The sequence below is a fragment of the Thalassophryne amazonica genome, chromosome 4, assembly GCF_902500255.1.
Source record: "Thalassophryne amazonica chromosome 4, fThaAma1.1, whole genome shotgun sequence".
Classification (NCBI taxonomy): domain Eukaryota; kingdom Metazoa; phylum Chordata; class Actinopteri; order Batrachoidiformes; family Batrachoididae; genus Thalassophryne; species Thalassophryne amazonica.
In genome coordinates this window covers 14,078,304-14,322,843 of record NC_047106.1, presented here as the reverse complement: position 1 = coordinate 14,322,843, position 244,540 = coordinate 14,078,304, and the positions used below count along the sequence as shown (strand labels likewise).

At 41.3% G+C, this 244,540-nt stretch overlaps 1 protein-coding gene and 2 long non-coding RNA genes across 3 annotated transcripts; 1 reads left to right on the top strand and 2 right to left on the bottom strand.

Moving 5' to 3' along the window:
• Positions 1-16,795: 16,795 nt before the first annotated feature.
• Positions 16,796-171,669, top strand: LOC117509323 (cell adhesion molecule 1-like). The gene is made up of 9 exons (XM_034168985.1): positions 16,796-16,994; positions 26,527-26,679; positions 33,564-33,701; positions 65,006-65,164; positions 71,692-71,788; positions 72,086-72,258; positions 122,917-122,967; positions 170,205-170,333; positions 170,474-171,669. Exons 1-9 carry the CDS (start codon positions 16,796-16,798, stop codon positions 170,590-170,592), a joined length of 1,218 nt encoding a protein of 405 aa, XP_034024876.1. The 3' UTR covers positions 170,593-171,669.
• On the bottom strand, positions 134,394-152,012 carry LOC117509434. Its single transcript, XR_004560407.1, has 3 exons — positions 151,774-152,012; positions 135,644-135,647; positions 134,394-134,404 (listed from the first exon to the last, which is right to left on the bottom strand). It is a non-coding gene; the product is annotated as an uncharacterized LOC117509434 (long non-coding RNA).
• A 41,487-nt stretch (positions 171,670-213,156) lies between the features above and the next one.
• On the bottom strand, positions 213,157-231,858 carry LOC117509104. The gene is made up of 3 exons (XR_004560245.1): positions 231,848-231,858; positions 217,831-217,839; positions 213,157-213,246 (listed from the first exon to the last, which is right to left on the bottom strand). It is a non-coding gene; the product is annotated as an uncharacterized LOC117509104 (long non-coding RNA).
• Between the last annotated feature and the right edge of the window lie 12,682 nt (positions 231,859-244,540).

The window sequence follows — 244,540 nt, the reverse complement described above, 5'->3', positions numbered from 1 at the left end:
GACATGTTATTGCCCTCTTTGATATCTCCTTTCCATCCTTGTGTTGGAAACCAGTTTTTTAATTATGAATTTATTTATTTGTTGGAGACCAAGACTTAAAGCTGCAGCCTCCATCGGTGTTGCTCACTTGAAAGTTTGATCATATAACCCCACTGCTGGCTCTCCACTGGCTGCCTGTTCATGTGAATGCAGATTTTAAACTTCAACTATTGGCTTACAAGCTTTTGCATGGCTGTGCGCCATCTTACACTTGATTGTGCCATATGTTGCCGGTGCTTTCCTTGTGATTGCAGGGGGCCGGCCTGTTGTGTGTTTCTAAGGTTAAGAAGAAATCAGCAGGAGGTCGATTGCTTGCGTTTCATGCACCATGACTGTGTGCTGATATTAGGCAGTTGGGTTGTGTTGACATTTTCAAATCTAGACTAAAAACACATTTATACTTGGCTGCATACAATCGTGGAAAATTTTCATAGCAAGTTAATTCTGTTTATCTACTCTTAGTCTTTATGTTTTTGTTATGCTTGTTTTATTCTGTGAAGCACTTTGTTGGCATTAAAGTGCAATATAAATGAAATTATTATTATTATTACTAATACTACTACTAATGCTACTCCTAGCAACAAGTAGCTTTTGTGCATTCCTGGATTTTGGGGTGGGGATGTGGAAAGGCTAAACCATTTCATGTAAATGGGAATTGAGGCAAACAGTCTCTGGATGTCGTGAGTTTTTCCCCAAAACCAAGAAAAGAAAAAGAAACTGTTGGCACTATTAGGTTCCTCCCTGCCCCACTTCCACCTATGATGAGAGGGCTGGTCTGGGACACTGGGGGGTAATGTATCCTTGGGTTTCTGCCTATAGCACTTGGCTGCCCCCTTGTTCCATTTCCTGGGTAGTGATTTGCAGTGTGGGCTCTTCATAGGGTGTCGTTTGGTGGTTCTGCTGTTGCCCTGTGTCCTTGGGTGGGGGACAGGGGGAAGTGTTGTCAGTCTGGAATTAGTTGGGGGTGTTGCTGCAGGTGGTGTGTCTTGAGGCTGTCCATTGCTCCCTGTGGTGTGTGTGTGTGTGGGGGGGGGGGGTGCAATGGTGCATATGGCCATATTGGTGCTCTGATGATGGCCAATATGGTCAAGTGTAGGCCCATTCATTTTTTATTAGTTTTGCCATATTTGTCTGACTCCGTGGTATAACTCACAAAACTCGTAGCTTAAAGCAGATAACCCGTAAGTTGGAGAGGAAATGGCGTTCCTCACTAATTTAGAAGATCTTCACTTAGCCTGGAAAAAGAGTTTGTTGCTCTATAAGAAAGCCCTTCGTGAAGCTAGGACATCTTTCTACTCATCACTAATTGAAGAAAATAAGAACAACCCCAGGTTTCTTTTCAGCACTGTAGCCAGGCTGACAAAGAGTCAGAGCTCTATTGAGCTGAGTATCCATTAACTTACCTAGTAATGACTTCATGGACTTTCTTTGCTAACAAAATTTTGACTATTAGAGAAAAAATTACTCATAACCATCCCAAAGATGTATCGTTATCTTTGGCTGCTTTCAGTGATGCCGGCATTTGGTTAGCCTCTTTCTCTCCGATTGTTCTGTCTGAGTTATTTTCATTAGTTACTTCATCCAAACCAATCAACTGCTTATTAGACCCCATTCCTTGCCAGGCTGCTCAAGGAAAGTCCTACCATTATTTAATGCTTCAATCTTAAATATGATAATCTGCTGCTTGTTAGTTGGTTATGTACCACAGGCCTTTAAGGTGGCAGTAATTAACCATTACTTAAAAAGCCATCACTTGACCCAGCTATCTTAGCTAATTATAGGCCAATCTCCAACCTTCCTTTTCTCTCAAAGATTCTTGAGAGGGTAGTTGTAAAACAGCTAACTGATCACCTGCAGAGGAATGGTCTATTGAAGAGTTTCAGTCAGGTTTTAGAATTCATCATAGTACAGAAACAGCATTAGTGAAGGTTACAAATGATCTTCTTATGGCTTCGGACAGTGGACTTATCTCTGGTGCTTGTTCTGTTGGACCTCAGTGCTGCTTTTGATACTGTTGACCATAAAATTTTATTACAGAGATTAGAGCATGTCATAGGTTAAAGGCATTGCGCTGCGGTGGTTTGAATCATATTTGTCTAATAGATTACAGTTTGTTCATGTAAATGGGGAATCTTCTTCACAGACTAAAGTTAATTATGGAGTTCCACAAGGTTCTGTGCTAGGACCCATTTTATTCACTTTATACATGCTTCCCTTGGGCAGTATTATTAGACGGTATTGCTTAAATTTTCATTGTTACGCAGATGATACCCAGCTTTATCTATCCATGAAGCCAGAGGATACACACCAATTAGCTAACTGCAGGATTGTCTTACAGACATAAAGACATGGATGACCTCTAATTTCCTGCTTTTAAAACTCAGATAAAACTGAAGTTATTGTACTTGGCCCCACAAATCTTAGAAGCATGGTGTCTAACCAGATCGTTACTCTGGATGGCATTTCCCTGATCTCTAGTAATACTGTGAGAATTCTTGGAGTTATTTTTGATCAAGGATATGTCATTCAAAGCGCATATTAAACAAATATGTAGGACTGCCTTTTTGCATTTACGCAATATCTCTAAAATCAGAAAGGTCTTGTCTCAGAGTGATGCTGAAAAACTAATTCATGCATTTATTTCCTCTAGGCTGGACTATTGTAATTCATTATTATCAGGTTGTCCTAAAAGTTCCCTAAAAAGCCTTCAGTTGGTTCAGAATGCTGCAGCTAGAGTACTGACGGGGACTAGCAGGAGAGAAGCATATCTCACCCGTGTTGGCCTCCCTTCATTGGCTTCCTGTTAATGCTAGAATAGAATTTAAAATTCTTCTTCTTACTTATAAGGTTTGAATAATCAGGTCCCATCTTATCTTAGGGACCTCGTAGTACCATATTACCCCATTAGAGCGCTTCGCTCTCAGACTGCGGGCTTACTTGTAGTTCCCAGGGTCTGTAAGAGTAGAATGGGAGGCAGAGCCTTCAGCTTTCAGGCTCCTCTCCTGTGGAACCAGCTCCCAATTCAGATCAGGGAGACAGATACCCTCTCTACTTTTAAGATTAGGCTTAAAACTTTCCTTTTCGCTAAGGCTTATAGTTAGGGCTGGATCGGGTGACCCTGGACCATCCCTGGTTATGTTGCTTTAGACGTAGACTGTGGGGGGGTTCCCATGATGCACTGTTTCTTTCTCTTTTTGCTCCGATGCATCACTCTGCATTTAATCATTAGTGATCAATCTCTTTTTTCCTGGTTTCTTTCCCCTCAGCCCCAACCAGTCCTCAGCAGAAGACTGCCCCTCCCTGAGCCTGGTTCTGCTGGAGGTTTCTTCCTGTTAAAAGGGAGTTTTTCCTTCCCACTGTGGCCAAGTGCTTGCTCATAGGGGGTCTTTTTGACCCGTGGGGTTTTTTTTTCATAATTATTGTATGGCCTTGCCTTGCAATGTGGAGCGCCTTGGGGCAACTGTTTGTTGTGATTTGGCGCTATATAAGAAAAAAGTTGATTGATGGATTGATATTTATCTAACCCCCTTTTAATTTTTGGAATATTAAAGGTGGTGGCACAGACCACAAGCTGAGGGCTTCATGCAAAAATTCACTGTGCACTTCTCCGTCTGTGTCCATCTGACACTTTCTGTTGTCCAGACTGCATCAAATCAAATAGCATTTAATATTTTTGTCCATTACACTGTTTGGTCCTCCTTATTTTTAGAAATTTAAAAGTGCTTATGTTAAGTAGCAGCACATTCTGCAGTGTGCACATGGCACGTGTGCTACACTGAGCTAAACTTGCCCCCAAACTAAACTTGTATTTTAAAAAAGTAAAGCTCAATATCCTTATATAGCTTTTAGTTCCATACACACAAATGAACTGTGAACACTGCACATTCTGTTCATATCAAAACATGAAGATAAATTAATCAAATTTTGTTATTTCTGTGAAGTATGCGTGTCTGCATGTTTACAAACTCAAACACTTACTGTATAAACTGAAAAATGCTTGAAGATGGGGTGGGGGTGTGGCAAGAACAAACCACTTCATGTACGTAAATTGGAAACCTGGAGATGACAGACCAAGGCCCCTAGTGGCGCAACTGCTACAATACAAGGACGAGGAGATTCTATACTTGAATGCATCGAGTCCCTAAAGCTGGGCAGACACTGTACGATATTTTCAATTGTACTTGGCTGCAGCTCAAACTGTACGACAAAACCGCAGGGTGTAAAAGTTCAGAGCGCACAATTATGTTCTCACACTATATGGCCCGATGCTCTGATGTGATCTGACTACTTACATTGTACGTTCAAAAAACCATGCATCGGACTTGTGTTTCCGGAAGCAGAATGTAAACAGAAGCTTTCTCTTTTTTTTAAACAATTTGTTATTTTTACAAATAACAAAAAGTCTCGATGGGAGACATCAAAGTTTAAAAAAAAAAAAAAAACACACACACAATACAACACTTTACATGAGTTGAAGAATAAGGGGGAAAAAGAAACAGCTACTCTCCCAAAGAGATGATCAGTGTTTATGCTCACTCCAATTTCACATCGGTGTTTGCACATGCGCAGTGTGAGAGGTTGGGGTAATTCGGCTTGTAGACACTTGTAGTGCTGCTTCAACAGCGCGATACCCTCACGAGGGCCAACCACAATATGAAACAAGTTCGATTTTCATCTGACCATACGATTGCCAATCGGGAGGTGGTCGTGAGAGGTTAAATGCAGCTCGTTACTCCATGTATACCACACGATGCAGGACGCGGGATTAAGATTAAACTTGGCGCGATCCAAAAAATTCTTGCACGAGTGAAAAAATCAGCTCGAAAAGGGCCAAAACTCACACAGTGTAAGCCCAGCTTTAAAGGAACAAAACAGTCATCAATGAGGACTTCACAAACGCTGTCAGACGAAAGGAAGGAAGTGATGCCGGAGCTGAGAGCTACGAGACAGAGGGGGGACACTGCATACGTACATCACGACATGCTGGTCACCCACCCACGCTCCAGTACACCACGGCAGCCAGGAGACATCTAACAGTGCTGAGTCAAAAGACTTTCATATGGATACAAACAACTAATACACATTTTGTAGCTAAACAGTTACAACCTCAATTCCAATGAAGCTGGGACGTTGTGTAAAATGTAAATAAAAACAGAATACAATGATTTGCAAATCCTCTTCAACCTATATTCAATTGAATACACCACAAATACATTTAATGTTCAAACTGATAAACTTTATTGTTTTTGTGCAAACATTTGCTCATTTTGAAATGGATGCCTGCAACACCTTTCAAAAAAGCTGGGACAGTGGTATGTTTACCACTGTGTTACATCATCTTTCCTTCTAACAACACTCAATAAGCTTTTGGGAATTGAGGACACTAATTGTTGAAGCTTTGTAGGTGGAATTCTTTCCCATTCTTGCTTGATGTACAACTTCAGTTGTTCAATAGTCCGGGGTCTCCATTGTCGTATTTTGCGCTTCATAATGCGCCACACATTTTCATTAGGTGACAGATCTGGACTGCAGACAGGCCAGTCTAGTACCCGCACTCTTTTACTATGAAGCCACGCTGTTGTAACACATGCAGAATGTGGCTTGACATTGTCTTTCTGAAATAAGCAGGGACGTCCCTGAAAAAGATGTTGCTTGGATGGCAGCATGTGTTGCTCCAAAACGAGGATGTACCTTTCAGCATTGATGATGCTATCACAGATGTGTAAGTTGCCCATGCCATGGGCAGTAACACACCCCGTACCATCACAGATGCTGGCTTTAGAACTTTGCGCTGGTAACAATCTGGATGGTCTTTTTCCTCTTTTGTCCAGAGAACACAACATCCATGATTTCTAAAAACAATTTGAAATGTGGACTCATCAGACCACAGCACACTTTTCCACTTTGCATTTGTCCATTTCAAATGAGCTCGGGTCCAGAGAAGGCGGTGGCGTTTCTGGATGTTGTTGATGTTTGGCTTTCACTTTGCATGGTAGAGTTTTAACTTGCACTTGTAGATGTAGCAATGAACTGTGTTAACTGACAATGATTTTCTGAAGTGTTCCTGAGCCCATGCGGTAAGATCCTTTACACAATGATGTTGATTTTTAATGCAGTGCCGCCTGAGGGATCAAAGGTTACGGGCATTCAATGGTGGTTTTCAGACTTGCTGCTTACATGTAGAAAGTTCTCCAGATTCTCTGAATTTTCTGATTATATTATGGACTGTAGATGATGGAATCCCTAAATTCCTTGCAATTGAACATTGAGAAACATTGTTCTTAAACTGTTGGACTATTTTTCATGCAGTTGTTCACAAAGTGGTGATCCTCGCCTCATCTTTGCTTGTGAACGGAGACTTTTGGGGATGCTCCTTTTATACCCAATCGTGAGTGTCCTCAGTTCCCAAACACTTATTGAGTGTTGTTAGAAGGAAATGTGATGTAACACAGTGGTAAACATACCACTGTCCCAGCTTTTTTGAAACGTGTTGCAGGCATCCATTTCAAAATGAGCAAATATTTGTACAAAAACAATAAAGTTAATCAGTTTGAACATGAAATATCTTGTCATTGTGGTGTATTCAATTAAGAGGATTTGCAAATCATTGTATTCTGTTTTTATTTTCATTTTACACAACGTCCCAACTTCCCTGGAATTGGGGTTGTACAAAAAAAGGATTGTTGACTTTAATCAAGTAGAGTTAAATACTTTTCAATATAGTAAACATAAGCCATGTGACATTGAAAATGACATTGATCCAGAAAATAACTTTGTTTTGAATATCAACAATGATTGCCACTATTATACTGAAGATCAGTATAACAGCACATTCAAATCTCCAAATAAAATTTCATTAGTCCACTTCAATAGCAGAAGCCTGTATGCCAACTCTCATAACATCAAGGAATACTTATGTTAGATTTCACAACCTTTCAATATAAGTCCTATATCTGAAACTTGGATTAATACGAAAAGGGGTATGGACTTTGAACTTGAAGGATATGAATTGTATGAACAGAAAAAAATGGTGGTGGTATGGCTCTGTATGTGGATATGAGTTGAGAAAAATGTCAGTGGTGGTTGATAATATACTTGAAGGCCTGACAATAGAAATACAGTATGTTGGGCAAAAAAAAAAAATGGTATTGTGAGTTGTATACAGAACCGGAGTCTAACAAAGACACTTCCACAGACTGGATGGAGAAACATGTCACAACATCAAAACACAAATTCATGTTCATCTGTGGTGATTTCAATATGGATTTGCTGCATCCAAATAATCACAAACTGACTGAGGAGTTTATCATTAACCCCTTAAACCCTTGAGCCTATTTCACCAAACTCACATTATGATTTACGAGGTCTGTTAGAAAAGTATCTGACCTTTTTATTTTTTCAAAAACTATATGGATTTGAATCATGTGCGCTTGCATCAGCCAAGCTTGAACCTTCGTGCGCATGCGTGAGTTTTTTCACGCTGTCGGTTGCGTCATTCGCCTGTGGGCAGGCTTTGAGTGAGCACTGGTCCAGCCCCCTCGTCGGATTTTCATTGTCAGGGAAATGGTCAAAAATGCAAAAGTTTGGATCAGCTAAAAGACAGGTCCTACGGGATGTTGTGGATGCAAAAGAATTGAAAGTAAATAATACTTGGTTGGAGTAAATGAGGTTTTTTTTTTCCCCAAAAAATGAATTCCGATTTTTGTGTTTATTTGCTTGGCGTTTCAGCTGTGGTTAGTTGATATGTGATTGAAGTGGATACTTTTGTAGAGGAGACTTCATTTGACATTTTGATGTATAATAAGTGTATGTTGGTGTCAGCATTCAGGGTTCTAGCTAGGATAAAATTTTAGCCTAGTGGTAATGTTGAGGGAACGAAGCGACCGAGGGGGGGGGGGGTGCGGAAGGGGGGCAGCTTTTGAAAATTTAAGCTAAAAATTGGCCATTCTAGGGGTACCCAAAGGGGAAAAGCCAGGTACGACAGCCCAAGTCCTTTCATCATGTTCAGAAGGCTGGGGAAGTTTGTTGAGTGGGCAATCTCATTCTGGGTTAGCCAGTACATGGCCCTCAGTGAGGCAGTCGGAGTCCGTGGACATTTTTAAGTCAAGACTTAAATTCTATTTTTATTCTCTTTCTTATGAGTAGTTTTTATTTTATGGGTTAGGGTTATTATTTATTTATTTATACAGTGATTAAATTGAAGCTGAACAACATTTTATTGAGTCTTAAAGTAAATAAATATCAAATTGGTTACTGGATTCTTAAACTCTGGACATAATAAACTCTACATGGTGGATCCTTGATCTCTGGATATAAACAGAAATAAAATCTGTTAGTTTTTGTCAAAAGCATTTCTTTTCAGACATTATTATTGGCATGAATGTCTTTCCATATCTGAGCTGAGCTGTACAGCTCGCTGTGATGCACGTCAGGTCCATAAAGAATGCAGGACGTCTCATTTTGGGAGGAAAAAACGTTTTAGTCCATTGTAGTTCATTGTCTGTATTGCAATGTTTGTAAGAGGTGTCATTTTATTTAAAGCGGCAATTCGTTTTAAAGTTATTAATTCCGAGCGGACTCTGTCTCAGCAAAGAGCCGCGCAGCATTTGGAGCTGTGCCAACGGAACGGAGGACGATTCTTGTTTGTTGACTGCAACAAGACAACAGTCCCAGTTAGCGACTTTAGTATGCACAAAAATGACTCATGATATTTTAATGGCTTTGAGTGGGGTTAAGAAGCGGACTTACTGCTTCTGAAGAGCAGCGAATCAAAGAGCCACGAGCCATTGAATCAAAGCATTGCTTTATTGATTCATGCTTCAAACTGGAGTCGCGCTGCAGAAACGGTTGATTACACGGTCCAAAATAAGCGTAACGGTCCAAAATTATATCGTAATGGGCTGTAATGCAAGTTTGCGCTAGCTAGAACCCTGGCATTGATTAGTTATGAGTGTTCAAATGTTCCAAAACAGGGCAAGTCCCCAAATTTGGGGACTCTAGGGTTTAAGAGATTAATTTATACAGTATTAGCCTATATCCTAAAATCACAAGACCCAGTGGACTTGCAGTATTCGAACCACACTGAAAAGATTTACCATGTCAAGCAATGGAGTTAAACTTTGGAATGGTCTGAAAGGAGAACTAAAACAATGTCCAAACATCATCCAATTTAAAAACAAATATAAACAGATAGTTTTTAACAGGTACAGGGAGGAGGGGGTTAAATGTCACTGGTATCTGGGTTATGTCTACAAAGACTCACTACTAATTACACAGTACAATATTGTATATGTATGAGTATTTATATGTAAGTATGGCATTGTATAAATTTCAGGATGTATACTGTATGTGTGTGTATATACGAGATCTGTCAGAAAAGTGTCCGACCTTTTTATTTTTTGCAAAAACCATATGGATTTGAAGCATGTGTGATTGCATCAGCCAAGCTTGAACCTTCGTGCGCATGCGTGAGTTTTTTCACGCCTGTCGGTTGCGTCATTCGCAATGATGCAGTCACACGTGATTCAAATCCATATGGTTTTTGCAAAAAATAAAAAGGTCGGATACTTTTCTAACAGACCTCATATATATATATATATATATATATATATATATATATATATATATATATATATATATATATATATACGAGGGTAGGCTGAAAAGTTCTAAGGCTCCCCATGAAGGAGTAATGCATTAACTGCATTATAGTGAGCCTTAGAACTTGATATGAGAAATTGTTTAACAGCTGGACATGTTCCAACTTGTCCTTAAGGCTTCCAACGGAGGTGTTTTTCCTGTGGCGGAGCGTTGCGGCGGCTGCGAGCCGACACTGCAATCCGCCCGCACGTCTTTCATTAAAAAAATCTCCTTTAACAGTGGAATATCCGGATAAAATGCTGAAACCGACTTCTTCTGAAACTTCTCTGTTCTCTCACGACGTCCTGGATCAATAGAGCCTGAAATGTGGGGGTTTTCAGCTTGAAACAGGCTGACGACGGCGCCTGAGAGCGCTGCGCGACGTCTCGCACCGTGGGAAGTCCTTAAAGCGACAGTATCACCTCAAAATCTCTCATCAGCCGTTAAAATTTTCACCGAAAACCAGCTTAATTTTTCGAACCGTGTCCACTTCGATGTGTCTCACAGGTTTAGAAAAAATTTTGATCAAACAAAGCGCCAGTCTCTCAGCAACTTCTCAGACAAAGGAATTCCGACGAGGGGCTGGATGACTCCTCCCACAAGGAGTGCTCACAGGCGAATGACGTCACCGACAGGTGTGGAAAAACTCACGCATGCACACGAGGGTTCAAGCATGTCTGACGTAAAAACATATGAATGAAATCCATATAGTTTTTGAAAAAAATAAAAAGGACCTATACTTTATTGACAGCCCTCGTATATATATATATATATATATATATATATATATACATATATACACACACATATATATATACATATATATATATATATATATATATATATATATATATATATATATATATATATATATATATATATATACACACAGTGAGGAAAATAAGTATTTGAACACCCTGCGATTTTGCAAGTTCTCCCACTCAGAAATCATGGAGGGGTCTGAAATTTTCATCTTCGGTGCATGTCCACTGTGATAGACATAATCTAAAAAAAAAAAAAAAAAAATCTGGAAATTACAATGTATGATTTTTTTTAATAATTTATTTGTATGTTACTGCTGCAAATAAGTATTTGAACACCTACCAACCAGCAAGAATTTTGGCTCACACAGACCTGTTAATTTTTCTTTAAAAAGCCCTCTTATTCTGCACTCTTTACCTGTATTAAATGCACCTGTTTGAACTTGTTACCTGTATAAAAGACACCTGTTCACACAATCAATCACACTCCAACCTGTCCACCATAGCCAAGACCAAAGAGCTGTCTAAGGACACCAGGGACAAAACTGTAGACCTGCACAAGGCTGGGATGGACTACAGGACAACAGGCAAGCAGCTTGGTAGAACACAACAACTGTTATGATTATTTATTAGAAAGTGGAAGAAACAAGTTGATTGTTAATCTCCCTCAGTCTGGGATTCCATGCAAGATTTAACTTTGTGGGGTAAGGATGATTTTGAGAAAGCCCAGAACTACACAGGAGGACCTGGTCAATGACCTGAAGAGAGCTGGGACCACAGTCACAAAGATTACATTAGTAACACATGATGCTGTCATGGTTTAAAATCTGAAACTTCAAACTTGAAAGATTTGGAGAAGATCTGTATGGAGGAGTGGACCAAAATCCCTGCTGCAGTGTGTGCAAACCTGGGGAAAATTACGGGAAACATTTGACCTCTGTAATTGCAAACAAAGGCTACTGTACCAAATATTAACATTGATTTTCACAGGTGTTTAAATACTTATTTGCAACAGTATCATACAAATAAATTATTAAAAAATCATACATTGTAACTTATGGATTTTTTTTTTTTTTTTTTTTTAGATTATGTCTCTCAAAGTGGACATGCACCTAAGATGAAAGTTTCAGACCCCTCCATGATTTCTGAGTGGGAGAACTTGCAAAATCGCAGGGTGTTCAAATACTTATTTTCCTCACTGTATATGTGTGTGTATGCATAGGGTATGTGTCATGATGCTTGCTCTGGCATGCTTGAGAAGTTGATTCATTTGTTACTAGCTGAGTTACCCGTTCTACACACGGGTAATAGAGAAGAATTTTAGCCATGTCACTGTATATTTCATATCACTTTAGTTAAGGTGTAGTAAGTTGCATTGCATTGCATTGCGTGTATGTTGTCATCCTTAATTTTCATAGAGCAATTTGTGACGTTCATGAGACTGAAGTGAATGATGATAAAAAGGAGATAGCATGTCATATCACTGCAATGCTCTGGCCGTACACAATAGGTACATTTTAATTGAAAAATGCACATCTTAACTCGCGCCATGTCCAATGTCCAACCACCACCTCCTGGGTCGTGTGTCACACCAAACACCTGCATTATGTAGGTATTTGGTGCAGAAACCTCCTCTTTGGCTTCCCTCTTCTCCCCCTGCCTGGTGGCTCCATCCTCAACATCCTATATACCCTATATTCCCTATATACCCTGGGTCCCTCCTCTGCACATGTCCAAGCCATCTCAGTCTCACCTCTCTGACTTTGTTCCAAACCGTCCCACCTGAACTTTCCCTCTGATATGTTCATTCCTAATCCTGTCCATTCTTGTCACTCCCAAAGAGGATCGAACATTTTCAGCTCTGCCACCTCCAGCTCTGCCTCCTGTCTTTATGTTAGTGCCACCGCCTGTCTCTGAGCCATGCAACATAGCTGGTCTCACTATTGTCTTGTAGACTTTTCCCTTCACGCTTGCTGATATTCTTCTGTCACAAATTACTCCTGACAAACTGTTCACTCAACCTACTAGACAGTGCTCCGACTGGGGATTCCATTGTTCTCCTGGGGGACTTCAACGCCCACGTGGGCGGCAACAGTGAGACCTGGAGGGGGGTGATCAGGAAGCACGGCCTCACGGATCTGAACCCGAGTGGTGTTCAGTTGTTGGACTTCTGTGCTAGCCAGTTTGTCCATCACGAACACCATGTTCGAGCACAAGGGTGTCCATAAGTACACGTGGCACCAGGACACCCTGAGCCAGAGGTCGATGATCGACTTTGTAATCATATCATCTGATCTTCGGCCACGTGTCTCAGAGACTTGGGTGAAGAGAGGTGCTGAGCTGTTGACTGATCACCACCTGGTGGTGAGTTGGATCCGCTGGAAGGGGAGGAAGCCGGTCAAACCTGGCAGGCCCAAATGTATAGTGAGGGTCTGCTGGGAACGACTGGCGGAACCCTCTGTCAGCGAGGTCTTCAACTCCCACCTCCGGGAGAGCTTCTCCAAGATCCCATGGGAGGTTGGAGACATGGAGTACAAGTGGACCATGTTCTCCACCTCCCTTGTCGATGTGGCCGCTCATAGCGGTGGTCGCAGGGTCTCTGGTGCCTGTTGCAGCAGCAATCCCCGAACGCCGGAAGTAAGGGATGCCGTCAAGCTGAAGAAGGAGTCCTACTTGGCTTTGTTGGCAGGTGGGACTCCGGAGGCAGCTGACAGGTACCGGCAGGCCAAGTGTGCTACAGCCCGTGTGGTTGCAGAGGCAAAAACTCGGGTCTGGGAGGAGTTCGGGGAGGCCATGGAGGAGGACTATTGGTCAGCCTTGAAGAAATTCTGGCAAACTGTCCGACGCCTCCAGAGGCGGAAGCAGCTCTCCACCAATGCTGTTAACAGTGCGGGTGGGGAGCTGTTGACCTGACTGGGGATGTTATCGGGCAGTGGAAGGAATACTTCGAGGATCTCCTCAATCCCATAGTCACGTCTTCTGAAGAGGAAGCAGAGACTGGGGACTCAGAGGCAGATGAATCCATCACCCAGGCCGAAGTCAGCGAGGTGGTCAGAAAGCTCCTCGGTGCCGAGGCTCCTGGGGTGGATGAAATATGTCTGGAGTACCTTAAGTTTCTGGATATTGTGGGACTGTCTTGGTTGACACGTCTCTGCAACATCGCGTGGCGGTCAGGGACAGTGCCTCTGGATTGGCAGACTGGGGTGGTGGTCCCTCTGTTTAAGAACGGAGACCAGAGGGTGTGTTCCAATTACAGGGGGATCACACTGCTCAACCTCCCTGGTAAGGTCTATTCCGAATTCGACCGATAGTTGAACCTCGGATTCAGGAGGAGCAGTGTGGTTTTCGTCCTGGTTGCAGCACAATGGACCAGCTCTACACCCTCCATCTGGTGCTCGAGGGTTCATGGGAGTTCGCCCAACCAGTCCACATGTGTTTTGTGTATCTGGAGAAGGCGTTTGACTGTGTCCCTCAAGGCGCCCGGTGGGGAGTGCTCCAGGAGTACGGGGTCCGGGGTCCTTTGCTAAGGGCTATCCAGTCCCTGTACGACCGCAGCAGGAGCTTGGTTCGCATTGCCGGTAGTAAGTCAAGCCTGTTTCCAGTGCATGTTGGCCTCCGCCAGGGCTGCCCTTTGTCACCAGTTCTGTTCATTACCTTTATGAACAGAATTTCTAGGCGCAGTCAGGGAATAGAGGGGGTCTGGTTTGGGAACCACAGAATCTCGTCTCTGCTGTTTGCGGATGACGTGGTTCTGTTGGCTTTGTCAAATCAGGACCTTCAGTGTGCACTGGAGCGGTTTGCAGCCGAGTGTGAAGCGTCCGGGATGAAAATCAGCACCTCCAAATCCGAGGCCATGGTTCTTAACCGGAAAAAGGTGCTTTGCCCTCTTCAGGTGAGTGGAGTGTCCTTGCTTGTTTAAGTATCTCAGTATCTTGTTCACGAGAGAGGGACGGATGGAGCATGAGATCGACAAATGGATCAGTGCAGCATCTGCAGTGATGCGGTCACTGTATCGGACCGTTGTGGTGAAGAGAGAGCTGAGCAGAGGGGCAAAGCTCTCGATTTACCGATCGATCTACATTCCGACCCTCACCTATGGTCATGAGATTTGGCTCATGACCAAAAGAACAAGATCGTGAGTACAAGCGGCCGAGATGAGTTTCCTCCGCAGGGTGGCTGGGCGCTCCCTTAGAGATAGGGTGAGGAGCTCAGTCACACGGGAGGAGCTTGGAGTCGAGCCGCTGCTCCTCCGCATCGAAAGGAGCCAGCTGAGGTGGCTCGAGCATCTTTTTCGGATGCCCCCTGGACGCCTCGCTGGATAGGTGTTCTGGGCACGTCCCATCGGGAGGAGGCCCCGGGGAAGACCCAGGACACGCTGGAGGGACTACGTCTCGCTTGAGCTGCTGCCCCCGCAACCCGACCTCAGACGAAGTGGAAGAAAATGGATGGATGGATGGTGTTTTGCTTGCACTGACTTCCTGTGCGCGAACACAAGCATGCAGGGAACCATCGCCACAGTATCGTGCACGCCTGTTTGTCCATGTGTTCCTCCCGACAGGAGGTGGAATGTTTCATGGTTCCCCATTTCATTTTTGGTTCGCGAATTTTCTTCCGGTTTCTGCATGTTTCGTGTTATGTGTGAAGGGGCCCTAAATAAGGGTAAACACAGAAACAAAAGAAAGAAAAACAAACAAAGAAAAACACTGCTATTTTTTTTTTTTTTTGAAGAGTCCAATATTCCTTTTTCTTCTCTTTCTGTAAAGTAACCACAAATTGATACATTTTTCAGTATGCTGTGATTTAGAATAGAATGTGCAGTGTTCCCAGTGCATTTCTGTGTATGGAAATAAAAGCTATTTTAAGGATTTTGAGTTTTACTCACCTTTTTAAACACATTATTTTGAACACAACTATATATGCTGGTGTGGTTTATATTCCAGAAAAATATGGTAATCTTTTAGAGCCCCTGTCAGTCATGGGCCCTTAGAATCATCCTAACACCCCCATCCCCACAGCACCCTTGCACGCACTCGGTGCATGCACCATCAAGCCAGGTCTCAAACTATTCATGTCTACTTTTTGATGACTCACATAAACAAGGACACCGGCTCCAATATGTGGAAAGTTTCTTGTCATTTTGATGCTGCTTGTGCATCGACAGAATCTTGTTAGTGTTAAACGCAGGTGTTAAAATGCAAAAGACATTGAGATTTAGCTGCAGACCTCATTAGTTGATGCTCAAGGTGAACTCACCTATCGAATTGTTGGAGGCTGAAAAGTTTGACAATGTGTCTGGTGTTTGTGTGCATCTTGATAAACTGAATCATGCTGAAAGCTCGAAAGCCTGCATTGTGTGTTGTTTGGACATAATCTGTGTTTCTTTTCATCTATTACCTTGGTTTGGCTGTGAACCCTTTCCCTCGCTGCAGACTGGAATGAAATGGGTGGTTCATTGCCTCAGACAGGTCTGAGGAACGTTTCTCCGCAGGAGGTTAATTTCTTATTGCTTGCCACATTCACACGCTTCATTTTGAATCATGTTAGTTTGGCTGTCAATTCCCATTATTGCTATCTGAAAATGCAGGTGGGTCCCCTCCCCCTCCCCACTTTGTATGTCAGAAAGCAATAGAGGTATCTGACAACTTGGGAATGCAAATGTGATTTTGATGTTTTCTTGGGGCTCGGGCTGAGAGCGCGGTGAATCTGCAGCATTTAAAACTGCTTTTTTTTCTGACTCGTGTTGGATAAATATAGCGCAAGGTGACTTTTGATTCTCTTCCTCCTTCACTTGGAAGACGGGAAACAAAGCCGCCTTTTTGTGCGAGCGTTTGGTGTGAGGTGTAAGTTACTACGACAAGGTCCGGGGCCCCGTCTCTGGCAACAGTGCCGGTGTACAGAGAGTGACTCGGATGCTTACAGCACTTTTATTGCTAGAGATACAGAACAGAGCCGCTGAGCACACATTGGTCACATGGACGCTCAGATGGAGGGCTCTGATAAAGCTTAACCACAAACAGCATCCAGCATCTCTCTTTTCCTCCCTTCCCATATCCACTTCCTGCCATTTTCATACACTCCTTTGTCTTTTTCTTCCTCTCCCTACCTTCGTGGGCAGCAGAGCTTACAGCCCATCTGGCACTGACTCACAGGGCCCACTCTGAGCTCGGGGAGATCAATAGTGACAAACATTGCACATGGCTCTTATATTAAAAGGATTAGATGTGGCTGCAAACAGAAAATCTACATGGCCTATTCACATCTCTTTACACTGTGCATGTATTGACATGCTACTCCTGTTGTCAGAAATATACATCATATTACCAGCTGCAGAAATCCAAGCAGGGCAGATATGAGTGATGGGTGAATATCTTATTTTATTTAATTTTTTAATCTCTGTGTGCCGTCAAGTCGAAGGTCAGAACCTGGGGACGGACAACGTGTCGGTGATCGAGGGGGAGACGGCCACCATCAGCTGCAGAGTGAAGAACAACGACGACTCCGTCATCCAGCTGCTCAACCCCAACAGACAGACCATCTACTTCAAAGACGTTCGACGTGAGTGTCGCTTTAACAGTCATGATGTCACACAATGACGTCAGGATGCAAAATATAAAAATTAAATAAATAAATAAAAGTGACAGATGCAACGTGATGGATACCAAGTTACATAAAAGCTTTAATCCCAGAAGAGGTGGGGAGGAAAAAAAAAACACTAAAGAGCAAAATATCTTCAAAAGAACAAGAAGGTACACTCATACACCTCCAAACCTCCACCCTAGTCTGATACTGTTTTAGAAATTATAAACAAGCAGCTGTGTTGCTGACTTGACCATACTAACACAGGGATTTGCTTTCAAAATTTCAAACTGCAAGGTTTAGAATTCATGGAGAGAATTTATTTATTTATTTGTGGTAGCTGATTTATTAGTGTAGGGGAATGACAAAGAATCATCGGATGCTAACAACAAAAATGGTTGCTGGGATACACAGTAAAATCACCAGTGTAAAAATAACACTGACAGCTTTAAATTAACACTGCCAGTGTACATATGGTCCTACTCTGGTCAGAGTGGGACCATTAACACTGTCAGTGTTAATTTAACACTGATGAGTTTACGGTATACAATCACAAAAATCAGGAGTGCTAATTAACAGTCTTTAGAGGGTGTTGGCAAAACTCAAGCATGTGCAAATTCACACCTGTCTGCAACAGACTCATTTGGAATTTCCAGTTCAAATTTGATGAAAATCAAATGAGTTTTGTTCAAGTTTCCGAGGGCACAACATCTATACAATGTTCAGTAAAGTGGGCGGTCCTTACACGGTTTTTGTGAAACTTTGATCATGCTGAAATTAGAACTTTTTGGATTGATCTGGTGCATCAAAGTTAAGCAAATTTTAATAATTATGGCGTCATTATGTGTGCTTTTAATTTGGTGACATACAAGATGTATGTACTGTATGACAAGTATTCACAGAGCTTCACTTTTTCTACATTTTGTTATGTTGCAGTCTTATTCCAAAATGGATTCAGTACATTTTTCCCCTCAGAATTCTACTCCCATAATGACAACATGAAAAAAGTTTTTGTTGTTGTTTTAATTTTTGCAAATTTTTTAAAAACAAGAAACTAAGAAATCACATGTACGTAAGTATTCACACCCTTTCCTCAATACTTTGTTGATGCACCTTTGGCAGCAATTACACCCTCAAGTCTTTTTTTAATATGATGCCACAAGCTTGGTGCACCTATCTTTGGGCGGTTTTGTCCATTCCTCTTTGCAGCACCTCTCAAGCTCCATCAGGTATAGGGTGCATCACGTTATTATGCAAAAAAAAATTTTTATCGCATAATGTACTTTTACCCTGTCTAATTTTTTTACACTTGCTCTTCTCACATATCCAAACCCAATATTATTGCATTTGCTCAATATTTAGAGGTCCCACCAGCCACTTGAATATTTGGGGAAATTTGGATGGCCAAGCATTTTTCTTAAAAATGGACAATATTGTAGTGAACATTGTAAAGCTTTCAGAACATAAGCTTGGACTAAAAATTGGATGTGTTGTGTGTTTAATTCAGGTTTTATATGATTTAAACTGAAATAAGAAATTTAAGTGGAAAATTTAAATCATAATTTATTCAATAAAAACGGCAACTTTTTGGCAGTTCGATACTATAAATTGTGATATATTATATACACAATACACATTTGCACATTTAACTTCAGGGTATGTGACATAACATGTATTTCCATTAAGAAAAATCATAAAAGCTAAAAATATAAAAGTAATTTTTAAAAAATCACAGAGTTTCACTAAAACAAAAACATCTCTGAATAAAATTAAGTTACAATGAGAGTTTGTGCTTCCTCAAGTTAGGAACATGTTTCCTCTCCTGCTCCATGATTTGAATGACATTTTGGAAGTGTTCTTCCGAACGTGCAGTGCTGACAAAGTCAGAAGATAGTTTAACCCCACGCTCAGCACAATCGTTCACAACATTTATTGCTGAAATATTCTCCTTGCTTTCCAGGAAAGCTGGACTCTGCTTCCAGTTTGTAACTGGTTCACCCATGAAGCTTGCATCAATCTGCAGCAAAGAGAACATGAACCAGGAGTCTGGTCTGGCAAGATCAGCAAGTGAAGTTGTGATTGCTAACTCAGGAAACTGTGGCTTGCCTTCTGAAGACCCATAGCGCTTCTGCGGTCTTACCACATCTTCTTTGGGTTTGCACACAAGCAATGCTGTGGATAACTGCTGGCGCTGGGCCATCGGTACCTTTCACAAAACATTGACAGTGGAATCATCTCCTCTGCCAGATACCACAGGTGTCGGTCGCTTAGTGGCTCGAATTGCAGACCCAGCAATCAGTTTGTCTACCCATTTGTAGTCTTCCAACTGGTGAAGAAGTTGCAAATCATTCCATGCCGCATCTGTTGCCCTACTGCACATCAGCCACCACTTGACGTATATGTGCGTTATGAATGTGGCAAAAGCTTGTACTTTTGGTGCTTGTTGTCGAGTGATAATTGTCCCTGCAGGGAGATCTGAAATGGCAGACTTGTTTAGGGCAAGTTTGATCATATCAAATATTATATGATTTTGGGACTTTTGAGCATAATTTGTTGTATTCGGTGGGACCTCTAAACATGCATGGATTTCCATAATATTTCACGTGACATACCCTATACCAATGTAAAAAATTAAGCACAGGTAAAAGTTAGATTTCCACCTTTTATATTTTTGGTGCACCCTAATCAGGTACCCCATCTGTGGGAATGAAAACAACCAGAACCACCTTCAAATGGTTAAATGGGTTGATATAAACCATTTGATTTGAAAATTATTATTTCATTGCTAGTTTGACAGTGTAGTGGATTTGTAAAACTCTGGCGGTGGCTGCCCCATTCATTCTCATTCATTCTTTCCTAAAGTAAGTGTTCCAAAACGAGGCTTCTTCACACATCAACCAGCCCTCAAAGGTCAGTACAACACTGACACCTTTGATAGCTAACAATGTTTCAATTCATTAATTACGTTTGCTAACCGGCAGAAGAAGTAACTCCTATTATAGGCTCGGAGGGCTACTGGGACCAGTGCCTGCCCCTGGATTCTATATTGTGAAGGGGATGAGGTTCCTCATGTATGGGACCCCAGTTCATCCAAGACAGTGCCCACTTCCAGCTGGGTGGACTGAGACAATGTAAATCAAATATCTTCTCCGAGGACACAGAGGTAGGTTGGCCAGGAGTCAATCCCACCTATATGTATCGGTAGCTCAACTCTTTATCCCATTGCTCTTCTGTAACCACCAAGAGGGCGGAGCTTATGTGTTCATCGCCATTTGCTTGTACGCCTTTTATTTGTTTTATCTAAATCAACTCCAAGAAATATGAGATATCAACTGAGTACAAGACTAGAAATCAGTCAACAAGACCAGAAATCAACTGTGCACTTTTAGCCACTGCTTGCCAATAAAACGAGGGAGTAACTCACCTAGCTGTGAAACAACTCATCGGCTAATTGCCAAATTAAGTTTAAAATGGTGGACCATTGGGCTCATTTAGCCTCAAGTTAAAGCTGACAGTCTGCACTATGAGCTCATATTCGTTATTGCTTTCTTCATTCTAAAATGTAGCGATAGCTTCACTCTAAAACTGTGTATCACAGGTCCAAAACACTGAGTTTCTTTCATGTACATGAGTTCAGTTTCTGGCTAGTGAGCTGCAACTCTGACTTTGACCGTCTGCACAAACTAAACCCTGCCTGTCCTTGACTTCTCTGCTCTTTTAACACAAGTCATTAAGATCTGATTGTGGGAAGATTAATATAAGATAATACACAGTGCTACCATAATGGGAATAGTTTGGCGTCCTTGTCGCCATTCGATTTTACGATAATCTCTTAGATTAGGATATTGGACATTATGATTATGCATGAGCATATGGGCTACTTCTACTCAGAACTGAGTTTTGCTGCTACTTCCTTACTTGTTTGTGTCTGGGATCTGAGCCAAGATTCAAGGTGAAGAAGAAATACCCTTCATTTCACTCTATATATTGCATCCCAGCTGTTATTTCACAAGTCAGACTAGTGAGACGCGTGTTCCATTTTCTCACATGTGACGAGCATCAGGGGAGCCTGAGTACACATCTTAGTCATATTTGTACAAAATGCCCAAACCTGCCTGTACGCGCAGCAGAAAAGAAGACAAAAAGGTATCATTGTACGTACTGATCAGGATATGGGAATAAATTTGATTTACGTATAGTCACAATAAGAAATTAGTCTTCTATTTTAGTAAAAATCCTTATTAACCCCATCACATGATTAAAGCTACAGTGTGCATGATAGCCTTCTTAACTATCTGTTCATTAGTGTATAATTACCTGCAACAATGATTCAATTTGTTCTTATAAGCCTAGAATGAACCCCTCATATCTACATGGGAGCGGACACCCTCATGGAGGCCGCCAAATTCATACAGTAGCCCATAAGGGACATGCTTATTCTGTCTTTTGCAGTGTGGGTGGAACACTGAAGAAAAAAAGAAGAGAAATCAGTGGTTGCTACCTGAAAACACCCGTCTACTGGTCATTAGTGCAATCTGCAACCTTGCCAATAGATGACACTAAATCCTGCACACTGTAGATTTAAGGATTTTTTTCTCCTGTTCTTTTAAGTGAGCCAATCAATGTGGCCTTTCAAACCAATCAATGTGTTCTGACTGTCTATTACATAAATGCACTAAAAGGCTTTTTGTATATCTGCAGTTGGAGCTGCATGTACATCAAATCTCCTTGGGCTGCGGTGGCGTGTTTGTCTGGTAATGGGGGTCTTCTCTTCTGAACCCCATGGCAGCGTTATTCTGGGCTGTGCTCTTGAAGGAATGCTGCCTGTGTGCGGACCCCCCTCAGCCTGTGGCATTGTTACCTGTCAACAGGGCCGCTCCGCACAGTGCCACATCTTTGTATACAAGGAAGTAAACAGCAGCGACGCAGATGTGCTGCAGGAGCAACACGCAAAGCGGCAGCCGTCCAAACTGTTATGCAAACAAACCCTAAAATGATAATGGCCAAGGCTGGATGGATAAATAAACATGTATTGTTGCAAATAAAGATGAATTATTGCATAGGTAGATGGCGAAAGTGTCATGTTGGGATGAGCCATTTATTCTGTCCGATATATGTGAAATGACATGCAATTTGGCAGAGCTGTCATCTGAAATGGTGAAAATAAGATTTTTTTTTTCGAGCTTAAGTGGACCTGCACAAATCGTGATGCAATATAACACACCATCTTTCACCAGCGACAGTCTGAGTTTGTCTTAGTCAGTGCTAAAATATTCAGTTGCTGGATGTAGTTATTATGAATTCAACTTGAATTCATTCTGGTCCAGGCTCACCCCAAGGCATCTGCATGCTGACGCTTTTGATTGACGCAGAAGGTCGCCGTCTGTGTCCCTGCAGAGATGTGCAGGGATTGTAGATTTTACAATTCAGCAAAAAAATGCAAGTGAAATGGTCATGTCTCTAAAACTATTCCTAGCAAGAAGGTGAACTCAGAGAGTGCAATAGCGTCATGAAAATTAATCCTTTGAGTCGCTGGCGCTCTAAGATACAGTTCTGTTCTTCCGTGTCATGGGAAAAATTTTGTCAAAAATTAGGCCATTTCATCTTTGACTAACAGACAACCCTTTCACCAGGTTTTACTCTTCATGCTCACCCAAAGTCAAAGGTGAGCAATAGAAAAACGATAAATGACTTCATGTCATTCTTTAATGTTAACCCCAGGTGTAGCTTTGATCAGTTCTTTGGGAAAATCCCGTAGAAAGCAGGTAGCTCAGTGGGATAAGGAGTTGGGCTACCAACAGGTAGACCTGGGTTCAATTCCTGGCTAGGCTACCTGTTTATGTCCATGGATGAGACACTTCATCTGCATTGCCTCAGTCCTCCAAGCTGTAAAAAGATACCAGCCTTGGATGGCAAAGTACGGTACATCGAACTGCTGTCCCATCCAAGGGCATTTGTAGCTGCACATCTGCTTTAGTCTTCAGAATCTAGGTATAAGCACTGACACCAATGGGCCTCAGGAGATAGGGCTTCTGCACAAGGCTGGTATGGTAAATCACTGTAAAAAAAAAAAAAAAAAAAAAAAAATCAACAAAATCATGAAATATAGAATCAGTACCAATAATTAATGGTAATTATGGTTACTTGGACAAATGATGACCGAGAATCTCAAGTCAGTAATTTCCTGTTAAGATCACAGGTGGGCTAATTAGAGGATTATCTCCAGCAGGGTCATGCTCAGTCATGCATGAATGGAGGTTTTGTCTGTCACTGCTTCTTATGATAAGAAGGAAGCCTGAAAGTTGCAGCCTGAATGTTGCATATGGCAAAATAAGCACCAGATACGACTGAAATGTTTTAGATATTGAACAATAACATTTTCCAAACCAAAAATTTCCATTCAGATAATGGGACATGTTAGTTGTAGTCATTATATTTAGCATGGAATAAACTTGTACATGTTGTATGTGCACTTTTATGTTTTAACATGTCATTAAAGAGTTTAACTAATGATATTATTTGTATAGTCTCATTTAGAAGAGTGAAATAAATACAAATGGAAAAAAGTAGATTTAAATCAATAAAGGTCTATTTAAATAAATAAATAATAAAAAATCATAACTTTATAAAAACATTGATTTCTTTAGCAGCCCTGCTTCTGCGACTTCTACATGTGACCTGTTTTTTTATCCTCAAAACCAAATCACTTTGTCCTTGGCTATCAGTCAACCGAGGTTAGTTAGTTAGACTTATGTTGACTACAAATGGATGGGGACATGGGACTGACAACCATACCTCTGCATGCACAGCCACTGTGAGTTGGTATAAGAATAACTTTCAACCTAGCCATAACCAAGACTACAGTCAAATTAAATCAGTACTTCAGATGATCCACAGACAGTGTTTTTCTGTTATTGTTTATCCATTATTTTTCTTGTGAATCCAACGGTATTTTCCAGTGGTGTCAGTTCTGTAGTATGTGAAAGTTCTTCTCACTGTCAAAACATTAAATAGAATATACATAGTATATACATATAGTATTTTGTAGTTTGTACTGCAGCTTTTTTAAATAATGTGATCAATAAATAATAAAATATGCAGTGCTTTAGTATAAATGCATACAAATCAAATCCCATTAAATATCTGTGCATTTCATCCTAATAACCTTCATGCTCTGATATAAGCAGCTAGCTAGTTAGCTAACAGGCTGACATGGGACCCACCGAGTGTCTCATTGAAGTGAAGGCTTTCCCTCCCTCGCAGGTGCTTCTGCTCTCAAAGTGCATCAGCATCACAGTTTCCCTTTGAGGGAACACTTCCAAAGAGCTCTCAAATTAGATTGGAGATGAGGTTTCATGTTGACACTGCCCCATGACTTTGAGAAATCATCGTGATGTAAAGTCTGACGGGAATAACAAGACCGAGCAGCCTGCAGACCTTCCACCACATCCAGAGGAATCATTTGAACAGGATCATTTCATGCCAGCTGATAGACATTAATGAGGACATGTTCCATTTTTACCTGCAGGATTATTTCTAAAGATAGGACCCTAATTGTTGAAAATGCCATATCTCTATATGCTAAAGAGGTGATTAGAATTTGCCCAAGAATCAGTCTTACTCTGGATCAAGACTGAGTCTAAACTTTGATTACAATTTAAAAGACAGTCAGACAAGTTTCACTATGTCGCCAGACACAGTGGCAAAAATGAACATATCTATCATTGGAAATCTTTTTTTTTAATGCTACAGTCAGGATCTACATCTCTATCCAGTTTATCTCAGAGAACAACTCTTCTGTTCTACCAAAGTATGAGCAGAATTTTTATATACAACAGACTTTTTTAATATTAATAATAATAATAATAATAATAATAGTAATAATAATAGCAGCTATCTAGTACCCTATCAAACCTGACCTGACACATCAGGTAATTTGACTAACAGTATTCAAAATTTTCAAAATGTCCTAATTATAAGGGGTTTGCAAGGACAGGGTTTGAGGAGTGGGGGGGGTCGTAGAATCTTGATCTAGCCTCGGGTCAGAGTTAGCTCTGAGCCATGGATATACCGTATGTTATGTAAAACTTGCAAAATATTTGAATAGTACATATATATTCACCGCCCACTTTATTAGGGAAACCTGTCAATGGCTTGTTAACTCAAATAACCAATCAGCCAATCACATGGCAGCAACTCAACGCATTTAGGTATCAGGACGTGGTGAAGACGACTTGATGAAGTTCAAACCGAGCATCAGAATGAGGAAGAAAGGGGATTTAAAAGTGACTTTGAATATGGCATGATTGTTGGTGCCAGATGAGCTGGCCTGAGTATTTCAGGAACTGTTGATCTACTGGGATTTTCTTGCACAGCCATCTCTAGGATTTCCAGAGAATGGTCTGAAAAAGAGAAGATATCCAGTCAGAGCGAGTTGTGTGGATGAAAACGCCCTGTTGTTGTCAGAAGAGAATGGACAGACTGGTTGAATGGGTGACTGCGTGATGCCATCATGTCAATAGAGACCAACATCTCTGAGGAATGTTTCAGACACCTTGTTGAATTTATGCCACGAAGACGTAAGGCAGTTCTGAAGGCAACAAGGTGGTTCAAGCCGGTATTAGGAGGGGGTACATAGTAAAGTGGCCGGTGAGTGTATATCAGAAAAGTACCCAAGATATGTATATCTGCCGATTATCCCGGACCTGTAAAAGTTGAAGAAAATGAATGAATATCACAGAACAGGTGATGGAATGTTCATGAATGGAAACTAATCAGAATATCCAAATCAAAATCAGTCCAAAAAAAAAAAAAAAGAGAGAAAGCTTCCATAAAAATCCTTCTGTAACACAAACATGGACCAACCTTCTCCCTATCAGCATGAAGGTCAACACACCCTGTGCGGTAAATACAGGCTGAGTCAAGTTTCCTATCAGGACAGATGCGGCTATGACTTCTTAAAGAAGGCGAGTCAAACCATCAAAAGGGCTCCAATCAAATCAACCCATGCTGTTTATGTAAAAGGCTGCTGAGCGCTGAACCAAATGAAAAGCTTACCAAACATGAAATGCAGCCAAAATGCGGCATTAATATAGAGATTTTAAGCTACTTTTTGATTTAAAGTCTGGTGAATCCGACCCTCTCTGGTGCCGCTCTGTGATTTAATTCATTATGTATGTTTGAATGCCTCTCCTCTTTCTGAAATATGTGGGTTTGACGCATCCATCCATGACCAGCAGCAGCCCATTTAAGATTTCCTAGCTTGTTAGGAGTCCTCATGAGCACTCTTCACACCCTCCTGTCTTTGCCGGTGTTCCGTGGACTGTAAAGCTACTTTATGAATCAACTTGTATGAATTATTTTTCAAACTCTCTTTTCTTTTACTAAATTAAGGGAGGGAGCTCACAAAAGGCCAGTGCTCTGCCTCTGCCTCTGCCTCGCTCTCTGGTCCGACTGCTTGTCTCACGTTTGTGTCTCTGTGCTGTGTTTCCTTGCTGTCTCTGTCTCACAGCTCTGAAGGACAGCCGGTTCCAGCTGGTGAATTTCTCTGACAATGAGCTGCGTGTGTCTCTGTCCAACGTGTCACTCTCCGATGAGGGACGCTACGTGTGCCAGCTCTACACAGATCCTCCTCAGGAAGCCTACGCGGACATCACGGTCCTGGGTAGGTGCGAGTGCGCGTGCGAATTTATTGTGATTCGCTACATTGTAGGTATTGAATATGAAATAACAGTAATCTCTGATCCCATTATCTGTAGCAACTGAAACAAAATGTCAGCCAATTAGGCTCTTGCGGTGCTCAACGGCGTAGTGGAAAGGAGCAGATGCTGAAAGTGATGGCTCAGACCGCGTTGGTTCTGGCAGCTGTGTTGACTCTGTGAATCGCGGTGGATGTTGACTTGGCGCTCCAAATGATTCCCCATTGAGAGTCAGCTGTGCCACACTTTGATGCTTTGGAGTGAAATTACTCTAGTTAAGCTTTATTATACATGCAGACATCCTGGGGGATTGAAAGGAATTAAAAGCACTTTAAAGTAATTACTCTAGTTGTACAATTGAAACCTAGCTGCAGTATTTCTGAACGAAGGGTTGCATTCAAGAGTCCTTGAAATAAACACCCGAATGACTTTTTGCTTTTTCAAGTGTCTGGAGTTCAGCAAGTTTTCCTCTATGACTAATGCAGCCTGAAAACTGCGCGATTATGGCAGAGTCTTGAAGCACGAGTGTGGTGTGCATTGACGTGATGCTCCATTTTAATCCCATGATGCTCTCCTGCAACCAAAGAGCACCAAATCTGAGAATCTCCCATGTGCTCAGTTGTGACATGACAACCTGAGTAGCTTGAATTCATGCATACAGATACACTTCTGATGATTGAGTCCTGGAAGTTTTTGAAAGCCTGGATATTAGTCTTGACTCAGGACAGTCACAAACACAGACATTCCAGCTCTTTACACAGCTTTTCAAGTCCTGCAGCCACTGATTCCTCAAAGATCACAGCCTCGTGTTAGATTTCTAGCTCAGTAAATCTTTCCTTGCCAACAAAAGCACCTTGGCCTCAGGTTTCCACAACCCTATCCAAACCCCAGTCCATGAAAACACTGAAAAGTGTAGAAACCAGAACACATCCCTGAGGAATGCAAGTATGCACTGGGAAAAAGCACTGATGCCTGGTTTGTTTAGATTTTTTGATGGTCCTACATAAATAAAGATTTATTTGTATTTATGTTTTGCTCAGCATCCTAATTTTATTAGAAATAAGGTTGGCAAGACGAGGCTAATGTTTAATGACTAAAAGTACATCCCTTCAGCTGCTTCCTTGTTTTGTGCTCGGGATCGTTACAGCAAATCCAAAGTGGCTCTGCATGTTGAAGTTTTTATGCCAGATACCCTTCCTGACGCAACTCCACATGACACAGAGAAATGTGGCAGGGGTGGGGTTTGAACCAGGAACCTTCCACATTGAAATGAAGTGCACTAACCACTTTACCATCAACCCTGCTTAATGTTTGATGACTAATGGAAGTCAAAGTTAGCTAAGTGCTAAACAGCATTAACATGAGTAAATAATTCACACCCCAAAACAGCCCTAAATTAAAGGTCCACTTTTGAAGACATTTATTCATACTATTACTACTTATAATAATTTCAACAACTAAAATGTTTATAAAGAATTTAAATGTTAGCAAAATGTTGGAAAGTTACATTTACAGTATAAACAATGTTGGTTAGAAATTGTAATTTTTACCTTTACAGTGCTGTCAACAGTTAAATATGAGGTCAAGAAAGATGTCTTTGTTTTATTTTTTTTATAAAACAAGTATTTATGTTCATTGAAGTCAAGAAAGAGTGACTATAAAGTGAGTACTGGCAAAACAGGTTATCATTTGCATGTTGAGTAGTCAATGGGCCAAGAAGGTTTTTGGCACCACTGAAGGTGAACAAACGACACTTAGAATCCAGCCTCAGTGTACCATGGCCTACACAAAAATGTATGATAACCATCTCAGGGTTGTAGCTGTAGCCAGGTAGGGGTCAATGAAAAATTACACAGAAATTAATATCTAAAAATGCTCAAATCATGTTGAAAACTATATTACATTATTTGTCTGATCATAACAATTCCAAAAAGGTATAGTTTGGCCCATCTATGGTGGAATGTTCTGGAGTTATGGGCTTAAAACAGCAAAATGGTGACAAAGGTCAGTTTCAGTTTGTACAGGGGTCAAAAGTTAAAGTTGCTCCAATTTCAGTAAAAAAAATTATGCAAATTATTGTTTGGGTTGATAGGGTTCTAATAAGGAATAGTTGACACCATCTGTCATGCTTAGTCACCACGTTACAGGGTAAAATATGCCACCTGTCACTTAATTCAATGGATGTCGACCTTGTTCGACCTTTACTTTGGAGACCAAACATTCAACACAATCAAAACTATTCAATTTATTAATCCTTTTACTTCAACCAATAATCATTGCAAAGTAGGAAAATCTAATATGATATTAAGAACAGCAACAGTGAGAAATGTATGCAAATAGTTTAAAAACGGGTTTAAAAAAACTGATTTAAAGATTCATATGAACAATACATTCTCTCTGAACTTTGGCTTACAGGCGACTATACCGACGTCCTGCAGCAGTGGTGTAAATGACTATTTCAGATCTTCATGCAGAATGTTCCAGGTCTGAGGAACAGCGCACATAAAAAGCTTTTCTCATTGCTTTCCATTCTCACCTTGGGAACTGATAATAAATACAAATCTGAGGAACGCAGAGCACAATTATTCCCACCTTTATTGGATTATATATTGGCATAAACATGATGGCGCCAATGCAAATGTGGATATATAGATAAAAGTATGGCAGAGTCAAGGAGGTCAACCCGGGTTGTAACGAGTACAGTGGTGAGAGGTCTGCTGTTTGTAACTAATCCTAAAGCGCCGTGATAAACAGTGTAAGACATGCGAGCACAGAGAAGATACATGCACGTACAAAATGTCAATACAGTCACGCAGCCAGAAAACAGTAGTGCAGACAAATCCCTTTGTAGTCATGGAGAGATGAGACCTGTTTCTAAAACAAAATCCCAATTATATTGTCAGCGTGCGCACACACACTATGTGTGGTTATGTGTAACATGGCTGGTGATTGCTGCGCACAGAGTAAACCTCGATGCTAAAAAACATTCTAGCGAGGTCATGAGTTCATTAACATTGCGAGGCAGACGTAATTCAGGTTACATTGGTGCCATGACCTGGAGGCGAGTGAAGTTTATGGTGTGAAGTGTTACGGTAGTCTGCAGGTGCAGTGCAGCGATACTTTATGGTACTTTACCTGATTTGGAATGCACTGATATTTAAGCATGACATCATTATGTCAACAGAGTAACATCAGAGCCTGGCTTCATAAAGCCGTGTAATCTTGCTTAGTTGAATAAACTCACTTAGTTGACTAATTTTTTGACGTTAGTTGCTGCACAAAGTGCTTGATCAGCTAAAGTTTTGCGTTACCCAACTAAAGTTTTTAGCCTGTTGCAGAGGAGGCTAATCTTATTTTAGGCAAAAAAAATCATCAGTGTCTTACCTCAAAAATGGCAGCTACCATGTACTACCACTTGATGGAACACGAAAGAGCAGGCCTACGTCACTCGTATTCCTCCACAAGGAGTGCTTCCTCCACTTTTGGCCATAGTTGTAGCAGACGACTGTCATGATGTGTTTGTGACAGCTCTCACATTAGCCACCATGTGTTAAGATAAGATAAGATAAAACTTTATTGTCCGTAAAACGGAAAATCGACTTACATAAACTGCCGAAGCCCCAAGACGTGAAAACACATTGAACATTCATCATAAAACACTCAGCATAAAATAATTTTAAAACTAGTGTGTTGTTGTTATACTGAGCAGCGTTGTGTGCACAAAAAGGCTTGATGGAAGTGTAGAAGAAGAACGGTTAAACCAAGATCTAAGCACATTGTTCTGTGGTTTGAATGTGTCCGTAACTGTTAATAAAGTCAGTTAATGAAACAAAGTTGTCAAAGTTCATGACAACGACCAACCTGGAAGTAAACAAAACTCTTACGCATTGGAGGCGTTTCCTGGCAGTGGCAATCGCGAGGTCACTATGCCCGTGAAAATTGTAGACTCACGTAAAACACCTAATCTACAAGTTTAGCCGTGGATGAGAAACGGAGATTAGACAGATAATGTTGGGTGACTAACCGTAGTTGACTAAGTAAGCTTAATAGACTAAAATATTAGACTGGTTTATGAAACCGGGCCCTGACTGTTGATGCACGGTATTGGAGAAATCTTAACCTTGGACAATTAATCTGTGAACCATGATGCTAACCATTAGTATTATGTTACTTTCAGCGACATCCACAGTTAAGCCACGTTATCACTTATAGAGATACGAATCCCAGAAGGACACAGTCTAGAAGCATCACAAACTGACATGCGAATAATGTAATTTGTATGCAGTAACACCAAAATACTATAGATCCTGTCATTTGACTGGTGTACTGTATGTCATGTGGCATTGTTTATTTGTCCTGTTGTACAGAAAAATAGACCATTGTATGACTGACATCATTTTGCATGTGAATTTGTTCTATATACTGTTCATTTTGGTTCCATACATTCTCCACTACCACTCCACTACCGGGTTGTAAAAAATCCATCGTACGCAGAAGCCATCTAGTGCACATGGAATTTAAACTCAACGTTAATCTGTTTAACTGTCATACAAAACAAATAATGAATGTTTTCCATTTTAAAACTAGTGTGTTGTTGTTACACTGAGCAGCGTTGTGTGCACAAAAAGTCTTGATCTTGACATGAACATTGATGTTGGCCTAATTTTATGGATTATTGACTTTTTAACAAACAGATCGCAGAGAGTCAGAGTTAATGAAACTCTCTCCGATGCTGTTGTATCATCCACTGGAGTCCCTCAGGGCTGCATTTTATCTCCTTTGTTGTTTGTTCTTTATACTAATCTCTGTCAAAGCCAACATGATAATCATCACATCATAAAATATGCAGATGATTCAGTTATCCTGTCCCTTCTGCACGGTGATGACTCCACAGACCATAGCTTGGTCTTGCTGGACTTTTTAGAGTGGTGCCATTCATCCTCTCTATATATAAATGTGGACAAAACTAAAGAAATGCACATTGATTTCAGGAAAAGACCACCTGTTCTGAATCAAATGTCCATTGATGGGAAGCCCATAGATGGTGTTGAGAATTATAAGTATCTGGGCACCCAAATTGACAATAAATTATCTTTTGAATTGCAGGTTAATGCAGTGTGCAGTAAGGCGCATCAAAGAATGCACTTTCTGCGAAAACCTAGGAATTACAACGTAGATGGTGTCTTCATGAAAATGTTCTACAGTTGCTTTGTGGAGTCTGTGTTAACCTTTTCCTTCCTGTGTTGGCTTAACCTATTGAACCTTAAGAATCGCAGCCGTCTTTGTAATATTGTCAAGGAATGTGGTAAAATTATGGGAACTCAGTGCACGGACATCATGGACCTTTTTAAAACAAGGATTGTGTCAAAAGCCAAGAAAATTATGGCAGATTCGGCACACCCTCTGCACTCACAATTTAAGTTTCTGCCCTCGGGCAGACACCTGGTAATGCCCAGATGCAGAACCAACAGACTAAAAACTATTTTATTCCCACAGCCATTGCTCTCCTAAATAACACCTAAGGACTCACTGTTGAGCAATATGTGCAAAAACAATGGTAGACACCGTAGCACACCCATAGAATAACCATTATACTTCCACAAAACTTCCCATTGATATTACAGTAGGTATGATGACATTAGAGACTCCACAGAAATGCAGCTGAATACCAAAGTACTGTATGTCAAAGGTTGTGATGGAAAAAAAATACACTTTTGAACATATTGACGATTCAGCCTTGGTTGAAACAAGACCACAACACAAATAACACCCTCCCAGAGCCTATAACGTTTTTCAAATTATGGACAAGGTTTCAAAGTTTGAGTTTCTGTGATGTGAGAATAATTCTTGAAAGTTTTCTTCATTAGGACCCATCAATAATCAAATGTGCCGTTTTGATGAAACAATGTCCACTATAAATAACGGTAAATGCTATAATTTCCAGAAAACTCTCATCATTTACATTTGTCTCATTCTGGGGACTTCATGTTTTTCAGTAAATTACATTAGTGGCCACGTGGTGAGTGCATTTGCTTCAAAAACAGAAGGTTCCCACTTCAAGACTACCTGGTTCAAGATTCTAGATTCAAACAACTTTATTGATCCCTAAAAGGGCAATTCACACGATTACCTCAGACAAAAATACAGCAATTAATTCCACAATTATTACTAGTTGAACGTAATAATGGCACACATCAGAATTAAAACAACCGCACATATACATTTGATTGTTTATGTACGCTAAACTTTGAAACAGTCCGTCATCTGAATTGAGGCAATGAGAGTATAGGTTGCCACAGCAGCATGCCGCGCCGCCAAGATGGGGGCTGTGCCTGTTTTCCACATAATGTGGAGGTTTATCCGAAGTGAAATTTGTGCCAATTAAAAAAAGTGGGGGGGGGACCAAAATAACTGACTTTTTCTTTTTTGAAATGCAAAATGCAATGCAAGTGTGACTGCAACATTAAGAACCATGACTGAACCGCACATGTGTACAGTCTCAGTTCTGAGCTGCACTCGTCTGTGCAAAGCAGGAACCAGGCTTAAATCATCCTGCTAAAAATAGACAGATTGGTAATTCAAATATTACTACCCCCCTGCAAGCTCGTGTCAGTGTGGTGCTTCACAAATGTAATGTTTTAAAAATGTATTTCTGCACGCTTCTCAACACGCAGAGCAGATATTTGAATTTCTGCATTTTTCCACACATTCCTCATTTCCTGTACTAAAAAAAGGTGAAAAATCCAGCCCGCGTGTGTTTGTGGTTGAAAGGGTTCCGGTTGTGTATGCGTATATGTGTAGACGTGCACTGTGCGCTACATGCCTAACTGTTGCCTATGCTGTGGGTCAGTCCCACCAGGTAGTCCAATCATCGAAAGCCGTGACGATGTGGTCAACGAGGGGAATGAGACGGAGCTCACCTGCATAGCCATGGGCAGCAAGCCAGCCGCCTCCATCAGATGGATGAAAGGCAAGGAAGAACTGACAGGTCGGTGGAATAACAGCCTCACTGAGTTTGCTTCACACGCTGCAGGCCTGTCCATTTCCCTAAAAGTCCTGTTCTCCAGAGGAGCTTCCTCTTCGAACAAAATGTAGCTCTCCGCTGAAACATCGCAGTGAGCTGTACTGATTATGGTGGCTGACATGTATAGGAAGTACAGAGAAGATAACCGTGTCTGGCATATATACAGCTGAGTGAGAGCAAAGCTTTGTGTTTTGTTTAGTTTTATTCTGAGTACGTGTCTGTCTCGTCCTTTACAAACTATAGCTAGGTGTACACAGGAAACGTCATGTCATTAGATTTCTCAAACATGAAAAGAATATTTTTCCAAAATTCCATTTGCCCACAACAATCTCAAAATGAAGGCTAACCATGTGGAAAGCACATACACCTCTTGTCAAAAACTGGCATTGTGGTTAGCAGTGGGTAATCATATCTAAAATTAATATCATGGTATCTTTCACTTTGAGTACAGCGATGTATTATACGACGTCTATTAGAAAAGTATCCGACCTTATTATTTTTTTCAAAAACCATATGGATTTGAATCATGTGTGATTACATCAGACATGCTTGAACCCTTGTGGGCATGCGAGAGTTTTTTCACGTCTGTCGGTTACGTCATTCGCCTGTGGGCAGTCTTTGAGTGAGGAGTCGCCCACCCTCTCGTCGATTTTTTCATTGTTTAGGAATGGCTCAGAGACTGCTGCTTTGTTTGATCAAAATTTTTTCAAAACTGTAAGGCACAACTGAGTGGACACCATTCGATAAATTCAGCTGGTTTTCGGTAAAAATTTTAACGGCTGATGAGAGATTTTGGTCTGGTAGTGTCGCCGTAAGGACGGCCCACAGCGCCTGACGGTGATCTGCACTTCGAGGCGGCAGCGTCTCGCCGTTTAAAGTTGAAAACTTCCACATTTCAGGCTCTGTTGACCCAGTAAGTCGTCAGAGAACAGAGAACTTTCAGAAGAAGTCGGCATGAGGAGTTTATTCAGACATTCCATTGTTAACGGACATTTTGTAATGAAAGAACGTGCAGGCAGAGTCGCATGTCGGGCCGGACCTGACCGCGGGGGGTCGCCACAGGAAAAACACCTCCATTGGAAACCTTAACGGGCAAGTTGGAACATGCCCAAGCTGTTAAACAATTTCTCAATTACTCACTTGTTGAAAGCCATCAAAAGCTGCCTGAATTTTACAAATGGTTTTCAACACGGAGGTGTTTTTCCTGTCACGGCGCACACAGATTTGCCGAGTCATCACGGAAACGACTCGGCGAATTTGCGCGCATGTCTTTCATTAAAAAATGTCCTTAAACAGTGGAATGTCCGCATAAAGTCCTCATGCTGGCCTCTTCTGAATCTTCTCTGTTCTCTCACGACGTCCTGGGTGAATTAAGTCTTAAATTAGGATGTTTTCAGGTCGAAGCAGGCCGACGACGGCGCCTGGAAGCGCTGCATGACGTCCCGCTCCATGGGAAGTCCTTACACTGACAGAAACACCCCATAATCTCTCATCAGCCGTTAAACTTTTCACCGAAAACCAGCTTAATTTCTCGAATAGTGTCCACTCGGATATTCCTCACAGGTCCAGAAAAAATTTTGATAAAGCAACGCGCGCCGTCTCGAGCAGCGTGTGAAACAAAGGAATTCAGCCGAGAGGGCGGGACCACATCTCACTCAAGGCCTGCCCACAGGGAAATGATGTCACCGACACACGTGAAAAAACTTGCGCATGCGCACGAGGGTTCAAGCATGATTGATGTAATCGCACGTCATTCAAATCCATATAGTTAAAAAAATAAATAAAAGGGTCGGTTTATTATCTAATAGACCTCGTATTACAGTATTACTGGTTTCTGCACGATATGATACCTTAAACAATTAGTGTATTTGTGCAAGTGTTTAACCTGGAGTAGTTTCATTTTCAAATCATCTCCTTCAGAGTTAAAATCTGGATGCAGAACGTCATGAATCAGTGATTTTTACACTTTTACATTTAACATGTTTAATTAAACAAATTTGCACACAGTGCAGAAGTCCACTGGTACACACAACAGAATCACAATCATGTGAAAATGACTTTATCGCCAGTTACATCTGTAGGAAAAGTGTTTCAGAAGTGTTTTGACTGACGTGTTGCTCAGCATTACAGAGGGGGAAAAGTGTTATTAATGGCCACACAGACCACCACCATCTCCCAGCATCCGCACTGCAGTGCCAATTCAAGCTGTACAGTAATTATTGTCTTCCAAATTTAGGGATATTTGCCATAATTTTTTCTGTAATTTCATCAGTGAGATTTTATATTTCTGGACCGGTGGGGATATAATATAGGAGAACTAGTGCTGATGATACAGTGCAATCCTTAGTCACACGTAGTGCAAATTTGGTCAGTTTGCGCATACAGTGCGCACGAAGCAGGAATTGTGTGCAAAATGTGTAAAATCGCAGCTGCCTCATACACCTGCTGCTACAACTATTTGCGCACACTAGCGGCTGAAAGACAGAATGTGCGCTGTGACAGCCCATCGAACCCTCTCGTGGCAGGTGTCGGCCAAATTCTAGGTGACACGCACAGGTTCGAATCCCGTGGGTGGCATGTATTTTTATTTTCACAGCAGCTGCGCGATGTGGTTACACATCGCGCAGCTGCTCGCACTGCGTTCCCGTGTGCATGAACCCTCGCACTGGCATCGTGCACGCCTGCCCGTCGGTGCGATGTTACGTGGTGTGCTCATACAAGCTGTTCTGACGGGAGTTGCCCTGAGTTGTACACAGTCGCACTATGTATGAAGGGGCCCTTATTGTGGCGCACTTTCACGCCAGTGATGACGATACCAGTGTACTCCCCACTCCTAATTGTAGTTATCAACATTACTGGCATGTGTGTGACTGGCAGCTTACATCAAGCTCAGTGTTGTAGAGCAACTGATCAAAATGTTGAAAAATACCCAGTGTTGTATAAAGTACCGAAAAAATCACACTTAAGTAAAAGTACAGATACCCATTAAAAAATGACTTTGGTAGAAGTTCAAGTAACCGATTGAAATGCTACTCAAGTAAAAGTCTTAAAGTATCTAGTATTTATTGTACTTAACTATGACAAGTAATGTACAACTAAATGTACTCAAGTATTGAAAGTAAAAGTACAAGTAAGTACAAGTTTTTTTTTGTTTTGTTTTTTTAATAAAAGTTTATCTAGGCTTGTAAATGACTGGTAGTATTAGTCAAAATACTGAAAAGTGTGTACATCACACAAAAACACTTCAGAAACAAGGTTTCAAAACCTAAACAAGAGTAGGCTACTCACTAGGTGTTCACAGGAAACAGTTATTTATTTCTATATGTATTTATTTATTTTCATTATTACATGGTTTTATATTTTCTGTTGTGTTTTGTTTCATTAGGTTCTTTTTGCCTCTTTCTCTAAAACTGTATTGTAACATTATTAGTCTATTATTATTGACTATTATTGTCTATTGTGTAGACTGTTATTGTTGTTGCTATAATATATGAATAAAAATAAATTTAAAAAATTACAATTTGACTCTTTTACGACAACGAACACAAATCAACACAAACGTGCTGATGCGAACAGCTCAATGCTACCTTTAACATTGAAAACGCCATAGACATGCTAACACGTTAGCATCGGTCCTGTTTTTAAGTTATAAAATACATCTATCAACTGTTTCAGAAGACCATAACAGGTCGGTTTAACATAAAAAAATATTAAATATTACTCACAGACATATGCTCTTCGGGGTTTTAGCGGGGAAAAAAATTAGGATAAAGCGATAATAATAAAATCTACGAATCGTAGATCGAAGCACTGCTTCGACCTGCAAATCACTGCTTCGATTGGTTTAAGGTTCAAAGCAAAGCCGCGCTCCAGAAAAGGTGATTACAGACCTGCTCCAGGGCTGTAATCAATGTAGAGAAATTATCATTTTCACCCCCAAGTGCGCAACTGCAAAAAAGCCTACTGGACATGCCTCATGACAAATTGGCCTGACTTCGTTGCAGTCACTCAGTGGTGTCTCTGGGTAAAAACACGACTTTTCTCGTGTGTGTGTGTGTTTTTGTAACAAGTAATGGCATGGCGCATAGAAATGTATCGGAATAGAAGTATGCAATTAAGGTCGGAAATGTAGTGAAGTAAAAGTGAAAGTAAGCTGAATTTAAAAAACTCAAGTAAAGTACAAAGTCTCCCAAAACGTACTTAAGTACAGTAGTGAAGTATTTTTACTTTGTTACTATACAACACTGAAAATACCCATTGTTGCCATGCTGAGGAAATAATCCAGAAACCACATCCAGATCCCAGTCAAAACTGAAATATAACTGATACATTTGATAGGTTTGATCGAGGAACGACATCATAGAGGTCACTATATTAATTTTTTTGGAAACTGATTACAATAATGCTACAGTTTGATCCATGAATAAAAGTTTTTGTTTGTTTTTTTAAATCCTGAATCTCATTCTGGCTGCCAAGCAACTCGTATGTAGTGGATTGCCCTTCTCACAAGACTTGTTCTTTCCACCAAAACTGCATAGAGATCAGCTAGTAACCTTTTATGTGACGGATCAAAAGCACAATAAATATTTTATTTTGACATAGTCAAGACAGCTTTTAAAAAACAATCCAGAATCCATATCTAGATCCCAGTCAGAACTACAACTTAATGGCCCCTCTTCTTGGAGAGATTGATTATTCCACTCAGCTTGTGGTGAAATCCTTTGGTGAGTGTTAATGGAGTTGAAATGAAACAATCAAGATGTGCTTGTGGTGTCGACACTTTGAGCTTTAATTCAAGGGGTTGAACAAAACAGTGCATTAACCGTTAAGGAATGATAGCCATTTTAATGCACAGACCCTCCCTTTTCAAAGGCCATAAGTGATTGGACAAACAGTGTTTGGATTATTGTGGGAATGGACACATTAACATTTTAAAAGTTGCTGAATAGTTTGTGTTGGACTTCATTTACATTATTCATTAAGACATACAAACAGCATTGTGCTCTGTGATAAATCTCTTTGGATTAGGCAGTTCTCAAAAAAATGAGAGACTATGCAAGAAAGACTTAAGTGAGGAAAGCCACCAAGACGTCTTCTGTCACTATGAGTGAGAAATGGTTAAAACAATATTTTAGTGAAACCACTTGCACAATAAGCATGACTTTTCAGCTCCACTGTGGTGGTGTACGGAAGCACAAATACATGAATGTGTCACGGTTCAAATACTTATGGCCCTGACTGACTATGAAACACTCAGAATTGAAGAGCTGGCTTGTGTTATGTCCTTATGTCTCTCTAACTTTACCACAGCTGGACCTTAACAGCATGTTCACACAATAATTTTAAAGTGATTGAAAATTAAACATTTAAAAGCCTTTGCTGTGGACGTTTAAGCACAAGAGCTAGATGTTTTATAAAATTAGGAAACATACATATAGTCTACTGGGTAAATCCTTCTATATGTGGTAACCACGGTTATGAACTCATACGTGCACAGTTCATCCCCACTGGCCTCAGGCCTGCTGTAGGCTGCCAGAGAGGCGGGTATATAATCCTGGGTGCAGAAGGGGAAAAATATCGTTATTACCTCTCAGTTATGATTAGTGGCCATCAATTATTCAGTACGCACTTGTAGTCCAGCAAGGAGTGATATTCATTTGATCATATTTACACAAAATGGATATCTCTGGGCTTCTTGTCAAATTCTATAGCGTATGTATTAGAATGGAGAGAATCCATTTGGCTCGTTGAGAGATGAAATATTTAGACAAGAGTGAATCTGAAGCTAAATGCCATCTGTGCCTCCAGTGCTCCCTACAGGAGTCAAAGTCAATTTCTGTTTATGAGTTGTTGAGTCTTGTGTCGGGGATGGGGAGACAACAGGATGGTTAGATCAGTGAAATGGCACCGGCATGTTGAGCAGTGCTAATTCATAGTGGCAGCAGATACATACAGTGCATCAGGAAAATGTTCGCTTCGCTTTTTCCACATTATGTTGATACAACCTTATCCCAAAATGGATGAAATTCATTTTTTCCTTCAAAATTCTACATGAAATACGCCATAATGACAATGTGAAAAAGGTTTTGCAAATGTATTTAAAAAACAAACAAACTAAGAAATCACATGTACGTAAGTATTCACAGCCTTTACCATGAAGCTCAAAATTGAGCTCAGGTGCATCCTGTTTCCACTGATCATCCTTGAGATGTTTCTACAGATTAATTGTGATCCACCTGAGGTATAGTCAGCTGATTACACATGATTGGGAAAGTCACATATCTGTCTATATACAGTTGTGCTCAAACATTTACAGTGGGGGAATAAGTATTTGATCCACTGTCAATTTTGCAGGTTTTCCCACCTACAAAGAATGGAGAGGTCTGTAATTTTTATCATAGGTACACTTCAACTTCAACTGTGAGAGACAGAAGCTAAAAAAAAAATAAAAAAAAATAAATCACAAAATCACATTGTATGATTTTTAAATAATTAATTTGCATTTTATTGCATGAAATACATATTTGATCCCCTAGAAAAAACAGACCTTAACAATTGGTACAGAAACATTTGTCTGCCATTACAGAGGTCAGACGTTTCCTGTAGTTCTTGACGGAGTTTTCACACACTGCAGCAGGGATTTTGGTCCACTCCTCCATACAGATCTTCTCCAGATCTTTAAGGTTTGGAGTTTCAGCTCCCTCCAAAGATTTTCTATTGAGTTCAGGTCTGGAGACTGGCCAGGCCACTCCAGGACCTTGAAATGCTTCTTACGGAGCCCCATCCTTAGTTGCCCTGGCTGTGTGTTTGGGGTCATTGTCATGCTGAAAGATCCAGCCATGACCCATCTTCAATGCTCTTACTGAGGGAAGGAGGTTGTTTGCCAAAATCTCGCAATACATGACTCCATCCATCCTCCCTTCAATACAGTGCAGTCGTCCTGTCCCCTTTGCAGAAGAGCACCCCCAGAGTGTGATGTTTCCACCCCCTTGCTTCATGGTTGGGATGGTTTTCTTGGGGTTGTTCTCATCCTCTAAACACGGCAAGTGGAGTTGATTCCAAAAAGCTCTAGTCTGGTCTCATCTGACCACATGACCTTCTCCCATGCCTCGTCTGGATCATCCAGCTGTTCACTGGTGAACTTCAAATGGGCCTGGACATATGCGGGTTTGAGCAGGGGGACCTTGCTGCCCTGCAGGATTTTAAACCATGACGGCATCGTGTGTTACTAATGTAATCTTTGTGACTGTGGTGCCAGCTCTCTTCATGTCATTGACCAGGTCCTCGTAGTTCTGAGCTTTCTCAGAATCATCCTTACCCCACGAAGTGAGATCTTGCATGGAATCCTAGACTGAGGGAGATTGACAGTCATCTTGTGTTTCTTCCACTTTCTAATAAATAATCATAACAGTTGTCTTCTACCAAACTACTTGCCTGTTGTCCTGTAGTCCATCCCAGCCTTGTGCAGGTCTACAGGTTTGTCCTTGGTGTCTTTAGACAGCTCTTTGGTCTTGACTATGGTGGACAGGTTGGATTGTGAGTGATTGAGTGTGTGGACAGGTGTCTTTTATACAGGTAACAAGTTCAGACATGTGCAATTAATACAGGTAAAGAGTGCAGAATAAGAGGGCTTCTTAAAGAAAAATTAACAGGTCTGTGTGAGCCAGAATTCTTGCTGGTTGGTAGATGATCAAATACTTATTTCATGCAATAAAATGCAAATTAATTATTTAAAATTTATACAATGTGATTTTCTGGATTTTTTTTTTTTTTTTTTTTTTTTAGATTCTGTTTCTGTCTAGATTCTGTGTACCTACGATAAAAATTACAGACCTCTCCATTCTTTGTAGGTGGGAAAACCTGCAAAATTGTCAGTGGATCAAATACTTATCCCCCCCACTGTACATACCCTGGCATAATTTTTGATTTTTTTTTTTTTTTTTGCCATCTTTCAGAGAATATGAATGATAACACAAACACTTTTTTCACTCATGGTTAGTGGTTGTGTGAAGCCATTTATTGTCAAACAACCATGTTTACTCTTTTAAAATCATAATGACAACAGAAATGACCCAAATTACCCTGATCAAAAGTTTACATACCCCTGTTCTTAATACTGTGTGTTTTGCATCACAACTCTGAGCTTCATAGTGGACAGTGGTGGGCACAGCTAACCAAAAAGTTAGCTTCGATAGCCGCTAATCCACTAACTAAAAAGTAAGCTTTTATAACGCTAAACCAAAAAAACGCTTTTTTTTTTTTTTTTTTTTTGCAGAAGTTGCAGCTAATCAAACCGCTGAGGCTTCTGAATAAAATCAAAGACAATCACAAACCCCAAACGAACAATGAGCCAGAGCTTCTGTCTTTATGTACCCTACCTGCTGCTGCTGCATGGCAGGATTTTACAATTATCTATAGGTTTCCAAAACCTGAGAGAGCACACACATGAAGATAAAAAAAAATCATAGATCTAACAGGTTTGGTCATACAGTGTGTGATGTTCAGCCATACGGTGACGTCAACACACCACAAACGAACAGATTTCACACACGAACATTCCCAGGTCAGACAGGAAATCTCGCAAAATCTCTCGAGCTTAAACGTGACTTCAGAGGAAACAAATGGAGATAGTTTGTGGACTATTTAGAACAAAGAGGGGAAAAAACACACAAAAAGAAAAAGAAAATGTGTTCTTTAAAGGAGTGGAGACAGCTCGACCACCCCACTTTCTGGTAAGTCAGAACAGCTGTTTGATTTTATTTTCCGTCACCTCGCTTTCTGATTCGCTGCACATCACATTTAGCAGGCTGTGAGCTCGTTTGTGGTCGGGGACAGCACACGCTGCAATATCGGGCCAAGACAATTAAACATGTTGAATAGCCCCGATTTGTGATCGGAGCGGCCCTGACGTCCTTCCGAGCAGATCAGAGTGCTCTTAACACACCGCACATGGCAGGAATATCTGTTAACATTATCTTTAGCGTGATCACGACACCACGTCCTTAAGATTGTCGGAAGGGGGAGCTCGAGTCCGATATCGGCCTAATTATCTTGCCGTGTGAACCAGGCTTTAGTGGAACTAAATTTAGCGGAAGTTAATTGATCCACTGATGGTTTTCAAAATTAGCTGAAAAGCTAATCCGCTAACAAAAAGTTAGCTTTGATAATTAGCGAATTAGTGGAACTGTCCCCACCACTGATAGTGGAGTACAGCAGAGAAGGATATTCCTTCACCAAAACAGATCATATCTAGGTTTGCATCTCAGATGTACCTAGAAAGAAATCTATACCTCTATAACACTTTATCATGAAGCTGTATAACTGGTGATACAAAACACAAAGCTTGTACTGTAGTATTGCTGCTGTCTGTTCACCTAAAACAGGTGATTTCACTGATTAGTTCATCTACTTGAAGAGTTTAGCAAATTGGAATCGGCTGGTTTCGTGGGTTGATAGAACAAATATGTGGTAGGACTTTTTTTTTAACTTTGTAAAGCCAGAGTTTTCCACCTCTGCACAATATGACATTGGTTGAAAGAAAATTTGAGGCCTTTTCAGAATCATGTCTTCTTCTCTGATGGTGCAATCAGCCAATTCAAACAGATTTTCCGACTGTGCAGCCTGACACGGTTTGGTCAGCCAATCAAATGAAATTTCTTTGCCACCAGCCATGGAAATGGATCAGTCGATAAAATCAGAGCGACTGTAAATTGAAAAGTTTTCAACGAGGTGCTGAGTGCCAGCACAGGGGTGACAATATCGGTGGAGTTTGCGGTGACTGTTAAAAAAACAATGTCCTAGGATTGAAGTTGTCGAAATCTCAAAAGATAAAACAGAGTAGGCAAAGCCCAAGCTGTTACTTGACCTTGACAGCGTACGTGCTATTCCAGACACCAAGAACAAACACACTGGCATGACCACTGGGCCATACTATGTTTATGAAAATTCAGTAAGGTATGTCTTCTAGAATATATTCCATTTCTAAGGTAGAACTCTATGAGTGTATACTAAGGTATATCTAAATACCTAAAAAAGGAAGAGTAGAATAGAAGAGTACAATAGAGTAAAGTAGAGCCACTTAGGTGCCTGGTCTTAAGAACCAGGGATGGTAGGTTGAAAAGATTTTTATCCCATGGGAACTCTGCCTACCAACCCAAGCGGCTCAAGAAAATGGACATATCATAATAATATATCATAAGACATATAATAACAAAATAGAATTCATATATATAAGTGATATTTACATAATAGGGATAATAAACAACATATACAAGAAATATGGTTATTACCTCCGCCAAGGAGGTTATGTTTTCGGTCGCGTTTGTTTGTTTGTCTGACTGTCAGCAGGATAACTCAAAAGGTTTTGAACCGATTTTGATGAAATTTTGTGGAGTAGTTGGAAATGACAAGAGGAACAAGTGATTAAATTTTAGTGGTGATCCGGATCACGATCAGGATCCTGATGCTAACACGTCAGCATGTCTATGGCATTTTCAATGTTAAAAGTTAGCATTAAGCAGTTGCAGCTGTCATTACATTCGGATGCATTTGTTTTCAAATTGTAATATTTCTTAAATTTATTTTTGTTTATATATTAATAATCTAATGATTATTATATACAATTTTAGAGAAAGAGACAAAAAGAAATAGATCACTGTGCCAAGGAGGGAATCTCTTTAGGGTCAGTGACCCTATGGCCTTGTTTAGAGAAGTGTTTCATAAATGTTAAAAAATTTATATATTTGCAGTTTAGTTGAATAATAAATTGAATTTTGTCTCTTATTTGTTTTTGTCTATAAGCACATGCAATATCAATATATTGACAGTAGCTTCTGGGAAAGGTGCAAGTTGCAATAAACTGTGATGCCAAGCGCTAAGGATACATGCTATCCAGTCACAGCAGATTAAACTTTTTTTACTACTGAGCAAACATCATTGTTAGACTTTTTTAGGTTCAATGATTCCACAGCATGTAGATGTTATGGCGTCAGTGACCCCATGGCCTTGGCGGAGGTTTGCACTCTCTGAGTGCTTCTAGTTATAGAATATTATAGGAGTAAGCTTCTAAAACCTAAAAATTAATACTAAAATATTAATACAGGAGAAGATTGTAGTATACATATACTTAGTCTGTAGACTTGTAGTAAAATTAAATTATAGCTAGTAGGCTAAGCTTTAAATATGGCTATATTATTACAGCAACAAAAGCTATGATGTAATATGTTAAGTATCTGTCTAAAGTAAAACCTGTTAGCTTACTACACTCAACAAAAATATAAACGCAACACTTTTGGTTTTGCTCCCATTTTGTATGAGATGAACTCAAAGATCTAAAACTTTTTCCACATACACAATATCACCATTTCCCTCAAATATTGTTCACAAACCAGTCTAAATTTGTGATAGTGAGCACTTCTCCTTTGCTGAGATAATCCATCCCACCTCACAGGTGTGCCATATCAAGATGCTGATTAGACACCATGATTAGTGCACAGGTGTGCCTTAGACTGCCCACAATAAAAGGCCACTCTGAAAGGTGCAGTTTTATCACACAGCACAATGCCACAGATGTTGCAAGATTTGAGGGAGCGTGCAATTGGCATGCTGACAGCAGGAATGTCAACCAGAGCTGTTGCTCGTGTATTGAATGTTCATTTCTCTACCATAAGCCGTCTCCAAAGACGTTTCAGAGAATTTGGCAGTACATCCAACCAGCCTCACAACCGCAGACCACGTGTAACCACACCAGCCCAGGACCTCCACATCCAGCATGTTCACCTCCAAGATCGTCTGAGACCAGCCACTCGGACAGCTGTTGAAACAATCGGTTTGCATAACCAAAGAATTTCTGCACAAACTGTCAGAAACCATCTCAGGGAAGCTCATCTGCATGCTCGTCGTCCTCATCGGGGTCTCGACCTGACTCCAGTTCGTCATCGTAACCGACTTGAGTGGGCAAATGCTCACATTCGCTGGCGTTTGGCACGTTGGAGAGATGTTCTCTTCGCGGATGAATCCCGGTTCACACTGTTCAGGGCAGATGGCAGACAGCATGTGTGGCGTCGTGTGGGTGAGCGGTTTTCTGATGTCAATGTTGTGGATCGAGTGGCCCATGGTGGCGGTGGGGTTATGGTATGGGCAGGCGTCTGTTATGGACGAAGAACACAGGTGCATTTTATTGATGACATTTTGAATGCACAGAGATACCGTGACAAGATCCTGAGGCCCATTGTTGTGCCATACATCCAAGAACATCACCTCATGTTGCAGCAGGATAATGCACGGCCCCATGTTGCAAGGATCTGTACACAATTCTTGGAAGCTGAAAATGTCCCAGTTCTTGCATGGCCGGCATACTCACCGGACATGTCACCCATTGAGCATGTTTGGGATGCTCTGGACCGGCGTATACGACAGCGTGTACCAGTTCCTGCCGATATCCAGCAACTTCGCACAGCCATTGAGGAGGAGTGGACCAACATTCCACAGGCCACAATTGACAACCTGATCAACTCTATGCAAAGGAGATGTGTTGCACTGCATGAGGCAAATGGTGGTCACACCAGATACTGACTGGTATCCCCCCCCCCCCCCCAATAAAACAAAACTGCACCTTTCAGAGTGGCCTTTTATTGTGGACAGTCTAAGGCACACCTGTGCACTAATCATGGTGTCTAATCAGCATCTTGATATGGCACACCTGTGAGGTGGGATGGATTATCTCAGCAAAGGAGAAGTGCTCACTATCACAGATTTAGACTGGTTTGTGAACAATATTTGAGGGAAATGGTGATATTGTATATGTGGAAAAAGTTTTAGATCTTTGAGTTCATCTCATACAAAATGGGAGCAAAACCAAAAGTGTTGCGTTTATATTTTTGTTGAGTGTATAAGAAGACAAAATACATAATCTATATGCTATAAAATGGAAACCTCAAACTAGGTACTATATGTTGATATCTATTAAAGAACCCATAAACTGAAAAATAATAAAAAATCTACACCATGTAAAAAAAATACGTAAATAAGGAAATAATAAGCCAACCGTACTTAGCTAGCTAACAAGATAAACAAAACTGGCAACTGCATATTAAGTATAATAGCGTAGTTAAACCCTACAATAATGGTATTAACAAATACATATAATAACAAATGTAGACAAAAGTATGTATTAACGTAGGTATTAAAACAGAAAAGAACCGACTATATTGTTAGCTACGATAAACGGTGCTACAGCCAGCTAGCTAAGCTAACATTAGCTGTTAGGTATAACTAAGTGTACCCCACTCCTCCAATATTTATCATAAATATAATAATATTTTAAAAAGAACAAGAAATGCGATTACGTAATGGGCAGTTTCAGAGCATGATCTGGCAGAAGACATGTTGTCAAAGTTGTTGGCACTGATGATAGCTCTGAAGATGATCTTGTGGAATTTGACCCAGAGCTGGATATACTTGCTGATGAAAATTATGAAAGCTTTGCATGGACCAAGACAATAAATACATAAATGTGAAATATTTGTAGTTCCTTTACCATATATTTTCCTCGGTGTTTGGTTCTTTGTTGGCTTTTATGTCCATCCATCTATTTTGTTGTTTGGTTCTTTAATACATTATGTTGCAAAATCCTTGTATATGGATCAAAATGTTCTACCAAAGCCCCGAACACAAGATGGATACAGTGCTCCAGTGAATTCATATTGTGTTAATTTGTTCGGAACTAATGTTGAATTTTACTGACAGCACTTTGAAATGCAGATCTATTTGGTAGTTGTTGTTGATTGACTTTATCATTACTTTTGCCTGTTGCCTGGAAGTGTCACGGCATAAAACTGGAACCAAAAACCTAATTTTCCATTATGAAAGCACTATCTTAAATGATTAGTAGCACAATTGTTAACTCACAAGAAAACAGTGTTTTTTTAAGTCCAGTCTGAAGTTGTGTCTGGATAAGCCATGGAGGACACAGCCTTATGGTTTTGAGCCTTATTTAGACCACAATGAGGGTGACTAAGCCTTGGAGGAAAACCTTCAGTCTGACAACAGTGACAATATTAGCAGAGTTCAGAAGACAGAATGGTGATTATAAAATAAATAAATAAATAAATAAATAAATAATGCAGGGGATTTCAGCATGTGGGTGGAGATGCTAAACTTTTTTTGCCAGCTCTTTGGTCTAATCAACTGATATAAAAAAAAATAGTTTTACTTTCTGTGACATCAGAAAAAGTGATGAGGAAGTGTGGATGTTTTATTTATGATTTTTTTTTTCTGAGAAACAGGACATATATTTCTAATCTGAAAAATGACACAAGCGACTGAAAATATCAGATATTTTTAAAATATTTTTTTTTAAATAGATATTGTTTCCTTCTTCATGTACTGTACGTATGTTAGTAACATAACATGCTGTAAATTAAAAGATTCACAGTCCCTCATCTGCTCCTCACGTCTCAGTCTGCACGCGATGAAATTCCCATGATCCACAAAGCAATAAAATAAAATAATGTGAAAATAGTCAGTTTTGCCTCCGTGTCGAGTGGAGAATCCACACAACACCATGCGTGTGACCCGAACCACTCGGTGGAAACAGGGCTGTGAATAGCCTGTAAAAATCCATAAATTAATCCATAAATTAATGGGGCTATTAAGATAGTGGTTCCGTCGCTGTGATCACTTCCTCCTTCTTTTCCGATGTCGGGACTCAACAGGAAGTTTCCTGGTTTTTAGTCACATGCAGTTCAAAATCAAAATATTTCTCTCTTCAGTAACTGTGCACCAGGAAAGGATAAATTTCAAACTGTTGTTTAATTTTAGTCTTAAATACTCAAAACAATTACATGTCGTGCCACCTACACTTTAAATTTAACCACGTTAGTCCCACTGAGACTGAGATCTCTTTTAGGGAACCCACGCAAACATGGGGAAAACATGCAACCTCCACACAGAAAGGCCACAGGTAGGATTCAGTCCCATGGCCTTCTTGCTGTGAAGCAACAGTGCTAACCACTAAGCCACCGTGCTGCCCCGAGATGAAATTTTTTCCATGAACTATTAGATTCCGGTAAGTGGAAGTACCACTAGCTATACTGGAAAATGTCATGTTGGCATGCTACCTGACTACTACTACTACTACTACTGTTTTTCACATATTTAGTCGTATGGTAAAATTGACTGCATTTATATCACACTTTCATGGTAAAGCACTTCAGAATGATGCCTCACATCTAACCATTCTCTCTCTCTCTCTCTCTGTCACACACACACACATGTCAGGGTGTCACAATGCAAGGTGCTTAACTCCACACCTGGAGCAACTTGGGTATTAAGCACCCATACGAGGTCTGTTAGAAAAGTATCCGACCTTTTTATTTTTTGCAAAAACCATATGGATTTGAATCACGTGTGATTGCATCAGCCAAGCTTGAACCTTCGTGCACATGCGTGAGTTTTTTCACGCCTGTCCGAGAAATTGTGCATGAGCTGGACATGCCCCGACATGTCCTGTGAGGCTTCATCACGGCATTGCTTTGCGCCATGCGGCTCCGCCGCGATGCGCAGAATTCCTCCGCTCCTCTTTCCATGACAAAAACTCCTGTAACAGTGGAATGTGCCATTTATTTCTAAACTGGACGCTGTGTTGATCCGGGATGTCGTCTGACTAGCACAGAAATTGTGAAAAGACGTGGACATCAGCACTTTTTCGGCACAGTGAGACAGACGTGCGGAGGAATTCCACGCATCGGGACGTTTCCGCATGGCGCAAAGCAACACCGTGATGAAGCCTCACAGGACATGTTCTGGCATGTCCAGCTCATGCACAATTTCTCGGATATTCACACGACTGAAAAGCAACCGAAAGCCGTCTGAGCCATCTGAAAGCCGCCCTGTGAGACCAACACAAAGGTGGTTTTGTGCCGCGCCATGAGCGGCACGGTGGCGCATCCCTCCGCTCCTCTTTCCATGAAAAAAACTCCTGTAACAGTGGAATGTGCCGAAAAAGTGCTGATGTCCATGCCTTCTGCCTTTTTTTGTGGAAGGCAGACGACGTCCCAGATCAACAAAGCCTTCACGTTGGAAATGATCTGGTTGTTTCAGTGGGGTGTCAGCCTGTCGATCGGCGCTTGGAGTGCACCGCGCTCTCAGATGCTGTGGGCAGTCTTTAAACCAGCTGGAGCACTCCTTAATCTGTGTAATCCCCATAAAATCGTCACTGAAAGTCATATGATTTTTCGAATGGTGTCCACCTGAAGGTCTCTCACAGTTTCTGGAAAAATTTGATGCAGCAAAGATTCCAAATCGTTCAGACAGCTGTCGGTGGTTTTTCCATCGAGTGATTATCCGAGAAATTGTGGATGTGCCTGGACATGCCAGAACATGTCCCGTGAGGCTTCATCACGGCGTTGCTTTGCGCCATGCGGCACCGCCGCAATGCGCGAAGCCTCCGCTCCTCTTTCCATGACAAAAACTCCTGCAACAGTGGAATGTGCCGTTCATTTCCAAACTGGACGCTGTGTTTTATCCGGGACGTCGTCTGACTAGCACAGGAATTATGAAAACACGTGGACATCAGCACTTTTTCGGCACATTGAGACAGACGTGCGGAGGAATTCCACGCATCGCGGCAGTGCCACATGGCGCAAAGCAACGCCGTGATGAAGCCTCACGGGACATGTTCTGGCATGTCCAGGCACATCCACAATTAAAAACACCGACAGCTGTCTGAACGCCATCTCAAAGCCGTCCTGTGAGACCAAAACGGAGGTGGTTTTGTCTCTCTCCAGTAGCGAATCCATCGTGACGCGCGAAGCCTCCGCTCAGCTTTCCATGACAAAATCTTTTGTTAAAAGTGAAATCTGCCGGAAAATGGTTGATGTCCAGCTCTTGTGATAACCAGAGAAAGTCCACACGATGGTCCCGGCTCCACAGAGCCATCCGTTTAGAAATGATCCGGTGGTTTGTGGCTCTCGATGGCGGCACGGAGCGCGGCGCGCCGAGCATCCTTAAAGCCGTCCTTAAAGCTGTAGTAACAGTCCTTATTCTCTGTGAAGCCCGTAAAATTTTCACCGAAAGCCAGATAAATTTTGCGAATGGTTTCCAGCTGCCAGTCTCTAACAGTTTCTGAAAAAATTCTGATGGGAAAAAAAGCCCAAATCATTCCGCCATTTCCTGATAATGAAAATCCGCCGAGGGGGTGGACCACTCCTCACTCAAAGCCTGCTCACAGGCGAATGACGCAACCGACAGGCGTGGAAAAACTCACGCATGCGCACAAGGGTTCAAGCTTGTTTGACGCAATCACACGTGATTCAAATCCATATGGTTTTTGAAAAAAATAATAAGGTCGGATACTTTTCTAGTAGACCTCGTACTTGTGTAAGCAGTATTACTGACACTTCTTTCATGATCTGCGTGTTCTTATCGCCATTTTATAAGAGTTCATGTTTTAAGCCCTTGAGCACACTGACCACGAACTAATCTCAGCATTTTCGATGATCTGTAGGCAGGTGATGGGTGGGTGGGTTTGAGTTAAGATGGGTTAATTTCATCAAGCAACCACATGTGTGTGTATTGGTGAACATTGAGTGTGGAACAGCAGTGTTTTTGCCCTACCCGGGTCCAGCCGGGCTCTCCTGTGACAAGGCTGAAATGGAAGTGTGCTGCAGGTCAGAGTGGGGCTGTAATTATTTCCTCACTTCATTAAGTGCAAGTAAACCATCACACTCAGCACTGCGATTAATGCGATGCCCCTGTGGCATTGTAATGCTCTCTAAATGAATGCCCCTCTGACAGCCCAGGGCCTAGCGGGCAGCAGATTACTGCAGGGTTAGCCCCAACAACGCTCAGCCTTCCAGCAGCAGGAGCATTCATTATCAGACCTTTATGACCCTTAGTGCTCCTCACTGCTTCTGTCAGACTCCAAACTCCACCCGAGTCCTCCACAGCATCCTCATTCGTTCACTGGTCCATTATTTATACAATTACTTTAGTCTGGAATTTTTATTTGTATTTATTTCTTTATGTATTTGGTATTTTGTTTTTAAATAAATGTCAATCAGAACCAACCCCCCCCAACCAGCAGCCTAGTCTACAAATATATTCATTTAGCTTTTGGTAACGACTTAAAAACCAGTTCATCTGAACGTTAACAACCTTCAAATCCAAGTAGCTGTTTGTTTAGAGTTGTGTGAAAAATGATATTTGTTGTAAAACATGTCTCAAGTGTGTTAAAAGCACTTAAAACCAGTTTGAATCTAGCTGAAACTAGATCTGTAGTTTAATCAAATTAAATAACCTGCTTAAACAGGTTTTGTGGGCCTCATCAGTGATGATGGCGACTCATCTACAGAGAGGAGGTACAACAACTCATTAACTGTTGTGGCATCCACAACCTACAACCCAGTATCAACAAAACAAAAGAAATAACTGTGGACGTCAGGAAGAAATATGTCACACAGCCCACTCAGCATCAATGGCAGTGCTGTGGAGTCTGTGAAAAGCACCACGTTCCAGGGGGTGCTTTTCACAGATGACTTGACATGGACAACAAACACCACCTCCCTAGTCAAGAAGGCACAGTAACATGTCCACTTACTTTGTAGGATGAGAAGAGCTGATGTCCTCCTTCTACCCTCACCACCTTTTACAGAGGCGCTACTGAGATCATTCTCACCAGCATTCTCGCCTCTCAGTCTGGTACAGAAGCTGTCCTGTTGCTGACCAGAAGGCCCTGCAGAGGGTGGTGAGGACAGCAGAGAAGATCATCAGCTCAGCTCAGCCCAACCACCCATTCAGGACTTATACACATCCTGCTGCAAGAGAGAGCCATCAATATCATCAAAGACCCCACAACCCAGCACATGAACTGTTCTCCTAACATCCGGTGTTCTGTTGAGATCTGCGGTCTTGTTGAATTGTGTGTCTCGTCTCATAAATCGACAGTTCCGCGTCCCAACAATATTGTGCTGTAAATACAGCGTGCACATGTAAATTTTAATTTCTTAAAATTGAAGACACTTATTGCTGTTGTATTTTCATTCCTTGGTCACTCAGATGGGGAGTTCAAAGTGGTAAAGAGAGGCACGTCAACCTGACGGGGGGCGGTGTGGACGTGGGGAGGAGTGAAAGTCTGGGTAGCATTCGCAGTTGTGCAGAGGGCTGACCTCTTGACAGGAATGACATCTCGTCAGCAATGTCTGCATAATGCTCTTTATATGCACAAGAATATATAAGTTTACACACATACTGTATGCATCTCCATGCTGCTATTCTGCATTTTGCACCTTATTTTTGCACCTCAGTAACATACCTCATAACTGACTACACATCTGGCACACTGTTAATATTCTGCAAAATGTAGTATATCAGGGGCAGCACGGTGGATTAGTGGTTAGCACTGTTGCCTCACAGCGAGAAGGTCGTGGGTTTGATTCCTGTGGCCTTTCTGTGTGGAGTTTGCATGTTCTCCCCGTGTTTGCGTGGGTTTCCTCCGGGTGCTCCAGTTTCCTCCCACATCCAAAGACATGCGGGTTAGGTGGATTGGAGTCTTTAAATTGTCCGTAGGTGTGTGTGTGGGTGTGTCTGTGCTTGTTTGTTTGTTTGTGGCCCTGCGACAGACTAGTGTCCTGTCCTGGGTGTACCCCGCCTCGCGCTCTATGACTGCTGGGATAGGCTCCAGCCCCCCGCGACCCTTAATTGGACTAAACGGTAGAAGATGAATGAATCAATCAATCAATCAATCAACTTTTTTCTTGTATAGCGCCAAATCACAACAAACAGTTGCCCCAAGGCGCTCCACACTGCAAGGCAAGGCCATACAATAATTATGAAACACAGTCTACGTCTAAAGCAACATAACCAAGGGATGGTCCAGGGTCACCCGATCCAGCCCTAACTATAAGCCTTAGCGAAAAGGAAAGTTTTAAGCCTAATCTTAAAAGTAGAGAGGGTATCTGTCTCCCTGATCTGAATTGGGAGCTGGTTCCACAGGAGAGGAGCCTGAAAGCTGAAGGCTCTGCCTCCCATTCTACTCTTACAAACCCTAGGAACTACAAGTAAGCCCGCAGTCTGAGAGCGAAGCGCTCTAATGGGGTAATATGGTACTACGAGGTCCCTAAGATAAGATGGGACCTGATTATTCAAAACCTTATAAGTAAGAAGAAGAATTTTAAATTCTATTCTAGCATTAACAGGAAGCCAATGAAGGGAGGCCAACACGGGTGAGATATGCTCTCTCCTGCTAGTCCCCGTCAGTACTCTAGCTGCAGCATTCTGAACCAACTGAAGGCTTTTTAGGGAACTTTTAGGACAACCTGATAATAATGAATTACAATAGTCCAGCCTAGAGGAAACAAACGCATGAATTAGTTTTTCAGCATCACTCTGAGACAAGACCTTTCTGATTTTAGAGATATTGCGTAAATGCAAAAAGGCAGTCCTACATATTTGTTTAATATGCGCTTTGAATGACATATCCTGATCAAAAATAACTCCAAGATTTCTCACAGTATTACTAGAGATCAGGGAAATGCCATCCAGAGTAACGATCTGGTTAGACACCATGCTTCTAAGATTTGTGGGGCCAAGTACAATAACTTCAGTTTTATCTGAGTTTAAAAGCAGGAAATTAGAGGTCATCCATGTCTTTATGTCTGTAAGACAATCCTGCAGTTTAGCTAATTGGTGCGTATCCTCTGGCTTCATGGATAGATAAAGCTGGGTATCATCTGCGTAACAATGAAAATTTAAGCAATACCGTCTAATAATACTGCCCAAGGGAAGCATGTATAAAGTGAATAAAATTGGTCCTAGCACAGAACCTTGTGGAACTCCATAATTAACTTTAGTCTGTGAAGAAGATTCCCCATTTACATGAACAAACTGTAATCTATTAGACAAATATGATTCAAACCACCGCAGCGCAATGCCTTTAATACCTATGACATGCTCTAATCTCTGTAATAAAATTTTATGGTCAACAGTATCAAAAGCAGCACTGAGGTCCAACAGAACAAGCACAGAGATAAGTCCACTGTCCGAAGCCATAAGAAGATCATTTGTAACCTTCACTAATGCTGTTTCTGTACTATGATGAATTCTAAAACCTGACTGAAACTCTTCAAATAGACCATTCCTCTGCAGGTGATCAGTTAGCTGTTTTACAACGACCCTCTCAAGAATCTTTGAGAGAAAAGGAAGGTTGGAGATTGGCCTATAATTAGCTAAGATAGCTGGGTCAAGTGATGGCTTTTTAAGTAATGGTTTAATTACTGCCACCTTAAAGGCCTGTGGTACATAACCAACTAACAAAGATAGATTGATCATATTTAAGATTGAAGCATTAAATAATGGTAGGACTTCCTTGAGCAGCCTGGCAGGAATGGGGTCTAATAAGCATGTTGATGGTTTGGATGAAGTAACTAATGAAAATAACTCAGACAGAACAATCGGAGAGAAAGAGTCTAACCAAATACCGGCATCACTGAAAGCAGCCAAAGATAACGATACATCTTTGGGATGGTTATGAGTAATTTTTTCTCTAATAGTCAAAATTTTGTTAGCAAAGAAAGTCATGAAGTCATTACTAGTTAAAGTTAATGGAATACTCAGCTCAATAGAGCTCTGACTCTTTGTCAGCCTGGCTACAGTGCTGAAAAGAAACCTGGGGTTGTTCTTATTTTCTTCAATTAGTGATGAGTAGAAAGATGTCCTAGCTTCACGAAGGGCTTTCTTATAGAGCAACAAACTCTTTTTCCAGGCTAAGTGAAGATCTTCTAAATTAGTGAGACGCCATTTCCTCTCCAACTTACGGGTTATCTGCTTTAAGCTACGAGTTTGTGAGTTATACCACGGAGTCAGACACTTCTGATTTAAAGCTCTCTTTTTCAGAGGAGCTACAGCATCCAAAGTTGTCTTCAATGAGGATGTAAAACTATTGACAAGATACTCTAACTCCCTTACAGAGTTTAGGTAGCTACTCTGCTCTGTGTTGGTATATGACATTAGAGAACATAAAGAAGGAATCATATCCTTAAACCTAGTTACAGCGCTTTCTGAAAGACTTCTAGTGTAATGAAACTTATTCCCCACTGCAGGGTAGTCCATCAGGGTAAATGTAAATGTTATTAAAAAATGATCAGACAAAAGGGAGTTTTCAGGGAATACTGTTAAGTCTTCTATTTCCATACCATAAGTCAGAACAAGATCTAAAATATGATTAAAGTGGTGGGTGGACTCATTTACTTTTTGAGCAAAGCCGATAGAGTCTAATAATAGATTAAATGCAGTGTTGAGGCTGTCATTCTCAGCATCTGTGTGGATGTTAAAATCGCCCACTATAATTATCTTATCTGAGCTAAGCACTAAGTCAGACAAAAGGTCTGAAAATTCACAGAGAAACTCACAGTAACGACCAGGTGGACGATAGATAATAACAAATAAAACTGGTTTTTGGGACTTCCAATTTGGATGGACAAGACTAAGAGACAAGCTTTCAAATGAATTAAAGCTCTGTCTAGGTTTTTGATTAATTAATAAGCTGGAATGGAAGATTGCTGCTAATCCTCCGCCCCGGCCCGTGCTACGAGCATTCTGACAGTTAGTGTGACTCGGGGGTGTTGACTCATTTAAACTAACATATTCATCCTGCTGTAACCAAGTTTCTGTTAGGCAGAATAAATCAATACGTTGATCAATTATTATATCATTTACCAACAGGGACTTAGAAGAAAGAGACCTAATGTTTAATAGACCACATTTAACTGTTTTAGTCTGTGGTGCAATTGAAGGTGCTATATTATTTTTTCTTTTTGAATTTTTATGCTTAAATAGATTTTTGCTAGTTATTGGTGGTCTGGGAGCAGGCACCGTCTCTACGGGGATGGGGTAATAGGGGGATGGCAGGGGGAGAGAAGCTGCAGAGAGGTGTATAAGACCACAGCTCTGCCTCCTGGTCCCAACGCTAGACAGTCACAGTTTGGAGGATCCCAAAAAATTGGCCAGATTTCTAGAAATGAGAGCTGCTCCCTGTAAAGTGGGATGGATGCCGTCTCTCCTAACAAGACCAGGTTTTCCCCAGAAGCTTTGCCAATTATCAATGAAGCCCACCTCATTTTTTGGACACCACTCAGACAGCCAGCAATTCAAGGAGAACATGCGGCTAAACATGTCACTCCCGGTCTGATTGGGGAGGGGCCCAGAGAAAACAACAGAGTCCGACATTGTTTTTGCAAAGTTACACACCGATTCAATGTTAATTTTAGTGACCTCCGATTGGCGTAACCGAGTGTCATTACTGCCGACGTGAATTACAATCTTACCAAATTTACGCTTAGCCTTAGCCAGCAGTTTCAAATGTCCTTCGATGTCGCCTGCTCTGGCCCCCGGAAGACAATTGACAATGGTTGCTGGTGTCGCTAACTTCACATTTCTCAAAACAGAGTCGCCAATAACCAGAGTTTGATCCTCGGCGAGTGTATCGTCGAGTGGGGAAAAACGGTTAGAGATGTGAACGGGTTGACGGTGTACACGGGGCTTCTGTTTAGGGCTACGCTTCCTCCTCACAGTCACCCAGTCAGCCTGCCTTCCCGACTGCACGGGGTCTGCCAGGGGGGAACTAACGGCGGCTAAGCTACCTTGGTCCGCACCGACTACAGGGGCCTGGCTAGCTGTAGAATTTTCCACGGTGCGGAGCCGAGCCTCCAATTCGCCCAGCCTGGCCTCCAAAGCTACGAATAAGCTGCACTTATTACATGTACCGTTACTGCTAAAAGAGGCCGAGGAATAACTAAACATTTCACACCCAGAGCAGAAAAGTACGGGAGAGACAGGAGAAGCCGCCATGCTAAAACGGCTAAGAGCTAGTAGCTACGCTAAGCTAGCGGATTCCCAAACAGGGAATCCGACACTAGACAGGCTGTGGAGCAGCACAGGTAACGCACGACAACAGCGGTAAATAAAAATCCACTGGACAGGCTGTGGAGCAGCACAGGTAACGCACGACAACAGCGCCCAAAAAAATAAAATAAAAATCAAAATCCACTGGACAGGCTGTGGAGCAGCACAGGTAACGCACGACAACAGTGGTAAAAAATAAAATAAAAATCCACTGGACAGGCTGTGGAGCAGCACAGGTAACGCACGACAACAGTGCTAAAAAATAAAATAAAAATCCACTGGACAGGCTGTGGAGCAGCACAGGTAACGCACGACAACAGCGCTAAAAAAATAAAAATAAATAAATAAATAAAATAAAATAATAAAATAAAAATCCACTGGACAGGCTGCGGAGCAGCACAGGTAACACACGACAACAGTGGTAAAAAATAAATAAAAATCCACTAGACAGGCTGTGGAGCAGCACAGGTAACACACGACAACAGTGCCAAAAAAAAATAAAATCAAAATCAAAATCCACTGGACAGGCTGTGGAGCAGCACAGGCAACGCACGACAACAGTGCTAAAACAAAATAAAAATCCACTAGACAGGCTGTGGAGCAGCACAGGTAACGCACGACAACAGTGCTAAAATAAAATAAAAATCCACTAGACAGGCTGTGGAGCAGCACAGGTAACGCACAACAACAGTGCTAAAAAACAAAATAAAATAAAAATAAAAATCCACTGGACAGGCTGTGGAGCAGCACAGGTAACGCACAACAACAGTGCTAAAAAATAAAATAAAATAAAAATAAAAATTCTCTGGACAGGCTGTGGAGCAGCACAGGCAACGCACGACAACAGTGCTAAAACAAAAAAAAAATCCACTAGACAGGCTGTGGAGCAGCACAGGTAACGCACGACAACAGTGCTAAAACAAAATAGAAATCCACTAGACAGGCTGTGGAGCAGCACAGGTAACGCACGACAGCAGTGCTAAAACAAAATAAAAATCCACTGGACAGGCTGTGGAGCAGCACAGGTAACGCACAACAACAGTGCTAAAAAATAAAATAAAATAAAAATAAAAATTCTCTGGACAGGCTGTGGAGCAGCACAGGCAACGCACAACAACAGTGCTAAAACAAAATAAAAATCCACTAGACAGGCTGTGGAGCAGCACAGGTAACGCACAACAACAGTGCTAAAACAAAATAAAAATCCACTAGACAGGCTGTGGAGCAGCACAGGTAACGCACGACAGCAGTGCTAAAACAAAATAAAAATCCACTGGACAGGCTGTGGAGCAGCACAGGTAACGCACAACAACAGTGCTAAAAAATAAAATAAAATAAAAATAAAAATCCACTGGACAGGCTGTGGAGCAGCACAGGCAACGCACGACAACAGTGCTAAAACAAAATAAAAATCCACTAGACAGGCTGTGGAGCAGCACAGGTAACGCACGACAACAGCGCTAAATAAAAATCCACTGGACAGGCTGTGGAGCAGCACAGGTAACGCACGACAACAGCGCCCAAAAAAATAAAATCAAAATCAAAATCCACTGGACAGGCTGTGGAGCAGCACAGGTAACGCACGACAACAGTGGTAAAAAATAAAATAAAAATCCACTGGACAGGCTGTGGAGCAGCACAGGTAACGCACGACAACAGTGCTAAAAAATAAAATAAAAATCCACTGGACAGGCTGTGGAGCAGCACAGGTAACGCACGACAACAGTGCTAAAAAAAAAAAATAAATAAATAAATAAAATAAAATAATAAAATAAAAATCCACTGGACAGGCTGTGGAGCAGCACAGGTAACGCACAACAACAGTGCTAAAAAATAAAATAAAATAAAAATAAAAATTCTCTGGACAGGCTGTGGAGCAGCACAGGCAACGCACGACAACAGTGCTAAAACAAAAAAAAATCCACTAGACAGGCTGTGGAGCAGCACAGGTAACGCACGACAACAGTGCTAAAACAAAATAGAAATCCACTAGACAGGCTGTGGAGCAGCACAGGTAACGCACAACAACAGTGCTAAAACAAAATAAAAATCCACTAGACAGGCTGTGGAGCAGCACAGGTAACGCACAACAACAGTGCTAAAACAAAATAAAAATCCACTAGACAGGCTGTGGAGCAGCACAGGTAACGCACGACAACAGTGCTAAAACAAAATAAAAATCCACTGGACAGGCTGTGGAGCAGCACAGGTAACGCACAACAACAGTGCTAAAAAATAAAATAAAATAAAAATAAAAATCCACTGGACAGGCTGTGGAGCAGCACAGGCAACGCACGACAACAGTGCTAAAACAAAATAAAAATCCACTAGACAGGCTGTGGAGCAGCACAGGTAACGCACAACAACAGTGCTAAAACAAAATAAAAATCCACTAGACAGGCTGTGGAGCAGCACAGGTAACGCACGACAACAGTGCTAAAACAAAATAAAAATCCACTGGACAGGCTGTGGAGCAGCACAGGTAACGCACAACAACAGTGCTAAAAAATAAAATAAAATAAAAATCCACTGGACAGGCTGTGGAGCAGCACAGGCAACGCACGACAACAGTGCTAAAACAAAATAAAAATCCACTAGACAGGCTGTGGAGCAGCACAGGTAACGCACGACAACAGCGCTAAATAAAAATCCACTGGACAGGCTGTGGAGCAGCACAGGTAACGCACGACAACAGCGCCCAAAAAAATAAAATCAAAATCAAAATCCACTGGACAGGCTGTGGAGCAGCACAGGTAACGCACGACAACAGTGGTAAAAAATAAAATAAAAATCCACTGGACAGGCTGTGGAGCAGCACAGGTAACGCACGACAACAGTGCTAAAAAATAAAATAAAAATCCACTGGACAGGCTGTGGAGCAGCACAGGCAACGCACGACAACAGTGCTAAAACAAAATAAAAATCCACTAGACAGGCTGTGGAGCAGCACAGGTAACGCACGACAACAGCGCTAAATAAAAATCCACTGGACAGGCTGTGGAGCAGCACAGGTAACGCACGACAACAGCGCCCAAAAAAATAAAATCAAAATCAAAATCCACTGGACAGGCTGTGGAGCAGCACAGGTAACGCACGACAACAGTGGTAAAAAATAAAATAAAAATCCACTGGACAGGCTGTGGAGCAGCACAGGTAACGCACGACAACAGTGCTAAAAAAAATAAAAAATAAAAAATAATAATAATAAAATAAAAATCCACTGGACAGGCTGCGGAGCAGCACAGGTAACACACGACAACAGTGGTAAAAAATAAAATAAAAATCCACTAGACAGGCTGTGGAGCAGCACAGGTAACACACGACAACAGTGCCAAAAAACAAAACAAAAATCCACTGAACAGGCTGTGGAGCAGCACAGGTAACACACGACAACAGTGGTAAAAAATAAAATAAAAATCCACTGGACAGGCTGTGGAACAGCACAGGTAACGCACGACAACAGTGCTAAAAAATAAAATAAAAATCCACTGAACAGGCTGTGGAGCAGCACAGGTAACACACGACAACAGTGCTAAAAATAAAATAAAAATCCACTGGACAGGCTGTGGAGCAGCACAGGTAACACACGACAACAGTGGTAAAAAATAAAATAAAAATCCACTGGACAGGCTGTGGAGCAGCACAGGTAACGCACGACAACAGTGCTAAAATAAAATAAAAATCCACTGAACAGGCTGTGGAGCAGCACAGGCAACGCACGACAACAGCGCCAAAAAATACAAGAAAAATCCACTGAACAGGCTGTGGAGCAGCACAGGTAACGCACGACAACAGTGCTAAAATAAAATAAAAATCCACTAGGCAGGCTGTGGAGCAGCACGACAACAGTGCTAAAAAATAAAATAAAAACGAAAGCGTTAGCAAGCTAGTTAGCTTGCCAACGCTGATGAAGGTTAGCTGATAAAAGAGCTCCGTCGCGATGCTTCGACCGTTAGAGGTCTTCTTTAGGCGTTGGAGCACGGTGAAAAAGTAAAAAAAAAAAAGTAAAAAAGTCTTGAAAAAGACTGTTAATTCAAAGAACTCAAACAGCTCAGTTCAAACAGCTAACAGATACAGCAGAACACCGCTGTGCTCCGGAACCAGAAAAAAGTCCACCCTCAATGAATGAATGTAGTATATCAGATTCAGATTCAATTTATTATTATACCCTTGGGTAAATTTGGTTTACAATGAGTGAGTCATCTTGTTTTGTAAACACACAGAGCAACACAGAACAAGACAAAGTCACGACAGTGCTACGGCTAAAAGAACAACAAGGACGGCCCCAAGATAAAACAAAAAGCAAGATGAGTTAAAACATCAATAGATAAAAAGTCTAAAAACATGTCATACCAAGCCAAAGGCTGTCTGCTGTATGCTGGCTGTCTGTTGCTGTTACATGGTCTGATTGACAGTAAAGTTCACTTCTGACTTGAACAACACCTGCTAAACACAAGTTGAAACACAAATGTGAAGCAGTGTTAAATTACTGTAAATATGCCTATTTTTTGGGACAGACAGACACACACACACATACTCACCTTCAACTGCTTATCCAAGATCGGTTCACAGGACTGCTCGAGCCTATCCCAGCAGTCATAGGGCGTGAGGCGGGGTACACCCTGGACAAAAGGCCAGTCTGTTGCAGGGCCACATATAAACAAACACATTCAGACCCGTACACACTCCTACGGACAGTTTTAAAGTTTCCAATCCGCCTAGCCTGCATGTCTTTGGACGTGGGAGGAAGCCGGAGCACCCGGTGAGAATCCACGCAAACACGGAGAGAACACGCAATCTCCACACAGAAAGACCACAGGCGAGAATCGATCCCATTGATCTTCTCGCTGTGAGGCAACAGTGCTAACCGCTAATCCACTGTGCTGCCCTATTCTTGGGATAGAACCCTTTTAAATCTGATTATCTCCAATTTATCCAGATGAAATCAATATAAACCATTTTAACATTGTTTTTAGCCATTAAAGACCACGCACAAACAAGATTTCTAATTTCAATCCACTCAACACATGAAGCAGTGTTACAATAGAGTAAACACGACTGTTCTTTGGACAGATATTTTTAATAGAGTAAACACGACTGTTCTTTGGACAGATATTTTTTAAATCTTATCATCTCCAGTGTAACCAGATTAAAGCAATATAAACCATTTTAAAATTGTTTCTAGCCATTCAATACCACACAAAACAAGATTTGTGATATAAGTTAGTTTAAAACAAACATTTTAGATGAGTATAAATAGGTCTATTCTTGGTATAGGAATGGTTTAAATATGATCATCTCCAGTTGAACCAGAATACAGCCAATGTAAAGTATACGAGGTCTGTGAGAAAAGTATCCGACCTTATTATTTTTTTTAAAAACCATATGGATTTGAATCACGTGTGATTACATCAGCCAAGCTTGAACCCTCATGGGCATGCGAGAGTTTTTTCACGCCTGTCAGTGACGTCATTCGCCTGTGAGCACGCCTTGTGGAAGGAGTGGTCCAGCCCCCTCGTCGGAATTCCTTTGTCTGAGAAGTTGCTGAGAGACTGGCGCTGTGCTTGATCAAAATTTTTTCAAAAACTGTGAGGCACATCCGAATGGACACCATTTGAGAAATTCAGCTGGTTTTCGGTGAAAATTTTAACGGCTGATGAGAGATTTTGGATTGTTTCTATTGCTGTAAGGACTTCCCACAGAGCGGGACGTCGCGCAACTCTCCGAGGCGACGTCGTCATCCTGTTTCAAGCTGAAAACCTCCAAATTTAAGCCTCTGTTGACCCAGGACGTCGTGAGAGAACAGAGAACTTTCAGAAGAAGTCGGAATCAGCAGTTTATCCGGACAGTCCACTGTTAAAGGAGGTTTTTTTAATGAAAGACGTGCGGACGGATTGCAGCGTCGGCTGCGCGGCGCGCCCGCCACAGGAAAAACACCTCAGTTGGAAGCCTTAAGGACAAGTTGGAACATGCCCTGCTGTTAAACAATTTCTCAGATACTCACTCAACTGAAAGCCACCAAAAGCCGCCTGGATTTTACAAATGGTTATCAACACAGAGGTGTTTTTCCTGTGGCAGGCACGCCGCGCCGGCTGCGAGCTGACGCGCCAATCCGTCTGCACGTCTTTCATTAAAAAAATCTCCTTTAACAGTGGAATGTCTGGATAAACTGCTGATTCCGACCTCTTCTGAAAGTTCTCTGTTCTCTCACGACGTCCTGGGTCAATACAGGCTTAAATTTGGAGGTTTTCAGCTTGAAACAGGATGACGATGTCGCCTCGGAGCGCTGCGCGACGTCCCGCTCCGTGGGAAGTCCTTACAGCGATAGAAACAATCCAAAATCTCTCATCAGCCGTTAAAATTTACACCGAAAACCAGCTGAATTTCTCAAATGGTCTCCACTCGGATGTGCCTCACAGTTCTTGAAAAAATTTTGATCAAGCACAGCGCCAGTATCTCAGCAACTTCTCAGACAATGAAAATCCGATGAGGGGGCTGGACCACTCCTTCCACAAGGCGTGCTCACAGGTGAATGACGTCACCGACAGGCGTGAAAAAACTCACGCATGCGCACGAGGGTTCAAGCTTGGCTGATGTAATCACACGTGATTCAAATCCATATAGTTTTTTTTTTAAATAAAACTGTCGGTTTCTTTTCTAATAGACCTCATATTAACAGTTTTTAGCTATTTCAGACCAGACAAAAACAAGACTTGTGACTTAAGTCCATGTAAAATACTGTATATGTAAAGCAGTTTTAAAATAGTGTTAACCAGTTTGTCCTGGGTGCTGAGAAGATTATTATCTGTAATTTTGACCACATTTAACCAAATGCAAACAATTATGTTCATTAGAGTAAGACCAAACACAACCAAGTCATTTACTGTAACTCAATTTCAAAAGTGTGTGTAAAAGTTTTAAATTTGATTATATCCATTTTATCCAGATTAAAATCAGTTTAAGATAGTTCTCATTTACAGCAGTTTGAGTCCAGCTCAAAATCAGATACTTATTTAAAAACACATCTGAAGCACTTTAAATCAATAATAGATTGACTTAATTTACTTTAAAATTAGTTTTAAACCAAGCTGCAGCTACTCAAAAATAACATTTGGTGTTTTTTTTTTAACAAAGACTCATGATTAATTGATTATTAAACTGTGTGATGGCTATTTTTGTTCAGCTATATATTCTTGTGTTGTGTCAACTTCTTATTTCTGAATTTTGAATTAAAACAAAAAGCAAACATGAAACCTTTTGATCTAAGGGCCATTATAATTTGCTGGTTTTGGCATTGGCAGGGTGTGCTCCCCGCTGCACCCCCTCAGCTGGTTGCTAACATTTTGCACGCACTTGTGTTGGTTTTGTAGGTGAGACAACAGTTGAAGAGATGTACGACAGGATGTTCACAGTCAGCAGCAGGGTGAGATTTTCTGTTACCAAAGAGGATGATGGAGTGCCAGTGGACTGCATCATTGACCACCCAGCTGTGAAGGACCTCCTGGCTCAAAGACACTTGGAAGTGTTATGTGAGTGATCTGAAACTACGCTTTTTTGAACTAAACCCATAGAATCGCAGTTGGCAGTCAGACCACTGCTGCTCAGCTGTTATTCTGACAGTTTTTCTCAGGTTTAGTTGGCTGAATGTGTCAAAGCCAGGTTATCTCAAAAATGATGTCCACTGTGGACACTCAGAAGCTGAAAGCAGACCTGAGATGCAGTTTAAAATGAACAGCAAATCCGTCCAATCAACCAACTCCATTAAAATATCTTGTCACACTTCACAGTAAGGGCACTTGAATGATCATGAATTCATGTATTACTATCTCAGGAATGATCAGGAATTACCACGAGTTCAAAGTCTTTCTTGTATGACCTCATTCATAGACGGCACATTAATTAAAGCTAACTAACTAAAGGGGGCACATCATCATGAATTATGACTTACTAGCACAATCATTCTGGATAAATGAACTCAAACCTAAACTGAATCTAACCATCAGTCCCCAAATTAAAAGTACTTCATATATAATTTCATAAATGTATTAAATGAATCTGAAATCTCCCAAATAAGAATAGTTGGTAAATACTGTCATTGGGTTGTATCACTGCTTCCTTATTTTAGCAAAGTTAGTCTTTATAATAACATACTGTATAATTAGCTTAGCACTAGCTTGTCTTTAGGTGTGATGTGAAGAGGCTGGCAAACACCTAACATTAGCATGAAGTGTGGCTCCATTATGAATAAAGGGATTTATAACGTGCTTAAAAAAATACATACTTGTGGCGGACCACAGATTCATGATGGATTCATTCACGTGTCTTGAAAATGTACTAGCATTGTAAGAAAATGCTAATGGACTCACATTAGCATGAAAACCTATTGTCACATAATGCGATACTAATGAGTTAATGTTAGCATAAAACTTGCTAGCATGATATAACGTGATGCCAACAAGTGTCACATAATGAAATGCTAACAGGTTGATGTTAGCATGAAAACTCACAAGCCTCACATAACATGATGCTAATGGGCTAACATTAGCAAGACAACTCCCTAGCATTACACAATGCTAACGGATTAAAGTTATAATGAGCTGAGTGTCTGAGTGTGAGCAACTGAATTTATACTGTGCTTAAAAAATACATACTTGTGGCTGAGAATCTGCGATTCATGATTGATTCTGTCATTCGCATGCCTTTAAAACTTACTAGCATCATAACACTATGCTAATAGGCTAACATTAGCATGAAAACCTGGTAATGTCACATAATGTAATGCTAACAGGTTAATGTTAGCATAAAACCCGCTAGCATGACATAACACAATGCTATCATTCATTGGTGGAGAGCGTACCGACATACTATCTGGGTGTGTGGTACACGGGCTCCACAGTCAAAGATGGGAAGGCAGTGCAGAGGGTCATAAACACTGCCCAAAAGATCATATGGCTGCCTTCTGCCCAGCCTGGAAACCATCACCCCATCCTTCTATCTGAGGAGAACCAAGGCCATCACAGGAGACCCCACACACCCTGCCCACAACCTGTTTGACCTGTTGTCCTCTGGGAGATGCTACAGGTCAACAAAGTCCCACACCAGTATGCTGACAAACCCCAAACTGGCTTCTGTGTGCCAGTGTTCAATCACTGCCTGAAATGTGCCCCCAGGTGAGAGAGGCAGTGGATGGAGGGGAAGCAGTTTTTGACAACTGGAAAAGTACTGCAGATGTGGTGAGGGAAACAGCTAGGAAGGTATTGGGTGTGACATTTGGACAGTGGAAGACAAGGAGACTTGGTGGTGGAACAAAGATGTCCAGGGAAGAATAAGGAGAAAGAGGTTGGTGATAAAGAATTAAGACAGAATTGCTTCAGACACAATTTGTAATTTGTGTCTGTAGCATGGCCCAAGAACAGGGTCACCACTTTGAGTCTGGTCTCCTTGAGGTTTCTTCCTCAGAGGGAGTTTTTTCTCACCACTGTTGCTGTTGGAGTTGCTAAGGTTAGCCCTTACTTGTGTGAACCTTGTGATTTGGCGCTATATAAATGAAAATGAATTGAAACTGAAATTGGATCATGAGAGAGATGAAGAAAGTAGACAAAAGTACAAGGAGATGCAGCATAAGGCAAAAAGAGAAGTGGCAAAAGCTAAGGAAAAGGCACAGAGCAAGCTGTACAAGAAGTTGAATAGTAAGGAAGGAGAAAAGGACTTGTACTGATTCGCCAGACAAAGGGACAGAGCTGGAAAGGATGTGCAGCAGATTAGGGTGGTAAAAATACAGATGGTAATGTGCTGACAAGCGAAGAAAGTGTGTTGAAAAGGTGAAGGGAATATTTTGAAGAGCAGTTGTTCCAGATGACATTCCAGTGGGGGCATGAAAATGTCTAGGAGAGATGGCAGTGGAGTTTCTAACCAGATTGTTTGATAAAATCTTGGAAAGTGAGAAGATGCCTGAGGAGTGGAATGAGGAGTGAGTGGAGTGTGGAGTAGAAGGTAGGCTTAGAAAATAGGTGAAGTTCTCACTCACTCATCACTCATCTTCACCCGCTTTTCCGGGTTCGGGTCGCGGGGGCAACAGCTCCAGCAGGGGACCCAGACTTCCCTTTCCCGTGCCATATTGACCACCTCTGACTGGGGATCCCGAGGCGTTCCCAAGCCAGTGTGGAGATATAATCTCTCCATCTAGTCCTGGGTCTTCCCCGGGGTCTCCTCCCAGATGGACATGCCTGGAACACCTCCCTTGGGAGACGCCCAGGAGGCATCCATGAGTAGCAATATGATTTCATGCCGAGAAAGAGCACAACTGATGCAATATTTGCTCTGAGAATACTGATGGAGAAGTATAGAGAAAGCCAGAAGGAGTTACATTGTGTGTTTGCGGATTTAGAGAAAGCTTGCCAAGAGAAGAGCTGTGGTATTGCATGAGAAAGTATGGAGTGGCAGAAGTATGTGAGAGGTAGTGCAGGACATGTACAAGAACAGTGTGACAAGGGTGAGATATGCAGTAGGAATGACAGATTCATTCAAGGTGGAGGTGGGATTACACCAAGGATCAGCTCTGAGTACTTTCTTGTTTGCAACAGTGATGGACAGGTTGACTGATGAGATCAGACAGGAGTCTTCATGGACTATGATGTTTGCAGATGACGTGATCTGTAGTGAGAGTAAAGAGCAGGTTGAGTCTAGTAAGGTGGAGATATGCTCTGGAGACAAGGGGAAATGAAAGTCAGTAGAAGCAAGACTGAGTACGTGTGTGAATGGGAGGGAGCCCAGTGAAATAGTGCAGTTACAAGGAGTAGAAGTGGTGAAAGTAGATAAGTTTAAATATTTGGGGTCAACTGTTCAAAGTAATGGAGAGTGTGGTAGAGAGGTGAAGAAGAGAGTGCAGGCAGGGTGGAGTGGGTGGAGAAAGGTGGCAGGAGTGATTTGTGACTGAAGAATATCAGCAAGAGTGAAGGAGAAAGTCTACAAGACAGTAGAGAGGCCAGCTATGTTGTACGCTTAGAGACAGTGGCACTAACAAAAAGACAGGAGGCAGAGCTGAAGATGTCACGATTCTCTTTGGGAGTGACAAGAATGGACAGGATTAGGAATGAACATATCAGAGGGACAGCTCAGGTGAGACGAGCTTGAGATGCTTTGGACATGTCCAGAGGAGGGACCCAGGGTATATAGGAAGAAGGATGCTGAGGATGGAGCCACCAGGCAGGAGGAGAAGAGGGAGGACAAAAAGGAGATTTATGGATGTGCTGAGGGAGGTGGTTGGTGTGACAGAGAAAGATACAGAGAACAGGGTGAGATGGAAACAGTTGATCTGCTGTGGCGACCCCTAAAGCCCCTTTCACATTGGCGTATTTGTAGAGCTGCGTATTGCGGCGTTGTGTTTCATTTAAATACGCCTAAAATGTGCGCGTACTCAGCCTTTTTCCGTGTTCGTAGATCTGCTTGCAGCTGCGTGTGCTCACTTTTTAATGTGCACACAGTCGCGTGTAGCTCTTGCCGCTATTTAAAACCAGTTCACTCCTGTTGGCTGTGCAGAACACATCACTGCACATGGAAAACAGTTATTTAACGTTATGATTATTATTATTTTTATTATTTTTTGTCTTGGTGGATCATTTTCATTGTGTACAGATGCTGCTGAGTCTGGCTGTGGTAAAGGCTGCTGTGAATGAAGCGCTGTGAGTCTAAAGTTTTTAAAATTTTAAAGTCACAGCGCGTATTGTTTGATCAGACAGAGAGCTATAGAGAGAGAGCAACAGAGGGAGAGAGAGAGAGACAGACAAAGACAGAGAGAGACAGAGTGAGAGAGCGACAGAGGGAGAGCGAGCGACCTGCTGTTTCTGGATTTCTGAGTTGAGGTTCGATTCCCTGTTCTGATCATACACAAGTGCTGTGGGCTGTGTGATCATCTTCTCATGTTCTCAGCTGATTCCTCTGGATTCACGCACTCAGTTTTTGGATGTGTACAGGAGCGCAGTGTAGCATAGACTTGCTTGCAGTAACGCTGTGCTGCGCAAACCTACTTAAAACTGTCTCCAGTGCTCTACGCCGAAGAAAATTAAACATGTTTAATGTCATCCGTTCTACGCGTGTAGCCCTCAACATACTGCTGCGTAGGGAGCAAAAACCCGACGTAGAGCTGCTAAAAGTGAGCAGAGAGCTGCTCAACTCGGCGTAGACGATACGCCACAATGAGCAGCTCTACGAATACGCCAGTGTGAAAGGGGCTTAAGGGCTGAAACAAGCTGAAACAAGAAGAGGAGGAGAAGAATGGGCTGACATTAACATGAAAACCTGCTCGTGTCACATAACGCAATGCTAATAGGTTAATGTTAAGTGGTGGGAGCCAACCTGTTAAGTGCACTTGTTTCCAGTGGAGAAAGTTCATTGATCAACCTATATTGTGTTATATGACACTAGCGGATTTTCTTTACTTTTTTATTCACTCACTCATCTTCAATCGCGGGGTCGCGGGGAGCTGAAGCCTATCCCAGCAGTCATAGAGCATCCTATACACCCTGGACAGGATGCCAGTCTGTCACAGGGCCACATATACACAAACAAACACATTCACAACCACACGCATAATTTTCTTTAAAGTTTCGTCCATCTAACCTGCATGTCTTTGGATGTGGGAGGAAGCCTGGAGGGAACCCACACAAACACGGGGAGAACATGCAAATTCCACACAGAAAGGCCACAGGTGGGAATCAAACCCACGACCTCCTTGCTATGAGGCAACCCTGCTAACCACTAAGTCACCATGCTGGCCTACTTTTTTATTCTTAAACCAAAAATCTATTGAGTTGCAGCTTTGATCAGAAAAACAAAGTGTGGTTTCCAAGTTTTTCGCCGGTCAAACATTCAACAAACACACAGATTTGGGCCTTGGCGAATTATGGTGTATAGATTTAGCATGATCATGTTGTATATCACTGTAATCAAATCTATGGTTTGAACTCATTGATGATAATTCATGCACCCTGTTCATAAAGTGTGAGCACCTTTGTACTTACCACTGCTAACCAGTAGGGGAGGGGCAGCTCATGTTATTATGCAAAATTGCAACAACAAATGTCACTAAAAAAAGCTGTTGAACTGTTTCAGGTCACATGTGGAAGAAACCTGATGAGCTGTGTTCACTTGCTGAAAATGTAAACAAATCCATTGTAAAGTGTAGGTACTCAAGTTTAGACAAACTGTGCCCATAAAAGAAAAAGCACCCACACTGAATCTCACTGAAATAACATCATCAAGCATATTAGTATGTTTCCACCTTTGCACATTTTGTGATTGAACAAATGAAAACCTACAATTTTCACAAACAGGAGGTATTTGATTTTTTTTTTTTTAGAAGCACACAAACACAAAGCTTACAAAACACTGACACAGACCCCAACAGCAGCACAGGTTCCATCCCGTTTTTGTTTGGTCTGTCATGTTTACTTGATAAACAGCGCCTCTTGTTCTTTTTGTTCCCATCATCAATCCGAGATTTTTTTAATGAAAGACGTGCGGGCGGATTGCAGCGTCGGCTCGCAGCTACAGAGCTTCATACTCTGCAATTCTAAACTTGTGGTTCAGACCTTGGTCCGCACTGGATACACTGCTCAGGTGTCAATTGATGTTTGGGTGTTCTTTAAGTGGTGCATTGATTGAAGCAGTAATACAGGCTGCTTTACACTGTTAAACACCAAAGAAAGGTTAAGGTAGCCTTTTGTATTTTGTAGTCTGTATAGAATATTAATTTTTTTTCCTGTCTGACCTTTCAGGGAAAAAGAGAAAGCCTGACTAGAACCACTTGACATTATTGTAATCTTTGGCTAGCATTGATAAGAGGAAAGGAATCATTTTGCTGTAAGATACTGTAGACTGACATAGGATAACCATTTTGGGCTCCTTTGTGTTTTACCCGACACTTCGTTTTTCCCTCCACACTTCACTTTTGGGTGCAATAATAATCTGACTTTTGCTTTGGCAGCTGGTACTCTGGGAAACTGCCCGTCTTGTTACGACACCGGGGTACTGTAAACATCCATGTTTTATTTTTCAGATAAACCTGAAGTGAAGATTGTGGTGACATATCCTGAAGGTTTAACTCGAGAGGGGGACAATCTAGACTTGACATGTATTGCAGAAGGAAAACCACAGTGAGTATTTACCAGCCTACATGCCAGTGAATCATGCTTACTGGAGAAGTTTAAAACCGCTGCAGATCCCGGTGTCACTTTCAGATTTTCCACTGTATATCTCCTTTCTGCCAATCCGAGCACCACCTTAACCTTTACAGCTCGTTGTACTGTTTGCTAGCCCGCTGCATGAAGTGTGGTATTCGACAAGGCCTGCCGATCGCCCTCCTCAGACAAGCTCAGTTTTTACCTTTATTTCAGATTTCTGGTATGGATAGTCAGCGTCTGAATGATGTGCGTGGTATTTGTACTCTCCAGTCCCCATCGGATCAACTGGCTGAGAGTGGACGAGGACGTGCCGCCTCACGCTGTGGTCACGGGCTCTGAACTGTACATCGAAAACCTCAACAAGTCTTACAATGGCACCTACCGCTGTGTGGCGTCCAACACTGTGGGAGAGGCCTACGACGACTACATTCTCTATGTATATGGTAAATATCACACATCTTTACACGTGATGGCCAAGATTCCATGACCCCTGCACACCATGACACATTTCTGTGTTTAGAACTTAAATGCACATGGATGCAACTGACAAATCCACAGGGAGGCAGAATGTATGCTGGAGATTTACACTGCTGCTGCACTATTAATGCACAATGAGTCTGAAGCGCAGAAAATAACAGATAAGTGACTGTTGACTTTGGACCAGTTTCTGTAGTTTTTGAAGAGCCTGTACAGTAGTTTTATATATATATATATATATATATATATATATATATATATATATATATATATATATATATATAAAGTGGTGAAGTGTAATTATGTGAGTATTGTAATCAGGTTTGTGTGTGTGTGCGCAAACGTCCTGATGAGCTTTTTTTCTATGCATCAAAATTTGTTGAGATATTCACATTGGTATCAATCAGAGCTTCATCACTGAGGTTGAAAGAGCCTATGGAGTGAGTAGGTCTCTGTACAAGGATGCATGGAGATGTCATTACATTTGTCAGTGGGCAAAGACTTTAGAATCCTGGTGCTTCCCATCTTACTGTACATTTGTGGGGTTTGCACATTACAGCCCCGTCCACTGTCATGAATATGCACCCTGGAAGGTCAAAATTTGAAGCCTTGTCAATACTCTGGAAAACCTTTGAGAATCTGGTAGCGTATCCATGATGAATGTTCTGTCATTGTACCATGGTATTTTCAAGATTTTCTTTGTTTGGGTGAGAATTTTGACATACTTCAACAATTTCTTGCATTTCCGAGGAGCCTCTAACATTATCTTACATGCTGTGATGTCACTGGGAAGCCTTTCAGCATTAGCCAGGTTAGGCTAAAGTTCTACTATGACGTGCTACAGTTGTTTTTAGGTGCTGGATCACTTTCCTGGACAACCGTGGTCTTCACATGCTGGTTTGCCACAGTTATAGGCCATGTCCGTCCAAGATGCACAATGCACATCCATCAAAGCAAGAACAGGATTTAATTAGTGACTTAATATATGATGTTTTTTGTTAGTATAGGTCTCCCTGAAGAACCCATGGGAACCAATGTAACAATTCAAATGACTGGTTAATGAATAAGCATAGTCCACATATCTGGCTGTTGCATGGGTAACTCTGTTGATTACTCAATTAAATTTCTGATCCAAAAAACTAACTTCAGTTAACAAAACACAGTTTTGTAAAATTACAATTTTCTTTAAGTAAAAATTTATTCTACACCTGCACTACCAGGTCAAATGGAGGAACTTGAGGAACTTTAACATCAAACCCAGGTTGGAGCACTTGGAGTGCAACATCTTGTTCAAGAATATTCCACTGTTCTCACTCAACCTTGGTCCGTTTGTGGAATTTTTATTTGCACTGTGCCAAATTCCAGGTATCACACACGAACATCCAATAGGGGAAACTGGGGCACGGTGAATCACAGGGCACAGTGAATCAGTAGCTACATCTGCACAACTACATATATATTTGCAACACGTATGCCATATCTTTATGCATAAAGACATCCCCCTTATAAATTAGTGTTTTGTTTTTGGATACATTAAGGGTAAAACTAAGTGGCAAGTGAAGTCAGTTTTTTCCTATCAAAAGTAAATTTTGTGGATGTCAGTGTCTTTGTATTTATTTCTCACAACAGAGGAAAGGTGGCCCAAAAAATTGTTATTAGTTAGAAGACTACCCCGTCCAACTGATGAGCATGTGTTATGTCTTCTCCAGACCATCAGCTATTTGATAACATGACTCGTGTGTCACATGCACCTGGGGCACGGTGAATCGGGGCACAGTGAATCAGTCTAGAAAGTGATTTACTAAGCCCCAGTATCAAGTGGATGACAAATATTACTTGTTGAAGCTTATACATTTATTTTTCCATGAATTATTTCTATAATTTGTGTATATAAACAACTGTTTTCACATCAGTCACGACAGTTGTATTTATAATAGTTTCTAAAGGACTTATATCACTATATAAGACACTCACACATTACATAGCTGGTTTTCTGGATTATAGTTTGTATATGCATCAGCATATATTTAATAATTTTGAAGAAATCTTTATAATCATGTGTTTTCTCATTATATTGTGCCCTGAAAACTGATTCACTGTGCCCCGTGAATTAGTGTCCAGGGCACAGTGAGTAATGTGATGCCCCTGTAGTTGGCACACAATCTCTGGTCCCCATTTTTAAATATGGGGACCAACACCCTGGTTTTCCTCTCCTTAGGCACTGTAACAGACCTCAATGCAATGTTGAAGAGACGTGTAAAAAAAACTCTGCCCCACTTATTTCCTCAGTATCAAAAATTTTAAAACTGATTTTCTCTCACTCACTCACTCACACACACACTTTGGAGGCACAAAAACTTTTTTCCCGCTTGTGTGCATTTGCTTCCGTTTTGCAATTTGCAACAGTTGCAATTTTCTGTGTTCTGCTGTATCTGTTAGCTGTTTGAACTGAGCTGTTTGAGTTCTTTGAATTAACAGTCTTTTTCAAGACTTTTTTACTTTTTTACTTTTTTTTACTTTTTCACCGTGCTCCAACGCCTAAAGAAGACCTCTAACGGTCGAAGCATCGCGACGGAGCACTTTTATCAGCTAACCTTCATCAGCGTTGGCAAGCTAACTAGCTTGCTAACGCTTTCGTTTTTATTTTTATTTTATTTTTTAGCACTGTTGTCGTGCTGCTCCACAGCCTGCCTAGTGGATTTTTATTTTATTTTAGCGCTGTTGTTGTGTGTTACATGTGCTGCTCCACAGCCTGTTCAGTGGATTTTTATTTTATTTTTTAGCACTGTTGTCGTGTGTTACCTGTGCTGCTCCACAGCCTGTCCAGTGGATTTTTATTTTATTTTTTAGCACTGTTGTCGTGTGTTACCTGTGCTGCTCCACAGCCTGTTCAGTGGATTTTTACCTGTGCTGCTCCACAGCCTGTCCAGTGGATTTTGATTTTTATTTTATTTTTTTTAGCACTGTTGTCGTGTGTTACCTGTGCTGCTCCACAGCCTGTCTAGTGGATTTTTATTTTATTTTTTACCACTGTTGTCGTGTGTTACCTGTGCTGTTCCACAGCCTGTCCAGTGGATTTTTATTTTATTTTTTACCACTGTTGTCGTGTGTTACCTGTGCTGTTCCACAGCCTGTCCAGTGGATTTTTATTTTATTTTTTACCACTGTTGTCGTGTGTTACCTGTGCTGCTCCACAGCCTGTCCAGTGGATTTTTATTTTATTTTTTAGCACTGTTGTCGTGTGTTATCTGTGCTGCTCCACAGCCTGTCCAGTGGATTTCTATTTTATTTTTTACCACTGTTGTCGTGTGTTACCTGTGCTGCTCCACAGCCTGTCCAGTGGATTTTTATTTTATTTTTTACCACTGTTGTCGTGCGTTACCTGTGCTGCTCCACAGCCTGTCTAGTGGTTTTTTGTTTTGTTTTGGCACCGTTGTCGTGCGTTACCTGTGCTGCTCCACAGCCTGTCCAGTGGATTTTGATTTTTATTTTATTTTATTTTATTTTTTTTTTAGCACTGTTGTCGTGCGTTACCTGTGCTGCTCCACAGCCTGTCCAGTGGATTTTTATTTAGCACTGTTGTCGTGCGTTACCTGTGCTGCTCCACAGCCTGTCCAGTGGATTTTTATTTAGCACTGTTGTCGTGCGTTACCTGTGCTGCTCCACAGCCTGTCTAGTGGATTTTTATTTTGTTTTAGCACTGTTGTCGTGCGTTGCCTGTGCTGCTCCACAGCCTGTCTAGTGGATTTTTATTTTGTTTTAGCACTGTTGTCGTGCGTTGCCTGTGCTGCTCCACAGCCTGTCTAGTGGATTTTTATTTTGTTTTAGCACTGTTGTCGTGCGTTGCCTGTGCTGCTCCACAGCCTGTCTAGTGGATTTTTATTTTGTTTTAGCACTGTTGTCGTGCGTTGCCTGTGCTGCTCCACAGCCTGTCTAGTGTCGGATTCCCTGTTTGGGAATCCGCTAGCTTAGCGTAGCTACTAGCTCTTAGCCGTTTTAGCATGGCGGCTTCTCCTGTCTCTCCCGTACTTTTCTGCTCTGGGTGTGAAATGTTTAGTTATTCCTCGGCCTCTTTTAGCAGTAACGGTACTTGTAGTAAGTGCAGCTTATTCGTAGCTTTGGAGGCCAGGCTGGGCGAATTGGAGGCTCGGCTCCGCACCGTGGAAAATTCTACAGCTAGCCAGGCCCATGTAGTCGGTGCGGACCAAGGTAGCTTAGCCGCCGTTAGTTCCCCCCTGGCAGACCCCGTGCAGTCGGGAAGGCAGGCTGACTGGGTGACTGTGAGGAGGAAGCGTAGCCCTAAACAGAAGCCCCGTGTACACCGTCAACCCGTTCACATCTCTAACCGTTTTTCCCCACTCGACGATACACTCGCCGAGGATCAAACTCTGGTTATTGGCGACTCTGTTTTGAGAAATGTGAAGTTAGCGACACCAGCAACCATTGTCAATTGTCTTCCGGGGGCCAGAGCAGGCGACATCGAAGGACATTTGAAATTGCTGGCTAAGGCTAAGCGTAAATTTGGTAAGATTGTAATTCACGTCGGCAGTAATGACACTCGGTTACGCCAATCGGAGGTCACTAAAATTAACATTGAATCGGTGTGTAACTTTGCAAAAACAATGTCGGACTCTGTTGTTTTCTCTGGGCCCCTCCCCAATCAGACCGGGAGTGACATGTTTAGCCGCATGTTCTCCTTGAATTGCTGGCTGTCTGAGTGGTGTCCAAAAAATGAGGTGGGCTTCATTGATAATTGGCAAAGCTTCTGGGGAAAACCTGGTCTTGTTAGGAGAGACGGCATCCATCCCACTTTAGAGGGAGCAGCTCTCATTTCTAGAAATCTGGCCAATTTTTTGGGATCCTCCAAACTGTGACTGTCTAGCGTTGGGACCAGGAGGCAGAGCTGTGGTCTTATACACCTCTCTGCAGCTTCTCTCCCCCTGCCATCCCCTTATTACCCCATCCCCGTAGAGACGGTGCCTGCTCCCAGACCACCAATAACTAGCAAAAATCTATTTAAGCATAAAAATTCAAAAAGAAAAAATAATATAGCACCTTCAATTGCACCACAGACTAAAACAGTTAAATGTGGTCTATTAAACATTAGGTCTCTTTCTTCTAAGTCCCTGTTGGTAAATGATATAATAATTGATCAACGTATTGATTTATTCTGCCTAACAGAAACTTGGTTACAGCAGGATGAATATGTTAGTTTAAATGAGTCAACACCCCCGAGTCACACTAACTGTCAGAATGCTCGTAGCACGGGCCGGGGCGGAGGATTAGCAGCAATCTTCCATTCCAGCTTATTAATTAATCAAAAACCTAGACAGAGCTTTAATTCATTTGAAAGCTTGTCTCTTAGTCTTGTCCATCCAAATTGGAAGTCCCAAAAACCAGTTTTATTTGTTATTATCTATCGTCCACCTGGTCGTTACTGTGAGTTTCTCTGTGAATTTTCAGACCTTTTGTCTGACTTAGTGCTTAGCTCAGATAAGATAATTATAGTGGGCGATTTTAACATCCACACAGATGCTGAGAATGACAGCCTCAACACTGCATTTAATCTATTATTAGACTCTATCGGCTTTGCTCAAAAAGTAAATGAGTCCACCCACCACTTTAATCATATTTTAGATCTTGTTCTGACTTATGGTATGGAAATAGAAGACTTAACAGTATTCCCTGAAAACTCCCTTTTGTCTGATCATTTTTTAATAACATTTACATTTACCCTGATGGACTACCCTGCAGTGGGGAATAAGTTTCATTACACTAGAAGTCTTTCAGAAAGCGCTGTAACTAGGTTTAAGGATATGATTCCTTCTTTATGTTCTCTAATGTCATATACCAACACAGAGCAGAGTAGCTACCTAAACTCTGTAAGGGAGTTAGAGTATCTTGTCAGTAGTTTTACATCCTTATTGAAGACAACTTTGGATGCTGTAGCTCCTCTGAAAAAGAGAGCTTTAAATCAGAAGTGTCTGACTCCGTGGTATAACTCACAAACTCGTAGCTTAAAGCAGATAACCCGTAAGTTGGAGAGGAAATGGCGTCTCACTAATTTAGAAGATCTTCACTTAGCCTGGAAAAAGAGTTTGTTGCTCTATAAGAAAGCCCTTCGTGAAGCTAGGACATCTTTCTACTCATCACTAATTGAAGAAAATAAGAACAACCCCAGGTTTCTTTTCAGCACTGTAGCCAGGCTGACAAAGAGTCAGAGCTCTATTGAGCTGAGTATTCCATTAACTTTAACTAGTAATGACTTCATGACTTTCTTTGCTAACAAAATTTTGACTATTAGAGAAAAAATTACTCATAACCATCCCAAAGATGTATCGTTATCTTTGGCTGCTTTCAGTGATGCCGGTATTTGGTTAGACTCTTTCTCTCCGATTGTTCTGTCTGAGTTATTTTCATTAGTTACTTCATCCAAACCATCAACATGCTTATTAGACCCCATTCCTGCCAGGCTGCTCAAGGAAGTCCTACCATTATTTAATGCTTCAATCTTAAATATGATCAATCTATCTTTGTTAGTTGGTTATGTACCACAGGCCTTTAAGGTGGCAGTAATTAAACCATTACTTAAAAAGCCATCACTTGACCCAGCTATCTTAGCTAATTATAGGCCAATCTCCAACCTTCCTTTTCTCTCAAAGATTCTTGAGAGGGTAGTTGTAAAACAGCTAACTGATCACCTGCAGAGGAATGGTCTATTTGAAGAGTTTCAGTCAGGTTTTAGAATTCATCATAGTACAGAAACAGCATTAGTGAAGGTTACAAATGATCTTCTTATGGCTTCGGACAGTGGACTTATCTCTGTGCTTGTTCTGTTGGACCTCAGTGCTGCTTTTGATACTGTTGACCATAAAATTTTATTACAGAGATTAGAGCATGTCATAGGTATTAAAGGCATTGCGCTGCGGTGGTTTGAATCATATTTGTCTAATAGATTACAGTTTGTTCATGTAAATGGGGAATCTTCTTCACAGACTAAAGTTAATTATGGAGTTCCACAAGGTTCTGTGCTAGGACCAATTTTATTCACTTTATACATGCTTCCCTTGGGCAGTATTATTAGACGGTATTGCTTAAATTTTCATTGTTACGCAGATGATACCCAGCTTTATCTATCCATGAAGCCACAGGATACACACCAATTAGCTAAACTGCAGGATTGTCTTACAGACATAAAGACATGGATGACCTCTAATTTCCTGCTTTTAAACTCAGATAAAACTGAAGTTATTGTACTTGGCCCCACAAATCTTAGAAGCATGGTGTCTAACCAGATCGTTACTCTGGATGGCATTTCCCTGATCTCTGGTAATACTGTGAGAAATCTTGGAGTTATTTTTGATCAGGATATGTCATTCAAAGCGCATATTAAACAAATATGTAGGACTGCCTTTTTGCATTTACGCAATATCTCTAAAATCAGAAAGGTCTTGTCTCAGAGTGATGCTGAAAAACTAATTCATGCATTTATTTCCTCTAGGCTGGACTATTGTAATTCATTATTATCAGGTTGTCCTAAAAGTTCCCTAAAAAGCCTTCAGTTGGTTCAGAATGCTGCAGCTAGAGTACTGACGGGGACTAGCAGGAGAGAGCATATCTCACCCGTGTTGGCCTCCCTTCATTGGCTTCCTGTTAATGCTAGAATAGAATTTAAAATTCTTCTTCTTACTTATAAGGTTTTGAATAATCAGGTCCCATCTTATCTTAGGGACCTCGTAGTACCATATTACCCCATTAGAGCGCTTCGCTCTCAGACTGCGGGCTTACTTGTAGTTCCTAGGGTTTGTAAGAGTAGAATCGGAGGCAGAGCCTTCAGCTTTCAGGCTCCTCTCCTGTGGAACCAGCTCCAAATTCAGATCAGGGAGACAGACACCCTCTCTACTTTTAAGATTAGGCTTAAAACTTTCATTTTTGCTAAAGCTTATAGTTAGGGCTGGATCAGGTGACCCTGAACCATCCCTTAGTTATGCTGCTATAGACTTAGACTGCTGGGGGCTTCCCATGATGCACTGAGTGTTTCTTTCTCTTTTTGCTCTGTATGCACCACTCTGCATTTAATCATTAGTGATTGATCTCTGCTCCCCTCCACAGCATGTCTTTTTCCTGGTTCTCTCCCTCAGCCCCAACCAGTCCCAGCAGAAGACTGCCCCTCCCTGAGCCTGGTTCTGCTGGAGGTTTCTTCCTGTTAAAAGGGAGTTTTTCCTTCCCACTGTCGCCAAGTGCTTGCTCACAGGGGGTCGTTTTGACAGTTGGGGTTTTTCCTTAATTATTGTATGGCTTTGCCTTACAATATGAAGTGCCTTGGGGCAACTGTTTGTTGTGATTTGGCGCTATATAAATGAAATTGATTTGATTTGATTTAAAAGTCTACCATGCAAAGTGAAAGCCATACATCAACAACATCCAGAAACGCCACCACCTTCTCTGGGCCAAGGCCCTTTGAAATGGACAGACACAAAGTGGAAAAGCGTGCTGTGGTCTGATGAGTCCACATTTCCAATTGTTTTTGGAAATCGTGGACGTCGTGTCCTCTGGACAAAAGAGGAAAAAGACCATCCAGATTGTTACCAGCGCAAAGTTCAAAAGCCAGCATCTGTGATGGTATGGGGGTGTGTTAGTGCCCATGGCATGGGCAACTTACACATCTGTGATGGCACCATCAATGCTGAAAGGTACATCCAGGTTTTGGAGCAACACATGCTGCCATCCAAGCAACGTGTTTTTCAAGGGAGGTCCCTGCTTCTTTCAGCAAGACAATCCCAAGCCACATTCTACACGTGTTACAACAGCGTGGCTTCATAGTAAAAGACTGCGGGTACTAGACCGGCCTGCCTGAAGTCCAGACCTGTCGCCCATTGAAAATGTGTGGCACATTATGAAACGCAAAATACGACAACAGAGACCCCGGACTGTTGAACAACTGAAGTCGTACATCAAGCAAGAATGGGAAAGAATTCCACCTATAAAGCTTCAACAATTAGTGTCCTCAGTTCCCAAATGCTTATTGAGTGTTGTTAGAAGGAAAGGTGATGTAACACAGTGGTAAACATACCACTGTCCCAGCTTTTTTGACATGTGTTGCAGGCATCCATTTCAAAATGAGCAAATATTTGCACAAAAACAATAAAGTTTATCAGTTTGAACATTAAATATCTTGTCTTTGTGGTGTATTCAGTAGAATATAGGTTGAAGAGGATTTGCATATCGTATTCTGTTTTTATTTACATTTTACACAATGTCCCAATTTCATTGGAATTGGGGTTGCAGATCGTGCCACGTAGCACAAAATTTGTGCGTAAATGAGTTTTTGAACATTTCAAATTTTTCTGTGCGCAACAGCATGCACCAGCAACCCTCTGGTGTTCTGTCTGCACCCGTTAAAGACGAGTTTACTCTCCAGCGCGACACATCAGGACACAGGTCATGATGTGTCGTGAAGCTAAGGCATGCTCGTGTCAGTGCACCTTAAATGTTGTTGATAGTAAAGGCTGTGTCCCAATTCAGGGGCTGCATACTTCGAAGGCTGTGTCCTTCGATGATCAAGCCTTCAGAGACAGTGGAACAAACAGTTCTGAAATGACACGGTCTGACCCACAGAGTACTTTGCAGTTGTGTCATTAGCTTTTCCCACCTATGACTCGTAGGCCCAGAGAGCAGACTTCAAGCCCCTTTCACATCGGTCCCACTTCCAGTTGCGTTGTGCGGCGTCATGACAACGCCACGTGGAAGCAACCCAGTGCCGAGACGATGTAGCTCAACGCCAAAATGACGCCAGGGATGCAAAGGACGAAGCAAATCGGACGCAAAAAATTAAACATGTTTAATTTTTTTACGTCCTGTCTGGCTGCAGCCAAACTGTGCACTCTGATTTCTCTGTGCAGAGGACCTTCAGGCTGCATCCTCACCTCCTCTCTGCCCCCCTGCTGCGTGCACCTGACGCAGACATTCCTGTGTCGTCATGACGCCACAGGAAGCAACTCGAAGCCGGGGTTATACTTGATGTGGACATGTCCTGTCTCTGGCAATCAGTCTGCGAGCAGGACTTTTATGGACTTTATTTAAACACATTTGTGAGAGAAGAGCAAGTAGCTGCAGCAGCAGCAGCTGGAATCAGCAGCATTTTTTTCTGTGCTCTTTTTGAGCGTGTAGTTTCACTGCATTGTGTACACGGTATAAAAACAATTCTGCCTGATTTATACTGCGGGAACAATGGAACACAGCAGGAACCGTAAATTGGCGTCAGGTAATGTTGTATTGTGAGGGTCATGTCCAGTCATGTCGAGTAACGTCGCTTTGCCCTGACTTGCACTGAAACCACTTCCCTTCTGCTTCGAGCACAGGACGCACAAAACATTAAACATGTTTAGTTTTTGGCATCCGATTTGCTTCGTCCTTTGCGCCCCTCGCGCTGTTGTGGCGTCGAGCTGCATCGTCTCGGCACTGGGCTGCTTCCACACGGCGTTGTCATGATGATGCCCTACGCAACTCGAAGCAGCCCTGGTGTGAAAGGGGCTTTAGTCTGTAGTGAAAATCCCCCCCCCCCCCCCCAAAGTTTAGCATGCCACAAACCACCTCCCTTTGTTATATAAATGAGCTTATTCAATGAGCTGAGTATCTGCCAGCACTGCTTGCCCCACACCCACACTCACTCACAGAACACCTGAGAAATAGCCTCTTTCAAGTTGAGGGGTGGGGGGAGAATGGGACTGAGACAGAGAATGTCATTTTGAAGTTGATGGAACCATTTATGGACCAGGGAAGGACTGTAACTATGGGCAGTTTCTAAGGTTGAATTTGTTTAGCATCAAAATATTCAGCCTCAACAATTTCATCCTAAAAAAAAAAAAAAATCAACCTAAAAAAAAAATCATCCTCAAATAATTCATTCTCAAAAAATTCAACCTAAAAAAATCAACCTCAAAAAAAAAAGAAAAGCAGAAGCAATCGATCCCTGACTCAGTCATCCAACATTCAACCAATCACATTTTGCTCCATTGGTCATGTGACACTGAGACCAAATTGAAAGAAGACAATGACATGATACATTGGATGATTGAGACAGTTGATTATTTCTCCCTGCTTTTCTATTGTTTTGAGGTTGAATTTTTTTAGGTTGAGGTTTTTGAGGCTGAATATTACGTTAAACAAATTCAGCCTTAGAAATTCAACTTCAAACTCTGATTTTGATGCTAAAAAAAAATCAGCCTTAAAAATTCTACTTCAAACTCTGATTTTGATGCTAAAAAAATTCAACTTTAAAAATTCAAATTCAAACTCTGTTGGCACAGATTTGCTTCCACAGAGATAGCCCATACTGGCACACACAATATGTTGGGCTCATGAGACTTCATTCAAACAGACAGTTTGGCTTTTGTCACTACAGGTAGAAACCTCTGCAGGTGTGGCTGCAGGGCCGAGTGTTACCATGGAGACCTCTCAATGTGTTAGCATATTGAGAGGAATTAACATGTTTTGCAAAGAGGAGGGGGCAAGTAGCAGAACTGAAATGTCTGGGCCTACAACTGCCTGTCGCCTGGCAACCTTGACAGCTACACGCGGGAAGCTTAGTATAGTAGTTCAGTAATAATTTTTCAGTACTTATTTATACTTTAGTTATAAGCATTACTTATTTACAATTGCATACACGGAGATCGAAGGTGACTTATTTTCTTATTATTTAAAATAAAGTTTACCAACCATTTTCTCTTGGGAAAAAATGTTTAAAATTGTGCAATGACTTTTGGGATTGTTGTGTATCTTGTTATTTGGGGGAAAAGGATGCACATGTTGGCTGCTTTCCAGGGAGCCTTCGAAATGGGACAGCCTAGTCGTGCCACTTATGACTACAACCTTAATGGTCTCTTCCTCATCTTTCAATCAGTTTTCACAAAAGTTTACTGATGTCAATTCAGAAACTTGAAGAGAAAACCTAACAAAACACCCACACTAATCGAAGCAACAAAGTAAGCTACTTATCGGAGGTTAAAACAATACATCAGCAGGCTATTAACCACGGCCGGACTAGTGGAGATAACTGTTCGATCTTATGTGGGAATATCAACTCTATATCTCTCATAAAGATGAGCTTTAGTTCTGTTGACTTACAGTATACTGATGTAGGTGGAATGTCAATAATTTCTGCAGCCGGCCAGTAAAGGGCAATAGAGGGACCATATCTCCCTGGACTTAACTTCAAATGCCACAGACAATTTATTCCTCTCAGTTAGAACCTGTCCTCAGTGAAGCATCGTCTCCTTAATGTGGCCATCAATCGTGGTGCACAATTGTTCCTTTTTGTGTTCTGCACACGTCACAACAAAGCATTTGGTGAGAAGCATTAAAGCTTTGTACCATACATAACATATAACATACAGAAACGTAAACACTTTTGAAAACAACTTTTTTTTTTTCCTTTTTTAAAAGGTGAACCAAGTATCTTTGCACTTGCACCCCCGTAAGGGAGCAGCAGGAGGTATCCGTTTGAAGTTTGTAAAGCGAGAAGGATTTCATCACTTTAAAATCATGTAATGTGACATCCAGAGAGTTTAAACTTACTGGAACTTAATTTCTTATTTTTTTGGTGGCTAGCCTCGCTGATGACGAGGATGTGGGAAAGTAAGTTTGTACTTGGGATTCCCCATTGTTGGAAAGGTCAGCTTTGTCTCCTTGGACGAGAAGGATTTCATCACTTTAAAATCATGTAATGTGACATCCAGAGAGTTTAAACTTACTAGAACTTAATTTCTTATTTTTTTGGTGGCTAGCCTCGCTGATGATGAGGATGTGGGAAAGTAAGTTTGCACTTGAGATTCCCCATTGTTGGCAAGGTCAGCTTTGTCTCCTTGGACAAGAAGGATTTCATCACTTTAAAATCATGTAATGTGACATCCAGAGAGTTTAAACTTACTGGAACTTAATTTCTTATTTTTTTTGGTGGCTAGCCTCGCTGATGATGAGGATGTGGGAAAGTAAGTTTGCACTTGGGATTCCCCATTGTTGGCAAGGTCAGCTTTGTCTCCTTGGAGTGATTGCTCAAGAACATTTTGTATTTTGTTCCCAGGTTTCAATTTGCTTCCTCGGCTGTGTTGAGAATATTGTGCACCGTTGACTATACCCACGCCGGGCGCAGGAAAGAATCTGCTGTATATGGTCTCAAATAGCATGTGAAGAAAAATAAAACCTTCTCTGTGTCTCCACTTTATAGTCAGTCTGTTTTGTTAAAGCTTTCCAGGTTGTAACTTAAAGCGTCAACAGGAACTGCTTGTGTATCATAGTTGTTCAGAAGAACATCTAAACTGATCACCAGAACAGAAGAAATGATAAATCTGCGCATGGTATTATTACCCTCATGCTTTATACATAGGTATTAATGCAAACAAAGCCTCAACATCACCATAAGATAAGCCCATTTCGCACCAACAGTTCGGAACTAAATTAGAACTACTTTACCAGGCGCTATCCTGAAATGCACGGTCCCAGACTTTCCGGTCACAGTCGCGCTTCAAGAAACATGAAGATTATGTAAATTTAGAGTAAGTGACATCTATACTGCTTCGGCTATAGAAGCAACTTTGATTCTTGTGATTTTTTTCCCCCCGGTAAAGTTTTGTTTTGTCTTTTAGAATGCATCTCTGCACTACTTCACACTATGAGATATTCCGAGCTGATAATTCCGTCTGTTCAGAGATACATTTTGAGCTAACGGCTCTTGGGCATAAAGGCTTGCCAACAGTTTTATTTCACACTTTTTCTATTTTTTATGATTTCAAACACACATGCAGTTAGGATCACAAATATGCACACACTGTAAGATTTTTATTTTAGTGTTTCATTGCAACATAACAGAGTTGAAAGCAAAACGGTCAGTTTGACAGTACAAGAAGACATGAAAGAGGAAAAACTTTGGCTGTGACTTTACAATGAAGCTATGACTGGTGAAGCAAAAGTTGTTACTCTCAAATGACAGGTATTGAAACATCTAAAGGTTTCTGAGTTGTAATAGGTCACACTCTCTAGTACAGCATGTTTTCTGCTTGCCAGTGTCAAAGGGGCATGAAAAGATGAAGGCATGCCTCAAGGCTCTGTGCTTGGGCCCTGACCATTTTACCATCTACATGCTCCTCCTTGGCTCGATCATTTACCACTATAGGCTCAGTTTCCATTGTTAAGCAGATCATACACACTTGTATCTTGGCAGCAAACCTTCCCATTAGCTATAAGAGACAGCGGCAAAGCAACCAGCTGCCATTCATTTTTAATAAGAGTGGGCATTTTTTAACAGCTGCAACAGATAAGTGGCTGGGACAAAATAGATGACAAGTTATAGTTATTTATAATTATATTTATTTATAATAAAGTTCATGTTTAAACTGAAAAACATCAAGCCTTAATTATATTTCTTTGTCATAAGGGTCTGATAATGAATTGTTCATAATCAATTACTTTTTTATGTACATACTGGCAGATATATCTGTATCGTAAATTTTTTACTCGCCATTAGCTGTATCGTATCACCCCCCTGAAAAAAAAATCCATGTTGGTCAGGCTCTACTACAAATATTTCTTTCACCTGAACATCTCATATTTCATCATGAGATCAAGACAACCAGGGGCAGAAATAGTGTTTTGATCTGCTAATGGAGCTCACAATATGTGTGCGGTTAATAGGTCCTACAGCATGTGAAGGAGGCAGCATAACTTGAGTTGCCTGCCTGAATTTCGACTGCTTGCAGATGCTTTCCATTTCTGGTAACATTCAGGAAGAACAAAAACTATTAACTGCAAACATGATTTTTGTTTTCTTTTGATTGTTTCAGGCAGGTTGCAAGGAGTCTCTTGTTTTAGAGACCAATGACGATGCTGACTGTAAACAAAATTAAAGTGCGATTGTGTCTGCAGACACAATCCATGACTGGCCGTCTCTGTTTAAATCATATAAACCATGGTGATGAATGTAAACGTGTCCTAACACGTAATTTCATTCTTCACACGTTGATGCAGATGATTAGGTTCATGCCCGTGGTGGAGAGTGTTACGTTCAAAGCAAAGCTGTTGTTGAAAATAGGTTTGTGGTAGATTTGGTGAGAAAGCAGATTGCAGGTTTCACACGGGATGATGCTGTTTTGATTATTACTCATGTTGTCCAAAAATCAGCAATACAACATGTTTTCATCTAATTGGGGGGGGGGGGGGGGGGGTGATGTTTATGGAAATTGTTATAAGCATGTGGGAAATGTGCATTTGTGGGGAAATAACTGCATTTGTAATGGCGAGTTTGTCAAAGAAATTGAAGAGAAAGCAGTGAATAGGATTTTAATGGTGGGACAAGGCAGCAAAAACCTGTTGGAGAGACTCAAAATAAAATAAAATAAGAAAAAATACAACAGGGAGGATGTGGCACTAACAGGAAGTGTGTGTCCCCCCCCGCCCATACACACACACACACACAAACACAGGAGCACATGAGTAACCTCAAGCTGAATTTCCACTTTCACAGCCTGTGAAATCTGTACTCCATGAACAGTTTAGTGCAGGTGTCATCACGCTTCCACATTTGAACAAAAAAATAAGGATGTTCTTCTGAGTGGTGAATCAGACACAGTAGGACCTCAGTAATCAAACACGTTCAGAGAAGGAGAAGAAGAAGAAGAAGGTGGCGGTGGCGTTTTGTGTCACTGAAATATATCATTTTGTGAGGAAACAAATAAATTCTAAAGCTATTCTTCATTATTCTTCCTCGACTCCGGAGTGTTGTGCAGGTCGCCTCGTTTCAGCGGATGACACGTGTGACTTTGTCGCTGTGACATAGGTTTCCCGCGACTCTCCCCATGGTTATTCATCATTGTGCTCTGCCAGGCACATGATGACATCTGCTTGTTCCCAACGGGCCCGTAATGATCACTCCCAAACAAAAGGACAGCATATGCCAGCAAATATCTCTCTCAAGGCGCACTTATTCAGTCTGACTAAATTCCTAATTGTTGTGCAAAGATTCCTTTGAATGCTAACAACTAAGATTTACTCTGCGTCTGGAAAGCGTCTCACATAAAACCGTGCATGCATTTATGAGCAAGTTTTTACCCTCCAACGTGGCTCTTTAAAATAATTTTCTCGTTGCTCATTTGGTTTTGTTCCATGAAAATGAGTCACCGATGACGAGGTTGAATTCATTAATATTTCTGACAAAGTATTTGTGATTTGAATCATCCAGCAGTATTTTGGAGTTAAAAAAGCTTACAAGTACAGGGATATCAACATAGAAACTGGGTCAGTAGTCGAAGTTCAGTTTTTATACAAGGTAAGACATCTTTCAGGAATCAGAAGTAACTGGACACTTACCTGTTCAGGTGTGAGTTTGCTTTGTCTGTTATTGCCTCATTTGTCATTTTTAAGTAAGACGCTAAAATGTCTTAATTTGATTCCACTTCTATTTACAGAATTTGGTTTTAACTGTTAACATGAAGTCCAAAGAGCTGCCACTGCTGTGAAGCAAGGCATCTCAATATCAGGGTTCATGACACAAAATGGCTGGTAGTGCAGCAGATAACTGAAGCAATCGTGCAAATGGTGATACAAGCACAAAAGTTGGCACAAATACTCTTTAGACATTACGCTTTTGAAAAAAAACAACTGGCCACTTGAATTTTCAATAGGTGGCCAGGTAGGGGTCAATTGAAGAATTACACAGAGGTAAAAAATTAAAGTTCCTTCAATTTTGGTAAAAAGCGTTACAACTTATTGGCTGAGCTAATAGGATTAATAAATGGAAAAGTTTTGATTGTGTTGAATGTTTGGTCTCCAAAGTAAAGGTCAAATAAGGTCAACGTCCATTGCATTCTATGACATGTGACATATGATACCCCGTAACATGATAACTAAGCACGATACATGGTCCAAACTATTCCTTTTAAAAACTCTATTAACTCAATTAATAATTTGCATCATTTTTTACCAAAATTGGAGCAAATTTAACTTCTAACCCCTGTATAAACTGAAACTGACCTTTGTCACCATTTTTGCTGTTTTACCCCCTCATACTCCTAATCATTCAGTCATAGATAGTCCAACCTATACCTTTTTGGAATCTTTACGATCAGACAAATAATTAGGTGTAGTTTTCAAAATGATTTGAGCATTTTTAATTTTGACCCCTGTGTAATTCTTCAATTGACCCCTACCTGGCCGCCTATTGAAAATTCAAGTGGCCAGTTGGTTTTTTCAAAAGAGTAATGCCTAAGGAGTATTTGTGCCAACTTTGGTGCTTATATCACCATTTGCACGATTTTACTCTAAATATTCTCTTAGCTGCTGCACTATGAACACAGATGCTTAACTCAGAAACAGATGGGATTTGTTCAAAAGGATTTACTGAGAGAAGAAGTAGGGTTCGGTACACAAAAGTCATCAACAGTAACAGAATCAGCAGGCAAAAGGGTGGTCAAAAAACAGGCAGGCAGTTCACAAAAGCACAGCAAGATAAAGCAAGACAAAAAAACCTCTGAAGGGCTGGCGAAGGGGGAAAGCACAACGATCTGGCGGGGACGAGAGGGTAAAGGGAGGCTTAAATACAGAGTGTGATGAGCGGGTGATGAGGTCCAGGTGTGAAGGAAAGATCCAGAGCAGGCCATGGAAAACATAAAGGGAACTGCCCACCACCAAGCACCCACGTGGCAAACAAGAGAAAGCAATAAAACAAACCCCAAGCAGAAAAGTACAGACACTACAGAAAGAAGAAAGAACATACTCTGAGAAGCTTATGGTGTGTGGATAACTTCTAGTAAACCAAGTCATGTTCACAGCAGTTGGCCAGATCAAAAACACCCTCCAGGGGTGTGAACTAGCATACTCCAAGTAACAATTATTTATTTTTGTAATGAGGTACGAAAGTCAAATGTTTTGCAATGACCATGTCATGTAAAAACTAGATAGAACTAGCTGGACTCTCTGGTGATGGTGGCAGAGAAGAGAACACTGGACAAACTGCTGGATATTATAGACGATGCCAGTCACCCTTTGCACACCGTCATCAGCAACTAGATGAGCCTCTTCAGCCAGAGACTGCTCCTTCCCAAGTGCAGGACCAGCAGAATGAAAAACTCCTTTGTTCCTCAGGCCATCAGACTGTACAGCTCCTCACTCAGATGGAGGAGGAGTAACAGGAAGACAGGGGACGGGAAGGAGAAGAACAGTAGTAGCCAGTAAACCAGTATTGATCAGTATGTCTGCTATTTATATTGTGTACGAGGTCTGTTAGAAAAGCATCGGACCTTTTTATTTTTTTCAAAAACCATATGGATTTGAATCACGTGTGATTGCATCAGCCAAGCTTGAACCTTCGTGCGCATGCGTGAGTTTTTTCACGCCTGTCGGTTGCATCATTCGCCTGTGAGCAGGCTTTGTGTGAGCACTGGTCCACCCTCTCGTTTTTTTATTGCGAATAAATGTCTGAACGATTTGGAGCTGTGCTGCATCAATTTTTTTCCAGAAACTCTGGCAGGGCAACAGCGGGGGGAGAGCAAGAAATACACCACATGGCGATGTCAGTGAGTTCTAAACTCTCACTGGTGTCAAAGTCTTTACAACCTTGTGTTAAGAATGACAAAAGTTCTGAATTACTTTCAGTTCTTCAAAAAATGAGACAACATCCAAAACGTGTGATACCCTTCACCCATTATGGAGGTACTTGCCCTGAAAGTCAAAACCCTGCCCATTGAATTCTTTATACCGTGTTAAGCAGAAACCTCAAATAATGTACTTTGCCCATGTTTAAGTCTTAAAAAATAAACTGTGCTTTCTGGTTTGTTTGTTTGTTTGTTAATTGTCTGTTGTTTCCTTCTTAAGATACAAATAACAGTTCTAGTCATGAATGTATGACTGAGATGGTTAAGATTTGAGATTCTTCTTAACTTGAGGGACTTTGTGTGCTTTGGGTTAAGAAGAGGTTGACAGGCCCTAGACCGAGAGTCTTTACTGATGTTCTTACTTTATGGAACAGGTTACCAGTTGATATTAGAAAGCCTGCTCACATTTTAGCCTACAGAGGCTCATATTAAACCTATTTATTTTCTAGCTACAGTAAGTTTGTGGATCCATCTGGTCCGTTTAAAGACATGCAGGTTAGGTGAATTGGAAACTTTATAATTGTCCAGGTCTCCCTTGTAAAAGAGATCTCAATCTCAATGGGACTAACGTGGTTAAATAAAGGTTAAATTAAATCATCTCATCTAAAACTACATCGTAGATTTGTTGGTCAGTATATGTTAGAACTTGATGTTTCAATTTTAAAATGTTCTCATGGATGTGAAAAGTTTTATTGTTATTGTTAAGCCTTGATGTTTTATTAGGTAGAGGTCTTTGAAAATGTATACCTGAAAGTGCTCTATAAATAAATAACTAGATATCTGTGTGCAAGCTCACAAAGTAATGCTCCCCCCCCACCCGGCCACACACACACACACACAAACACACACACACACACTCTGCATTTCTAGTTGATTGTATGTATCGCATATTGATGGAAGTAAATCCTTTGTGATTACATGCCCAAATTAAACTGGTCAACCTATGTCAATGGTCTACTGATTGGGAGGTGACGGTCCACTAGTTAAGCCGGTGGTCTCAGTCATTTCCCGTTGTAGAAATTGGAGTGGAATTATTTTCCTGCATGTGCTTCTTCACATGGTGCACAACAAATTTTTAATTTATTTTACCACTGTGTGAGCTTTCACTACAATCCACAAAGCATTTGTGGATGAGTTGCACTTCCAAAGCCAGGGGTTTATGATGCATTAATTAAACAGAAAAATTCAATTATCTCCCATTACATTACACTAGGCACTGACCCAATGTGAGGACTGTATGTCTTTGATACTAGATCTTGTCGGAGGAGCCTTGGGTACGGCTGGAATGACAGAACGAGTAAATGGTAAATGGACTGCATTTATATAGCGCTTTTCCATCTGCATCAGACGCTCAAAGCGCTTTACAATTATGCCTCACATTCACCCCGATGTCAGGGTAACACTTGCATTTTGATGGAACACCTGTGTTTCACTCAGCTATTAAAGACAGATGGTTCCTTTGGAGAAAAGACAATGGACTAGTTGTCTGCTTGGGTAGCTGCCAACCAGCACCTGGGACAGTTATGTGGTGTGGTGGATGCTGTAACATGTGGCACCATTACATGCTTGCCTATCTCCCCTCAGTGATGTGGGACTGGAATTATTTTCTGTCATGCACATGTGTATGTGGTGTGCTACCTTTGTGTGAAGTTTCACTGAAATAACCCTACAAGCACTGAAAATATCATGGACAGACTGATGGACAGACAGAAAAAAAATTGTTGGGGTGGGGGGTAGTGTAATAATTGCACTTCTTTTCAGTGCATTTGGGCCAAACGTACAGTCGCTCATTCTATTAGTAAGTTTCTATCCACATACCTCACTAAATCCCATTAAACACAGTATCTCTGGTGTATGCGTGTTGGAAGGCGTTTGGCTTCAGTTTGCCTTAATGAGACACAGGAGATTGGTCAAAGGTGCTCATAGTGAGGTATAATTATGTCTGCAAGTCCCACTTCTCTTTTCCAGAGGATTTCATGCCAGACAAAATCCTGTAGTGGTCCATATGAGGGTTGTCCCAGACTAATCACGCTTACGACAGCAGCTTAATTAGTGGGAGTTTATGCACACAGTTTGGTCTTAGCATCGTAACCTGCTGCTGTTTTTCTGCAAGTGTTCACAAGCAGTAACCATTCCAGTCTCACATTTTTAAACTGCATTTTTAGTCTCATCTGAAATTTGACAACATTCCCATTCTGGAGCTGAGAAATGGATTCAAATATTAACTTTATTTCTAGTCCAAAATGTGGTAGAGGAGGTGTTGTAACTGCCTGAGCATGGTGGGGGTTTTTTTTGTTGTTGTTGTTGTTTTTTTGTGGTGGAAACACCAAAACAGTTGTGGAACATTTTTTCTAGCACTAGCACTACTTATGGTAACATGTTGTCATGGAAACGACGTAAGATGGCCTTGGCAATTTATTGCAAATAAAGAAGGTTTTTCCCTGCACCCTGTAATCCAAGACACAGGTTTGAGAAAACATGTAAACATTCTGCCCATGCTTTTGTAATTCAGAAATGTCTTCCATTTGCAAGGTTTTGAACTTTACTGTAGATTGAATTAGAGTTATATAATGATAATATATAAATATAATAATAATAATTAATCCATAGTGGAGGGTTTATTAAACTTGAGTCTTTATTACTGTATATTATTTTGAGGAGAGACAGACAGACAGACAGACAGATAGATAGAGCAGAGGTTATGTTTGTTTGTTTGTGAACAGCCTGTAACGCACAATTTTTCATATACAGTAGTGTTCAGAATAATAGTAGTGCTATGTGACCAAAAAGATTAATCCAGGTTTTGAGTATATTTCTTATTGTTAGATGGGAAACAAGGTACCAGTAGATTCAGTAGATTCTCACAAATCCAACAAGACCAAGCATTCATGATATGCACACTCTTAAGGCTATGAAATTGGGCTATTAGTAAAAAAAGAGTAGAAAAGGGGGTGTTCACAATAATAGTAGTGTGGCATTCAGTCAGTGAGTTCGTCAATTTTGTGGAACAAACAGGTGTGAATCAGGTGTCCCCTATTTAAGGATGAAGCCAGCACCTGTTGAACATGCTTTTCGCTTTGAAAGCCTGAGGAAAATGGGACGTTCAATACATTGTTCAGAAGAACAGCGTAGTTTGATTAAAAAGTTGATTGGAGAGGGGAAAACTTATACGCAGGTGCAAAAAATTATATGCTGTTCATCTACAGTGATCTCCAATGCTTTAAAATGGCCAAAAAAAAAAAAAAACAGACGTGTGGAAGAAAACGGAAAACAACCATCAAAATGGATAGAAGAATAACCAGAATGGCAAAGGCTCACCCATTGATCAGCTCCAGGATGATCAAAGACAGTCTGGAGTTACCTGTAAGTGCTGTGACAGTTAGAAGATGCCTGTGTGAAGCTAATTTATTTGCAAGAATCCCCCGCAAAGTCCCTCTGTTAAATAAAAGACGAGGTTACAATTTGCCAAAGAACACATCAACTGGCCTAAAGAGAAATGGAAGAATATTTTGTGGACTGATGAGAGTAAAATTGTTCTTTTTGGGTCCAAGGGCCGCAGACAGTTTGTGAGACGACCCCCAAACTCTGAATTCAAGCCACAGTTCACAGTGAAGAATGATGGTGCAAGCATTATAATATGGGCATGTTTCTCCTACTATGGTGTTTGGTCTATATATCGCATACCAGGTATCATGGATCAGTTTGGAGATGTCAAAACACTTGAAGAGGTCATGTTGCCTTATGCTGAAGAGGACATGCCCTTGAAATGGGTGTTTCAACAAGACAAGACAATGACCCCAAGCACACTAGAAAACAAGCAAAATCCTGGTTCCCATCCAACAAAATTAATACCTCACAGATGTGAAGAAATCATGAAAAACTGTGGTGATACAACTAAATACTAGTTTAGTGATTCACAAGATGGCTAAAACAGCAGTTTGAACATAATAGTTTTGAGTTTGTAGTGTCAGCAGCAGATGCTACTATTATTGTGAACACACCCTTTTCTACTTTTTTTTTTTTACTAAAAACCCAATTTCATACATAGCCTTAAGAGTGTGCATATCATGAATGCTTGGTCTTGTTGGATATGTGAGAATCTACTGAATCTACTGGTACCTTGTTTCCCATGTAACAATAAGAAATATACTCGAAACCTGGATTAATCTTTTTAGTCACATAGCACTACTATTATTCTGAACACTACTGTATATTGTGCACTCATTTTATTATATTGTGTGCACGTTTTATTATATTGTGCGCACGTTTTAAGCATCGTTTGAGTAAAACAAAGGCACAATCTACTTAAACGTGGCCACAATCTGTAAAACGTGCATTCAATATTGTCTTGACACATAAATGTTGGCTATTAGTCAACAAACCAGGAGACAGTGCAATACATTTCCCCTTTAGAAATGGATCTGGTCAGGGTATATCATCATGGTTTTGGCACACAAGGACCTATAGAGAACTCCAGCTGCCCAGCATGACATCATCTGGAGTTTAAGCACATTAAAAAGGATGCTGAGGGCGAAGCGTCTCCCCGTCGTGAGGATGACAATTTAGGTCATATTATGGAGTTAATTTTGAATGAAAGGAAAACGTGCGCTCTTTTCTTAATTCGAGGGCTCGATTAAAGGAAAACGCACCCACGTTTTATTAGTTCGAAGGCTTGATTAAAGGAAAACGTGCACCTTTTATTTATTCGAGGGCTCAATTAAAGGAAAACGTGCGCACAAATTATCACAGCCATTAAAACGTGCGCACGAATTATCACGGCCAGGAAAACGTGTGCACATTATTAATTTGAGAGCACGTTTTATTAATTCGTGGGCTCAATTAAAGGAAAATGTGCGCACAAATGGTCATGGCCAGAAAAAATATCACTTTAAGTGACCTCTCCCAGGTTCCGTAGTGTTCTTTATCCTGCTGCTAATTAAATGCTATTCAGTAATCACCTCTGATTACACCACTTGTCAGCAACTCCTTCAAAGAAGAGAAAAAAGCACTACTATGCCTTAAAATATAGAATAAAAAGTGATAAATAATTCTTGATATCAGCTGAAATTAAACATGTTATCTTGGTAAAGAGTTATATTCCCCAGCCCATGCAGTAGTGCATATCTAGGGCCGTGTGCCTGTCTCCTTGCAGAATGCTTAACGATGACTTCACTTCAATTTCGTTTAGCTAGTCTCTAGTAACACAACAGAGATGCCATGTCTTTGCTCTCAATCAGTCAATTTCTTTGGTGGTCCATAGATGACTTTGTAATCCTGCTATAACTATAACTCATGCTATAACCCTCGGTGAGATAACCTTTTTTGGCAAAAGTTCACTTTCACCCCTTGCCCACCAGTAGCTCAAACAACACAGCAATCAGAAATGATTGTGCACATTGTTTTATTGCCCTACTTACTCCGGATGCTAACGTGGAGCTACCTGGATTCACCATGCTGAGAGCAGACAGGGACGCGATGGGAAGCGGCAAGCGTAAAGGCGGGGGACTCGCACTGTTTATTAACAACAGATGGTGCAACCCTAGTCATGTAAACATAAAGGAGATTGTTGTCGGGACATTGAACTGATGGCGGTGGGTCTCCGACCGTATTACATGCCGAGGGAGTTCACACGCCATTTTTACGTGTGTTTACATTCCTCCATGGCCTGACGCGCAGGCGGCGTGTGATGTCATCCACTCCACCATCGCAGCGCTGCAGACACAACACCCTGAGGCTTTCTTCGCGATCTCTGGTGATTTTAATCATGTTACACTGAACTCCACTCTCCCTGCTTTTCATCAGTTTGTGGACTGTCCCACCAGAAAGAACAGGTCTACTGATCTGATGTATGCCAACGTGAGGGAAGCATACACAGCTACTCCATTACCACCACTGGGAAAATCAGATCACAATCTGGTTTTTCTACAGCCTCAGTACAAACCATTGGTACCGAGGCAGCCCATTACTACACACTCATTCAGAGTCTGGTCTCCTGAGGCAGAAGAAGCCTTCAGGGACTGCTTCGAAACTACTGACTGGAGCGTGCTGCAGGACACACATGGTGAGGGCATTGATGGGGTGACACACTGCATTATGGGCTACCTGAATTTCTGTAGGGACGTTGCTGTTCCCATAAAAACTGTACGTTGCTTTCCAAACAACAAGCCCTGGATCACCAGCGATGTCAAGAATCTTCTAAACCAAAAGAAGAGGGCGTTCAGAGATGGAGATGGGTCAGAGCTTAGGCGTGTAGGCCAAGGAGTCCTACAGGAAGAAGGTGGAGAGAAAGCTGAAAGACAACAACATGAAGGAGGTCTGGGATGCAATGAAAACCATCACAGGCTGCAAAAACAGCAGCTGCAGCACAGTAGATGGGGGTGTGGACAGAGCAAACCAGTTTAATGATATCTTTAACAGGTTTGATTGTTCTACCTCTGCAAACCCCCCATCAACCCCTCCCGCAGCAGTTATCACTTCACCATCAAAACCCCCAGCAGATCAGCCCTCACCCTCACCATCATCATCATCACCGTCAGCATCAAAACCCACAGTAGATCAGCCCTCGCCCTCACCCTCACCATCCTCACCATCATCATCATTGTCACAGTCAGCCAGAACAAACACCCACTCTCACCGCCCTCCCTCCTTCACGGTAGACCAGGTCAGGAGAGAGCTAAGGAGACTCCACCCCAGGAAGGCAGCAGGCCCGGATAAAGTGTGTCCCAGAATGCTTAAGGCCTGCGCCAACCAACTGGGGGAGCCCCTCCAGCATGTTTTCAACCTGAGCCTGCGTCTCGGAAAGGTCCCAGTCACGTGGAAGACATCCTGTGTCATTCCAGTTCCTAAGAAGGCACACCCGGAGGAGCTGAATGACTACAGGCCGGTCGCTTTGACATCCCACATGATGAAGACCATGGAGCAACTGCTGCTGAGTGTCCTCAGACCTCAGGTTAGACATGCTGAGGACTCACTGCAGTTTGCATACAGGGAGAAGGTGGGAGTGGAGGACGCCATCCTCTACCTCCTTCACAGGGCCCACTCTCATTTGGACAGGGGTAACAGCGCTGTGAGGGTCATGTTTTTTTACTTCTCCAGTGCCTTCAATACCATCCAGCCCCTGCTACTGAGAGACAAGCTTATGGAGATGGAGGTGGACACTCATTTGGTCACCTGGATCACTGATTATCTAACTGGAAGACCACAATACGTTAGATTCAGTAACTGCATCTCGGACACAGTGATCAGCAGCACTGGAACACCACAAGGAACCGTGCTCTCTCCAGTTCTGTTCACTCTGTACACATCAGACTTCAATTACAACTCGGAGTCGTGCCACATGCAGACGTTTTTGGACGACACTGCTATTGTGGGATGTGTGCGAGAGGGACAGGAAAGAGAGTACAGGGACCTGATACAGGACTTAGTGGAGTGGTGCAAATTAAACCACCTGCAGCTGAACATTACCAAAACAAAGGAGATGGTAGTGGACTTTAGAAGGTCCAGGCCCACTCTGCAGCCAGTCTCCATTGAGGGGGTCGATGTGGAGATGGTCCGGTCTTACAAATATCTGGGGACACTTATGGATGATAGATTGGACTGGTCAGCCAATACTGACACCCTCTACAGGAAGGGACAGAGCAGACTGTACTTCCTGAGGAGGTTAGGGTCCTTCAGGATCTGCCATAAACTCCTGCGAATGTTCTACCAGTCTGTGGTAGCCAGTGTCCTCTTCTCTGTGGTGGTCTGCTGGGGGAGCAGCATGAAGAGGAGGGACGCCGGGCGACTGGACAGGCTGGTGAGGAAAGCTGGTTTAGTGCTGGGAACAGAGCTGGAGACACTAACATCAGTGGCAGAGAGAAGGACCCTCAGTAAATTGCTGGCCATCATGGACAATGTCGAGCACCCTCTGCACAGCACCATCATCAGGCAGAGGAGCTCATTCAGTGGCAGACTGCTGTCCCAGTCCTGCCACACGGACAGATTTAGGAAGTCTTTTGTCCCTCAGGCCATCAGACTGTTTAACTCTTCTCAACACAGCAAAAAATAATCCTGTGATACATCTGATTAGACCTTTTATTGCTTTTTTTTTTTTGCACTACCAACAATGTTTACATTGTTTACTTCTTTGCGCAACCTACATTGCTTATATTGTGTACTGTTTACATCTGCACTACCTCCTCATTACTGCACTACATTTACTCCTCCGTTATATTCTGTGAGACTGGATGCTGTATTCGCACACAAATTTTATTTTTATTTAGTGGTTTTTATTGAGTAGTCTATTTTCTTTTATTTATTTAATCTGATTTGTGTGTCTGGTGTAATGTGTGTGTCTTGTCTAATGTGTAAGCTGCTGGATGCCTTGAATTTCCCTCTGTGATTAATAAAGTATCTATCTATCTATCTATCTATCTACTTTAAATATAACAACTCTTGTGACAATATCTAGACTTGACTTCTTCTTGGTCTTCAAGATCTTTCATCACTCATCAAGTTAGTTAGTCCAAGTTTAGTTTGGGAACCCATGTTCTAACAGTCCACAGTGGGTGTGTGCATTGATGAGCAAACAGGACTTTCCGGTGAACAGTAGAGGACAATGCCATTGTCACCATGGAAAATCAAGAGGGTCAATATTCGAGTGACATCTATTTGATTTTCTTAGGAAGGGGGGAAAACTGGTATTTTACACGGCAGAACAATGTCATTACTACCGTTTGAACCAAGGATTTTTCCTTTTAAAATTTTACAGCTTTTATTAAACTACTGTCAAAACATCTTTTCTCACTGTATAAAATGTGCAGTGCTTTGTTCAAAAGGGTGTCCTTTGTTGGGACAACTCATTTAAACTGGCTCCAAAAAAAATAGATACAAACGTATATTATTGTTTTATATAAAGAGGTGACATTGACCATCTCGAAAGGTGCCTAGAAATATTATTATTAGCGTGTACGAGCACAGAGCCGTGTATCCTAACCTGGCTGCACTTTTCTGAAATGCCCATTTTTTTTGCTTTGATTTTATCATTTAAGGGCTCATGTTTCTGTCTCGTCATTATATCCGTACTGTTTCAAAATGAGTAATGACCTTTTACGGTGCAACAACCCAGACAGGTGTGATGCTGGTCGACATGTCATCGAGTCCTATTGTGTTTCATACGCAGCTTGTCTGAAAGCAGAGAAAGAAGCTTTTCATGCTTTTCTCCAGGTGGGAGTGTCTGCAGCAGGATACGAATTGTGCCCTCTGGATGGAATGTGTGTTGTGAAAAAGCTGGTCAAATAGCACTTTCTTTGGACATGTGCCTGTAATTCAGACGGCATGCTGCAGAGCAATACTGCTTTTGCCCCACATTTGAGTTTTGACCTATGAATCTTCTGTGGATGAAATGTCAGATATTTATGTGGCATATTTTTGAGTATCGAATGACATGAGCAAACATGACCAGGCAGCCCTGTTCTTATGAAAGGTTTCTGTGTGATACGACCACGAACAATCAGTTCAGAGCGGTTTAAAAGCTTTTTTCTCCAAGAAAATTGGTTATAACTGCTTTGAATTAATTCAATGGGCTTAAGTGGAAGATGTTTATCCTGTCTCAGGGAAAGGATGTTCCAGATTCACACATGCAGAAGCCATCTCAGGTTTGGACCTGGGCACTGCCATGTAGTGGATGATCAGTGGGCATTCAGTAAATGAAGGTCTTTAGGGTCTTGGTACTTCCTGTTTTATGGCAGATTTGCCAGATTTTGATACTAACTCATGACTTCAGGTGATGACTTGATGTCTTTGGTGTCAGATTTCTTTTGAGAACCCCTAGGCTCCAGAAGAACTTTGTGTTAAAGTTTAATTAGGGTGACTCCAGTGAGGCATAGCTAATACTTGCATTGTAAGGGAATGTGAAATATGTCACACTGAACATAATTCATGGTACAGATGTCTTAGTTCAAGTGTACACCCATGTATCACCTTGCTGGTGTCTACCTGGGTAGTTGGAACTAGGGTGGTTTTGTGGACAGTGTGCAGCAACATCCCAGACCTGAGCTAAATTAATTGACTTTAGAAAACCAGTTCAGGAGTCAAAAGTCATTTGGTTTAAAACACATTTGAGGAATTTTGAAAGTTTAAACTAGGGATAACTAGGGATACCTACTGAAAGCAGTATCGGGATTTGGCCCAATCCCATATTCATTTACTTGTAGTTGTAATCATAAACTTTCTCCGATACTACGACACCCAATACCCCTTTACAGCAGCGTGATGTCAACCTCTCAATGGAGGATTTTCAAGCACATGCCCCATAATTTCCGGACTATACGCTGCTACTTTTTTAATACGTTTTGAACACTGCTGCTTAAACAATGATCTGGCTAATTTATGGATTTTTACAGGTTTTTCTGTAATTTACTCATAAATCGAAATACGTCCATCAATGTTGTCATTGATTGGCTGAAAGTCGCGGTCCTCATGCGGTGTAAATTCACGCACACAGTAAATAATAAAGTCTTACTTGTTCGTTTCAGTAGAATTCATCATCACATGATCCTAAAGAAAAATAAAGCCTCCTGAGTTTGGAAAACAACATCTGAAAATACTTGTCTTGTCGTGGCTGAAAAAGGTTAATCTGTGACTTCAGCACTTTATGCCAGTTGCTCCATCAGAACTCAGATCAGGGTTTCAGTGGCGGAGACTGTTCATCAGGTTGGTGAGTTTCAGCCCTTGGTGTGAATGTCCAGGCAGGTGAAACACCGGCTCGGTCTGCTACAGATGTAATACGTCTGTTGGATGTCTGTGGCGCTGCGTTCGGAACCTCTGCTCGCCTCCACGAGCTGCACTTTTGCGCCAGAAGCTGAAAATGTCACTGCTCCTCGTTAACGGCTCAGTTACCACAGGCAACGGGCTATTCTGTCTGCATGTGATGAAATTATCCCATGATCCACGTGTGAAAAAATAAAATAAAATAATGTGAAAAATACTCGGTTTTGTTGTGAAAGTGTAGGAACACGGACCCACAACAGGGGGCGCAAATGAACAGACAATGGAGTAAGTCAAATAACAACGCTTTACTGTTGTGAATGTGCACAACGAATACAAACAATCACGGAAATGGACAACAGTCAATTCACAAAAGTGTCGTGTGGGCAGGCTTGAAGATAGGAGACGCCTCTCCAAGGTAAGACCGGAACCACACGGCTTCCTCCGCCACAGGACCCCGGGAATACTGGAGCCGCCAAGTCCCGAACTCCCAGGTGGCCACTGCCCCCGCGTGTCGGACCTGGTACTGCTGGCGAGGAACAAAGAACAGTTAGATGGGGGCGCGTTTGCACCCAGGACTCCGAACAGCAGGGAAGTTACCTCCACCTCTCGTTGGAACAGTAATCCACAAACTAAGCACAAATCCAAAAGGATACACTCCGTCAGCTTTGATACGTTACCTCTCAGGTAGAAACGATATCTCGGCAATGAGGTGGAGATGCCGTCCTGCTGATATACCCCACTGATGATTGCCGTCAGCTGTCTCAGGTGATGGGTGACAGCTGTCACCTTGGCTGCTCCCGTGAGGCGGCGGCGCCCTCTGGTGCCTGGAGCCCGCACTCCAGGCAGGGCGCCCTCTGGTGGTGGTGGGCCAGCAGTACCTCCTCTTCAGCGGCCCACACAACAGGTTTTGCATCCGTGTGGAGCGGAGATGCTGCACAACATCGTGTGTACATGTGCATGCATGCTGTGCTCATCAATATTTACGTACATGTTCCACCTTTGGGGGAAAAAAACATTTGCGGTATGTATTTGTGTATGTTACTGGTACATATTTAATTAAAAGAAAAAAAAAATAGTGTGGAGAGTGAAAAGCTGTTTAGCTCAGTGTCACAGGTAGATGAAAACATTAACAGTTTCACAGCTGATAATGCAGAGAAGCTTCATTTCATCAAAAAGAATCCACTCCTCACATTTTAAAAAAAAGGTTTTTAGTCCTCACAGACATAAAGTTATTGATGGACAGTTTCAGTGCTGTTCCTGGTGTATATTTTGTAGAGCTGAAGTCCACAGGTTACTTTTCACTCAGATGAGAGTCATGTTTGTTAAGAAACACATAATTAATGTTAAAGGACAATTTGTTGTAGTCAAAAAGTGAAGTTACATGATTTAAGTGAAATGTTTGTAAATGAAAACAAAGCTAATGATACTGGTAGCAGTTACAGTCAAAAAGTAAGGAACAAATGATGAATAAAACACAGGGTTCTAGCTAGCGCAAACTTGCGTTACGGGCCGTTACGCTATAAATTTGTACCGTTACACTTATTTTGGACCGTTACGCTTATTTTCAATACAGCATCTGTAATCAACCATTTCTGCAGCGCGACTCCAGTTTGAAGCGTGAGTGGCTCATGGCTCTTTCATTCGCTGCTCTTCAGAAGCGGTAAGTCCGCTTCTTAACCCCTCTCAAAGCCATTAAAATATCATGAGTCACTTTTGTATGGATTAAAGTCACTAACTGGGACTCATGTCTTGTTGCATCAAGAAACGAATCGTCCTCCGTTCCGTTTGCACAGCTCTAAACGATGCGCGGCTCTGTGCTGAGACAGAGTCCACTCGAAATTAATAACTTCAAAATTAATTTCCACTTTAAATAAAATGACACCTCTTACAAACGTTGCAGTACAGACAATAAATTACAATCGAATAAAACGTTTTTTCCTCCCAAAATGAGATGTGCTGCATTCTTTATAAACCTGACCTGCAGCACAGCTGCAAGAGCTCAGCTCATAAGTATGGAAATACATTCATGCCAATAATAATGTCTGAAATGAAATGCTTTTGACAAAAACTAACAGATTTTATTTCTGTTTATGTCCAGAGATCAAGGATCCACCATGTAGAGTTTATTATGTCCAGAGTTTAAGGATCCAGTAACCAATTTCATATTTATTTACTTTAAGACTCAATGAAATGTTGTTCAATTTAAATTTAATCAACTTATAAAGTGCCAAATTACAACAAAAGCCATCTCAAGGTGCCTCACACAGAACAGCTCAACATAAAATAAATAAATAAATAAAATAAAAAATTCAAATACCTAATTAAAAACAGAAGTAAAAGAATAAAACATAACAAAATAAAAACTACTCATAAGAAAGAGAATAAAAATAGGTTTTAAGTCTTGACTTAAAAATGTCCTCAGACTCCGACTGCCTCACTGAGGGCCATGTACTGGTAAACCCAGAAGATTGCCCACTCAACAAACTTCCCCAGCCTTCTGGACATGATGAAGGGACTTGGGCGGTCGTACCTGGCTTTTCCCCTTTGGGTACCCCTAGAATGGCCAAATTTTCAAAAGTCCAGTGTAGACCATTGTAAACATCGTCTAAACTGGTGTGAAACCAGTTCAACACAGGACATGATTGTTTAAATCAAAGTAGATGTATTTTAAAAACATCTTAAATATAGTCAGGCCTTGAAATAAATCAGCCATTTTTTTCTTTTACAGAAACCACATGTAAATGTAACTTTGAACCAAGAGAAAACAAACAAACAGTAAAATCTCTCTCCAGTTGCCGTGTTGTCAGGTTTAAGCAGGCATAGATAAACAATTTCTCTGACATTGTTTCACTTTACTGTAAAATTTTCTCATATCAAATTCCTCACTGGTACAAACGCTCTCTGAAAATATGGCCCCTGCAAAATACACTCATATTTCAGGCCTCATAATGCTGAGCCCAGAGTCATCGAGCCTGGAAATTGCCCATGGAGAATTTCTTGTTCACTGGGATATTATATGTGCCACATCCTATCCCAGCTTTTGTGATGACCCTCTCCCCTGAATGGCCAATTTCCCCCTTCCAGACACTGACATTTCGCCTATCAGACCGCCTTCGGTCACAGGGAAAGAAATCTAACCCACCCCCCATACTGTCAGAAGAGAATATCTTCCCGATACCCTGATACCCTTCTACCACCATCATCGCCACACCTCCGCCATGCACTCCATCCCCGGCGGCAACATTATGCTGTCCTTGATGTTTTATCATTAGTTTGGGAATGTGTGGTCCCCCACTGCTGTCTTTTGATGGAGTGCAGACAGTAACGGCATGGAGACAGCCAGCCAATTCCCCCCGCTGCGACTCCCCCGCAGCACGGGGTCGCGATATCTTTCCCCACCGCCACATTCAGGCATATATTCCCCTGATGAGGATGCTTTCAATCCTCTTAGTATGGCTGCATACCTGAGCTGCGCTGCATTTTGTCTTTGTGATTATTTTGTTTTGGGCTCAGTGACAGGCCTCATCAGTACAGTATGGGGTGGAAGATGCTGCTCGAGGCTCTGCTGTGCTTGCAGCAGGAGACCACCAGAGTGGTTTAATTTGCAGTTTGACTTAATTATTGAGAGAGACTGCAGAAAATAGCAATACCTTTCCATGATTGCCAGGCGTCATTATTCACAGTTAATTAGAAATTGTTATCAAAAAAAAGAAGTACAATGGCTTCAATCAGTCCCAGTAAAGTGAAACATTGGTGTCTTTGTCTTTGGAAGATGGTGCTTCTTAAAAAGCAGCTGAAACATGGTTTTTTGAGTTTGGATTTTACAGTTCAGGTCCTCACCTTCAATGACTTTTTGTTCTGGTTACACTGTGTCACTTAAGCCAGCTTTGTACCAATTTGTGGTAAGACTGAACAATTAATCATTTCATAATCAAAGTCAGAACTTTGAAGTGTGGCAGATTATAATGAGGCTCAAACTTGTATTGTTAAAGGTGTAGTCTCTTTCTGACTTTTTAAAAAATTGACATTTACTTAGTTTTAAAATCTAGTTATTATAAAGTGCAGTTATTTATGTGATATATTTTATTTTATTGCTGGTTTGTATTTTGTGGGTGATAAAATGACAAATTCAGTGAGTTTGCTCCGTGACAAATGGGAATTTGGAATTTCCTGTCCAGCAGATATCCAGCAAAACTTTTACGATACATTTGTCCAGATTTTATCTAGCATTCTTCCCAACCACATCTCTGGATGGCCTATGTTTATTAGCTGTGTCTGTTGTCATTTTTCTGTTTGCATTTAATGTCATTGTTTTTGCCACATTGGTCCGTGATGCAAATACTAGCATATGTAGCATAGCAATGCCATTTGAACCTTGAATGGCATGTCAGGAAATTGACGTTCAAACAAAACTTTGCTTTTTATATTAAAATTTCAAAAAATTATGTCCTTTGAACTAAAAGTGAAAAGTAATATCTACATCATGAATTAGAAGAAATAAAAATCTAAAACCCAAAATGATGGGGTGAATAAGTATGTGCACCCTTTAATGTAACACATATAAACCATCACTTTTACACTGAGTCTTCTTCAGACAAGTCAGGGGATGGATACATCAACATTTCCAAGACACATATTTGACTTTATTTACATAAATTATGAAGAAATACAAACATTATGGTAAATCTGTGTGGAGCAACCAGTTAAGGGACAAGGAGACAAGTCAAGAAAACCAACAAGACACCCAGACAACCCTGAAGAAGTCATAGGCTTCTGTGGCTGTGATTGGAGAAACTGTGCATAGTGCACATTTAGAATTTTGCATCACCAATTAAACAGCTTCATGATGAATCTGGACAAATTTCTGAGGCGATTTTCCGCTGGACTGAGGAAGTACATGAAGTCAGTGCACGGCATCATGGACTATTTATGGACAATTTTGGACTCTCATTTAAAGTTCATGTTGTACGGTTGCCATCAAAGCACCAGTAATGCACACCAAAATGTAAGTCCCTTTTCTGTTGATTTATAAATTAATAAAATAGCAGATGTGAAGGATCTGTTTTAGCTGTTATATAAAACAAATAATGAATGTTTTTTCATTCATTCGATGGAACAAATATTTCGTTTTATTTCATTTCAAATATTCGTACCATTGAATTCATAAACATTCATTATTTGTATACTATACCATAATATAGCCATTACATTATCACACATTTGGATGGGTTTATTTGGATATGTAAGAGATAACAGTAAAACAGTAATTATAAGTTACTTCTTCAGTCCAGTCCGCACATCCTTCGGGATCTTACATTTCTGTTAGAAAAATGTGTAGGACATACAGTATGGCATATCACAAATGCAATATGCGGTGCCTTGTTTGCGCTCGGCAGATTTGCTGTTTCGACTTTTGCAGCCCACGTGTACCATGTGACAACCATCCACTGAACAACATGGACCTGCCGTGATGCTCTAACACTACTTAAAAATGGTAATTTAACTTTAAGAGACAAGATTTAAATGGATCACACACTCAAGGGCTTCTTTCTTTTTTTTTTTCTTTTTTTTTTTAACCAAAGTGGGTAACTGTGAACTTTGACCAAAATATTTGACAGCACATGTAACACACATGTGCTGTCACTTGACACATGCGCTTATTGACTTGTGACTCTTTTACTTACAAAATTTACTTTACAAAATTATAGTGGTGGTGAAGAAAGCGTTAAATAGTTATGTAAGAAAAGGTACTACACCTTTTAAGTGTTTCATTAAATGGTAAGAGATAAGAATGTGTGTTTGTTGTCCTGCTCAAAGTGACTGTGGGAAAAGTGACAATCTGCGTCATTTATTAGTAGTAGTAGTATTTGACACAGTGCTTGTCCTTTTTCCCTATTTTTAAAAATGACAGAGTGGTTTCTCTTCTCCATAAACCATCTTGGTGGTCACACGCAGACTGGTTCCAGGGTGATCCAAATGATTGATGTGCAGAGTCTTAATTAATCAAATAACACAAAAATTCTGGCGCGACGTCTCTAGCGGCACATCCTGTTCTTGTGTGATGCTAATGTTATCTAAAGTGCTCCGCTGTTAACAGGGTCATCACTCAAGAGGAAATCACACTGTCACATGTCACTCAAAGTAATTTGCCAAAAGGATATTTATAACCCATTAATAAATAAGCTGTCACTCTCGAATGCACAATTATGTCGAAAGTGTTTAAAAGTTGAGTTTTCTCTCATAAATAATTTGAGCTGCAGCAATTTATGTTACCATTCCACGGAGGAACGACATCGGTTTGATTATGCAACATGCATCGAACACACCGGTTAACACTAAAAGTTTAGAAATGATCACAAATTAAATCCTTGTTGCAATGTTGGTTTTTAATTTTTTTTTTTTTTTTTTTGAAACAGTGTGCCCTGTAATCACCACATGGTCATTTTCACATTCAATGACAGCAGTCTGGTTAAACTGTACTTATATATGTATTTAGCTCATTTGTTAAAAGTAAGAAATCGGTCACTTAAACCTCCTGGTGCGAGTCACTTTTTCTTGAGACAGTGGAGGTGCCAAAATGGACAAACACTAAACTGTACATAAATATATGCCATGCGCGGAAACTGTCAGGGCAGCCACATCGTTAGCCAGGATGGTTGGTAACCATGGTAACAGGTACGCATATCTGAGTGTGATTGCAGGGACTTTCCCTGAAGATGTTTGGTTCTTGTTATTCTTTCAGCTGTTCCCGTTAGGGGTCGCCACAGCAGATCAATCATTTCCATCTCACCGTGTCCTCTGTATCTTCCTCTGTCACACCAACCACCTGCATGTCCTCCCTCAGCACATCCATAAATCTCCTTTTTGTCCTCCCGCTTCTCCTCCTGCCTGGTGGCTTCATCCTCAGCATCCTTCTCCCTATATAATCTGGTTTCCTCCTCTGCACATGTCCAAACCATCTCAGTCTCGCCTCTCTGACTTTGTCTCTAAACTGTCCCACCTGAGGTGTCCCTCTGATATGTTCCTTCCTAATCCTGTCCATTCTCGTCACTCCCAAAGACAATCGTAACATCTTCAGCTCTGCCACCTCCCGCTCTGCTTCCTGTCTTTTTGTTAGTGCCACCGTCTCTAAGCGTACAACATAGCTGGTCTCACTACTGTCTTGTAAACTTTCTCCTTCATTCTTGCTGATATTCTTCGGTCACAAATCACCACTGCCACCTTTCTCCGCCCACTCATCCTGCCTGCACTCTCTTCTTCACCTCTCTACCACACTCTCCATTACTTTGGACAGTTGGCCCCAAGTATTTAAACTCATCTACTTTCACCACTTCTACTCCTTGTAACTGCACTATTCCATTGAGCTCCCTCCCATTCACACACATGTACTCAGTCTTGCTCCTACTGACTTTCATTCTCCTTCTCTCCAGAGTGTATCTCCACCTCTCCAGGCTAGACTCAACCTGCTCTCTACGCTCACTACAAATCACAATGTCATCTGCAAACATCATAGTCCATGCAGACGCCTGAATGATCTCATCCGTCAACCCGTCCATCACCGTTGCAAAGAAGAAAGGACTCAGAACTGATCCTTGGTGTAATTCCACCTCCACCTTGACAGAGTGGAGGTGGAATTATCTATCCACCTCCAGTCTGATAGACTATCCTTGTACAGTTACATGTACAAGGATAATCTCAGCTGTGAAACTATCCTTGTACACATCCTGCACTGCCCTCACATACTTCTCTGCCACTCCAGACTTCCTCATAAAATACCACAAGTCTTCTCTTGGCACCCTGTCATAAGCTTTCTCAGAATCCACAAACACACAATGTAACTCTTTCTGACCTTCTCTATACTTTTCCATCAGTATTATCAGAGTAAATATTGCATCTGCAGTGCTCTGCATGAATCCATATTCCTGCTCACACATCTTCACCAGTTTTCTAAGCCTAGCTTCTACTACTCTTTCCCATAACTTCATGCTGTGGCTGATCAACTTCATGCCTCTGTAGTTACTGCAGGTCTGCACATCACCCTTGTTCTTGTAAATAGGAACCAGCACACTTCATCTCCACTCCTCAGGCATCCTCTCAATTTCCAAGAGTTTATTAAACAATCTGGTGAGAAAGTCCACTGCCATCTCTCCAAGGCATGCCCATGCCTCCACTGGAATGTCATCTGGACCAACTGCCTCCAACTGCCACTCTCCATCCTCTTCATAGCTACCCTCACTTCATCCTTGCTAATGTTTTGCACTTCCTGATTTACTCTCCACATTATACAGCCTTTTCTCTCTCTCATTTTCTTCAGTCATCAGTTCCTAAAATTATTCCCTCCACCTACTCAACACACTCTCACCCCTTGTCAACACATTACCATCTGCATCTTTTACTACCCTAACCTGCTGCACATCCTTTCCAGCTCTGTAACTTTGTCTGGCCAATCAGTACAAGTCCTTTTCTCTTTCCTTACTATTCATCTTCTTGTACAAGTGAAGTTTGCTCTTTAAAATCTTGGCCAGTAGATGGCAGTGTTCATGGCAGTATTCGCCCTACTGAGATATCCCATAATCCTATGCGTGCCAAAGAGTTGCTGCAGCCTCTTATTAATGTGACGAAAAGCATAAAAAAATGTACATTTTGGTTGTATGATGTTCATTTACAATTGTCATCATGTGGATTCTCTGTGCTGTTTAGACCGCAGCAACTCTCTGGCGCGCAAAGGATTATGGGATATCTCAATAGAGCGAATACTGCCATGAACAAGACCCTGAAAACTTGCTAAACCAAATATTCCAAATAATCCGTGTCTGCTACATTTAATCTGTGTGGAATTTAATAAATGCAAACTGAATTTCAGACATCTTATATATTACTCTGGAACAAAGAGGACAAACAGTGTTGTAAAGGACAATAAGCAGGACATTAAAGAGCAGACTTTACTTTCCCCAGGAATCACATGAACAGGAAACGATCACAGTTCACACAACCCGAGCATGTTTACATAAAACAAACACAATAACAATGTCCGTAAACCCAGAGAATATATTCAGTTTTAGGCACAATATACAGAGTTTAATGCTGTTGTCCATGTGGAGCAGTTAAAGTGCAGCCTCATTAGAGTGTCTCAATGCATTTCTCCAGTCATGAAACTTTACCCATAATGCACTGCAGCATGTGTGTCCAAACACTAAAACCTTCAAAATTAGTGCATTACTTTAAAACTAAAACATATAGCTGATATTTTCACTTTATAAAATGCCAAACGTGACGTTAATAAGTGAAGTGCGCATCTCGGGCCACACAGTGCATTATGGGTATGCTAAATTTTTCAGCTATCAATACACATTCAAAGATGGCGGAAAGCAGCAAGGATTGCTATGATTTGGACCATTTCAACTGCTGGAAAGTTGACGATTTAAAGCATTTTTGTAAGCTCCGCGGATTGCCTGTTCAACCAGGACTGCGTACAGCAGTAGAGAGAAACATAAAGAAGAGCTGGCTCCCCCTGCGGTGTGCTGGGCCATTAGGTCCAGATCAAACATAGATATGCAGAACAGGCCGGATGTTCATCCACCTGAGTTTGAGGGATGCTGTACATCATCCCAAACACAAAGTTGTCCAAAAGCATGCCTGAGTGGAGCTCAGTTAGGAGACATGTTATGGGGGAGGTGATGGTCTAGTGATTAAGTGTTGGGCTTGAGACCAGAGGATCCTCAGTTCAAATCCCAGCCTGACCAGAAAATCACTAAGGGTCCTTGGGCAAGGTCCTTAATCCCCTAGTTGCTCCCAGTGTGTAGTGAACGCCTTCAGGGCAGTGAAATGAAAATTGTGAAATCCGAGGAAAATTTGCAGGGGGTTGTAGGCGGGCCCCAGAAACCAAATTAATTTTGTATCTAATGATATATTTTCAGCATCTCCTGGAAGAAAAAAAACAGAATCTCAAAAGATGTGCACTACCGCGTGCTGGGTAATCGGGAGAGTCGGGAGTTTTCCCGGTGGGCTGGTCCAACCTGGGGCCGTTGTGAGGGGTGTTAATATATATGCATACATATATGACCACCACTAACTGTTAGGCTGCAAAGCAAGACACTTGGGCTGCTGTATCTTAAAGAGAAGACATTAAGTGTTATAAATGTTTTACAATCACAAAAATTCACAAGAAAATAACTTAAGACGGCTTCTTTTGCAACGCTGTTATCTTTTCCAAAGCCTAAGGTAGGGACATACCATTACACGTTTAACATCCCTATGCATTCATTACAGTTAGTTCAGTCCAACCAAGCCCTGTGCGCCCAGATGGGACTTGCACTACTAGCAAGTATAGGAGGAGTGGCCCGTGAGTGAAAAGATGGACAGAAAAATGCCAGGTGGAGCTGAAACAGCGAGATTACGAAAAAGAAAAGCTTTGGAGGAAGATGCTGCCAAGTGTGCAAAGCTCACAGATATTTTTTTTCAAGAAGACAGAGCGAAGAGGGAAATGGTAAATAGGGCCGGGCATCAACAGGCTGCATGCCTGTTGATGCCCGGATGTCAGCCGTATCAACATTTGTAGTACAGTACCACCTCTTCCAGCTACTTACAGACTTCACTGACTTAAGCTGGGCATACACTGTACGATATTTTCAATCATTGTACTTGGCTCCAGCTCAAACTGTGCGACAAAACCGCAGGGTTTAAAAGTTCAGAGCGCATGATTCATGGTCTCACACTGTACACCAGCCTTAGGTGGTGTACTGGTGAGTTAACAATACCGTTCTTGTTTTAACTAAGGCTGGGCTTACACTGTCCAATTTATGGCCCTTTTTCAGCCGAGTTTCAGCTTAATCGTGCGTCCTGCATCGTGCAGTCTACATGGAGTAACGAGCTGCGTTTAACATCTCACGACCACCTCCCGATGGGGAATCATATGATCAGATAAAACTCAAACCTGTTTGATATTTTGGTTGGCCGTCGTGGCTCGTGAGGGTTCCGCGCTGTTGAAGCAGCGCTACAAGTATCTACGCGCTGATTACCTCGCACACTGTCCATGAACAAACACCGGAGAGAGCAAACAGTGATCTCATGTAAAGTCTTGTGGTTTTTTTTTTTTATTGCGTTCCCTCGCAATAATTCAATTCAGTTCAATTCAATTTTATTTATATAGTGCCAAATCACAACAAACAGTTGCCCCAAGGCGCTTTATATTGTAAGGCAAGGCCATACAATAATTACGTAAAAACCCCAAAGGTCAAAACGACCCCCTGTGAGCAAGCACTTGGCGACAGTGGGAAGGAAAAACTCCCTTTTAACAGGAAGAAACCTCCAGCAGAACCAGGCTCAGGGAGGGGCAGTCTTCTGCTGGGACTGGTTGGGGCTGAGGGAGAGAACCAGGAAAAAGACATGCTGTGGAGGGGAGCAGAGATCAATCACTAATGATTAAATACAGAGTGGTGCATACAGAGCAAAAAGAGAAAGAAACACTCAGTGCATTATGGGAACCCCCCAGCAGTCTAAGTCTATAGCAGCATAACTAAGGGATGGTTCAGGGTCACCTGATCCAGCCCTAACTATAAGCTTTAGCAAAAAGGAAAGTTTTAAGCCTAATCTTAAAAGTAGAGAGGGTGTCTGTCTCCCTGATCCGAATTGGGAGCTGGTTCCACAGGAGAGGAGCCTGAAAGCTGAAGGCTCTGCCTCCCATTCTACTCTTACAAACCCTAGGAACTACAAGTAAGCCTGCAGTCTGAGAGCGAAGCGCTCTATTGGGGTGATATGGTACTATGAGGTCCCTAAGATAAGAAGGGACCTGATTATTCAAAACCTTATAAGTAAGAAGAAGAATTTAAAATTCTATTCTAGAATTAACAGGAAGCCAATGAAGAGAGGCCAATATGGGTGAGATATGCTCTCTCCTTCTAGTCCCCGTCAGTACTCTAGCTGCAGCATTTTGAATTAACTGAAGGCTTTTCAGGGAACTTTTAGGACTTTCTAATTTTAGAGATATTGCGTAAATGCAAAAAAGCAGTCTTACATATTTGTTTAATATGCGCTTTGAATGACATATCCTGATCAAAAATGACTCCAAGATTTCTCACAGTATTACTAGAGGTCAGGGTAATGCCATCCAGAGTAAGGATCTGGTTAGACACCATGTTTCTAAGATTTGTGGGGCCAAGTACAATAACTTCAGTTTTATCTGAGTTTAAAAGCAGGAAATTAGAGGTCATCCATGTCCTTATGTCTGTAAGACAATCCTGCAGTTTAGCTAATTGGTGTGTGTCCTCTGGCTTCATGGATAGATAAAGCTGGGTATCATCTGCGTAACAATGAAAATTTAAGCAATGCCGTCTAATAATACTGCCTAAGGGAAGCATGTGTAAAGTGAATAAAATTGGTCCTAGCACAGAACCTTGTGGAACTCCATAATTAACCTTAGTCTGTGAAGAAGATTCCCCATTTACATGAACAAATTGTAATCTATTAGATAAATATGATTCAAACCACCGCAGCGCAGTGCCTTTAATACCTATGGCATGCTCTAATCTCTGTAATAAAATTTTATGGTCAACAGTATCAAAAGCAGCACTGAGGTCTAACAGAACAAGCACAGAGATGAGTCCACTGTCTGAGGCCATAAGAAGATCATTTGTAACCTTCACTAATGCTGTTTCTGTACTATGATGAATTCTAAAACTTGACTGAAACTCTTCAAATAGACCATTCCTCTGCAGACGATCAGTTAGCTGTTTTACAACTACCCTTTCAAGAATTTTTGAGAGAAAAGGAAGGTTGGAGATTGGCCTATAATTAGCTAAGATAGCTGGGTCAAGTGATGGCTTTTTAAGTAATGGTTTAATTACTGCCACCTTAAAAGCCTGTGGTACATAGCCAACTAATAAAGATAGATTGATCATATTTAAGATCGAAGCATTAAATAATGGTAGGGCTTCCTTGAGCAGCCTGGTAGGAATGGGGTCCAATAGACATGTTGATGGTTTGGATGAAGTAACTAATGAAAATAACTCAGACAGAACAATCGGAGAGAAAGAGTCTAACCAAATACCGGCATCACTGAAAGCAGCCAAAGATAACGATACGTCTTTGGGATGGTTATGAGTCATTTTTTCTCTAATAGTTAAAATTTTATTAGCAAAGAAAGTCATGAAGTCATTACTAGTTAAAGTTAAAGGAATACTCGGCTCAATAGAGCTCTGACTCTTTGTCAGCCTGGCTAGCGCTGAAAAGAAACCTGGGGTGGTTGTTATTTTCTTCAATTAGTGATGAGTAGTAAGATGTCCTAGCTTTACGGAGGGCTTTTTTATAGAGCAACAGACTCTTTTTCCAGGCTAAGTGAAGATCTTCTAAATTAGTGAGACGCCATTTCCTCTCCAACTTACGGGTTATCTGCTTTAAGCTGCGAGTCTGTGAGTTATACCACGGAGTCAGGCACTTCTGATTTAAAGCTCTCTTTTTCAGAGGAGCCACACAGCGTCACTGCAGCAACCAACCAGTCCAGCTTTATGACAACTGTCGCAACAGCTACGCTTTGAGTGGCATTTTTCCTCTGTGAATCTGTAACACACAGATCAGTGTCCACGGATTTATAAAACTTGCACGATGTCGTAATAAAAAGGAAACACTTTGCAATAGGCATTTTAAAAACTCAGTGACAATCACAATTACATTGTACAACACAAACAGTGGAATGTCCGCATAAACTCCTCATGCCGACTTCTTCTGAAACTTCTCTGTTCTCTGACAACGTCCTGGGTGAACAGAGCCTTAAATTAGGATGTTTTCAGCTTGAAACAGCCAGATGGATGCCACCTCCGACCGCGCCATGCCGATCCGCTTTGTGAGCTGTCCTTAAAGCGAAAGAAACTCCACAACCTCTCATCAGCCGTTAAACTTTTCACCGAAAACCAGCAGAATTTCTCGAATAGTGTCCACTCGGATATCCCTCACAGGTCCTGAAAAATTTTGATAAAGCAACGCGCGCCGTCTGCAGCAGCGTCTCAGACGAAGGATTTCAGCTGAGAGGGCTGGACCAGTGCTCACTCAAAGCCTGCCCACAGGCGAATGACATCACCGATACGCGTGAAAAAACTCACGCATGCGCACGAGGGTTCAAGCATGTCTGGTGTAATCACACGTGATTCAAATCCATATAGTTTTTTTTTTTTATAAAACTGTCGGTTTCTTTTCTAATAGACCTCGTAAGTAGCTACATTAAATTCATTGTGGACTCACTACAGCTTTGTCCTTTTTCCATCAATTGAATAATCCAGAGTTTGACTCACAGAGCTCAGTGTGGAGCTCTGGTCAAAAGAAGAAGAAATAGAAGAAGAAAAGTGTGTTTTCTGAAGAGGACAGTAGTCATGTGACTTTTTCAGTGTTCCGTTTTTTTGACAGATTTTATTTGTCATGGCTGTCAGTTGTTTTCCAGCCATAGAAAGTCCAGTGAAAGATGTTACAGTGCATCCAGAAAGTATTCACAGCACTTCACGTTTTCCACATTTTACAGGCTTATTCCAAATGGGATGAAATTCTTTTTTTTTCCCCCTCAAAATTCTACACATAATCCCCCATAATGACAATCTGTAAAAAGCTTTGAGATTTTTGTAAATTTATCTAAAAAAAACCCCTAAGAAATCGCGTGTACATAAGTACTCACAGCCTTTGCTGTGAAACGCAAAATTGAGCTCACGTGCATCCTGTTTCTGCTGATCACATTTGAGATGTTTCTACAGGTTAATTGGAGTCCACCTGGGCTAAATTCATACATATAAGGTCCCGCAGTTGACAGTGCATGTCAGAGCACAAACTAAGCATGAAGTCAAATTAATTGTCTGTTGAGCTGCGAGACAGGATTGTCTTGAGGCACAAATCTGGGGAAGAGTACAGAAACATTTCTGCTGCTTTGAAGGTCCCAATGAGCACAGTGACTTCCATCATCTGTAAATGGAAGAAGTTTGGATCCACCAGGACTCTTCCTAGAGCTGCCCGCCCATTAAAACAGAGATCAGGGGAGAAGGATCTTAGTCAGGGAGGTGACCAAGAACCCGATGGTCATTCTGTCAGAGCTCCAGCATTCCTCTGTGGAGAAAGGAGAACCTTCCAGAAGGACAACCATCCCTGCAGCAATCCACCAATCAGGCCTGTATGGTAGAGAGGCCAGACGGAAGCCACTCCTTAGTAAAAGGCACATGGCAGCCCAGCTGGAGTTTGACAAAAGGCACCTGGAGGACTTTCAGACCAGGAGAAACAAAATTCTCTGGTCTGATGACACAAAGATTGAACTCTCTGGCGTGAAAGCCAGCCATCATGTTTGGAGGAAACCAGGCACCATCCCTACAGTGAAGTATGGTGGTGGCAGCATCATGCTGTGGGGATGTTTTTCAGCAGCAGGAACTGGGAGACTAGTCAGGATTGAGGGAAAGATGAATGCAGCGATGTACAGAGACATCCTGGATGAAAGCCTGCTCCAGAGCGCTCTTGACCTCAGACTGGGGCAATGGTTCATCTTTCAGCAGGACAATGACCATAAACACAAAGCCAAGCTATCAAAGGAGTGGCTTCAGGACAACTCTGTGAATCAATCAATCAACTTTTTTCTTATATAGCGCCAAATCACAACAAACAGTTGCCCCAAGGCGCTCCACATTGCAAGGCAAGGCCATACAACAATTATGAAAAACCCCAACGGTCAAAACGACCCCCTATGAGCAAGCACTTGGCAACAGTGGGAAGGAAAAACTCCCTTTTAACAGGAAGAAACCTCCAGCAGAACCAGGCTCAGGGAGGGGCAGTCTTCTGCTGAGACTGGTTGGGGCTGAGGGAAAAAACCAGGAAAAAGACATGCCGTGAAGGGGGGCAGAGATCGATCACTAATGATTAAATGCAGAGTGATGCATACGGAGCAAAAAGAGAAAGAAACAGTGCATCATGGGAACCCCCCCACAATCTACGTCTAAAGCAGCATAACCAAGGGATGGTCCAGGGTCACCCGATCCAGCCCTAACTATAAGCCTTAGCGAAAAGGAAAGTTTTAAGCCTAATCTTAAAAGTAGAGAGGGTATCTGTCTCCCTGATCTGAATTGGGAGCTGGTTCCACAGGAGAGGAGCCTGAAAGCTGAAGGCTCTGCCTCCCATTCTACTCTTACAAACCCTAGGAACTACAAGTAAGCCCGCAGTCTGAGAACGAAGCGCTCTAATGGGGTAATATGGTACTACGAGGTCCCTAAGATAAGATGGGACCTGATTATTCAAAACCTTATAAGTAAGAAGAAGAATTTTAAATTCTATTCTAGAATTAACAGGAAGCCAATGAAGAGAGGCCAACACGGGTGAGATATGCTCTCTCCTGCTAGTCCCCGTCAGTACTCTAGCTGCAGCATTCTGAACCAACTGAAGGCTTTTTTAGGGAACTTTTAGGACAACCTGATAATAATGAATTACAATAGTCCAGCCTAGAGGAAATAAATGCATGAATTAGTTTCTCGGCATCACTCTGAGACAAGACCTTTCTGATTTTAGAGATATTGCGTAAATGCAAAAAGGCAGTCCTACATATTTGTTTAATATGCGCTTTGAATGACATATCCTGATCAAAAATGACTCCAAGATTTCTCACAGTATTACTAGAGATCAGGGAAATGCCATCCAGAGTAACGATCTGGTTAGACACCATGCTTCTAAGATTTGTGGGGCCAAGTACAATAACTTCAGTTTTATCTGAGTTTAAAAGCAGGAAATTAGAGATCATCCATGTCTTTATGTCTGTAAGACAATCCTGCAGTTTAGCTAATTGGTGTGTATCCTCTGGCTTCATGGATAGATAAAGCTGGGTATCATCTGCGTAACAATGAAAATTTAAGCAATACCGTCTAATAATACTGCCTAAGGGAAGCATGTATAAAGTGAATAAAATTGGTCCTAGCACAGAACCTTGTGGAACTCCATAATTAACTTAGTCTGTGAAGAAGATTCCCCATTTACATGAACAAACTGTAATCTATTAGACAAATATGATTCAAACCACCACAGCGCAGTGCCTTTAATACCTATGACATGCTCTAATCTCTGTAATAAAATTTTATGGTCAACAGTATCAAAAGCAGCACTGAGGTCCAACAGAACAAGCACAGAGATAAGTCCACTGTCCGAAGCCATAAGAAGATCATTTGTAACCTTCACTAATGCTGTTTCTGTACTATGATGAATTCTAAAACCTGACTGAAACTCTTCAAATAGACCATTCCTCTGCAGGTGATCAGTTAGCTGTTTTACAACTACCCTCTCAAGAATCTTTGAGAGAAAAGGAAGGTTGGAAATTGGCCTATAATTAGCTAAGATAGCTGGGTCAAGTGATGGCTTTTTAAGTAATGGTTTAATTACTGCCACCTTAAAGGCCTGTGGTACATAACCAACTAACAAAGATAGATTGATCATATTTAAGATTGAAGCATTAAATAATGGTAGGACTTCCTTGAGCAGCCTGGCAGGAATGGGGTCCAATAAACATGCCGATGGTTTGGACGAAGCAACCAATGAAAATAACTCAGACAGAACAACCGGAGAGAAACAGTCTAACCAAATACCGGCATCACTGAAAGCAGCCAAAGATAACGATACACCTTTGGGATGGTTATGAGTAATTTTTTCTCTAATAGTCAAAATTTTGTTAGCAAAGAAAGTCATGAAGTCATTACTAGTTAAAGTTAATGGAATACTCAGCTCAATAGAGCTCTGACTCTTTGTCAGCCTAGCTACAGTGCTGAAAAGAAACCTGAGGTTATACTTATTTTCTTCAATTAGTGATGAGTAGAAAGATGTCCTAGCTTTACGGAGGGCTTTTTTATAGAGCAACAAACTCTTTTTCCAGGCTAAGTGAAGATCTTCTAAATTAGTGAGACGCCATTTCCTCTCCAACTTACGGGTTATCTGCTTTAAGCTACGAGTTTGTGAGTTATACCACGGAGTCAGACACTTCTGATTTAAAGCTCTCTTTTTCAGAGGAGCTACAGCATCCAAAGTTGTCTTCAAAGAGGATGTAAAACTATTGATGAGATACTCTAACTCCCTTACAGAGTTTAGGTAGCTACTCTGCTCTGTGTTGGTATATGACATTAGAGAACATAACGAAGGAATCATATCCTTAAACCTAGTTACAGCGCTTTCTGAAAGACTTCTAGTGTAATGAAACTTATTCCCCACTGCAGGGTAGTCCATCAGGGTAAATGTAAATGTTATTAAAAAATGATCAGACAGAAGGGAGTTTTCAGGGAATACTGTTAAGTCTTCTATTTCCATACCATAAATCAGAACAAGATCTAAGATATGATTAAAGTGGTGGGTGGACTCATTTACTTTTTGAGCAAAGCCGATAGAGTCTAATAATAGATTAAATGCAGTGTTGAGGCTGTCATTCTCAGCATCTGTGTGGATATTAAAATCGCCCACTATAATTATCTTATCTGAGCTAAGCACTAAGTCAGACAAAAGGTCTGAAAATTCACAGAGAAACTCACAGTAACGACCAGGTGGACGATAGATAATAACAAATAAAACTGGTTTTTGGGACTTCCAATTTGGATGGACAAGACTAAGAGTCAAGCTTTCAAATGAATTAAAGCTCTGTCTAGGTTTTTGATTAATTAATAAGCTGGAATGGAAGATTGCTGCTAATCCTCCGCCACGGCCCGTGCTACGAGCATTCTGACAGTTAGTGTGACTCGGGGGTGTTGACTCATTTAAACTAACATATTCATCCTGCTGTAACCAGGTTTCTGTTAGGCAGAATAAATCAATACGTTGATCAATTATTATATCATTTACCAACAGGGACTTAGAAGAGAGAGCCCTAATGTTTAATAGACCACATTTAACTGTTTTAGTCTGTGGTGCAATTGAAGGTGCTATATTATTTTTTCTTTTTGAATTTTTATGCTTAAATAGATTTTTGCTGGTTATTGGTGGTCTGGGAGCAGGCACCGTCTCTACGGGGATTGGGTAATGAGGGGATGGCAGGGGGAGAGAAGCTGCAGAGAGGTGTATAAGACCACAGCTCTGCCTCCTGGTCCCAACGCTGGACAGTCACAGTTTGGAGGATCCAAGAAAATTGGCCAGATTTCTAGAAATGAGAGCTGCTCCATCTAAAGTGGGATGGATGCCGTCTCTCCTAACAAGACCAGGTTTTCCCCAGAAGCTTTGCCAATTATCAATGAAGCCCACCTCATTTTTTTGGACACCACTCAGACAGCCAGCAATTCAAGGAGAACATGCGGCTAAACATGCCACTCCCGGTCTGATTGGGGAGGGGCCCAGAGAAAACAACAGAGTCCGACATTGTTTTTGCAAAGTTACACACCGATTTAATGTTAATTTTAGTGACCTCCGATTGGCGTAACCGAGTGTCATTACTGCCGACGTGAATTACAATCTTACCAAATTTACGCTTAGCCTTAGCCAGCAGTTTCAAATTTCCTTCAATGTCGCCTGCTCTGGCCCCCGGAAGACAATTGACAATGGTTGCTGGTGTCGCTAACTTCACATTTCTCAAAACAGAGTCGCCAATAACCAGAGTTTGATCCTCGGCGAGTGTATCGTCGAGTGGGGAAAAACGGTTAGAGATGTGAACGGGTTGACGGAGTACACGGGGCTTCTGTTTAGGGCTACGCTTCCTCCTCACAGTCACCCAGTCAGCCTGCTTTCCCGACTGCCCGGGATCTGCCAGGGGGGAACTAGCGGCAGCTAAGCTACTTTGTGAATGTCCTTGAGTGGCCCAGCCAGAGCCCAGACCTGAATCTGACTGAACATCTCTGGAGAGATCTGAAAATGTCTGTGCACCGACGCTCCCCATCCAATCTGATGGAGCTTGAGAGGTGCTGCAAAGAGGAATGGACCAAACTGCCCAAAGATAGGTGCATCAAGCTTGTGGGATCATATTCAAGAAGACTTGAGGCTGTAATTGCTGCCAAAGGTGCATCAACAAAGTACTGAGCAAAGGTGTGAATACTTATGTACACGCGAATTCTTAGTTTGTTATTTTAAAAAAATAGCAAAAACTAAAATAACAAAAAAAACTTTTTTCCTGTTGTCATTATCAGGTGTTGTGAGTAGAATTGTGAGGGAAAAAATCAATTTGCTGCATTTTTGAGTGAGGGGAAAAAAAATCAATATGCTGCATTTTTGAATAAGGCTGTAACACAACAGAATGTGGAAAAAGTAAAGCGCAATACTTTGTGGATGAACCCTATTTGTTCAGTGATGTCATTTTTCTACAGATTTAGCTGACACTGCCCATGATAACGCACAAAATAATTCCAAACTGAACTCTCACTCTCACTCTCTCTCTCTCTCTCTCTCTCTCTCTGAGTGCACATGCACAGTAAGGAAATATCACAGCAAACCGCTCAAAATCCATTGAATATGTCAAAAAAGTAGCAAATCTCCGTGGAAACATAACATAATTTGTAACACACACACTCCACCTGAGACAACAACACACGCAAGGGCCACTGAAGCAGTTACACAGAAAGGTGTTTTTGCGTCACCTCTGCAGATCAGGCGTGTTTTAAGGCACACTGCAGACTCACAGCTGCCGGCGTTCTGTGTAAAGGATGCCTTAAGTGGAATAAGCAGCATCCGAAAGTGGATGGATGGAAGTCCACACTCTGTTTTATTTTACAGATAACACAAGTGCAAAAATAGACACACAGCAGGTCGGAAATGCTGACACAAAGACACAGACAAAGATGCAGCAACAAATGTCCAATCTCATTACGGCCTCCTACTGAACAGTCCTCTGCAGCAGCACAGATTCTCATGTGGTGTCATCAATAATAACACAAAAAAAGATTTTTCACCACATGGCCCAAAATGACCAATTGCTCTGAATTTCTGCCGTTACTAATTCTAAAAGATGTTTTTGTTATACAGTATCATTTTCATAGACGGGATGACTGGACTCCAAAATACCCCATTTTAATCCACAAACTCCTCGTTAAAACAGCAAAAGCCACCGAGGTAAAAGATGTTTCTAAAAGCCAGAGAATATCCACTTTGAAAACGTTACAGGAAAATTTTATCCAAATGTGATATTACCATAGAAGCTACAGCTAGCTTGAGGAGACCTGATGTATTAATTTTCAAAAGACCTATGAAAAAACACAACCTTTGTCTCTTTCTTTGCTCCTGCCTTCCTTTATTTCTTATACATGTTCTTTATTTTTTTCCACTCTTTTCATCTAGATGCTCCCACTACTATCCCCTCACCCACCACCAATCCAGCCAACACGCAAGGTACTGTACGACCCATTACTGTCCCTCTCAGCATTCATCTGTGCGTGTATGTGTGTGCATGTGAGATCACAGACAGAAGAACTAGGTCTTGCTTGTAAAGGCTAAGAGACACTGTGGATGGCCACTTTTAATCAGATAGCACTGCTGATCGGTGACATTGAGGACAGGCAGCGCTGCGCTGTCAGAGGCGCCTGTCATGACCCTTTTCCAGTCACATGTTTGATTGGTGAAAATATAGCGACTCTGCCTGGCTGTTCTGCTATCTTATCAGCATCTGCAGTGATATCTCAACCGGCCCATCCATCATATTAAAATGCCCTTTACATCTCCCCTACAAATGCCAGTCACATCTCGTCTTTGCGAGGCTGAAAAACATCAATAACTATTTTCTCAGAGACACATGAAATGAATGAAAGGCAGTTCATTTGCAGTGTTTATAGCCGAGCAACCTTTTGCCATCTTCACAGCACACCGTTTCATATTTGGATTCAGGTGTGCTTCAAAAATTTATTTCAATAATCATTTTTTTTAAAGCTATTATTTCAAAAAGCATCACTAAGGCAACACAGATGGCGAGGCAACCAGGGGAGCTGACATTTGGATATGCCACAATGTGACATTTTAATACAAAAAAGTGTCTTTAAAGAATAGATCGCTTTATCAATAGCTGTTTTAGCAATGCAGCAATTTTCACCCTTTTGTTGTTATCACCATACTGCAACTCACATGGTGTTTAAAAAAGGAATGTTAAATATAGCAAAGAAAGGTTTGATTTCTTTAGTTTGAAATTGCTTCAAAAAGGTTCTTCTATTGAATGCAACATTGAGATGTACTTTTTTATTACCTTTGTTAGGAGGTGACGATTGAACACGTTTATTGAATTATTAGTCGACTTGTACACTCACACAGATTTTCATTCAACACTGTAAAGGTTGTGCACAAACTGGAATATACAGTGCAAACCACTAAACTTTGGAATGGAGCTGGGGGGGGGTAAGTAAGGGAATTCTCTGACTGGGTGGTTGCCATGCAGGATCCAAGGTGGTTCTGCGGTGTTGGCATCAGTGCATAATCCCAGATTTGACTTAGCTTGCCAGATAGAGCACATCAGAACATCAGTTTCTCATTGAAATTGCTGTAAAGCTTCGGCCTGAACACAATTCCAAAAACTTCTAGTAGAGTAAAAAGTTAAAGGCGAGAGTCCAATCAAAGCAGTGTTTCTTTTTGGCATTTCTCTTCATGACATTTCATCTTCTATATACGCTCATGGTCAGTACTGTGCAAAGTCTTAAGTATCCCATAAAAAGCCTAATGCCACACTGATTTTCAGCGAGTTTTATGAAAACTTTAAATACGTCCTCAAAGACTATTTAATTTGGAGACTGATTAATTTAAAAGAATGGAAAGATTATTCATTTATTGATTCATTATTAGCTACTGTGATAGTTGTTTGACTAATGAATGGACTTACTGAAACAGTTGAAAGAAAACTTGGCAAAAATCTAAAACATCACTAAAAAAAATCCACATGGCTGATTCTGTGATGGACCGTTCACATGACCGATGGCCCACAAAAAACCACACTTCAACATCTGAACTAACAGTGGTGCTTTGTGTAAAACATTTTTTGAAAAACTATGCAGAAATGGGAGAAGACACTCTGTTACTTGTTCCAGTTCCTGAGCCATTCATGCATCAAAGCAGATCATCATTTAGTTTTTCTATTCTGTGCGCTTGCTGGAGAATCTTCACGCCCACTTTGTCGTTGACCTTTATTTTTTGACCAATCACCAGTCTATACTAGTTTGTGTTGCTGCAGAAGCATTTCAGAAAAGGCCTTATACATGTTCAAGTGAGTACCATATTTTCTGGTGTATAAGTCGTGGTTGATTGACTAGTTTGGGAGGCCCTGCAACTTAACTCAGGTACGACTGTTTATTTTGTCTCAGGTCGTCAGTGAGGTGGCAGGGATGTCATTGCACAGTCGCGGCATCATTTCAGCTCTCCGAGCTCTCCGCGGCTGTGGCTCCAGTCGAAACATGAAGTTGTTTTGCACAACTGCGCATGACTTGGCATTTTTTCCCCATAAGCCATCACAGCAGTGACACCGAGGCAGCTGTCTCCCCGTTTTCCACTGTAACATTTCAGCAATTTCCAAAAGACAGCCTTGAAAGAGGATTTACTGTGATTTATGCAATACATGCTGGGAGGATGTAATTGAGCTTTCTTGCAGTTCACTTCCCTCCTAAATACGCTGTCACAGGGGCAACGCTAAGCTGGTTTGGGGTAGATTGTTTTGCACCACCTTAATCAGCATAGTATAGCTTTTTCTTCTCACCAGTGAAATATAGCAAAGTTTCTTATTTGCTAATTAGAACCAGCATGTGACTCAGCAGTTTTGTTGCTACAACCAGCTGTTCCTTATCCAGCTCATCAGGGACAGAAGCTTTACTTCCGTTTATAATCCTGACTGTCCCAAGCCAACCACGGATTTCTTTATCATGACATATTGTCTTAAGAGTTTCAGTTAATAATAAAGTTCTAATTGATTATTTTCTAAATTAATTGTAAAAGAAAAAGAATTACAGAGTAATCAAGTTATTTAGTCAATTCACACAATTTTTAATGTTTTTTTATGTTAATGTACTGTCTTAATGTATTTATAAATTGTTTAGGTACTTGTTATCATATACACACTGTTATTATTATCAGTATTATTGTTATTATTATTATTATTTTATTTTTACTTCTATTTTGTCATTTGATTTTTAAATGGACCACAGTGGAAATACGTGTTTTCAGTTTCTTGTGTCATCCATCAATTATATTATGTACTTATATTGAACTTACTAAATAAAATCACACACACGCACACACACAGATGATTTACCACCCCCTGCTAGAATGATGTGTGAGTCCAGAATGTAGTGAGCAATGGCCACTGTTCAGTGTTGTTTGCCAATATCTGTTTTTCCAAAAATATTAGTCTTACCTACATTCTGTTTTGGCGCTGTTCATCCTTGAACCAAAACACATAAGCATACCAAACGGCAAATGTCAGGTCTCCCCAGTGTGTCCATGATCAAAGTCATACACATACACACATGAATGTCAAGCTTTTTGTCTTTGCTGCATTCTGCTGCAAGCAGATGCTTCTAGTTTTACACATGCACAGAGATGGTGGCGGAAGACAACAAATGCAGTACTGGTTTCACTCACGGGAATAGCAACATGACACTTAACTCAGTCATGGTAACATTAACATGACACTTAACTCACTCATGATAATGCCAACATGACGCTTAGCTAAACTGACTAAACCAATTGAAATACAAAAACACAACAGATCCATAACACTAACAACACGTAAACTAACATGAACCACAATAACAACATTTAAAACCCCAAAACCTTGAACTCCCATAGTGCACTGCAACACAACATCCATTGTTCACTGTTGTTAGCTAATATCACTAATTTCTCCAAAAATATTAGTCCTATCAATTTTCCATTTTTTGCAGCATTCATCCTTGACTGAAAATACATAACCATACCAAACAGCAAATGTCAACTCTTCCCAGTTTCTCCGTGATCAAAGCTATACACACACACACACACACACACACACACACACACACACACACACACACACACACACACACACACACACACACACACACACACACATCAGTGGTGGGCACAGCTAACAGAAAATGAAGCTTTGATAACCATTAATCTGATAACTGAAAAGTTATCTTTTATAACGCTAAACCGATAAACTGCTAAAACAGTTTATCTTTATTATAGATAACCGATAACTTTTAGTATTGATTTGGACGCGGCCACATCAGATTACACTGTTGGCTTCTGATAAACCAGTTTCACTTTCACTTTTCGCTGCTGGGTAAATTCAAGGATCACAAACACATAAGAATGCACGAAAAATGAATGAATAAAAAAATCCCCCAAAATGTCATCATCTTTCAAAAACAGTAAAGCACAGTATTAGAAGTCACAGACTACGTTTACATGCAGTCAATAACCCTTTCATAACCGGAATATTAGCAATAACCCAGTTGCGCACGGCCATGTAAACACCCACAAAAACCCGAATATGCTGATATTCCGGTTTTTAAAAACCCGAATAAGACCCCTGGGTTACTCCTTTTCTAACCTGAATATCAGGTCATATAAACGCGCATCGAGATATCCCATAGAAAGAACATTATTTTGTGGTCTGCGCATGTCCTATCCGCAAGGAGTCTTGGTCTTTTGAGTATGGCAACTACTTGTATGCGGCACGCACAACCCACCGGACACCACAGAAGCAGAGATAAACAGAGCATTGTGTTCTGCGTCCTTATCAGGCGGGCCGGTCAGCATCACCGTGATTGCTCTGCCTCCGATGCGCTTACTGAGTCTGCGGGCTTGGTAAACGCCGCAGCAGGCCACTCACACCGCCCCCCTCTCTGCTGTGTGGAGCTGCGCCAACTATGCCAACAGGTCCAGAGACTACACTCGCTGTTTTGATGCGGAGTGTCCAGAAGACACTCATTGACAACCCCCACATTGCTAAAAGGGCTGGATCAAAGCATATTCATTTAAAGTTGACTGGGAGGGAAAAGTGCAGTAGGAAAAGATGCACAGGCAACAGGGACAGCCATACCATTAAAAAGATTGCCAAGCAAAGTTGACTGAAGACCTTGTGAGAGCTTAACAAGGAGTGGACTGAGGCTAGTTAGCACATCAAGAGCCATCACGCATAGACGGGTGATTCTTAGACTACGGGCACTTATTATGTCCTTTGATCATATTGTATGAAAAACAGAAAAAAGGGGAAATTTCACACTTTTATAGTTATCTTTACAATGAAAGTGTTTTAAGAAATTTGTTCTAGTAGTCTATGATGACTTTTTCACCTTTTTCAGCATCATTATATGCAAATATTGCCGTTTTGTGCTTGTCCCACACCCAGACTTTTGATCTTCAATGATAAAAATGAATGGTAAAGAAACGTTTTTTCTAATGTTTTAAAATATATCTGAATAAAATATCAGTAAAATAATCAAAACATAATTGGGGTATTCAATGTCATACAACTGTTGTGATTGTTTTAATCAAAATGTAGTTGTCCCACTCTATTGCCGTAATTTCCACCACAACACTGTAATGTCCCTTTAAACAGTTTGTATGAAAGATTGTTTGGGTAGTTTCTATGGAGATAAACAGTGACATCAGAGCACATGTATATAGCGCCAAATCACAACAAACAGTTGCCCCAAGGCGCTTTATATTGTAAGGCAATGGTGTGGTGGAAATTACATTTACAAGGCCAATAGTGCCCGTAGTTAAAGAATCACCCAGACATGTCCAGAAAATGGGCTACAAGTGTCACATTCCGAGTGTCAAAGCAATCCTGAACCAGACACAATGTCAGAAGCAGACGTGTGCTAAGGAGAAAAAGAACTGGACTGTTGCTCAGTGAACTTATATTTCCTTTTGTCACAGAAAAGTAAATTTATATTTCATTTGGAAGTCAAGGTCCCAGATTCTAGAGTAAGCGTGGAGAGACACAGGATCTAAGTTGTGTGAATTCCAGTGTGAAGTTTCCACAGTCAGTGATGATTTAGGGTATCATGTTATCTGCTGCTGTTGGTTCACTGTGTTTTATCAAGTCCAAAGTCAGCACAGCCATCTACCATGAGATTCTGGAGCATTTCATGCTTTATGGAGATGCTGATTTACTTTTCCAGCAGTACTTGGCACCTGCCCACAGTGCCAAAAGACTAGTAGCTGGTTTGCTGACCATGGCATTACTGTACTTGACTGTCCAGCCAACTTGCCTGAGCTGAACCCCACAGCGAGTCTATGGGGTATTGTCAAGAGGAAGAAGAAACACTAGACCCAACAATACAGGCGAGTTAAACAGTGCCACCAAAGCAACCTGGGCTTCCATAACACCTCAGCAGTGTCACAGGCTGATCGCCTCTGTCACACTAAATTGATGCAATAATTCATACAAAAGAAGTACTGAGTACACAACTGAACACACTCATCAGTAGTTAGCCCTTTCTGCATTATCAGTCTTTTTTGGATTGAATGAAATTCAAATTTTTGAGACACCCAATTGTTTTGTTGTTGTTTGTTATTTGTTTTGTCTTAGCTGTAAATAGTAATTAGCTAAATTAAAATGAAAAACTGTTTATGTATTTGTAATATGTAATTAGTCTATAATACATAAAATTTTCACTTTCTGAAATACCTGACAAAATATGTGGAATTTCTTTATAATATTAATTTTTTTTTTTTTTTTTTTTTTAGATGCACCTGTCTCTCAGGTGATACTTTTAAAAGACTTTCATCTGATGAAGACAGTCCTAAGTTGGCTCATACAAAATGTAACTTAGTAGCAACATCATCATGCTGTTTTCACATGGTGGCAGCAGACCTCCTGTTGTCTGCAGTAGCAGTTTGAAGGTGACGACATCAGGCTCCACCATTTTCACATGCAGTAATTTACTTATTTGAAAGATACTGAGTGTTTTGCGCATATTTATATTAAAATATGAGGCCCTGGTTTGCATGGTAGCTTAAAAATAGGTCTGCTTACTATCAGAAAAACCTGTGATGTGCCACTGTTCAATATTGTGATGATAATATGACTTTCAATAAAGGAACAAATATATAGGCAAAAAAATGACTTAAGCACTTTCACCCAGAGGTCATTTGATACCAGCTTTGTGGCTAAGCATGTCAGTAAAAGAAGACTCTTTAAAATAAAAGTTTACTTTTCGAGTTGTAAAAGAGCCGTATGCTAACTGTTGATCTAACGTAGCTAGATGGTGCAATTTTATGTTTCTACTAAAAAACATCATTTATACAATGATGTGATTTAATGATTTCTAGTACTGAACAGATGAAGCTCAGGGTTTTTCTTTATGAGTGCCTCTTAAAATCTCTCCACACCTTATTGTGATCATTTCAAAATACTATTGACATTTATATATGTACTACTTATACTTAAGATATGGCAAATTTGCTGTGATTTTTTTTTTTTTTTTTTTTACCACCAGTATGCCCACTTATTGGGCCTCATGTATCAATGTTGCGCACTTGTGGCATAAATTTATAGCGTAAACTTGAAATACACCAAAGTCGCTGTGACATGTATCAAGCAGTGCGCACCTGCCCATTTCTGACGTACGCCTGACGTGATCTTGATAAATGCGGCGGGTGGAAACGATCGTAATTATAATAAACACGCCCATAAATATTCACACTTCGCTTCAGACACACCCTCATTTTACGACATGGAAGCCGGGAAGACGGCAATGACAAAGAACTCCACCAATCACGACGCGTGCCAATAGAGCGCCGAAAGCGGCTGTGGTATCAATTGTTTTGTACAACCCCTGGCAAAAATTATGGAATCACCGGCCTCGGATGATGTTCATTCAGTTGTTTAATTTTGTAGGAAAAAAGCAGATCACAGACATGACACAAAACTAAAGTCATTTCAAATGGCAACTTTCTGGCTTTAAGAAACACTATAAGAAATCAATCAATTCAATCAATCAATTTTTTTTTTATATAGCGCCAAATCACAACAAACAGTTGCCCCAAGGCGCTTTATATTGTAAGGCAAGGCCATACAATAATGATGTAAAACCCCAACGGTCAAAACGACCCCCTGTGAGCAAGCACTTGGCTACAGTGGGAAGGAAAAACTCCCTTTTAACAGGAAGAAACCTCCAGCAGAACCAGGCTCAGGGAGGGGCAGTCTTCTGCTGGGACTGGTTGGGGCTGAGGGAGAGAACCAGGAAAAAGATATGCTGTGGAGGGGAGCAGAGATCGATCACTAATGATTAAATGCAGAGTGGTGCATACAGAGCAAAAAGAGAAAGAAACAGTGCATCATGGGAACCCCCCAGCAGTCTACGTCTATAGCAGCATAACTAAGGGATGGTTCAGGGTCACCTGATCCAGCCCTAACTATAAGCTTTAGCAAAAAGGAAAGTTTTAAGCCTAATCTTAAAAGTAGAGAGGGTGTCTGTCTCCCTGATCTGAATTGGGAGCTGGTTCCACAGGAGAGGAGCCTGAAAGCTGAAGGCTCTGCCTCCCATTCTACTCTTACAAACCCTAGGAACTACAAGTAAGCCTGCAGTCTGAGAGCGAAGCGCTCTATTGGGGTGATATGGTACTACGAGGTCCCTAAGATAAGATGGGACCTGATTATTCAAAACCTTATAAGTAAGAAGAAGAATTTTAAATTCTATTCTAGAATTAACAGGAAGCCAATGAAGAGAGGCCAATATGGGTGAGATATGCTCTCTCCTTCTAGTCCCCGTCAGCACTCTAGCTGCAGCATTTTGAATTAACTGAAGGCTTTTTAGGGAACTTTTAGGACAACCTGATAATAATGAATTACAATAGTCCAGCCTAGAGGAAATAAATGCATGAATTAGTTTTTCAGCATCACTCTGAGACAAGACCTTTCTGATTTTAGAGATATTGCGTAAATGCAAAAAAGCAGTCCTACATATTTGTTTAATATGCGCTTTGAATGACATATCCAGAAAAAAAGATTGTGACAGTCAGTAACGGTTACTTTTTTAGACCAAGCAGAGGAAAAAAATATGGAATCACTCAATTCTGAGGAATAAATTATGGAATCACCCTGTAAATTTTCATCCCCCAAACTAACACCTGCATCAAATCAGATCTGCTCGTTGACATTGACCCTATGCCATGACATTGACCCTATGTGTCTTTTTGCAAGGAATGTTTTCACAGTTTTTGCTCTATGGCAAGATGCATTATCATCTTGAAAAATGATTTCATCATCCCCAAACATCCTTTCAATTGTCCGAAATATCAACGTAAACTTGTGCATTTATTGATGATGTAATGACAGCCATCTCCCCAGTGCCTTTACCTGACATGCAGCCCCATATCATCAATGACTGTGGAAATTTACATGTTCTCTTCAGGCAGTCATCTTTATAAATCTCATTGGAACGGCACCAAACAAAAGTTCCAGCATCATCACCTTGCCCAATGCAGATTTGAGATTCATCACTGAATATGACTTTCATCCAGTCATCCACAGTCCACAATTGCTTTTCCTTAGCCCATTGTAACCTTGTTTTTTTTCTGTTTAGGTGTTAATGATGGCTTTTGTTTAGTTTTTCTGTATGTAAATCCCATTTCCTTTAGGCGGTTTCTTACAGTTCGGTCACAGACGTTGACTCCAGTTTCCTCCCATTCGTTCCTCATTTGTTTTGTTGTGCATTTTTCGATTTTTGAGACATATTGCTTTAAGTTTTCTGTCTTGACGCTTTGATGTCTTCCTTGGTCTACCAGTATGTTTGCCTTTAACAACCTTCCCATGTTGTTTGTATTTGGTCCAGAGTTTAGACACAGCTGACTGTGAACAACCAACATCTTTTGCAACATTGCGTGATGATTTACTCTCTTAAGAGTTTGATAATCCTCTCCTTTGTTTCAATTGACATCTCTCGTGTTGGAGCCATGATTCATGTCAGTCCACTTGGTGCAACAGCTCTCCAAGGTGTGATCACTCCTTTTTAGATGCAGACTAACGAGCAGATCTGATATGATGCAGGTGTTAGTTTTGGGGATGAAAATTTACAGGGTGATTCCATAATTTTTTCCTCAGAATTGAGTGATTCCATATTTTTTTCCTCTGCTTGGTCTAAAAAAGTAACCATTACTGACTGCCACAATCTTTTTTTCTTGATTTCTTATAGTGTTTCTTAAAGCCAGAAAGTTGCCATTTGAAATGACTTTAGTTTTGTGTCATGTCTGTGATCTGCTTTTTTTCTACAAAATTAAACAACTGAATGAACATCCTCCGAGGCCGGTGATTCCATAATTTTTGCCAGGGGTTGTAGTATATAATCAATAAAGTGTTACAGTGGTCCCTCATTAATCACTGGAGTTACGTTCTAAAAAATAGCCCGTAATATGCGAAACCACGACGTAGTCAGCGTTATTTTTTACAATTATTATAAATGTTTCAAAGCTGTAAAACCCCTCACTACACAGTTTATACACTTTCTCAATCAGGCATGAACATTTTCTCACTTTTCTCTCATGTGTAAACACTCTCAAAGTTCAAACATTAGTAGGAAAATAATACCAAACTGTTTTCAGGTCCAAACATTTGTTTGAGAAATAAAAATAGAACGTTTTCCTATAAATAATTATGATGGCATTTAGAACTAACGAATTAATTTTAACGATCAACGAACGAGGTCGGACACATAAGAAATTATTAATAGTGACTGACCAGTATTTCACAGATCGGGCCTCTGCGTCCTGACGCCGCACCTTTTTCCACTCACATCTCGCTGCAGGTGTTTGTTTCCGACTGACAAACACAGTTATGAGTAGTTGTTGGCGCTCTTTTCTCTTCTGGGCGACAAGATTCTTATAAACAGATACGCAGAACACAGAACACTGTAAAAAAAAAAAGGCATGCAAAATTGGACTAAAAACTCTGCGAGACTCCGAGGCCACGACAGGTGAACGGCGTTATAGCGAGGGACAACTGTATTCTCTTTTCACATGTCAATAATTCTTGACGTGGATATTTGCTCGCTCAATTAATAAGACACGCCTAGTCTGTCAGATTTCTTTATTTTTTAAATGTATTTCTATATTTATTTTATTGTGACAACCGAATGGAGACGACAAAACCTGGTTGCAGCACGGGTGAATTAAGGGAATGACGAAACTACAGTTGTTATTATCAATTTCATAGTCTAAAACGATCACACCACATGAAGTTAAGCTCAGCGCTGCTCTGGCTCCAGGCTCGACATCTGGAGAAAAAGGCGAGCAGCGCTTTCCTTCCTGTCAGCGCTGTGGCCATGGATCGTGCTCCATAACAATCCCGCAACAGCGGGATTTGTATTGATTATTATGTAGTATAATCAGGAAAGTGTTATTTATGTAACATATGCATTGATTTGTATAATGGCACTGTTTATCATGTTGATCATCTTCATTTCTATGTGGATTCCAGCACTGGTTCATTATGGTGTATAATTTACGCCACCTCTCGACCTGGTGTATATTTTCAGCGCAGCATACGCCAACAACCACATTGATAAATGCCAAGTAGCGCAGCCGTTTTGGTGTACACCCCATATACGCTCAAATATCGCCGTACGCAATGTTGATACATGAGGCCCAATGTGTGCATTTTCATTGTGGTGGTGTTGATTGTAATCCTAGCGGACCTCGCACATTGAGTGGTAGCTTGATGTTTAGTTAAGTAGATACAGTACTGCACTACAAATACAGTATTTGTATATTACTTTTATATTTTTCTGTATTACTTTTGTATATACTTTTATCTTTCTTTTCTTTTTCTAACGTATCAGGAGAGTTGCATCCAGATTTCATTGTGCTCCACTCTGCAATGACAATAAAGGAATTTGACTTCTAATATTAAACTCAATGTCATATTCTCAAATGCAAGAGACTTTAGACTGATTAAATTGTTTTGCATTTGCTCTGTGTATTTCAGATATGATCATAAATATAAAAACAAATATTTACAATATTAGACATTTTGCTTATTTCACAAAACCAAGTACAATGTATTTTTGCATCATTTTAAATAAATACAATGGCATGAGAAGATGCTGACAGACTGGCAAGTATTTTATCAATCCACATTCTAAACCCACTTTTCCATTTAAGGTTCCAGTACAGTCCTGTCCCAGCGGTCACTGGGTGGGTGCGAGTATGACCAGCCTGTCCATATGTGTGCACTATAAAAATACACCATGTTCTGTTGTGGCTCATAGCTGATATTGTTTTCCTCCTCTAGCTGTAGTAGCTAATGTTGTAACCGAGGCAACAGTTCAAGGCCGAAATGTGCTTTCACACTGAGGGGTTGCAAATGTCATGGTGAAGCATTTACACAAAAAACTGGAAGCTTCTACTTGGTGGCTTGTATTAAAAAAAAAAAAATATATATATATATATATATATATATATATATATATATATATATATATATATATATATATATATATATATATTTGCGGCTTTCTATGACACTGAACACAAAATCTGCAGTGTTGAGAAAGAAAAATTGAGATCTACTGGCTGGTGAGGTTACAGCACACACACACACACACACACACACACACACACACACACACACACATACATGTGTGTGTGTGTGTGTATATATATATATACACCATACCCTTTATTTATATAGCACATTTCACAAACATATTTTCCAAAGTGCTGCACAAAAAAAACCAAAAAAAAAACCAAAACAACCCACACATAGAGGACCACACACTCACGCGGTGTTAAAAGCCAACGCATAAAAATGGCTCTTTAGACCATATATATATATATATATATATATATATATATATATATATATATATATATATATATATATATATATATATATATATATATATGGTATATATATATATATATATATATATATATATATATATATATATATATATATATATGGTATATATATATATATATATATATGGTCTATGCTCAGAGAAGTCAGCCGAAGACCGTGGTTCTCTTCCAAAACTTGTAACACTCAAAAAAGATAAGAGTTGCTGTTGCAACCACAACTCACGCTGAAGTCGCCTCATAACACTGAGCTGCTTCCTCTCCCTCCTCTTTTTTCCTCTCTCTCTCACTCCCCCTCCCAACTCGTGAACAGTTAACCCTTGCGTGACAACATGAACATTAGAACTATGATCATTACACTATATATTATAATGGTTTCATGGCTAGTAGCCAGTATAAATACAGAATAACTAATAATAATAAATAAATGTCTGGATGAAAGCCTTGTTCCGAAACATTTATGAGTGCCTCACCCTTCCACAAATGGTGGTCAGTTTTGGGATTACAAATAAAATAAATAAATAAATAAATTTAAAAATCCAGTTTGTCCCGGTTTTCATACTGTGCAGAACACCTCTGCTGTTGTAATTCTGGCTTACTGCTGGCAGGTTGAGCTGCAATCAGTCAACAGTGGTGTCTCCAGAAGGATTTGTTCCTTGTTATTTCTGCACCCTCTAGGCCAGGGGTGAGCAACGAGGGCCAAGACAGTGCAGGTTTTCCTTGCAACCAATCACCTCAGCAGGTGGGTTTGCTGATGAGCTTCTGATTATCAATGAAATCACCTGCTGAGACACCTGAACATCAATGAAATCACCTCCTGACGTGATTGGTAGAAAGGGAAACCTGCAGTGTTTTGGCCCTTCATGGCACATGATTTCCCACCCCTGCTCTAGGCCATTTGCGGCGCACTGTTGCCCACCTCTGCTTTAAACCGATGCCTCAGCTGCCTATCAAGCTTACATATTACTTTGCCTTAAACAGTTTAGGATTGGGGTTAAATTTTTATTCAATACATTAAAAAGTCTCCTGCTTAGCAATTGTGAAAATCACTCTTCAGTGCTTTAGGGTTAACGGACAGGATTTATACTACAGTCTCAATACTTCAGCATCCTGACAAAGCTTTGTGCACTTCTGGAAGTCTTGCTCAGTCAGAATTCATTTTATTATAAATCACGCAGTGTGCCTCAGGTTGTTTTTGAAGTTGCATTTTATTTATTTATTTATTGCCCGTACAGTACATTTTCACCAGAAGAAGGTATACGTGTGCATTATTGTGTCTTTCATACTTTTCCTGTATTTCGGTTGATATTCCGACTTGGCTCTATTCAGAGCATTGTCTTGTAATTTTTATGAATGTTGCATTTTTATGGGTGACCACTGGAAAATGGAGTATAATGGCTTTTTCTAAGGTGATTGTAAAGGTCAGATCGAGGTGAAATATCCGCATCAATTACTCTGGAAATATTTCACCTGTGAGTAAATCCAAGCACTAGGGGTGAAAATCCCTGCCAAAATGTCAGTGTGTCCCTCATTTCATCTTAATTCTGCTTTGAATTTTGCCCGCAGTCATGCACGTCTTCCTGAAATAGATCTCCCCTCCGCTTTGGTTAAAGGTTACAGTATATATCATTGTGCAATTTTTGCTGACCTGCTGGAAACCTCCTTTAACTTCCTAAACCTGCAGCATTTTTAACAGTCTGGAGATAAAGGAGTGTGTTTTTTTTTTCTTGCTCTTTTAGATTATTCAGCAGAGGTTCTAACATGTTAAACAACAGGTTTTTCTCACCCGTAGATCCGAGGGAACATTGGGTCTATTCGATCACATCTACAACATAATTCCTTGTTCCATGTCTTTCCTCTGGCTGTTGTCGACATGCGGGAGGAGAGGGGGTTATGGAGGCTTAGCCAGGATATGATGTCCCTGGCTTGGCTCATCGCTGAGCATCTGACGACTTGCAGCATTATCGCCACAGACTCCCTTTAGAGCTGAGGATTGTGGGTGAATTCTTCCCTCTGCCCAGAGGATATACAAGTACTGGCAAAGTACTGTATGAAATACCTTTTTTATGTGTGTGTGTGTGTGTGTGTGTGTATATATAGATAATACAATATAATATACATCTCTCAGTGACAGCCAGCTCTCTGAGATCTTGAGGGATTTGAAACCTCAGTAGGGTGAATTGATTGCTGGCTACAGAGAGAGTTGCTGGCTATGGAGCCTCTGCCAATTATTTGACCTGAAATGGATTGTTGCTGGGATCTAGGTTAGGCTTTCATTTTTGTAAAATACATGAAACGTTTTGAAATTTTAATCATTCTTCTACTATTTGCACTCTTGCAAGAGTTTTCTGAAGAAGCAGGAATCTGATATAGCCCAGGTCCAAATGGAACAAACATGTTCCATGCAGCATGGTAAGGTGGAAACTTCCAGAAGTTGATCAAAACCACATCAGAATCAGAACTGCTTTGCAAGACTTCTTGAAAGGCAAAAATCCGCTACATGATCCTGGAAGCATTAATAAAATATCCACGTTTTGTGAATTTCATAGAAATTAAATCCTGTCCGTTAACCCTAAAGCACTGAAGAGTGATTTTCACAATTGCTAAGCAGATGAGACATGAGCTCGAATTCCAGAAATGTGCAGCACCTTTTCAGAAGTGATACCCAGTGTCAGAAGCACAAAATTCTGATTTTGTCCACCTTCCCTCTGTGTGTAACAAATATAACAAAGCCAGAAAAATAACTATAATACAGACCTACATGAAAGCACAATATAATATAAACTAATGTTAGTCAAACTTGAAAAATGTACTTACCACTGCCTGGTCGATTGGTAGATAGACGTAACCATAAGCAGGGTCAAATTTTGTGATGATGACTCTTTTTCCAGTTGCTGTGGTAGTTCTGGTTGTCATTTTTCCCTCTTGGCCTTTTTTTTTTTTTTTTTTGCAAGGGAAACACAGTTCTCCTCCACCAACCTGTTAGCAGTTTAATCCAGTCTCTCCTGATATTTGTCCAGTTTTTTTCTGATTGGATTTGTCTTCTGGTGGTGAAGTGTTGAGCAGCTAGCAGCCGGTAAGCTAGCATCATCTTACATGTTAGCACATATTCGATTTCAAATGTGGAACAGTTACCTAATATTTGGTTAGTGCTGAATGTGAATTTGTAGAACTTAAACCTGCTTTGGTTAGTTGGCAGGTCTTCAAACAACTACTTAAGTCTTTTTTTTTTTTCTTTTTTTTTTTTTACAGCTAACTAGCAGCAGATGTGTTTGCTAGCCAATATATATATTTTTTTTTTCCATGGAAGCAGGAAGTCAAGGAGCAGTTTTTTCCCACCCACAAGCAAGCTGATTGGTTCATTAAGTCTCAGTCAGACTTCTGTTAAATAAATATGGTTGTGGTTGTTAAAGTTGTGATTTTTCTCCTGTTTTCATCAATCTTCTTGATAGGCATCGTCCTTTTGTTTGTTTTCTGTAATTGTTCACTAGCTCCACCTGCTGTTTCAGAGAATATTGCGACTGATAACACTCGTTAAAAATTACTTTCTGTTTGTGTTGAGGTGTTGAAGTGTGTAGCTACACATGCAAAAGTACAACCAAGATTTCATCATCACTCCAGTAACAAGCTTCCATGATGTCACAGTCCCTCAGAAGTCACTGACGACTCTTCACAATAAAACACACAAAGGTAAATGTGAAACAACAGCAACAACAATAGTAATAATAATTTTTAAAATATTTTTTATCTGATTTGACTTGAATACTATCACTTTTTTCTTTTTTTACCCCCCGGTATGAAATATGGGGGATATAGCAATCATCATGTCCATCCATCTGTTCGTCTGTCCATTTTTGCTTGTTAGCGATATATCAAGAACCAGTTGACCAATTTCATTCATATTTAGCATAAGCGTGTACTTGGTTGAACCCCCAACACCATTCGATTACCCTGACCTTGGGAGCAAGTTCAAGATCACAGCAAGATATTCAAGATAATGTCATTGCCATCCGTGTTAGCACAATATCTCAAGAACCAGTTGCCCAATTTCATTCATATTTAGCATAAGCGTGTACTTGGTTAATCCCCCAACACCAAGTGATTACAGTGACCTTGGGAGCAAGATCAAGATCTCAGTAAGATGTTCAAGATAATGTCATGCTTTCTGTGGTGCAAGTAATTTTTAGCCAGTATAAAGATAGTGAAATTTAACCGTAAATTATTCAGAGTATATGTACAACTAATATAAACATAAGGTAAAATAAAGTAAAATTAAATGTGGACCAAGTAAAATGTAAAACGAGAATTATATACAACTGTGGAATCATATTGCACGGGAAAATTGCACATGGTTTACAGATATTACACAAGAAACTTGAAGGTGCGGATTAGAGTGATTTGTTATTGTTCAGTGCAGTGATTGCTCTGGGGAGAAAGCTGTCCCTGAGTCTGTCCTAGTTTTGATTGACCTATACCGTCGGCCGGAGGGTAGTAGGTCAAACAGTTGGTTGCTGGTGTGGGATGTGTCTTTACTGATGCTGGCAGCAAAGCTGAGGTAGCGAGAGCTGGCAGTGTCTTCCAGGCTGGGCAGAGAGCAACCAGTGATCCCCTGGACCATTTTGATCACCCTCTGCAGCACTCTCCTGTCTGCTGCTGAGCCTCCCCTGTACCACACTGTGATGCAGTACGTCAGGATGCTCCCGATGGTGGCTCTGTAGAACAACACCAGCAGCTTCTCCTACAGATTGTTTCTCCTGAGCACCCTCAGGAAGTGGAGTCGCTGCTGGGGTTTCTTCACCACCACTGTGGTGTTGGCAGTCCAGGAGAGGCTGTCAGAGAGCTGCACTCCCAGGAACCTGATGGAGCTGACACTTTCCACACAGTCCCCATGGATGTGGAGCGGGGCTGGGTCAGCCCTGTTCTTCCTGAAGTCCAGGATTATTTCTTTTGTTTTTGTGGTGTTCAGCGGTAGGTTGTTAGCTGAACACCACGCTGTCAGTGGATTGACCTCGTCTCTGCAGTCAGTCTCATCCCCCCCCCCCCCCGAGATGAGCCCAATCACGGTGGTGTCATCCGCAAACTTTATGATGGTGTTTGTGGGATGGGTCGGAGAGCAGTCGTGTGTGTAAAGGGTGAACAGGAGGGGGCTCAATACACAGCCTTGAGGGGAACTGGTGCTGAGTGTGATGGTGGAGGAAAGGTGGGGGCCAAGTTTCACAGACTGTGGGCAGTTTGTTAAGAAGTCCTTGATCCACTGGCAGATGGGGGTGGAGATGCCCAAATGTGTCAGTTTCTGAACCAGGATCTCCAGGAGGATGTGGTTGAAGGCTGAGCCAGGAAGAGTATCCTCACAATGCTCCCCTGGTGCTCCAGGTGGCTCAGTGCGGTGTGGAGAGCTGTGGTGATAGCATCCTCTGTGGAACGGTTTGCCCTGTAGGCAAACTGGTGGGGGTCCAGAGTGGGAGGCAGACAGGCTCTAATGTGCTGAGAGACCAGTCTTTCAAAGAACTTCATGACCACAGGCGTAAGTGCAACAGGTCTGTAGTCATTTATGCTCTCCACTGCTGACTTCTTTGGGACTGGATTGATGGTGGAGGATTTGAGGCAGAGTGGAACGATGGCCTGCGACAGGGACCAGTTAAAGATGCAGGTGAAAACTCCAGCCAGTTGGTCAGCACATGCTTTCAGTACCTTTCCAGGTACACCATCGGGGCCAGCCTCCTTCCTGGGGTTCACCACCTTAAGCACACGTCTCACTTCATGTTCCTGAAGTGTTACCGTGCTAATGCTGGAGGGTGGTGGGTGTGGAGTTGCTGCTGGTCTGTCTGCTTCGAAGCGGGAAAAGAAGCGGTTCAGCTCCTCTGCCAGCGAGGCGTCAGACCAAGCATTTCCTGGGTTGCTGCTTCTGTAGTTGGTTATATGATTTATTCCCTGCCACATCCTTCTGAGGTTATTTACAGTGAAGTGGTCTTCTATCTTTTTCTTGTAGGCAGCCTTGGCCTCCCTGATGCCTCTTTTCAGGTCGGATCTGGCCGTGCTGTACAGGGCCCTGTCCCCTGATTTAAAGGCGGTGTTGCGGCTTTTTAATAGGGACTGGAATGCATTGTTCATCCAGGGCTTCTGGTTTGGAAAAACCCTGACCCTTTTGTTGACGGTGACAGTGTCAACACAGTTCTTAATGTAGGAGATTATGCTGTCAGTGTACTCCTGCAGGTTGTGGCTGGAAAATGAGAAGCAGTCCTGTAGCTGGGAGAGTGCTCCCTCAGGCCAGGTTTGGACTGTCTTTCAGTGTGGCTTTGTTCGCCTCAGCAGGGGGGTGTAGGTGGGGGTGAGAGACAGGCAGAGATGGTCAGATCCAGCGAGATGCTGAACATTGAACATTGCTCAGCAAGTTGTATTTTGTTATTGCTTGCCTGTACATTCATGTGAAAATTTTCTGTCCCTTATCCGGGTTTGGGTTATGTGAAAACTGAGTGTCAAAGTCCAACCTCTCATCCACATTGTGACACTTGGGTAACTGATCAAGTAGGGGATTGCCTATTGGGGTGAAATACAGTGGGGACCTTGTGTGCCCCCTGGCTGCTGTGGTAACCACAAAGGCTCAACTGAACACAAAATGGGTAATGGGACCCTGGTGAAACAACAGTACCGAATGGTGAATCAGGCAGAGGAGATGGTGGCTTGTAGCCCAAAAGAAAGCAAAATCATGATCTGTGACACCATAATGTAATTTGCTACCTCACCTCTAGATGACACTAAGTCCTACATACTGTAGCTTTAAAAAAAAGAAAGAAAATCTGAATCCAAATCAGATCTTGATCATCGAAAACTGTTAGTAAGTTCTTCCTCATGAAATTCCAAGTTGCTTGGCTGGAATTTTTTTTTTTTTTTGCGTAATCCTACTGAAATGAATAAAGACAGACATCCAGTAAATCCAGATATTATAATCTCAACAGTGGAGGTAATAATTATCTTCAGGCAATATGCATGACATCCACTTTTTACTCAGGCACTCTGCAGACTCAAAGAACCCCCCCCCCAAAAAAAAAGGCTGAGGGGTATTAGGTGCTCTGCACTGTATTTTTATTGCTGGCTTTAGTAAAACAGCAGGGATTTGTGCTTCATCTGAAAAATGACTTTAACGTTGGGTGCACAGAATACATGCAAGCGCCTGCCAGACAAAGACCAGGGAATTTTTCTGATATGCTCAAACATGTATAACCAACAATTGCTGTTTGCTTTGGACTAAAGAAGAAGAAGAAAAAAAAGCTTTGATATAATATAGCGGCAGATGGCATATCAGGAATTCATTTGTGGCACGTGTTCTGACATGTTTTGTTTTCCATTTGCTCCCTCAGTGTTGGTAATTGTTCATTATTGGCAAGGTTCCATTACCCTTAAGTCTGGAGATTCAAGTGTAGACTCGGCGTGCACTAAATGACTTCAGCAAAGACAGCTATGAGTGCATTTAGCATTCAGTGTAATTAGTCATTAAACATTTAGTAGAGTTGTTTCAACTCTCATATGCATCATTCTACTTTGAAGTGTTTCATTGGAAAAATTAGAGAATCATTTAGAAATGCTAATGATTTTTTTGTTTCCACACATTTTTGTTTACTCTGTTGGAATTGTGTTTGTTCAGATACACTGGGTTTTTTTTTCCTTTTGACAGTTATTAAAGAAAGAAAATATTGTAATGATCCATTTTAATTAGTCTCTGAGGAATAGTTTGGTAATAGCAGCCCACCCTGAGGTAAAGCGGGCTTCAACGCTGTGGTGCTGTTTTTCATGAAGCAGTTCTAAATAGTTACGAGAGCTCCACTTAGCACATTATGTTATTTTCTTTTTTAAACCGAGTCTGTTCACCGGCTTCAACAAATAATCTGTGATTGAGTCTGAATATTCCTTGAACTTGTCCTTGTTGTCGGACAGATGCGGCGAACATGATTGGCATGTTACTTTGGGCAGCGACAGGAGATTTCTATTACTTTCCCAACCTTTTCCTTCGCCTTGATCTCTGCTGGGGAAAAACATGTTGAAAGGGGTGACGCGAGGATGGCTACTAGCAGATTTGAGAAATTTTTCTGTCTCCAAAAGATACAATAAACTTCCCCCGAGGAGTTCAAGTTCACAGTCACAGCTTCAACTAATTTAGCTTTTTATGAGTTACAGTCAGGCCTTTTCTTGTATTTCAGCACCTCTAAATGTCACAGCCCTATTTGTACATCTTCAAATCATTGTTGAGACATTAAAAAGGACTCTTGCAAGCTATTTATCAGCACCGCCGTTTCATTGGGATTCTACCAAGGACAACACCGTTCACCGCCGATCAGGTAGAAAAGCAATAAGCAAAATTATTTGATGCTGATTACTTCTATATGTTTATCTTATTACATTCATTTCCTTTCAGACAGCAACACAAAGACAGGGATGTTAGTGCGTCGCCGCTGCAGATGCTCTGACATCTCGTGACAGCATTTATTTGGAGAAAGACGCCGCTCTCCCGCTGCTGCCCAGGAAAGACTTTGTCTATTTGGTGTACATGAAAGCTTTGCTGTATTAGTGTACAAGAGTCATTGTTTCAATTATACCCGTGTAATTACATCAATAAATTGAAACACGTTGGTGCATGCATGATGTGCCGTTCTGTGCTTTTCTCAGCAGCAGCAGAAGAGAAAAACTGAAATTATGCTCCCGTGTAATCAGCCTCATGACAACTTCACACTCATCTCCATGCCGACGGAGAGTCTGATAGTGCGATGCTCCGTTACTGACCACAGTGGCAATTAGTCATTTCAGTGCAGAATGAGAGGTGCGATTGTAAAGCATGTGGCGCCAGCAGTTTAGCCGAACAGATTTCAGCACCGTGCACACACACAGGCATCAGTTGCAAATCCTCTTTATTCCCCCATAAATCCCGGGGGATGTGCACATCCTATCAGGGCGATGTTGTGGGCATGTCAGCACTCCCCGAGCTGTGCGCATTTGTGCCAGCGCTATGGACACCATTCACATTACCGACATAATCAAATTCTACTTATTTCAAGTGGAAGGCCACAAAGGCTGCTGTAATAACATTGTCTGTCGTCTGGATTTTCTGAGAACTTCATAGTGTGATGAATGCGTACATGTATGTGGAGCCTCCGGGAATCAAAATCCTGATCCTGGAACGATGAGAGGACTGCACCACAAAGTGAATGACACAGTCACAATTTGAAGATAGCAATATTCTTTGTTCCCTGTGGTCAAAAGTCATGGACACATTTCAAACATTGCCCAAGGAGGCGTATTTAGACGTAAAGGCTAACCAGGCTAAAACCTCTGACATCACAAGCTGCTCTTAACACTGATCTGTGGACTGGCTGAGTAGCCCAGACAGCGCTGTGTTGCCATGTATGTTATTTCTGTTTATGTGTGGGTTGGAAGGCTCACAAATGACAGCTCTCCAGAATGTTTGTTTTCACAGAATGTCACAAATGGGATACGAGTATTTTATTTGAAAACAATCACCAGAACAACAGTAACATTATTCAACACATAATCATGAAACAAATTTAAAGTACACACTCATGGAAAATAGAAAACTTCACTTTACCACTTCATTGCTTCACCTCAGGTAGCTTTGGCGGCATGTTTGGTATGTTTGGAACACAACATGGCCATGACTCACAAACAATATAAATCCAACATCTACCCAGTTGGTCACACAGAATCTGGAAAGTTGTTCTGGTGTTTAAAAATTACAAGAGTTCCAGGGCTTGCTAAAGTCTTGCTAAAATTACAGTTATTGCAACAGGACAAAACCCAGCAGTCTCATTCCATCACTCAGTAGAAACGCTGTCATTTCACTAATGTGTTTTGTCAACATTCTGAAAATATCACTTTTTGCACAAATCAGTAATGGAAAGAAAGCTTGTGATATCATAATGTAAGGTTCTGTGTGACCACTTAAGCCCCAAGGGGTCAGATTTTGGGTGTTCATTTGTCATGAGTATGTTGTAACATACCAAACATGCCACCAAAGCTCCCTGAGGTAAAGCAGTGAACGAGTAAAGTGAAGTTTACTTGTTTAAGGGGTCTGTGGTTATGTTTAATTAATTGTTTCAGGCCTAACAAGGGTTTCAGCGCAAAACTCTGCTACTTAACACTTAGGTACACACTCGCACACATACACAAACAGATTTTAGTATGATTTTAGTATGTATAGTTATTAAACTATGTAAAGAAAAGTAATGAATGGGTGTTTGACTTACGTGCAGCAGACCTGCACAAAAATTAACAGAGCTCTTTGTTCCGCACATGTGCTGAAATCATTATTGATTTCCAGATGCATTATTTTGACAGATATACAAGGTCTGTGATAAAAGTAACGGACCTTATTATTTTTTTCAAAAACCATATGGATTTGAATCACGTGTGATTACATCAGACATGCTTGAACCCTCGTGGACATGCGAGAGTTTTTTCACGCCTGTTGGTTACGTCATTCGCCTGTGGGCAGTCTTTGAGTGAGGAGTCGCCCACCCTCTCGTCGTTTTTTCATTGTTTAGGAATGGCTCAGAGACTGCTGCTTTGTTTGATAAAAAAATTTTCAAAAACTGTAAGGCACAACTGAGTGGACACCATTCGATAAATTCAGCTGGTCTTCGGTAAAAATTTTAACGGCTGATGAGAGATTTTGGTCTGGTAGTGTCGCTTTAAGGACGGCCCACGGCGCCTGACGGCGATCTGCGCTTTGAGGCGGCAGCGTCTCGCCGTTTCAAGTTGAAAACTTCCACATTTCAGGCTCTGTTGACCCAGTAAGTCATCAGAGAACAGAGAACTTTCAGAAGAAGTCGGCATGAGGAGTTTATTCGGACATTCCATTGTTAACAGACATTTTGTAATGAAAGAACGTGCGGGCCGGACCCGACCGCGGGGGTCGCGACAGGAAAAACATCTCCGTTGGAAACCTTAACGGGCAAGTTGGAACATGCCCAAGCTGTTAAACAATTTCTCAGTTACTCACTTGTTGAAAGCCATCAAAAGCCGCCTGAATTTTACAAATGGTTTTCAACATGGAGGTGTTTTTCCTGTCACAGCGCACACAGATTCGCGGAGTCGTCACGGAAACGACTCGGCGAATTTGCGCGCATGTCTTTCATTACAAAATGTCCTTAAACAGTGGAATGTCCGCATAAAGTCCTCATGCCGGCCTGTTCTGAATCTTCTCTGTTCTCTCACGACGTCCTGGGTGAATTAAGCCTTAAATTAGGATGTTTTCAGGTCGAAACAGGCCGACGACGGCGCCTGGAAGCGCTGCGCGACATCCCGCTCCGTGGGAAGTCCTTACAGCGACAGAAACACCCCATAATCTCTCATCAGCTGTTAAACTTTTCACCGAAAACCAGCTTAATTTCTCGAATAGTGTCCACTCAGATATCCCTCACAGGTCCAGAAAAAATGTTGATAAAACAACGCACGCTGTCCGGAGCGGCTATTCAGACAAAGAGATTCCGACGGGCGGGGTGGAGCACTCCTCACTCAAGGCCTGCCCACAGGCGAATGACGTCACCGACACGCGTGAAAAAACTCACGCATGCGCACGAGGGTTCAAGCTTGTCTGACATAAAAACATATGAATCAAATCCATTTATTTTTTGAAAAAAATAAAAAGGACCGCTTTTTTCATCACAGACCTCATAATTATAATATAAAAGCCTGAATGGCAGGTTCTGCAAACTATGTATAAGCTTAAACACAGTCTTATGGGCCTTTCACACTGCATACGTCAGATGCGTCAAAAATCAGTCTAAAAAGCATTATTTTCAATGAGACGTGTTGCTTTTTAGATGCATCAGATGCTTCGCGTCAAAAGCCGAGCTAAACCGACGCTTCTGACGGGAGCGCGCATTGCCGCTTGTCAGCAGGCTGACGCAGTCAAAGTTCAGTCCAATACAACTTTCGACACTCTGAGCTGTGACGTACCTTTGTGTTGTCCAATAGGAATGACGCGTCAGGCCAAAACTCGGAAAACTAGTGGCAGAAACCACTGATCTCTACAAAACGGATCCATGTAGAAACCACTAATCTGTACAAAACAAATGTGTCACAGGACTGCTCATTTATGGAGCAGTTTTCTGAAGAAAAATCATTGGAAATGTTTTTTGTTGTTGTTTGTTACCTTAGAATTTCTGATTACTGTTAAAAAAAAAATTTAGAATGCTTGTAATTAAAATAGCTAAATAAATCAGTAAATGGTTCTTTAGAAACCTTTCATATGTAAATTAAAACCACCTGTGATTTCAGATTAGATCATTTCTTGTTTAACATAAGGAACCTCAGACATTTATTTTTATACAAAATAACATGGAAATTTGTACATTTTTAAGTATGGTAGATTATTTATATCTCATTCAACCATAAAAACAGACTGTAAATAAATACTTCTTCTTCTTCTTTGTCTTTTGGCTGTTCCCGTTAGGGGTCGCCACAGCAGATCAATCGTTTCCATTTCACCCTGTCCTCTGTATCTTCCTCTGTCACACCAACCACCTGCATGTCCTCTCTCAGCACATCCATGAACCTCCTCTTTGGTCTCCCTCTTCTCCTTCTGCCTGGTGGCTCCATCCTCAGCATCCTTCTCCCTATATACCCTGGGAGCCTCCTCTGCACATGTCCAAACCATCTCAATCTCGCCTCTCTGACTTTGTCTCCAAACCGTCCCACCTGAGCTGTCCCTCTGATATGTTCATTCCTAATCTTGTCCATTCTTGTCACTCCCAAAGAGAATCTCAACATCTTCAGCTCTGCCACCTCCAGCTCTGCCTCCTGTCTTTTTGTTAGTGCCACTGTCTCTAAACCATACAACATAGCTGGTCTCACTACTGTTTTGTAAACTTTCCCCTTCACTCTTGCTGATATTCTTCGGTCACAAATCACTCCTGCCACCTTTCTTCACCCACTCCACCCTGCCTGCACTCTCTTCTTCACCTCTCTACCACACTCTCCATTACTTTGAACAGTTGACCCCAAATATTTAAACTCATCTACTTTCACCACTTCTACTCCTTGTAACTGCACTATTCCACTGGGCTCCCTCTCGTTCACACACATGTACTCAGTCTTGCTTCTACTGACTTTCATTCCCCTTCTCTCTAAAGCATATCTCCACTTCTCCAGACTAGACTCAACTTGCTCTCTACTCTCACTACAGATCACAATGTCATCTGCAAACATCATAGTCCATGGGGACTCCTGTCTGATCTCATCTGTCAACCTGCCCATCACCACTGCAAACAAGAAAGGACTCAGAGCTGATCCTTGGTGTAATCCCACCTCCACCTTGAATGAGTCTGTCATTCCGACTGCGCATCTCACCGCTGTCACACTATTTTTGTACATGTCCTGCACTACCCTAACATACTTCTCTGCCACTCCAGACTTCCTCATACAATGCCACAACTCTTCTCTTGGCACCCTATCATAAGCTTTTTCTAAGTCCACAAACACACAATGTAACTCTTTCTGTCCTCTGTACTTTTCCAACAGTATTCTCAGTATTATTTATTTATTTATTTATTTACACTGTAAATAAATACAAATGTTTATTATAAATGCAACAGGAAATAATTTAACAGTGACTGCAGTGTGATTGTAAAGTAGGATTTCTGTGACATAAACCTCATGATGAATTTTTTTAATGGTCACTTCAACTTGTAATTTCACCAAAATATGTAATTGCCTTTAATGTTGTTATCAGGACAGTCATTTCTAAAATATGAATTTGAGCGCAATAAGTGGAAAGCTTCTACCTGTGCAAATGTCTTTTGACTTTGATTTTCGTTTTTAATGATCCGTTCATTTATTGTTAAAATATAAAATTAAACAGCTTTTTTTAAAAATAATAAAATAGTTGCTGTTGAAAGAGCCTTTTATTTAGAAGCAGGTGATGTTCTGCTGGATTCTTGGGAGCAGATGAAGGTCTCTTCTGCAGCTTTGAACTCTGGTGGTGTTGTTGAAGACACTTTTGTCCTATTTTGAAGAGCAGAGATGTTTTCTTTCAACTGAACTCATCAATGGAAGTTTGGACGTCTGCACAGCAAATGTTCCTGATTGGGACAAATAAAAAATATTTCTTTAGATATAAAGAGACACTAAACAGTTTCTATATAAAAAGGAAAAAAAAAAAACGGGAAAAAACGCCTGAAAAAATAAGTCATTTAAAGTTGAGCTTTTGTGGTGTCTGAAAAAAGCTGTAGCTTTATTTGGTAAAAAATAAAAAAGACTGAACCATTTAGAAATTAAAGCGTTCACTCAGATCAACTGTGCTAAAAGGCTACGCTAACGTTAGCCGATCATTAAACCTTCACAGCAGTGCAGAAACATCACGTTTTATTTTTACATTATTCTCACCTCAATAAAGCTGCAGAACTAAACTCTGTTGGACAAACTGAGACTTTGCATATATCCAAAAAGTGGGAGATTTCGGACTGAGTGGGTTTGCTCCATCCCCCCGGCTGCCTACCTCGCTCTGCCCAGGGATGATGCCTGAAAGCCGTCTTCTCCGTGCGGGTCGGCCCGCTGTAGCGGTTCGATCGATATCCCACCAAGTCGTCAGTCCTCCCTCGGTCGGCGTCACTCCAAAAAGTAGCTGAAAAAAAGCTTCTTCCAGCAGGGTGATGGGAGAATGGTTCTGCTGTTTTTTGTGGTTCAGGCGACCCAAATTCAAGATGGCGATTGCTGAACTTTTTTCAGATGGTGGAAACAGCCAGTGTGACATGGCAATCTCCGCCCCCTTGCCGCTTCCAAAGCGACGCGTCTGATGTCATGCATCAGATGCGTTAAAAACGCATCTTGATGGACCGGAAAGCGTTGATGGATTGGCCTGAAGTATGCAGTGTGAAAGACCCATTACCTGACAGGGACATGAGCTGTTGCTTTCCTTCTAATTCTCTTAACTTTATTTTCCTGTATTTTTTCCCTTTCCATATCTACAGGAAATATGTCCATTTTAGATCCATTTTCAGATTATTTTTTGCATCTAAATGTTAAACATCGCATCATTTTGATTTTTTTTGGGGGGGGGGAGAGTAAAACCATGGATCCAACAACCACAAGCGTGATCATGTCAGAGACAGTATGGATTCTGTCACTCAGAACAGTGGGATGACAGTTTTGCCACTCTCTGTACGTATATAGGCACTTTAGCTATGACATTTTGGCCATGTGGTACATTTCTCTGGGCATAATCCAGCACACAGGTGCCTCAGTGTTGAGGACCCCAGTGGCTGGAGAGAGCCAAGGAGATGCCTACATTTCACCTGGCTACAAACCATTTATGGCTATTTTTGAAGGTTGGGGGTGGAACGGTTGCCTGCCTTGGTAGCTGCCATCCAGAACTCAAGCCAGTTTCATAGAGTTGTGAATGAAGCAATGTGCTGCACCAGCACATGCTCACAGACCTGACCTCTCCTGTCACAATGCATGCCAATAAGACAGCCAGAAAATGATCTTCTCCTTTGGCGCTCCGGCTTCCTGCAAGATGGATCACAACTAAAACTTTTATGATGACATCTTAAGAAAACAGTCATATTTAGGATGACGACTTTTGCAAAAATGAAATGTTTCTGGAATATGGTCTGTGGAGCTTACGTAAAGCTGGAGCGTGCCCCCGCCCTTTTTAGTCAGTCACCAAACCAACATTTGTCCCAAGTGCAGATAATAAACACAATAACATGTACAAAAACAAAATAATAATAATAATGCAACCCAAAACAATATTGCAGAGAGGATTTGTTTCAACTCCACAGCAGTGTTGGAGTGCTGTACTGCGGATATCTAGTATATCATAATATTGTAAGAGGATTTTCCCAGCCTGTGGAGCAAATCACTTTATTTTTGTTTTGTATTACAAAACAAATCCATAATGTTCTCCAAAATCCATAAGGTTCTACCAGAGTAATGCAGTGCGGTACAGCAGCACCAATAACTGAACAGAAAGTTATGGGTTTTTGCTTCTGTTTGTATTTATTTGCACTTCAAAATTAATAAACCAGAGTTGCGGGACACAGAGGAAATAGCAGTTGTTTTAAAAGGAACAGACATTAAATATTGAATGAAATAACTTAATTATCAACTTCTGTTCTTTGAAGAAAGGATTTGTCTCATAGTGGGAATAACATCAATTTTACAGCAAAATTGTCCAAATGCTGGTACAAGCACCAAATTTGGCATGATGATTCCCAAGAAAGCACTGAACACATGTGGTCAATTTTCCACTTGAAATTCAAAGGTAGCGGCCATTTTCCAAGATGGCAACCAAAATAACCTCCAAAAAAATTAGTGGCATAAACTGCCATTTGTCCATGTTGACTGCAGATATTAAAATTACAACACAACCAGTGCCATGCACAGACTTTTTGAAGGGCATGGGCGGAAAGAAAAAAAAAAGGGCACATACAACGCGTCCTCACCACTGTAGAGGGCGCTTTAGACACATTTTATATGTTATACAAGTGACACATTATAGAGCCTTAAAACAGACTAACTAGACAGACTACTCAGGTTAGTTTGCTGTTAGGATCAGCATCCACTGTGTGGAAATCAACATTGGATTTCAACTGTGTGGATTTCAATGTTGGGCTGTGAAGAACTCTCAGCAACATGGCTGTATGAAGGAAATAAATCCCTAAGGGGTCCGGGGGTCTTCCCCCAGAACATTCTCAATTAAATAGATGCCATTTCCTGTATTCTGGTGCATGTTAACACCATATTAGCACCAGATAATCCAAACGGCTTCTGTGAGATATAGTTCTGGTTCTGTATAGATCAACAAAGGGCCCAGCATAAAAGTCATTTCAACAGTAATGTGTCATAGTATTTCTTGGTCCTAATAGTTTTCTGAAGTTTAATGCAAACAAGCTCAATGACTTTTATTTGAGATTTGAGCCTCAGGATTTTTCTTTGGATCATGCTAAGATTTTAAATTCTGTTTCACCTACTGATTTGTGCACTAGGTTAGTAGTTGATCCAGACAAAATCAGGTTACTTTTAGTGGGGTTCAGAAAAATAAGTCTGCTGGCTCAGATGGCATCTCAGCTTTTCTTTTAAAGACTTTTTCAGAGGAGCTCACACCAGCCTGGTGCCCAGTCTTCCAGCAGTCTGTAGACCAGCACACAGTTCCTTTACTCTGGAAAAAATCAGTTATTGTTCCAGTCCCCAAAAAACCCTATCCAATGATTTTACCTGTAGCTTTAACTTCTGTTGTTATGAAATGCTTAGAAAAATATATTGGGCCTCATGTATCAATGTTGCGCACTTGTGGCGTAAATTTGCGGCGTAAACTTGAAATACACCAAAGTCGCCGTGACATGTATCAAGCAGTGTGCACCTGCCCATTTCTGGCGTACGCCTGACGTGATCTTGATAAATGCGGCGGGTGGAAACGATCGTAATTATAATAAACACGCCCATAAATATTCAGATTCCGCTTCAGACACACCCTCATTTTACGACATGGAAACCGGGAAGACGGCAATGAAAAAGAACTCCACCAATCACGACACGTGCCAATAGAGCGTCAAAAGCAGCCATCGTATTAATTGTTTTGTAGCATAATCAAAAAAGTGTTACAGTGGTCCCTCGTTTATTGTGGGAGTTACGTTCTAAAAAATAGCCCGTAATACGCAAAACCGCGACGTAGTCAGCGTTATTTTTTACAATTATTATAGACGTTTCAAAGCTGTAAAACCCCTCACTACACAGTTTATACACTGTCTCAATCAGGCATGAACATTTTCTCACTTTTCTCTCATGTGTAAACACTCTCAAAGTTCAAACCTTAGTAGGAAAATAATACCAAACTGTTTTCAGGCCCAAACATTTGTTTGAGAAATAAAAATAGAACATTTTCCTATAAATAATTATGATGGCATTTAGAACTAACGAATTCATTTTAACGATCAACGAACGAGGTCGGACACATAAGAAATTATTAATAGTGACTGACCAGTATTTCACAGATCGGGCCTCTGCGTCCTGACGCTGCGCCTTTTCCCACTCACATCTCACTGCAGCAGGTGTTTGTTTCCGTGTGACAAACACAGTTATGAGTAGTGGTTGGTGCTCTTTTCTCTTCTGGGCAACAAGATTCTTATAAACAGATACGCAGAACACAGAACACTGTAAAAAAAAGGCATGCAAAATTGGACTAAATACTCCGCGAGACTCCGAGGCCATGACAGGTGAACGGCGTTATAGCGAGGGACCACTGTATTCTCTTTTCACATTTCAATAATTCTTGACGTGGATATTTGCTCGCTCAATTAATAAGACATGCCTAATCTGTCAGATTTCTTTATTTTTTAAATGTATTTCCGTATTTATTTTATTGTGACAACCGAATGGAGACTACAAAACCTGGTTGCAGCACGGGCGATTTAAGGGAATGACGAAACTACAGTTGTTATTATCAATTTCATAGTCTAAAATGATCACACCACATGAAGTTGTTGTATTGATAGTTCGCCTGTACTTTTTACTCTTTATACTAACGATTACATGAGCCACTTTCATGGAAACCATGTTTTTAAGTTTTCTGATGACACTGCCATCCTCAGTCTGCTTTACAAAGACTCAGATCCATCACTGTACTTTAATGAGGTGCAGTCGTTTGTCCACTGGTGTGATGCTAATTTTCTTACCAATGTAAAGAAAACTGAGGAGATGATAATTGACCCTCGCTCTATTGCTGATCATACCCCTCTGGTAATCCATGACAAAGAAATCAGTCAGGTCAGCTTTTACAGGTATCTAGGCATTTACTTAGATAACCAGTTTAGCTGGGAAACACGTCAATAATTTATGCTCCCATTTACAGCAGAGGTTATATTTTCTGTGCAGACTCAGGGTGTTTGGGGTTGATCGGAACATCTTGTTCCTGTTCTATCAGGCTGTTTTGGAAAGCATTATCTGGTATGGGATGTCATCTTGGTACGGTAATCTCTCTGTCCAGTTCAAATCTAAGCTTGCTCGTCTGGTGAAGACTGCCATGAAAGTTGTAAGGAGGACATGTATAACAGTCTGTTCTCAAACAAGCACAACAAGCTTCATCGGATCCTTCCACATCCTCTATCCTGAGTATGAACTCCTAGCGTCTGGTAGGTGATACAGACTCCCTCAGTGTAGACTGAATCGCTTTAAGAACTCATTCGTGCCCACGTCAGTTAGAGTTTTAAATAATGGTTCCTGGGATAGGTTGTAGGATTGTGCACTAATGTCATGGTGGCATTGGTATTCAGTGTTATTTATTCATTGTCATTCACTACAAGTATATTGTCAGCATTTTCCTTTTAACCATATGTGGGAGACAGCTGTGCAATAGGGGTATGTACAGTTTAGATGTGTGTATCAGGGTTATGTGCAATATGCATGAATCATCTGTATGAGACTGCTGTGCAATAGGGTTATGTGCAGTTTAGATGTGTTTTAGGGATATGTGCAATATGCATGAATCATCTGTGTGAGACTGCTGTGCAATAGGGTTATGTGCAGTTTAGATTTGTGTATTAGGGATATGTGCAATATGCATGAATCATCTGTGTGAGACTGCTGTGCAATAGGGTTATGTGCAGTTTAGATGTGTGTATTAGGGATATATGCATTATGCATGAACCATCTATGCAAGACTGTTGTGCAAAAGGGGTATGTGCAATATTGGTGTGTGTATTAAGTTATGTGCAATATGCATGAGTTAAGCAGTTTTATCTGTGTAGCTCTTGGAGAAATTTCCCAGAGGGGACAATAAGTGTATCATATCGTGTCGTATCATAATGTATTCCTCTTTTGTGAAAAGTTGGCAACTAAAGCAAAACATAGAAACACTTTCCACAGAATATTCTAGCCAGGGATTGTCTTGTTTCCACTCCCTGTGGAATGAACGCCCCCCAGTTTTTGGGAAACCATTAACTGGCTGACAAGGTCCAATGGAGCAACAAAACTCAACAAATTTGTTAGAGTGGTCTATGCTGTGCTTTTGAACATGTGCTGGATCAGTGGGATGTTTTAATGAAGATATGAGAGCATAATTGTTATTTGTTGGATCATCATCTGTTTTCTCTTGTATGTCTTCAACTTCATCATCCCTTCTCTCCACATCACTGTCGTCAGTCTTCTCTCTGTCTTCATCATCATCACCATTTCCCTCCATATCAATATCTGTCTCTTCTGTGTCTTTAACTTCTTCTTCCCTGATTTCATCATCATTTTCCTCCTGAATATTTTCATCTTCCTTATCCTCTATCTGCCTTGTATCCCTTGGCTCTCTGGTATCTACATCATCACTTTCTGTATTGTCTTTATCTAAGATAGAGCAAATAACAATAGTATTATACAACCCCTGGCAAAAATTATGGAATCACCGGCCTCGGAGGATGTTCATTCAGTTGTTTAATTTTGTAGAAAAAAGCAGATCACAGACATGACACAAAACTAAAGTCATTTCAAATGGAAACTTTCTGGCTTTAAGAAACACTATAAGAAATCAAGAAAAAAGATTGTGGCAGTCAGTAATGGTTACTTTTTTAGACCAAGCAGAGGAAAAAATATGGAATCACTCAATTCTGAGGAAAAAATTATGGAATCACCCTGTAAATTTTCATCCCCAAAACTAACACCTGCATCATATCAGATCTGCTCGTTAGTCTGCATCTAAAAAGGAGTGAACACACCTTGGAGAGCTGTTGCACCAAGTGGACTGACATGAATCATGGCTCCAACACGAGATATGTCAATTGAAACAAAGGAGAGGATTATCAAACTCTTAAAAGAGAGTAAATCATCATGCAATGCTGCAAAAGATGTTGGTTGTTCACAGTCAGCTGTGTCTAAACTCTAGACCAAATACAAACAACATGAGAAGGTTGTTAAAGGCAAACATACTGGTAGACCAAGGAAGACATCAAAGCGTCAAGACAGAAAACTTAAAGCAATATGTCTCAAAAATCGAAAAATGCACAACAAAACAAATGAGGAACGAATGGGAGGAAACTGGAGTCAACGTCTGTGACCGAACTGTAAGAAACCGCCTAAAGGAAATGGGATTTACATACAGAAAAGCTAAACAAAAGCCATCATTAACACCTAAACAGAAAAAAAAAACAAGGTTACAATGGGCTAAGGAAAAGCAATTGTGGACTGTGGATGACTGGATGAAAGTCATATTATGCAGGTGTTAGTTTTGAGGATGAAAATTTACAGGGTGATTCCATAATTTTTTCCTCAGAATTGAGTGATTCCATTTTTTTTTTTCCTCTGCTTGGTCTAAAAAAGTAACCGTTACTGACTGCCATAATATTTTTTTCTTGATTTCTTACAGTGTTTCTTAAAGCCAGAAAGTTGCCATTTGAAATGACTTTAGTTTTGTGTCATGTCTGTGATCTGCTTTTTTTCTACAAAATTAAACAACTGAATGAACATCCTCCGAGGCTGGTGATTCCATATTTTTTGCCAGGGGTTGTACTAGTTGAATATAGTTGTACTGTGTACTGTATTGTATGACAAGTGGCTCGACGTATTATCAAATAGTAGGCCAATGCCGTACAATCTTGCGATCTTGGCTTGATTGGAAGAGAAAGGTCTATGGTTGGTCAATTCAGATGCTGGTGAATTTAAACCGTGAGAACCATTTTTCTGTTCAAATTATGCATTCGTAATCATGTTAGCATCAAATTCTCTGTGATAATCCAAACTGGCTCTGTGTGATACGATACTAACAGTGGGGAGTAGCCTATAAACCTACACATGATACCTCTATCATCATCTCCTCTTTTGTTTCCTTGGATCCAGTGTTTCAAAGACAAACTGCCTTTTGCAGCAGTTTCCAGCTGCTTTTTAACAACTTTCAATTTTCTTTCTTTCCTGGGAATTCTGAATCTGTAATCATAAGATATGCAGGGTTTACCCCCCAAAAATTGTTTGGGCAAGTACATTTTAACGGTGGCCAGTGGACCGGTGTAGACAGACTGATAACAGCATTACAGTTTTTCTTCATTGGTTTGTATCTAGCCTTCACAAATTACTGCATTATCTATTTTTATTGCAAAGTGTATCATAATAAACACTAGGGCTATATTCACAGTTTATAATGCTCACCCAGCTCTGTTCTATGTTGCAGATCATCACACTGGTCTCTCTTTCCCTCTCAACTAGCTATTATACTATTATAATAATATTATTTCTTTATTATAATAAAGAAATCATGGCCATGACATACTAATTCGTACGCATGAAATACTTACTTCGTGGCCATGAAGTAATATTTCATGTGCACAAATTGGTATTTCATGGCCACCCAGCATGGTCTCCATATAACATAATGCACAGTACATAAATTTAGGTTCTGTAGGTGTGATAGGATTTTTGTTTTCTTTCTGCCATTTTTTTAATCTGCTCACCAAGGTTACACTAGGTGAATTTCTTGCTTTTAAATAAGCCTTTTTCCTCAGTGTGTCGAGGTGGCTGAGACCCTGCATGTTTCCTCGCGGATATGTCAAACGGAAGACAGCGGGGTGAAAGGTGAGAGCAGAAAGGTGCGGGCTGAAGGAGGGGAGACGAGGAGTGTTTGCAGGCCCATTTAGTGGGAGGATGTTCATTAGCATGGAGCATTGCTGCTCCCTGTCCTCAGGGAGGAACCGCACTGGCCGATAACACTGATACAATAAACAAACTACGCCTTCAACATCCCTCTCTTACAACGAACATAATCAATTTTACAAGAACTGAATAAAACCTTGTCATTGTAGTTCCAACATGTCTTCATGTCCAATGAAAGACATTCATACCTTTTTAACTGTGCCATTTGTACTGTACATTTTAAGATATTTCAACTAATAGTGGCCTAATACGAAATACACACCGATGCTGAATCACAAGCTGACATTTGAGGAGACAGAAGCAAAATACGAGGTCTGTCAATAAAGTATCGTACCTTTTTATTTTTTATTTTAAACTATATGGATTTGATTCATATGTTTTCACGTCAGACAAGCTTGAACCCTCGTGCGCATGCGTGAGTTTTTCCACGCCTGTCGGTGACGTCATTCGCCTGTGAGCACGCCTTGTGGAAGGAGTGGTCCCGCCCCGTCGTCGGATTTTCATTGTCTGGAAATGGCGGAATGATTTGGGGTTTTTTTCCATCAGAATTTTTTCAGAAGCTGATAGAGACTGGCACCTGGAAACCATTCGAAAAATGTATCTAGCTTTTGGTGAAAATTTTACGGGCTTCACAGAGAATAAGGACTGTTACTACAGCTTTAAGGACGGCTTTAAGCTCCGAGCTGCGACGACGAGGCAGAAAACGCCAGATCATTTCTAAGCTGATGGCTCTGTGGATACAAGACCGTCGTGTGCACTTTCTCTGGTTATCACAAGAGCTGGACATCAGCCATTTTCCGGCAGATTTCACTTTTAACAAGAGATTTTGTCATGAAAGCCGCGCGGAGGCTTCGTGCGTAATGACCGATTCGCTGTTTGAGCGAGACAAAGAACACCTCCGTTTCGGCGTGTCATGGGACAAGTTGGGACATGCCTATCTCGGCTTTCAATGCTTACCAGTCCAGTAAGTATCAGAGAAATTGTGGAGAGCTGGGCATGTCCTAACTTGTCGTCTGACACGCCGAAACGGAGGTGTTCCGTTGTCTCGCTCAAACAGCGAATCGGTTGTTACGCACGAAGTCTCCGCGCGGCTTTCCATGACAAAATCTCTTGTTAAAAGTGAAATCTGCTGGAAAATGGCTGATGTCCAGCTCTTGTGATAACCAGAGAAAGTGCACATGATGGTCTCGTATCCACAGAGCCATCAGCTTAGAAATGATCTGGCGTTTTCTGCCTCGTCATCGCAGCTCGGAGCGCGGCGCGCCGAGCGTCCTTAAAGCCGTCCTTAAAGCTGTAGTAACAGTCCTTATTCTCTGTGAAGCCTGTAAAATTTTCACCGAAAGCTAGATACATTTTTTGAATGGTTTCCAGGTGCCAGCCTCTAACAGCTTCTGAAAAAATTCTGATGGAAAAAAACCCCAAATCATTCCGCCATTTCCAGACAATGAAAATCCAATGACGGGACAGGACCACTCCTTCCACAAGGCGTGCTCAAAGGCGAATGACGTCACTGACAGGCGTGGAAAAACTCACGCATGCACATGAGGGTTCAAGCTTGTCTAACGTGAAAACATATAAATCAAATCCATATAGTTTAAAAAAAAAAATAAAAAGGTACGATACTTTATTGGCAGACCTCGTATATCCAGAATTTAGGCTACCTATTAGCTCAACATGTCACAAAATGAAAGCTTTAAAATTCACCTTTACCAAAGTATAAAATCTCACAAAGAAAGGACAATAATGGTTATTGTCAGTTGTAAGACAGGGCTGGTTAGTACTAATACATCCCTTTGTGTATTTTTTTATTGTTAATAATGACCACACTAGCTAGCAAGCTAGCTAAGCCAGCTTTGTCTGTACAAGGGTTTACAAAGCAAATTCGTTAGCAGCCTACTTGCAAACAAACTTGTTGAGCTCTTTTGCAAGAAAATATTTTTAGTAATGTTTGCCTTCTACCAGATTATGTGCTCGCTGGTCTCCCCAAATAAAATCAACCATTTGTTTACACTGAACTGCCAGTGTGAACACTGGCAATAATTATGCATTTAGGCTAAACAATGACACAGTCTGTCCTTTGTTTACATGTGCAAATACATATAATCTTATTGGATGTGGATCTTCCCCCCATCTTCTGTTGAGGTTGATGTTTGAGTTTACTAAAGAGCTTTAAAAAGTTTATATATATATATATATATATATATATATATATATATAGTAAAGTCTACCAGCCTTTCAGTTTAAAAAGCTTTCATTGTTCAGCAGAATGAGGGAATGTTTGCATACTATCAGCAGATTTAAGAGCCAAATTGGTGCACAGCACGAAGCACAGTGATCTAAAACACATTATTTTCAGTGATAAGACTCACGCAAGCCGTCGCCCATTATGCTTTTCTTTTCTTTCCTTTTTTTGTCTTGGTGGATCAAATGAGATTTATTTTCATCGCGAGCAGACAGCTGAAGATGTCAGATGGTTGAACACTGGCGGGAATATATTTTATTTATATTTTTCTTGTTGTTGTAGGGACAAAGTGCTGCACTCAGAGCAGACAAACAGTGACACTTCTTAAAAACGTTGCATTTCTTCAGTAACTTCCACAATAAGGAATTAAAGAATTTCCCAGATGTTGTCTTCTAAAACAAGAATGTCTTCTTGTAAGGTTGTGATGATGGATCCGACTGAAATGACGTAACGGGTCAGATAAAGACTTTATATTTACTCAGTGTGTGAATGGTTTTGGGAAATGGCTATTCGTACTTAGCCGTAGTAATAACATTCATTCGTAGCGTAGCCTTGTTATGGTTAGGGCTAATGTTATGTTATGGTCGTGTGAGGACTGGAGCTTTGGCTGTTGAGCCAATCAATGGGCGGCAGTGGGTTTAGCACTCGGTCCATTATTTTGGCTGGCTTCTGTGTAAGGCGGAGAACAACACAGCACCCTGTCTGGTGATTAACACGGACCCTCTTTCTCTTAAAAGGCTTTATTTTAATTAATGTCCTGTTTTGAAAAGTTGTAGCTTCTGCAACCTGCTACAGTACACTCTACTGTCTTCTCTGGTTTTTGTGGGAGCGTTACAGCACCACATACAGGTCTGGCATATACAGTGTTTTCAGTGTCCCACAGCTGACAGAACATTATTAACCGGGGTGGAACCCAAAACCAGAAATGTTAAAATACCGTCTCTGTTCGGAACAAACTAGCTGGGAAAAAAATTCTGTTTCAAAGCCCTAGTTGCTTACATTACAAAACATTGATGTTTCTGTGTAAATTAATACCATAACCGTTGTTAGTGCTTCAGATAAGACAATGGTTTCTTGATTGACAAAATAATGTGGGACCTTGAACATTTCAATTTACACTAATGAAATAGCATGATAAGTAATGTCAACATGCCCAGGGTGTACCCCGCCTCACGCTCTGTAAATGGAAATGGTAAATGGACTGCATTTATATAGCGCTTTTCCATCTGCATCAGACACTCAAAGCAACAATTATGCCTCACATTCACCCCGATGTCAGGGTGCTGCCATACAAGGCGCCCATTACACACCGGGAGCAACAGGCGATTAAAGACCTTGCCCTTAGTGATTTTCCAGTCAGGCGGGGATTTGAACCCAGGATCTTCTGGTCTCAAGCCCAACACCTTAACCACTCGACCATCACCTCCATGACTGCTGGGATAGGCTCTAGCCCCCCGTGACCGTTGACTGGACTAAGCAGTTGAAGATGTGAGTGTGAGTAATGTCAACATTTGTAAGTAGAGCAGATTCATTCATAAATATATGTACATTTTGCTGCTACAGGGTCATTCAGAGCACAATGTCACTCTGTTCATGTCAGACTGATTCACACTGTCACTAAACCCTCACGAATGCTAAAAAAAAGAGGTCTATCTGCCTAAAAACACTTTCTGATTTTTATTCAGTCCTACAGACAAAATGTAATAATCCAGTAATACAGTTTTATGCAAAAGTTTGGGTACCCCTGATAATTTCCATGATTTTCCTTTATAAATCATTGGTTGTCTGGAGGAGGCCCCGGGGAAGACCCAGGACATGCTGGAGGGACTACATCTCTCGGCTGGCTTGGGAACGCCTTGGGGTTCCCCCGGAGGAGCTGGGGGAGGTGTGTGTGGATCGGGAGGTCTGGGCGGCTTTGCTTGAGCTGCTGCCCCCGCGACCCGACTCCAGATAAAGCGGAAGAAAATGGATGGATGGATGGATGGATGGATGGTTGTCTGGATCAGAAATTTCAGTTATATATATCATATAGCAGATGAATACACTGACAGTTTAGAAGTGAAATGAAGTTTCTAGTATTTACCTAAAGTGTGCAATAATTATTTAAACAAAATTAGGCAGGTGCATACTAGAGGATGACATTTTTCGGGAATTCCCGTGGGTCACGTGATTCCTGCGGGATTCCAGCGGGATGGGAGTCAAAATTTTATCAATCCCGTGATTGGGATGGGACGGGAATAAAAATGAACGGGAGTGGGCAGGAGGGGGAATGCCAAAAATAGATGATGATTTTCATCTATTTAAAACAACCAAAATTACACCCGTCCATTGTTATGCCGCATTCACACCGGGCGCGATCAGACGCTACAAATTCGCGGGGGTTGCGTGGCGACGGACGCGCCTCCTTCGCCCAGTGTGTCGCTCTGCTTTTGCTGCGAAAATTCACCCCGGTGCGCCGTCATCAAATAGGAGGGGCTTCCATTCCGCTCACCGGCTCCGGTTGTCAGTCAAGTTACTATGATGGCCCTTGATCACACGGAGCGAGTTGTTGTGGAAAGCTCCCAATACAAGGAGTATCATTATTTGCTGCAGGAGCTGTGTCTGGATGACGGCCGCTTTCAGCAGTCCTTCCACCTATGGAGGACCCAGTTTGATGACCTCCTGTCCCGTTCACTAGCGCACATGTAAACAATAAAAAAAAAAAGAGAAAGAAACTGCTGCCTGCTGTGGGACTGCAGCTTGCTCTTCCCCCAAAAACTCTGTCATAATTGTGTTTAGAAACCAGTCACCATTTGTTTTATTATACATCTGTGTAGTTAATAAGTAAAATAATCTCCATGGACGATTCGCTCGCGCATGCACGTAAAAGAAAAAGAAAAAGAAACTGCTGCTTGCTCCAGGGCTGCTCCTCGCTCTTTCCCAAAAAACTCTGTCATAATTGTGTTTAGAAACCATTTGTTTTATTATATATCTGTGTAGTTAATAAGTAAAATAATCTCCATGGACGATTCGCTCACGCGCGCACGTAAAATAAAAAGAAAAAGAAACTCCGCTCCCCCCTGCTGTGGTGCTGCTGCTCGCTCCAAAAACTCTGTCATAATTGCGAAATAAAGGACAAAAGAGACATAAGTCCTGCTCACAGGCTGCTACCAGAGACAGGACATGTTCACAACTTCAGTCAAACTCCAGACATCTCCACGTCACTACATATTCCGTCCCTGATTGGTCATCGCGGCGCGACGAGACGAAAAAGTTGATTTTTCAACTTGGGGAGGAGGGCAACGCAACATGATGCGACGCAATATCGTGCCACAAACGCGCCAATCGCTCAAAATCGCTTAGAGCAGAGACCATGCGTTTACCACAGATCTGTGGTTAGAAGAGAGAACCAACACGAATTACATAACGGTCACTGTGCACTACATCCACAATTGGGAGATGTCAAACCGCATCCTAGCCACGAAGACATACGGGAGTGGCATGGGAGTGGGACTGATTTTGAGTGGGAGCGGGATGGGATTGGGAGTCATCTTTACAGGAGTGGGACGGGATGGGATTTATTTTTTAACTCCAGTCCAGGATTGGGACAGGATGGGATTTTTTTTTCTGGAAGCGGGATGGGACGGGAGTGAAAATCCACTCCCGTGTCATGCTCTAGTGCATACATTTGGGCACCCTTGTCATTTTATTGATTTCAATACATTTAGCACTAATTATTGGAACGCAAAATTGGTTTGGTATGCTCACTGACCCTTGACCTCCTTACACAGGTGAATCCAACAATGAGAAAGGGTATTTAAGATGACCATTTACAAATGTTTCTCCTCTTTGTATCTCTTCTAATCAGTGGCAACATGGGAGCCTCTAAACAACTCTCGAATGACCTGAAAACAAAGATTGTTCAACATCCTGGTTTATGGGAAGGATACAAAAAGCTATCTCAGAGATTTCAGCTGTCAGTTTCCACTGTGAGGAACATAGTGAGGAAATAGAAGACCACAGGCACAGTACTAGTTAAGGCCTGAAGTGACAGGCCAAGAAAAATCTCAGATAAGCTGAAGTGAAGGATGGTGAGAACAGTCATAGTCAACCCACAGACCTGCTCAAAAGACCTACAACATGATCTTGCTGCAGATAGTGTCTCCGTGCATTGTTCAACTATACAGCACACTTTGCACAAGGAGATGCTGTAATTCAGAGGAAGCCTTTTCTGCATATATGCCACAAACAGAGTCACTTGAGGTATGCTAAAGCACATTTGGACAAGCCAGCTTCATTTTGGAATAAGGTGCTGTGGACTGATGAAACTAAAATTGAGTTATTTGGACATAACAAGGGGTGGTATGCATGGCAGAAAAGAACACAGCATTCCAAGAAAAATACTTGCTACCTACAGTAAAATTTGGAGGTGGGTCCGTCATGCTGTGTGGCTGTGTGGCCAGTGCAGGTACTGGGAATCTTGTTAAAGTTGAGGGTCACATGGATTCCAGTCAATATCAGTAGATTATTGAGAAGAATGTTCAAGAATCAGTGACAAAGTTGAAGTTGCACCGGGGCTGGATCTTTCATCAAGACAATGACCCTAAACACTGCTCAAAATCTGCTAAAGCATTCATGCAGAGGAACAAGTGCAACGTTCTGGAATGACCATCTCAGTCCCCAGACCTGAATATTATTGAAAATCTGTGGTGTGATTTTAAGTGGGCTGTCCATGCTTGAAAACCAACAAACCTGAGAGGTTTGTAAAGGAGAATGGTCCAAAATACCTTCGACCAGAATCAGGACTCTCATTGGAAGCTATAGGAAGCGTTTCGAGGCTGTTATTTCTGCAGGAGGAGGATCTACTAAATACTGATGTATTTTTACTGTTGGAGTGCCCAAATTTATGCACCTGCAAAGCTAAAAAATAATGAAGGTGCAATCGAGTAGGTACAGTGGTATGTAAAAGTCTGGGCACCCCTGGTGATTTCCATGATATTCCTTTCTAAATAACTGGTTGTTTGGATCAGCAATTTCAGTTAAATATATCATATAGCAGGCAAACAGTTATATTTGAGAAGTGAACAGAAGTTTATAGGATTTACAGAAAGTGTGCAATAAGTCTTTAAACAAAATTAGGCAGGTTTTGTTTTGTCCTTTGATGAAAAAAGATAAATAAATTTTAAAGAAAAAGGTGAATTACTCAAAGTATGGTAAAACTGAGAAAATACCCCTGGACCCCACTGGGTTAAATCGCTCATACATGCCATTTCCAAACAAATCTGTTAATACAAATGGTTCTTGCTTGAGGCTTAATCAATATCAGGATCAGTTCATCCCTCTTAATCACAGAGATTTCTAAATCATTATCAGCTTCAGACTGACAACACAGTATCTGCAGCAGGCTCTATGTGAACACCCTGACCCTCCCACCCCACCCAGGTTTGTCAACCACACAGATTAAATTTGTGTTGCCAACAATGTAGCTGTGGCGTCCAACTTCTTGATGTGCCTTATTATGCGCTCACCATTTGGAGAAATATCCCGCTCTCTCTTTTCATCTTTTATCAAAATCATTCAGGTCCAGAGCATGACGAGTGAGACTGATGGAAAATGGAGCTGCTCGCTCATGCAGCAAAGAACAGTGGTGCCATTTGGCTGCCGCTCTTCCATCAGTCCAAACGTGCACAGATATGGAGTATTGATAAATGCCTGGTAGCTATTCTGAGGCTGGAAATTTAAAGGCTTGAGATTTTGTCATGGTCTACTGTGGCACACAGATAAATCTGGCTAAATGCTCCACGGTGTTACCCTCTGACACCTGAGGCTGCCATGTATTTCTCTGTGTGGGGACACTGGCTGTCAATTTATCTCCAGAGTTGTGTCTATTTCTGATGATTAAGTTCTATAACTTCCAGAAATGGCTTCTTAAATCACAATGTATTTTACAGTGTGTGAACTTCCTCTGAGACTGCAGAGGGTGTCCACTGTTTCATGGTGAAATAACTGTCTCAAACAACATTTTTCTACATCACTCACTGGAGGCACTCAGGCAGGCCGGATGGCACTGTGAACACTGAAAATGTGCACACAGCTAGAGGCCATCTGGAGATGGAACCTCAGCCACTCGCATCTCTTTGTAATCAGATTTTCTAAACACTGACCGACAAACTCCATTTGTCCAAAACACTGGACATCTGTCTGTCAAATTCCATGAGCATATCTGCAAACATTCGTTAGTTAGTCAACACAAACAGATAAACAATTGGTGAAGCAGTATCGTTGACGTGTTTATAGCCAAGTTGAAATGGCAGCAACTTCAGTGAAGTACACCAGATGCTCCTCTCCTCAGCCACACCCTCCATCTCCTCCCGGAGTTCCTGAGACATTACCAGACCAGATGGAATATGGAATCCCTCCAGCATGTTTGGAATTGAGCCTGATCCCAGTTACAACCAAAAATTAAAAAAAAAAAAATTGAGATGGTATGGAGAGTCGTGGGCACAGTTCCGCTAATCTACTAACCCCTAATTAGCAAAGATAACTTTTTTGTTCGCGGATTTGCTTTTCAGCTAACTTCACAAACCATCAGTGGTCCAATTAGCTTCCAGTAAATTTTGTTCCGCTAACGTTTTTTGCTGGCATAGTTAGTAACGGTCAGAAACATTTATAAACCCTAAAATCATACATGTTGGTTCCTGTCTGCTATGTGTTTTGCACCTGTGAGGAGCTGAGCTCCACTCTACCCCAGCAGAAGGGGACTGGCTGCCCGGCTGCTACAAAAAGAAGTAATATACATTCAACATACAGTGCTCCAGACGTGAGGCAGAAGTCATGAAAAGCAAAGCAGGTTTGACTAATGGTTTTGATTTATAAATCAAATTAATCAACCAACACCAACACACAAATTACTGTAATGTGTGTGTTGGTTTTTACAAATAAATGTGTATTTGTAAAATGTGTAACTTTTTTATTTGTAAAAAAAAAAAAGACATTTGCAAAACTGAAAATTCTGTTAAGTGTGATCCAGCGCAATGACCGTGAGATATTTGGGCTGGCACTATTCACACTGCCATCCAGTAGATGGCAGTGTAAGCATTTTGACCCAGCTACTGGATGGCAGTGTGAATGTTGTTTTTTATATATAATAAACCAACCAATCAGTGATGAGTGGAGGCTCATTTTCCCATAATGCCTTTTAGCATGTGTGTGTGTGTTAATGTTCAAACCTTCAGAATCAGCTCTTTATTTTAAAATTAAAAGATATGTGTTACATTTTCACTTTGTAAAAATTACAGTCTACATTAATGTAGATAAACTATCCGGATTAGTTTGCTTTAAAAATCAAAACCATAAGTCAAACATGCTTTGCTTTTCATGACTTCTGCCTCACATCTGGAACACTGTATGTTGAATGTAAATGACTCTTTGTCGTGATTGGGTCTGTGGGGGATTATTGTTTACTGTTTTGGGTATGCTGTTAGTTTTTGCACTGGGGTTTGGTGGCTGGATTTCTTTTGTGTTGTTTGGTGTAGGGTGTTTCACTCCTGTCTGCCCTTCCTGTGGGCCATGCCTCTTTCTGGATCTTTCCTCACACACCTGCAGTGCCTTTACCCTGATCACATCCCCTTTAGTAGTCATACCTTCTTCCTCCCTCAGTTGCGAGATTGTTGTGCCTTGTGCCTCTTCCAAGCGTTTGTCTTCAGAGTTTTCACAGTCCTGTTTTTGCTTTACTGTGTATCGACCTGTCTGCCTGTTTCTGGAACCTGTCTCTGCCAAATGCTTCGGTTACTGTTGCTATTTTTGGACTGTCTTTTTGTGTACCGACTCACGCAAGTCCTGACATTAAACTCTGTGAAGCTGAGACCTGAATCCTGCATTTGTGTCTGACCACTTGGTGCCGTCTGGCCCATCACTTTTTCTTACAGCAGTGAGCAGGGCACACAAAGACAGAAGCGATGAATCGTTGGTTGTGTTGGGTTTGTGATCGTCTTTGACTCTAATCAGAAGTGTTGGTGGTGTTTAAACTCAAAACCGGCTTGAAAGTAGCTGAGAGTGTAGCTGTAACTTCCGCTCATTTTTTTTAATGGTTTATTGGTTTAGCGTTATAAAAGTTATCTTTTCAGTTAGCGGATTAGCCGTTATCGAAGTGAACAATACAATTACAATATGTAGTTACATTCAGAAATGCCACTTAAAACTTTGCTGTGCAAAAAGTAAGCCTTATATTAACTTTGTCCAGAAGTGGCATCGATGTCTCTGGGCTCTGGGGTATCTGGGTTGGACCATCACACTGTGGGAAGGTGAATCAGTATTCCAGGTTTTTTTTTTTTTTTGAAGAAAGGAACACTGTGGGCTCTGTATCAAAGGAAAAAAGTACAATCTAGAGTATTATCAACAAGTCCAAAAGCCAGGGTTCTGTCATGGTGTAGGGTTGTGTCAGTCCCCTTGGAAAAGGTTATTTACACTTCTGTCATAGCCGCATTAATGCAGAAAAGTACACTGAGGTTTTAGAGGAACATATAAGGCCTTCAAGATACCTTTTTCCAGGGATGTCCATGCATTCATCCACAAGACAATGCAAAACCATACTCTACACACATTGCAAAGAACCATGTTGGAAATAACTGTTTTTCTCTATGACATATCTTTTGGTTTGTCTTAATCAATAAATCAATCAAAGTTACTGCTGTGAGAGAAGAGGTTACCTGTACTACACTGGCCTGTGCCTGCAGTCTTGACCTGTCCCCAAAAGAGAATGCGTGGAGAATTTTCATTTGAAACGTGACGACGACCTTGTACAGTTGCACACCTTAAGAACTGTTTGCAGGAAAAATGAGACAAAATAAACACTCGAAACACTTCATCACTTGGTATCCTCAATGCAAAAACATCTTTTAAGTGTTGTGACAAGAATGAAATGTGTTGCAGCTTTTAATGCAGGAATGGATGTTTATTAACCAATGAAATCAATGAAATAAAAGTCAAACAAATGTAAGAACTACTGCATTAAATGTATTGGTATACTTGTAGAAGAAGTGCCTTCATGCATCTAACAACAGAAAGAAAATATATCTGAGCCAAGGTTTCTGAGCACAATTTTGGATCTCCACAATTTATTGATTGTTACTATTCTACTGTCCAGCAAATATAAGAAGCTTGTTGCTGTTCTTCCATCCATCCATATAGCAAGACCTTCCTAAAACTCAAGAACCATAAAACTCCCAGAATCTTAATTTTTGTACATTAATACTTTGTGGTTAAAAAAATAATCATGCATTTCTGACATTTATAAATGCCTTTTTTATTTAATTTTGGGTTTCAAGTAGGAAAAGTGTGGAAGCCCTGAAATGCTCACATCACCTGCTTGATGGAGATATGAGCATAAAAGATGCTGGAATGTGCGGCAAGGTCTCGGCTGTTAATTCGTTTGAGAAGTTAAGTTTTGGTGAAAAGAAGACGGGCTGGCAGCCAATGATCAACTTCCAGTTGTGTCCATTGTCCTTATGGGTAATTTACTTGTTACCAGATCTTGTGAAAATTGACTCATTAGGTGCTGAGTAACAGTGTTAACAAACAAGCAAACGGACACACGTAAAATACGTAAATAAATAAATGCAAATGTAAAAATCAGTGCTCCTGCAAACCTGTCTAGATGCTCTGCAACCATCCACACACACTTTATTGACTGTAACAAACAGTAAGTGGTTTAAGTGGTTCATATTGGCTTGTTTTTAAACTATAAACGTCATATGCTGGCATTTCTCTGAACAACAGTCCCTTCTCTGTGGTCGCTCATTCTGTAAATGGCTTGAAGGAAACTAACACGATTGGTGTTTTGGCGGTGTGACGGTGTAATGGCTTGGTGCGGTCCACCTCTACATGACGCCATTAGCTTTGTGACTGACTGTTGTGCTGATTATGACATTATTTACGGTTATTGTCCTATTTTCAGACTCCAGAGCAGGCGAGGGGGCGCCACAGAAAATTGACCATGCTGTCATTGGAGGAGTGGTTGCCGTGGTGATGTTTGCCATCCTCTGTGCACTCATTGTTCTTGGTCGATACTTCGCCAGACACAAAGGTAAAGTATGGGCAGTGCAATCATACTTGATCATGAACACATCTCAGAGTTCGAGTGCTTTTCCAGTGAGTGGCGTGCAATGAGACTGTAGCGCACGGGAGGGGGCGGGCGCCGCTAATTTGTCCTGTGCTCCTGTGCAGGGACTTACTTTACACATGAAGCCAAAGGGGCAGACGACGCAGCCGACGCGGACACGGCCATCATCAACGCCGAGGGCGGGCACAACAACACAGACGAGAAGAAAGAGTACTACATCTAAAGTGGACGTGTTGGGGTGTGTGTCGCACTCTGATTGGTTACGGTCAGGCTTGGGGAGGGAGGGGGAGGTTGAGGTGTGGATGGTGAAAAGAACAAAAGGAAATGTGGGAAATAGGACTGGCATGGCCATGTGGGAAGAGGCGTTTCTGAGCCTCCTGTCTGACCCTTCCTGGACTGCTGGGGCCTATTCTGTACAGTTCAATTATTTTACAGACTATTTTGTGCCTTGTTCTATTTCTTTTGTTTATTTTTCCTTTCTTTCCCACATGCTTGTTGGATTGGATTTTTCTTTTATCCATGCACTCCACCTGATCCTTTGTTGCGTTTGGCTTTAGGAGGAGATTAAAGGTGTAGATTAAGGTGTTTGTCTATGTGTGCTGCAGCTAGCTCTTTGCTCGTGTACCTGGATCTGAGAACCACTGTCCGCTAGATGCCACCTTATCCGCACTTCATGCATAATCTCCACACTTCCAGTAATTTGAACACGTTGTCGACACATTTCTTCTTGCAGGGTCAAAGTCCAATTATGGCTGCAGATCCAGAGCTTTTACCTGCATGACTCGCACAGCAGCTCTGACGGCTTTGTGGTCAGGTCAACCATATCGAATACCAGTGTCGCAACTTACTAATCAATCCTCATCCCAGAATGAGTATTTGTCACCTGGAATTGGAGCAGAAGTACAGTGAAGTTCCTTTGCTCCAAACTCCAAAGTGCAGCTGCTTCCTTAATAGTCTGGAGATAAAAATCTGACAGTTAGTCGACGTGAGCTCGGTGTTGGTGGAAGTGCTCACATCAGGCTCGCTGCAACAGTTACACTTTCTGCAGATTAAATCAGAACCATTCCTTCTTTCTTTGGGTGTTTCTGCCAATTCGGTGGACGACAGTAAAGCCGCACAGGCAGATAACATCTATTGTAATCTGCTTTTTGTTGTTGTTGTTGTTGCCGTTGTAATCATGCTCAGATCTGCTGTAAGTCGGTGAAAATCTGGTCGGGAGGAATCATGTTTCCATCTATTTGTGCTAGTTTTGGTAATTATTTTGTCGGCATTTGTTTTTTGATAAATGGACCAAAAGCAGCAAAAAAAAAAAAAAAAAAAAAGAGAGAAAGAAATGCTGCTTCTGTTGGATGGTGTCCGTATGAGTCACATTATGGCAATCTGTAGGAGAGGAGATTCCAATTAACAATAACTGTAAATGCATTTTTACAAATCAAAGTTTGATTTTAAGGCATTTCTAATTACATTCTGACAGATAGAACTGACCTAGGCTTTGGAAGTGGAGGAAACTGACAAGCTTATTTCAAGCTTCATGTAATGTCAACCACACCTGCTCCTAATTTCCATCATGTGTGTGATGATTGGATTATTCCTTGCAACAAGCCCAGACATGTCTGTGGTATATTATACTAGAAGCAAAACAATCTTGCTTTTTGAGTTAATCTGGTGCATCAGCGTTAACCAGCGTCTAATCAGTTTAATTGGATTATCTGTCCTTTTAATTTGGCTCATTACAAGAAGAGAAGTAAGGGATGGACTCACTCATTCACTCACTGAATTTCACAGGGTGCATGCCTAGGCATCTCCAAACCCTAGGACAACATTAAACTCTAGATATCATCATTGTACTACTGACTAGTCGCAATTCCGGTTAGAGATATTTTTAGTGAGATCTTGAGTGTCATTCTCCACATCTAATGCAATTTAAGTGTCAACATCTCAAAGTGAAGTTTTGATGAACCAAATCAGACAGAAGACTTCACAAATTTTAGCTGCTCATCACAACTGTCAAATACACACACACGTGTGTTATATATATATATATATATATATATATATATATATATATATATACATACACTCAACAAAAAAATAAACGCAACACTTTTGGTTTTGCTCCCATTTTGTATGAGATGAACTCAAAGATCTAAAACTTTTTCCACATACACAATATCACCATTTCCCTCAAATATTGTTCACAAACCAGTCTAAATCTGTGATAGTGAGCACTTCTCCTTTGCTGAGATAGATGCTGATTAGACACCATGATTAGTGCACAGGTGTGCCTTAGACTGTCCACAATAAAAGGCCACTCTGAAAGGTGCAGTTTTATCACACAGCACAATGCCACAGATGTTGCAAGATTTGAGGGCGCGTGCAATTGGCATGCTGACAGCAGGAATGTCAACCAGAGCTGTTGCTCGTGTATTGCATGTTCATTTCTCTACCATAAGCCGTCTCCAAAGGCGTTTCAGAGAATTTGGCAGTACATCCAACCAGCCTTACAACCGCAGACCACGTGTAACCACACCAGCCCAGGACCTCCACATCCAGCATGTTAACCTCCAAGATCGTCTGAGACCAGCCACTCGGACAGCTACTCAGAAAGCCTATCTCGGCTTTCAGTGCTTATCAGTCAAGTGAGTATAAGAGAAATTGTGGAGAGCTGGACATGTCCCAACTTGTCCTTTAACACTCCAAAACGGAGGTGTTCCTTTGTCTCGCTTCATCAGTGAATCAGTCGTGACGCGCGAATCCTCCGCGTGGCTTTCCATGACAAAATCTCTTGTTAAAAGTGAAATCTGCCGGAAAATGGCTGATGTCCAGCTCTTGTGATAACCAGAGAAATTGCACACGACGGTCCTGGCTCCACACAGCGATCCGTTTAGAAATGATGTGGTGGTTTCTGCCTCTCGATGGCGGCTCGGAGCGCGGGGCGCCATGCGCCATTGTGGGCCATTCTTAAAGCTGTAGTAACACTCATTCTCTGTGAAGCCCGTAAAATTTTCACCGAAAGCCAGATAAATTTTTCGAATGGTTTCCAGCTGCCTGTCTCTAACAGTTTCTGAAAAAATTCTGATGGAATCATTCCGCCATTTCCTCGCAATGAAACAACGACGAGAGGGGTGGACCAGTGCTCACTCAAAGCCTGCCCACAGGCGAATGACGCAACCGATAGGCGTGGAAAAACTCACGCATGCGCACGAAGGTTCAAGCTTGGCTAACATAAAAACATATGAATCAAATCCATATATTTTTTTGCATAAAATAAAAAGGTCGGATACTTTTCTCACAGACCTCGTAGATCCTGGAAAAAGCATGTAATGGTAATGTTATGGAGATCTGAATTGCATCATAGTTAATATTTATTTAATTGATTATATGCATCTAAAACACTACACCATCAGTATAGGGGTGGTTAAAATGTATTCAACTTCAGTTAACCTTAAATCAGTTGTAAAAATCCTGCAAACAACCATTTAAACTATACCTATTCTCAGCATTTGCTCAGTGCAGTACCTATTTTAGCCACTAGGCGGTGACTGGTATACACTGAGTTAGTGCTTCTCTTTGGTAACAAATGTAAACAATCGGCTGCTAAAAATGTATGTTTTCTTATGTTTGGCGGTGCATTAAATAAATTGAGTTTTGATTCTGTTCAAAAATTCGGACAACACAAACCACTTTGTTGATTTGACAATTTAATCTATTTTTAACACCCAGTTACTCATTAAAACTGGTGCAGTTTTTTTCTTTGTATTAATTAGCATTTTGGTGCTTTGTAATTTTTTTAAATTTCTACCTAAAAGTACCGCTTATGGATTTTTTTTTTATGTCCCGACATTAACTTTACAATGAGGTTACACATTTATCAATATCAGTTTCTCATTATAACAATCATAAAAAAATGTAACTCAACTCAAATATATTCAATCAAGAGTTCTAATCAAGAGTTCTGAGGTGATATCCAGCAAACAATCACATCATTTTCCTAGACATTTTTGATGCTAATATGTGTTAGCCTGTTACTTTATCATGTAAATTAGGCGATAATAATTGATCAACAGTTTCTCAGTCAGTTTTCTGTGCAGCAGTGCTCACTCACTCATTTATTACAAGCATTTTCATGGTTGTAGCTTTTAAAAACTTTTTCACAGTAGCATGCTAACACCCGTCTAAGCCAAACTAAACAGAATGTTTTGCTAGCTTTATGTCAGGGTCGCATCGTGATGACAGGGTTGGCATGTAGAGATTCTAATCCAGGTATATGAAATTTTGGCCAATTAAAGCTGACTTTTAGATATTTAAAGTGAAAATTTGCACCGTAATTCCATTTGTTGTTCAGTACAACACCTGAAAATCCCCAAATCAGATTTTTATCACACTTCTTAAGGTCAAATTTGCAGCTCCATGCTAATATGTAGCTAAATGACAAATTTTATGAAAATGAGTTTGGACATTTTATTGTCAATAAACTAAAGCCCCCGTCACACATAGCAAAAATGTGGAGGAACCATTCCTGACACGGCAAATATTGCCATAATCCAACACAGTTGGGAGGAAAAGAGGCGTGGTCAGCCGTGTTTGAACGCATCCAGACTGCCTCGTGCACACCTGCAGGATGCAGCCCAAACATTTTTCAGACAACAGTCAGATGACACAAAGTGCTGTCAGACGGCACGGACATTGGAGCTGTCACTCCCTCCCTCACTCACTCACTCACTCATGCAATCAAATCTCTGCTCGTCCTCACATTCCCAGCGCTAAACTGACCTCTCATCGGTGTGTGTCTCACATGACTGAGTACACGCGTGTACGTGCGTAGAACAGGTGATCCGAGTGATGAGTGTGTGTCCGCTCAGCTGCACGCGTATTCACAATGGCTGAAACGAGCCGCTACCTGTTCTACACACACACCTGTGCCTGCGTGTGTAGAACAGGTGATCAAATCAGCATGTCAGTGTGTGGCCAAAATGTTTGCTCAGCTGCATATATATGTGTTTATAAATGCTGTACTAGCCACTCTGCGTGTGCATGTGGGACGCACGTGTGCACGTGAGGCTCGCGTGTGCACACGAGCACAGGAGCTGTCCATCCGGAGAGCGCACACACAGGCTAACAGCTGTCAGTGCTTGCCTGCTGTTAATCCAGTGAAAAATGCCTTTAGGTGTTTGATCAGTATATACTTGCATTGCTAGATTGTATTCATCCGGCTGGACTCTATAAACTGCTGCTGAATTGTGCTGGCAGTGCACCAACTTCCCACGTGTGTGCAACTTTCAGATGCAGCCAGTGGACTTTCTCTTATCTCTTTTTTAAACTCTTTTTTGTGGCCATTTTACTTGATGCACATTGTAACACAACTGTAGTTTGATTATCGGTGTAGGACGGCGGATCACATGGGATTTATTTATGCGAGAGGTGAATCATGCTTTTGTCAGCTGATCAACGTTGCCAGCACACAGCACAGGTGGGTGAAAGGGACTTGACCAGCTGTCTGCACCACGCTATGGAACACGGGGTACCGGAGGTGAGTTACATGTTTGTTTATGTCGTCATGTGCTGGGCAAACATTTCCACATCATACCTGCTACAGACTTAGGAGGTGTGCGTGTAATAATAAGTGCGTTACAGCGGTGACATCCCGTTCAGCTGCGTTGCTGGGTGCTGCACAGAGCCTCTGACGCGCACACAGTACCACATACATGTTATTACATAACATCATTTCCTTCACCCTGCCTGGCCAGGGTACAGTGGATGTGGACAAACGTGGCACAGTGTGTCGACAGGCATTGCAAATTGCGGTCAGATGGTTGTCAGATTGCACATGGACCGCCATCGGATAGGTGTCCCATCTCGACGGCACCTGGAGGGTTTTGAACATGTGCATCACACTCGGGGCCAAATCCAACACTTTCAGATGTGCGCTGATTCTTAATTCTGACGGCATTCTGCATGGTTTTGGCTATGTGTGACGGGGTTATAACAATTTCCCTAAATGCCAGGCTTAGATATGTGCCCTCTGAGAACTTTTGATTAACGTGACACATCAAATTACGATGGAATTCAAAAACCTACTTCAACGAAATTTTCAATTCTTTCGTCCTTACTGATGATTCTAATTACAATTTGACTTTTCATTTCCTGAGAGGTCACACTGTAATTATAAAGAGTCAAAATATATTTGTAGAAAACCTGAATGTTCTCTTGAATAGTTAAGTGAATGATTTTTACATTGATACATTCTGCTATACTGCTGCACTCGCTAGTGACCTTTCATGCTCGCCGTCCGTTAGCAGACAGTCTGCTGGCGTCGGGTCAGATCCACGTTCACACATTCAAACCCAAAAGAACAACTGGTTGTGCAGTGCTGATGACAGAATCTGATAAAAATGTCTAAGTTATGGTGCTGTCGGCCACATTTGCTTTGGTTTAAATGATCAACTCCTTCACTTTTCTCACCACCTCTACAATTGAACCCAGATGAAATATGATAATTACAACTCTGTGTGCAGAGCCTACAATGTATGGATAAGGTGAAAGCCTGTTTCACACATTCCTTTGCTCTGAGTAATAGATTTTTTTTTTTTATCTTACAATAGTGACCATTTATTCAAAAATGTTAACAGGACTTTCATTTTCTGAGCTTTCTTAGCTTTTTGTCATTTTGTGGAATGTTACGCCTTCAGTGATGTTTACATGAATAACCATAGGTCTGATCGGGTCAGATCTGCAGTGCCACACTCTGCCGCGTCCACCGCTCTAAGGCTTCCCCCAGGGTCCTGATTGGCAGCTACCCCTGCAGACCACAGCGAGTGAAAAACACCACGATATGTAAGTCAGCGTTAATTCCCAGCTTCGAATTCTTTGCTCCAGAGGCTTTTTTTTTTTTTGGCCTTGCCCCCACACGAATAAACAAACACTGACTCTGTGCAAACATGAATCACTTCCTTTCTGCCTGTAAAGACATTTTACCTTTGGGCTCTCTTTGATAACTTGAGGGCTCTCGGCCTTGCAACTTATCAAAGATTTGTGCAAAGCTTCAGACTCAGTTTGGAAAAGATCATTTCCCTTCTGTCATCTTGCAGCCTCAAACCTTCATGTAGTGTCACAAATGATCCCCCCCACCCCCCCATGACACAATAGAAGAGCCTGCACAGAGGCGGTGGCGGCGTGCACACATGCGCGGCTCATACATTTGTTACAACTTGTGGTTTCATTTATTACCAGATGAAGAGCAAATCCAGAAGTTTAACCACTGCCTTAAACTCACCTCTTGTCACTGCTCCTTATAAACACTGAAGGACTTCATTAGTGCCTTCTCGGGTTCTGAGGCTTACGGTCCTTATCCTTATCAACAGTAAAACCGCAGTAAAACCAGTGCATTTCTTCTAACTGTAAAACAGGACCAGTAATCAATCACAGTGTTTGTATTCATGCGCCATAGACACGCATCACCATCACGACCTGCCGAGTAAAAGCTGGAATGATGTTGATGTTGCAAAAGAAAAGAAGAACAAAAAATGCCTGATTTCTTTGTTGATCAGGGGGGTGTGGCAGCTTCTACTGATAAGAATGTTGTATGCCAAGATGTAATATTTATTGTCTTAATTAATCGTCACATTTTGCAAAGGAAAAAAATCATGAATTTGGTTGTAGTTATTTTCTCTGCTTTGCTTTATTTGTTATTTATTTGGATATCTGGAAGGACAAGGCTACCTAAAAATATCAGAGAATATTAAAAACTGTTAAAAGCGACAATAGTGTTTGTGTCATGGAATTATTTAGCTGCATGACAAGCTTCATTTTAAATTTTTACATTTATCTTAAGTGGTTTTAAGTTGACACTGCTTTTTTTTTTATTAAGGGGCACTCCTTCAAATCCACAATAAATCAAAGTCCCATTAATCTATTTTATGTGCCTCATGTGCTCCACCTGCTGAAAGATACACAGTCTTACAAATCACAAAGATGAAAATTTGTAAATTGTTAATTTGCTTCCTTTTTTATGGCACTAAACATCTATCCAGATCCATCCCAAAATGTAACCATATCCTTTCCAGGCTAGATCAGTTTCAGTAACCCAACATTTTGCAATTTTTATTTCAATTATACCATTTTCATAACTAAAGAACACCGCATTTGATTGAAACCATTTCTTGGTGGTGAACTGGGGAAGGCTAGAGGAAGGTTACTTTCTAAAATGAGGGTCATCTGTCATCCAGTATGGCCGCCATGGGCACCATCTTGATTTTCTTTTCCGTAGAATAACTAAAAGAACACCTTGTCTGATTGAAGTAATTTCTTGGTGGTGAATTGAGGAGGGCTAGAGGTGGGTTGTTCATTGTCCAGTGTGGCCCCTACGGATGCCATCTTGATTTTCATTGCTTCACAATTAGTGAGCAACACGAATTAGTGAGCAACACAAATTAACACTAATTAAATAACTGCAACACTAATTAGGTAACTGAAAACAGTTATTGGTGGTGTATTGGGGAGGCCAGTGGAATTATCCTTTTGAAAATGTAGGTCAGTACACAACATACCAATTGTAAAGTGGCAATTTTTCACTATACAAATACACCACATACCCTCTTTCACAACAGAAATAATTTCCAGACTTTACTATCACCTCTGCTATAAAACCATGCACCAACTTAATAGCATTCAAGTGGCAGCATAGGCCATACTTTGTATTTCTCTTGTTAAAAATCATTTCTAAGAGTACTGTTGTTTTCAAAAATCAGTCCAAGAATAATCATCTTGACAACAAACCAACAAGTTCACCCAACAATACAACCTATGTGGTGTGGACAAATACAACGAATCAAACTGCACAAACTATTCCCTGCAATACCTTCAATATATGTACTGACCACTATATATGTATGGCTGAATTTTAACAAAATAAATGCAACACAGTTTATATATATATATATATTATGGTACCAACCAATCCCTCAGTGGCCAACCCCAGTATTGCAACAACAACAACAACAACAATGCTCACTCCTGTCCAACCGCTTAGTCCAATTAAGGGTGGGGGGGTGTAGCCTATCCCAGCGGTCGTAGGGCATGAGGCGGGGTACACCCTGAACAGGACTCCAGTCTGTTGCAGTGCCTCATATAGACAGACAAACACATTCACACACACCTACGGACAATTTAAAGTTTCCAATTCATCTACCTGCATGTGTTTGGATGTGGGAGGAGCATACAAACTCCACACTGAAAGGCCACAGGTGGGAATTGATCCCGTGACCTTCTTCCTGTGAAGCAACAGTGCTACATACTCAGCCACTGTGCTGCCCACAACAAAAATTACTGCATAATACACCAATAAGTATTATTGTGTATGTTGTAACTTGTGATGCATTGATATTTTGAAAACTTCAGATAGCTAATAGGATTAACGTGAACTCAATTAAGGTAATCACATAATTGTTTGCCTAAACAAATAACAATTATTATAAGGCCAATAAAAAAAAATTTCAGTTTCCTTTTTAATGTGACCAAGACTGTAAAATCAAAAATTATTGCAGAATTATTGGGTAAAAACAAAAAACTTATTAATGAAGGATATGAAAGGAACTTTGAGTCTTCCACGGTTCCATTTCAAACACCATCTCTCCAAAAAACGTTATCAACCCGTGTGTGACTTTTTACGACGCGCTGCACAAAGCAAACACACAAAGAGGAGCGTTCACACAACCTGCGGCCTCCTCAGCCGAGAGAGAGGTAAAAATACAAACACCAAGCTGTTTGTCATTCTAAAAAGCCAATTCCATTGTTTGTGTGATTCAGGAAAGAAATTGTGCACGGGTTCGCTCCATTCCTTTGTGTTTTATTGGCCTTTGGGCTTGTAGCCGACATGTTCAGCAGAAAGATGATTTACATTCTGACTGCAAGAGAAGCTCCAAAAGTAAAGTTGGCACATCCTTTGAATCCCGTCACTACAGCTGGGGCGTGCGCGGTTTTAAACAAAATGCCTTCGGGTGGAGGACTTGGATCTGGGGGAGATGATGGAGTGTCCCTTTAAAGATTGCTGTAAGCGCCATTTTCATTCAGTTTTGTTTGTAATACTTGATATTTAGTATTTTTATTTTCTCTCTCTCAGGTTCATGGGTTTTAATAGTTGTGCTTTGTTTTTTTGCATCTCAGGTAGAATGCAAATTTAAGTCCCCCAGTGTATACCGTAGTACCACAGCTAATCAAAATGTGAAGAAATCACAAGATGTACATGTTTTTCTCAGTTGTACATGTTTATGTGTTCTTAATATGGTGCACTGTTGCAGTAAATGTTATTTTGCATAGACCTAGTTCACAAAGAAAGAACACTAGATTTGTTAAGCAGACAATATCAAATTATGTACAGTCAGTGTCAACAAAGTCACAATGATGTTCATAAATCTTCTTCGACTGTAACCGTTTACTCATCGGTTATTTAGAATTTATTATAGAACGTGATCACCGAAAATCAAACATCTGTTTATTCTTTAAAAGTTTGCTTTTTTCCTTCTTCAAATGCATTTTCATGGATGAAATGATGGTGTATTTACTGTGACATGAAGTTTTATGAACGATCTGTAACACGTCTTCAATATTTGAGTGAAACTCATAAATGCCTGGAGGGGCGCTGGTTGTTTTATGACCCCAGGTGGTTGTTTTGTTGTTGAATTTTAAATTTCCCTTTACCCAGGCTACTTTTTGTGTAGTGAACAAAATGTTTCTCATATGGCCATGCATATTTTGTATTAGTTCACCAACATTTTTACAAAAGAAAAAAAAAAATCAGAGTACTTGTCTTAATAAAAAGATATCCGTGTTTAAAGTGTTGTACTGTTGTGTGTTGTTAAAAAAGAAAATGTATGGTCTTCACGTGTGCCCACAATAGTTTTGCAAGCGCTTGCAAGACTTTGCAGTTTTGTTCATGTCACTTTTGGCACTCTGTCCTGTAATGCACAGATACACTGGCGGTTCTACACTGAATTATTCCTCGGTCGAGACCCCCTCCGAACACCCCCCCCCCCAAAAAAAAACAAAAGGTTTACACAAACAGCCATTATTATTATTATTATTATTATTATTATTTTTATATATATATATTTTAGAAATGCCCCTGAAATTGCAATTGAAACTGACATTATAAGAATGCAGGCTACAATATAACACATACAAAACATCCATGAAATGCAAATTTGACTAAACGGTTGCACCTCTACATGCTAATGTCTGTCATTAGATGCTTTATTAATCTGTCTTTCAGGGAGGAACAATTAGCTCTTTATTAAAATACATATTTGTCTCAACATTTAGCTAAATAATTAGCTTGATGTTTGTAAAGATTTCAGATTCTTTATTGTCATTGTAACAAGTACAACAAAAGTAAGGTGCAAGCCTATTCTTTAGGCTTATTAATATTAGGCTAAATGTGTAAATACTTAACATTAACTAATCTGCAAAACTTTTAAGTTTGACAGAAATTTAATTATGTAGTGTGGCCTTTTTTCCTCCCTAATTTTTGGTCTTCATCTGTGGGTCAAAAGAAAATCTAAACTAAAAAGTTACTAGCATTCCCATGCCCAGGTTCAGGTTACTTTATTGATACCCGTAGGTAGAATTGTGTTGAAGAACAGAAAGCATCCAACTTATTAAACATATAGGACAACATATACAGTGGGGGAAATAAGTATTTGATCCACTGTCAATTTTGCAGATTTTTCCACCTACAAAGAATGGAGAGGTCTGTAATTTTTATCGTAGGTACACTTCAACTGTGAGAGACAGAATCTAAAAAAACAAAAAAAGCAATAAAAAAAAAATAAAAAAAATCACATTGTATGATTTTAAATAATTTGCATTTTATTGCATGAAATAAGTATTTGATCCCTAAGAAAAACAGACCTTAACAATTGGTTAAGGCCCAGAGTATGATGTTTCCACCTCCATGCTTCATGGTTGGGATGGTGTTCTTGGGGTTGTTCTCATCCTCTAAACACGGCGAGTGGAGCTGATTCCAAAAAGCTCTATTCTGGTCTCATATGACCACATGACCTTCTCCCATGCCTCCTCTGGATCATCCAGCTGTTCACTGGTGAACTTCAAATGGGCCTGGACATGTGCTGGCTTGAGCAGGGGGACCTTGCGTGTTCTGCAGGATTTTAAACCATGACAGCATCATGTGTTACTAATGTATTCTTTGTGACTGTGGTTCCAGCTCTCTTCATGTCATTGACCAGGTCCTCCTGTGTAGTTCTGAGCTTTCTCAGAATCCTTACCCCACAAAGTGAGATCTTGCATGGAGCCCCAGACCGAGGGAGATTGACAGTCATCTTGTGTTTCTTCCACTTTCTAATAAATAAATAATTATAACATTTGTTGTCTTCTACCAAGCTGCCTGCCTGTTGTCCTGTAGTCCATCCCAGCCTTGTGCAGGTCTACAGTTTTGTCCCTAGTGTCCTTAGACAGCTCTTTGGTCTTGGCCATGGTGGACAGGTTGGAGTGTGATTGATTGAGTGTGTGGACAGGTGTCTTTTGTACAGGTAACACATTCAAACAGGTGCAATTAATACAGGTAAAGAGTGCAGAATAAGAGGGCTTCTTAAAGAAAAATCAACAGGTCTGTGAGAGCCAGAATTCTTGCTGGTTGGTAGGTGTTCGAATACTTATTTCATGCAATAAATAGTAGAGAAGCTTGAATCTTCGACTGGACTGGGTTGCTTGACGCAAGGACGTTTCGCTTCAAATCGCAGAAGCTTCCCCAGCTAAAATTTTTGCTCTGGTAGTCTGACTTCTGTCTTGAATCTTTCTTCTCTACAAGAGTCAAGACAGATGTCAGACTACCAGAGCAAGAATTTTAGCTGAGGAAGCTTCTGCGATTTGAAGCGGAAAGATCCTCACATCAAGCAACCCAGTCCAGCGAAGATTCAAGCTTCTCTACTATGGAAACCACCTGGACAACTGAGAGCCTACGCAGAAACATGCAATAAAATGCAAATAATTATTTAAAAATCATACAATGTGATTTTCTGGATTTTTTTTTTTTTTTTAAGATTCTGTCTCTCACAGTTGAAGTGTACCTAGGATAAAAATTACAGACCTCTCCATTCTTGTAGGTGGGGAAACCTGCAAAATTGACAGGGGATCAAATACTTATTTCCCCCACTGTACCTACAAATAACTGACACAGACATAAAAGTGCTCAGAGCCACATTAGACCACAGCTTGGCAACCACCTAAAATGGTGCACAATTTGTTATGATGATTTATTCATCTATACTGTAAGTGTAGCGGTGGAACAAAACTGTTCCTGTAGCACTTTGTTCTATACACATGAAATCAAATGTGATTTTTCTCCTTTTAAATAAACCAGTTAATTATGAAGATAAGCCTCGATTTAAGTTTCATTATATCATTATTATTATGATTATTATTATTTGTTTTGTTGTTTTGTTTTGTTTTGGGGTTTTTTTGTCAGTGTACATGACAACAAAAAGAGGGTTGCCAGCTGCAGGAAAATTATTGTAAAAATTGGATAACACACACTCTCATTTCTTTGCAAATCACAGGTGATCACCAAAAATTAATTATATTTAGGGAATACCCTGTTGTGTTTGATGATTTGCGGACGTTCATGCTGGTTATACGGTCGCAAATTGAGCTTTACCAACAACGGATATTTGTGACCATATAACAGCATGAATGTACGCAAATCATCAGACACAAGGGGGTTATTTCCATTCTAATCCAATTCCATTGTTTGTACGGTTTATTTTTCTGTAGGTAATTCAGTCAGTGGGGCTTATCATGGAGCAACAACAGCGGTCAGGGCGCGGAGTAATCCATCAAACGTGAAAATCCATCAAATGTGAAACGGTAATTCTGTATCAGAATCCACATCAATATTTTCGTATGGTAGCTTAAATTCACCCATTTCAGGAGCGGCATTGGTACGCGACCTTTCTCTCACTCTCAGCTAACACGCTAACAGCTAGCAGTGCGCAAAGCCGGTGTTCTGTTGAATTGTGCGTCTCATCGCATAAATCAACAGTTCCACATCCCGACTATATTGCGCAGCAGACCGGAATGTCATTCGACAGGAATGTCCAGCCCTGCATGTCCAGCGAGCGGCGCACCAAAGGCCACTGCATCATGTGGGTGACGTGACATTCAGATCGCCAGCTGAGCGTACACATGATCTGACGGTCCTTTTCAGCTGGCACAGCCTGCCGATGTGTGCGCTGACACGGTCACTCCAGGCTGTCTGTACATAATTATCAGCATGTCATGCAAGTGTGCTCCCCCTGCACACTACATGTGTTGCAGAGGGGAGCAGGGGGGAGCATGACACACAAGCACACCACATGTGTTGGGGGGCGTGACACACATGCACGCCACGTGTTGGGGGGCGTGACACACAAGCATGCCACCTGTGTTGGGGGCATGACACACACTGGCATGCCACATGTGTTGTGGGGCACATGGGGGTGCAAATGGTGTTACTTGCACTCCACTATCATGCCAGGAGTGCAAATAGCCCCGCCTTTTCTAAGTGCCCAGCTAGTGGTGTTGGATGTTCCTGTGTGGCACCTGGAATTTGGTCGACACCTGTCGAGAGGAGGTTGAATGGGCACTTGCAGGGCACTGACTGTCTTTCGGCTGCTGGTGTGTGCGAATGGTTGTGGCGACAGCTGTACGAGGTGTTTGAGGCGGCTCCAATTTTCCACGAGTGGCATGCAATTCTTCGTTCGTGTGGCAGTCGCAGACGCTTTTTGTAGATGCGAGTGATTCTGCAGTGCTGACTTTACTTATCGTTATAGTTTCTGATGACAGTCAGTCCATTTCTGAGTCCTTGTGATATTTGTTTCTGAATCTTTTTTTGTTTTTTCCTGTTTAAGTGACCATTATCTGACCTCACATCAGTCATATCACCAGTGATGACATAGAATGCAGAATGAAATCAGAACTAAATCTGATCTCCGAGCACATACAGTAGTGTTCAGAATAATAGTAGTGCTATGTGACTAAAAAGATTAATCCAGGTTTTGAGTATATTTCTTATTGTTATATGGGAAACAAAGTACCAGTAGATTCAGTAGATTCTCACAAATCCAACAAGACCAAGCATTCATCATATGCACACTCTTAAGGCTATGAAATTGGCCTATTAGTAAAAAAAGTAGAAAAGGGGGTGTTCGCAATAATAGTAGCATCTGCTGTTGACGCTACAATCTCAAAGCTATTATGTTCAAACTGCTTTTTTAGCAATCCTGTGAATCACTAAACTAGTATTTAGTTGTATAACCACAGTTTTTCATGATTTCTTCACATCTGCGAGGCATTCATTTTGTTGGTTTGGAACCAAGATTTTGCTTGTTTACTAGTGTGCTTGGGGTCATTGTCTTGTTGAAACACCCATTTAAAGGACATGTCCTCTTCAGCATAAGGCAACATGACCTCTTCAAGTATTTTGACATATCCTAACTGATCCATGATACCTGGTATGCGATATATAGACCAAACACCATAGTAGGAGAAACATGCCCATATCATGATGCTTGCACCACCATGCTTCTCTGTCTTCACTGTGAACTGTGGCTTGAATTCAGAGTTTGGGGGTCATCTCACAAACTGTCTGCGCCCCTTGGACCCAAAAAGAACAATTTTACTGTCATCAGTCCACAAAATATTCCTCCATTTCTCTTTAGGCCAGTTGATGTGTTCTTTGGCAAATTGTAACCTCTTCTGCACATGTCTTTTATTTAACAGAGGGACTTTGCGGGGGATTCTTGCAAATAAGTTAGCTTCACACAGGCATCTTCTAACTGTCACAGCACTTACAGTTAACTCCAGACTGTCTTTGATCATCTTGGAGCTGATCAATGGGTGAGCCTTTGCCATTCTGGTTATTCTTCTATCTATTTTGATGGTTGTTTTCCGTTTTCTTCCACGCGTCTCCGTTTTTTTTTGTTGTTGTTTTTTTTTGTGAATGCTTGGTCTTGTTGAATTTGTGAGAATCTAATGAATCTACTGGTACCTTGTTTCCCATGTAACAATAAGAAATATACTCAAAACCTGGATTAATCTTTTTAGTCACATAGCACTACTGTTATTCTGAACACTACTGTACACAAAGGAAGGCAATAGGAAAAATACATAAATTAAACTTGACATATCCAGAATGGCTCATAAAACAGTAAGGAACCCAAATCTCACATCAAATAATTTAATTTGGCACATTCACCCTCTGCTATATTCACTTGGTCTAGTTCTGTCAACCGGTACCACATACTTTGGTTGTTTAATATGAAACAGATTATACTGTACAATACAATACAATTAATTGTATATTTTATTAAATTGATTGATTATATTTTGTTGAACAACCACATTGTGTGGTGAAGGTTAACAAAACTAGATCAAGTATGTATATCTTGTAATATGTTAACGTGTACATGCGGGCACACACAAAAAAGAAGGTTAGATTCAAGTCACTTCTGCTAGTAATGTGAATGCAGCTCAAGTTCTAAACCGTCCTTACAAATAGGCAGGCTGTCCTTTCTACAAACTTTTTTCCATTAGTGGGCAGTTTGTCCTCTCCGGTGAGATTCAAACCCATTCTTACACCCTGTCTCTCCACTTTAAAATGCCATTTATTTCATATGCTGGCTGCCTGCATCGTTCTCCCTTCATTTTGGCACTGGATTCACAGAGAAATGTGGTGTAGAGTTCTGGTTCTGTGCTGCATCCTAAGCAGTGGTGGGCACAGTTCCGATAATCCGATAATTATCGAAGATAATATTTTCATTATCGGATTATCTTTTTAGATAACTTTAAAAAACATTATTGGACTAATTATCTTCCGATACATTTTTGTCTGATAACTTTTAGACCAATAACATAGTAAACAAAGATGAACAGTGACAAACACTTAAAATCAGTTGAGCACCTACCTGTTAAAAGTTTCCTAACAAATGTATAGTTCTACTCTCTGCAAACAGAAGAGAGCTGCTTCCAGAAGAAACCACTCTATCCTCTACAGGCAAAAGAGAACTGGTCTCACAAAAAAAAAAAAAAAAAAAATCATTTCCTTTAACACCATACTGATACGCTGCCAATATCACCCAAGTCATCCAGAGGCATATATTTTTAACTTATGGTTCAAATTTTCACCAAACTAATTTTGGACAAGTTATTTAAAATTACTGTGATGTCTGACGTTTTATAAAGTGAAAATATCAGTTATATGTTTTAGTTTTAAAGTAATGTGCTAATTTTAAGGTTTTAGTGAGCACATGCTGTGCCCAGCAGTGCATTATGGGTGATAGGGTAATCTCAGTACGTTCACGACAGGACAAATGCATTTCAGACACTCTGATCAGGCTCCACGGACAGCAGCATTAAACTCTAGTGCCTAAAACTCTCGTGAATATATTCTTTGGGTTTATAGACGTTATTGTATTTGCGTTTGTTAAATTCCACACATCTTAAATGTAGCAGACACGGATTATCTGGAATTTTGTTTTGGCAAGTTTTTGTAGGCCTCTACTGCCATCTACTGGCCAGTAGTGTTCATTGCAGTATTCGCCCTAAGTATTAAGCGTCTGGGCACCAGTAGATGGCAGAGTTCTATTTATTTTGACCCCGGTTATATCAGATGGTTGTCAAATCAACTTTTTGGCTTTGCAAATGGCTTTTTTTTTTTTTTTTTTACAAATTAAGTTTAAAAACAATACAAAACAACAACAAAAAAGTAACATTACAAGACAGCTCTGCGGTGTTTGTACAGGCACAGTGCGAGTGGTTGGATGCTTGTTGCTCTTCAGCAGCAGGATAACCTCATGACGGCCGACCAGAATAATATCAAACAGATTTGATTTTCATTCAACCATACGATCGGTGATCAGGAGGTGGTCGTGAGATGTTAAACGCAGCTTGTTACTCCATGTACACTACACGATGCAGGACGCACGATTAACCTGAAACTCGGTCCTGAAAATTCTTGCACGAATGAAAAATCATCTGAAAAATGGCCAAAACTTGCACAGTGTCAAGCCAACATTTATGCACGTTTACAACATCATCAAACGTGTGCACGGCACTAATAAAATGAGCGCACATTCTCTCCACATGCAAAACATTTTGTGATGACACTTCCAGGGCTCCATAAAAATGCTTGTTTTTACAAATAAAAAATGGAATATTTTACAAAAGCACTCTCGATGCAGTTTGCGCAGTGTTGTTTTGGTAACCCGACCGCTGTGGATGTATATGACATGTAAAACTTATGACCCTGAAGAGAGAATGATCTCCATTTTTCCAGATGTATTTCCAAGAGAATAAAGAAAAATTCCTGGCTAATATAGTAATATTTTCATATTTATTTTACATGGAATTTTTTGCAATCCATGTCTTAAATCAGTGGTTTTCAAACTGTGAGGTGTGCCACACCTGGGGGGGGGGGTGCAAAAAATAACTGTAACTATGGTTAACCAACAAAAGAAGAAGGGGAAAAAAGGAAAAAGAAAACATTGTTAGGTAACATGACTGGAGCAAAATGGATACATTTTTAGTGTGTAAATCTACCAGTGAGAAGACAATGTTTGGGGCAACCAAAAAAAGAAAGTAGAGGACGATCTTCATTTGCTCCTCTCCACAGTGCATCCACGCATCAGCCACCTGTGTGCGTCAAAGACCCAGACTCATTGCAGACTCACTAAAGAGGAGGTGAGACGAGACAAGATGAGACTGAGACTAGGGTGAGAGACTACGTATATATGTATAAAAGTTGAATTAATATTATTTATGTTAAAATGTGTTAGTTATGCCAAAGATGTTTAAAAACACACAGATATGGCTAAATGTTTTTTTTTCTTTAAATGTTTAAAATATGACAAAAGGTAAAAATAGAAAGTTTTTAAAAACACGTTTAAAATGTTTGAAAAGGGTGCAAAATGTGTTAAAGAATAGAAAATACTTTAACATATGTTTAAAATGTTTATAAAGGCTGTAAACATATAGACAGTTCCTTAAAAACACATACATTTATTTAAAATGTGTTTAACATGTTTAAAAGAATAAAAAGAAGCACACAAGTTGTTGAAATTGTGTGTATGTGTAGCAGTGGGGTGGGGGGGGGGGTGCAGCTATTCATTTGTTTTCTGTGGGGGGCCTCACTCTCCCACACTTTGAAAACCCCTGTTTTAAATGAACTGTTGCTGCAGTCAATTTTCATATTTACCGACTTTAACTGTCCTTCCCAAAGAGCATGAGAACTGTCCTTTCATTTTTGTTTGGACATAGCAGTATCATCACTACAATAGCTGTCCTGATGATGCAAATCTGTAATTAAAGGGGAAAGTCTGGCATTTTTCAACTTGGTCTCAATTTTTTTTTATTTATTACATTTGTAGGTTCATCCTTTCACTGGTGACAAAAAAACATTTTAATCAGTGCAGTATTGCTTTAGAACACAAATACCATCACAAGCTAACTGGCTACATAATGTAACTAAAAAATACTCACAGTAAACCGCTTCTTGTCACCATTGAACAATCAAAAACATCAGAGGTGTCTGGTAGCGTGGAGAGAATCCCTACGGGGGTAAATGTGTGCATGTGCATGTTCGAGAATGTAAATGTAAAAACAACTTTTTAAAATGACTAATTATGAAGTAAGCTGCTTACCTTAGCCTCATGGTGATTTGGCAGTGCTGGTGGCTTGTTTCTGTTCTGAGCAGAAGAATAAGCTCCTGATATCCACCTTTCAAAACAGTGTCATACATCACTGAATATCCAAAATCTTCATCACCCTGCCCACTTTAAAGCTGTCTGATTAACCCAAGGAGGAGATAAATTCAAGTGTAGCTCTCATTTCATTTGGAAATATGTCAGAGATGTTATAAATCTTTAAAGTTACAAACAAAAACAGCTTGACCATTGTTTGACGAGCCTCCTTCAAATTAATAAATTCAAGCACTTCACACCACCAATGTGTCATAATTCTCAAGTAAAATTCAAGCATGTCTGCAGATGAAAGCTACACTGATAAAGTAAAAGATCGTATGGTTTGCCATGATAGGGTCAGATGATCACTCAAATCAAGCATATCAAAATATTTACAAAATATTTTTGTAAAGAGAACAAAACGGTATGGTGCACCTAGAAAGTATTCACAGCACTTCACTTTTTCCACATTTTGTTATGTTACAGTCTTATTCCAAAATGGAGTTTTTTTTGCAAATTCATTAAAAATAAAAAAAGAAGAAGAAATAACATGTACATAAGTGTTCAGACCCTTTGCTCAATACGTTGTTGACGACCCTTTGGCAGGAATTACAGCCTCAAGTCTTCTTGAATATGATGCCACAAGCTTGGTGCATCTATCTTTGGGCAGTTTTGTCCATTCCTCTTTGCAGCAACTCTCAAGCTCCCTCAGGTTGGATGGGGAGTGTCGGTGCACAACCATTTTCAGATCTCTCCAGAGATCTGAAAATGGCTGCCATGTACCTTTTACTAAGGAGTGGTTTCCGTCTGGCCACTCCATTCAATTTAAATTTAATTTCAATTTATTTCTTTTACATAGCACCAAATCACAACAATGCTGCCTCAAGGTGCTTCACACAAGGAAGGTCTAACCTTAGCAACCCCTAGAGCAAGCACACAGGTGACCGTGGTAAGGAAAAACTCCCTCTGATGATATTGAGGAAGAAACCTCAAGCAGACCAGACTCAGAGGGGTGACCCTCTGCTTAGGCCATTCTACCAGTTAAAAGATATTTACAAAGTTTTTACTAAGCTGAAGAAAAATGAAACAGAAAAACCAGACTAGCATCCAAAGCAAACTGCATTACTGAAATGAGCATGCAGTCATTGGTGCTGCAGGCAGGGGGTCATTCAGTACCCTGGGATGCATGGCCAGTGTCCATCCATCATCATCATCCATCACATGTTCATGGAGGAGTACATTCCAAAAGCAGACAGCAGTGTGCTGCATCAGCTTCAGCCAGGGCATCTTATGGACAGTCCAGCACAATGCAGTGCAGAATGAGTCGGCCGGAAAAAAAACTGCACCTAAGGTATGAATTCACCAGCAGTGAATTGAGAGGGAAGCAGAAAAAATACTAAGATGATCCCCGGCAGCTAACCCTGAGCTTCACTAACAGACCCAGAATTTAGGTTAAGTGAGGCCAAAACCTGTTCCATTGCTAAAAAGATGAGTTAAAGGGATAAGAAACACAGTACCTTACTATGCCAGCATACTAGCCATACGAGAGGGCGAATAGATGTGTCCTAAGTCTGGACTTAAACGTCTCTACAGAATCTGACTGTTTTATTGATGCAGGGAGATCATTCGACAGTTCAGGGGCATGATAAGAGAAAGTTCTGTGACCTGCAGACTTTTTATTATGCCCCACGTGGTGCTTGCGCTGCAATGCAGGGCATATAGCATCTGGGTTATCTGTCCATCCATCCTTCTGTCTGTCCGTCCGTCTGTCTGTCCGGCCGCAATTCGTTCGCCACAACATAGCTTGGCACCTATTGCTTGCAGAAACTTCATATTTGGTGGGTACATGCCTTGGAGGAGTACTTCACATAGGTTCACAGGCCAGTGACCTTGACCTACTTTTGAAGGTCACCAGTGGTCACAACTGTCATATCCTTTGCCGCAACATAGCTCGGCGCCTTTTGCTCACAGAAACGTCATATTTGGTGGGTATTTGCCTTGGAGCAGTACTTCGCATGGGTTCGAAGGCTGGGGGCCTTGACCTACTTTTCAAGGTCACCAATGGTCACAACTGTCAAATCCTTCACCACAACATTGCTCGGCACCCATTGCTTGCAGAAACTTCATATTTGGTGGGTACATGCTTTGGAGGAGTACTTCGCATGGGATTGAAGGCCAGTGACCTTGACCTACTTTTGAAGGTCAACAATGGTCACAACTGCCAAATAGGGAGGTGGTGGCGTAACAGCTTGCATGTTGGACTGGGATGCCAGCGACTCTGGTTCGCTTCTCGATCGGAGCCACGCTCCCGACTGGCACTCTTAACATCGGTTCTGGGGAGGAGGGAGAGACACGTGCTGTGGGCCCTTCTGGAAACAAGCCTTGTGCTTTCGTTGGTTACCCACGTTAAATATGATCCTCTTTCTTTCTATCCTTTGCCACAATGTAGCTCAGCACCTATTGCTCACAGAAACTTCATATTTGATGGGTACATGTCTTGGAGGAGTACTTCGTATGGGTTCGAAGGTCGGTGTCCTTGACCTACTTTTCAAGGTTACCAATGGTCACAACTGTCAAATCCTTCTCCTGAAATTTGTTCACCGCAATGTACCTCGGCACCTATTGCTTGCAAAAACGTCATATTTGGTGGGTACATGCCTTGGAGGAGTACTTCACATGGGTTCGAAGGCCGGTGACCTTGACCTACTTTTAAAAATTACCAATAGTTGCATTTGTTCGAAGGCTACTGACTTTTTATGGTCACTGTTGGCCACATCCTCTAAATAAATATAATGTCAATCTCCAATTTCCACTGTGTATCCCAGTTTACATCAGTCACATGTGGGTTCAACCAAATACCTACCCCACACATGTACATATTACTGCACTTTACATGGAAAATAGTACTACGCACGGGGCATTTTGTGACGAATGTCTCTAGTTCACCCTAGGGACACAAAGTAGTCCTGCAGCCTGAGAACGCAAAGCCCAGGCCGGTACATAGGGTGCAATTAGGTCAGCTAAGTAGGGAGGTATTAGCCCGTGAATAATTTTATAGGTTAGTAACAGAGCCTTAAAATCTGACCTCACAGAGACAGGAAGCCAATGAAGAGATGCCAAAATCGGTACAATGTGGCTGAACTTTGTGCTTCTTGTTAAACCTCTGGCAGCAGCATTCTGAACCAATTGGAGACCCCTAATGCTGAACTACAGTCAACCAGATAATAGCACATTGCAATCATCCAGTCTAGGAAAGCCAAATGCATGAATTAGGGTCTCTGTGTCAGCCATAAACAAGATGAGACGAATCTTTGCTATGTTTCAAAGGTGGAAGAAAGCAGTTCTCGTGATATCTCTAATGTCTAGGTCAAAGGACAGCATGGGGTCAAAAATCACCCTTAGGATCCCCACTTTGTCCTCTCTAGGTTAAGCATTATCTCTGCAAATTGTTGTCAATGTCTTGTTGGACCAAGGACCATCAATTCGGTCTTTTCCAAGTTTAAAAGTAAGAAATTGCTGGCAATCCTCTAAAGACTTTATGTGTATGAGATTACCAGCAGTTATCGGCATGTACACCTGTCATCAGCATAGCAATGAAAAGTAATCCCATAATGCCACAGTATGTGCCCAATGGATGCTATATAAAGGGAAACAAGCAGGGAGCCAAGGACGGACCCCTGTGAAACCCTGTATTTCATGTCAGCAAGGTTAGAGGTAGTGTTGTTGTGTTGTAGTGTTCTGTGCTTGCTCAGGGGGGGTTGGTAAGGTTCGATCTTACTCGTGTGAAGCATCAAGAGGCTGCATTGTTGTGATTTGGCGCTATACAAATTAAATAAATTAAGAGTGTCTTAAAGCAGAGAAGATGGTGGAAAAGACAAAGAGGAAGGAGAGATATTCCCTGTATGTTGAATGACAGTGATTCAGTAACATGTTACCGGCTTGATCGTGCAGGAATAATGTTTGTGATTGACCTCATCATGAATGAGCTTACTTTTCCCACCCAGCATAGTAACGTAATAACGCCTGAGATGAAGGTCATCACAACACTGCAATACCTGGCTACAGGAAAAATGTAAATTGCATGTAAATACTTATAACTATTTATACCTTTTTTTTTTCACTTTATGAGTTTGCATTGATGAAGGAGAAGCTCTCTCCAATGTCAATGTACATTTCGTTTAATGACAATAAAGGGCATTCTATTCTATTCTGGATGTCGGCAGCCAGAGCCTAAAACTCACCTGTTTGAGAAGAACTTCGCTTGTGTGCTGCAATCTCTGCTCTCGCTTTGGATTACAGCACGTATCAGCGCTTCTTACACTCACCACTTGTGTGCAACTACCAGCATGGAGAGTAAACATAACAATAAGCTAATTAATATAACTAGCGTCTTGCCTAGTGGCATCCACGGGCTCCAGATTGAGTAGTTTTTATAAAATAGGTAGCTGACATTTTCAGGGGTGATAATAAATTACACAAAGTTTCTATAATGAGTTGGAATGGCGTGAGTCCAGGATGGTTTTAGAACCTTAGACCTCAACAGTGTTTAAATAAACTCAACCCTTTTTTCCTGTTAATTACATTATGCTTTTATGTTAATTTACTGTCTTAATGTATTTATAAATTGTTTAGGTTCTTGTTATCATATACTCACTATTAATATTATTATTTTAATTATTATTATCTGTATTATTAATATTATTTTATTTTATTATTACTTCTATTTTGTCATTAGATTTTTAAATGGACCACAATGGAAATAAGTGTTTTCACTTTTGTGTGGCATGCATGAATTTTTAACATATTTACAATTATATTAGGTAATTACATTGAACTTCCTAAATAAAATCATGTACGCACACATGCTTTTAATATGAATCGGCATGCGAATGCGATATATTCAAACATTTTCAAGCTGTGCAACAATTCATTTAGTTTTGCTGAGTTTCATCATCTTGACATTAAACTATTTTCATGATTACACGTCTTAATACAGTTCAGCTTATACGGTCGGTTGATTTCACTCTCCATTCATAACTAGGAGCACAGAGCGCATGTATTTTTTTATTTCTCCTTCCCATTTTCTGACAACCAACCACAGCTCTTACAGGACTGCGTCATACCTAGCAATGGGGTCAACCCCGCCTCCTCACAAAGATAGAAGTTTCTGTCCCCTCCTTGCTCAGAGTTGCTCTCAGAAACCTCTTGGATCTCTCTTAGGCATGGATTCCTTGCCAGGAAATCGTAGGCTAAGTTCGGAGCTCTCTGACAGGGCTCTGAGTGGCTAGGCCTGAAACCAGACTGGAATTTATAAAACAAATCAAGGATTTTCAACTTTTCAACAAATGCACAGAGTAGATGAGATATACAATTCTTGTTGTGAGAAAACTTCAGTAGAAACACCATGGCCCTGTGGGGCATGATCCAGGGTACAGGTACCTCAGTGTGGAGGAATCCACCAACTCATGGCTCATTTCAGAAGGTGGGGATGGACCCGATGTGTGTGACTGGATGGTTGCCATGCAGGACCCAAGGCAACCCAGGATTTTTAACTATAAGCGTTAAAAATATATATATATTTTAAACATATACTGATTAACAGAACTATATTTCAAGCACTGACACAAGAAAATCATAACTTTAAAATTCCTCTCCAGCTGACTGTTTAAGTGTTTCTGCTTTCGTACAGTAAAAACATGAGCCGGATTGATCGTGTTCACTTTATCCCGAGCCAGTCGGAGCTGTCAGACTCCCGTAGAAGAAAGAGCCTCGTTCAGTGAAACAGTCGAGCAAAAAAGCTGCACCGTTGTGAAAATGATGTGGTTGAGCCGCACCAGTTCCAGTCGCCGTCAGTGAGTGACACGTGCACGGTAGACAGAGCCAGATCATTTAAATGACACAGTGAGTGACACCGACAGGCTCGGGCCCCCATTAAGGTTTCCACTTCAACATGTGGATGTTAGTGATTTGACAAATTGATAGGCATTTCCAGGAACAGCACCTAATTCATAACCATCAGCTATTCTGTCATCATAATTCTGTCAGCTGCACCGTTTCCTATTATTTTAAGTGATCCATCCAGGTAAAGGTCAATAACATTATTCAAACTTTAATGGGAATAGTTTAACCTTAGAAAGCAGCCACTTTCCTCCCTTATTCTCACAGTCATTGAAATGCAATGCCTCCCTCAAGGAACATTAAATACCTGAACATAGATTTTTTTTTTCTTACATGACAGATTACTTATACTTTTCCCCTCGAGTCACCAAATCCAAGTCTGAAGTAAAAAAAAAAACAGGATCAGCCATCAGCGTGTTATGAATGCATGAATGTAGAAGGCTGATGTTTCAGTTAGACGCTATTAATTTCATTTAAATGTTCGATTTTAATTTGGAATGACATGTTTAAATGTAATTAGCACAATGAAGAAATTGAGAGTGAATGAACGTCTGTGCATGGCTTGTTTAGTCGGCTAATTGATTGATTGAGATTGATGGCATGTAGCACTTGGCTTGACTGAGGTGTAATTGAATGATGTGGGAATAAATAGTGGGCGAACAAAGGCAAACACAACCAGCTCTCTCGTTGCACACTTATCTTTCGCTATGATCCCGTTTAGCTTGCATGTTCAAGGTCTTTATTTTTATTTACCTATTTAGCGGTTGATTCAGTTGTTGAACAGGAGGGCAAATCACTTTATACTGTTCAAGGTGCACTCCGATTCCCAAGAGAGAAAACAAAGCTTGTATTTCTCTCCTCACCTGGAATGAGTTAAATGTGTGTTTTTAATTTTTTTTAACTGGTTAAATTTGTACACAGAAAACTTTTTAAAAAGCAAAAACAGCAATAAGTTGTTTCTTTCATTGACGATAGACACTCTAACTTTTCACCACCAAATTTGTGGAGGAAAGTACATTTCAATCTATTTCAATTCGCAAATTTGCAATATGCTGGTTTATTGTAAATTTATGCTACCAACATTTTAATGCAACATATTTTCAAATTATGACTATTTCCATTTATAATATACCCTAACTTTAGCATAGAATACAAAAAGAAACAGTGTATGCTTCTAAAAGTAAGTTCCCAGTTAAGGATTTTTTTTAAACAACAAAATAATAAACAAACAAATAAATAAAAATATTTTTGTTTTCAATCTCATTTCTTACGAGGCAAAAGCAAAAGTTCTATTTTACTTCTCTACACACAACAGACTTATTTCTCACAACTTTTGTGCACAAAGTTTCTTATTATCCATGTTAGTGAGCACTTCACCTCTAATAATCCATCCACCTGGTGAGATGCTGGTGAAGCAGCATGATTAATGCATTAACACACCATTAAGTGTCATATTTATATTAATGTTTAGTGCAGTTTGTGGTATAAAATGAGTTACTGTCCAATTCCTAAAAATTTAATTTGCACCAATTCAAGTCAAGTCATCAATATTTTGACAAAGTGACAAATCGGTTACTTGACAAGCAAGAAATTGGGTTAGATTAGGTTGAAACAGTCATCTTAAATTTTTCCACTTACTGTATTTTCCAGGGTCTAAGTTGCAGTTTTGTTGTTGTTTTTAAACTAATTTGGACTTATACTCTGGTGCAACTAATCTACCAAACATACATCTTCGACCGCTTATCCAGGATCGGGTCATGGGGTATGTCAAACATAAATGAATGAATCAATTAATTAATTAATTATTCTTGTGCTTGTTCCCAAATTAATGACCTGATTTAAAAAAAAATCAAATGGACTCATATTTTGTGTGTGTGTGAGTGCAGTGTCCAGTGCTATGGATTAGCAATACATGTATATCTGCATCAAATAGCAAACAATATGTTGTCCATTTTGCTTATTTTTGGAAGTTAGAAGTTCTTAGATTAAGTAACAGCACATGCTGTAGTGTGCACGTTACACTGAGCTGCTGTCCATTGTTAAACTTGCCCCCAGGCAAAAGATGCATTATAAAGAAAAAAGCTGTGACTTATACTTCAATGCAACTATATTTTTCACAGGTATGACTTACAATCTAGAGCGAGGATAGGAAACTGGCATCCCACGGACCGCATGCGTCCCTCAGCATCACTTGGTGCGGCCCGCAAATTAATTTCTAATTAATAACCAGTTTTTAATCGCTGGCTTCACTGGTTTTGACTACAGGTGTAATTTTGTCTCCAACTGCTAAAGGTGCAAGAGGCCTTTATCTAAGCAAGTAGCTGCTCTCTTCTTCATTGAACACAGGAAGTAGCTAATGCTAATCTATTTATTCGAGCAACAGAGATGTCTGCTCCAAAACAGAAACTTGACCAGGAAAACCGCATCTTTCAGGTAAGACGGGAAACAGATTACTTCTTCACAGAGGTCAAAGGCAAACCAATGAGTTTAGTGTGTCTTCAATTTAAGTCGCCACTACAACACCACGCACAAAGACAAATGGGTGATTCTTAGACTACGGGCACTTATTATGTCCTTTGATCATATTGTATGAAAAACAGAAAAAAAGGGGAAATTTCACACTTTTATAGTTATCTTTACAATGAAAGTGTTATGTTTCGGACGCGGTCGGAGCACCGACCCAGCGTTTGAAAGGACCCAGCATAAAATAAGCAGAGCACGGTTCAAAAGATAACAGAATTTAATAAACATAACAGTGGGTGCGGTGCTAAACAACTAAAAAGTCCGCGGTCTGGTGAGGTGGAAACACGGCGCGCTCTCAACAGCGCAAACGGTCCGGAGCCACAGCAGTTCGGACCCAGGGACCCGCCGACACCCCCCAGGTGGCCGCGACAAACCGAGTCTGTGAAGAAAGAAAACATGAGGTGAGTCCAACTCCACACAGAGAGACACAACTCAAAGGTGTCTCAGTCACACCCTGAGGGCGGAAACTGGGGGAAAAAAAAAACATACAAACAAAACAACCCCAACCCCACCCCCTCAGCGCAGTGGAAACTGGAAGTACGTCCAGTGTCACCAACCACGACTATACCCCAAAAGTCAACCGGGAGGAGTGGAACAGCGGTAATGGCGTACGGCACAAGACGGCGCCACCCCTCCGACTTTTAAACCAGCCACCAGCTCCGGTTATATTCCACTGCCCCTAACCTCAGCTACGCCGATGGCATACGGCGCAAAGGCGCGCTGAAGCCGGAGGTGGAACAGGGAATCAACAAAAAACAACACCCCGAACCCCCCCCCCCTCCCGGATGCAGAGGTTACCTGGGAAACGCCCAGCATAACCAAACTGCACCACTCCAGCAACGCCGACAACGTACGGCTCACACGGCTGGAGCCAGAGGAGAAGACAGGGAAGTAAAAAAAAAAAAAAAATACCCCAACCCCCCCCCCCCCCCCCCTCCTGGGTGCAGAGGTTACCTGGGAAACGCCCAGCATAACCAAACTGCACCACTCCAGCAACGCCGACAATGTACGGCTCACATGGCTGGAGCCAGAGGAGAAGAGAGGGCACAACAAAAACAAATTAAAAAAAAAAAAAAAAACGAAAAGAAAAAACAACCCAATTACCCCCCCATCACCCCCCAGAGGACCGTCCCATCAAACCCTGGGAGGTGAAACCAAAAGAAATAAAAAAGAAAGACTAACAGACTAACATAAAGTCACCTGGGTCAAACTATGCTCCAGACAGCCTGCATTTCAACTCCACCAGACCACAGACAGTGCTTTAAAACCCACAAAAACAACAAATGAACCCCTGATAAAAACACCTCATACTAAAACAAGAAACAGATAATAGACCAATAAAAAAAAAACTAACATTGGCCTACGTCGTCAAGTGCAAAGAATGGAAAAACATTGCGTTTTCCATCCTTTGAACCTGAACGGTAATGTGACTCTGTCACCAACAGAGGGAGCCAAAGTGCCAAATAAGAAAATCCCCGTGGTAACAGAGTAAAAACCCATTCACACTGCTGTAAATAACAGCAGGTTATAACAAACAGCTTAAAGTGCAAACTAAATACCACCGGGGCTGCTACAACAGGCGTCGGAGCCAGCTGCACGGGAGGAGACTGGGCTACAGCCATAACAGTGGGGTGCGACACGACCCAAGCTGTAAACTCCGCCATGCGTACACCAACGCGCACAACCCGGGCGGAGAGCACCCGCAACTGATCCCGGATCAACTCCAACATCTGCTGCAGCCAACCCGGCAAAAATACCGTCTCTGCTTCCGCTGGTCCATTGTTAAATGGCCAGAGACTACTGTTATGTTTCGGACGCGGTCGGAGCACCGACCCAGCGTTTGAAAGGACCCAGCATAAAATAAGCAGAGCACGGTTCAAAAGATAACAGAATTTAATAAACATAACAGTGGGTGCGGTGCTAAACAACTAAAAAGTCCACGGTCTGGTGAGGTGGAAACACGGCGCGCTCTCAACAGCGCAAACGGTCCGGAGCCACAGCAGTTCGGACCCAGGGACCCGCCAACACCCCCCAGGTGGCCGCGACAAACCGAGTCTGTGAAGAAAGAAAACATGAGGTGAGTCCAACTCCACACAGAGAGACACAACTCAAAGGTACACGCAATCAGCAAACACTTCCTGGCTTAAATCTATACATCAGCTTCTTACCCTGCAGGCACGGAACAACTCAGTTCAAATCTCCACTGCAGCAGAAGCTGATTAGACAACTAGCATAACGTGACAGCTCACTAACACAAGGTGTGAGGGACACCAAATCCACTGTCATTACTTCATAAAAGTCACAAAAAAACAAATTACCTCAGGACGTGTGCTGAAGAACGTGAGACCTCACCCAATCCTCCTTCACAGACTGTGGCGTCAAACCTGGAGCGGTCTCTGCGTCCGTAATGGTGAGATTGTTCTCCTGACGTCGATCTCACACGTCTGCTCACAAGGTCGAGTCTCTGGCAATCACACACTGTGCATTCAAGGTTTAAATGCAGCAATCTCTGATCAACACAAAATACACCACAGCTGTGAGTCCTGATGACCTGCACGTGATAACAAGCCTCAGGTGTTCAGGGTGAGGTCCTAATGCTCAGCCACTCAGTCCTGAATGCATACCACCTGGTGGGAGAAACAGAAAACAAAAACCAAGCCAGCCAAACACCCCAGCCCACAACAGAAAGTGTGTTAAGAAATTTGTTCTAGTAGTCTATGATGACTTTTTCACCTTTTTTCAGCATCATTATATGCAAATATTGCCGTTTTGTGCTTGTCCCACACCCAGACTTTTGATCTTCAATGATAAAAATGAATGGTAAAGAAACGTTTTTTCTAATGTTTTAAAATATCTCTGAATAAAATATCAGTAAAATAATCAAAACATAATTGGGGTATTCAATGTCATACAACTGCTGTGATTTTTTTAAACAAAATGTAGTTGTCCCACACTATTGCCGTAATTTCCACCACAACACTGTAATGTCCCTTTAAACAGTTTGTATGAAAGATTGTTTGGGTAGTTTCTATGGAGATAAACAGTGACATCAGAGCACATGTATATAGCGCCAAATCACAACAAACAGTTGCCCCAAGGCGCTTTATATTGTAAGGCAATGGTGTGGTGGAAATTACATTTACAAGGCCAATAGTGCCCGTAGTTAAAGAATCACCCAAATACAAAAAATACACCAGAGCTGCTAGAGCCGCTATCGTCGCCGACCTCAAAGGGAAAATTCACCAACAGCAGAGCCTTTTCACCAAAACCACCACTGTACAGTTACCCTTGATCTCGCTCAAGCAAAGAAACCCCTCTCCGATGGCAAGATGGTGAAGCTCTGTGCAATAGAGATGGCTAAATCTTTCGGAGATGACAACATGACTAAAAACTTTGAAACAGTGTCTCTGTCTCGTCGCACAGTGACACGAAGAATTTTCGATATTCAAAGACATGTTGAGGAAAAGCTAAACGACGTCATGAATGACTTCACATATTTCTCCCTGGCACTGGAGGAGAGTACAGATGTGAGCCAGCTCCTCATTTTCACAAGAACCATTGACGGTTCATTTGAAATGCATGAGGAATTACTGAAACTGGTGTCTGAATGATACCACAAAGGGCACAGATATATTTAACAGTAAAAACTGTAGTAAATGAACATGGGGGCTTCAGCACACTTTCAGCCATTGTGACAGCGAACCGTCCATGCAGGGAAGACGCACCGGATTTGCGGGGCTCCTGCCGCAGTGCCCCGTACTGTTCTGCATCATACATCAGGCAGGCAACTATTGATTCAGTTCTATTTAATGAATTTATAATTAAGACTATTTTCATTGTCTTAATATTATTTATTTTTAATTTGCAGGAGGACCTCTGCACAAAGACAATTAACTTCAGCCTCGTCATGGATTTAGTGACCAAAGTTACTAATCTTATTTGAGGGGGTAACAGGGCTCTCAATGACAGAAAATTTGTTGCCTTTTTGGAAGAGGTGAATGCCGCCTGTGGGGATTTACAGATGCACACTGACATCAGATGGATGAGCCGCGGAAAGTGTTTGGAAAGGATTTTGCGCTGCACACTGAGCTCCCTGTGTTTTTGGAGGACTGTCTTCGCTGTGACGCGAGTGCATATTGCCGCAAACTCTGAGATACAGCTTTTCTATGCGACATGGCCTTTCTTTGTGGTATCACCTCACATTTAAATCATCTTAACCTACAGCTGCAGGGGAGATGCCAAACTCTGTCGGACCTAGACGCACACATGACTGGCACTGTTCAGAGACGGGTTCTCATCCACGTCTCCAAATCTGTCGCACTTTCCCTCCTGCGAAGAGATACGCAGAGACGTCCCTGAATGTGAGAAAATATTCCCAAAGTACAGAGCCGACGTAGAAACTCTACTGCAGCAGTTCAATGAGTGTTTCCAAGAATTCCACACGATGTAGCCATGAGTTGCACTATTCCCGGCCCCCTCGTCTGTTGCTGTCAGTGAGCAACCCGCGGAGTTGCAGCTGGAGCTGTGCGAACTACAGTCGGAAATTAGAAAAGCACAATAAAAAGTAAAGCACAATAAAAAGATAAAACACAGTAGATTAAAAAGAAATTACGAAGCAAAACAAACAGATTAAATTAATAAGACAGTCTAAATAAGTGGGTCTTCAGTCTTGATTTAAAAGTCTCCACCATATCAGACTGCCGAATAACAGCAGGTAGATCATTCCAAAGAGTAGGACCACGGTAGGAAAAGGCTCTATACCCCACAGTCTTCTTGTTCATCCTCGGAACACACAGAAGCCCTGCGCCCTGCGAACGCAAGGGCCTCGCAGGTACGTAGGGCTTAACCAAGTCCGCCAGGTAGGAAGGTGCCAGTCCATGAACAATTTTATAAACCAACAATAAAACTTTAAAATCCGATCTAGCAGAAACCGGTAGCCAATGAAGGGATGCCAGAATGGGAGTAATGTGGTCAAACGTTCTACTTTGTGTCAAAAGTCTGGCAGCAGCATTCTGTACCAACTGAAGTCCTCGAATGCTAGACTGCGGCAGGCGAGAAAATAAAGCATTACAATAATCCAGTCTGGAAGAAATAAATGCATGTATCAGGTCAATTCTATGGTAACGGAATTATAACAGCAGCAAAATCTGGACATATGGCATCTAACCATGACAGATTAGCTCAGATTGTAATTCCGTTACTGTAGAATTGCCCATCAGCATTGTACAGGGGTCAAAAGTTAAAGTTCCTTCAATTTTGGTAAAAAGTAATGCAAATTATTGGTTGAGCTGATAGGATTAATAAATGGAATAGTTTTGATTGTGTTGAATGTTTGATCTCCAAAGTAAAGATCAAACAAGGTCAATGTCCTTTGGATTCTATGACATTAACTTTTCTAACTATAACTAGCTTGTTTTTGTTATTTACAATTTTATTTTACATGGTGTAGATTTTTAATGATTCATCAGTTTATGTGTTCTTTTAAAGATATCAACATATAGTACCTTAGTTCTTAGGTTTCCATTTGATAGCATATAGATTATGCTTTTTATTTTCTTATAGTATGCTAGCAGAGTTACATTAGATAGATACCAATACACATTACATCATAGCTTCTGTTTCTATAATAAAATACCAGATTTATACCTTAGCCTACTAACTATAATTTAATTTTACTACTAGTCTACATACTAAATTACCTATACTACAATGTTTCTGTGTAGGCTCTCAGTTGTCCAGGTGGTTTCATAGTAGAGAAGCTTGAATCTTCGACTGGACTGGGTTGCTTGACGTGAGGATTTGATTGTGATTTGAAGCGAAACGTCCTCACGTCAAGCAACCCAGTCCAGTCGAAGATTCAAGCTTCTCTACTATACTACAATCTTCTCCTGTATTAATATTTAGGTTTTAATACCTACTCCTGTATATTATATAGTACCATATTTATTGTATATGTTGTTTATTACCTTTAATATTTAAATATAAGTTATATATATGATGTCTTATCTTTCTTATGTCTTATTATTTATTATTATATATACTTTTTCTTGAGCCGCTTGGGTGGGTAGGGAGAGTTCCCATGGGATAAAAAAGCTTTTCAACCTACCATCCCTGGTTCTCAAGACCAGGCACCTAAGTGGCTCTACTCTACTCTTTTCTACTCTTCTTTAGATATACCTTAGTATACTGGCATAGTTCCACCTTAGAATTGGAATATAATATATAAGATACACCTTACTGAATTTTCATGTGACGTATGTTACCCTATAACATGATAACTAAGCATGATACATGGTCCAAACTGTTCCTTTTTTAAATCCCTGTTAACTCAGCTAATAATTTGCATAATTTTTTTTTACCAAAATTGGAGCAACTTTAACTTTTGACCCCCTGTACAAACTGAAACTGACCTTTGTCACCAGTTAAAAGGGAGTTTTTCCTTCTCACTGTAGCCAAGTGCTTGCTCACAGGGGGTCGTTTTGACCGTTGGGGTTTTACATAATTATTGTATGGCCTTGCCTTACAATATAAAGCGCCTTGGGGCAACTGTTTGTTGTGATTTGGCGCTATATAAAAAAATTGATTGATTGATTTTTCTGTTTTTACCCCATAACTCCTGATCATTCAGTCATAGATAGTCCAAACTTTTACCTTTTTGGAATCTTTACGATCAGACAAATGATGTGGTGTAGTTTTCAAAATGATTTGAGCGTCTTTAGTTTTGACCCCTGTGTAATTCTTCACTTGACCCCTACCTGTCCGCCTACTGAAAATTCAAGAGGTCAGTCAGGTTTTTCAAAAGAGTAATATCTATGGAGTATTTTTGCCAGCTTTGGTGCTTGTATCACCATTTGCATGATTTTGCTCTAAATACTCTCTTAGCTGCTGCACTACTAACCTTAAACGGATTGCATCTATATCTGGGAGAGCAGCTTTTCAACAATGAAGCACATTAAATCAAAAGAGAGAAACAGGCTGACAAATGAAACTGTTCCAGCTCATGCAAATTGGAAGCACAAAAATTGACATTGACATTCAGAATATTGTGCAGCAGCAGGGGAGGCCACAGGTATCTATCTCATTAGGACAAATGTTGCTGAGCCAGGTGTAGGTGAGGCAGGGTCTTTTCAGGACCTTACTTGAAGCATCATGTGGAATAGGAGGGCTGTGTAAAAACAGTTCAAATTAAGCCATTACAAACAGAAATGTTAGTTGTTGCACTTTGTGTTAGAGTTCTGCACTTTACTATTAATTGTTGATGCACTCTTTTTTTGAAGAATAAAAATACATGCATTTTGAATGTTAAAAATTGTGAAAACAAGTACAACAAACATTGTTAATTGCTACAATATATGTGTTACTTTGTTTTTGTGTAAATATGTTTATATAAAGGAGCATATGATGAAAATTCATAGTTATAGTGTGGCCCCCAGCAGTGTTGGGGAAAAAAATGTGGCCCTGTCTGTCATTAAAGTTGCCCATCCCTGATCTAGAGTGATTTATACTTCAGAAAAGTACATTATGCATGTAATTACCTTCATGTTTTGGCCTCATTTGAATAGAAATGCACTTTTCTAAAACATTGCTTGACCACGACATGAACTTCATGGAGGCAGCCTGGGCAGAAGGTGTGTCGAGCTGATGAACACACTGTATACGGGTGATTCTTTAACTACGGGCTCTATTGGCCTTGTAAATGTAATTTCCACCACACCATTGCCTTACAATATAAAGCGGCTTGGGGCAACTGTTTGTTGTGATTTGGCGCTATATACATGTGCTCTGATGTCACTGTTTATCTCCATAGAAACTACCCAAACAATCTTTCATACTAACTGTTTAGGGACATTACAGTGTTGTGGTGGAAATTACGGCAATAGTGTGGGACAACTACATTTTGTTTAAGGAAATCACAACAGTTGTATGACATTGAATACCCCAGTTATGTTTTGATTATTTTACTGATATTTTATTCAGAGATATTTTAAAACATTAGAAAAAACGTTTCTTTACCATTCATTTTTATCATTGAAGACCAAAAGTCTGGGTGTGGGACAAGCACAAAACGGCAATATTTGCATATAATGATGCTGAAAAAAGGTGAAAAAGTCATCATAGACTACTAGAACAAATTTCTTAACACACTTTCATTGTAAAGATAACTATAAAAGTGTGAAATTTCCCCTTTTTTCTGTTTTTCATACAATATGATCAAAGGACATAATAAGTGCCCGTAGTCTAAGAATCACCCATACACACTAAGCATAATGAAGTGAAGGGGAGCAGGTGTGCAGGCAGGTAACTGGTAACAGCTGGAGGGGCAGACAATGTAAAGTCACCGGGAATCTGCAGCGACAGCACACGTTAGCAAAGTGTCAAAATGAAACAGGAACGACACAGAATTAACAGATGTCTCGACATTAAATGGCACCTTTGAAGAGCAGATGTCACAAAGTGCTTCACAATCACATAAAGACGCAAAAGGCATAACATCTCAAAAAGATTTAGAAAAGAAGTGATCCTCGGTAAAGGTGAAGCTGAACACAAGCTCTCCACAGCATCCACTGATCTTAAACTCAATACGAAAGAAATTCAAAGTTGCGCTTTCAACGATGTGAAGCCTAAATTTGGAAATTGTCTTTGAGTTTAAATCTTGGAGCAAGCAACCACCAAGGATCAGAGGAGCTCAAAATCCTGCTGGTGCACAAATGTGCATGAGTTTATTGATATTAACAGCTGCTTATGGTTATGGAGCTGAAAAGCGATCATCAGGGTCAATTCCATATATCAAACATTTTGGTTTCTAATTAAAATTCAATATAGAATAAGGTGCATGTTGCAGTAGAGACACATGACAAGATCCACAACTCTACAAACCCACCAAAATATAGAGATACATGCAAATGTTCAGCAAACTAGTTACAGATGGGCGCTGGGTGTGAAAATGACAACAGTGATGGGTGGAAACTACTAAAGACACATGCTGCTTTGCACCAGGTGCCAACCAGCTTCAAAACAAAAGGTATCAGTGTTGGTGTAAAGCTGTGTGACTAAGTAGGAGTCACTGGTTCCTGTGTATCGCATATTATGATGCAACTAGATCTCCAGCTCTGGTCAACTGAGCATCTAAAGTTTTTATAACAAAAAGAATCGAAAAGGTAGAAAAAAAACACTAAGAAGGGAGATGACCCAGATATGCCCACCAGCGTCTTAAAATCTCAATCAGGACAAGTGATCAATAGCTTTTTGTAAAACTATTGTTTCAACAAAAGATTAAAACCTGTTTTATATTCAGTGTTGAAAACAAAGCATCATTCTGAAAGTTAAATAGCTGAATGACAGCTGACAAGGGAAATGGCTTTTTTAAGCGCATGAAAACAAAGCAGCTGCAAGCCATGAAGGTTAAAAGGAAAAAAATCCCAAAAGTCTTGACTATATACACTCAACAAAAATATAAACACAACACTTTTGGTTTTGCTCCCATTTAGTATGAGATGAACTCAAAGATCTAAAACTTTTTCCACATACACAATATCACCATTTCCCTCAAATATTGTTCACAAACCAGTCTAAATCTGTGATAGTGAGCACTTCTCCTTTGCTGAGATAATCCATCCCACCTCACAGGTGTGCCATATCAAGATGCTGATTAGACACCATGATTAGTGCATAGGTGTGCCTTAGACTGCCCACAATAAAAGGCCACTCTGAAAGGTGCAGTTTTGTTTTATTGGGGGGGATACCAGTCAGTATCATGGGGCCGTGCATTGTCCTGCTGCAACATGAGGTGATGTTCTTGAATGTATGGCACAACAATGGGCCTCAGAATCTCGTCACGGTATCTCTGTGCATTCAAAATGCCATCAATAAAATGCACCTGTGTTCTTCGTCCATAACAGACGCCTGCCCATACCATAACCCCACCGCCACCATGGGCCACTCGATCCACAACATTGACATCAGAAAACCGCTCACCCACACAAGGCCACACACACTGTCTGCCATCTGACAGTGTGAACCGGGATTCATTGAGCGTTGGTGCACAGCCATTTTCAGATCTCTCCAGAGATGTTCAATCTGATTCAGGTCTGGGCTCTGGCTGGGCCACTCGAGGACATTCACAGAGTTGTCCTGAAGCCACTCCTTTGATATCTTGGCTGTGTTTAGGGTCATTGACCTGCTGAAAGATGAACCGTTGCCCCAGTCTGAGGTCAAGAGCGCTCTGGAGCAGGTTTTCATCCAGGATGTCTCTGTACATTGCTGGATTCATCTTTCCCTCAATCTTGACTAGTCTCCCAGTTCCTTTTACTGAAAAACATCCCCACTACATTATGCTGTCACCTCCATGCTTCACTGTAGGGATGGTGCCTGGTTTCCTCCAAACATGACGCCTGGCATTCACACCAAAGAGTTCAATCTTTGTCCCATCAGACCAGAGAATTTTGTTTCTCATGGTCTGAGAGTCCATCAAGTGCCTTTTGTCAAACTCCAGGTGGGCTGCCACATGCCTTTTACTAAGGAGTGGCTTCCGTCTGGCCAACGAGGTCCTTCTTCTCACCCCTGAAAAAGGTTAAGCGTTTCAGACATGAAATTAGTAATTATCTGCTGAGATGAAGCTTCAAAATACAGGCCTGATTGGTGGATTGCTGCAGAGATGGTTGTCCTTCTGGAGTGTTCTTTTCTGCACAGAGGAATGCTGGAGCTCTGACAGAGTGACCATTGGGTTCTTGGTCACCTCCCTGACTAAGGCCCTTCTCCCCTGATCTCTCAGTTTAGACAGGCGGCCAGCTGTAGGAAGAGTCCTGGTGGATCCAAACTTCTTCCATCTACAGATGATGGAGGCCACTGTGCTCACTGGGACCTTCAAAGCAGCAGAAATGTTTCTGTACCCTTCCCCAGATTTGTTCCTTGAGACAATCCTGTCTCAGAGGTCTACAGAAAATTCCTTTGACTTCATGCTTGGTTTGTGCTCTGACATGCACTGTGGGACCTTCTATGTAAACGGGTGTGTGTCTTTCCAAATCATGTCCAATCAACTGAATTTACCCCAGGTGGACTCCAGTTAAGCTGTAGAAACATCTCAAGGATGATCAGTGGAGACAGGAGACACTTGAGCTAAATTTTGAGCTGAATGGCAAAGACTTACTGAATACTTATGTGCGTGTGATTTCTTTTTTATTTTTTTTTAAATTTGAAAATATGTATTAAAAAAACTTTTCACATTGTCATTATGGGGTATTGTGTGTAGAATTTTAGGAAAAAAATTTCATCCATTTTGGAATAAGGCTGTAACATAACAAAAATGTGGACAAAGTGAAGCGCTGTGAATACTTTCTGGATGAACCACATATTTGTATAAGAATGTATGTGTGTGTGTGTGTGTGTGTGTGTGTGTGTGTGGGGGGGGGGGGGGGGGGGCAAGTCAGTCTCTGTAAAAATGGATGAGCTTGAAGGACGAGCACCTGAAGCCACCGATAACCAGAATTATCTCCGACTGCTACAGTATGACCCAGAGAAACGTGCATTAATTAAAGCGTGCACGCCTGGCCTGTTAATCCGCTATGAAGGTATCAGAGAGACGAGGCCGAGTGTTTGTGAGGCGATTAACAGGAAAAACGTGAAAGACGCCGTGAACAGCACTACGAGTTCGAATGGCGGCGACGTTCCCGCTTGATGTCTAATACTCGCTGCCTGATACAGATGGATGTTTACCAGAGGGATGTTGATGTGGAAGTTTTTCTATACGATAATTAGAAAAAGCAAAGAAAACAAGGTTCTTCTTCTCACCCCTGAAAAAGGTTAAGCGTTTGAAACATGAAATTGGTAATTATATCTGCTGAGACGAAGCTTCAAGCAGCATTCTTTGATGTTCTTTCAGCCAAATCTCAAGGTGACTTTTTTTTTTTTAGCAGGAGGAAAGAGAATTTTTGGTGCCAAATTTACATTGATGTTCAGCGTCTTCACCACAAACCAGGGAGGATATGCAAACATCTCCCAACATCCTCTTATCTGTTCCTCGGCTACAGCTGTGCATAATTTCCCCGTCTTATTAAGTATTGTTGATGCATAATTAATTTGAATTTAAAGCACATTTTTTAATTTGAAACACTTAGATAGCTGTTCCTGATTGTCTTTTTGAGGTTCCTTGAGAGCCATAAAAATCTTATTGTTCCGTAATCGAGTCACAATCTGATCAACTACGAAGCCCTATGGAGGTTTTTTCTCTTTGGTCTTTTATGTGTTTCAGTTGTCAGCATATGAAAATGTTCTATTTTTGCGGACAGCCTGGTGCAATCGTAAAAAAATATATATCTGTACACAGCCGTGGAGTCAGTCACAGTGCCTCAGTGAGCTGCTGCAGGAACATTGCCACCTCAATAATTTATCAGCCTGAGTCTATTTTTCACTTCTTAAATTAATTAGTCAGGCAATTAAAAGTTACATGTTTTAATTAAATTGATATTGAGTTCAAACAATGGTCTTCCACCTGGAAAGAAAGGCATCATGGGATGCAGTATATCAGTGAGCCTGTCTGAGCTTGAACTCAAATTAAATTCCATTTGCGAGGATCTGGATAAGTTAAGGCAGGTTATCTGTTTCATGCTCTGCAGACACTCACTTTCCTTCAGCTTTGTTCAGTTGTACAAACCATCAAATGATTTATTTATTTATTTTTAACCAATATTCCCCTTCAGTCATCATAGCCCAGCAGCAACCTGTGGTGCTGAAAAGTGAAGACTACGTGGAAATGTCAAATCTTGACATTATTTAAATGGCCACTTGAGGCTGGTTACAAAATGAAGACACTCCCCATAGATCCCCATGTTAAAATGCTGTTTTAGTCTTAATAGCTAGTTTCTCCTTTTGTAATAACTGTGTAGGGTGTGGTTTTTCTATTTTAAGGTATAAAGTTATAAATAATTAGCCACTTTGAGTGACAGCTGTGCACCAGTCTGGTCTTTGCAAGCAGATGGTGCTCGTGTAACAGAATTAGAAATGACATCTGTTGAATTTCTACAAAATTGATGTGAATGCAATATATATATTTATATATGTCATGCATTCGCCACCTGGTGGTTAAACCGCGCAACTGCAGCTGCAGGCCTTTAAACTGATTGCAGTATTGCCTCAGCAAAAGAAGAGATGGTAGGTCGGTGTGTGTGAGTGTGTAATGCTAAGATCGATGTTTAATATTTAAGTACTTTAAAGTTCTATAAAGTTTCTGTTACATGCATATGAATGACTTGAACTACCACATCTCATGGCATGTCGTGATTCTGCATCACATAATATACATTAATCTATTGGTTTGTGATATTGTCATGAAAAGTGCAGAATTTTCTTAACAGGAGCACAAATTTATTCTAATATATTCCATGATGACTGCACGAAATTACAAGTGATGCGGGGGGAGGGGTGTATGGGGGAGTTATGGTTAGGGTTAGAGGGTTAGGTTATGGTTGTGGTTAGTCATAGTAAGATGGAAAAAAAAAATCACAAAAATTTGACTCAATTTGTGACGGAAGCACGAAAAAACTCATAAGACAGGGTTGGACTTGAACTTAACGTGAACGCTACAGACAATAATAGAAATAGTAACTTTATTCACGAGCTACACTTTGTGTCTGAGCCGAGCTAATACTAACTAGCTTAACTCGTGTGCAGCCGGGATACATGTTACAGATGATGATCTTTTCTCTCTGCATAATACAGATGTGTGCCCTTTGCAGCTGCATTAAATAGCACTTTTTTACACCAGTGGGAAAAATAAATAACAACCAGGCTGAGAGCAACTCCTGTGTGGCCGTGATGTTCTTCCTGCACCATAGACATGAGTTACATCATCCATAGTCCAGCCAGATAGACACCACCATTATATGAGTGTCAAGACCGTCGGTTACACTCGCTGCTTTGGGTTCGACCCGGTCAATTCAACTTTTTGTCTCTTTTCCTTGAGTGAAATTTTTGTTCATGTATTAGCAAGATCAGCACCAGGTTAGCACTAGCTCGATTACCTTGTTGACACTCTGTACACTAATAGTTCAACATTTACTAAGGCAATATGGCAGCCATGCCTTTTAATACCTGCACCCCACCATGGCCTCATCCACAAATGTTAATCAAAAACCTCCCAAAAAGTTAGGTTGATAACCTTACTTTCACTTGTTTTATAACTGAAAGGGGGGGGTTCAGGTTTCATTCATCCCACCCAGTGCTGGCCCTAGGCAAGATTTTTAATGCCCCCCCAAAACCACCCACCATCATCCACTTTCCGAACAATCCTCTCTCCCAGGGTCTGCTCAGTACCGTGCTGCTGTAGCCTCTGGATTTCCAGTTTTGATAGTAGCGTCCTTCTATTGATGTTAGAACACTGAGCTACCAGGTGCTTCTTAGTCAGTGTGGAGGTTGGTCTTCTGTTAAATGGACTGCATTTATATAACACTTTTCCATCTGCATCAGATGCTCAAAGCGCTTTACAAATAATGCCTCACATTCACCCCGTTGTCAGGCTGCTGCCATGCATGGCGCCCACTACACACCGGGAGCAACTAGAGGATTAAGGACCTTGCCCAAGGGCCCTTAGTGATTTTCCAGTCAAGCTGGGATTTGAACAGAGGATCCTCTGGTCTCAAGCCAGTTCCCACATGTGTTGCATGTAGCCTCTCTCATTGGGTCTGCTGTCATAGTAGCATTCCATCAGTTCCTTGTTATCAGTCCTTGTCCATGTTTGTCTTGTTCCAGTGGCTCATTTCCCGTCAGTGTGTCCTGGTTCCTCAACAACTGATGCGGACCTTGTTAACCCAGGTGACATCTAAGCCGGTATGGTGTTATTTATTCTTCTCAAGATTTTGAGGTAGGCTGAGGGAGTTGTCTAGCCTGGGAATCCTTACTGGATGTGTGTCTTGATGAGGGTTTCCACCCATGACCCATGACCAAAGGCAACAATTCTACCACTACACTACCCAGCTATACACACTCACCTGCCACTTTATTAGGTACACCTTTCTCGTATCAAGCTGGGCTCCATTTTGCCTTCAGATCTGCCTTAATTCTTCATGGCATAGATTCAACAAGTTGTCTGACACATTCCTCCAATATGTTGGTCCATACTGACATGATGGCATCATGCAGTCGCCCATTCAACCAGTCTGTCCATTCTCCTCTCACTTCTGACATCAACAAGGTATTTTCGTCCACACAACTGCCGCTCGCTGGATATCTGAGATACACAGCCATCAAGAAGCATAATTAATTTGCCATCTGCAGCTTTTCAGTTGAAGTCCCGAAAAGCTCGACTCGGGGACATGTTCAAGTGCTCAGCCTTTGCCACGCTGTTGTGATGGAAACAAAAACCATAACCGATCTAGTGACGGGGCAAAATGTGTAGCGAAGACAAAGAGAGATGAGTTAATGGCAGCGAAAACACTTTCAATTGGTACATTGAAGAATAGTGGCGTAATTATGGCCTGAAAAAATGCATTATCATCATCTTTTTGAGAAACATGAGGGCGAACAGCTTTCTTTAATTACGTGTTACAGTGTGACAGCAAATCTTCAAGTCTTTTTGATTTGTAGTATTGGTATTTAATCTGAGTACTTGGTGAAACATCTTTGGACGACCAAATGGAGAGCCTGTTGATAAAGTGACGCTCTAAAAGCGTTATTTTCATCATCCAAATTATGAAGTGTCTCATCAGAAACATAATTATTATTTTACTGTTCAACACATTAGACCAGGCCAGTTACATGTGCGTGCTAAGTGGTTTAGCTGCAGCGTAAAAAATGTATTCCAAGCCCACCTTGATTCTTGAAGACAAAGTTACATATTTTACAACTGCAGATATTTTAAACACGATAACAATCACACCTCCGCTCACCTCAGACATGATGTCATATGAAAGAAATTCTTTGCCGAGGCTATAATGGCACGTCTTTGCATTTTGTGATTATTACTTGCAATGTGTATCGCTGATGATATTATCAGATTTGTAAAGACAATACGTATTTAGCCACTGATGGTACTTATGCTGAAGATTCTACATCCAACCTTGTTTATTGTTTATGACGGCATCTTAGGACCACATTTTTTTTTGTTTTTTTTTAGACTTTGAGAATAAAGTCGTAATATTATGAGAATAAAGTTGTATTTATACGAGAAGCGACGACTGCCAGTGTTGTGCCAAAGTGGTTATTAGAGGTGGCCGATACCGGGAATTTTGGTATTGATCTGATACCAAGTAAATACAGGCCCAGTATTGCTGATATCAATACCGATACTTTTTCATATTTAAGCTTCATAGATCCAAAGGATCCAAAAGACCTAGGATAGAATTTCGCCAAACATTGTACGTGACAACAAAATACTTTATTATCACAATCAACATTTTTGTTTAAAAAATATCGCTCAACACAACTTAAAACAAAATCTCCTGAGGTAGAGGGCTGACAAACCACAATACAAGGGTGCACTGCTCCGTGTTGTGTGACACAGTGCAGCGCTGCTCTTACAGACAGAGAGTACACTTTGATGAATCTGCGTGGCAGCAGTCAGCACATGCGGGAGAGAAAGAAAGCTTGAGTATCGATCTTTTTACAGAGGATCGTTCAATATCAATGCCATCGATATTATCGATATTAGGATCCGCCCACCTCGAGTAGTCATCCCCGCCAGAAACCACAGGACACCAGTTCCAGCCATCTCCTCCTCCATGAAAAAGGTGATTTCGGGAGCTAGTAATTGCTGGAACTACAGGCAAAATCCGTGTGGTTCCTCCTCCAGAATAGACACATTTTCTTGCATATACTTTTCAAAGTTCTGATACTAATGATTATGACTTTATTCTCGTAATATTACAAGTTTTCTTCTCATAATATTATGACTTTTTTCTCATAATGAGTTTTTTTTTTCATAAAATTACAAATTTATTCTTGTAATATTACAACTTTATTCTCAAAGTCAAAAAAAAAAAAAAAAAAAAAAAAAAAAAACCTCAATGTGGCCCTAAAATGCCATCATAATTGTTCAATAAATGTTGGGGGGAAATTCCTGAAGTCACAGTTGTACAGTTCTTTGTTCAATTCAATTCAATTTGTTAGCTGGTTTAGCTAACAGCAAACAAGTGTCATTTCCACCTTTCAATAAAATTTTGGGGAAAAAAAAAACTGTTCATTTGGCTAATAGCAAACAAGTGTCATTCCAACCTTTGTTAGACCAAGGAGAATGTTGTACCAAGAAGTGAAGTTCAATAGAACGCCCGTTAGCAACAGATTCCCCCATGGCTCCGTTCTGCCGCCGCCATGTTGGACTGTTGTAAACTCATCAGACCCAGTCAAAGTCTTTGTCTCTTCCTCATACTTTGACACTTTGAATAAGTAAAATAACTACATTAATACGTGGGCAGCCTTAACACGTTCATAACATGTAATGAGCCCCCCCAACGCCACAGACAAACCAAGCTGTTATATGCCATAAAATGATTTCATGTGTGAGCAGCACTGTGAAACGTCCTCAGAAATTAAAGCTGACGTTGGAATGTTACGCTTTACTTTGGACTTGCGTTTCTTAGCGTTAGCTTAACATTTCGAATGTGTGGTCATTAGAGTGCAGTTTGGACTTCATATTTCTGTCTGAACCTGACCTGAACCCTGTTCATTTCTCCATTTCCATTCTAAACAAATCCTCACCCAGCAAACAGGATGAATTGCTGCTAGATCCTGTATTTTCATCTTTTTTTTAATTACCAACTAATTTTGCATCATCTGAAGCAGACCTGTTGGTGGCACACAGAGTAAATGTGTCAGGCATGGTGACAGCATGGCTCATAACAGGTGGACACAAATGTGAAGGGATGGAGTAAGTAAAAGGATTAATCGTCAAAGCAAGCAGGGAGTTGGTACACAGGTGATCCAGTAGTGAGGCAACGGTAACAGACAGGTGAAAGGCTGAGGCGTGGTTCAACAGACAGGCACAGGTCAAAATACACAGCGAGGAGGCAATCAGAGACAAAGACCAACTCAAGGTCGAGGACAAAGCAAGGTCAAAAATCTGGGAGGTAAAAAAAATAAGGCAAAGGAGTACTTGGAAGTATGGCTGGAGAGTGACATGAAATCAACAATCTGGCAGTGAGTAGTGAGACTGTGAGGGCTTAAATAACTGGTGGTGTAATTACAGGAGAAATGAGGAGCAGGTGTGCAGAAGGTGCTGGAAGGGGGCGTGACCAGCGAAGACAAAGGTAAGTGCAAGAGAGTGCAGTGAGGCAAAAGCAAAGTGAACTGGGGCAAGATAACTAAATGGCTGGAAAACCAACAGTGCAAAACAAGTAAAAGTAAGTGGCATAAAACTAACAGTGTATAACATGACGTGTTCCAGACAAGCAATAATGCGTGAGCAAAACAAAAGGGGAAACAAAACTAGGAAATAACGTGACTAATCCAAATAGTGGGAAACATGAAGATCTATGATTATTATCAAAAGTAGAACAGGGACTGATACAGATTACAAACTGAGGAGAAAATAACTGACATGAAACAAAACCAGTAACCAAAAAATAGATGATAAACAGAATAAACAAACCAGTGATTACAGAATAATGCAATAAACAAAAGATAACTGATAAACAGAAAATGCAATAAATAACAAATGGAACATGATATGAAAAGAAACACTGAAGGTGAATAATAACCAAAACCTGAGACTATAAAGCATAATACCAGAAACGTGATAACCAGAACTAGACTTAGAGGACCAGGAGTGAACAAACAATAACCAACTACAGAATAAAGGAAAACCAAAGAAAGAATCCGTGACGAAAGTGTAACATAAAGAAAAGCAATGAATAACTGAGTGACTGCAAACTAAATAATAAGATAACGAATGAAACCAGTGACTAAATAGTAAACAAAGCAAAGCAATAAACAGAATAAAACAGACTAACATGGTAAAGTATAAACTAATGAAAGGTAAAACCAGAGAATCAGAGAGGAAATAAGGCAATGAATGAAGACCTGACCCCTGAGCATTTTGTCAGCTGGGCATGACAAAATGAAGTGTTGGCGTTCTTTCTCCTGGAGTCTTCACAGCCTGACGAAAATTTATCCACATTAGACGACTGGAAATACTTTAATTCCTTATCGTGGAAATTGCTTGTGAATAACTGCAGCAATTTTAAAGATGTCCCTCAGCGTGTTCTCCAGGTACATTTCTCAGCCGCCAACAAGAAGAAAAATCACTTATTTTATGAAAGCTGAAAGTCTTTTCTGTAATTATTTTATTAGTCACAACGACCCCAGCATTCACCACAGACATCCGACGTCACTTCAGCATTCTTACATTTGACTGAAGTGAGCGTGACTGCAAATTGTATTGTAACTAGAACCAACATGAAGAAAAGCTCAAAATAGTGACGTCATGACGATCACACATTTAAAAAATGTTTAAACGCGTGCTCAGTCATAAAGCCCTGTTAGGAAGTTTCCACCTCTCTTGTTCTTTTATTAAAAAGAAAAGGCGGTTTAATTGTGTGTTACGAATTTCAAGTGTAAGGAAAATTTGTGGTTGTGAATCGTGATTTTTATTTCTACATATACAGTAGTGTTCAGAATAATAGTAGTGCTATGTGACTAAAAAGATTAATCCAGGTTTTGAGTATATTTCTTATTGTTACATGGGAAACAAGGTACCAGTAGATTCAGTAGATTCTCACAAATCCAACAAGACCAAGCATTCATGATATGCACACTCTTAAGGCTATGAAATTGGGCTATTAGTAAAAAAAAAAAAGTAGAAAAGGGGGTGTTCATAATAATAGTAGTGTGGCATTCAGTCAGTGAGTTTGTCAATTTTGTGTAACAAACAGGTGTGAATCAGGTGTCCCCTATTTAAGGTTGAAGCCAGTACCTGTTGAACATGCTTTTCTCTTTGAAAACCTGAGAAAAATGGGACGTTCAAGACATTGTTCAGAAGAACAGCGTAGTTTGATTAAAAAGTTGACTGGAGAGGGGAAAACTTATACGCAGGTGCAAAAAATTATAGGCTGTTCATCTACAATGATCTCCAATGCTTTAAAATGGACAAAAAAAAAAAAAAACAGAGATGCGTGGAAGAAAACGGAAGACAACCATCAAAATGGATAGAAGAATAACCAGAATGGCAAAGGCTGACCCATTGATCAGCTCCAGGATGATCAAAGACAGTCTTGAGTTACCTGTAAGTGCTGTGACAGTTAGAAGACGCCTGTGTGAAGCCAATTTATTTGCAAGAATCCCCCGCAAAGTCCCTCTGTTAAATAAAAGACATGTGCAGAAGAGGTTACAATTTGCCAAAGAACACATCAACTGACCTAAAGAGAAATGGAGGAATATTTTGTGGACTGATGAGAGTAAAACTGTTCTTTTTGGGTCCAAGGGCTGCAGACAGTTTGTGAGCTGACCCCAAAACTCTGAATTCAAGCCACAGTTCACAGTGAAGACAATGAAGCATGGTGGTGTATGTATATATATATATATATATATATATATATATATATGTTCCGGAGCACAGCGGCGTTTTGCTGTATCTGTTAGCTGTTTAATCTGCGTAGTTAGATTGATCTAGTTAACTAGATAACGGTTTAGCATGGCGGCTTCTCCTGTCTCTCCCGCACTTTTCTGCTCTGTGTGTGAAATGTTTAGTTATTCCTCGGCCTCCTTTAGCAGTAATGGTACTTGTAATCAATCAATCAATTCAATCAATTTTATTTATATAGCACCAGATCACAACAAACAGTTGCCCCAAGGCGCTTTATATTGTAAGGCAAGGCCATACAATAATTACGTAAAAACCCCAATGGTCAAAACGACCCCCTGTGAGCAAGCACTTGGCGACAGTGGGAAGGAAAAACTCCCTTTTAACAGGAAGAAACCTCCAGCAGAACCAGGCTCACGGAGGGGCAGTCTTCTGCTGGGACTGGTTGGGGCTGAGGGAGAGAACCAGGAAAAAGACATGCTGTGGAGGGGAGCAGAGATCAATCACTAATGATTAAATGCAGAGTGGTGCATACAGAGCAAAAAGAGAAAGAAACACTCAGTGCATCATGGGAACCCCCCAGCAGTCTAAGTCTATAGCAGCATAACTAAGGGATGGTTCAGGGTCACCTGATCCAGCCCTAACTATAAGCTTTAGCAAAAAGGAAAGTTTTAAGCCTAATCTTAAAAGTAGAGAGGGTGTCTGGCTCCCTGATCTGAATTGGGAGCTGGTTCCACAGGAGAGGAGCCTGAAAGCTGAAGGCTCTGCCTCCCATTCTACTCTTACAAACCCTAGGAACTACAAGTAAGCCTGCAGTCTGAGAGCGAAGCGCTCTATTGGGGTCATATGGTACTATGAGGTCCCTAAGATAAGATGGGACCTGATTATTCAAAACCTTATAAGTAAGAAGAAGAATTTTAAATTCTATTCTAGAATTAACAGGAAGCCAATGAAGAGAGGCCAATATGGGTGAGATATGCTCTCTCCTTCTAGTCCCCGTTAGTACTCTAGCTGCAGCATTTTGAATTAACTGAAGGCTTTTCAGGGAACTTTTAGGACAACCTGATAATAATGAATTACAATAGTCCAGCCTAGAGGAAATAAATGCATGAATTAGTTTTTCAGCATCACTCTGAGACAAGACCTTTCTGATTTTAGAGATATTGCGTAAATGCAAAAAAGCAGTCCTACATATTTGTTTAATATGCGCTTTGAATGACATATCCTGATCAAAAATGACTCCAAGATTTCTCACAGTATTACTAGAGGTCAGGGTAGTGCCATCCAGAGTAAGGATCTGGTTAGACACCATGTTTCTAAGATTTGTGGGGCCAAGTACAATAACTTCAGTTTTATCTGAGTTTAAAAGCAGGAAATTAGAGGTCATCCATGTCTTTATGTCTGTAAGACAATCCTGCAGTTTAGCTAATTGGTGTGTGTCCTCTGGCTTCATGGATAGATAAAGCTGGGTATCATCTGCGTAACAATGAAAATTTAAGCAATGCCGTCTAATAATACTGCCTAAGGGAAGCATGTATAAAGTGAATAAAATTGGTCCTAGCACAGAACCTTGTGGAACTCCATAATTAACCTTAGTCTGTGAAGAAGATTCCCCATTTACATGAACAAATTGTAATCTATTAGATAAATATGATTCAAACCACTGCAGCGCAGTGCCTTTAATACCTATGGCATGCTCTAATCTCTGTAATAAAATTTTATGGTCAACAGTATCAAAAGCAGCACTGAGGTCTAACAGAACAAGCACAGAGATGAGTCCACTGTCTGAGCCCATAAGAAGATAATTTGTAACCTTCACTAATGCTGTTTCTGTACTATGATGAATTCTAAACCCTGACTGAAACTCTTCAAATAGACCATTCCTCTGCAGATGATCAGTTAGCTGTTTTACAACTACCCTTTCAAGAAATTTTGAGAGAAAAGGAAGGTTGGAGATTGGCCTATAATTAGCTAAGATAGCTGGGTCAAGTGATGGCTTTTTAAGTAATGGTTTAATTACTGCCACCTTAAAAGCCTGTGGTACATAGCCAACTAATAAAGATAGATTGATCATATTTAAGATCGAAGCATTAAATAATGGTAGGGCTTCCTTGAGCAGCCTGGTAGGAATGGGGTCTAATAGACATGTTGATGGTTTGGATGAAGTAACTAATGAAAATAACTCAGACAGAACAATCTGAGAGAAAGAGTCATGAAGTCAGCCTGGCTACAGTGCTGAAAAGAAACCTGGGGTTGTTCTTATTTTCTTCAATTAGTGATGAGTAGTAAGATGTCCTAGCTTTACGGAGGGCTTTTTTATAGAGCAACAGACTCTTTTTCCAGGCGAAGTGAAGATCTTCTTAATTAGTGAGACGCCATTTCCTCTCCAACTTACGGGTTATCTGCTTTAAGCTGCGAGTTTGTGAGTTATACCACGGAGTCAGGCACTTCTGATTTAAAGCTCTCTTTTTCAGAGGAGCTACAGCATCCAAAGTTGTCTTCAATGAGGATGTAAAACTATTGACGAGATACTCTATCTCACTTACAGAGTTTAGGTAGCTACTCTGCACTGTGTTGGTATATGGCATTAGAGAACATAAAGAAGGAATCATATCCTTAAACCTAGTTACAGCGCTTTCTGAAAGACTTCTACTGTAATGAAACTTATTCCCCACTGCTGGGTAGTCCATCAGAGTAAATGTAAATGTTATTAAGAAATGATCAGACAGAAGGGAGTTTTCAGGGAATACTGTTAAGTCTTCAATTTCCATACCATAAGTCAGAACAAGATCTAAGATATGATTAAAGTGGTGGGTGGACTCATTTACATTTTGAGCAAAGCCAATTGAGTCTAATAATAGATTAAATGCAGTGTTGAGGCTGTCATTCTCAGCATCTGTGTGGATGTTAAAATCGCCCACTATAATTATCTTATCTAAGCTAAGCACTAAGTCAGACAAAAGGTCTGAAAATTCACAGAGAAACTCACAGTAACGACCAGGAGAATAGGACGATAGATAATAACAAATAAAACTGGTTTTTGGGACTTCCAATTTGGATGGACAAGACTAAGAGTCAAGCTTTCAAATGAATTAAAGCTCTGTCTGGGTTTTTGATTAATTAATAAGCTGGAATGGAAGATTGCTGCTAATCCTCCACCTCGGCCCATGCTACGAGCATTCTGGCAGTTAGTGTGACTCGGGGGTGTTGACTCATTTAAACTAACATATTCATCCTGCTGTAACCAGGTTTCTGTAAGGCAGAATAAATCAATATGTTGATCAATTATTATATAATTTACTAACAGGGACTTAGAAGAGAGAGACCTAATGTTTAATAGACCACATTTAACTGTTTTAGTCTGTGGTGCAGTTGAAGGTGCTATATTATTTTTTCTTTTTGAATTTTTATGCTTAAATAGATTTTTGCTGGTTATTGGTGGTCTGGGAGCAGGCACCGTCTCTACGGGGATGGGGTAATGAGGGGATGGCAGGGGGAGAGAAGCTGCAGAGAGGTGTGTAAGACTACAACTCTGCTTCCTGGTCCCAACCGTGGATAGTCACGGTTTAGAGGATTTAAGAAAATTGGCCAGATTTCTAGAAATGAGAGCTGCTCCATCCAAATCGGGATGGATGCTGTCTCTCCTAACAAGACCAGGTTTTCCCCAGAAGCTTTGCCAATTATCTATGAAGCCCACCTCATTTTTTTAAGTGTATGAATAAGTGTAGCTTATTCGTAGCTTTGGAGTCCAGGCTGGGCGAATTGGAGACTTGGCTCCGCACCTTGGAAAATCCTACAGCAGGCCAGGCCCCTGTACTCGGTGCGGACCAAGGTAGCTTAGCCGCCGTTAGTTCCCCTCCAGCAGATCCCGAGCAGCCGGGAAAGCAGGCCGACTGGGTGACTGTGAGGAGGAAGCATAGTCCTAAACAGAAGCCCCGTGTACACTGCCAACCCGTTCACATCTCTAACCGTTTTTCCCCACTCGGCGACACACCCGCTGAGGAACAAACTCTGGTTATTGGCGACTCTGTTTTGAGAAATGTGAAGTTAGCGACACCAGCAACCATAGTCAAATGTCTTCCGGGGGCCAGAGCAGGCGACACTGAAGGAAATTTGAAACTGTTGGCTAAGGCTAAGCGTAAATTTGGTAAGATTGTAATTCACATCGGCAGTAATGACACCCGGTTACGCCAATCGGAGGTCACTAAAATTAATATTGAATCGGTGTGTAACTTTGCAAAAACAATGTCGGACTCTGTAGTTTTCTCTGGGCCCCTCCCCAATAGGACCGGGAGTGAGCTGCATGTTCTCCCTGAATTGCTGACTGTCTGAGTGGTGTCCAAAAAATTAGGTGGGCTTCATAGATAATTGGCAAAGCTTCTGGGGAAAACCTGGTCTTGTTAGGAGAGACGGCATCCATCCCACTTTGGATGGAGCAGCTCTCACTTCTAGAAATCTTGCCAATTTTATTAAACCCTACAAACCGTGACTATCCAGGGTTGGGACCAGGAAGCAGAGTTGTAGTCTTACACACCTCTCTGCAGCTTCTCTCCCCCTGCCATCCCCTCATTACCCCATCCCCGTAGAGACGGTGCCTGCTCCCAGACCACCAATAACCAGCAAAAATCTATTTAAGCATAAAAATTCAAAAAGAAAAAATAATATAGCACCTTCAACTGCACCACAGACTAAAACAGTTAATTGTGGTCTATTAAACATTAGATCGCTCTCTTCTAAGTCCCTGTTAGTAAATGATATAATAATTGATCAACATATTGATATATTCTGCCTTACAGAAACCTGGTTACAGCAGGATGAATATGTTAGTTTAAATGAGTCAACACCCACGAGTCACACTAACTGCCAGAACGCTCGTAGCATGGGCTGAGGCGGAGGATTAGCAGCAATCTTCCACTCCAGCTTATTAATTAATCAAAAACCCAGACAGAGCTTTAATTCATTTGAAAGCTTGTCTCTTAGTCTTGTCCATCCAAATTGGAAGTCCCAAAAACCAGTTTTATTTGTTGTTATCTATCGTCCACCTGGTTGTTACTGTGAGTGTCTCTGTGAATTTTCGGACCTATTGTCTGACTTAGTGCTTAGCTCAGATAACATAATTATAGTGGGCGATTTTAACATCCACACAGATTCTGAGAATGACAGCCTCAACACTGCATTTAATCTATTGTTAGACTCGATTGGCTTTGCTCAAAATGTAAATGAGTCCACCCACAACTTTAATCATACCTTAGATCTTGTTCTGACTTATGGTATGGAAATTGAAGACTTAACAGTATTCCCTGAAAACCCCCTTCTGTCTGATCATTTCTTAATAACATTTACATTTACTCTGATGGACTACCCAGCAGTGGGGAATAAGTTTCATTACAGTAGAAGTCTTTCAGAAAGCGCTGTAACTAGGTTTAAGGATATGATTCCTTCTTTATGTTCTCCAATGCCATATACCAACACAGGGCAGAGTAGCTTCCTAAACTCTGTGAGTGAGATAGATTAGCTCGTCAATAGTTTTATATCCTCACTGAGGACAACTTTGGATGCTGTAGCTCCTCTGAAAAAGAGAGCCTTAAATCAGAAGTGCCTGACTCCGTGGTATAACTCACAAACTCGCAGCTTAAAGCAGATAACCCGTAAGTTGGAGAGGAAATGGCGTCTCACTAATTTAGAAGATCTTCACTTAGCCTGGAAAAAGAGTCTGTTGCTCTATAAAAAAGCCCTCCGTAAAGCTAGGACATCTTACTACTCATCACTAATTGAAGAAAATAAGAACAACCCCAGGTTTCTTTTCAGCACTGTAGCCAGGCTGACAAAGAGTCAGAGCTCTATTGAGCCGAGTATTCCATTAACTTTAACTAGTAATGACTTCATGACTTTCTTTGCTAATAAAATTTTAACTATTAGAGAAAAAAATTACTCATAACCATCCCAAAGACATATCGTTCTCTTTGGCTGCTTTCAGTGATGCCGGTATTTGGTTAGACTCTTTCTCTCCGATTGTTCTGAGTTATTTTCATTAGTTACTTCCTCCAAACCATCAACATGTCTATTAGACCCCATTCCTACCAGGCTGCTCAAGGAAGCCCTACCATTAATTAATGCTTAAATATGATCAATCTGTCTTTATTAGTTGGCTATGTACCACAGGCTTTTAAGGTGGCAGTAATTAAACCATTATTTACAAAGCCATCACTTGACCCAGCTATCTTAGCTAATTATAGGCCAATCTCCAACCTTCCTTTTATCTCAAAAATTCTTGAAAGGGTAGTTGTAAAACAGCTAACTGATCATCTGCAGAGGAATGGTCTATTTGAAGAGTTTCAGTCAGGGTTTAGAATTCATCATAGTACAGAAACAGCATTAGTGAAGGTTACAAATGATCTTCTTATGGGCTCAGACAGTGGACTCATCTCTGTGCTTGTTCTGTTAGACCTCAGTGCTGCTTTTGATACTGTTGACCATAAAAATTTATTACAGAGATTAGAGCATGCCATAGGTATTAAAGGCACTGCGCTGCAGTGGTTTGAATCATATTTATCTAATAGATTACAATTTGTTCATGTAAATGGGGAATCTTCTTCACAGACTAAGGTTAATTATGGAGTTCCACAAGGTTCTGTGCTAGGACCAATTTTATTCACTTTATACATGCTTCCCTTAGGCAGTATTATTAAACAGCATTGCTTAAATTTTCATTGTTACGCAGATGATACTCAGCTTTATCTATCCATGAAGCCAGAGGACACACTCCAATTAGCTAAACTGCAGGAATGTCTTACAGACATAAAGACATGGATGACCTCTAATTTCCTGCTTTTAAACTCAGATAAAACTGAAGTTATTGTACTTGGCCCCACAAATCTTACAAACATGGTGTCTAACCAGATCCTTACTCTGGATGGCATTACCCTGAGCCTCTAGTAATACTGTGAGAAATATTGGAGTCATTTTTGATCAGGATATGTCCTTCAATGCGCATATTAAACAAATATGTAGGACTGCTTTTTTGCATTTGCGCAATATCTCTAAAATTAGAAAGGTCTTGTCTCAGAGTGATGCTGAAAAACTAATTCATGCATTTATTTCCTCTAGGCTGGACTATTGTAATTCATTATTATCAGGTTGTCCTGAAAAGTTCCCTGAAAAGCCTTCACTTAATTCAAAATGCTGCAGCTAGAGTACTGACGGGGACTAGAAGGAGAGAGCATATTTCACCCATATTGGCCTCTCTTCATTGGCTTCCTGTTAATTCCACAATAGAATTTAAAATTCTTCTTCTTACTTATAAGGTTTTGAATAATCAGGTCCCATCTTATCTTAGGGACCTCATAGTACCATATGACCCCAATAGAGCGCTTCGCTCTCAGACTGCAGGCTTACTTGTAGTTCCTAGGGTTTTTAAGAGTAGAATGGGAGGCAGAGCCTTCAGCTTTCAGTCTCCTCTCCTCTGGAACCAGCTCCCAATTCGGATCAGGGAGACAGACATTCTCTCTACTTTTAAGATTAGGCTTAAAACTTTCCTTTTTGCTAAAGCTTATAGTTAGGGCTGGATCAGGTGACCCTGAACCATCCCTTAGTTATGCTGCTATAGACTTAGACTGCTGGGGGGTTCCCATGATGCACTGAGTGTTTCTTTCTTTTTTGCTCTGTATGCACCACTCTGCATTTAATCATTAGTGATTGATCTCTGCTCTCTTCCACAGCATGTCTTTTTCCTGGCTCTCTCCCTCAGCCCCAACCAGTCCTAGCAGAAGACTGCCCCTCCCTGAGCCTGGTTCTGCTGGAGGTTTCTTCCTGTTAAAAGGGAGTTTTTCTTTCCCACTGTCGCCAAGTGCTTGCTCACAGGGGGTCGTTTTGACCGTTGGGGTTTTTCAGTAATTATTGTATGGCTTTGCCTTACAATATAAAGCGCCTTGGGGCAACTGTTTGTTGTGATTTGGCGCTATATAAATAAAATTGATTTGATTTGGTGCAAGCATCATGATATGGGCATGTTTCTCCTACTATGGTGTTGGGCCTATATATCACATACCAGGTATCATGGATCAGTTTGGATATGCCAAAATACTTGAAGAGGTCATGTTGCCTTATGCTGAAGAGGACATGCCCTTGAAATGAGTGTTTCAACAAGACAATGACCCCAAGCACACTAGTACACAAGCAAAATCTTGGTTCCAAACCAACAAAATTAATGCCTCACAGATGTGAAGAAATCACGAAAAATTGTGGTTATACAACTAAATACTAGTTTAGTGATTCACAGGATTGCTAAAAAAGCAGTTTGAACATAACAGTTTTGAGTTTGTAGCACCAACAGCAGATGCTACTATTATTGTGAACACCCCCTTTTCTACTTTTTTTTTTTTTACTAGTAGCCCAATTTCATAGCCTTAAGAGTGTGCATATCATGAATGCTTGGTCTTGTTGGATTTGTAAGAATCTACTGAATCTACTGGTACCTTGTTTCACATGTAACAATAAGAAATATACTCAAAACCTGGATTAATCTTTTTAGTCACATAGCACTACTATTATTCTGAACAATACTGTAAGTCGCAGGACCTGTCCGGAAAATATGGTGTTTGCCATTAGCCAAACTATCTTAGTTTTGTTGTTCTGGCTGATGCAGGCGTCACTGTGCAGAACCTCCCTGAATGTCAAACATTTTGTTCTAATTTCACAGCACTTGCTGTCAAAAAGGAAATATTTCAACACAAAAGTGATGTTTTATGTTTGACAAGAAGAAAAGATGGGAGAGCAGCATGGAGTCACCCGGCTTTAATCAAACAAATTAATTAAATTATTTACAGCTTCCTTTGTTCTTCTACTGTAAGATGGGTGATGATAATCTGTCTCCTTCTTGTCATTTGTCCGAATGATCCAAAAAGTGTTTTGATACTGCAAACAGACTGGACCATGGTTCAATTTGATTCATAACCTTCAGAAGTATGTTGATTCTGACAACTAGCTTGTGGAAAAATGCCTTGAACGCTACGCTGGGCTGGAATTGCCGCTCAAAAACGTGAGGAAATTGAACAAACCGAGGTAACAGAGTTAATGCCACAGCATGGAGACTTCTGAGACACCTTACTAATGTTGTGAAAGTGTAGTGACACAGACCCACAACAGGGGGCGCAAATGAACGGCCAACAGATGAGCCAAAAAGTAACAATTTAATGTTGTGAAACGTGCACAACGAACATACAGAATGCCACCTCCACCTCTCACTCAATATGCTGATGTGTTTGCAGTGATCCCTCAGAGAAAAAGAGTGCCGTCCTGCACTCACTCAGCTTCCACAAAACAAGGAACCGGTACGCCTGCAAACACTCACAATGTACAGATTACAGATAAACACAAAAAGGCTGAGGATATTACCTACAATGAAGTACGATATCTCGGCAACGAGGTGGAGATGACGTCTGGTCTTTATGGAGTGTGATGATGAAGAATGTGTGACAGCTGTCAGGAATTAATGAGTGACAGCTGTCACCCCCGGCTGTGTCCGTGGCGGCAGCGCCCTCTCGTGCCTGAAGCCCGCACTTCAGGCAGGGCGCCCTTTGGTGGTGGGCCAGCAGTACCTCTTCTGGCGGCCCACACAACAGGACCCCCCCCTCAACGGGCGCCTCCTGGCGCCCGACCAGGTTTGTCGGGGTGTCGGCGGTAGAAGTCGGCCAGGAGGGCCGGATCCAGGATGAAGCTCCTCTTCACCCAGGAGCGTTCTTCGGGTCCATACCCTTCCCAGTCCACCAGATATTGGAACCCCCGGCCCATTCGACGGACATCCAGGAGCCGGCGCACAGTCCAAGCCGGCTCCCCGTCAATGATCCGGGCAGGAGGTGGCGCCGGACCGGGAGCACAGAGGGGTGAGGTGTGGTGAGGCTTGATCCTGGAAACATGGAACACCGGGTGGATCCGCAGTGAAGCTTCACTGCGGCAGGGCTGAGGACCTTGAGGATTTTGAAGGGTCCAATGAACCTGTCCATCAGTTTTGCTGACTGTACTTGTAGAGGGATGTCCTTCGTCGACAACCACACCTCCTGCCCGGGCTGGTATGCAGGGGCCGGGGACCGCCGGCGATCTGCATGGGTCTTGGCCCTCGTCTGGGCCTTCAACAAGGCAGAACGGGCGGTGCGCCACACCCGACGGCACCTCCGAAGGTGGGCCCGGACCGAGGGCACACCGACCTCTCCCTCCACCAAGGGAAATAATGGGGGCTGGTACCCCAAACACACCTCAAACGGGGAGAGGCCGGTGGCAGAAGACACCTGGCTGTTATGCGCATACTCAATCCAGGCCAGATGGTTACTCCAGGCCGTCGGGTGCGCGGATGTTACGCAGCGGAGGGTCTGTTCCAGTTCTTGGTTGGCCCGCTCTGCCTGTCCGTTCGTCTGTGGATGGTACCCGGACGAGAGGCTCACGGTGGCCCCCAGTTCCCTGCAGAAGCTCCTCCAGACGTGTGAGGAGAACTGGGGACCACGATCTGAGACGATGTCGGTGGGTATCCCATGCAGACGGACGACGTGGTGGCACAGTAGAGAACCGTCGTTTCAACTCCTTGAACGCGGCTTCGCACCGATCCGACCAGGTGAAGGGGACTTTTGGAGAGGCCAGGGCTGTCAGGGGGCTAACTACCTGACTGTAGCCCTTAATGAACCTCCTATAGAAATTAGCGAAGCCGAGGAACTGTTGCAGCTTCCTACGGCTTGTTGGTTGGGGCCAATCTCTCACCGCCGCAACCTTGGCCGGATCAGGGGCGACGGAGTTAGAGGAGATGATAAACCCCAGGAAGGACAAAGACGTGCGGTGAAACTCGCACTTCTCGCCCTTCACAAACAGTCGGTTCTCTAATAACCGCTGCAGGACCTGATGTACATGCTGGACATGGGTCTCAGGGTCCGGAGAAAAGATGAGAATATCGTCCAGATATACGAAGACGAATCGGTGCAGGAAGTCCCGCAAGACGTCGTTAACCAAGGCTTGGAACGTCGCGGGGGCGTTGGTGAGGCCGAACGGCATGACCAGGTACTCAAAGTGACCTAACGGGGTGTTAAATGCCGTCTTCCATTCGTCTCCCTTCCGGATCCGAACCAGGTGATACGCATTTCTAAGATCCAGCTTAGTAAAGATTTTGGCTCCATGCAGGGGGGTGAACACGGAATCCAACAATGGCAACGGGTATCGGTTGCGAACCGTAATCTCATTCAGCCCCCTGAAATCAATGCATGGACGGAGTCCGCCATCTTTCTTGCCCACAAAAAAGAAACCTGCCCCCATCGGGGAGGTGGAGTTCTGGATCAGCCCGGCAGCTAATGAGTCCCAGATGTAGGTCTCCATTGATTCGCGCTCAGGTCGTGAGAGGTTGTACAGCCTGCTGGACGGAAACTCAGCGCCTGGAACCAAATCAATGGCACAATCGTACGGACGGTGCGGGGGAAGGGTGAGTGCCAGATCCTTGCTGAAGACGTCAGCAAGATCGTGGTACTCAACCGGCACTGCCGTCAGATTGGGAGGGACTTTGACCTCCTCCTTAGCCTGTAAACCGGGGGGAACCAAGGATCCTAAACACACCCGATGGCAGGTTTCGCTCCACTGAACCACCACCCCAGACGGCCAATCAATCCGGGGATTGTGCTTCAACATCCATGGGAAGCCCAAAATCACGCGGGAGGTAGAAGGAGTTACAAAAAACTCAATCTCCTCCCGATGGTTTCCAGACACCACCAGAGTTACTGGTTGTGTCTTGTGTGTGATTAAAGGGAGGAGGGTGCCATCTAGTGCCCGCACCTGCACTGGCGAAGGAAGCGCCACCAGAGGGAGCCCTACCTCCCTTGCCCATCTGCTGTCTAGCAGACTCCCTTCTAACCCGTGTCCACCAGTGCTGGGGCTTGAAGGGTTAAATCCCCGCTCAGGATTGTAACTGGGAGTCGTGTGGCAATCTGTGTGTGTCTCACTTGAATGTTATGACCCCCCCTTAGCTCAGTCTCTAAGGGCGAGTGTTGTTGTTTTGGCCGTTTGGGGCAGTTTTTCTGTGTGCTCAGTTGAGCTGCAGAGAAAACGCTCTCCACGGATCAGCCTCCTCATTTTGGCCCTGTGCGTTTCTCTAACAACGTCAGCAGGGGGAGCTGTTGCCCCACGGAGCGCTGTGGCTGTGGAGCGTGGGGAGGGCGGCGCCTTTTCGAACCCGGAAGGGAGAGGGGCGGCGCGTATCCGGTCACGTCCTTCGCCTCGCTCCCGACGGCGTTCCTCCAACCGATTGTCTAACCGTATAACGAGATCGATAAGCCCATCTAAATCCCGCGGTTCCTCCTTAGCTACCAGCTGCTCCTTCAGAACCAACGACAGTCCGTTTATGAAGGCGGCGCGAAGTGCAACGTTATTCCAGCCGGACCTCGCAGCCGCGATGCGGAAGTCGACTGCATAAGCGGCTGCGCTCTCGCGTCCCTGTCTCATTGACAGCAGCACTGTTGAAGCGGTCTCTCCTCTGTTAGGGTGATCAAACACAGTTCTGAACTCCCCCACAAACCCAGTGTATGCTGATAACAACCGTGAGTTCTGTTCCCAGAGCGCCGTAGCCCAGGCGCGTGCTTTACCCCGAAGCAGAGCAATCACATAAGCTATTTTACTAGCATCTGACGCGTACATGACGGGACGTTGTGCGAAGACGAGCGAACACTGCATAAGAAAGTCCGCGCACGTCTCCACACAACCTCCGTACGGCTCAGGAGGGCTTATGTATGCTTCAGGGGATGGTGGGAGGGGTTGTTGAACCACCACTGGAACATTTATATCCTGCACAGGGTCGGCAGGAGGACGAGCTGCAGCAGCGCCCTGAGCGCTCGCCGCCATCTGTGCGAAGAGAGCCTCCACTCTGCGGTTCAGGAGGATGTTTTGCTCGGTCATTTGATCCAACCGAGCCGTAAAGGCAGTGAGAATGTGCTGCAGCTCACCAATCACGTCTCCTGCAGACGCCTGCACTCCCTGCTCTCCCATTGGTCGTTCAACAACCGGGTGACGCCCCTCGGAGTCCATGACGCTGGCCGAGATATCCTGTTGTGAAAGTGTAGTGACACGGACCCACAACAGGGGGCGCAAATGAACGGCCAATAGATGAGCCAAAAAGTAACAATTTAATGTTGTGAAACGTGCACAACGAACATACAGACAACCTCAGAATATAATTACAGTCAAATCACAAAGGTGACGTGTGGGCAGGCTCGAGGATAGAAGACGTCTGTCCTGAGATGAACCGGAACCACACGATTTCCTCCGCCACCGAACCCAGAGAATACTGGAGCCGCCAAGTCCCGAATTCCCAGGTGATCACCGTCCCCGGCTGTCAGATCTGGTACTGCTGGCGAGAACAAAGACAGTCAAGTGTGGGTGTGTGTACACCCAGTAACAATAACGGTGGGAATGCCACCTCCACCTCTCACTCAATATGCTGATGTGTTTGCAGTGATCCCTCAGAGAAAATGAGTGCCGTCCTGCACTCACTCAGCTTCCACAAAACAAGGAACCGGTACGCCTGCAAACACTCACAATGTACAGATTACAGATAAACACAAAAAGGCTGAGGATATTACCTACAATGAAGTACGATATCTCGGCAACGAGGTGGAGATGACGTCTGGTCTTTATGGAGTGTGATGATGAAGAATGTGTGACAGCTGTCAGGAATTAATGAGTGACAGCTGTCACTCCCGGCTGTGTCCGTGGCGGCAGCGCCCTCTCGTGCCTGAAGCCCGCACTTCAGGCAGGGCGCCCTTTGGTGGTGGGCCAGCAGTACCTCTTCTGGCGGCCCACACAACAACTAATGTTGAAAATGCATCTTTAAATTAAATTTTAACAGGACATGACTTTTTGTGACCAAACATCCTGTTTTCCCAGGATATGTCCTGTTTTCACGTCCTGTCCTGGCCATCCTGTTTTTTGTTTTTTTTTAATAAAGTGATGAAAATATCCAGGAGCCTCATGTACAAAGATGTGCGTGGATTTCGTACTAAAACATGCCGTACACCAACACCCAGCATCTCGCATAAGCACAAAAACATTCAGATGTATCAAAGTGTGTGTAGGCATGGATCTACACACGTTCTGTTTGTACGTCCCACTAAACGTGGAATTAAGTGTGGAATCAAACTCATCCCTGGCCACGCCCATTTCAATATGCAATTTCATGTAAATAGGCCCTTTGAGCAGGGATTCCCCACGACGTCACATCAGACAACATGAACACAGAAAAGAAATTATACTATGGATGACTGGAAATTACGTGAGATACACAGGGAGATTTTATTCAGTACACTGTTAAACGGATTAATCATGAAACTGGAAAAATGTTCGTGGGAGCTACACAGCGTGTGTGTGCGCGCGCGTGAGGCTGACACGCAGAACAGAGCACACACACTGACATTAAAAAGGTGAGGTACGCCTCCACTGAGTGTGGCGTTCACAACTTACACACGTGTTTATTGACAAATACTGAACACAGGAAGCCTGTTAAGAAGCTCTGCAGCTCACCGTCAAGCAACAAAAAAAACCACATTAATAATAATCATAAAAACATATTTGAATGTGCACATGCCCAAATGTGGCTGCGCTGGTTTACATCTGGATAAATTACACAAATACACTATTTACACAGCAAGCAGCACCTTAATTGCCCCTTGTGGGATTAATAAAGTTGTTTGATTGATTGAGCAGCTGCCATCACACACTGTGCCAAAAACCAGCCTGATGCGCATTTGCACATCACATACGATGTGAACATGTGTGCAGTCAATAGCTCCGATTACATGGAAAGTGGCTCTCACTGCAGATGGAGCTTTAATATTGGAATGGGATGTATCTGGATGACTTTCAGATGATTGTGTTCCACAGAGCTGGCAAGGCTCGGCTCAAGGTTGACTGGCACACTCCTGACCGATCGGCTGAAATGCCCCCGTTTCCAGGAAGCCCAGCGTGGTCAGCACTTGTGTGGGAACAGACACCCACCTGGCTCCTCGCCTTAATGCGCTCTGGGCCAGCGGCAGTTCTACGCACAATTCCAGTAACAGCGGCCTTAGTAATCAGAATTGATTTATGAGCCAATTATTGTTGTTTGCAAGTAAATCGTTGCGTTCCCTGAATACACGCTCACATCATATTGCACCATTTGCAAGGTCCTCTGACGCTAATGCAGCAACTGTTCGTACCATTTTACGCATCACTACTTTGCGCATGGTTTTATATCCATCTATAAATTGTAAACACGTGAGTGTGTTAATTCCTCATCACTGACGTGCACACCACTGCAGCCGGTCTGCTCTGTGTTAGCCTGATCCCGTCAGATCTCTTTGGAACACCGGCGGCTGTGTGTGTTTCTCCAGGTAATACTGGAGTTGTGTCAGGAAGGGCATCCGGTGTAAAACTTGTGCCGAGTATCAATGCGGATCTATCCGCTGTGGCGACCCCAAACAAAAAGTGGGAGCAGCCGAATGGACAAGAAGAACTGACGTGCACATCACTCTGACTTCTTGTTTTCACACTATTTACGGTTCCCAGTGTCAACTGTACCTGTCCGCTGTGGAACAATAGGCAAGGCAAGGCAAAGCAAGTTTATTTATAGAGCACAATTCGTACACAAGGCAATTCAAAGTGCTTCACAGCTTCATAAATATTACAAGATACAGATAATAGCAATAGCTGTAGAAACGTACATATGCCAGCCAGGATTTTTTCGTGACGCACTGCACATTTCCACGGCCATTTCACTTTTGATACATCTGAACGTTGGCGTGGAGGTGCATGTAGACCACATTTTGTGCGTAAGCACACTTTGTAAATGAGGCCCCTGGTTTTCATTGTTTTTCATCTTTGAGCATCTTTGAGTAACTCTGAGTATCAAGGGGAGGTGATGGTCCAGTGGTTAAGTGTTGGGCTTCAGACCAGAGGATCATCTTCAGACCAGCGCTTTATAAATGCAGTCCATTTATCATTTGAGTATCTAATTGCCGGGCCGAGTGTCCTGGTTTTCGGTAATCAAAATATGGTCACCCTACATTACTGCTATATTCACATTCTATGTACGGTTAACTAAGTTATCAGCACCACACATCAGCAAAAAATGTCAAAAGATAAGATTAGTATAAGCTCTGCATTACGCACAATCTCCTAGACGGGAGGCAAGTACTCCAACCACGAGGCTAAAATCCATGGACTCTGGCGTCCGTGGTCAGAGCGTCTTTTGGTGTTGGGGACTTAGGTTTACTGACTACATACGCACACTGGCTCCTGCTGGCCTACGTCACATTAGCCTAGCTCTACCGTGGTATAGGCTAAGTAGTAGATTATTCAAATTATCGAGGTGATTTCATGAACAGACTTTTTATGGGAGTCTGGGTTTTATTTATGTCAGGTCTGTCCGAATGTCTGAGGGTTCTGAATGTCCTGGTGCACATGTGCAGATCATTACAAGATGGCTGCCTATTTGTTGTCCAATTGCTTCACACATAAAGTTGTGGGTTTGTTTGTTTGAATTGTCTAAACAGAAATACGGCAATGCAAAGCAACGACCCGTCTCAGCTGGAAACGTAGCCGCAAACAAAATAATATTTCTATCATGTGACATAAAAATCAATCAGCAATTTCTTTAATAATCCCGTTAAGGCAAAAAAAAAAAAAAAAAAAAACACAGGCCAAAAATCTCTTTAGTATGTTAGACCCTGGGTTCTTTGGGTCTGTCCTGAATCAATGAGACTCTGACACAAAAAGAACAGTTTAATTCATTTCATGTGAGGTTAATCAAACCAGATCTGGGGTTCTCACCATCCGAGGTCACGTAGGAGCTCGTTCAGGAATGAGACCCCGAACACAGATTACAGTAAGGTTTTATAGACATCTACTGACATCACTGATAAAGAAGTGATCCTCCCATCCGTGTGCTTATGTGATCAAAAAATGTCATGTCACATTTAGGCCATGTGGCTAACTAGGTCAAACTTTAAAGATGTAAAAGCAGAGCCTTATGTTAGTGGAACCGCTGCCTGCTGTTTACGTCTTTTCACATGATAAGAAGATAGTAAAAGGCGCTTAGCTTTTACAACACATATTTTTGTGCAGACAAAAGTACAGAAACTTACTGTGCAGATATCAAGAACATATTGATCCAGTGCAAACTTGCTGACAGTCATCGCTCTTAACCTCACATAACCCCCAGCAGAAATGCAGGATGGGTTTAGAGTCTGAAATCAATAATAGTATATGATTTATGTATTTCTAAGTAATTTATTAACAAGTACAAATTTCAAGCTTGAGATCTTCGAGATATCTGCAGTCTTTCCTCAAATAAAGCTTCTCTATTTTCCATCTTTCCCTTTGTAATATTTCACCTGTATATCTGGACGGCTGCTGACCAAACATAAAGTGCATCCGGAAATTATTCACAGTGATGCACTTCTTTTCATTTCATTTTTTTGATGCTATAACCATATTCCAAAATCGAGGAAATTAATTTTATTTCTTCAAAATTCGACACACAATACACAACTGTCTGTAAACCTCTGAGATAGGATTGTCTCGAGGCACCATTCCTACAGTGAAGCGAGATGCTGGCTTCAGGACACCTCTGTGGATGTCCTTGAGTGGCCCAGCCAGAGCCCAGACCTGAAGCTGACTGAACAGCTCTGGAGAGATCTGAAAATGTTTGTGCACTGACGCTCCCCATCCAACCTGATGGAGTTGAGAGATGCTGCGAAGAGGAATAGACAAAACTGCCCAAAGATAGGTGCACCAAGCTTGTGGCATCAACAAAGTATTAAGCAAAGGCTGTGAATACTTATGTACATGTGATTGCTTTGTTTTTTATTTTTAATAAATTTGCAAACAAAACAAAAAACTTTTAATTTTGTCATTATGGGGTGTTGTGAGTAGAATTTAGAGGGGAAAAAATAATTTACTTGATTTTGGAATAAAGCTGTAACATAAAATGTGGAAAAAGTGCTATGATTATTTTCTGGATTCGCTGTAAATTATTACCTCAGCTGTGTCGAGAGTTGGACCTGCATGTCCACGATGCTCCTAACAGCCAGCAGGTTTACACTTTCATGTGATGTGAAGGATAAATGTTCTGCAATCCACATGGGAGCTTACTAACACAAACAATTTTATGGGTAAAATTCACTCTATTACCCTCTGGTACTCCGAATGTGTTGACGTGTTTGGCGTTTGTTCATATTTAACTCGTTAGCAAGGTTGCATGCTTGGAAATGTTTTTCAACTGTTCTTGGCACAATCGAGCCGCGTCCACACAACAGACCGTACAACTAAACGCCCCGAACGGCTTCATGTGGCTCAAGCCGATTCAGCCAGTAGTTACCTTTTGAACCTCCTGTAATGTCCTGGATAATTACATTCTGTTTCTCCGGCTATTATTCATCAGTGAAAGGTCAACAGCATTATTTGCAACACAAACTGAGTGGTGCATAGTATGGGGCCAGCGCACGGTCTTCTGCACGCTTCCTCACTTTGATATGCATATGAATGCCAGATTAGAAAACTGAGACCTAATAGTCATTACTGCAAGTGAGAAGTCTTTGTGTAAACCAGAGGTCTAATCACTTATTCAATCACGAGGTATTGTGTGTCTGCTCTCCTCCAGCCCACTATCACAGCTCTCACATGCTTTCCATCTGCAAAAACCATGGATACCCTTGAATAAAGTGCATAATTCTGCGCAGAACAAGGTCTAATTGGTTATCTGAAAGGTTCTCCAAATCCTTCTAATTAAATTAGAAGCCATTGTCATGGCAACGAGGTCATTACGTGACCCGTAGATGATCTCGAGGTCTTTCTCTTATCAAGGGCAACCGTTATGTTTTCCCAAGAGCCTATTGGGAGGAATTTGAAACACACAGGTGATTACGCCACATTTCTGCTAACAACATAATCAGTGAGGTGCTGAAAAGATGACAAGATTGCAGCTAAAAGTAGAAACCATCATCTTCTCGTTTGGCTCCTGTGAAACTCGTCTTCCAGCTGTCAGCGCCGGGGACAACGTGACACTGATCAAATTTACTAACGACCACAACACAACGCTTTAGTTTGTAATAAGATACTGATTTATGTGCTTCATAAAACATCTATTTTAAGGCACAATTTTCAGGCCATTTCAAAAAAGAAAACAGTACTCAAAAAAAAAAAAAATTAATAATAATAATAATAATAAGCAACAATAAAAAAAAAAACTGCAGGATTTTTTTCTTTTTTTTTGCCAAATTTAAATGACTTCAAGCAGGATTTGCATCTTAATGAAATAATTGTGAAGAACTGTTTTGTATTGATTAAACAATAAAGTGTATCAATTTAAATCTGTGTGTGTATGATGGTGGTGGTGGTGGCGGGGGGGGGGGGGATCCTAGGCTTTGGAGAAGCCTAGGAACATTTCCTGTAAGTTGCCAAATTTGAAGGGTAAATGATCATAAACTGATTGGAAATCAGTCCATTTTGATGCACTAGATTAATCCAAATTGCAGGTTTTCTTTGCTTCTGTTGTATTCCACAGACTTGTCTGCCGCATGTTGATCACTGCCACCTACTGGACGGTTATCAATTTCATCAATTTTATTTATATTGCGCCAAATCACAACAGACAGTTGCCCCAAGGCGCTTTATATTGTAAGGCAAGGCCATACAATAATTACGTAAAAACCCCAACGGTCAAAACGACCCCCTGTGAGCAAGCACTTGGCGACAGTGGGAAGGAAAAACTCCCTTTTAACAGGAAGAAACCTCCAGCAGAACCAGGCTCAGGGAGGGGCAGTCTTCTGCTGGGACTGGTTGGGGCTGAGGGAGAGAACCAAGAAAAAGACATGCTGTGGAGGGGAGCAGAGATCAATCACTAATGATTAAATGCAGAGTGGTGCATACAGAGCAAAAAGAGAAAGACACAGTGCATCATGGGAACCCCCCAGCAGTCTAAGTCTATAGCAGCATAACTAAGGGATGGTTCAGGGTCACCTGATCCAGCCCTAACTATAAGCTTTAGCAAAAAGGAAAGTTTTAAGCCTAATCTTAAAAGTAGAGAGGGTGTCTGTCTCCCTGATCTGAATTGGGAGCTGGTTCCACAGGAGAGGAGCCTGAAAGCTGAAGGCTCTGCCTCCCATTCTACTCTTACAAACCCTAGGAACTACAAGTAAGCCTGCAGTCTGAGAGCGAAGCGCCCTATTGGGGTGATATGGTACTATGAGGTCCCTAAGATAAGATGGGACCTGATTATTCAAAACCTCATAAGTAAGAAGAAGAATTTTAAATTCTATTCTAGAATTAACAGGAAGCCAATGAAGAGAGGCCAATATGGGTGAGATATGCTCTCTCCTTCTAGTCCCCGTTAGTACTCTAGCTGCAGCATTTTGAATTAACTGAAGGCTTTTCAGGGAACCTTTAGGACAACCTGATAATAATGAATTACAATAGTCCAGCCTAGAGGAAATAAATGCATGAATTAGTTTTTCAGCATCACTCTGAGACAAGACCTTTCTAATTTTAGAGATATTGCGTAAATGCAAAAAAGCAGTCCTACATATTTGTTTAATATGCGCTTTGAATGACATATCCTGATCAAAAATGACTCCAAGATTTCTCACAGTATTACTAGAGGTCAGGGTAATGCCATCCAGAGTAAGGATCTGGTTAGACACCATGTTTCTAAGATTTGTGGGGCCAAGTATAATAACTTCAGTTTTATCTGTGTTTAAAAGCAGGAAATTAGAGGTCATCCATGTCCTTATGTCTGTAATACAAAAGACATGGATGACATGGTTAGTGAATGCTGGATAGGCAATGGAATTTAGGAGCGGTTGTGGTTGAACTTGCATGTTGGGTCCACTTTCTGGCACCTGCATCACATGTCTGGGCTTGCTGCAGGTAATAATCTTATCAGCATATTGAAAATTAGGAGCAGGAGTGATTGAAGCTACATGTAGCTTATAATGAGCATGTGCCATTAGCTTCTTTCCTGTATCTGGATCGGGCCTCGCTGCTTGTTTTGACTGCAGCTGTTAAATTTGGTCACAAAATACCAGTTTGTCAAATACAAACAGCACATATTTTAAAGTGTGTCATATTACATATTTCCTAAATTAATGTCAGATAGAAAAAGTTTAATTTATTTAACCTATACTGAAAATTTAAAGGGGTTTTGAATGATTACTTTTTCTGCCACCAGATGTCACACTAGCATTACATTCAGAAGATAAACAAAGCTTCCCTCCTCAGCCACTCCTCCTCAAACCTCTCTCTGACAGGCGGGTTGGTTAGGACACAAATGCAAGGCTCACACAAACTGCTCTAGTTGTATAAAGACTTTAGTGGCGAGGATAGCAGTGGTGGTCGGTACAGGGGAAGGCAGTCCAATAAACACAGCAGCAGTACAATAATCATCAGGCTAGACAAGGTTGGAACGAACGGGCAGGAGGTCGAGAACACAACGAGGCAGGCAGGACTATAGAACACGGAATCAAGAACTGGAGAGAAGGCACAAGGCGCATCAATCTGGCCAAGAGCAGAGCAAACTGTGGCGCTTATAAACACCCAGGTGATGAGGTGCTGATTAGGGTTAGGTGAGCGTGGAACGCACCAGAATGAGGGTGTGGTCAGAGAGAGGGAAACACCCACCACCAAGAACCAAGAGAGACAGACAAGAGAGATAGCGACAGACAGACCCAAGCAGAAAAACCCAGCAAGAGAATGAACACACGGAAAAGCACTGATACAGCAAAACAGAAAATAACAAAACAGACCAAAAAACAAAACAGAAAACCAGACAAAATATCAAACCCTGACACTCTCCTCCGCATTCAGCAGGATGATAGGCTCGCTGAGCTTTTTAGGAAGTCTCACCCCTCAAACACCCCGGGCACAGATCTGAGACAATATGAAAGCAAAACCTCAGATTTTCCTCATGGATTCCAGTCCAACCATATTCTTGGTCAGAGGCATTTTTAGTAGAAGAACAAAACCAAGAGCACCACTGCTTACCCAAAATAGACATCACGTCACAAAGTGCAATAAAAGAGTGATTTAATTAGCAAAGAAGACTGACGACCTCTTTGCTAATTAAATCCTGAGTGGAAGAGCCCCGAATACATCAGAAAAAAACAGACACGTAGCAGGTCAACAAGACAGTCCTGTGGGAAACACAGATCAGCACTATAAAATATAGTGCAACCGCTGCTGCAGTAACTGTCACTATTATTACAACAGTGAGTATGAACAGCTAACAAAACCACAATTACAATAAACTGCACATGAACAGCATTTCTGTAGAACAGTCACTTTTGATACAGATACTCAAACCACTTTACAATGATGCATCACACGCACGCAGATTATAATACAACCCCAATTCCAATGAAGTTGGGACGTTGTGTAAAATGTAAATAAAAACAGAATACAATGACTTGCAAATCCTCTTCAACCTATATTCAATTGAATACACCACAAAAACAAGATATTTAATGTTCAAACTGATAGACTTTATTGATTTTGTGCAAATATTTGCTTATTTTGAAATGGATGCCTGCAACACGTTTCAAAAAAGCTGGGACAGTGGTATGTTTACCACTGTGTTACATCACCTTTCCTTCTAACAACACTCAATAAGCATTTGGGAACTGAGGGCACTCATGACTGGATATAAAAGGAGCATCCCCAAAAGTCTCAGCCATTCACAAGCAAAGATGGGGCAAGGATCACCACTTTGTGAACAACTGCATGAAAAAATAGTCCAACAGTTTAAGAACAATGTTCTTGTTCTTAATTTCAATGTTCAATTGCAAGAAATTTAGGGATTCCATCATCTACAGTCCATAATATAATCAGAAAATTCAGAGAATCTGGAGAACTTTCTACATGCAAGTGGCAAGGCCGAAAACCAACACTGAATGCCCGTGACCTTCGATCCCTCAGGTAGCACTGCATTAAAAACCGACATCATTGTGTAAAGGATCTTACCGCGTGGGCTCCGGAACACTTCAGAAAACCATTGTCAGTTAACACAGTTCATCACTACATCTACAAGTGCAAGTTAAAACTCTACCATGCAAAGCGAAAGCCATACATCAACATCCATTTCAAATTGTTTTTAGAAATCATGGACATTGTGTCCTCTGGACAAAAGAGGAAAAAGACCATCCAGATTGTTACCAGTGCAAAGTTCAAAAGCGAGCATCTCTGATGGTATGGGGGGCACCATCAATGCTGAAAGGTACGAGGTCTGTCAATAAAGTATAGGTCCTTTTTATTTTTTTCAAAAACTATATGGATTTCATTCATATGTTTTTACGTCAGACATGCTTGAACCCTCGTGCGCATGCGTGAGTTTTTCCACGCCTGTCGGTGACGTCATTCGCCTGTGAGCACTCCTTGTGGGAGGAGTCGTCCAGCCCCTAGTCGGAATTCCTTTGTCTGAGAAGTTGCTGAGAGACTGGCGCTTTGTTTGATCAAAATTTTTCTAAACCTGTGAGACACATCGAAGTGGACACGGTTCGAAAAATTAAGCTGGTTTTCGGTGAAAAGTTTAACGGCTGATGAGAGATTTTGAGGTGATACTGTCGCTTTAAGGACTTCCCACGCAGTAGGACGTCGTGCAGAGCTCTCAGGTGCCGTTGTCAGCCTGTTTCAAGCTGAAAACCTCCACATTTCAGGCTCTATTGATCCAGGACGTCGTGAGAGAACAGAGAAGTTTCAGAAGAATTCAGTTTCAGCATTTTATCCAGAGATTTTTTTTAATGAAAGACGTGCGGACGGATTGCAGCGTCGGCTCACAGCCGCCGTGACGCTCCGCCACAGGAAAAACACCTCTGTTGGAAGCCTTAAGGACAAGTTGGAACATGTCCAGCTGTTAAACAATTTCTCATATACTCACTCCACTGAAAGCCATCAAAAGCCGCCTGGATTTTACAAATGGTTATCAACACGGAGGTGTTTTTCCTGTGCCGCGCCGACGTGCGGAAAAGAAAGACGAAAGACGTGCGGACGGGTCCGCACGTCTTTCATTTAAAAAATCTCCTTTAACAGTGGAATATCCGGATAAAATGCTGAAACCGACTTCTTCTGAAACTTCTCTGTTCTATCACGACGTCCTGGATCAATAGAGCCTGAAATGTGGAGGTTTTCAGCTTGAAACAGGCTGACGACGGCGCCTGAGAGCGCTGCGCGACGTCTCGCTCCATGGGAAGTCCTTAAAGCGACAGTATCACCTCAAAATCTCTCATCAGCCGTTAAAATTTTCACCGAAAACCAGCTTAATTTTTTGAACCGTGTCCACTTCGATGTGTCTCACAGGTTTAGAAAAAATTTTGATCAAACAAAGCGCCAGTCTCTGAGCAACTTCTCAGACAAAGGAATTCAGACGAGGGGCTGGACGACTCCTCCCACAAGGAGTGCTCACAGGCGAATGACGTCACCGACAGGCGTGGAAAAACTCACGCATGCGCATGAGGGTTCAAGCATGTCTGACGTAAAAACATATGAATGAAATCCATATAGTTTTTGAAAAAATAAAAAGGACCTATACTTTATTGACAGCCCTCGTACATCCAGGTTTTGGAGCAACATATGCTGCCATCCAAGCAACGTCTTTTTCAGGACGTCCCTGCTTATTTCAGCAAGACAATGCCAAGCCACATTCTACACGTGTTACAACAGCGTGGCATCATAGTAAAAGAGTGCAGGTACTAGACTGGCCTGCCTGCAGTCCAGACCTGTCACCCATTGAAAATGTGTGGCGCATTATGAAGCGCAAAATATGACAATGGAGACCCCGGACTGTTGAACAACTGAAGTCGTACATCAAGTAAGAATGAGAAAAAATTCCACCTACAAAGCTTCAACAATTAGTGTCCTCAGTTCCCACACGCTTATTGAGTGTTGTTAGAACGAAAGGTGATGTAACACAGTGGTAAACATACCACTGTCCCAGCTTTTTTGAAACGTGTTGCAGGCATCCATTTCAAAATGAGCAAATATTTGCACAAAAACAAGAAAGTCTATCAGTGTGAACACTAAATATCTTGTCTTTGTGGTGTATTCAGTTGAATATAGGTTGAAGAGGATTTGCAAATTGTATTGTTTTTATTTACATTTTACACAACGTCCAAACTTCACTGGAATTGGGGTTGTAAGTAATTTAACTAATTCTTCTTTCTGTTAATGTTAGTATAGTGGTGATAATGTTAAACTGGTCATTTGTATTTACCATTTGTAATTATACTCAAACTACACTCAACAAAAATATAAATGCAACACTTGGTTTTGCTCCCATTTTGTATGAGATGAACTCAAAGATCTAAAACTTTTGCCACATACACAATATCACCATTTCCCTCAAATATTGTTCACAAACCAGTCTAAATCTGTGATAGTGAGCACTTCTCCTTTGCTGAGATAATCCATCCCACCTCACAGGTGTGCCATATCAAGATGCTGATTAGACACCATGATTAGTGCACAGGTGTGCCTTAGACTGC

What these genes read in the sequence shown, in the direction of transcription:
- LOC117509323 (XM_034168985.1), top strand. Translation starts at nt 16,796, where the DNA reads ATGGGTGAATATCTTATTTTATTTAATTTTTTAATCTCTGTGTGCCGT. An exon ending in AGGCAAGGAAGAACTGACAG is followed by an intron (nt 33,702 to 65,005) that starts GTCGGTGGAATA and finishes TTGGTTTTGTAG; the next exon opens with GTGAGACAACAGTTGAAGAG. An exon ending in CTACATTCTCTATGTATATG is followed by an intron (nt 72,259 to 122,916) that starts GTAAATATCACA and finishes CTTTTCATCTAG; the next exon opens with ATGCTCCCACTACTATCCCC.